General features: G+C 44.1%; 3 protein-coding genes and 1 pseudogene across 8 annotated transcripts in view; 1 reads left to right on the top strand and 3 right to left on the bottom strand.

Annotated features, from left to right (window-relative positions):
• The window catches only part of Wdr19 (WD repeat domain 19), a 67,012-nt gene extending 20,373 nt beyond the window's left edge, over nt 1-46,639 (bottom strand). Inside the window, exons 1-25 of one of the 2 annotated variants that reach the window (XM_028882229.2) lie at nt 46,536-46,639; nt 43,758-43,849; nt 43,407-43,472; nt 37,917-38,042; nt 34,246-34,361; nt 30,886-31,001; nt 25,058-25,138; nt 23,501-23,613; nt 23,082-23,255; nt 21,458-21,528; nt 20,860-21,032; nt 20,658-20,772; nt 19,750-19,856; nt 18,775-18,897; nt 16,561-16,710; nt 15,505-15,652; nt 15,177-15,381; nt 12,360-12,519; nt 12,080-12,190; nt 9,870-9,979; nt 4,236-4,293; nt 2,337-2,477; nt 2,174-2,256; nt 1,666-1,749; nt 318-464 (exon numbers count right to left, since the gene is read on the bottom strand). In XM_028882229.2, coding sequence (XP_028738062.1) covers nt 318-464; nt 1,666-1,749; nt 2,174-2,256; nt 2,337-2,477; nt 4,236-4,293; nt 9,870-9,979; nt 12,080-12,190; nt 12,360-12,519; nt 15,177-15,381; nt 15,505-15,652; nt 16,561-16,710; nt 18,775-18,897; nt 19,750-19,856; nt 20,658-20,772; nt 20,860-21,032; nt 21,458-21,528; nt 23,082-23,255; nt 23,501-23,613; nt 25,058-25,138; nt 30,886-31,001; nt 34,246-34,361; nt 37,917-38,042; nt 43,407-43,472; nt 43,758-43,849; nt 46,536-46,541 — 2,876 coding nt within the window. In that variant the 5' untranslated portion in view covers nt 46,542-46,639. Of the gene's footprint in view, nt 1-317; nt 465-1,665; nt 1,750-2,173; nt 2,257-2,336; nt 2,478-4,235; nt 4,294-9,869; nt 9,980-12,079; nt 12,191-12,359; nt 12,520-15,176; nt 15,382-15,504; nt 15,653-16,560; nt 16,711-18,774; nt 18,898-19,749; nt 19,857-20,657; nt 20,773-20,859; nt 21,033-21,457; nt 21,529-23,081; nt 23,256-23,500; nt 23,614-25,057; nt 25,139-30,885; nt 31,002-34,245; nt 34,362-37,916; nt 38,043-43,406; nt 43,473-43,757; nt 43,850-46,535 lie in introns of those variants that run through there. The other variant, XM_028882230.2, reaches the window with a different exon arrangement.
• Nucleotides 46,640-77,598: 30,959 nt separating this feature from the next.
• LOC114702012 lies at nt 77,599-81,433 on the bottom strand (annotated as a pseudogene).
• A 7,544-nt stretch (nt 81,434-88,977) lies between these two features.
• Nucleotides 88,978-158,517, bottom strand: Klhl5 (kelch like family member 5). 5 transcript variants are annotated; one of them, XM_037209044.1, is made up of 12 exons: nt 158,293-158,517; nt 122,294-122,476; nt 120,428-120,564; nt 118,644-118,840; nt 113,606-113,818; nt 105,413-105,599; nt 100,141-100,365; nt 96,803-96,965; nt 94,956-95,168; nt 93,445-93,531; nt 93,122-93,293; nt 88,978-90,414 (listed from the first exon to the last, which is right to left on the bottom strand). In XM_037209044.1, exons 2-12 carry the CDS (start codon nt 122,434-122,436, stop codon nt 90,358-90,360), a joined length of 1,794 nt encoding a protein of 597 aa, XP_037064939.1. In that variant the 5' UTR covers nt 122,437-122,476; nt 158,293-158,517; the 3' UTR covers nt 88,978-90,357. The 5 variants fall into 5 exon arrangements, with proteins under 5 accessions (XP_037064939.1, XP_037064940.1, XP_037064938.1 ...); XM_037209045.1 differs by lacking the exon at nt 158,293-158,517 and adding an exon at nt 139,771-139,792; XM_037209043.1 differs by lacking the exon at nt 158,293-158,517 and adding an exon at nt 132,879-134,260.
• A 16,680-nt stretch (nt 158,518-175,197) lies between these two features.
• Tmem156 (transmembrane protein 156) lies at nt 175,198-208,173 on the top strand. The gene is made up of 7 exons (XM_028882224.2): nt 175,198-175,397; nt 188,153-188,416; nt 191,741-192,001; nt 193,648-193,767; nt 197,034-197,117; nt 205,719-205,821; nt 207,705-208,173. The coding sequence occupies exons 1-7, from the start codon at nt 175,310-175,312 to the stop codon at nt 207,736-207,738; spliced, it is 954 nt and encodes a 317-aa protein (XP_028738057.1). The 5' UTR covers nt 175,198-175,309; the 3' UTR covers nt 207,739-208,173.
• Nucleotides 208,174-217,500: the final 9,327 nt, after the last annotated feature.

Below are 217,500 nucleotides of genomic sequence, written 5' to 3'. Positions count from 1 at the left end.
CGTGAGCCAAATAAAGCCGTTCCCCCTAAGCTGCTCTTGACAGGTAGTTCCTCACAGCGATGAGAAAACCAACAGATACCATGACGGACGAAACAAAATAGTTTTCAACCACGTTAAAAATAACTTATCCCATAACTGCAGTTCTGTATTATCTCTTTCTACTCGACACATTCTCACATCTGACCACAACAAACACCCATTGCACTGAAATATCTAGAGCTAATAAAAACGTACGAATAACTTATACATTTGATGGAGGAGGGTCTGTCTTTTACACTTGTTTTTTTGGAGGTCCAAATACACAAGTGTGCTGTCACCTGGCTACCATCTTGGCTCCATCCAGAGACTGGGTCTCTCTGACGATGCTGACGGCCTTCTCGGGGTTGTTGAGGTGGTCCAGGTAGATGCGGATGACACTGTTCCACTGCTTTGCATTCTCATAAGCTAGCACGGCTTCTTTGTACCTGGGAGAGACACGGGTCAAGTACACTCTCTCAACGCTCTCGGGTTGTTTTTTTTTGTGTGTGTGTGTCGGGGGGGGGGGGGGGGAGTAGGAGCCAGCAAATGTGGGGGACACTTTTCTGTTGTGGAGATAGCAGTTGCTCTGTTTTCTTGAACTTCTTTCTCCTTCAGAATCAAATACCAGGTACTCTCCTACTAAAATGCATTCTCTTTTAGAGGTTGCATAAATGAAGTGTAAAGGACCAATAACAAATTTTATTTTTCTTATGAATTAAAAGCATGTAATTTGTTTACATTCTACTGTGCTTTTTATTTTCAAGTGGAAAGATAGTAATAGCAGTGTGGAATTATTTTAGAAAACAGAAATTACAGAATGCTTCACAATGACAGACATAAAGCTTTAAAAGCAAGACATAAAATCTTTGCATGTTCACCTCCAGATGGCGCTCAGGACTTCTCAGCTCAGAATAACTTTCTGCTCTTCCATTTCAACACGACATTTACGTGTGTATCAGTACCTGCTTCCCAAGGTTACTTTTCTAAAAGTGGAAGCCATTACTAACCTATAAAAGACCTCTTAAGAGATACTTCTGACATTAGTTTCCAAAGACTGTAGAAATTTACGCTTCCATCAGCCACACACAAGAACTTTTTGACAGCATGGTTTAGTTCAAAATAAAAATAAACATCAAATATGGTGGCATGCTTTTACTGCCATCAGGGGCGGGGCTTCCAATGCTCACAGGAGTGCAGCTCCTAACTGTATTTCCCCTCTGGGTCTTGCCTTTTTTTCTTTAGCCCACTTTCCTAGTAGTGGTTTTTAGTTCCTATTAAGCTGAAGAAATTCTCAGTACGTTTAGGACAGTCCCTCTTTATAGCTCTATGTAGTATCGCACTGTGGCTTCAACAGGACCTCGTGTGTCTATTTGCTGCCCTGCATCCTGAAGGCATCTTTCTTACCATGTTCATGCCATACTGTGCCGAAACTTCAGTACTCAGCCTCGCTTAGAAGAGGCAGCAGACTATCTGGATACGTACAGGTCTGCCGTGGCAGACGGTGTTTGCAGCCTGCTCCTTCGGCCGACTAGGACTGTGCTAAATGCCTTCTTCCTCTGCCTGCCTTCTAGAAGGTTGAACATGCTCATGGCTAACGCATCAAGCTTGTGCTCTCTTAGGTTTTACAGACTTGGGAGACTTACATACCTTCCATCCGCCTCTTTAGCTTTGGCATACTGCAAGTGGATCTTAGGAGAGGAGACGTGAGGCAGAAGTTCGCCAACTTTTGCCCTAGAAAGGTCGGGTCGAGAACGAGATCAGCACCATTCCCAACAGGAGTAGTTACCTGCCCACAACTAGCTCTCCTTTTCAAGGGCAGCTATGAGCTTACAAACATCTTACGCCTATACACAAACCAGATTGAACTGCCTTTTCTCCTGAGACCCCCTTCCCACAGGGCGGGAAGATGAAGGCTAGTGCGTTAACTCTTTGGGGGAAATACGGATTTTGTTTTCCAGTACTTTATCTGGTTTAGGACGCTCTCTGGGAAGCAACTATGGATGTGAACTCCCCTGTGCAATAACAGAGATGCAAGGCAGAACCACGTGAGGGAACAGACCAGATGGGGGGAAGAGTGGCAGAGACAAGTGGGGAGAGCCTTGTGTCTACACCCCTCTCCAAATCTACCCGGAAACCAACTCTGGCCAGCCCTTACCAGTTCTTACAGCGGATGTAGACGGAGGCGGCTTTGTCGTAATACTGGCCTTTCTCATACAGCTGGGCTGCTTCCGAAAATTGCTACAACAAAGGAAATGCAATAAATGCACTAAATATGTTATGACCTGACCACCCGAGTATGTACGAAGACAAAGGAGTACCTTCATGTTCTCCAGGATGGCTCCACAGTCTCTTTTAAGGACCCTGCTGGGGTGCTTGAGGGCTTGGTTGGCCCCTCTACGGATGTCTCCCATTCGTATGGACATCTGAGCCACTCCGGCCAGGCACACCTCGTCATGTTCCTGCGCCAACAAGGCAAAGGCTTTTACCACAATGTACTTCAGCCAGCCAAGTTCGTTTCCCCTCATACATCATTTAAAGACTTACTCTCATTTATCGTTTTAAGATTTACTTTCATCTATCATTTTAAGAAACTCTCACAATTTTGAAATTAACACTTAAAAAATCAAATAAAGTTATTTTTTCTTCTCAGAGGTTTTGGCCTTTTATACTTAGCAGGAAATTTTTGCTATTTTTTGTGAGGAAGACTTGGTATGATATTATATCTAGAAGTAATATACTGACTATTATAAAATAAGTGCTATAAATAAAATTAAGGAAGGAATCATTAATCAAACTGAAGATCTCTGTGCCAGGTAGGATGACATGTAACTTCACTTAGAACTGTTCAAGTCATTAACGACGGCTAATAAACTTGCCATATTTGCAACAGGGTCTCTCTAAGCAGCTCTGGCTAACCTTAAAACTTGCTAAGTAATTCAAGCTGGCCTTGAACTCAAAGCAATCCTCCTGCCCCAGCCTCCCAACTGCAAGGACTACAGGCATGTGCCACCATACCCGGCAAGAACTTTTCAAGTGACTAATCTTTTCTAGTGAAATTCTGTGTCAGATTGGGCTCTGCCTCCAGCAGCCCGTCCACTAGACCTTCCTGTGATGGCGGGAATGTCTTCTTTCTTCCCCATTAGCACAGGGGCCAATGGCTGCAAAAGGCAGCTGGGCATCTGTATGTGGCTCCTGAGGAGGAGGAGGAGGAGTGGAATTTCACTCCATTTTAACAATCCAAACTGCCACCTGCAGCTCGCTGCTACTGTATTTGATGGTGTAAAGAATGGACCAAAGCAGATGGAACCAAACAAAGATGGCGTAAAGAGCAGGCTGGTGGGGTGGCTCAGTGGGTAAAGGCGCTAGCCATCAATCAAACCTGGGGACCCGGGTTCGATCCCTGGAACGGATATGGTGGAGAGACGGATATCTGTAAGCCATCATCTGACAGCCACCTATAGGGGGTGGCATGCATGTCCCCTCCTCCCAGCCCACAATCAATAAGTCAATATATATAATTTTAAATCAAAAATTTATTTTATTATTTCATATGTATGAGTGTTTTGCCTGCGTGTATGTCTGTGTACCACACGTGCCTGGAGTTAAGAATAGCTGTGAGCCACTATGTGGGTGCTGGGACTTGAAGCTGGGTCCTCTGGAAGAGCAGCCGGTGCCTTAACCACTGAGCCATCTCTCCAGCCCAAAGAGATTACGGGAATGTCATAAGAGCAAACCCTTATGAAATCATAGTTGGCCTGTGACACATATGGGCATAATATGGATTTAAAAAATAAATCAACAGGTAAAGATCAAGCTGGTTCTATTGTGTGTAAAGCTGTGGCATCCCCCACGGCCTTCCAAATCAGTGCACATGACTCTCCTTCAATCTTTTAAGAGCATCTAATCGATTTTCTCACTCAACTATATTGGCCTATAAATGAGATGAAATAAAAATTTTACCTCCAATCTTAATTAGGAGCTCATATCTAGGATGTAATGGCAAACAGATGCAATAAATAAAAAATATATTGCCATCTTCAGTTTTGTGAGTTTAAAGTAACTTAAGCCCATCCTTGTAAAGTTGTTAATAAACTGGACAATTAGGCTCACCTAATAGCTATTGAATAACTACAATGCAAATAAGCCCCGGATTTTAAAATGAAACAGAAACCACGCTGCTGGAGCATTAGACACATTTGTTATTTATGTAAGGTTACCTTATTTTCACCTGTGATCCCTTTCTCGTAATGAGCCAAAGCATTTACATAATCACCCCTGAAAGAAAAAAACAGTGAGTTAATTCATATTTAAGTCTTTTAGCTACACACACAAAACTTTAAAGATACTCTTTGTTGCCATGTGGCTTATGCTCAAGCAAAGAGGCCATAAAACACGGATGCTGGCCTCCATTCAAAGAGCAGCATGCTCTCCCCTCACTGCTTTAAAAACAGTCTGGGTTGGGCCATAGGGTACTTACAGTGTGGTATGTCAGGAAGGCTACAGTGCATTTTATTCATTGAATTTTGGCTTGGGATTAGGACAGATTTTCTAATGATTTCTGAAACATATTTCTGGTGTTTGCACTCTGTATTTATGTGAAGCATTAGCAATATGAGATCACAGTATCAATAAACTCTGAAAAACATTGACCTATGCCTTACAGTATGGAATGTTCAGGCAAATTTAATTTTTGCATAAAAATAAACAAGCACACACATTTCATTAGTGTTCAAATCTGCTTTCTTCTTTAATAAATGGTAAGATTATATGTACACCAAAGAATTGTGTGTGCACGTGCATCCCTGATCATGAATGTACGTGTGACCTTGTATGCATGTGTGGAGGCCCGAGGGTGATGTCAGGCATCCGTCTCTATTGCTCTCCACCTTATTTTTTAAAAACATCAGTATTTATTTTATGTGTCTGAGTGTTTGCCTTCATTTGGATACACATGCATGCAGGCCTGTTACCTAGATGCCAGAAGAGGACACTGTATCCCCTGGAACTGTGGTCACACCATCACGTGGGTGTTGGGAACCTTACCCAGGTCCTCGGTCCTCTACAAGAACATCAAGTACTCTGGACTGTGGGGCCATCTCTCTAGCCCTCCACCTTGTGTTTGCAAAGTATCTTCCACTGAACCTGGAGCTGGCCAACTGGCTGGGACGCCCCCAGCTCCCATCTGGGATCATCGGCAGGTGCCACACTGCCTGGCTGTTTTTTTTTAACCTGGTGCTGGGTTCTTATGTTTATACAGTGAGCACTGTACTCATTAAACCACATCTCTAGGTCCAAAGAATTGTTGTTGTTTAAAAAGATTTACTTCTTTATTCTGTCTACAGTGTTCTGTCTGCATGTATCCCTGCAGGCCAGAAGGGGGCGCCAGATCTCATTCAGGTGGCTGAGAGCCACCATGTGGATGCTGGGAATTGAACTCAGGACCTCTGGAAGAGCAGTCAGTGCTCTTAACCACTGAGCCATCTCTCCAGTTCCCCAAAGAGTTGTTTAAAAATAGATTTCTTAAAAAAATAGATTTCTTTATGAATTAACAGCAAATGTTTCATCTCTATTTTACAGACCTATAGATTTGGGGTTGCACAAAAATTTCTCAGGCAAAGACGGGGTTGCAAGCGGGTAAAGTCGAAGAGGCTCTGGTCCGACAGACTTATCTATCTTCATTGTTCAGTGCAGTGACTTGCACAGACCTTTTGTTTGAGCTCTGTCTTCCTCTGAGCAACCACCCCTCGACTGTAGTCAGCGAGCTCTGAAATGGCATTAGGAGCCACTCAAGGCCCTCCGTCAGCTCAGGCCGTGACTGGGTCCTGTGAGGCTTGCTCAGTTTCTCAATCTGCCGACGGATAAAAAGGCTTCGGGAGGGAAGCTGGCTGCTGATTGAAGACTTTCTTTCATCAGCCCAGGGGTTCACAATCAGCAATTTTCCTGAGTAGGAATGTCTAATTTGGGTCCAATTATATCAGCCCACCTAGGGACACCTCCTGACAAGAAGAATTACAGTTTCTTGCTCAGGATCCTGCTCAATTAGGAGACGCCAAATTAAGATTTTGGAGCTCTCTGTCTATTTTTAGCTCACCCACTTTACTATTATTTCATTCTGGACTCTTCAGAGGGATCCAGCTCGCTTGTAAAACCCTCACTGGAGAGCTAAATCTCTCTAGACTTGACAGAGCAGTCCTGCTTTCACACAATCAGGGTTGTGGATGCCTAATGAAACCTGGGGGACTGCCAGGCAGAGCTTTGGGGGTTGAGATCAGCGGGTGCTGGCTCCTGGGGTGCTTGATGAGAAGATACACCAGGTTATCATCGGGGACACTTTCTGAACTGTTAGGGGCTGGGTGTGTTAGGTCAGGGGTGCGAGCACACAGAAACAGCATCGGAAGCTTCACGGTCACGTGCCACACCAAAGCAGAGACTACCCACTGACCTAGCAGAGCTAACTCAAGTCAGGTAACATGGGAGAGTTTGCTACAAAACAATGAATCAGTCTTCTGAATGGTCCAAGGGCCTTCAGAGATGTTTGTGCTGACAAGTTATACACTGGGTCATTCTCTTCTCTTAGATGGAGATGGAGGGCCACGGCACTGGGCCTGGTCTCTGTGCTACGTACTAAGTTTCCAATATGCTCCTTTTGATAGATGGACACTTTTGTTTTTAATTCACACGCGAAACAAGCAACTTTGCCACTTAATTACACCCTAGCCCCTGGGTTCATTGCATATATATTTTAATTTTTAAAACAATTTAAAATCTTGTATATGTGTATATGGGTATGTGCAGGGACCCACAGGGGCCAGAGACATCAGATCCCCACAAGAGCTGGATTAACAGACAGTTATGAGCCACCTCATATGGGTGCTGGGAACTGAACCTGGGTCCTTGTCAAGAGCAGCAAACACTCTTAACTGCTGAGCCATCTCTCCAGCTTCATGGATTGACTTTTTAAGGGGGAAAATGTGGCAAAATTTAAATAAAAAATGACCAAGAAGAAATATATCCAAAAAGCTTTTACCTGAAGAACAAAAAATGACTTTTTATTAATGTGTATGTGTGTGTTAGTCACATGTGTACATGTTTCTAGAGGAGGGCACCCAATCCCCTGGACCAGTTGAGAACCTTCTGACTTGGGTACTGGGAACCAAACCCAGGTCACTTGGAAGAGCAGCAGTGAGCTTAACCACTCAGCATCTCGCCAGCCCCCAGAACAGAAAAGTTTTCAATGAGGCATCCCGATTAGAAATGAAAGACTACTTTTTGGTATAATAATTTGTACAACTAAAATTTGTGTGACAGTATCCTTAATGAATCCACTGTATGAACATCACGCAGAACTATGTAAAAATGGTTAAATGTAACTGGGGGCATGAGAGCGGGAGGGCTGGCCCTGCCCCTCACCAGCTGCAGCACTCGGAAAGCAGGCCCTGCACCTCTCCTGGGCAGCACAGAAGAGCTGGCTGGTCCTGAAGGTGTGGTGTGAGGGAGCCACCCTGGGGGCCTGAGAGCTGGAGAACTGGCCCCAGCCCGGGCTGCCTGCTGCAGTGGGTGAGCTAGCCAGGGCAGTGCTGGAGAGCTCGCCCTGGTGGTCACAATGAGGGAAAGCTGGCAGGCTGACCAACCCAGCTACCACCCAGGCCCAGAACCTGGGCTATGAGTTGGCCCCCTCCAACACTGACCTCATTGATAAACTGCTGGAGCATGTGAAGGGGCCGGACCTGCAGATCCAAAGCTGCAGGATTTCCATGACATGGGGCAACAACAGGACATCCAAGAGGAGTCCCAGTGAGGGCCCAGTATCAATGTAGCAGAAACCAGAGGCCTCAAACCAGACCCAGGATTCATTGCAATGAACACTTACATACAAGTAAAGACATAGGGACTAAAGGGTACACTGTGTGACTCACTGTGCCACACTACAGCTTCCATGCTGAGACCTTTTTGTTTATTTGTTTTTGTTTTTCCTTTAAGTTTTATTTTGTGTGTGTGTGGGGGGGGGTGTTGCAAGGGCAGAGGGTGGATAGGAAGGGATAGGGAGATGAATGGGATCAGGATGCATGGTGTGAAATACACCAAGGATCAATAAAAAGTTTTTTAAAAAGTAAAGATAACCATAGACTAGCGTTTTTCAATAGGCTAATATTTTTGGATTTGGGATGGGTCTTAATAAATGTTGAGAAAACTGTCCAGTTGTAGTGCTCTTGGCGCCTGTGGGAGTTTATGTCTGAAAATAAATGACCCAGCTATAGTTATGTGTTTGGGGACAGTGACCACAGCTGGACATTAATTTAAAACTGACGAGTATTCCTAAAGTTATGTTTACGCAGCACTGAAATAAAGAAAGACAGAGTCTGTCAGTTAAGCATGTTGGCAGCTGAGATGGCTTAACTAACAATCAGGAATACTAGAACAGCTGGGTGATGGTGGTGCCTGCGTTTAATCCCAGCACTCGGGAGGCAAAGGCAGGTGAATCTGTCTGAGTTCGAGGCCAGCCTGGTCTACATAGTGTGTTCTAGGACAGCCAAGCCTACACAGAGAAACCCTGTCTTGAAAAACAAAAACAAACAAACAAACAATACATTCTAAATCACTCAAAACAAATCATGGGATTGCCAAAGATACAAAAAAGTTTGTGAAGTGGACTCATGCATCACGCAGGACTATTATGCAAGCACTGGCCATCTGTTTAAGGGAAGCGTCTGCCTCGACTTTCACCATCACTGAGTCTTCATCTACATGCGACTCAATTCACGAAAGAAAAAATTCTACAACTTTTAAGTTACAGGTTGAGGCTGCCTCCTGCCTTCCCTATGTCGGAACTCACCTGCCGCTGTGATGGCCTGGGGACGTAGGAACTTACGTCCTTGGGGCCACGATTAAAATGGCTCAAGGTGGGAGGGAATACTCTCTCTCCTGTTTCAGCCTTCCGTGGCGTCAGGATTCAAGCATAAGCCTTACCCAAATGCTGGTGCCTTCGACTCGAGCTCCCTAGTCTTTACAGCTGTGAGAAGTTTCTTCTTTAAAAGACTGGCTTTATTTTTAACTGAGTATGTGCACATGTGTGTGGATGACTGCAGAGGCCAGAGGCGAGGGATCCCCTGCAGCTGGAGTTACAGGTGACTGTGCGCCAAACAACGTGGGTGTCGGGAACTGAACGTGAGTCCTCTGAAGGAGTGCTCTTAACTACTAAGCTCTCCCTCCAACCTGAGATTTCTGATCTTGATAAATCCCCCAGTCTCAGGCATTCTATAACAGCAGCACAACCAGACCAAGATATAGACCAAACTTCAAAGTTTTGTGCTTTGCCTTTAAGTGACACAGAAAATCTTCCAAATGGTAAAGAGAGGTCAGAATCACGAGCACAGGTCATAAGACCCAGCGTATCACCCTGATTCTCTGCATACTGCTGCTGGCTGAACATCATTGACAATATTTAGACTCTAAGTGGGGGGGGGAATCTTAGACTCAGACTTTAATGCTGGACTTTAGTGCTGAAAATGAAAATGGACAAGTACAAAAATGAGACATCATTGGATAAATAAAACATTTCTGGACTCCTGCCCCCACCATTATTGAAGAATGGCCTTGTCGGGCAGCGGTGGCGCACGCCTTTAATCCCAGCACTCTGGAGGCAGAGGCAGGTGGATCTCTGAGTTTGAGGCCAGCCTGGTCTATAGGGCGAGTTTTAGGACAGCCAGGCTACACAGAGAAACCCAGTCTCGACCCACGCCCTGCCCATCTCCCCACCCCCACCCCTCGAGAATGGCCTAACCAATGACAGTTTGGAACTGTAGACACGCAGCAATCAGTCACCGATTAGAAGCTAGGAGCCGGGCACTCACGTGAACTCCAGCTGGATGGCGTACTCTTTGGATATGAAGGGTATCTGGTCTGGAGCCAGGCGCTTGGCCAGCTGTAGAGCGCTGTCCCAATGCTGCAGGTCCCGCCTCATCTGTCGCAAAGACCAAGAAAGTCCTGAGGTCCAGAAAGGTAAAGTGCTTTGCAAAGTTGCCGCACAGAGCCAGGCTTAGTAAAAGGAAATACTTTCTTATTTGTTTGTTTACATAATGAAACTTTCTATTTACAAAGATATTGCTATAATACACATTTTGAAAGGCAGTAACAGAGCCTTCTAGACTGGACAAATATCTTAGTTATTATGGTAATTTGTTCTCCTCTCAAAAGTCAAGCCTATCTAAAAATAAAAATTTTATTCCTTAGTATTTTTCCCAATAGTGAGAAATTAAAGCTAATATAATCAATTAATTTAAAATTTCACTTAGAAGGACACCAATAAAAAATTAGGAAATACTATAGGAATTGATTTCTTTCCTTCCTTTCTTCCTTGGTGAGGCAGGATTTTTGCTACGTATTCCTGGCTGGCCTAGAACTCACTCTGTAGCCCAGGCTGGCCTTGAAGCAACTGTCCATATCTGTTCCCTGCTGGGGTTACAGGCATGAGCCACTATACCTGACCTGGAACTGACACACTTCCTTTTCCTTTTCAAGTTACGCTTATTTATGTCCACGTGCATGGGCACACACGTGTCAGAGTGTGTGTGGAGGTCAGTTTTCTCCTTGCATCTGGTGAGTCCTGCAGATCAAGGCCCAGTCATCAGGCTTAGTGGCAAGTGCCTTTACCAAGGTACCATCATATTTCTGGCCCTGATACAGTTTCTTAGCTAATCTGAAGCTATGTAGGAACATGAGAACAAAAAACACAACACATAAAGCATCTTAAAAGTTTGTCATACAATCCCAAATATACCAGGTCACCACTGAAGAATCTACCCAGTTCATTCCTCACTGATTTAGACTTTACCATAACTAACTTTTCCAAGTGCTATCTTCTTGCCAGGTCCTGTCTAGAACATCAGCTTATTTTACTTTTCACAGCTACCTTTTGTAATGTTCTTGCACCCATTTCAAAGATCCAGAAACTGGAGCAGAGACAGGCTAGGTCTTACACAATGCTACACAGCTGGTATGAGAGAGAGAGCGAGCGAGCAGGTGGGCAGCAGGGCTCTCTTCACCTAACTTGTGCTGCCAAGTGAGGCTGGAGGAACTATTATGGGCTATTGCAGAGCCCAGCGCTGTTAGCCGTCTCTATCTGAACTATCACTTCAGAGCCTTTACAAGGCTATGGCACTTGTATAACTATTATTATACAAGATTATATTTACATTATAAAAGATGGATGCCGTTTAGTTTCAATATCTGTGAGGAAAGATGTGTCTTCTTGCTTATTTCTGGCCGCTACTAATTATATAAATTACTTCTAACTAGCTGTAATATAAACCCATTTTCTTACCAACTACCCCAAGGGCTAGGCATCATTACCCACACTTTAAAGAAGCAGGACCTCAGCTGAGGTCAAAGGACATGCCCAGGGTCACACACAGCTGGAATAAGGCTGTGCATTTTTCCCCCCAGAGTCTTGCTAGCCTGGAACTTGTCCTTTGGACCAGGCTGACGTTGAACTACAGCAGTCCCCCTGCCTCTGTCTCCCGAGCTCCTGGGCTGACAGGGAGGCACCACCTGGGCCGGCTCGTCTACACCCTCCCACAGTCTTACTGCCAGGCCTCGCTTCCCCTCTGCCTTTGAACTCAGTCCAGCATTCGGTTCATTCCTCCTCCTGTGACCCTCAGCTCTAAGACAGAGGAGAACTTCATGCAGCAACTTGAAGATCATGTGGGAAATAGAGAAAATAACAGTACTGTCCCGTAAGAGAGACTGTGGCAGAGGTTAAGAGAGTTAATACAGGTTAAGAGCGTAGAACGGCACCTGGCAACATGCGCAACCGATAAACCACACCTGCTTTTCTTTTTACAGTCTCCAGTTCCACAGTCCGTTCTCTCTGGGCACATTTAGACTTTGAATTATTTAGCAACGTTACAATACCATGCCTTTTTTATACATCTACTGGATGCAGAGTGAAAGTGGTTTTGACATTAATGAGTACTCAGGGGCTCTGAGAGCTGAAATGTCTCCACTCCAGGAGAGGAAGACAGGTGCTGAGAAGGGTGACTGCCTGTTCTCTTTGCTGTCATACCTCCAGGGCAGCCACAGGACAGTTGGATGCCAGGTACAGGTCCTGGGCCAGGTTGAAGTCATTGGTAAACATGGCGAGATGTCCTGCCAAAAGATTATAGTCCTCGATTCCCTACAAACAGAAGTGAGAAGAAAAATAAGAATTTTTTCAAAAGGCTTTTGCTCAGTAGAAGTGCCATTAGTCTACCTATTCAGTTGTTTCAATTAAGACCGACTGAAATGTAAGAAGTTGAATAAGTAGCATCTAGACTTTAATTTGTGACTCACGAAACACTGCATACCTTTATTTGTTCCAAGGACATCACTGTGCCAACATCCCCTATGGTCCGGGAAACTCGGATAGCAAACTCCACCTCCATGTGATGCAGACAGGCTCTGGCCAGCTCATTCCACGCCGGGCGATCATTCAGCATCTTGCATATTTCCCAAGCATTAGAAAACCTAGGACCGAGTACACAGGCTGACCCACAGCTCTGCCTTTGCTTGGCACCTACTAGGCACTCTTTGGACTGTGTGTCACCAAACGTTACATGTTAGCAAATCTTCAAAACATTTCTTAGCCTATAATCAGCACTTGCAAGTTATGAAGAAAAAAAAAACCTACCAAACTTTCTTCCTTTACTTGCACAGATTTTTTTCTTACCATCTTAGTGTATGTGTGTGAGGTGCATGCATGTGCAGTTATGTGTGGCCATGGAGGCCAGAGGAGGGCACAGAGCATCCTGCTCTATCATTTTTTGCCTTGGTCCCCTGAGACAAGGTCTTGACTGAATGTGGGTTTCATGGTTTTGCAATGAGGCTGGGTGGACAGACACTCCCAGCTTTGTACCCGGGTACCAGGACCTGAACTCAGGTCCCTGGGCTGCTGCTGCGAGTGCTCTTACCCATTGAGCATCTCCTAGCCCTTCTCTTACCTTCTTCTACTAGTCAGAATTTACTGTTTTCAGCCCCTTGCCACCACCAATTAACAATAAATTCTGATTTTTAAAATTCCACATGTTGTAGGATATTTGTACATGGTGTGAAGATGTTTTTGCTGTGATTGGTGTAGTAAAAAGCTGAACGGCCAAAAGTTAGGCAGGAGGTATAGGTGGGACTTCCAGGGAGAGAAAGGAAGAGGAGGAGGAATTGAGGTGCAGTGGACCTCAGGAGACACGGAGAGGAAACATGAGGTGCAAGATAGAAGAGAGGTAACGCCATGTGGTAGAACATAGGTTAATAAGAATATGGGTTAAGTTATAAGAGCTGGTGGTAACAAGCCTAAGCTATAGGCTGAGCTTTCACAATTAATAAGTCTCCATGTCATTATTTGGAAGCTGGCTGGTGGGACAGAAAAAGACTCGTTACATCCACACGTAGTTGAAAATTATTTTTGTTCTCACTTGAGTCTAATAAAATCAGTACTCTAGCCTGGGTGGTGGTGCACACCTTTAATCCCAGCACTTGAGAGGCAGAGGCAGAAGGATCTCTGTGAGTTTGAGGCCAGCCTAGTCTACAAATTGAATTCTAGGACAGCTAGGGTTACCTAGAGAGACTGTGTCTCAAAAAACAAACAAAATCAAACGAAAACCAACCAACCAACTAACCAACCAAACCTCCTTCAAACAAACAAACAAACACACAAACAAACACACAAACAAACAACACCAGTATTCTATTGGTACAAATACATTTCAGAGTTCAGCAAACTATGTCAATGGCACAGATGTTCTCTGCTGCCTGTTGCTTTTCTCTGTGTGCGTTTAGGCAAATGCACAGTGGATGGATGGGGAAAGAGGGAAAATAGGAACCTATAGAACAGTGGTTCTCAATCTACGGGTCTCCACCCCTTTGTGGGATGGGGGGTGAAGAATGACCCTTGCATAGGGCTTGCCTAAAACTACTGGAAAATGCAGATGTTTGTGATGTGATTCCTAACAGTAGCAAAATTACAGTTATGAAGTAGCAATGAAGTAATCCTATGGCTGGGGGTCACCACAACATGAGAAACGGTATTACAGGGCTGCAGCGTTAGGAAGGTTGAGGACCACTGCAATAGAAGATGATGAGGCTGTGTTGAGGCGGGCAAGTCTGAGGAGTTCATGGACTGGTGGGAATTAGAAATACAAGTTTAAACTGAAGATAGATTCTGTTTGTTTTGTTGAGACAGGGTCTTTCTATATAGGCCAGGCTGGCTTCAAATTAGAGATCATCTTAGGTGCTGGGATTACAGGGGCAGGCCACTACACTTGGCTCCCAAGGACAGTTGGTTTTCTTTTGAGCCATGCCAGGGATGGATCCCAGGGCAATACAGGGAGTGCTTTACCACCAAGCTGAAGCCCTGGCCCTGAAGACAGTTTCTGGAGTCAGTCTGGGTGGTGATAGTCATGTGAGGTGATTCATCAAGAAGAATAATTAGAGAAGATACCAGAGTTTATGGGACCCTGAAGAACTCATTCAAGAGCCCCGAGAAACTCACAGTGGGCCTAGGTAAGAGGAAACAAAATGAGGAAAAAGAAATCTCAAGCAAGGCAAGAATATAACTTCATCATTTGTTTAATACTTAGAACTACCCAGTGACGGGGCTATCTGTAGCTGAGTGCCTCTCTCATAACAAAGCACTTATAAAACTACACCCAAAAACGACACCTCTGCTGGAGTTTATGTGTGTTTTCATACCCACTGTCTTTCTGTTTGCATGTGTATGCACACGTGCATGCATGTTTGTGTAACTCAGGTATACATGTGTGTATGGTACAGTGTGTGGAGACCAGAGGACAATCTTAGGTGTTGTTTCTCAAATGCTATCCACTCTTTTTGTTTCGTTCTTGAGACAAGGTCTATAATTGACTTAAATTTGCTAAGCAGACTAGGTTGCCAGGGAGAGAGCTCCAGATATCCGCCCGTGGCTCATGCTGTGATGCCCAGATGCTTTTCAATGTCGGTTCTAGGATTGAACTCAGGTCCTCACGCTTGCCAGGTGAGCTATCTCTCCAGCCCCTCTTATCCATTATCTTATCTAAGCTTCAAAACAGCCTGGGAGACAACTGCTATTCACATCTTTTGAGTTGGCCATGAAGGCAAATGAGTGGCTGTCAATCATGTCCCCTCCTCCCTACCGCTTGAGCATCAGGGTCTGCGTCAGCATCTGTTTCAGGTCAGAAGGCTCCGCATCTTTTATGTTGTCAAGGAAGCTGTGGGTGCTGAGGTAGATGGAGTTGATTTTCCCACTCTGTGTCTGGCAGGTCAGTTCTCCATTGTATAACAGCAAAGGTTTGTGGGAGAAGGGAAGCTTAGTGCCACCAGCCAAAATGACCTTGGATCCTGTATTAGAAAGCAGACCCTTTAATACCTCAAGCTAATGCTCGGCACAAGTATTAGAAAGTTTTCAATTTCACTACAATGGAAATTCATTTATCAGTAAAAGTACAATAAATGATTCGGTACCTTGGATGGTGTCCTTGTGAAACACATAAGTGTACACCTTATCATCATCATAAGCAATAAATACACCTTTATCCATTGGCCAGTTTTCCCAAAGAACACCTTTAATAGTTGGTGAGAAGTCTGGAATCTCGTAGGTGGCATCATTAACCTATGAGACAGGATTTACAAATGTACAACCTGCCTTGTTAAGAGCCTGTCTGCAGCCTTGGCAGGCATGGCTTCCCAGCCCACCTCCAACCCAACACCACTCTGACTCCAGCTTTCCACAGTGGGAGAGCGTCTCTTCCTATTACTGTACTATATGTGGCTTGGGAAAAAAACCCGGAAACCCAACCAACCAACCAAACAAAACAATAGTTACTGGGAAAATCCAGGGTTTGATAAGTGGACTAGTTTATGGGAAAAACTGTAAGTTTAGACACAATGGCTCCAAGTTACTAAAAAGCTGCTCAAGGTGAATGGAACAAATTTTCTGGTGTTTTGTTTGTTTCTGAGTCAAGACTAAAGTGGCTGAGGCTAGCCTGGGCTACATAGTACAATAACATCAAGTCTCAACATCAATGACAAATCTCCGTGAGACTGATACTATAAAAAATTACAGAATAGCGGGCAAGTTTCCCTGACATTTCTCACTAACACAGTATTACACAGACCACAGCAAAGAACTACAGTACTTGACTCTGTGGGAGAGAAAACTTTATTTGATGAATACTATATTAAAAGAAACCTTTTTTAGCACATTAAAGGTGGCACACACCTTTAATCCAGCCCTGAGACAGAGGCAGGTGAACTACTGTGAGTACGAGGCCAGAGTGGTCTATATAGCAAGTTCCAGGATAGCCAGAGCTATATAAGGAGAGACCCTGTCTCAGAAACAAACAAACAACAACAAAAAGACCTTTCCCATTTATTGCATTAAAAATAGAGCACTGTGAGTTTTTGTTTTGTTTCCCAGCACGGGGGGTGGAGCCCAGGGCATGGAGCTTGCTGGACAAGCACTTTGCCATCACCGAATTCTTATACTTCAGCTCACAGTTTCAAATTTTCTAGACTTACAGGACAGTAAACAAATCCATCACTTTTTTCATCAATGAAAACTAATCTGGTTCCATTTGGATCAGGAAAAAGCTTTTTCACACCAACAGGATGTCGATAATCATTAACGAACTGCCAGTCCTCAATGAAGAAATACTGAATAATGCCGGTCTAAAAAAGAAAGGGAAAAAAGAAGAAGTCTGATCAGGGAATTTAAAATGTGATTAAGAAATAATGACTTTTCACACTTAATTTAGATGATTATAAAATAAAAATATTATTACTTTTGATAAAGAAAGAGGTTAATGCATTTAATATATATGGAAGGTACAGACTCTGGAGAAGTGAAATGGGAATTTAGAAAGTAATTCGGTAATCTAGCGACTGTAGTATGTTTAGTGGTAAGGGTCATGATCGATTTATAGATTTCCTACTTGTTAGAGAAACCTTCAAAAACAAACCAGTAAACTCCAGTGACGCCGCCAACCACAGGCAGGCTGGCGGTCAGTGATGTTGCCAACCACGGGCAGGCTGGCAGTCCTGTGAAAGGTTGTCCAAGTCATCTCTCACACATCTACCTTGGAGAAATTTCCAGGAAGCAGATTCTTGCCTGCTTCCAGGGATGCATGGTGTCATCCAATTCACTTTCCTCAGGGTTAAGCTAGGAGTCTGAACTGCCTGGCTGTAGTTCGGGTTCCTTCAGACTGGGGTAGCCTTGGAGGCTACAGATGACTGCATGCTCGGGGTCTGGCTTGGCTGTGTGTACCCCCCCCCCCTGGAGCTTGCTGACTCCTTACTCATCTATGGGTGTACAGCCAAGCCAGATGAACTGCTCAGACAGCACTGAGCGATCTGACAGCCTTCACTGGTGAAATCTACAAAACGTAGAAGGAAAAAGGACTTACACAATTCTAATAAATGCTTCCAGAAAACTGCAGATAACTACCTCATTTTTTGAGGTCGGTATTGCCTTGATACCCAAACTAGGCAAAAGTACTATACAAAACAAGAAACCAGGTAGTGCACGCCCTTAATGCCAGCACTGGCAGAGGTAGGTGAATCTCTGTGGGTTCAAGGCCATCTTGCTCTACACAGAATGTTCCAGGCCAGCAAGGGCTACATAGTGAGATAAAAGTGTAGTACAACGGAGCTGGGGAGATGGCCCAGCCCTAAGGCCACTGGTCGCTCTTTCAGTGGACCTGAGTTCAATTCCTGGCACCAAGGGTGGCTCACAACTGTCTGTAACTCTAGTTCCAGGGGCTCTGACACCCTTTTCTGGCCTCAGAGGGCACCAGACACCTATGTGGTACACATACACACATGCAGATAAAACACAGGGTTAATTAAACAACAACAAAACCCCCAAGAGATCAAATTTAAACCAAAGTTTTAGCAAATGAATGTAATGATATGTAGAAAGGAGAATACATTAGCACCCACGGGAGGGCATGGGTGGGGGGGTAGGGGTGTGGGGAGTGTATGTGGAGGGGGTGTGGGGGGCGTGGGGAGGGTGGGGGTGGGTAGGGGAGGTGGGTGAGGCCGGAAGAGCTGTTCAGCAGCTAGCAGATCATGGAACTGATATTTGAGCCCCAAATGTCAGACTCCAGACATTATGCATTATGCAATTATCTTAGGGTTTCTATTGCTGCAACAAAACACCATGACTAAAAAGCAAGCTGGGGAGGAAAGGGTTTATCTGGCTTACATTTCCAGATCATACTTCATCACTGAAGGAAGTCAGAACAGGAACTCAAACAGGGCGGGAACCTGGAGGCAGGAGCTGATGCACAGGCCATGGAGGGTGCTGCTTACTGGCTTGCTTCCCCTGGCTTGCTCAGCCTGCTTTCTTATAGAACCCAGGACCACCAGCCCAGGGGATGGCACCACCCACCATGGGCTGGGCCCTCCCCCATTGATCACTAATTGACAAAATGCCTTATAACTGGATCTCATGGAGACATTTCCTCAACTGAGGCTCCCTTCTCTCTGATGACTCCAACTTGTGGCACATTGACACACAAACCCAGCCAGCACAGTAATCAAAATTACTTAAAATCACCAAACATTGATACTAGCCAATCATGCCACCTAGGTTCTATATAAGTATATAACTGACCACAGACTTCATTTGTTTTGAATTTGATAAAGGGAGGAAAACATTAGGAAGAGGATCAAAATCAAGATCGTAAAGAATTGGACCTTGTCCATATCCGCCCTCCAGAAGCACATACGTACATCTGTTCCATAGATGAGGAAATCACTAGTCAGGGCGTGGCATAAAATCCGGCACTTATCATCAACTGCTGGGAAGAGCCGAGTCTCACGTTCTTCTTGAGCATCCAAGATTTCATTTTCTATCTAAAATATGAAGATGTTTTATTTAGGGTAGTGGTTCTCAACCTTCCTAATGCTGCAACCCTTAAATACAGTTCCTCATGTTGTGGTGACCCCCAACCATACAATTATTTCATTGCTATGTTATAATTGTAATTTTGCTATTGTTATGAATCGTAACATAAATATCTGCTATGATCCCCAAAGGGGTCACAACCCACAGGTTGAGAGCTGCTCATTTAATGGTTCCTTGATTTATCTGAGTAAATAAGGTGTACAGCTAGGGAAAAGTATCTTTTTCCCAAGTTCAACTAGACAATCATACTCTCAAACTACCTTAGGCCAGTTTATGCACAAAACATGGCAGCTGGCCCAAGGGGCAGCCCTGAGCATCCTTTTTTAGTGGAAAGTTTATGTGCAGCAGGCTCAGCAGCTGTCCAGCTGCTAATTTCTCTGGCTTCCCGAATGCAAAGAGTCATGAAATAGATGTGTGCTGTACCCTGGTCCAGACTCCAGTCCTCACAGGTGCCAGTCTCTCTGGCACAGTCTGGTGGATCCCTACACACAACACGCCCAATGACAGAAGTGAGTGCCTTCTCTTTAGGTACTCACGGCTCATCTGCAGTTCCTATTAGATGCAAGTTACCAACGGGGTCACCTGACTATAGTTAATGTTGTGGGTAGCACTGTCGATACTTATCAGGTGTCCAGGGCACGGGGGTAAGAAGTCACCTGAACATCGAATACAGTCAAGGAAGGACTATTTTTTGCCCACACTGGGTTTTCCAGTTAGTTTGCACATTCTTGCTTCCCAGTCAAGGATCTTGATAACGGGACATCAAACTTAGGCTCCCAGGACAGGGGGGTCACACTTACCAAATGTAACTGGATCTTGCCTTCAAAGAGGGCAGCAGCGTAGTCAGAATGAAGGCAAATGCTGGCCACCGTTCCCAGATACTCCACGTCTTTTAGCTTTTTGACAGCTGTATCAATTTCAAAAACATGTCAACACGTTAAATTACAGGTCAAAGTTCCGCATCTGTTTACTTGCAAATGACTGTACAACGATACTTTGGCAAGGGTCTTCTGAAGGAAAGCCTGTTTCAGCCACTCTGAGAAACTCCCGGTTGCCATATAAGTCACCCTCGGGGATTCTCTGGTGGTCCAGAAATAAAACAGCAGCAGAGGAAGTCAAAGACAGCATGACTCAGGCCTCAAGTGAAAAGAGGTTTCATGGAGCGTTCTACTTAACAGGTCACTTCTCAGGGCTCTTTACCGGACTTAGGACTGGGGAAAACATTGAACAGAGGGGAGGGGAGGAAAGACCAGGTTCCCTATATGGAAGAACAATGCAGGAACGGACACCTTTAGGTAAGCACTTCCCAGGCTTAGGTGTGCCTCAACAGAGCCACTGTGCAGTGAGGTCACAATGCTTAATTTCACCTCGTCAGCTTCCTGTTCCCTTTAAAGTAGCTTTATCTTCTAGATTAAGTCAAATTCACAGGGTAGCTCCAATCCTTTACCAGGCCAGAAAGGGACCTTCCACCCAGGGCCTCTGTAATGGAGAACTCACACCAGGCTGCCTTCACTACAGAAGCAAAGAACGCAATCTGCCTAGATGTTATACCAAGATTTTAGAGTAGAAACAAAGCCATTTAAGTTAAGAAAGAGAGACCAGGACGTAAATGAGTGAAGACTCAGTCTCAAAAATCACTTCTAGTGCTTTCCAAATAGTACAGAAATGGAAAGGTATTCAAAAATCCAGCACTCGGATTTAGACTTGCCATTTTCACCAAGGACATAAAACCAAGCTCGATTATTCATCCCCACAGCCAGATGATAGAGACCCACTGCGATGAAGTTGGGTTCCACATCGACGGAGACCGTGATCGGTGGTTCCTACAACACAGCATTGGAACAGCAGTGAGCCAACTGTTAGAACCGTTTCAGTTTCTAAACAAGGGACAGACCACACGATTTACGTACTCCTTCAATGAGGTTGGCCACCGTGACCTCAAGGAGGGAGGTGAGATACGCAATCCTTGTGTGACAAGCGTCCCCGAGGATGGGCAACTTGGTCAGGAAGACGTGGAGTGAGCCTCTTTGGGTAGACAGTGCTAGCAACTGACCATCATCAGTCCAGGATAAGGTACCCAACCCTGAAACGATTCACAAAACAAACCATCATTCAAAGTCACAATACACGGTGGCAGGCAAGCAAACAGATATTTTCATGTAACAGGCATGAAAACTTGAGGTGTGTTCTTCTCTAAATCATCTTGCTATTTCTCTATGCATTAACAAGAGACCATGGGCCCTGAGTCATCTGCTGTGGCTCAAACAAAGCATGCATGCACTGTACAATTGGGATTAAAGTTTGCGTCAGCCTCTGGGGCCCAAGCATCCCCACAACCTTCCAGTCAAGCAGCACTACTAATCACAACTCCTAGAGTAACGAAGCTATTTTAGGGAGCTTCACAGAGAGGTGTGAATTGTACTCCTGTAAGAATGCAAACCACACAACAACCACTATTCTCCATAACTGCAGTGACAAAGTGCCAGTGGGCTCTGGCAAGATCGATACCTTTATTTTCATCATCCAGGTTAATGATAGCGTACATGTCTCGTAACTCTGTCAAATCATGGATTTTTATGCTGGAAAGTAAAGGAAGGGGAGTTATGTTTTCATTGGGTTTCATCTTGGCATTTTTGCACATTGTTTGTAATCACCCTCCCTACTCCCCCTCCCCTCCCCTGCTGCTGGACCCTCCCTACTCCCCCACCCCTGCCGCTGGACCCTCCCTACTCCTCCCCCACCCCTGCCGCTGGACCCTCCCTACTCCCCCCACCCCTGCCACTGGACCCTCCCTACTCCTCCCCCACCCCTGCCACTGGACCCTCCCTACTCCTCCCCCACCCCTGCCACTGGACCCTCCCTACTCCTCCCCCACCCCTGCCGCTGGACCCTCCCTACTCCTCCCCAACCCCTGCCACTGGACCCTCCCTACTCCCCCACCCCTGCCACTGGACCCTCCCTACTCCCCCCACCCCTGCCGCTGGACCCTCCTTACTCCTCCCCCACCCCTGCTGCTGGACCCTCTCTCCTTCCCTCTCCTCCCTAGCCCTGCTGCTGGACCCTCTCTCCTCCCCTCCCCTCCCCAGCCCTGCTGCTGGACCCTCTCTCCTCCCCCTCCCCTGGCCCTGCTGCTGGACCCTCTCTCCTCCCCCTCCCCCTTTCATCCCTCATCCCTCCAGGTCTTCTCTCTCTACACTCTACAGCTTCAGCCTGCAGTGAACGGCCTCTTCACGGCCCTCCATCTGTGCCCTGGAGCCCACTTTCAGATTCGGGGCTGCTGTGAACACTGGCTAGGAAAGGCTGACAGACAAATGGGGGACTCCCTGCTGAGTTGTGACACACTGAATTCTGCTCTGGTCCTCTAACTGGTCCGCTATTACTTAATTTTCAAAGCTCTTCAGTCTGTACACCTGTCCTGGTGAGAGGCAGATGGAGTGTGCTCACTCCATGTAATCTCAAACTCCCATTTTAGTTTTAAGACTGATTTTCTAGCATACTCCATTTTATTCTTTTGTTCTGAGGCAAAAAACCTTTACATGTTTTCTTTGTTAAATAGTCTTGCTATTTTACTATACATTATCAAGAGACTATGAGTGCTGACCATTTGAATATGAGCAGGGAAGTAGAGGACTTAAATATTTTTTCATTGTAAAATGTTCAGAGTCCAAGAAAATGTGAATGTCAGATGCACATCAACCCCGAAGTTCTGTTGATTCTCTTGAGTATCCCCCTGTGGTGGTTTGAATAGGAATGGCCCCCAAAGACTCATGTGTATGAATACTAGGCCCATGGAGAGTTGGCACTATTAGGAGGTGTGGCCTTGATGGAAGAGGTGTGTCACTGTGGGGGTGGGCTTTGAGGTGTCATGTGCTCAAGCTATACCCACTGTGGGACACCTGCTGCCTTCGGATCAAGATGTAGGACTCTCAGCTCCTTCTCCAGCACCATGTCTGCCTGTTCACCACCATATTTCCTGCCATGAGGATAATGGACTGAACCTCTGAACTGTAAGCCAGCCCCAATTAACTGTTTTCCTTTATAAGAGTTGCCGTGGTCATGGTGTCTCTTCACAGCAATGTAAACCCTGACTAAGACATCCCCACGTTCCCAGAAATATGTGACTCCAACTAACCAGTTATCTCCACATGTAGCAGCTTTGTTCAGAGTCTGTGACAATGCCACACTGGTTAGATTATCCTTATGGTCACGTGCCTTAAATATCTCTTGTCCAACCTCTGGATAGTGAGTAGAAATGGCCAGAAATGTTCCTCGGGAAAAGCCAATCATGATGTAGCCATCACCATACCTACAGCAGCAAAGCAATAATGGGATTAAAAAGGAGATGAGCTCTCAAGGGTAAAATGGCAAAAACCTTCATATGATAAAATATGAACACTGAGGCTCTACTGTGTACCAGATAACCTGCTGGGTGGTGTTACACATGAAATCACAGACTGAAATGAGGAGAATGCCATATTCAGAATATAATTCAGAATATAATGACAGGCAAACATCATCAGTAAGAAGAAACACATGGGTTCTTGTACATACCAACTGTAGCAGACGATGTTGCCATAGGACTGCTGAAACTCCAGATCCACGGGGTTATCGGGCTCATTCAGGTGAAAAAGAAACAACATTTTCTTACCAACCACTGCACTTATCTGCCAGAGAAGATCGGGAGATTGTGGAATGAGTTACTCAGAATTTCACAAGAAGACCAACAAGCAAGTCCAAACAGCTGAACCCCATTATGAAAACAGCAAGCCAAAGCTGGATGTGCTAAATGCCACCATGAGTATCAACGTAACTAACAAAAGCAGACAGCATTTACTGATGTGTAGGGTCGGTCTGGCAAAGGTCTTCGGCTTTCCGTGTTTTCAGTGTCCTTTTGCGGTACATGACAAGGTCTTTTGAACATGACAACCTTTTGAACACTCTACACCTCTTCCAGACACTGTGCTGTTTACCAGGAGTGACTCTGACATGGTGTTCCTGCAGCTGAATTCATTTTTGCAGTACAGAATTTTTCTTTCTAAGAGGCCACTTGGTTTGTGAGGCAGCCAGGATTACAGGTGTGCACTCTTAAGGATAAGCTAGCTAACTTTAGCATCATTTTCTAAGACCCCACACACAGGTGAGTGTGGCTGAAGTAGGATCCCTGTGTTACAATTCTCATTGGAGGCTATCCTTATGTCAAGGAGGAAAAAGGTGTATATTAATTTATGTTAAAGATGATGCTTTGCGAGCCGGGCGGTGGTGGTGCACGCCTTTAATCCCAGCATTTGGGAGGCAGAGGCAGGTGATCTCAGTGAGTTCGAGGCCAGCCTCTTCTACAGAGTGAGATCCAGGACAGCCAGGACTGTTACACAGTCTTGAAAGAAAACAAAACAAAAGATGATGCTTTGCTATATTTCCTGGATTCTAAAATGTTATCAACTACAACAGCATCAATTTAAAACAGCCTCCAGGAAATAAAGAAACATTACCTTCTTACATATTTTCATGTTTATTATGAAAATTATCTGACTTCTAGAATGTTACAATATAGCAAGGAAACTGCACATGTCAAAGAAACATGAGTTATGATTTTTCAGACATCTGTTTACCATCAGCAACTCAAAAAAAATCCTAAGTCACACAGAAATCATTGTTTCCATCTTTTTTTTTTTTTTTTTTTAATTTGTTTTGCTTTTGTTTTTGAGATTGGGTTTCTGTGTGTGTAGCCCTGGCTGTCCTGGAATTCACTCTGTAGACCAGGCTGGCCTCAAACTCAGAGATTCACCTGCCTCTGCCTCCTGAGAGCTGGAATTAAGGCACAGGCCACCATGCGCTTTGATGTTTCCATTCTGGAAGGGATCTATCTCTAAGTTTCTGCTACCACAGAAACGGGCACACCACCCAGAACAGGAAATGTCCCGTCTGCTGGGGTGCCAGGCAGTTAGCAATGACAAACACAACTTTCAGGTCTGAGAGACTAAGGCTCGCCTTGGTTTAAGAAACACCAGACGTGATTTATCAAAGTCTGAGCCAGCCGAGAAAAGGAAATTGAGTACACTATGAAACTACCCAAATGATTTGGGTGTGGGCTTGAATTAGAAGGCTTACTGTGTTTTCAGCAGAAGAAATCCGGTCATCTGTCTTGCTTGTGAAAAACTTGATGTCACTGGGCTCTGATTTCACTGGTGTCTGCAGGGGTAAGGAAGACATCTTCGATGTGAATGAACTCAGTAATCAAATCACTCTCGTCAGGGTGAAGTTCAGTGACAGGACCCTCGCTAAGCACAGCAGGAATGAAGCCCGGGCTTTACCTTGAAACACCTTCCCTCTCCAAAACAAACCTTCTAGAGTCATGCTGAATAGCAATAAAACACCAAGCTTGTTTTCATTTGTGACTAAATTTGGATTGTGAACCTGAAAATTCTACTGCCAAATACCTGGAAATTCTGGGTGAAACAGATTGTGTGTTTTTCTTAAATGGAAAGTTAATCTCAAGGAAGGATTTACAGACATCCTCAGCAAACACCCCACTGAACGGAGAGTGTGTGCACACTCAAGCTGCAGCCTCCGGTGCAGCTAGAGACAAGTGTGTCAGGGAAACCACTTCTTAGCTGGCGGTCTGGGTCAGAAAAAACAACATTCATTTCAAGAATGTGATCCACGACCTGCTTTTCTGTTCTCATTAGGTCTGCAGTTACAGTTTACACACTGAACAGTCTGGGAGTTCCTCCAGAGAAAAACGGATATGAAAGGTGGTAGGAGCCAGGCCCACCATCCCCTGAAGGGTTGGGCCAAACGCTCCACGTCTGATAAACCCTGCAGAAAATGAGCTGAAAGTTCAAAAGAATGTAACTCACAGAGGAGCAGGACACCAAAAGTTCCTAAAACACAGCCATATGAGAGAGAGAGAGAGAGAGAGAGAGAGAGAGAGAGAGCGCATGTGCAAGAGTGGGAGAGATTATATAATAAACACTTTAAAGAGACACAGGGCTACTTATAAAAATGAGAAAGGGCACATTAAAAAGTTTCAGTGGACTTTAATCCTAGCACTCGGGAGGCAGAGGCAGGCAGATCTCTGTGAGTTCGAGGTCAGCTTGGTCTACAAAGCGAGATCCAGGACAGGCACCAAAACATCACAGAGAAACCCTGTCTCGAAAAAATAAATAAAAAGTTTCAGTAGACTATACTTTTTATTATTCAATTTTTATTTTAGATTTACTTTATGTGTATGATTTTGCTTGCCTGTATATCTATACACTATCCGTGTGCCTGGTGCCCTCAGAGGTCATAAGAGGCTGTGGAAACAGGAGTTATGAAAGGTTGTGAGCTGCCATGTGGGTGCTGGGAATCGAACCTGGGTCCTCTGTAAGAACAAGTGCTCTTAACTGCTGAGCCAGTCTCTGTAACCCAGCAGACTATACTTCTGTGCTACAGGAGGTGCATTTTGCTGGGTGAAGGTCTAGAAACGGTATTGTTTGGTCTGTGGAGTGCGGTAGCTTTTTTCAACTGCCCACCCCGAGGGGGTATGTGATTTTCATCTACAGTTTTATCAATAGACTATGTGCTCACATCATATGTCATTTTGTCAGTGTGACAGGTGAGCACCAGTGTCTCAGCCTTGCTTTGTCTTCTGTAATTATGAGTTTCATCACTGTCATCTGTGAATTATGTTACACATGTATGCATTGCCTTTACATATATTTCAAGCAGGCTTTTAAAAGAACTACCAAGTACTTTCTAAAAATAAAATGTAGAATTATCAAATTTAAACCTTCCAGGAGGCTGAGGCAGAAGTATGGTCATATGTTTAAAGCAAGCCTGGGTTATATAATGAGTTCCAGGCTAGCCTGGGCTACAGAGTGAGGTCCTGTCTCAAATGCAAAAAACAGTGGGTTGGGGATGCAGTTTAGTGGTAGGGCACTTGCCTAGCGCACACGGGGTGGGAGCAGGGCTCTAGGTCCAATCCTTAAAATTGCAAATATGAGACAAAACAACTGAACTGGTCTCTAGACTCCATGGCCGATGTATGCTAAGTGCTGAGCTGGACAGTGCATGTGAAGACTCCATGACTGATGTATGCTAAGTGCTGAGCTGGACAGTGCACGTGAAGACTCCATGACTGATGTATGCTAAGTGCTGAGCTGGACAGTGCATGTGAAGACTCCATGACTGATGTATGCTAAGTGCTGAGCTGGACAGTGCACATGAAGACTCCATGGCTGATGTATATGCTAAGTGCTGAGCTGGACAGTGCATGTGAAGACTCCATGACTGATGTATGCTAAGTGCTGAGCTGGACAGTGCATGTGAAGACTCCATGACTGATGCATGCTAAGTGCTGAGCTGGACAGTGCACGTGAAGACTCCATGACTGATGTATGCTAAGTGCTGAGCTGGACAGTGCATGTGAAGACTCCATGACTGATGCATGCTAAGTGCTGAGCTGGACAGTGCACGTGAAGACTCCATGACTGATGTATGCTAAGTGCTGAGCTGGACAGTGCACGTGAAGACTCCATGACTGATGTATGCTAAGTGCTGAGCTGGACAGTGCACGTGAAGACTCCATGACTGATGTATGCTAAGTGCTGAGCTGGACAGTGCATGTGAAGCACAAGGGACATCAGAGTGACTTTCTGAACCACAACAGAGAGACACAGCACATGAGGCGATACTTATAATGTGTGCTATGCCTACCACAGGACACCTTAAGGGGTGAGTCCAGCTTAGGAAGAACCTTCTTAAGGTAAGAAAGCGGAAACAATTATCTTGCAAATACTGGCAAGACATAATGAGCTCCTGTGATGTTCTGTAGAAAAAATACTCTAAGGTGATTTCATGACTCGGAACAAAAACATACAACTACCGACCGGGAATGTCCAGTATGGGCACCTGGATCAGGAGCGCCGCAGCACATACACACTGTATTTATCTCTCTCTTTTTAAAAAATATTTATTCATTTATTTAATGTACGCTGGTGTTTTGCCCATATATATTCTGTGTGAGGGTGCGGGGTCCCCTGAAACTGGAATTATAGATAGCTGTGAGCTGCTATGTGGTTGCTGGGAACTGAACCTGGCTCTTCTGGAAGAACAGCCAGTGCTCTAAACCGCTGAGCCATCTCTCCAGCCCCATCTTTCTGTTTCTAAAGGGCACCAGAATAGAATGATCCAAATTGTAAGGTTTCTAGAAATCATGTCAGAGCAAACAACTTTTAGAATGCCAGACCAATCTTAAAAACTATACTAGCTTGAGGCAGCGGCATGATCCAGTAGATAAAAGGTGCTTGGTATATATGCCTGATGACCCTGATGACCTGAGTCTGACCCCCAGAACCCATATATTTGCACTAGTCATGCTATGGTTCTGCTCAACACGGCAGAGGCACATGACACACACTTCTGCTTGACTTGTTCTAAATATCCCAGACACAGAAGCCACTCACCTCTTCCACCTCGTTCACTATATATACATCTTAATCTCAGTGCACACCTTCTGCTATTGGGCAGCCTGGACCACCCCTTCCCCTCTTACCTCTGTTCATGCCGCTCTGCCTGCACAGAATGACAGACACTGCATCAACCACTGAGGGAAGTTTTCACAGGGCATCCGCTCAGCTAGGGAGACTAACTCAGGAGAAGCTCCCTGGGAACAACGGGGTGTGACCACATGACTAAGCTGTGGTCCGTCTAACGTGATAGGAATGGTAACAAACAAAGCCTCTTTCACATCAGCTCCTTCACTAATTTCTTGGGTCCCACCTCCCTTCTTTCCTTTCCTGGAGCTGAAATGCAGATGTGGCCTGGGCACTAGCTCTCAGCTGGCAGATGAGGACACATCATGGGAAATGGCAGAGCGCTAAGATGGAAGGGAGCTGGCATGCTGTGTACCCCCCTTCTTCTCTACTGTTATGTGAGAAAGACAGAGGGAAAAACAATACACCGACTGTCATACTCTTATAGTCCTTATCATTTGGAACTTACAATTCAGTTACAACTGGTTTACTTATTTATCTAGTGGTGGTAAGGGTTAAACACAGAGCCTTGTGCGTGCTAGGTAAGTGCTCTACCACTGAGCCACACTCCTAACCTTTGTCACAACATCTGTCTGCACTCTCCTATTCAGGTTGTCTCTGTCTTTTAAATTTAGATTTATAACCTAAATCTTAGTGATCTTTACCATCTCCCAAAGCTACAGAGCTTGTAAGCTGTACCACAAAATTTGGTAACTCATCATGAAAGGCCATGCGTCTTTTTTTTTTTCTTTTTTCTTTTTTAATTTAATTTTATTTTATAATACTATTCAGGCCATGTGTCTTTTAAAAGACTATCTAGTATCATGGCAGGAATGTGTGTGAATAGGAGAGCCATGGTGAGTATGGAAGCTGAAGCAGGTGGAAGGCAATCTGGATCTTTTATAACAACCTTCACTTAATTACTAGAGTCCCAAGAGAACTGTATAAATCCTTCCTGTCCTCAAGGACTCCATCACCTCCTCCTAGGTTCCAACTCTTCAAAGGGTCCACTCCTTCCCAACATTATATACGTGAGACCATACTTCTGACACATGAACCACTGTAGACTCCACAGGAGAGACCCATGTGGCAAGGAATCAGGACTTACAGTGCATAGTGCTTCTCTATAGGAACAGCAATCTGCAGGGAGCTGAACTCGGCCAACAACTACATGAGTGAACTTAGAAACAGCCTTGTGGGAGATCCTGAGGCAGAGGCACCTCAAGAAGCTGCACCTGGATTCCTTGCTGACAACTAGGAAACACGGGTGTTTAAAGCACCTGCATTTTGAGATGTTTTGTTAGATAGCAGCAACTACTGAATACATCATATTCCCGACTGTGTGGATAGCACAGAGCAGGGTCTATTCATGTGCCTAACGCAGCAGATATTCCAAGAGCGTTTCAGTCAATACTACAGTATAGACAGCAGTTAAAAGAATAATTTTCCCATTCGTGATATTAGGTACCTACTGGCAGCACAAGTTCCCTGAAGGAGGGGCCCTTTTAGGATCAAGTCAATCCTAAGTAGGATTTCATCTTAACCGAAGTCTTGTCAGGTTTCCTTTGGAAACAATTTAACATATCAGTGAAAGGTGTTGGCTTTAGAATGAAGAAGCTTGATTCTGAGTCCAGAGCCCTCGGTTCTTAACATTTATCAGCATGCATACATAAAGTAAGCCGTCATCACACACACACTATAACCACAGGGCTGAGAATCCATTTAATACCAAAGGGGGAATGTATTTCCCTTGACAGATAACTTAGTCATCTTAAAACATAAAAAAGGATTTGTGTGTGTGTGTGTGTGTGCAAGTGTGGAAGTATGAGTGCCCGTGTGTATCCGGGTGCTGCACATGCGTATGGAGGGGTGGGAACAGACGAAGGTTCCTGACATTTCAAACGTAAGATTGGGGCTGGAGAGATGGCTTGGTAGCTAAGAACTCTTGTTGCTTTTGCAGAGGACCCAGGTTCAGTTCCTAGTACCCACATGGTGGTCAGTAACCATCCGTAACTCCAGTTCCAGGAAATCTGACACCCTCTTTTGACTTCTGTGGGTACCAGGCACGTACATGGTGTGCATACATAACTGTGGTGAGACACTTATGTACATAAAATAAAATATAAATATCTTTTAAAATATGAAATTATATGCATATTCCACAGAGTGACTTTTGTTGTTGTTGTTTTTAAGACAGGGTTTCTCTGTGTAGTCCTGGTTGTCCTGGAAATCACTCTACAGACCAGGCTGGCCTTAAACTCACAAAGATCCACCTGCTTCTGCTTCCCAAGTGCTGGGATTAAAGGCGTGCACCGCCACCGCCCAGTGTGACTTAAAATTTTATATAGTTGATTACAGTTTGATATAAAGCTGTTTATTACAAGGAGAAGTGACCTCTCCCAGCACAGACTAATGTATCACCTGTCTGATGGTGTCTCCTTCCTGGTTACTAACAGTGATCATTTTATCTTCGCCACCCAAAGCTAGAAGATTCTCTGTGTTCCAACATCCACATGTGATTTTCTTAGTATGTTTTCCTGAAAAAAAGAGACAATTTTTGCAGATACATGAACTTCTCAAAAAATAAATAAAAAATTTGTGATGCTAATCTTCTGTGCCCTGAGAATGAACAATGAAGGAATTCTATTCTCGTCTCAGTCCTTAGTGTCTATGCAACCTTATTTCAAATGCTTTATCACCAAGCTAGAAATTAAGATAATGGTACATAACAACTTTTCATCTGGTTAATATACATAGGGTCCAGCAGAGAACAATGTTTTCCTCTATGAATTTTGTTGATTTATCACAGAACCAGACTTAAATGGTAATTCTTATGAGAAGTAAATCCCAAAGCTACCATTCAGCCCGTGGTCTCATAAATCATTGATATAAGCTGACTTATCATTCATAGTTTTAACTGCTCATGATAATTACAGTATAATTCACGGTAACACTGAGGTACAAATGTGAACATTCTCTAGTGAAACATGTGTTAAGAAGGGACTCTGCTCACTACTGCATCACACCACTAAGGTGAGGGAAACGTGTGTGTGTGTGTGTGTGTGTGTGTGTGTGTGTGTGTTTGTGTGTGTGTTCAGTATAAGTGCAACATTTTTTCCTGAACATTTTCCAGCTGTGGGTGGTTGGACCTAAGGATGCAGGACCCATGAGCACACAGAGGGCGCATCCAAGCTAGAGCAGGGCAGAAGGAGACAGGTGATGAGAATGCAGGAACTCAGACAGAAAATTTGAGGCCGTCCCATGATGGTAGACAGGAGCGGTGATTAGATAGACTGCAACCTGGACACAACTGGAGGGAACACCTAAGAGGACCTTCCTGATCCACCAGGAGGGGTTGGGAGATGTTGGGTGTGCAGTGCTCACGAGTGCCTCCCTGAGGATGGACAGTAAGAACCTGCACGTGTGGGTCCAGCCAGCGGGCTGAAGAGACCCAGATTTCAGGAATCCTCAGGCTACAGAGAGCATTTCAAATCAGGAGAGCAGAGCACAGACGTGCAGGGGCATTCAGAGAAGAGCCTGTAGACGGGGAGCTCATGCTGGTCATAGACTAAAGGACTCGGGGTACAGCGACATCAGGACAGGAAAGGGTTATGTGAAGAGAGGCCAGAAGATGCTACAGACAAACGCCTTTCTTCTTTATTCCTTAAAATCACATCTATTTATTTATTTGTGTGTGTGTGTGTGTGTGTATACACACATGGTGTGTGCATATGTGCATGTGTGTTATACAGCTCACGCGTGGAGGTCAAAGGTCAACCTTTGGGAGCCGATTCTCTCCTTCACTATGAGGGTTGCAGGGACTGAACTCAGGTCGTCAGGCTTGGCAGTGAGTGCCTTTACCTGCTGAGCCACCTCACTGGCCCATAAGCTCCTTTCTTTACCAAGGAAAGGGAGAAGAAAGCTTCCTTTTTTAGACACTGCCACACTGTTCAAACTCGAGTTAATATAACATCAGTAAGAACAGGTAACACGAACTACCTGACCTACGGATAGTACTCTGATGACTGAAATGGGAGACTGGCATTATTTAATTAAGCTGTCCTAACTGCCATTTGTGCACATCAGAACCCTGCAAAGCAAGAAATCCCCTCATCTAGTTGAGCTCAAAGGAACGGACCAGCACGCCATGAACTGCATATGTGGTTTCTATACAGTGCACCAAGCAGCCATGAGTGGGGTGGCCCAATTTTAGCAGAGGTAAGAGGAGCAGCTGGAGAGAAGGCCTGGTGGTTAAGAGCATGTGTGCTCTGCCAGAGGACCAAGTTCAGCTCCCAGCACCCACATCAGCTGCTGTGGGTAACTTCAGCTACAAGGGATCCAAATGCCTCTGACCTCCATAGGCATCTGTACTCATGTGCATAGACATCAGTACCTGCACATAATTTAGAATAACAAAAATAAAGCTTTAAAAGAAGGTTGAGAGGAAACAGAGCTAAGCCACAAATGCCAACCAAGCATGAGAGAAGCAATGGTATATTTATCTAAGATGGGTAATTGATTAGAATCTTTGCAGGTATATTTTATATGGTTATTAAGAAAGAACGGGGGCAGAATCATATTCATATTAAATACAATGATCACAATAACATCATGTTCATATGGTAGCCTCATGATCATGCTCTAACATACTATTTCCATATACATCCAGTGTCAAATCTCTGGGGCTTATCAATGTATTGGAGGACATTCTCATAGATAAAGTGGGAAACAAAATGCCTACTGGAGTCACACAGAAATTTATATGGAGCCGGCCGGTGGTGGCGCACGCCTTTAATCCCAGCGCTCAGGAGGCAGAGGCAGGAGGATCTCCGAGTTTGAGGCCAGCCTGGGCTACAGAGCGAGTTCCAGGACAGCCAGGGATTCACAGAGAAGCCCTGTCTCAAAAAAACAACCAAAAAGAAATTTGTATGGAAAAAATACAAAAAAATGTATTTGTAAAGTAATGATTTTTGTAACTGGGAAGAAATTTTAGTTTGGTTTTTCAAACAGATTAATGATCCCTCTATTTATCTTTTATTATTAAAAATTAAAATGAATACTAAAGCGATACATGTGAAAATCATTTGAAATGACTCAGGGCTCCTAATGGAAAACACTTCCTCACATGTCCTGTAGGTGCCGCTGTCTCCATCGTGTGCTGCCTCCCTTAGCTACAGGGAGGCTTTTTCTGGCCACATGCCTGAGGTTAACCCTGTTCATTCCATCAGTCATCAGTGCGACGATGCTACAATGAAAAGGGTCAATCTTCAAGGGTATTCAGGGGCCCAAGGCCAAGTGAACAGAGGTCGGAGGAGCCAGAGCACTTTATGCAAATAGGCCACATACTCTGTCTGCACTCCTGGTGTCTGGAGACAAGGTAGGATAAGGATTGGGAGTATGGATCCTATGTAAGCAAGCACTGAATGTTTCAGTTCACTTCCTACATGGATGAACGTCAGTATATGTTACAATACAACAACGCTGACTAAATTAGCCAACAATGAACATTCGTGGTCAACAGGTGTTGATATGCACACGAGCTATTCCATGTCTAGAGATTCAAGCCGAGTGTGAAAGGGACAAGAGTTATCATTAACGTCCTGATGCTCGAAGACATAGGCTGACCTTAACTCAGTCTGTCCTGTGTACCTCAGGACATCTCAGCAGCAGGAGAGGGATCTTCCTGGTCGGCAATCGAAGATGGACCAGGGAAGCCTTTCTCTACAGATTTTTCCCTTGCAGCTTCTCAAACATGTAGCAGTGTTTCTAGCCAGAACCTACCAAGAACGGGAATCTTTCGAGATGTCTGATGATTATAAATGAGCAAATTTCCTTTAATGGTCCCAACAGCCAGGAAACTTCCAATTTTTGACCAAAGAAGGAAAGACATTTGATCCCTGTAATATTAAGATACATATTACAGAACAATCCACAATCATAACCCCTTAACAATCCTCTAAGACATACTTCACGTATAACTTCAACCTCTGCTTCGAAGCTGAAGTGTAACATTATAGCTCACAGGCTTTTACCTGTGATCCCAGCACTCAGGAGGCAGAGACAGACAGATCTCTGTGAGTTCGAGGCCACCTACAGCTACATAGTAAGACTCTGCCTCAAGAAAACAAAAAAGCAAACAAACAAACAAACATCCCACACAACTCATAGTTTTTAGATGAAGACTCAGTGGGAAAAGAATTTGGGAGGCAACAGAAGATTGCGCAGAGGCTAAGAGCACTGGCCGGTCCCAGGTTTGATTCCCAGTACCCACGTGGTAGCTTACAACTGTCTGAAACACCAGTTCCAGGGGATTCAACACCCTCTTAATGGCCTCTGCAGACACCAGAAATACATGTGGTTCACAGACATGCATGCTGGCAAGCCCATACACATAAAATAAAATTAAAATTTTAAAAGAAAATTTGGAGCCAGTACAAGATCATCTCTGCAGCAGTTAGACTCAAAATACCAATAAATAATGAACCCAGACTTCAATTCAGTTGCTACAGAACCTCAAATGCATGGGGTAATTTGTGTTACTGATGATGATTTTAACTATAATTATGGTAAAAATTTTAATGGACAATGAAGCTGCCAGAATGATCCAAGAATGGAGTGAGGAGAATTCTGAGTGCTTGTGAGAAAACTTCATGAAAACAAGTCAAGAGTCTTGTAACCTCAGTTTCTTCAAAACAGGGACTTGTTTTGGGAATGTGTTTTCATGCTCTTCCCAGGTGTAGTGGATAGGAGCTGGTTTACTTCAGATTATTCATTACAGCTGGCTATTGGTATTTGTTTATATGTCTCTATGGAAACACATTTTTCCACATGTGGTCTGTCTGTCTGCCATCTTGACTTGTTGGCCACGTGTGGCTTGTCCTTGTGATCATACACTTTACTCACACGACTCTACTTAACCCTCAGAGAATAAACTGTCTGATGCTCTGAATAAAGTTGGCTATTGAATGAGACTTTAGTCCATCTCACTTATCAGCTCCATTTGCCCAGGTCCCACAGCCTCTAGGGCAGTGACATGAAACTTTATGCACTTTTTTTTTTTTATGCACTTTTTAAAGGTAGCTTTGGAGGTCTAGGAAGAAGGCTTGGTGGATAAAGTACTTGGTGCACAAGTGTGGGGGAGCAGAGATTGGGTCCCCAGAAGCCATGTAAACGCCCGGTGGGCCTGCCTGTGATCTTAGTGCCTGGAAGACAGAACGGGGATCCCCAGAGCAAGCTGGCTAGCCTGGTAAACTCTGGGTTCCATGAATAAGGTGGGGTAATCAAGGAAGGCTCCCCATGTCAGCCCTGGGTCTCCACATGCACACACATAAAGGCACCACACACAAATGCAGGAGGAGGGACAAGGAGCGTTCCATAGCACGGCAAAGTGAACCGGAGGAAACACTGGGAGTTGATAATGCTAAAAAGGATGGATCTTGGCTGAGCATCTATTTCAGTGGCAGAGCATGGTGTAGCTGAACAAAGCCCTGGGTCAGTCCCTAGCTACATCAAAAAAGAAACAAAAAGAATTATGTTTGTTGCGCCATCACTATTACAAAGCTGTTCAGAAGCAGCCAGAAGACACTTTTGTCTAAACGCTATTTGAATTACATTTATTATTGGAGTGTATGGGATGACATCACAGCTAGAGGACAAGTGGGAGGAGTCGGTTCTCTCCTTCCACCACGTGGGACCCAGGATCACTCAGTTCATCAGCTTAGGGCCTTCTTGCCAGCTCCGAGTTCTTGCAAGCATTCTAGGACTCCCAGGCTGGCTATTTCTAGGATTCTCTACTCTTATTCTAGGAATAAGAACTCTTTGGAGACTAGCTCCTTCACACACTGAGGGAAGAAATCACAACGGGTCCAAACCAACATCCCAGAGGCAGCAGCATCACCCAGGGATGTGTCGGGAATGCCACTTATCAGACCCTGTCTCAGACCCGGTCAGTCAGAAACTCAGGGGGTGGATCTAGCTATCAGTATGTGACTGACTCTTTTAGGGATTCCAGTGTAGCTACATCTGAGCACCACAGCTTCAGAAAGCGTACTGCTCTCCAGAACACTGAGTAAGGACAGAGGTTAAGCTGGAGGAGACTTTTTCTACCTAAACCTGGAATCAGAGCACCAAAAATTCTGTGTGCAGTTGACACAAGTTGAATCTGTGAAAGGTTATATACATTATGATGACATTTAGTCGTGAAATATTAATGAAGTATATGAAAAGTTAGCTGCAATAACTGGTGGATAAAAGAAATGGAAACAATAATATTATTATAATAATAAAGTAAAATTTAGTTAAAAACTAATTTCAGGGGCTGGCTAGATGGCTCAGCAGGTGAACACACTTGCTACCAAGTGTGATGGCCCAAGTTCAATCCCTGGGACCCACACCCAAGTGCATGCACACAGTCATGCACACGTGCATATAGTCATGAATACAGTCATGCATACATCCATACTCCTACACAAAACAAGTAAGTAAATGCTAACTGAGCAGACTGCAGTCTTCTTTCAGGAGACACGAGGTGAGAGGGCCACCCACGGTGTCCTCACCTGCTACTTTGTTTGATAAGGGCCTTTTATTGTGCACCACTACAGCCAGCTCACCTCCAGATTTTCCCATATCCATTCTGTCTCATCGTGGTCATTTTCAGTATGTTCACTGAAAGACTTTTTAAAAGAAGCTAGTCCACAACTTTAGTCTTTTTTGACTTTGTTTTGTTTTGAGACAGTGTCTCTCTATATAGTTCTGCCTATCCTTGAACTCACAATATAGACCAGGCTGGCCTTGAACTCACAGAGATCTGCTTGCTTCTGTCTCCCGAGTGCTGGGATCAAAAGCCTTCACCACCACATCTGGCCATAACATCTTTATTCTAACTAACAGAAGGATTACACATATAAACCATGAAAGGAATGGTATTTTTCTTTTGTAAGAAAATTATTCAAGAAAGGCAGGGTGGTACAAGCTTGTAGTCCCAGCTCTTAGGAGGTGGATGCAGGAGTATCAGGAGTTCAAAGTCATCCTTAGCTACACAGTGAGCTTGAGGTCAGCATGGGCTTTTTGAGATCTTGTTTTCAAAAAACAGAAACAAAAAGGAAACAAAGTGCCAACAACAACGACAAAAAGAACTCATCATTGCATCTCCAAAGTCAAAGTAATAAACACGACCTGCATCAGGACCACAGAGGCCCACTTCTCAGGGAAAACTTTCAAAAGAATGGAAAGCCAACAAACAGTATCATTGCTCATTGAAAAATTGAAAAATAACTACAAAGTTGGGAAATGCTAATTACACAGTACACATTGTGTGCATCTGTTAAAAATATCATATTATACCCCAATAACAAGTACAATTACTGACATTAATAAAAATGACATAGATGACAAAAGCGTCCTGTCATTTCATACTTTATATGCCACTTAAATAACAACAAAGGTATCCTTACCTCATGCCGTTGTCTAGCTGGCTGGTTTTATTTGTGTTGGCATCCCACAGAAAAATGCAACTAGACTTCTCGGCAATCACCGCCAGGATATCCCCATCTTTATCCCAATCCATGGCGACACAGTTGCTTTTGGAAAAGAGAAAATCGTCACTATCCACTTCTCAAAAGTCAGAGAGAAGAAACAAATACTTCTGTCCACAACAAAACCACTCAGTATCTTTAATAGGTCATGAGCCTTCTAAAATGAGAAATTCAATCTGCTATCCACTGAGAATGCATCGCTAACCTTCATGTTTCTGTTTGGTTTTGCTTTGAAGGGATGGAGGGATTTTGAAGTTCTACTTTCAGAACCCACCTCCATGCACTATACTAAATAAAACTGTAGGTAACTAATTATCAGGTTTTCCTGAGTTCTATTAAAAAAAACCTCATCTCCCAGAAAGACAAATTCATCAAACAAGTCTACAAATGAATTAAAAATCAGAACCAATAGGTAGCTTTTTAGACGTGTTTTTTTTTTTTTTTTTTTTTTTTTTTTTTTTTTTTTTTTTTTTCATTTTTGACAAGGGTCTTCTTACATAATTCTGTCTAGTTTGGACTCACATGTAGACCAGCCTGGACCAAAACTTGCAGTGATCTTCCTGCCTCTGCCTCCTGATAACTGAGACTGTAGTTGTGTACCACCATGCTTGGCTGTTCGATAGGCATCTGTCTGTCTATCTATCTATCTATCTATCTATCTATCTATCTATCTATCTATGGTCCTAGGCCTTGAATCTAGGGCCTCTATTATGTCAGCCAAGTGTTCTCCACTAAGCTGTATCCTCAGTCCTTTAGTAGGTAATTTTCTAAAACCAATTTTTTAGGTTTTTCAACGCTAGACTACAAAGCAATGAACTTCATTATGTAAGATCAAGTAGTGAAAGGTTGTTTCATGTTTACAAAAATGAAAAAAGCAGTATAAGAAATGAAATTCGGGCAGGGCAGTGGTGGCGCACACCTTTACCAGGTGGATCTCTGTGAGTTCAAGGCCAGCCTGGTCTCCAAAGCGAGTTCCAGGAAAGACGCAAAGCTACACAGAGAAACCCTGTCTTGGGAAAAAAAAAAAATGCAATTCTACCTAGACAGGTAAAAAAAAGTGGACGAAGGTTGGTGAGCTGGCTAGTTTTATGTCACCTTGACACAAGCTAGAGTCATCAGAAGAGACAGCCTCAGCTGAGAAAAATGGCTCCATGAGAAAAGCCTGTAGGGCATTTTCTTAATTAGTGATTGATGTGGGAGGACTCAGTTCTTTGTGGGTGCGGCCACCTCTGGGCTGACGGTCCTGGGGTCTGTAAGAAAGGATGAGCAAGCCAGTAAGCAGCACTCCTTCATGGCCTCTGCATCAGCTCCTGTCTCCAGGTTCCTGCCCTGTTTGAGTTCCTGTCCTGACTTCCTTCAGTGATGGACTATGATAAAGTGTAAGTCAAATAAACCAATTCCTCCCAAATGTGCTTTTGCTCATGTTTCCATCGCAGCCATCATAACCCTAAGACAAAAATTGGTACCAGGATAATGGGGTGTTGCTGTGACAGACACGACCATGTTTGTTTTGGGGAGGACTGTGGATCTTTGGGCTGGAAAAGCCATGGAATGTTCAAAGCTTGGTGAGCTGTTCTGTGGGAGTGTGGAGGATAAAAATGTTAAGAGACGTCAGAGGATGGAGGCCTGCCCGGCTTGTGAAGTTTCCGAGGGAAGCTTGAGAGCTACTTAAAGACTTTATGGGGCCAATGCATACTTTGAGTTAAGCTTCACTGAGGCTTGAGTCAGACATGACCAACAAGACACCAGAACCACTGAAGTGAAACCCAGCTTTGCTGGGATAATTGATGCTGGTCAGAGCTGAGAGATTAGCAGTGATTAAGAAGAGACCAGCATCATGGAGGTGAAATCTTCTGGAAGAGTTTCCTATGAGTTAGCACACAGAAGCTGTGTTCCAGAGGCAGCCAAGCTTGTGCCTCATGTTGGTAGAGAAGTGACCCAAGCCCTTTGGAGCCCAGAAGAGCATGGGTGGATCCCACATATTAGACATTCGGTTATTTATACTATTGAGAGTGAGAGGACCAAGCAGACGTCATAACAGGCTGCTCAGTCTTCTCAGACATCAGGCCTCAATTTCAGCTTCCTGAGACTGAACAAGCAGTTTCTGAGAGAGCCACGAACAAAGCACAATCAATCTCCACGACCCCGACAGTGAGGACAAGGAGGCCTGGTTCATGCAGTACCAGGCCAGGCCAGGCCTGAGCCACAGTCAGCAGCTCAAGGCGACAACCAAATGAGGACAAAGCCTGGGACTTGTCTGGGCCTGCCCCAAAATGGAAAAGCTGTAGCCTTAACCAGCCCTGGCCAATTAGAATGTACTAATATGACTGCTACTTACTCAAGGCAATCCTACCTAAAATGACCTAACTGCTCTAGGACCTCCCCTTGGCTGTGCTTAAAAGGAGCCTACAAATTCTTCTCAGGTTTGTTGCCGTTTTTGCCTTTGTGTAGGGTGGACAGCCCCAGCACGCTGGAAACTTGGAGATAATAAATACTCTTGCTGATTGCATATGTGGATGGTGGTCTTTTGTGGGACTTCTCCAGGACACTAACAGGGAGTTTGGCTTTTGCTTTGTTCAGATTGTGACTGTGCCCTTGTTTTTCCTTCCTGAAATAAGAAGGTACTTAAATTAATGTTTATTTTACAGGAGTCCACAGTTTAGAGACTTTAAAAAGAAAGGCAGCGGCGGTGGTGGTGGGGGGAGACTTGGGAGTTTTACAGAGAATTTGGATTTTAAAAGAGACTGGATATTCTTAAAGAGACAAATCTTAAAAGTGTTTGAATTTGTAAGGCTGTAGGACCTATTAAGTTTGTAAAATGTTTTATATTGTTCTGTCTTTATTAATGTGTGATCTTGGGGATGAACAAGAAGGAAAAGATTGTGGCTTAACGCAATGTGTTTGTGTGTCAACTTGACAAGGATCAGTTGCGCTGGCTAGATTTATGTCAACTTAACACAAACTATAGTCATCTGAGAGAAGGAAACCTCAACGGAGAAAACGCCTTCAGAAGATTGGTCTGTGGGCCCAGCCCATTGTGTGGGTGGGGCCACCCCTGGGCTGGTGGTCCTAGGCGCTGTAAGAAAGCAGGCTGAGCAAGCCATGGGGAGCAAGCCAGTAAGCAGCACCCCTCCATGGCCTCTGCATCAGCTCCTGCACTGTTTGAGTTCCTGTCCTGAGTTCCTTCAGTAATGAACAATGGTACAGAAGTGGAAGCCCAACATACCCTTTCCTCCCCAACTTGCTTTTGGTCAAGGTGTTTTTGTTGTTTTCTGGAGCTGAGGATCAAACCCAGGGCCTTGCACTTGCTAGGCAAGTGCTCTACCAACTGAGCTAAATCCCCGACCCCTGGTCATGGTGTTTTATCAGTGTTATAGTAACCCTAACTAAGATAGTTGGTGTTTTAGTCAGGATTTCTATTGCCGTGAAGGCCATGACCATGGCAACTCTTATAAAGGAAAACATTGAATAGTGGTGGTGGCTTACAGTTCAGAGGTTCAGTCCATTATCATTATGGCAGGGAGCATGCAGGCAGACTGTGCAGGCAGACATGGTGCTGGCTGCATCTTGACCAGAAGGACACAGGAAGTGGACTGTGACTCTGGGAGTAGCTTGGGCATAGGAGACCTCAAAGCCCTCCCTGACAATGACACACTTCCTCCAACAAGGCCACACCTCCTAACAGTGCCACTCCCTTTGGGGGCCATTTTTTTTTTAAACCACCACAGTTGCGTACTCAGAACTTGGTAGAATACGTGAGGAAGATCAGGAGTTCAAGGTCATTCTCTGCTATATACTGAGTTCAAAGCAAGTCTGGCTACATGGGATCCTATCTCAAAACCAAAACCAGGAGAAAATCATTATGTGTGTAAAATATATAATGCATAGATACAATGTTTTTAACTTTATAACTTCTACAATTCTCAAAAACCAGACTTCTTCATTTATATAATGCTAGTTTTCATTTGGATACTCTTTGCTCGTGGCTAAAACATACTTTGACTTACATTTAAGTTGGCAATTATTTTATTTTACTTTATTCTTCAAATGGTTAAGATGTATTTGGGGACCCTAATTTCTTTTAACTGTCTCGAAAACTTTGGGAGCATAGAAGAGGGAAGTTTTCAAATTGTTAATAAAACCATTTGCCAATTAAAGACTGACAATTAGACAGCATTTTATTTGACTGGAGATCCTTTTTGGTCAAATCCAACTATTATGAATCCAGCAGCAGAATTCAGATGCGGGTCTTACGCAACCAAAGCAGGTGTCACTGAGATTGGGCAATTAAACCCACACGATTTCTTCAGTTTTCCTTTTATACTGAGTGCCTTCCTTTAGGCATAATCACTGAGTAACTATTTTCATCACATTCCCCAAAATACAGAAATCAGAAGCGACAGTGCAGAGTGCGGGTGACGGCAAAAACCCACCAGCCTCAGCAGGAAGGGCAGAGCAGGCGGGAGAGGCCAGGCCAAGAGAGGTGAACAACAGGACTGGGAAACGTGGTCAACAAACTATGGATGGCAGACAGGCACTGACAAGCACAGCCGCGCAAGTCTCCTGAGGGCAGGGAGTCCTTGCATGTGGGCAGCAGAGTCTGTCTGCAGAGTCAGACGGTAACACTGAACCGTTCAAAGTACCTAGTCTACAGGTGCATTTAGAACGGCATCCTGCAAGCGGAGACATCTTCCTTCTCTAAGAAGTATGTGCAAAGTGACTGTTCTCCAATCATTTCCGGAGAGGAAGTACCAAAGGAAATACAGATTGGGTATTCCTAATTTTGTAATTTTTTTCCATTTTCATGTGTATGGTGTTTATATGTGTATGCATGTTTTCATGTGTAAGGGTGTGTGTGTGTGTGTGTGTGTGTGTGTGTGTAGGCTTCAGGCTCATGTAGGGTAGGGATCATCCTCAATCACTCTTCTTATTTATTGGAGCAGGGCCTCTTAATCAAACCCAGAGTTCACCTATATGGTTAGTCTTAAGAGGCCAGCTTGCACTAGGGGTCAATCCTGTCTTTGTTTTCCAAGGCTGGAATCCCAGGTCAGTCACCGTTCTTCCCTGGTCCTGGCATTACGGGTGTTCTCAGGATCTGAACTCTGGCTCTCATGCATGTGTGCAAGTGCTCAAGCGTCCCCAGCCCCAGAGGAAGCTTGTTTTGGACCCAGCTACCATAGTCACATATTCACCTATGTGAGTATTTATGTATACAGATACAAACTCTAACTCAGGTGCCACACACATGCTTTACTAACTTTAACATGAAGAAAAAACCTTTTATAGTCAGAGAAAACAAGAGGAGGTGGGGTTATTCATTTGATTTAATTTTAAGACAGCAGTCTTTTTTTTTTTTTTAAATCTTGTAGGCAACAAAGCTTGACGTTTTTGATCCACCCCCGTACTTACCCAGGTAAGCTAATTTTACTTCTCTTTTGGCCATGGCGATCAAAGATTTTAACAATATAATCAGCTCTGAAAGCAAGCAGAATATAAAAGTTACTTCGATATCTCTCTTATGTATCCATGAATTTAAAAAATTAGGCTCTATTTCAGGTGACTTCAGTGTTCTTTCATGGTAGTTTTTTAATTTGTATTTTCAAGTTATGATCAAGGAAAAGGTTCTGTAAACTGTGATGTTAACGGGGTTGAATATTTCAACTATCACACAAGAATTTACACTAAAGACAGTATGGTCACAGGTTAGATGTGGATACATACGCATACAACCATTATTTAAAATAGTCGTTCTTTTCTTACCCCGTTACTGCAATGAAGTTTCCTGATGATTTTTGCCAGGCAAACTGTATCGGAGCACCAAGCCAAGTCTTTTCTAGCAGGGAGAAAACACGCTAAAAAATAAACACAATGTTTACATTTTCAAAACAATTATAGATCGGCCAGAAAATATGCCACACTTTAATCCTGCAGATGTGTAGGCTGCAGAATGAATGATGGTGTTTATTCAAAAAACAAATAACAATGAGCACCAGGTACGGTGGCATACACCTTTAATCCCAGCACTTGACAGACAGAGGGATCTCTGTTAGTGTGAGGCCAGTCTGGTCTACACAGTGAGTTACAAGTCAGTCAGGGATACAGTGTGAGACCCTGTCTCAAAACTAACAAAAAAAATTGAACAAACAATACAATGAACAAAACAAAATCAACCAGTCAATCAAACACCAGCAGTCTGTACGGCAGGATGGACTTTGTGATAGTTAGCTTTAACTGTTAACTTGATACAACCTAGAGTCATCTGGGAAGGGGGTCTCAGGGAGGGCCTGTCTACAGTTAACTGATGTGTGAAGACCCACCCAACTGTGGGCGGCAACATTCCCTAGACAGCGGGGCCTGAATTGTATAAGAGAAATGACCTGAGAACAAGCAAGTGGGCATGGTTGCATCTGTTTCTCTCTCCTTTTGACTGAAGATGTGATATGACTGGCTGCTCTAAGCTCCTGCCACTGTGTCTCCCCTGCTTAGCAGAGTGTAATCTGTAAGCTGAAATAAACTTTACAAATAAAGGTTACAAATAAACTTTTTTTTGCTCCCCTAAAAAAAAAAAAAGTTTCTGCCAGGTACTTTTATCACAGCAACAAGAGACTAAAACAGACCTCAAGATAAGAGATTATCATACAACTTCTTTCGTTTGATTGTTTTGAGACAGGGTCTCAATGTGTAGCTTTGGCTGGACAGCAACTTGCTATGTAGAGCAGGCTGGCCTCAAACTCACAAAGATCTACCTGCCTCTGCCTTCTGAGTGCTAGGATTGAAGCTGTGTGCTTTTAAATGTTTTCAATTGTTAACTTTATAAAAAAAAGGTGTTATAGTGCTTTGTGCACACTGAATGAATTTAAACATGTTTGTTAATTGTGACACAGATTTAGGGGATTAAATTTAATAAAACAACTATTTAAAAATCTTGGATGATTACGATAGACCTATCTAAGATGTTTACAATTCCTTTAAAATTATCTTCTTTTACCCACAAGTTATACCTATTTTTTTTCTTTTTTCTTTTCTTTTTGAGACAGGGTTTTTCTGTGTACAGCTCTGGCTGTCCTAGATCTCACTCTGCAGATCAGGCTGGCCTCAAACTCAGAGAAATCTGTCTGCCTCTGCCTCCCAAGGTGTGGGTATCAATGCTGGCCTCACTGGTAATTTTTCTGTTGATTATATGTTGAAATAAATTTTGGAGATACTTAGCAAAACAAAACAAATTATCACAATTTTAACTGTTTCTTTAACAACCTTATAGTTTCTAAAAGTTAAAAACTCGAAATTTCACTGATTTATATTATTCTTTTATCAGACTTCAAATCTAGAATACCTGAGAACATGACCCTATATGAAAAATTAGATTTAAATTCTTTAGATTAAACAAGGATACCCTTATCTAGGTGGATGCAGCTTACACACGATTGCAACTTCTCCAATGCTTTCTGAACACATTCTGTATCCACCTCCTGAGCGCCAGTGTCCTGGGGTCACAACTTAAAGCAGAGATGTGCTATGACCCAAGTACACACAGGTTTTGTCCAGCATGGACACACACACGTACTTAAGAACATCTTACTTCTGCAACTGTGTGACTACATTGTCCGTAAACCTTACTTTATTCCCTTCACGGCAGTTCTGTCTTGGGCTGTGATCTTACAGGTTAGTTTTCTTCCACAGAGCTTTATAGCCGCTCTAGGTACAACTCAAAAATGAAAGTTACAGCTTCCTAATCTGAAACCCAAAGGTTTGGTTCTTACGTATTAGTTATAGACATTAAAGCAAGTCGCTGTAACGCTCAAGCACAGGATTCTAAGCTATAAAGAAAAAAAGTATTTCCACTTTTCTGATACATCATATCGGAAAGTGAATCACTTTTTGCAGTGAACCATGCAGAATTATCTGTCAATCCAATTGACACAGGAGCGACAGTGAAGCTTTAGGAAAGCTAAAACCATTTTAAATGAGCTTTTTCCATTTCTTTGCCAGAGCAGGGCGGGGTAGGAATCTCTGAGGCAAATCACAGGAGCGAAGAAGCTGCAGCTGTGGGATTCACAACAGACTCAATCGTAGGGAACCTTCGTGCAAGGGAGGACGCACACAAGCGTGCGCATTTCTCCATCATGTGTTCTAGGGACCAGGAATCTGTACACCGGACGGGCCACAGTTCAAGTTTTGGAGTCTTTTCACTCTCTCTAGGGCTCTGGGCCACGGGCTTGGCTTGCCTGTGGCTGAGCCACAGAAATAAGACAGCTGGAGGCATCGGGTTACCTCCAGAGCGACCCGTCCCCACGGCTGAGAAGTTCGGGCATCCTCAGAGCAGGCTTCTACTGAGTTCCAGAGGGCACAGGCCTCCCTCTCCGCCTGCTTTCTTTTCCCCCCATCCCTACAACCCCATCCCCTCCCTCCCGGGGAGCGTTCCTCCACCCCTCAGCACTCCCGCGGAGGGACGGGGACGCAAACCACTGAGGGTCGCGCTCCGAGGAAACCAGCGGCGGCCGCGTCTTCTCACTCCCCTGCCTTTTCTAAGTTATTTACCTTCATTTCCAGGCTCCAGGGGCACCACCGATCTTGTAAGTGCGCAGGCGCACCAGAACTCCCCCGCCAGGCTACCGCGTTCCCGTTACCCGGGAGACCGTGCAAACAGCGACCAATCAGCGAGCGCGGGGCGGGGCTTCTCTGGCGCCTTCCGGCGAGAGATGGGCAGGGTGGGTGGTCACGTGGCGGAGGCGGGGCTAAGCCCCTGGAAGTTGGGTGTCGCCGGGGGGGGGGTCAACTTCCTGCCTGAGCTCTGATTGGGTGAGAGCAACCCCGGGAGGCGGGCTCTGTGGACGGAAAGGGTCCTGTGCAATCTGACATGAAGACGCCAGTGAAAGAGGGAGAGGATGTGGAGAAATCCCAGGGAAAAAGCAGGAGTTAGCAAGTAGGAGGCGGGCATTGGCTCCTGGGCCAAACGGATTCTGCAAAGTCCACACGCTTGGAGAAACTAGAATGTCATCCCTCACTTGGTCTTGCTTTATTTTATTTTATTTTTTTGCCATAGAGGCGGCGAGGCGTGAGAGGTCCTTTCTTTCAAGGTCGTTAAGGCAATTTTAGGTAGTGTGGTCGGGGGAGGAACAGGAAAAAAAAAATGAACTCGCTTCTAGAGTTTGAGCCTGGTAACCTTTTAAAAGGATTGGGCCCGAAGGCATTTGGGCGTCTTTACAGTGTGTTGAAACTGCCTCTTTTGCTGTTTGAAAAATGCCGTTCAACCCATCTGCCCTACACCTGTTAGGAATCTCATTTGCAAAGGAAAAAAAAAAAATAAAACAGCTACCGATGAGTGTGAACTTTGCACTGGGGTTTTGCAGTTAATTCTTGATTTCAGGTCCCTAATTCAAATCCTGGTTCCTATAAATCAGTCACAGAAAATTTGACATTGAATCAACAGCTAAGAACTTTCCAGAGACAAAGCACCAGTTCGGAGGTGTTCACTGGTGGGTTACCTGAAACATTTAAGGAGGGAGTTTTACCCATTCTCTACAGCCTCTTTCACAAAGTAGATACTGGAGTCAAACCCAAAGATATTAAAAACAACAAAAAATCCCAAAACAGCCGGGCAGTGGTGGCGCACGCCTTTAATCCCAGCACTCGGGAGGCAGAGGCAGGCGGATCTCTGTTAGTTCGAGGCCAGCCTGGGCTACCAAGTGAGTTCCAGGAAAGGCGCAAAGCTACACAGAGAAACCCTGTCTCGAAAAACCAAAAAAAAAAAAAAAAAAAAATCCCAAAACAAAACCCTCCCCATCAATATTCCTTGCAGTCATAAATGCAAAATGTCCAATAAAATATAAGTACATAGAATCTGAAAATTGCGAAAAATAATTGCATACCAGGGCTAAGTGAAATCTACCCAATGCAGTATAGGATGTGTCTAGGTTTGAAAGTAATTGATTTCCTCCAGAGTGTTCACAGGGAGCCCATCGTCATTCAGATGCAGTTTATGGCCCATTGAAAGTCTTTGTTCCAACCAGCTGGGATTATACTCAGGCATCCTGGACCCAAGTGTAGCACTGAGTGTCCAGAACACAGGGTTTTTGAAGGCAAACACCACGTCCTGGCCAGGTGTGGTGGCACACACCTTTGACTCCAGCACCTGGGAGTCAGAGGCAAACAAATCTCTGTGAGTTTGAGGCCAGCTTGGTTTATAGAGTAAGTTCTAAGACAGCCAGGGTGGTTATTTGAAAAACCAAAACAAACAACAAACCACATTCTGGCATCTCATTTAGGAACGGTGTGTGTGTGTGTGTGTGTGTGTGTGTGTGTGTGTGTGTGTGTAATGCAAGCCGGCAGTTAACAGAAGCTAAGATGCCCAATTGGGCATCATGACCTTAGGTTCCTACAATAGAGTTGGGTAATTTTCCACAGGGATTCTCATCAAGGAGATCAAATTCTAGTCAAGCCTAAAATGGCCTCAGCAAGAACACAAGATGGAGCACCCTCTGCACTGTCTTGTTCTGTCACAGTAGCAACTGGCTAGAGAAGGAAAACTACACGGTTATACCAATAGTTACAATAACAAAGCACTTGATAAAATTTAACATATGTAAAATTCTCAAAAAAGAACCCTCCAAAACCAAAAAACCATCAAAAACCCAAACAACAAATGTAGGAATATAGGGGGATTTCCCAGTTGCAAACAGTATCTCCAAAAGGTCTATTGATGATATCATACTTAATGCTAAGAAACTTGAAAGTGTTCCCATTAAGGAACAAGGCAAGGATGTCCCCTCTTGGGGCCCTTCCTCAATTCTGGTGGAAGTTCTCATTATTGCAATAAGAAGAAAAAAGGAGCATACTGATTGAAACTGTTCACAGATGACGTGATTGAGTATGTAGAAAACCTGAAGAAAAAAAAAAGACAAAAACCACGGGAAGAATATACCCTGATTATACCCAGGCCTCAGGATACAGTCCTAATCCACAAAGATCGGTCACTTTCCTTCGTACCAGCCATCGAGCAGATTTGAAATCAAAGAACAATGCCATTTACGTGAGTGACGCCAAAGTGAAATGCAGCTGTGAGCCTAGCAACACATAGAAGATCTGTGAAGAACAGCGCAGAACTGAGGAGCGAGAGCAGAGAGCTCAACAGGGCCTGGAGGGGGCAGAGTGGGTGAGGGCGCTCGCTGCCAAGTCTGAGGACTTAATCCTCAGGAACCAACACAAGGCCAACGTGATGGAAGGAGAGAACCCACTGCCACAGGTTGTCCTCTGGCCTCCTCATGCCGGCACTGGCACCTGTGTGCCAACAAACACACAAATAAGTATCATGAAAAAAGTTTTAAAGAACTAAATAAAAGGAGAGAGAGCCCATGTTCATGAATAGTAAGATTCAGAATGGTAAGATGCCAGCTCCACCCACCCCCCCTCCCGCCGCCGCCATTTGATTTGCAGCTTTAATGGAAGCAGAAGAGAGATCCTAATCAGTTTACTAGCAAACGGGTTCTGGAGTTTCTGGGGTGAAGCAGATGATGCAGGATAATCACTCCAATGTCAGAGGAGAAGAAGCGCTAACACCATCTGACTTCAAGTCCTACTATAAACCTCCACCATCAAGAGAACGGGGCAGGGCAGGTGAGCTGCCTCAGCGGGTAAAAACTCTTCTGGGCAAGTCTGACAAGGTGGGTCTGAGCCCCAGAGCCCACGTTAAAGTAGAAAAAGACGACCACCTCCACAAAATTGTTAGACATACGTGCACTAATAATAATGATGATTTTTTTTTCTCAAGTATCTTCAGTGGACCAACAAAATGGATGGCTCAGTGAGTGAGGACATTTTCTGCCAAGTCTGGAAACCCAAGTTTGATTCCCAGATCCTACATGGTGGAAAGAGAGAGCTGACTTCTGCAAGTTGCCCTCTGACCTCCACATGTAAGCCCTGGCTCACATTCCCCATCCCCCAGTACACAAAGTAAATGTAAAATGTAAGATGTTCAAGGCTATGTGGTAGGTCTGATAGAATGGACAAATACACTGGTGGGTCATATCCCATCCCAGAGATGGGATCCAAATAGATTTAGTCAGCTGATCATTGACCAAGAACCAGAGCAGCACAGTAAAGCAGCAGTATTGTCTTTCCAATGCGTGGTGCTAGAGCTACTCTATGTCCACATGCAAGGAAATCGGAACAGAACCTCACAAAAATGGCCTGAAATCAACTGCAGACCAAATGAAAGATGCTAAGTTGTAGATAAGACAAGATGGGAGGAAGTCTAAGTGACCTTGGGCTTGATGACTTTTTAGATACAATACCAAAGACACAGTCCATAGGAGAAATAAGAAACAGAACTTCATTAAAATTAAAGGCAGGGCTTGAAGATGGCTCAGGGCACGAGGGCACTGGCTGCCAAGACTGACGTCCTCAGGTCAGGTTTTGATCCTACATCATGGAAGGAGAGAACAGAGTCCTGTAAGTTGTCCTTTGACCGTCAAATGCTCGAGTGCATGCACACAATCGAACATACACAAAGGCATGCTGTGGAAACATTTGTACACACACACACACACACACACACACACACACACACACACACACAAATGTAATAAAAAGTGAAAAGAAAGAAGGCAATGATCTGCCACTGACATCATCAAGAGAATGAGAAAACAAGCCACAGACTTGGAGAAACACTTGCAAAAGATAGGCCTAATGAAAGACTGATACAGAAAACAAAGACCTTTAAAAGAAAACAAACAACCTGATTTTAAAATGTGCAAAATTGTGTCTGACAAAACTTCTAGCTAGAACAGCCCCACAGATGACAAATGTCTTAGTTAGGGTTTCTGTGGCTGTGAAGAGACACCATGACCATGGCAACTCTTATAAGGAACACATTTAATTGAGGGGGCTCGTTTACAGTTTCAGAGGTTCAGCCCATTATCATCAGGGTGGGGAGCAGGGCGGCATGCAGGCAGATGAGGTGCTGGAGGAATAGCTGAGAGTCCTACATCTTTCAGGCAACAGGAAGTCAACTGAGACACTGGGCATAGGAAAACTGAGTATAGAATATCTGAAAGCCCGCCCCCACAGTGACACGCTTCCTCCAACAGGGCCGTGCCCACTCCAACAAAACCACACCTCCTAATAGTGCCACTCCCTATGAGATTATGGGGGCCAATTACATTCAAACTACCACAAGTAAAGAATAAAAGTTCAGCATCAAGCGTTATTAGGAGATCGAAAGTTGGAACAAGCACTGTGGCCACATGCCTGCTAGAATGGCTGACACCCGGACAGCACCAGATGCTGGTGGCGATGTGGAGCAGCTGGACCTCTCATTCACTGCCGTCAGGGACGAAGAGTGGTGGATTCTTTGGTGACAGTTTGGCAGTTTCCTAACAAACTAAGTGTGCTCTTAACATGTGACCCAGCACCCGCATTCTTTGTATCTACCTGAACAAAATGAAAACATACCATACCAAAACCCAGATGCAGCTGTTTATAGCAACTTCAGTCATAATTACTAAAATTTGGAGGAAAGCAAGATGTCCTTCAGTAGGTGAATGGGTAAATAATTCATGGTATAGGAGAGTAACACATACTATAACAGCTCCGATCCTTGAAACATATGAAAAGAAAGAACTTGGTCACAAGAAGAGACATGTTATAGGAGTCCATTTAGATTATCTCTCCCAATAAGTAATTCTGTAGACAGAAAAATAGTGGTGTGTGGGTATTTCTGAGATGTGATGAAAATTTTAGAAAATTACATGGTGGTGATGGCTTCACTATTCTGTGAATATTGTATATTGTATACTTCAAAATGGTGGATTTAGTGGTGCATAAATTTCATCTCAAGTAAGCTATAAAAAACTGGCAGGTAGGGCCAGCCATGGTGGCATGAGCCTTTAATCCTCAGGAGGCAGAGGCAAAGTGGGTCTTTGTGAGTTCAAGGCCAGCCTGGTCTACAGAGTGAGTTCCAGGACAATCAGGGCTACACAGAGAAACCCTGTATTGAAGAACCAAAACAAACAAACAACAAAACAAAACAAACCCAAAAAGCCAGCCAACCAACCAAACAACTACCCCCCTCCCCCAGCAAAAAAAAAAAAAAAAAAAACTTGCAAAAGCTTCATAAAACCTAAGGGAAAGAATATTCTAAGATCTGAGCAGCTAACTTGAGTTTTCATTTGCAAAAATAAAATGGTTACAAATTGTAGCACGCTTGCTCAGTGAAATCATAATTTCTCTATCTAGTTGTGATGTAGTAGGCAGCATTCCTAATTTATGTTACTTAAAGAATATCAGTGGCAGACTGTAGAGAGGTAGCTAAGAACACTAGTTACTGTTGCAGAGGATCTGGGTTCAATGCCCAGGTACCCACACAACAACTCACAACCATCAGCAGCTACAATTTCATGGGATCTGACATCTTCTGACCTCCCTGGGCACCAGGCACCCAGGTGGTGGGTGCATAGACATATGCAGACAAAATACCCATACATATAAAATAAGGAAATTAAATTTAAAATAAAAGATAAAGAGTATCAGTGAGGAGCAGCTTCCAAATGTGATAAAAATGGTGACAAACTTATCCCTCCTTGTGTTAAACACTCATTAGTATTTAGCTAATTAGCTAATAATTAGCAGCGTGGCCCAGCAGGTAGGGGCGCTTGCGACCAACTCTGATGACCTGAGTTCAATTCCTGCTTCCCACATGGTAGAAGAAGAGAAGAGAGAATCCGCTCTTGTAAGTTGTCCTCTGACTTTCACACTCAAGTTGTGACATGTCCCTACCTCAAACAAAGGCAAATAACAAATGTAATTTTAAAGAAAGAAAAATTAAAATATACACAAGAAGAGACAGCGTGGAGATGGAAAGGTTTTTTTTGGTGGAAAACAGTGTTTACCTGGGCCTTATTTTGAGACAGGAGATTACTGTGATGCCCAGAATGGTCCTGAACTCCTGGGCTCAAATGATTCTACGGTCTGTGCCTCTTGAATACCAGTGACCACACATGTTCTGCACTCTGCCTAGTTTAATTTTTTTCAGTAAAAGAAGACTGTTTTGTTTCACAAGATCACACAAATACCACATTCATATCAGTAGCTGTAAATAAGGGTGGCAGGGTGGTCTGGGTGGTATGTGTTCTACCACAAAGGTTAAAACAGGGTATTTAAGAAGCAAGATACACGTCTCTATGTGCAGAACCCTGGAATGGCAAATGTTCAGCTTCCTCCAGTAGGGTCCAATAGACTTTCAATCAACATGAAAACAGGTTAGAGTGATTTTAACATCTGTTCTTGCATGGCCGTCTTATGATTGCAGTTTTGTGTTTGGGCTCTTTGTGATTGTTTTTCTGTGTGACTCCCGTGGGTGTAGTGTTTGGGTCAAGATGGCTCATGCACATGACCTCAGATGCTGGCTGCTGGCTGAAGAGGTCTCCTGGAGACACTGGCCACAGCTTCTTCACTTGTGGCCTGCTTATAGGTGGCTTCTCCTTGTGACTTGGGCTCCTTAGAACACAGTGGCTGGATTCTAAGGTAGGGCATCCATGTCCCATAAGTGAGTCCCTGGAGGCAAAACTGGAAGCCCCCAATGGCAGGAGGCCATGCCCACCATGTCCTATTGGTTAGGTGGTGTGAGCATCCAGCACAAATTCAAAAAGAGTGAAAATAATCCGGATCTCTTGATGGGGAGAACCACAACGAATTTTGTTTTGTTTTGTTTTGTTTTTTCGAGACAGGGTTTCTCTGTGTAGCTTTGTGCCTTTCCTGGGACTCACTTGGTAGTCCAGGCTGGCCTCGAACTCACAGAGATCCGCCTGGCTCTGCCTCCCGAGTGCTGGGATTAAAGGCGTGCGCCACCACTGCCCGGCTAACCACAACGAATTTATGGTAATCTTTACCACAGGTACCGACAGAAATCAGAAGCAATGTAGTGCAATGAGTTCTAAACTTTCTGCTTTTTGTTTTTTGAGACAAGGTGTCTTTATGTAGCCCAGGCTGTCCTGAAACTAACTATGTAGACCAGGCTGGCCTCAAACTCACAGATATCTGCCTGCCTCTGCCTTCTGAGTACTGAGATTAACAGCATGTGCCACTACTATCTGGTGAGTTCTGATCTTAACCAGATTAGTACTATTCTGTTTTTCTCAAGCAGCAAAGATTCAGAATATGTAGTTCTGTAGTTCCAAAGTATGAGGGAGGTAGAAGCAGGTGGATCAGGAGTTCAAGGGCAGCATCCACTCTAATAATTTGGAGCCCAGCTTAGGCTGTGCGAGACTCTATCTCAAACCAACAACAAAAATAAAAAGAACTGAATTCTCAAATGGAAGAAAAGAATAGCTTTATGAATCAGAGTAGAAGCGTACCTTAATAAACCCCCAGAAAGTCAGAGTGAGAACATTCTAGAAGTTGCCAGCCTGAGCATGGCAGGTGTGGGTGTGGACATATGTGATTGTCCCTCCCACTGCTTTGAGGTAGCACCTGCCAGGCTGCCCCACACTCTCTGCGTGTCACCCACCTGCCTCTCTGAACACAGTCTCCTGTGAGTCTTCCTCTCAGTCCTGAACCAGTTCCATTTGGTTTATGTCTTTATTTGATGAAAAATAGTTGCCTGGGCAGTGGTGGCGCACGCCTTGAATCCCAGCACTTGGGAGGCAGAGGCAGGTGGATCTCTGTGAGTTCGAAGCCAGCCTGGTCTACAGAGTGAGTTCCAGGAAAGCCAGGGTGACACAGAGAAGCCTTGTTTTAAGAGAGAGAGAGAGAGAGAGAGAGAGAGAGAGAGAGAGAGAGAGAGAGAGAGAGAGCGCGAGCAAACCAGGTTGCTACACAGCCATTGTTGGGGGACAGCATGGCAAGAAGCGTGTACCCTCAGAGGTGAATGTTTTCATGTCACAGGTCAAGAACTCCTACAATCTCTTATGTCATCCCATCTCCAGATAGAAATACCAAAGTTTGCAATGAACAACCTTTCCCTCTTACTGGCAAAGCCACCACTGGTAATAAGCCAACAACATGGCTGTCACCATCAACCACAGCCTGTCAGAACAGTTCTGTTGCTGTGGAATGCCCCATCTGAGAGCAGGGCGGAAGACTCGGGAAATGCAGCGGAGAAAGTTACCGCCAACGTGACGGATGCTGCAAAGGCACACTGCACCAGCTTCCAGTGCGTCCCACCAAGGACTTCGGTCATGAGCCGGCATGCAGATCCGGTGTGACATGAAGAACGACCTTGCATTGTCTGTGGATGTCATGAGGCCAGTACAAGCTGCAAGGGCACATTAGATGGAGCCACGGCCCCTTGTTCTGTCTTGAGTGTGAAAACCCCGAAACTGATCAGTAATAGTCCAGAGAAGCAAGTAATAGGCAGCTCTTGTAAAACCCATGGCTATCGAGGCACACTTGGCACATGTCACAAATCCTGCGTAGTCTTTCTCAAAACACTGCCTGGTGATAATGGCAGTGGTACAGGAAAGGGAAAGAGAGAAAAGAAAAAAAGAAAAGGGATAGAAGGAAAAGAAAAGAAGAGGAAAAAAAAAGAAAAGGTCAAAATCGCCTGGTATCCATCTGTGAGGCACCCCCCCTCCTCCAGATGAAATCAGTCCTTCTCACACTATAGAGGAAGAAGTGGTGGATTGAGGGGGTAGACAGACCTGAGCAAGCTCAGAGCACGGGAAGGGTGGAATCAGTGTCCTTGAAAAGGCTGACAGTGATGATTTGGAAAGAACTGTGGAAGAATGAGTCAACGTTCTGTTTGATCCACTCATCTGAGGCACACTGCAGCACAAAGACCGGGTGGAAAAGCTGTGGGCTGCCTGATTCTGACTGAAGTTCGTTCTAATGAGAAGATCAGGGAATAATTTAAGAGATGGCTCAGCAATTAAGAGCACTGCCTGTTCTTCCAGGGGACCCAGGTTCGGTTCCCAGCACCCACACAGCCGCTCATGCCTGTAATTCCATTTCCAGGGGATCGTATGCCCTTGTTTGCCCTCCATGGGCACCAGGCACGCATGCAGGCAAACACACACAGACATAAAATTTTTAATTAAAGAAAAACAGAAAAAACCCACAGGCACAATCATATTTTTGTCACAACAAAAACAAACAAACAAAAAAGCTCAGTGGAGCTTTCTTTGTGAACCGAAGCAATTAGGAACAAGACGTCATGCTCGGCTCAGCTCCAAGATCCACATATCCTGAAGGATGTGTATGGCGCAGACATAGGTCTCAAAAGAACTTGCCAAAGCAGCGCATGTCATGGTCGAACCATTTGTAGAACATGGTTGAGGGGGAGAGGAAGTCTCTGGTGGGGAAGGTGGGAACTCTGATGCCGTGTGTCTAAAGACTTTCACTGGATCAGCGGCTGAAATCACGGAGTCTCACCACAAAGAAGATGGTGCTGATATTGATGCCATTCAAAAGTATGGATGCCACTGAGTAAGATGATTTAAGGCTGCAAATTCTTCCCCCATCATTAGCCAGAAGTACAGCACGTACACCCTAAAGCTGAAATGGCTAACGTGCTAAACTCGCCACTAAAAATCTCTTATTGTGTGTGGTCTGTAATTAAGCCCGAGTAGACATCCCAGCAGCATCCATATCAATGAGCAGATGCAGTGGGCTTATTTATAGCACGCTGCTTTTGGGGAAAGCTAGTGGTGGACACATTTAGATGACATTTATATAGTTATAAAAATGAAGACTTGATTTGGGACTTGATTTTAGTCGTTCTTCAGATTTAGGGCTCTAGATGGCAAATGCTGAAGTAATTGGCTCCTTTGGACAATGCTGGGCCATCATTTAACCTCATAGGGCCCTTGTAGCCTGGTAGGTTTCATACAGAGTTCTTCAGGAGACTATGAACACAGAATCACTTGTAATGACTTCATTCCGACATTAAGAAATATAGCTATAGCCGGGCGGTGGTGGCGCACGCCTTTAATCCCAGCACTCAGGAGGCAGAGGCAGGCGGATCTCTGTGAGTTCGAGGCCAGCCTGGGCTACCAAGTGAGCTCCAGGAAAGGCGCAAAGCTACACAGAGAAACCCTGTCTTGAAAAACCAATAAATGAATGAATAAATAAATAAATAAATAAATAAATAAATAAATAAATATAGTTACCCTTAAAGTTTTACCTCCAAGCCCTCAAATTAGCGTCGATTATTTTTGCCATACTGAGGTAGATGGATAATCAAATAATAGTGTGATATCATACCAAGAAATAAAAATGACCAGAATATCCTATAAATAAAATTTCAAAAAGTTTATTTGTATTTTATATGTATGAGTAGTTTGCCCACGTGTATGTATGCTCACCATTTATGTGCAGTTCCTCTGGAGGCCAGAAGAAAGCATCAGATCCCCTTGAACTGGAGTTGCAGATGTAAGCTGGCATTCAGGTGCTGAGAACTGAACCCAGGTCCTTTGCAAGATCAGCAAGTGCTCTTAATTTCTGAGCCATTTCTCTAGCCCTCTATAAAGAATCTTAAAAGTAATCTTTGTTTTTTGAGATAGGTTGTAATGTATCCCAGCCTGCCTCAAACTCACTAAGTAGTCAAGGGTGACCTTGAACTTGTGAACTTTGTATAACTCAAATCCCACCCCCTAGTGCTGGGATTATAAGTGTTTACTTCTGGGAAAGCAAGTTTTGAAATGTGGGCTTGTGGCTTTTAAGCTCATATAAACACTTCCCAAAGGGGCTGGAGAGATGGCTCAGTGGTTAAGAGCACTGGCTGCTCTTCTAGAGGACCTGAGTACAATTCCCAGCAACCACATGGTGGCTCCCAACCACCTGTAGTGGAATCTGGCACCCTCTTCTGGCATAATGTCAATAGAGCACTCGTATACATAAAATAAATAAATAAACACTCCCCAAGTATTAATCTTTGGAGTCTTGTGCAGCATAGGTCAGATGAGCCAGGAAAATTATTACAATAACAAACCAATATTTTATGCATATTTAGTGATTGCTTTGCCCTGAGAGAAAAATCTAAACTCTGAGGTGTGACTAATGACGGGGGGGGGGGGGGCACGGGACGGGACTGGGGGGACGGGGGGGGGGCAGGACGGGGGACACGGGACGGGACACTAGAAAAGATGTGCTTCATCTCTCTGAAAAAATGACAAAGAGCATGCTTTTTAAACTTTTACCCTTAAGTTATAGTTTTAAGATGTCTAGAACTGTCAGAGTAAAAAGGCCAGAGCTGGAGAGATGGCTCAGCTGTTAAGAGTACTTGTTCTTTCAGAGGACCCAGGTTCAGTTCCCAGCACCATCTGTAACTCACAACTGTCTGTAACTTCCAGGGAATCTTGTGCCCTCTCCTGGCCTTCTCAGATACCAGGCATGCACATGCTATGCAGACATACCTGTATCAAAAAGAAAAATCTCATATACATAAAATAAAAAATAAATACGTCTTCTTTTGGTTTATTTCATTTTATTTTATGTGTATGGGTGTTTTTTTGCCTGAATGTTTGTCTGTGCACCACAAGCCAGTTGTGAGCCAATATGTCAATGCTGGGAATTGAACCTGGGTCCTCTGGAAGAGCTGGCAGTGCTCTTAAACACTGAGCTATCTCTATGACCTACCCCCTTTTTGTTTATTTCATCTAATCTTCTGTTTAAGCCAGAAATTAGTGTAACTGTTGATGTGTCCATATGCATGGAGGTTAAGATCACACACACACACACACACACACACACACACACACACACACACACAAATTCAGCAAGATTCCTGACTCTAACTGAGTTGTAAATGTTTTTAAAGAAGGAGCCTTGTGGGGGGAAGGAAAGTTGGCTCAGAAGTTAGGAGCCCTGACTATTCTTCCGAAGGTCCTGGAGTTCAATTCCCAATACTCACAAGGCACCTAACAACTATTTGTAGTTCCAGTTCCAGGGGATCCAATGTAGTAGAATATTTTAAAGTGTGTTACTTTTGTTTATGTTGCATTTGTTTAACTCTGTGAAGCTGTGTTACTGTGCCTGTGTAAAACAACCATCAGGTTTAATAAAGAACTGAACAGTCAATAGCCAGGCAGGAGAAAGGACAGGTGCAGCTGGCAGGCAGAGAGAATAAATAGGAGAAAAAAATCTGAGAGGGAAGATCTAAGATTGAGCAACCAGAGGAGGGGGACTCCAGGGTCCAGTCACCCAGCTACTCAGCAAGCCACAGAGTAAGAGTAAGATTTACAGAAGTTAGAGAAAAGGAAAAGCCTAGAGGTAGACAGGATAATTTAAGTTAAGGAAAGCTGGCTAGGAACAAAGCCAAGCTAAGGCCAGGCATTCATAATTAAGAATAAGCCTCCGTGTGTGATTTATTTTGGAGCTGGGTGGCAGGTCCCTGCAAAAAGAGCAAAAACCTCCAACAGCAATAATCCAATGCCCTCTTTTGGCCTCTGAGGGTGAACAGACATACATGTAGATAAAACACCTATATAACAAAATAAAAATAAGTCTGAAAAAACACACACACAGGGATAGTCTCATGGGAATTTATTAGAGTACTATTTCTTTAATTTTTAACCTATTTTTGAAGTTTATATAGTAAAAGTTATTTGAAAATAACTCAGTTCTGTTCAGTTCAACACAGAAGCTATTTTTTTTTTTTTTTAATTCCATTTATCGGGTGCCTTGCTTTATAGCTGACTGTTGTTCACTACAAAGGAAATGCCAAGCAGGGAGAGGAGAGTTTAGTATTGATGGCATGTGGAGATGTGGAGGGATTAAGGAAAAGCTTTACAACATTCAGGATTCAGGGTGGGCTTTGAAGAGTGGAGAGGGTTTGAATGGACAGAAAGGAGATTAAAAAATATTTCAGTGAGAGCAACCTAAATGATTAAAAAAAACCCCAAAAACCAAAACCCCAAACCCAAAAACCAAAAACCTCGTGTTTCAGAGGACTGATACTGGGCTGTTGGGAGTGTGGTTTGGGAGGAGTTTGAGCACTTTGCTGAGGAGTCTGGCCTGTATTTCTGCAAGTGAGGGGTTTGAGGTAAAAGAGTGATGTGATTTAGACATGTGTTAGAGAAAGAATTTTTTGGGCTGTGGTTGCAACTCAGTAGAGTAAGCTTGCCTAGCATGTGCAAGGTCCTGAGTTTGGTCCCTGGAACTTAGGAAGTAAATAAATAAATGAAATCTCCCTTTTCTTAAAAGTGAGATTATTGAGGTCTAGTTGATACACAATAAAATACACTTGTTTAATGTATAGAATTTGAAGAGTTTGGACATATGCACATAGATGCCTATGAAATCTCTTATTTGTTCAATGTATAGAACTTGAAGAGTTTGGACATATGAACACAGATGCCTGTGAAATCTCACATTCAAGGTAACAGACATCAGAAACATAAGTTTAATTGCAAATTAAAAAAGGTCTGCATGGACAAGACATGGAAGACACACTAACCAGAGTGCCATTTAAGAGCATTCAAGCTGGGCATGGTGTTGCTCGCCTTTAATCCCAGCACTTGGGAGGCAGAGGCAGGTGGATCTCTGTAAGTTCGAGGCCAGCCTGGTCTACAGAGTGAGATCCAGGACGGGCACCAAAACTACAGAGAAACCCTGTCTCAAAAAAACAAAAACAAACAAACAACAACAAAAAAAAGAGTTTGATAACAGCCTCGTCTGCATAGCAAGTTGCAGGTTGACCAAGGCTACCCAGTGAGACCCTGTCTCAAAAAAATGTAAAGAAGAATGTAGAATATTATTTTTAAGATGTGCTACATTTTTTTATGCCATGGAACATTTGTTTAATGATGCAAAGATGTGTTGCATTCTTTTATGTTGCATTTGTGTAATTCTGTGAAGCTGTGTTACTGTGCCTGTCTAAAACACTTGATGGTCTAATAAAGAGTTGAACGGCCAATAGCGAGGCAGGAGAAAGGATAGGCAGGGCTGGCAGGCAGAGAGACTAAATAGAAGGAGAAATCTGGGAGGAAAAGAAGAAAGAGCAAGAGAACAAAGAGAGGAGGACGCTAGGGGCCAGCCACACAGACAGCCACGGAGTAATAGTGAAAGTAAGATATACAGAAGTAAGAAAAGGAAAAAGCCCAGAGGCAAAAGTAGGTTTATTTGGGAGCTAGGTAGCAGGCCCCCCAAAAGAGACAAAAGAGCCCTAAGAGCGAAAACAAACAACAGAAGAACATTCAAATGAGAAGGTGAGAAGTTTGTCAGAGCATGCAGTGGAGATGAAGGACGAGGTCAGATTCTAGAAATTGCCTGGGGAGGAAACTTGATTTAGGATCCGAGATGACTGTCCTATCACCCACATTTGTATTACCTGTATTTCTTTTTAAGGTGCCATGAGTCACATAACATAAATTAACTGTTTGGTACTGTTTCTCCTAACTGAAAGCCTTTGCAGAGTGACTTTTCTGATCCATGCGGCTTTCCGTGGAGTTCATGCATGGTTCAGCTTTCAGAGCGACTAGAACTGTGTTTTCTGGAGCTGCTTTATTTATGAGTCCGTTCACTCATTTATTCCCTCCCCTTCATCTGTCCTGCCATCTCTGTGTGTGCCCTCACACAGTGCTCCCTCACCCCCTTTAAAACAAAGAAGAAGAAATGGCTTTCTTGTGGTTTCTCGTGTTTGGGAACCCATCTGTTGGTGGCACATGTGCGAAGCTTGAACCATCTTGTGTAATATGCTTCGCTCCCTGAGATGTCTGGGGTTCGTGAGCAGAGCGGCCATGCAGACGTGCTTTCACAACAGACTCTGCTAGGGAACGCTCCTCGGTGGCGGAAGTTTCCTCTCCCTTTCACTACTACAAATACCAAAAGATCCTAACTTGTCTTCTGCATTAGAAGGAAAAAGAGATGGTGGTGTGATGTTTAATTTAGTCTTGATTGTGGACTTGATAGCATTTTGAATCATGTAGGAAACACCCCTCTGGGCATGTCTATGAGAGTATGTCCAGAGATGCTCACGTGAGGAGGAAGTACCTCCCATCAAAGTGGGTAGCCCTTCCAATGGGCAGCACAAAGGCCAAATCCTAGAGGAACTGCCTCCTTGAGAAGCTTCATGTTTCTTGGTGTGTGGGTTCTCTTGCTGTAGTGAACCATAAGCCACTCTCCTCCAATGGTGTGTAAGTCACTACAGGCCACTGGCAAGAATTTACTAATGTATAAGTACAAGTTCATACGCAATAGGTCCTTCATAGATAAATCTTCCTTCTAATGTATGTGATGCTGATTTTTGGTCTTAAAAATAAGAATATGTATATGTATATATGACTCAATTTTAGTGATCTATGGTATTGAGGAATGTATGGCCCTGTATTTTAAAGACCAAATATGTATTATAGATTGTCCTTTGTAATCAGCGATAGTTCAGGTGTGGTGGTAAGTGTTGGGTAGTTGGACATAAGAAAGTGAAAATATTGTGATGGTTTGAATGAGGATGTCTGTAGTCGGACTTTCTGTCAGGCCGCCGGCTCCCAAATAATGACGCGAAGACTTATTAATAATGAAAGCCCAGCCCTCTGGTTAGGCTTGTCCCACTAGCGCTTCTAACTTAAATTAACCCATATTTTTAAATCTACATTCTCCCGTTCTTTGTGCCCAACTCATTCCGCATCGCCGTGGTGTCTCCTGCATGCCTCCATCGTCCTCTTCCTCTCTCTGCCCGGAAGTCCCGCCTATCTCTCCTGCCTAGCTATTGGTTATTCAGTTTTTTATTACACTAATCACAGCAACACATCTTCACGTAGTGTATAAATATTCTGCATCAAACACCACCACCACCCCGCCCCGCCCGCCCCATAGGCTTCGATGTTGGAGTACTTGGTCTGTGGCTGATGGGGCTGTGTGGGAGTGGGCTTCGAGAGTGAAAAGCCGGGGTGCCATTCCCAAAGCTCTCTTGTTTCCTGTTTGCGGTTTGCCACGAGAACACTCAGCTGCTGCCCCGTCACCTCACCTCGCCTGCCTGCCCCTGCGCTTCCCTGTAAAGGACTCTTACCGTTTGTAATGGACTCACTCTTCTCCCTCCGGAACTGTGAGCCCACAATAAACATGGTTGTTTGCTTGGCCATGCTGGTTTATCACAGCAATAGAAGAGCAGCTAATCCGTTTATAAACACATAGGAAAACCCACATAGGTGTGCTATGTCAAGGGACTATAGGTAGACAAGTTTAATGCGGTTTTTACATTTTACACACAAGTGCGTTTGTACTGAATTGCATACTTAATTCTCTATTTTTGTGTTTTGAGACATGGTTCTCATGTATCCCAAACTGGCTTTGAGTTGGCCATATAGCTGAGAATAACCTAGAATGTCTTGATCCTTTGGCTTCCACCTCCTAAGTGCTGGGATTACAGGTGTGTGCCACCACACCTGATTTAAATCACATTTTAAAAACATGCCTTTTTCGGTATTTTTAAACATGCTTTTTCATATTGTATTTGGTGACTCGTTTATGTTGTGCTATGCCTTAGTAACTGCTGAGGAGAATTCTATATGCGGTCATCACTGTTTACTACATGTTCTTCTCTGGATAGACATTGACCTTCTTTCACCAAGCTTTTATTATTATTATTGTTGTTGTTACATCTGTCCCATTGTGCACCATAAGGTTCCAAAGATTTTAATAAATGACCACATAAGCAGGTCACTGATCCATCAGGGCCACAGAACAAGCACTCGGGAACCTTTTTCCTCCTGACAGCCCCGAGCAGGGGCAGAAGCAGGCATTATAAGCACAAACGTCGCAAACATTTGTTACAGTTTTCACCAATCAAAATCAGAGATTAGGGTCCTCCTAGAATGTTCCACCATTGTCAATCGATATACAATGCAAGCCTTTCAGTCCAACCAACCAGATTCATGTGTTCCTTCTGTGCTTAGGAACAGCCATAATGAATGTTTCCAGAGAACAAAAGATGCATAACGACTATTTCTGTGGTTTAAGGAGGAGGTGGGTCAGGCATTGGAAGGTACTCAGCTCCCCTAGGGCTGGGAACCTGAGCTTTATTTCACCCTACAGGTAAAATGGAGTCTGAAGTCAAAATGGCAGGACTCAGGCCAAGCTGCTTCTGCCTGCTCCCTTCAGTTATTATTATTACAATGTTTTTTTTTTGTTGTTGTTTGTTTGTTTTTGAGAACCCTGATAGGCCTGGAACTTGCCGTATAGACCAGGCTGGCCTCAGTCTCACAGATACCCACCTGCCTCTCCTCCCAGGCGCTGGGATTGCAGGTTTGAGCCACCATGTCCAGCTGAGCATTCTTTTCTGTAGGTGCAGCATAGAGGACTGGTGAGGGGCGGGGTGGGGGTAGGGTGGGGTGGGGTGGTGGTGGTGGTGGGGTGGTGGTGCTGGCCTTGACTCTGGATGCGAGTGACTCCCGTCCTTCACAGCTATATCACCATCAGACACAGCCACTTCTCTGTGCTCCTGGTTCACGGTCTGTTCCCTTCAACTGGGAAAGCGATGGGAGAAGAAAAAGACCTTCTAACAGGGTGGTTTATGAATTACACTTGAGCTTGTCATCAGTGAAACAAATAACTTTAATCTAATATCCATTTACCGGATTATGGCTCACAGTAGAGAGTCTTTAAGTCCATAGCTGGACGTGCGAATAAATTGCAGGTCTGTGTGGAGTGTCATCTGAGGCTGATACTTTGCTGCTACTGAAAAGAATTCGTTATTAAGATTAGTGACGGCATAGATTTCAAGGAGCATTCTAGAAAAATCGATTAGCGAAACCACCAGTACAGTTCCAGCCACAGCTGGCAATGCCCCATTTAACCTTCTGCAATTGATATATAATGTCACAATTAATATTTAAGGTCCCCCCCCCCCGCTTTTGTGACTGAATAACCTAATGGATGAAAAGGGAGAAGGTATAAATACCTAGGACTGTTTTACATTTACAGTAAGTGGAGCGCCTGTGTTGACGGGTCAGGAATTCATTCCCACCCCAGCAGGCTCCGCTTCGCCCCTAGGCAAAGACACAACCAATTCAGCAGCACATCAGAGAAGGGGCCCAGCCGTCACAGGCTGTCTCTTTGATCTGCTGTGTTCAACTGCTAATTTCAAAGAGTAAACCAGCAAGCAGAGGCTTCCCCCTCCCGCTCCTCGGTCCTCCTTTAAATTCTCCAGCGACTGAAGTTCTCCCTCATTAAAGCTAGATTTTCAGTTTTACCTTTGATTCGAAACAGAAAATGAACAATTTTGAATGTTGATTTTTTTTCTTTTGACCCAAATATCTACAACTTGAAGATTGAACTTGCTCCTCAGAGTAGATCTGATACAGGAGAGCAACTCAACAGGAGAGGCTGGACTGGGAAGTTCATTGCTGAACCTGAGTCTCCAGAGCCAGGCTCCTTCGGATCAGGAGAGAGAAAGACTCAGGTGGGAGCATTTTCCCCCAAGTGTGTCCTTGGCTCAGTGGTGTCCCTTCTGGCTTCTGAGCCTATAGTTGGGCTTTTCATGGTGTTGCATGATGGTTATTTGAGGATATAAATAACTTCCTACCAATGTTATGTAGAAAGAAGCCTTACGGCAAGAGAGAGGTAGTGTGTTCAAAACAAGAGCTGGCCAGGAGTTTTCAGATTTCCCTCTGGTTTCCTATCTAATATTGATAATTAATGTCATTTAAATTATTAACTGGTATTATGTAGGATTAATTTTCAGCTTTAAATGAGATTGTATATTCATCATTAGGTCACTATTTTTGTCCAGTTCTACACCAAGCATGATTCTAAAGTGTAGATATTTCTTTCTCTTTCTTTTTATCCCCCTCCATCTTTTCCTTTTTCTTCCTGTACTGTGGAGGGAGCAACTGGTTTGACCTAGACTATGCCAAATTTATTTCTGAAGATTTGTACCTTATCCTTTCTAATACATACACACACACATGTGCGCACACACACACACACACACACACACACACATGCAAACACTCATACACAAACACACATGCATGCCCCCACATACATTCCCACACAGGTGCATACATGCACTCACATGTACACACACACACACACACACACACACACACACACACACACATACACCTCTATGCACAAGAATGTCAATCATCTCTGTTTCTGTGGAAACAGCTTCATCAGAACCTCCAAAAGAGAAAAAAATGTTAAGCTTAGAATCATATGACCCAGCGTTTCTATTCATAGATACACTCCCCTCCTCCCCGCAAGGAACTAAAACCAGGCACTCACACAAATACTAAAACCAAAAAAACTTCACTGAAGTAAATAGAACACTCAGACACACAGAGCATGCCTCTCTTGTGCCTTTTTGACTCACTGTGTCCACAATATTACCCCATGTCATTGTGCAGATTAACAGTTTAATGGGGACTGACTTTCACCGTCAGTAAGGCATAGCTCGTGTATTTTATGGTGATGGACACTAGGATTTCTTCCAGTTTGAGATGATTCTACACTGAGCTGTTATGAATTCTCCTGTGTAAGGTTTTTTTTTTTTTTTTTTTTTTTTTTTTTTTTTTTTTTTTTTTATACAGGGTCTCATGTAGCCCAGACTGTTCTTGAACTTGTTAGTTTTATGCGGTGCAGTGTTATTCATTAAGCGGTTTAACATTCGAGAAAAGCCACGAGGCACAACAAAACCCACTGTAAGATTTATTAAGAGAAGGAACAGAGGGGGATGTGCTTAAGCCCATGGAAGATGGTGCTGGGAGAGAGAGGAAGAAGAGAAAGGGGGGGGGTCTGTGACCTGATCCCCCCCCACATGTGCATATGGGCTGACATAGCTATATTACGCATGCGCATAGATGACGTGATCATACTGCATGCAAATTACGTGACCACGAAGTGCGTGGATTATGTAGGACATAGGGCCCCGGGATGACTAAGCCTCTTGCTTGGCTGATGGACAGCACTTGTGCGGTCATGTAGCTGGGGGAGTGGCCAGTGGCCAGGAATTCCGACAGAACTCACTCTGCAGTCCAGGATGACCTTGAACTCTGATCCTCCTGCATCAATACCAGCAAAGCATAGGAGTTTTAATTATTCTATTCTTGCCAATATTTGACGTTGGCAATCTTTTGAAAGTTTACCTGTGTAGAGTGGTGGTTGGGCTGTGTCTAGACCTAACTTGCATTTATCTGATGACTACTGATGCTGAGCACCTTTGCCTGTTTTTGAAAATTTTAGATTTATTTTATGTGGGTGAATGTTTTGCCCGAATGTGTGTATGCTCACCACAAGTGTGCAGCGCCCTCGGAGGTGAGAGTCAGATCCCCTGGAAGTGTAGTTACAGGCCACTATAAGCTGCCACGTGGGTGCTGGGAATGGAACCTGGGTCCTCGGCAAGAACAAGGGCTCTCAACCATCGAGTCATCTGAGTCATCTCTCAAACCCTGCTTTGAATATTTTGACTGGCGATTTTGATATTCCTTCTGATCAGTATTGGATCCCCGGTTATTGGGTATCCTCTGCCGAAGCAATAAGCCAACCAAGCCGAATTAATAAGTCCAGGTTTAATAAGGAGAGCAAAGCAACTCCACGGTGACTCTCGAAAAGGCAGGAAAGAGGATCACAGGGCAGGCGGTGACCAGGTCTTAAATACCCCGTAGGCTTGGTCTTTAGCAGCCCCGGGGGAGGGGACGCTTGGCGGGCTGTGTCTCTGCTGCTTGGCGTGCTGAGGGTGGGGTTTGGAATGGGGTCCTGAGCTGGAGATCCCCAACACCTCCTAAAAAACTGTCTTCAAGTCTTTGTGCATTTTTAACTCAGTCACCACTCATGTTTGAAGTGGGCGAGATTTCCTGGTGCTCTGTGGAGTCGGCAGAAGTTGCAGTCTGTGTATGTGCTAATGCATTAAGGTATTGTGGGGGGGGGGGTCCCAAACAGCTTGACCATACAATTGCCATGACAGGCTTAGAGGCCCAGACATAGCTCCTGTGACAGGCTTAATGGCAGGCAACACCATGAGCTGACCCCACCCAGAGAGGGTCAGCATTTAAGTGGAAATACCTGATATTCTAAACATTCCCAGCAATGCTAGACAAATGTCAGCCAATCAGAGGCCTGAACTGTGGAAATCCCCTGACCCCAACCTCTGCTATGATAAAAACCCCACCCTGACCGGGCTGGGGGTGGGGTGGGGGGAGTGGGGGGTGGGTGGGGGGCTCTCTGCTCTCACAGCTGCGTCGGACAGAGAGTCCAAGTTCCCAGCTTGAAAATAAAGGCTCTTTGCTTTTACATATGGGATTTGGTCTCCGTGGTGGTCTTTTGGGGGTCCCCGAGATCTGGGCATAACAGTATTAATTTCATTGGGCAGAGAAAGCAACCAAAGTTTCTAGCACTTTCTGGAAATGGGAAGAAAATGATAAAGCCCAGTGTGTTCTGTCACAGGTTCCAATGACTGCCAGAGGCTGTTTTGTATATTGAAGGATTTTACCTTTGAGAGACAACTTCAGCAAATCCTTTTTACCTTGTTGATAATATCAATCACTCAGGGTTTAAAAGGGAACATTAAGCTGCTTTTCAGCTTAAAAATGGAATAAGATAAAATTATTTGTGGGGAGGCATGGCTCACCATACCTCTCAGACTTCTCACCCGCCCTACCCCCATGAGAAGGTGCTGGAATCTTTTAATCTGCTGGACCAGGTGGATCCAGCTCTTCTCTTCCTATTCCCCGGGGAGCAGCTATAATTAGCCTGGTCACAAAGGCTGCCTGAGCCCATCCCTCCAACTCTGCGTTCAGCGATGTCATGCTGGTAGCCTGAAATTGTGCCTGATGGGGCTACTTCTACTGCTAGACCCAGGACCTGCCACCAACTGCAGAGTCGACTGCTAAACATTCACTAAGATGGTTGTTTCTACATCACAGTCACTGCCAACTGACCAAACCCAATTTTCAGTCTCCTAGTCTCACGCGCGACTTACTGCTAGCTGTGCTGGCTGAGGGAACACTATGAAGGTGCGGGGCTGAGGGCTGCATCCCGAGAGAAATGCATCTCAGCAATGCTTGCAGATCGTCACTGCTCGGCCTGCCGGCTTCTCAGGGCTAAAACAAAAGGATAACTTCTTTCCCCTTTAAAAATTCCTTTTTAGTTTTAACTTTGGTGTGTGTGTGTGTGTGTGTGTGTGTGTGTGTGTGTGTGTGTGTGTGTATGAATTTGGATTTTTGCACATGAGTGCAGGTGCTCAAGAAGGTCAGAAGAGGGCATTGGGTTGAAATTGGAGCTGAAATTACAGTCGGGAGTGACATGGGTACCGGGAAACATGCTTGAACTAGGGGCCTCTCTAAGGACAGTAAGTGCTCCTAACCACTGAACCATCTATCCAGACTGCTGCTATCTGCCCCCATCCCTCCCCTTCCCATAATAGCCTTTTCCAGGGAGATGTAACACACACACACACACACACACACACACACACACACACACGCTGTCCCGCCAGTGGTCAACAGGTTCCAGAGAAGAGGTAAGGAGTAGTTGAGGGAAAGATGAGCCAGGCCACGGTGGTGAGAATCTTGCAGCCTGAATGCTTCTTTATTGATACAGAATTCAATAAGCAGGGATAGATTCATGTTCCAAAATATAGATCATATCGTTTTTTGTTTCCGGACATGTGTTTTAACTTTTTCTCTTGCACATCTGGGGTTGTAAGCTTAGTCATCATTGATAAACTGACAGAACAGAGTTATCTTTTACAATAGTTTCCCCTCATGTTTAGCCATCATTGATAGAGTTATCTTTTATAATCATTTTTGCTCATCAACCCCATAACCCAAATTTTAAGAATCTAGAGGCATATGATAGCCTGTTCTCAGGCTGGTAGCTCTTGTGGCTTCAAGGACCCTAGACAGAAAATTTTCAAGCTACTCTGGATAGATTGCCATGTCCTGAGCAGTGTATTATTAACTCTTAATGATCAGTGTGCCCAAGAAAAATCCTCAGGACAAAGCTTCTGCACTTATTATTCAAATTCTGGCACAACACAGTGTTTATATATTATATCTGTATACGATTTGTTTATATGTCTAATCCTGGCATTCTTTTATTCCTTGGTCATATGATATCACAGTGGCACTACATGAGCTAACTTTTCTAAGAAAGGGAGGTCCTGACACCTCCTCCTTCTGTCATATTTCTATACCATTCTTTGCCCACCAATATAAGTCCCTGTGTGGGGCAGAGGCAACTCCAGCTAATCTAACTTTGTTGCTGTGTATGCCACATTATCACCTGAGTGTATTGTAGGAAGAGACTTGCAATCTGATCTGTGGCCAACTCCTCTAGCCCACCAAATCTTGTTGGTCTTTTTAAGTTTACTTTGTTTTGATGATCTTGTTCCTGAGTAAGTACAGGGACAGATGTTTTTAAGAATATCTCAGAGCCTTATAAAGAGAACTCTGGCTTCTTTATGTGTCACAACCTCCAAGGCATAAGGAAGACCTTCAAGTAGATAAAGATATCTCCCTAGAAGTGGGATGGATAGTGTGCTTAGGACTTTCCTGGGGAAGCTTAGAAGCAGTACTCTTGGGAGAAGGCATGAAGGATTCATAAGAAATTTTCTATCAATCTAATATCCCCAAGTTGTACAAATATTAAAAGCCCCCAACCATGTAACACATGGAGATCAAAAGTGAAAGTGGCATGGTGGCCATCATGTGGCTCTGCTGTGTGGGATCTTTGTCAAGCAGCTGTGCTGGCTTTAGGACTTTTGCTGTTCCTATCAGATATGGCCATGACACACACACACACACACACCTAATTACCACAGATGGGGAGCCCATAGCAGACCGAAGTATGGTGAACTTCGTATGAAGTATGAAGTCTAACTTGGTGAACCAATGAGTTTTATCGTGTTCATTTACAATAGCAGAAATGACTCAAAAAACAGTTGCATCCAAGCCCACCCCACATGGGTGACAGCTCACAAAAGCTGAAAGCCTGGAGCATACCACACAGCCTTCAGGCAGCTCAACAGGTCAGAGTGTGCCCTTTCCAGGTGGCTCAGTTGATCTTTGTTTCTTCTGGACAGTTCAGCTGGTCTCTGCTTCTTTTGGGCTGCGTGGTTGGGCTCAGCTTCTTCCTATCCACTGGGTTTGTCTGAGAGTCTTTACAACTTGTTTTGTCTTGAGTGACTCTCAGTTGGCTTTCCTGTTTATGTACTGGGGTGGTGGTGGTGGGGTAGTAAATCCTGTGAGTTTCAGGGACTTCCTGTAGCTGTTTTGAGTTGTTGAGTTGTTTACTTCCTGTTTTAATGTCTTAAGGAGCTTCCCTCTAGGATGGAGTGTTCCAATCTTGGAGGAAACCGTGCCCCCCACCCCCCATCTGTTTTGGTTGTTTGGGAGCTCCATCTTAGGGCCCTATCTATGTCTGAGTCACTTCCCCAGCCCTTCTTTTCTGCTTCTTGTCTCTTTTATTTGGATACTGGACAAAATCCTACCCATGCTTTCCTGGCTACTCAGGGTGCTTCCCCTCTCTCCAGAGACCCTCCTCACAATGCCCATGCAGCTGCTTGCTGACTTCTAGTCCCGAGCCTGCCTGTTTTCTTGGACAATTCAAAGACATGCCTGCCTTTCTCCTTTTCATTCGTTTCCCACTTCTGTCAGCTACTGAGATTTCCAGCTTGCCTGCCCTGGGATTTTCTCTCGGTCTCTAATAAAATGGTCCTCAGGCTTTAAGAAGAAAAGGAGAGGGTATCTTAAAAGTTGGGTGTGTTGTGCCTGTGATCCTAGCCCTCAGGAGGTGGAGGCAGGAGGGTTAAAAAGTTCAAGGTCATCTTCCTCTATGTAGTAAGTTTGGGGCCAACCTGGGATCCATGAGACCTTGTCTGAAACAACAACAGAAATAGTCTTGAAAAGTAGAACACGGAAGAGTGGGAAATGGAACATATCTTCCACTACAAAGTATTAGAAACTCACTATCTTGTAAAGAGTTGATTGATAAGTAGTCAACAAAACATGCAAAAGACAGTTTTACTAAACCACCTTGTAGAGTCATTTGATAAAAGCCCTGCCATTTAAAACTTGGTGAAGGGCACGGCAAGCATGGCTCTGGCAGGCCTGGCTCTTCGAGCCATTCCCTCTGCCTTGCTAAAAACCATGCCTAGGGGCCACGTCTATTTCCTCTCTACCCAGAGGCAGTCCTTTGTCTGTGTCACAGTCCAAGTGTTACACTTCTCACGTCTTTCTTTGAATTCTTCTAATGCCTTATAATGAATCTCATTTATTATTTACCTTCTTACATTGGAGTTATCTATACCCATATATATATATCTTTTTTTCCTAAAGTATTTTTCTCTCACTCTCTCTGTATATACATACATACATACACACACACACTTCTTTTTTCCTAAAATATTTATCTCCTTTTCTTCATTAAAAATAAATCACTGGGGGCTGGAGAGATGGCTCAGTGGTTAAGAGCACTGGCTGGTCTTCCATAGGGCCCGGGTTCAATTCCCAGTACCCACATGACAGCTCACAACTGTCTGTAACTCCTGTTCCAGGAGATTGGAAAAGAGGCTCTTAACTGAGGGATTACTCAGATCAGATTGGTTGGTGGCCATGTAAATGGGGAATTATCTTGATTGGGGATTGATATAGGAGGTCCTAGAACACTGTGGGACCCTGGGAAGGTGATCATGCATTATATTAAAAAAAAAAAAAAACAAAAAAAAACCCAACAAGCTGACCAGGAGCCAGAACTGCAAGCCAGTAAGTGGTGTTACTCCATGGTCTCTGGAAATACCCCTGCAGATGTGTCCAGAGCGATTTCCATAGCGATTCTAAAGCCAACCAAGCCGACAGTGCAGATTAACCATGGCGGTCAAGGACCACGGCTTTCAGGTACTTCAGTGCAAACAATGGACTTGTCTCTCTTGCTTGCTCTCTCTCACACCACATGGAGAAAGATGGATGACGACAGACAGACACTAGATACTGATGTGTTTTAAAAAAATTGGACAACTGCTCTTTCTTCTGGACTTTCAAGTATCTCCCCTCAGCTGCACCCGGGCACTGATAATCGAATCAGTAGTTTTCGGTTTGTTGCTTCTTGTCTTCATATCCACTTCTCATTCTCTGCTGGTTGCGAATGGATATGAGCCCTTCATCCTTTGCTAGGTGGAACAGTTAGGCATTCTCAACAGAGGCCACTGGAGGCATTGCGGGAGGAAGTGGAGAGACCGTCTGTCACAGGTCCAGAGTGCCCCTGCCAACACTTGGGCTCTTTATCAATCACGGGTATGCTGGGAGGAACCTTGAGGACAAAGCCCAGGGCTGCTATCACTGTCTGAAAAGGACCAGGTTTCCCAAGCACAGTGTACTTCCACCTGGGAGTCTCTGCAGTGTGTCTGTGGGACTTGGGGCAAGAGGAATTGACCCACACGTGGTGCCCACACAGCTTTCTGTGTTGGAATAAAAACTCATCTTTCACCCACAGGTGTCTTGTGCTAGCACTCATCACACAATAACAGGTTAATCTATCAACGCGAGTAGAGCAAAGCAGATCTCAGACCCTGCTGTGGAACAATCCTCTTCTACACCCTGAATATGTATGACTCTCATTGATTACTAGGAAGCTGACAGGCCAGGAGCTGGGCAGGAAGTTAGGTGAGAAAGCCAAACTGAGAATGATGGGAAGAAGGAGAGCAGAGTCAGAGGAGATGCCAGCCAGCTGCCCAGGAAGCAAGACATGCTAGAGGACAGGTAAAGTCATGAGGCATGTGGCAAAATGTAGATTAATGGAAATGAGTTATTTTATTTTATTTTATTTTTATTTTTTTTTTTTTTTTTGAGACAGGGTTTCTCTGTGAAGTTTTGGTGCCTGTCCTGGAACTCGCTCTGTAGATCAGGCTGGCCTCAAACTCACAGAGATCCACCTGCCTCTGGCTCTCAGGTGCCCGTAGAAATGGGTTCATTTAAATGTAAGAGTTAGCTAGTAACAAGCCTGAGCTATTGGCCGAACATTCACAATTAATATTAAGCCTCAGTGTGTTTATTTGAGAGTGGCTGTGGGACAGGAAAACTCCTCCCACCAGACCTTGGTAACCAATCAGTGTGTTGGAGCCCATCCTTTTGTGTGCCATGTAGTCTTTGTAGCAAACAGCCCCTCTTCAGCTGTGGGCTCTAGAGGCCTGATTGGCTTCTCACTGCTACATCACAGAGGCACAGGTACTCCCTCAAATAACTCTACACTCTCCCTAGACTTGTACAGCAGCTGCCCCTTTTAAGTTATATGAAATTTCTACTAATAGATTCATGACTTCTTCCTCGTGGCTCATCTCCTCATTTTCCTTCATTACCGCTCCACTCAGTGTCCCCTGCTCTTTGCTCTATTAATAGCAACAATGCTTCTCGGTACCCACAAGGCATGCCAGCCTGTCTAAAATGCCCTTCTTTTGTCCTTTTACTAGGGAAAGCATGAGCATGCGCATGCAGGCGTGCGCGGACACGGACACACGGACACACACACACACACACACACACACACACACACACGTGGGGGGGGGACGGACTGTTAATGTACACAAGAGGCTGAATTATAGCCTGTTACTACTCACAAAAGGCAAAAACTTAAACAGTCTCTCAGACGTGGCAAGTCCACACATTACAGCATCTGACTTTGGCATGAAACATGTCCTTGTGATTAACCAGACAGCGTGAACTCACCTCCACACAACAATCTAAAATGGCCTTTCACACGCTCACACACCGGGTTTGTTTTAAAACCTGGCTCTGCCGTTTGTCAGTTTCTATACCACTAATTGGGAATAATCCTGGGTGCTCCAGAGAGCCACGGTAAAGGTGAAACGAGGTGGCACACATATGAGGTGCTCAGCACATATGCAAGCTAACGAAGACTCCCTGGGTTACAGAAAGTGAATGCCACGCGCACCTAAGATGATTAGAGAAAACGTGCATCTTAAAATTTGATTTCTTGTAGATGCCCCCCCAGCTAAACGTCTAACCATCAACAACACTTTATTCACAAAAAAGAAACGCCAGACGGATTTGGGCAGAGAGCTGCTGTTTGTTATCCTCAAAACGATATTTTCCTTGTATGAAGTTTTTTTTTTTAATTTAGTTTTAAAACATTTAATTAAAATGTAATTACATTCTCCTCCTCCCTTCAACCCCTCCCATGTGCCTTTACCTGGCTCTCATACACACACACACACACACACACACACACACACACACACACACACACACAAATAAATATGTAAGTGTATTTTGTTGAATCTGTATTTTTTTTTGTGGGGGGTTGATCACTTGGGGTTGGATACCCACTTATGGTTCTCATTTGGGGAAGACTGCTGATTCTCCCCGTCTCAGGAGCCGCTCACTGCCTGCGGTGATTTCCTCGTCCACCCTGGCACATCATCCAGTGGTGTCATTCTCCAGGTTTGTTCAAGCAGCCGTGCTGTTGAGATTCCATGGCTGAAGCTTCCCTGGCTCATCTGGAACGTACAGTCTTGCAACTGACTTCGGATCCTCTGGCTCTGACAGCCTCTCTGTCCCTCCTTTCACGACGTCCCGGAGCCCGAGGCGCACGGCTTGCGTTCTAGCTGCGTCAGTGTGGCCGGGCGTCCCACAGTCTGTTGTTTTCTGTCTTTTGATCAATTGTGTCTTTCTGTGGTGATTTCCACTTGCTGCAAAAAGGGGCTTCTTGGATGAGGGTTGGGAGCTCCACTTCGATGTGGGTATAAGGCTACGCATTTAGAATACAGTTAGGAATTATGCTGGTTTTGGAACGTGGCGGTGGTAGGTTCTCCTCTGAGATCTATGACCTTATTAGCTACAGGCGATTGTCTAGGTGTACAGTACCAGGCATGATTTCCATCCTGTCGATCAGGCCTTAAATCTAATTGGACAGTGTTGGTTACTGCCAAGATATAGTGCCACAGTTGCCCTTGAGGGCTATGTTGCCATGCGTGACGATCATTGTGGTGGTTCATGGTGTCAAAGCTGGGTAGGATTTTGAATGCTCTCCTCTCTTGGCAGCTTGCATAGCATTTTCTGGTCATTTTGGAAGCTGGCCCTCAGGGAGGAGGCCTTTGGGTCAGATTAGCTCAATTCCTCCGAGCTCAGTGTCTGAAGCATGGGGTGTCTTCAGTAATGGGGATTTACCTTCAACTTCTGAGAGGCAACCAAAGGCAGCAGCAATAGCCTGTACTCTTTGGGGAGTCTCTTGGACTCCCCCATCAACATCTTGAAAGGAGGTTTTTTTCATGCCTGGTTCTGAGGTTTTTTGTTAGCTACTCTATGGATCTTACAGGGAATGTTATGACCCCGACTGGCATAATTTCCTTTAACTTATGTACATATGTGTGTATTTTATGTAATTTTAGGTAACTATAAAATAATATGATTCCTTAGAGACTTTTCAAGCATCCTTAGTCTTATTTACCTCCTCTCCCTTCTTCTCCATTTGTATTGGCCCTCATGATTAATTTTGTACAGGGTCTCATGTAGCCTAGGCTGGCCTCAACTTCTTTACATAGCAAAGGATGACCCTGACTTTCTGATCCTCTGCCTCTACCTCCCAAGGGCTGGAATTACCGGTGTGGTTCACCATATTCTGTTCCCGTGGTGGTGGTGGGGTTCCAGCCCAGGGCTTCATGCTTGCTAGGCAAATGCTCTACCCACTGAGCTACATGGTCAGATCCAGAGTCCTGAGGTCTAATCTTGTGCTAGGCATTTTTCTCTAACTTGGGTCTTCGAAAAGGACTTGTGTAAATATTTATTCACTCGGAACTTTGTCGTACTACAGATTTATAAATATGAATTTTAAACATATTCTGATAGTACTTGCTGCTTTTTATTATAGACCTTCACTGATAGACCACTTGACTCTCGGAGACTGTTTTCTTTCTCTGTAGTCTCATTGGCTTCAGTTTTGATCTGTCTGTCTCAGCCTCTCTCATGCTGGGATTACAGGCATGTACCACTATGTCCAACTCTTTAGCTCAGCTTTTAAAGCACACTGTCATGGATGGAAAAGAGAATAGTGAACTAAATAATCAACTACACAGAATCGTGAGTCAGTGTGATTTGTGTGTCTTCACAGTGAAGATCCATGTTCCCGGGGCTGACCCTCACCTTAGGGGTTGTAAGGCTTAGAGGTTGTGGTTTCATTTTACTGTGGCCGCCTCACCCCAGGCATGCCCTACATTCCCCTTCTCTATCCTGTTTCCTGGGAGATCAACCAAACCAAAGAGCAAGTTTGTGAGCATGGCAGACAATCTCGGGCAAAGCAGCTCAGTGCCTTGCCCACCATTCTAGGTTCTTCTGTCATTTAGATTTTTCTCTTCCTAATCCTCAATGTTCTGACTTCCCTTTGATGTTTTAAAGAAAACATATTTCATATTTTTCAGATACTTTGATTTGTTTTGTTTTTTGAGACAGGTTTTTCTGTAAAACAGCCCTGGCTGTTCTAGAACTTACTCTGTAGACCAGGCTGGCCTTGAACTCAGAGCTGTACCTGCCTCTGCCTCCTGAGTGCTGGGATTGAAGGTGTGTACCACCAGTGCCCACCTATTTTTGTTATTTTGAGTAGGATGATTCATCTAATAATTTCCTAAGTCTTATCCCATACTAGTGTCTGCTGTGAGTTCTTCCTATTTTTGAATCTTGTGTTTTACTTTAGACTGTGACAAATACCTTCTTTTTTTTTTTTAAACAAATTGAATCCTGCTTTAATTGAAGTATATAGAATGTATTAAAATCCTACAGAAACATTACTGAGAATCTTCTGGAAAACAGGGATCATGCAATCCCTCTGGAGAGACAGATGAGAGTAATTCATAGCTCGCCAACACCTCCCTGCATTCCCAGACTACCCAGATCTCTTCACAATCTCATTCCAGATGCTTCTTAAGTTCTAAATCTGATTTCAGTAAAAAACATAGGGCTGTCATGTTTGATATTATTATGGCCTTAAGAAATTAAAAAGCTATTAAGTACCTGAATTCTTAAAACATAAATAACCTTAGCAAGAAATCCAAGTGACCCTAGAAGTCACTTTGGTAGAAGTGGGAAATGGATTGAATTATCCTGGATATAATTTCATTAAGGCTTCAAACTTTCCAGGAGAGACTATCACAATTTTATACCATTTTATAACCTAAGTTAAGAAAAGGTTTACTACCCAAATCAACAAGTCTGGGCCCAAAGAAAGCTTATTTCTAAAAGCTCTCTCCTGCATAATAGCATACGTTCACTCTACCTGTATTCTCTCCTCAACGTCAAAACTATCAACCTGACTTCTTCAGGAGGAATGGGCAATCCAAGTTAATAGGAGAGGCCCAAGAGGAAAACGCTGAAAAATCTGAGCGTACACAAACAAGGCTGATGGGAAGACAAGCAACAGTACTGGAGAGCAGAGTGTGGACAAGTCTGAGGAGCAAGGGAGTCGGCCAACTGTCAAGGTGAGAAGAGGTAGAGGCCTGGTGATTAATGAGTAAGTGCTTGCCTAGCCAGCTCCTCTGTCTTGACTGTGATCAGCCAATGTAGATGCGATGGAAATCATTGGCACCAAAAGCAGCATTACATTTGGGACACGCGCTGGCGGGTGTCATAGCGAGTCTTCACGCACTCAAAGCAGAAAACATGGAAACACTTGGTCAGCACTGCATCCTTTTTCCCGCATGTTACAGCAGGGGCAGGTCAGCCGTGCCTTGTAGTCCTTTATCTCCTCCATCAGAATCTCATCACACTTGGGCACATTGTCTGGTTTCTTGGTGGTCTCCAGCTTCCTTCGAAGCCTAGATATGTCCTCCTGGGCTCGTTTGAAATTGAACAAGTCCTTTTCTTTGGTGACACTGTTCTCCACGATTTCATCCTGAAAGTCATGCAGCTTCTTCTGAGCCAGCTCTAGCTGTGCCTTGAGGTCGTCTGCAAGCTGGGCTGCCTCCATGGCCTTACGCTTATTCATCTCCAAGGCCTGAGTCCTAAGGCCTAGCTCCTTCTCCCCGGTGCCAATATTACTCTGAAGCAGGTGCTCCTTCTCTTCCAGTTTCCTTACCACCTGTAACTGGGCATCCACCTGCATCTTCAGCATCAACACCTGGTCCGCCAACTCCTCCTTTTCCTCTTTAAGCAACTTCTGGATCTGACTGGACTTGATTCGCTCTGACATTAGCTTGAAGCTTGCATCGTCCTTCTCCCGCAACTGCTGCATCAAACGGATGTTCTGCTCCTGCATGTCCTCAAAGGCCTGCCCTGTGACATCCATCTCAGAGAGGAGTGCTTCTTCCTCCTGCTTGGCCATGGCTAGCTTCTTCTGTAGGTGTTCAATCTGCTCCTCCACTGCCCGGATCTTCCTCAAGGCATCCTCATCAGCCATTTTCTTGTTCTCTTTCTTCTCTTTATCCTCCAAATCCTCGAGTCTTTGCCTAAGATCCTCCAACTCAGCCTTCGACTTCTTCTCAGCTGCACTTTGTCTCTCTGCTCCTTGGGGGCAGAGCGATACATATCTAGCAGCAGTTTCATCTCCTTCTGGCTCTCTTGTGCTTTCTTGAGTTCAATCTTCAGCTGCTTGATAACATCTGCTTCTTTTTTCCTCCCATCTTCATGCTTCCCTTTTTCTTTATCCTTAGCAGAATCTCTCTTTTTCTGACTCTTTCAGTTTCTGTTTCTCTCGTTCTCTCTCCTTTTCCTTTTCTCGTTCTCGTTCTCGCTCTCTTTCTTTCTCCCTCCTTTCTCGTTCTCTCTCTTCTTCATCTCGTTTGGACTTAACTTCACTGGCCTCCTCCTGAGATGCCTTTGATGCTGAAGGATGAGTGGACAGGTCCTCAGACTCTTGCTTTCGCTCTGTGGGTTCATCCTTGGGGTCCTCAGTACTAGACTGAGACTGCAGGAGGGCACTGCCACTGCGCAGCCGCGTCTTGTTCAGGTCGGACTGTGCCTCTCTCAGTTTCCGCTTATACCTCAGGACCTCCCCCTTCAGCTGGTGGTTGTGATTCTGGAGGCTGCTAAGGAGATGCCGCATCTCCCGGTTTATGGGACCTGCTTGTTCGTTGGCAGCAAGGGTTTGCTCAAACTCTATCCTCAGCATTTCATACTCTTTGCGGACCTGGGCCAAGGTATCCTCCAGCTGGATTACTTCAGTTCTCAGCTTCTTATGCAGACTAACCTCATCTCGCTCAATGAGCTCGACCTGGCGTTGGTGAGTTCCCCGGGTGCCATGAAGCAGAGTCCGAGCCTCATCCAAGTGGGCTTTCAACTGTAGACTCTCATTGTACAGGACAGAAAACTGTGACTGCATGCAGCGATATTCCGGGGTTTCCTTAACCACTTCCTCCACCGCACTCCGCAACTCCACCTTCAACTTTTCATTCTGTGTAGTGACCTCTTCAAAGTCTTGGCGAAGTTTCTCCAGCTCACAGTGTCGGTCCTGAGCTAACTCTTTGTTCTCCTCAAGCTCTGCATTCATCTCCTCAAACTTCCGGGCGTCGATGGTGATTGTTCCTCCATAGAGACTGCTCCCCGCTCCATATACCTTATAGCCTTTTGAATTCACCCGTTCTGTCAATGTCCCACTGCAGGTCATCAATCATGGACTCCAAGACAGACACTCTTGACTCAGCTGTCTCTACTTTAGCCTGCAGCTTACAGAACTCCTGAGACATGGTGTGATGCTTCTCCTGAGGGAGGTCTGTCAGCTCCTGGAGCCTCACATTCTCTTGCGCAAGGAAAGAGTTCAGCTCCTGTACTGCTTCCTCCACTATCAGGTTATCTCCGCTGTTCAGTTTCCGGGACAAGAGCTCCACCTTTTCTTGCAATTAATCATACACAGTCACAATCTGGGACACAGCACGGCGGGAGGACTCCACGCGCTCCTGAAGCTGTGACTCCATCTCTTCACTGGAACTCTCTCACGGTCGTCTTTGCGCTCCTGATGGCTATCAGAGTCAGGCTCAGGTTCTGGGACAACCAGGGCTTTCCTTTCTGTGAGGAGGTCTCCCAAACCTTGGTCCAGATCTTATAACGTTTGAGGATGATACGGATGTTTTCATCGAACTGGCTCCAGTACCGGTTTACAATCAACAGTGAGGCATCGTCCGTAGCCTGGCGTCGCTCCAGTTTTTCAATGTGTTCCCGAAGTTCATCTTCAATGGCCTGTCTCTGATCGAGCATTTCTGCTAGCTTACGATTTTTGGATTGCAGTGTTCGAATGTCTGACTCCTCCGTTGAAGAGACACCCCCGAGCTTAATTGTTTCCACTGTGGTTCCTGGATCTTCAACAGCTGCCTTTTTCTCTGGAGGCACAGATGTGCCTGGCTCTCCAGCAGCTCTTTTATTTCCAATCCCCGACATCTCGGCATAAGCTGGGCGTCACTTTCCGGACTCCGGTTCCGAGGCTCCAAGGAGGCGGAATGGATGCTAGAGTCCTTTGGCGAGAAATCCGGCCATCACGAAACGACACCCGGCTGGCTTCCGAGTCAAGCTCCAGGACAAGGCGGCATCGATGGCAAGCAGCAATCCGAGTCGGACCTCGCCTGGGCTCCCGCTGCTCACGCCGGGGAGGGGGGGTGGTTGTGCACAGCTCCCAGCGGTTATTCACGTAGGCCGGTGTGGGAATCCCATCCCTCACTTCAGACCTGCGGTGAAGGGGAATCGACAAATACCTTCTTAGGGAGCTTTTTATAAATGTGTCCTCCTTATGTATGTAAAAAAATGCTGTTACTCAGGAGACCCGAGTTGTACAGGTGGTCCAGATGCTGAGTTCATGAGCTGCAATGAATGTGCCAGGCCTGGAAGACAGTGTTCCTCAACACTGCCTCTGGCTCGTGCATTATTATTTTTTAATGTATGTACATATGTATTTATTGTGTGTGCATGCATACATGCACATATGCATGCCCCTGTGCACGTGTAGAGGTGAGAGGTCAAATTCTGGGAGCTGGTCCTTTCCTTCCACATTGTGGGTCCTGGGGATCAAACTCAGGTCCTCAGGCTTGGCGACAAGCCCCTTTACCTGCTAAGCCAGCTCGCCATCCCCTTATCACACCCTTCAGGTTCCCTCTTCTGCAATGTCCACTGAGCCTTGGAAGGGTGCTACTAATATCCTATTTAGGACTGAGCGTCCAACAGTGGCTTGTTTTCAGTTACGAGTCTCTGCAGTAACCACTGTCCACTGCAAAAGGAAGCTTCTCTGGCCAAAGGCGAGCAAGCGAGCGAGCGAACGCAGCACCGATCTGTGAGTGTACAAATTTGCAGAAGGCAGTAGTATGTGACAGGCACAATACCACTTAGCGAAATAACAGTAGATTTCTCACCAGGGCTTAAGACATCCCCGCCACTGGCTTCCGAGGAGGTTTACGGTACCCGGCACGGATTCCCTTTCCTGGAGCGGTCTTGAAATCCGACCAGAGAAGAGGCTGTCAGCTCTGTCATGGTCACCATTGCTCTTGCAGACACACCTTACCTGGCTTGTTAGTGGTGTGGCATGTTAGCTGGATTAAGATGGTGACTTTTCTCCCCCAGCAGCCCTCACAGCACCTTTCACACCGTGGAAGCTAGTCAGCAGGAGGGAGGGAGCTTCCAGCTCAGCCCCAGCCTGGTTTCCCCATGTCCTGTAATGACTAGTTATTATTTCGACCCTTCCATATTCCATGTGTGACCTTCCCACCACCCAGTAGTGAGTAAAATGTCCATACACTGGGGCATTTGTGAGGAAAGAAACCAGACCTCTGTTACTATTCCTCTTGAAAGGGGTTCATCTGACACCTTTTGTTTGTTTGTGTTTCAGACAGGGTCTCTCTGTGTACCAGCTCTGGTTATCACACTGGTTAGTTATCACACTGCCTTGGGTATGAGTCAGCCCAAACATCAAACCTCCTTCATATTTATGTTCATACAAAGTGAGTGAGAGCTTATTATGAGAAGGCACTAGGGACTCATGCTAAATATAAATATATTTAAATATAAATATACGAATACGTGCTAAATAAAAATAAATATAAAACCTACTCCTGTAAACTCTGAAGGAACTAACGTGGTCTTCTCCTTTGCTTTGGGATCTATTTGTGTTAGCCCCTAGCTTTTTGCTCAGTCTGTCTTAGTTAACGCTTCTGTTGTTGTGATGAGAACCATGACCGAAAAGCAAGTTGGGGAGGAAAGGGTTTATTTGGTTTACATTTCACTATGGCTGTTCATCACTGAAGGAAGCCAGGACAGGAACTCAAACAGGGCAGGATCCTGGAGGCAGGAGCTGATGCAGAGGCCATGGGGGGGTGGGGTGGGGAGCGGGGGTGGGGAGGGGGAAGCTGTTTACTGCCTTGCTTCCCCTAGCTTGCTCAGCCCACCTTCTTACAGAACCCAGGACCAGCCGCCCAGGGATGACATCACCCACCATGGGCCGGGCCCTCCCCCACTGATTACCAAATGAGAAGATGCCTTACAGCTGATCTCAAGGAGGCATTTCCTCAGCGGAGGCTCCTTCTCCCCCCCCCCCCCCCATGACTCTAGCGTGTGTCACGGTGACACACAAAACCAGCAGCACAGAGTCCTATTGACTGGAGAGTTTCTGAGGCAAAGGGTCTCTGTGGGATGAATTCCTCCCCTCGTATCCTCCGCAGCTTTGCCACTGAGTTTCTGACACAGAATCGTGTAAGTAGGTCAGCTTCGCCAAACCTGTTATCCGGCGTTTTTCTCTCTGACATTCTCGCACGGCACAGCTATTCTTGTCGCTGCCCAGAGACAGCTCTCTCTCTCTGCAGGGCAGCTTCTCCCTAAACTCATCACTCCGGCTGCCTCGGAGCAAGGACGTGGGGTCCACCAACCCGACTCCATCCACACCGTTGCTGAACTCAGCTCATCATACAGTTACAAAACCGTGTAACCTTAAAGAGAGCCATTTACAAATTTTAGTTGAGGTCTTAATTTCAAACAGTTCCTTAGTTGAATCCCCCGCCCCCTCCGCCCCGGGAGACAGGGTTTCTCTGTGTAGCCTTGGCTGTCCTGGAACTTGCTCTGTAGACCAGGCTACCCTTGAACACAGAGTTCCAGATGCCTCTGCCTCTGGTTCTTAGTTGAATTCTTTCTTTCTTTCTTTCTTTCTTCCTTCCTTTCTTTCTTTCTTCCTTCCTTTCTTTCTTTCTTTCTTTCTTTCTTTCTTTCTTTCTTTCTTTCTTTCTTTCTTTCTTTCTTTCTCTCTCTCTCTCTTTCTTTCTTTCGATTTATTTATTTATTATGTATACAGTGTTCTGTATGCATGTATGCCTGCAGGCCAGAAGAAGGCACCAGATCTCATTACAGATGGTTGTGAGCTACCATGTGGTTGCTGGGAATTGAACTCAGGACCTCTGGAAGAGCAGCAGCCAGTGCTCTTAACCTCTGAGCCATCTCTCCGGCCCCTTAGTTGAATTCTTAATGCCACCTTTTTTACTGTCTTAAAAAGTGGCATTTAGCAGCTGGAGATGGCACAGTTGGTACAGTGTTTGCTATGTAAGCATGAGGACCTGAGTTCGAATCCCCAGGACCTACAAGAAAAGCCAGGCACAGCAGCCAGCTGAGGAGGAGGTGGAGGCAGGAGGGTCCCCAGAGCTTGCTGGCCAGACAATCTAGACAAATGGCTGGGCTCAAGGCTCAGTGAAAGACGACTATGGAGAATGATTGAAGAAGACATCAGCCTTCAACCTCTGGCCTCTGTGCATGCACGGGTGCATGGGTGTACCTGCACACACACACACACACACACACACACACACACACACACACACACACACACACACATGCACATTACTGCTCTCACACAGAGCGGTAATAGATCTCTGCTGAGTAGAATTTATCCAAAACGAGAAATACTAAACCACCCCACCTGCTTTTGAGCAGTGTACTGAGGGTAACTGCTTCGTGTCAGAACTGAGTAGCCTGCATGTTACGTTTTGGACACAAACTTATTCTAACAAGTAATACTAACACAATAATATAAAAACCATTTAAAACAACACAAGTATGGTTTAGTGTCCACAAAGCAAAGCAATCAAATCAAAGCATGTTTTGATTTGATGTTTCCCACATGTCCCAGTCCAGGCTGGCCTCAGACTCAGAGGTCTGCTGGGCCACATTCGTCCAGAGGAAGTTATCAACCTGGGGCCGGGGACAGAAGTGGGGGTCAAGTCGTCATGATGCCCCCAATCAACTTCTACCTCACTCTCTTCTTGGACTAAAGAGCTAAAGAACCTTTCTTCTTGTCAGAGTTCTAAAATTCACTTATTTAAAAACTACATTTAAAAAATCCTCTTTGGATGCTTATAAATCCAGAATTTTAATCCTAGTAATGTGTTTTGTTATGACATTTCAAAAAATATGTAGTGTCTTTAATAAAGTCATTTATCTATCTGTCTATCATCTATCTATCTATCTATCTATCTATCTATCTATCTATCTATCTATCTCTCTATCTATCTATCTATCTAATTGCTATATCAGACAGTCTCATAGTATAACCCTGGCTGTCCTAGAACTCACTAATCAGACCAGGCTTGTCTTGAACTCACAGATCCTGGGCCTCTTGAGTGCTGGGATTAATGGTATATATGCCTGGCTCTCTAATAAAGCTTTTTAAGAACTGTGGTAAGACGTGGATAAAGTTTACCGCCAGTGACACTTGGTACCGTCACCACTGTGAAACAATCACCAGAAAGTAGTTCCAGATCTGTTATCCCCAAAGGGATAACTTACTCATGAAGTGCCCGCATCCCACTGTCCCTCAGTCAGTCTCTGACCACGTACAGTTTGCTTTCTGTATGCTTTTGTCTATCTCAGACATTTCATCCACCGCACAGCCTCTGTGTCTGGCGTCTTTCACTTAGCGCACGGTGCCAGGGTTCATCTGAGATGCAGCGCGTGCATCAGCACTCTATTTCTCTATGGCTGAATACGTCCCCTTGTATGTGTACAGTGTTCATCCAGCCACCACCTCGGGGACATACACTCGGGCCATTTCCACCTTCCGGTTGTTACGCTTACTGCTGCTGCCTGTATTTCTGTGTGCACGTTTTTGTTTGAACAGGTTTTCAGTTTTTTGGTGTACAGCCAGGATTGGGATTGCTGGGTTCACACAGCAGGTAGCGCAGCAAGCTGCCGCAGCTGCACCATTTAACATGTCCTCCGTGTCCTCTCCAACGCCCACTGTCTGCTTTTAGAATTACAGTCATTCTAGAGTGGGCGAAGCCCTATCCCACTGCGCTGTGGATTTGCATAATGACTAGTGATGGGAAGCATCTTCTTAGGTGCTTGTCCTTTGTATCGCTTTCTTGGAAAGGTCTACTTACGTCCTTTGCACATTTCTGATTGGATCGTCTTTTTGGTATTGAATGTCTGAATTCCTTTTATAGTCTGAATTATAGACCCTTACCAGATATATAATTTGCAACTCTTTTCTTCTATCCTGAGTTGTCTTTTCACTTTGTGTGTGTGTGTAATTCTGGGCATGTCTGAGCTGGGCATTGGGTGTTTTTCTTTCTGCCTTACTGCCTTGAGACAGGGCCTCTCACCTGACCGGAAGCTTGCTTTGTGCTCGGCTCATGGGCCAGCGAACTCCTGGGATCTGCTCCCTAGTTGTGTGAAGGTCTAGACTTAACTTTACAGGCTCCATCTTAGGGAAAAGGCCACATCTCAGATCACCTGCTGTACTCAGTTCTAGGAAGGACCTCAGGAATGTGCCATGATAATTTGAAGGGGTACAGAACAGTATCCTTCTGCAGACATCCTGTCTGCTGTTTATACAGGAAAGTTTAACAAGATCCTGTCTGTGGTTTATGGCCCTTGAAGATATCTAGATAATCCTGCTGAAAAGTCCAGAGGGTTATAGCTCCCTGCCCAAAGTCTATCCCAATGGTTTCAAAATGTGGTTTTGCACCCAAAGTCTGGACCAAGAGTTTAAAAAAAATCACCTTGCTCCTTCTGCCCAATCCCAAGTTGCCAGTTCCCGGCTTGTGATTTTTCCCTATAAAAACCCTCTACACCTGGGCTCGTGGCCGCCGCCACATTTCCTTCCATCTGTTGTACGGTGGCCCAGGCTGAACCTGAATAAAAGGACCCTTCTGTGCTTGCATCGGAAACCGGCCCCTTGGTGGTCTCTGGGGGTTTCGTGAACCGGGTACAACAGTTGCTGGGGTTACAGCCATGCCTGCTCAAGAAAACGGGGTTCCTGGGCACTCAAACTCAGGTCCTGAAGCACGTGAAGCAAATTTCACTCACCGAGCCGTCTCTCAAGCCCCTTCATTTTCCTTCCTTCCTCTCTTTTCTTAGGACAGGACAGTCTCACTACGCAGACTGGGTTGGCCTCCGACTCAGAGATGCGGCACCTGCCTCTGTGTTGAGTTTAAAGGTGTGTACCTCCACGCCTGGCCTACCTTCACTCTCTTGAGAGGTGAGTAGGTCTGTGATGTCCAGCTGATTTTTATTGCTTGTGGTTTTAGTGTCCTATCCAGGAAACAGTACTTAAGTCCAAGGTCACCAAGGGTATATCTGCCTCCTTCTCGGTATTGTGGCTTTAATTCCTAGATTTAGATTTTTGATCCACTTTGTATTAACTTTGCGGACAGTCTGAAGGGCCGAACTCTATTCTTTCCATGTGGACATTTTTCCTAAATGGTTTGGCATCCTTGCTGGAAATCAGTGAGACTAATGCACTTTCCAAAGTTACTCCCGACTTTTTATTCCATCCTGTTGAACTGCGTGTTTACTTATGTATCAGTATAACACTGGTTTGCTTAATGTAGCTTTGCAAAAAAGGAAAAAAAAAAAAAAAAAAAAAAAAAAAAAAGAAATCGGAAACTCTGAGTCCCCCACACACCCCCATTACTAAAGATGCTTGTTTTATTGGTCCTTTTGGGTCTTACGGTTCCATGTGCATTTTAGGATTAACTGCCTCAATCCAGCAAGAAATTCATTTGGGGTCTTGTAGGGAGTGCACCAGCTCTGTCAACACGGCGGCGAGGCTGGTGTCTTCTCAACACGCTTCCCCACCTGTGAGCACAAGATGCCTTTCGGGTATTTACATCCTCTCTATTTCAGGAACGTCTGGACAATCTTCATGTGCCACCTCCTCCGTAAACAGATTTCAAGGGTTTCATTTTCCCCGTCTTATAAATGGCCTTGCTTCTTTAATCTTTAATCACTTTTCTTTGCTCGTATAATAGAAATATAACTGGCTTTTGGAGATCTTACACACAGCAACATTTCTGAAACTTTAGTTAGCTAGGCTGGTTTTTTTGGTGTGGTTTCCTTAGTCTTTTTAAAATGTAGGGATTATATTGTCTGTTAAGATAGTTTTACTTTTTTAAAATCCGAATTCTCTATTTCTTTCTTTTTCTAATTTCTCTGGCTAGAACTCTAGTTCAGCGTCGGCCAGCACTCAGAAGAGACATTTTCTTGACCCTAGAGGTGAAGGTTTCATTCTCTCATTGTGTTGTTAGCTGGGGGGTTTCAGAAAAGCCTTTTAAGGGAAGGCTCTGCTTCCTAACTATTTTTTTTAAACCATGAAAGGCTACTGTATGTTATTAAATACTTTAAAAATCAATTAAAACAATCATCTCCCCCTACTCTGTAGAAGATGACATTCATTGCTTTTCTTAAGAATTTCTTTGATTACTGACTTGAGCTCTTTACTTGTTATAGATCCGCACAGATTTTTTTCACTTCTTCAGTCAGTTTTTATAATTTGTATGTAACTAGGAATTTATCCATCTTGTCTAGGTTATATAACTTTTTGGAATTAATGCTTATTTTAATATATTTGTTTACGGTTCACTCAAGGTATGACGTAATTCAATATTCAGACATTTGAAATGTTATACTTTACACGTTTACTTTCCTAAAGCAAAATGTACACACAATTCTATGAGTGTTTTAAGCAAACTTTTCCTTAAATATTAAGGAACTGGCTGGGCTTGGAGGTGCATGCCTTTAATCCCAGCACTCAGGAGGCAGAGGCAGAGGATCACTGTGAGTTCAGGGCCTACTTGGTCCATATAGTGAGTTCTAGGCCAGCCAGGGCTGCACAATGAGACCCTGTCTCAAAGAATAAAAACAAAAAACAAAGTCAGTTCAATAAAAAGGGACTGTGTTTCACTTTTAAAAGAAAGCAACTAAAATAAGGCTATCCTAATATAAAATAAGAATATATTAATCATAACATACTTTGAAAGATGGGGCTTCAGTTTACATCCATATTATATTAAGGTAATGTTTTAAAGAAAGCAACTAAAATAAGGCTATCCTAATATAAAATAAGAATATATTAATCATAACATACTTTGAAAGATGGGGCTTCAGTTTACATCCATATTATATTAAGGTAATGACTTCTACCTTAAAGGAAATTTCATACACTATTACTGCCCAGGGCATTTTACAAACAATAAACAATTCACTGAGACTATTAACATTCATGTATGTAATTAGAGTTTACAAATGTACAAAATTTTGAGTAACAAACACTTTCAACTGATTTTTTAAATAGTCAATTAGCACATTCCCCCCCCCCATTTTTTGATTACAAAGCACAATGGGTCCCTAACGCAGTGGGTCTAAAGGTGAGAAACAGACGGCAGCAGCAGACAGAATGTAAGAACTGCCGAACAGCCGCATCAGTATCAAAAGGACAGACCCAAACAATCTTCTGCAGTAGAAAGAAAAGAAACCCACGTCATCAAACACTGGTTAGTTAGGTGGAAGAGCATTAGAGAGGCTATAGCATTTGTTTGCTCTACATAAACTTGCATATCTTTCTGTAAAGCGTCCTGCTTTAATTTCAGTCGTAGTCCATCGCACACAGCTCTTGGTGGGTCTAGATGGAATGGAATGGCTACTTCAGTAGGACCTAGAGATCCTACCAAGCTTTTATTTGGTCAGTCTTATTTTTAATGCATTAAGTGTTTTCGTTTATTCTCGGGTTAAATCAATTTTAGTAATATAACTCACAACTAGAGCATATTTAATATCATTGTACCTGAAAAAACTAGACAGCATAGTCTTTAGTATATCATTAAAATAGTGGTTTGATTAAACAATAGAAAGTATGGAAGCTCATGTATGACAAATTTATAAAGTATTATTTTAGAGGTTTATATGTTTGTACGGTAATAACCTTGGATGATGTGAATAAAATGTGCCTGACTAAAAATAGATGAAATTCCCAGTTAGTGATGGATTGTTCTGGGGCAGTGCACTTGTCTTCATACTGTATATCAATAAGGTATGATCCCAGTCCAGCAGCATAGCTTTAATTTACTAAGCGATGAAGTATATCTCATCCTGGTCCATCCATTCCTTCCTCCATTGTTCCAACATCTTCATTTTGAAATGAGGCACTTTGTGCCCAGGAATGTGGCATTGCACGTTCACTAAAAATGAATCCACTGGTAGGACTGCCCTTATGTTAATAAAGGAAGAGGGCACCATCACTTAGAGAGCAAAGCATGAAGTCATATCTTCACAGTCACAACACATGCTCCAGCTCTTCCGAGACACAGCGGAGCAACCTGAAAAAGAAACAAGACACAGGTGTTGGACGAAGCCTCTAAGTGTCCAGTGTAAAAGGTGAGTGACATGACAACCAGACAGTCAGTCGGTTTAGACAACATTTTAAATACAATGCAAACATTTCCTGCTTTGGGACAAGACTAGCAGTGGGGTAGACAGTGGCTGTAGACTTTGTGATCCCGTTTCAGCCCTGCTATAAATGTCTTTTTTATCCATTTGTTAACATACCAAAATAAAAGCAGTTCTTTTTCAGGTACTACAAGTCTGAAACTAAACAAGACAGCTATGTGGCTACAGATTACTGACTAACAGTAAAGACAAATGAGGTTCCTTCCTGCTTATGATTACATCTCTATTTCTCAAGGATTGGGCTGTGCCCCACCTGTAACTTCAACCACAAATGGTCCCAGAAAACAGCAACCATGCATTCGGTTCAGGAGGTTGTTATGATCATCTTGCAACTATGCCTCTGTTTCGAAGAGCTGTTATGACCAACTTGTTATGACCACCTTTCAACCCTGTCTTTGTTTCAGGAGGCTGCTGGGACTAATTTGTTGTGCTTGTGTTCTTCATCTGTAGCTCTGCCTATCTGCCTGCCAAGGCCCCCACTTGGAAACCCCCTACTCTCAAACTGTAAAAACCCTTCTCTTATCTATGTCCAAAGCTGATGTCTTGAACCCCACCTTAGGGAGAGGCAGCCCATGTACACAAATGAAAAAGCTTGCTTTAATTAATTTGGTCATGATTTGGGCTGTTGGTCTTTCTCCTGGCCTTTGTGGGGTTAACACTTACCTTTTATACCTTCCACTGAGTCCTTTCATTTACTGAAGTCATATAATAGAACCTCTTATTCTATGCTATCTTTTTTTTTTTTAAACTTAAGCTCCCTTTTTATACTCTTACTGTCACCTGTCCCCAAGTTGCTCTGTGGTTAATCTTCATCGTTAATTTTACTGTATTTTAGAATCACATAGGAAACACCTCTGCACATGTCTGTGAGGGCATTTGTAGCTGGAGGGCTTCTCTCCAGGTTCCCCAAGCCCCGCAGTCCCACAATCCACTTATAAAATAATCACTCAGACGCTTATATCACTTATAAACTGTATGGCCATGGCAGGCTTCTTGCTAACTGTTCTTTTATCTTAAATTAACCCATTTTTATAAATCTATAGCTTGCCACGTGGCTGGTGGCTTACCGGCGTCTCTACATGCTCTTCTCCTGGCGGTCGCTCCAGTCTCCCTCTTCCTTCTTCCTGTTTCCCCAATTCTCCTCTCTCTTTGTCCCACCTACCTCCTGCCTGGTCATTGGCCATCAGTGTTTTATTTACATAGAGTGATATCCACAGCAGGCATTTCCAGAGACTTAATTTAGGAGGGAAGACCCACCCTGAATGTGGGTGGGCTCGTTCCATAGGTTTGGGTCCTAGACTGAATTAAAAGGATAAAGGATGGGACACTGTGGTGCTTTGAATAAGAATGGCTCCTCATGTCTTTGCATGCACGATTCCCAGCTGAGAAACTGTTTGGAAACTGTTAGGAGGCGTGGTCTTGCTGGAGCAGGTGTGGCCTTATTGGAATGGGTGTGGTCTCGGAGGATGTGTGTCACTGGGAGTGGCCTTTGAGGTTTCAAAAGCCCACACCAGGCCCTCTTCCTCTCTCTCTCTCTCTCTCTCTCTCTCTCTCTCTCTCTCCTGCCTATGGATCAGGATGTAAAGCTCTCAGCTCCAGGGTCATGCCTATCTGCATGCTGCCACGCTCCCTGCCATGATGATAATAGACTAGCCCTTTGAAACTGTAAGTCCCCAGGTAAATGCTTTATTTTGTATGGTATCTCTTCACAGCAATAAAGCACTGACTAAAATATGCATCAGTATTTATTGCTCTATACTTCCTGATTACCTCTACAATGTGACCAGTGGCTTAATGCTTCTGACACCATGCTTTTCCCAAAAGATGGGGCTTCTCCAGAATGAGATATGGTTAGGGAGAAGTCTCTTGTTAATAAGCTCGCCACACTGAGTTTCTAACTTGTTAACATAATTTAGGTTTGCCATGTTTATTAGATCATAACCAGAAATTTAACATGCTTCCAAAATATTGAGTATTTAAAAATTATTACTCATGTATGGGTAAACTGTTCAAATATTTCTGACTACCAGCCTTGCTTATTTCTATGATTTCCTCTTCCCTTTAGTACAGCCCTCCTGCAGTCCTGTCAGCTCTACCACTGCTAGAACATTTCTTCAATGAATGGTAGTTCATAATAATTTATCTGAATATTAATTTGTACTTCAAAGGAATTTGGATTTTGTTATAAAATTAGACACTGCCTCATTTTTTCATATTTAGTCAAGAGGCAACTTTATTTCATTAAAAAAGATTGCTTTGTTTTTATTTTACATGTATGAGTATTTTCCTGCATGTATGTATATGTACCATGTGTGTGCAGTTCCAACAGAATCCAGCAGAGGGCGTCAGATCCCCTGGAACTGGAGTTAGAGGATGTTGTGAGCCTCCTTTCAAGGGCTGGGAATCAAACTTGGGTCCTCTGCAAGAACAACAGATGCTCTTAACAGCTGAGTCATCTCTCCAGCCCCTAGATTTGTGGGATCCATGTCAACGTTGGATGAAGTCGAGAGGGTCTTATCAAAAGAGTTGTTTTCGCACCATGAGAGAAGTGAGATAATGAACAATGGAATGGCATACCTGGGTCCATTCATTTGTCTGGGGATCGTAAGCCTCCACGATGTTCAGGTAGGTCTGTCCATCATAACCCCCAACAGCATACAGCTTGTCACCAAGTAAACAGACCCCCACTGCATCTCTGCTAATGCTCATGGATGCCACTGCAGTCCACATGTCTGTTTTGGGATCATATCTGGAAGAAAGTTTTACAACTGGAGCTGACATTGCTCTTGAAATATTTTGTATAAAAACATTTATCTATCTTCTGCCTTATCTGTGATATAAATATGTTGAACACATTTTAAAGAAAAAGATCAGTATTTTCCTAAAAACTTCTGACTTACGGTGCTGTAGATTCATTTAGTAGACACAGAACACTTAGGAACTCAACATGAATATAATGGTAAAACTGCTTCAAGGCTTCAGTGTCCCTGTTGAAAATGTGGGCAAAGCAATGTATTAAGCTCTGTGCAAGATGACTTCTACCCTCAATTACAGTAGCTGTCCACCGTTTTGGTCTTCTCATTCTTTTCAACTAGAACTCTTCAGTGACATCATTTAAAGGGTAGATACTTCATGCTAACATGCCATATTGCTTCTCATGTTTCTGGTGTCAACACCCATCTTTTCCTTGGTGGAACAAATCACACAAAAGACTCCTGGATCTCCTTCCTGGATCATTACATGCAAGGAGAAGAGTTGGAATTACCTTCTTTCCACTACAGATGAGATGCAGCTGTAACTTACCTGCCTTCCACATCAACACCAGGTCTGCTTGTTATCTGAGACTGTTTGGTAGGACGAGCCAGCCTGGACTCTAAGTCTGGCTGGTCCTCTTGGCATTTAGTTAATAAGTAAATAATTCTAACCTTAAAAAAGTGGATCTGCTCGCCCTTTCTGGCACTCGCTGATTTCATATTCTTCTTTAAAACTTATTATTTATACTTGGGTATTTGTCTGCACACGTATGTCTACACACCAGAAGAGGACATCGGATCGCAAGGGGTACCGTTACAGACAGTTATGAACTGTCATGTGGTTGCTGGGAACTGAACTCAGGACCTCTGGAAGAGAATTCAGTGCTCTTAGCCACTGAGCCACTCATATTACTTTTTAAAATCTAAAATTGTTACTAATGCTCCAGCTCTCTGTGTGACCCTCTCCACGCGGTCTGTCCCGTCCTGGTACTTTCCTACCACCCTGCTCTCTGGCCACACAGCTGCCCCTCACTTCCCATGGGAACCATATTCTTTTCTGTTGGAGTGTTCACACATGAGTCTAGTGTTCTTCCTCTAAAATGCACTCAATTGTCTCTTGTCCTTAAACTAAATGCAAAATATTATATGAAGAGCCAAGCTGCCACCCACAGCTTCACTGCTGGTAGGTTCTCTACCTGACCTAAAAGCCGAGTGTCATGGATGCCTTGGTTAAGCCTTTAAGACTTATATGAGCTTTTCATTTTATCATTTTCTATTATTTCATTGTCCATCAAAATGGGCCAGATATGTCCCTTTCCTTTCCACTTCTTATGTGGCTTCCAGCCCCTAACTCATTCTTTCTGAGATTCATCAAACTCCTTTACTTTTCAGTACAAAACAGCTACCCAAAAAAGGCTTATCTCAGTGGATGCATTATGTGCTCAACCCCAAGGTAATTTTCGAGGAGACAAGAATCCAAGTAGGCAGTTGGGAGGCAGGTGGAGAGATAGCCAGAGCAGAGGATCCAGAGTTCACAGAACTGCATAGAGACCATACAGCACCGGATGGATGCTCAGCATAGAATTATTACTTTGTCTGGAAGTGTGAGAAACTTAATTCTTTCTGCTTTTTCTTAGTTTTTCTTCACGGGAAATTACCTCTCCACGCAGTCTGAAAGTCTGGAAGTCAAGTTGGATGTGGGAGCATCGTGTCCTCCAATAGCGTAGAGAAGTCCGTTCCAGGTTGTTACGCCTACGCCGCCTCGCCTTTTTGACATCTGGGCACACGGTGTCCATTTATTAGTGTGAGGATCAAAGCATTCGACTGACTTGAGGCAAGAACTCCCATCACGACCACCAACTGCATAAAGTCTGCAAAAGAACAAATGAAACGACAAACAAGAAAGAGTGCTGGGGTCGGACTCGCACAGAAAGGCTGTTCCGACGACAGTTCACTGAACTGAGGCGCCACTGCTGATGTGGCAGGCTGAAGCTGTGCGACATTAAGAAAGAAGATATACGCCAGGCGTGGTGGTGCACACCTTTAATCTCAGCATTTGGGAGGCAGAGGCAAATGGATCTCTGTGAGTTCGAGGCCAGTCTGATCTACAAAGTGAGTTCCAGGACAGCCAGGGCTACACAGAGAAACTCTGTCTTGGAAAAACAAAAACAAAAAGCAAGCAAGAAAGAAAGAAAAGAAAGGAAGAAGATATGCTACCAATTAGATGATATCCATCTAAAAAATGATTTCTCTGCCCACGAGGCACTTAACCATAACACAAAGGATTTAACAAATGAGTCCTGAGGAACTAAGAGCTTAGGCATATAGGACAATATTTGTTAATATTTTCTATTTTTTTCCCTTTGGTTTTTTGAGCCAGGGTCTCTCACTCTAGTCTTGGCTGGCCTAGAACCCATTACGCAGACCAAACCTGCTTCAGCTTCAAAGTTGCCTCAAACTCCGAGTTCCGCCTCTGCCTCCTGAGTGCTGGAGCTAAGGATGTACGCCACTCCGGCCTCATCTTACTTTTCTTACATCCCAACTCCACGAGTGTCTGTGCGGTCTGTTTTACCCTCCCCTCCTCCCTCTTTCTGTAAGTGAGAGCGCAAAGCAACTAGACAAAGACGTGAATTACAAGCCATCAGGGATTTGTCTTATGGTGGAAGACTGGGTTAAAAGGCTTTGTATTCAGTCCTCACGTAACAGAGAGCTGTGAGAGCTGTATAACTGTTTATTTACAGCAGAAACACCTTTTCTTAGAGCCATTCTGGGGTCACCAGTCTACCGAGGTAAGAAAGAAGAGGCACAAGAGGAAGATAACGCAGTGAAAATGATGGAGAGAGGTTTTTAGGGGGGCACTGAGCGATCACAGTATTTTAATTCGTAAATTTATGTATCCATCTTTCCATTTTTCGTATCTGCGCCTAGGCACATTTGTGTGTGTGTGTATGTGGGCACCCAGGTTTGTGGGTACTCATGTGTGCACGTGGAGCCTGAGGGTGATATCAAGTATCCTCCTCCTCCATTGCTCCTCTACCTGTCCAGGCAGGTTTCTCAATCAAACCCAGAGCTCCTGGATATGGCCAGCCTTGCCTGGCAGCTTGCTGTGATGATGCCGTCTCTGCCTTTCCAGGCTGGAATGACAGGTGGGCTGCAATGCCCCTCTGGTATGGGTTTTAGGGACCCAACTCTGGTCCTCACGCTTATTCAGCAAACATTTTAACTACAAACATCTCCCCAACCCACTGTAGTACTTTAAAGGTATTTAAACCACCAGATTGTCGCTGTACAATTCAATAGTGGATATTTTCATAAAATGTATTCACTCCCAACTAGAAATGCGTGGTCCCTGAACATCAGATGAAGCTCAGCTTAGCACTGAGCTATTAGGGCTGTCATGGACAGAAGTTACTGGAAAGTTCTCGCTAGCTCGCTCGAAGTACTTCTCTGTGCAATAACGAACGTGCTTACTGTGACTGAACTAGAACTTCAGATAGCTCCTTACTTTCCACTCAGCACGGCCACACCGACTGTGCTCCTCGGGGTGGACATAGTGGCCACGAAATTCCACTGGCGAGCCTGAGGGTCCCAGCGCTCCACCGTATTCAGGTAGCTCCAGCCGTCATGCCCGCCAACTGCGTACATGGGGCCTTCCAATACGGCCACGCCTGCAAGTGGACAGGAGAGAGGGAGGGCTTGAGGTGTGTCCAAAACACGTACTTTAATTAAAACCTAAGTGCAAGGAATCGGAAACATGCAAACGTGACTGATCACAAACTTAGGCTACAGCTGTATTGCTTAGGCTATACAAACAGGGCTCTCCTGGGGCAGATGGGGCTCTAAATTTCTTTTCCTGAAATTTAGGCAGTATTTTGGGGTGCAATAGTGGAAAGTTATTTTAAGACCCTGCCAGATTGGCACACACTGCCATTATTAGAACATTCTTCAATACTCAATGCTTTCGTTCTTTCCCCTTGAGTACTTCAGATCCTAGGTTTTCCTGGAGCTGTTCAATACCACAGCCTATTGGTGTCACCATCAGTGAAGAGAGTCAGAGCATTTGTTCATTCATTCAGCAAACGCCTCTAAGTCTCCACTAAGTTCTAGGCAGCCCCTAGGACATAGAGGAAAGGGCTGTGCCCCCTGTGGATCAGTACCCTGTTTTAACCAGGAGACAGATATGACATATGCATCGGGTATGTGCCGATTTAAACAATGGCCCAATGGAAGCCGGGTTAGCGAGAGCCAAGGAGACCTGTATGATGAGACGACACACGAGCAGAAGCATGGATGAATCAGAAGAGCGTGTACAGGGGAAGAGGTGCGGCATGGTAACAGTGTGTGGAAGGTCTGAGGGGTGCGGAATGTGGCTGGGGTACCCCAGTCGTCTATCTGGCTGAGCAGGTAACTGAAGGGAGAGGACAGAAGATGAGGGAGTCAGAAAGGATGCTTCCGACCTTATCCCTTATAAGGACTTTAGATCTTGTTTTGAATGTGTGGAGAGTCCGGTGGGGATTTCTTGTTTGCCTGTCCTTGTGTTTTGAGACAGGGTCTCATTATGTAAACTAGGCTGCTGTCAAACTGGTGATTTACCCTAAATTAGAATTGTTTCTTTCCCTGTGGTGGTGGTGGTGGGATATACAAATCAGTTACAATGATCCTGGAGTTTATGGTAAACCTAATTTTACAGGTTTCATTCATTATTGAAATATATTTTCCAGGATGGAGGTATACCTCAGTTTTAGGATGCTTGCCCTAGCATGCACACATCCCTGTGTTTGATTACCAGAATGGTGGTTTGTTTATTTTTGAACCAGGCTTTCTCTGTGCAGCCTTAACTGTCCTGGAACTTGTTCTGTAGCCCAGGCTGGCCTCGAACTCACAGAGATCCGCCTGCCTCTGCCTCCCGAGTGCTGGGATTAAAGGTGTGCGCCACCACTGCCCGGTTGGCATAGTGGCTTCATAAAGAGGACCTGTGTTGGGATAAGAGCTCATCTTGTGGAGCCCCTGGCCCTCTGATATTTTCCCGAACCTCCCAGCACGCCAATCTCTATTCCCAGACAGTGTTCATTTCTGGGTGCTAGCTTTGGGCACAGCCTTTCCATCTATTTTTATTAGGCCCTATCAGATTCTTTATGGTAGCCATTTCAAACCTTTTCCAAGCTGTAATAAGGTGAAAATATGGCCGCAGACTCTGACTTTATGGTTTTCACAGCGTTGCCCTGCACCTCCTCTTAGAAAGAGTGGGAGTCTGGGCTTGACCGTGGCCTCTTTTGGCCAGTGAGACGTTAGTAAACTTGGTGAAAGCAGAGGTATGGGAACCTCCACCGGGGCTCACCTTCCCTCACTGCTGTGGATACCCCGTGATGCTGCCACAGACATGCAGACGAGACCGTCCTACACCATCCGGCCCGCACAGATCGATGAAAACCAACAGAGACTATCCAAAGCACCGGAGCCCATCCACACCAGCCAGGGCCACACTGACCGGCTAAGTCATAAGCCCAGGACCTGTATCAATTCACCTCTGCTTTAGGCTTCTGCGTTTGAGCCAGATGTGGCAGTACAGGCCTGCAGTTTCAGCGCTGGGGAGGTGGAGGCAGGAGGATGAGTAATGTGAGGCTAGCCTCAGCTACATAGTGAATTTGAGGCCAGCCTGGACTCAATGAGACCCTGTCTCAAAACAAAACAAAAAGCTTCTACGCTCTGGAGTGGCTTGTTGTGCAGCAAAAGCTGGTGATGCATGCGCGCATCAAACCCCAGTGTCATGTCTGCATCCCTCCGCTCTTAGCTAATAATTCTTTCTCGTTTCACTAGAGAAGACAGCGTTCCCCAAATTCGCTTGTCCTGTTCATGCACCATCAGTTCCTGCAGGATAAAGAATGTGCCTTGCTTTCTTTTCATTTCCAGAGCTAGTTCAGTGGCAGCCCCGACCCTGGTGCTCTGGAGTTATAAACCTACGTGATCTAGACTCAACCTGCTTTCACGGCTTCTCACCCATCTTCTGTAACGACCTATCAAATTATCGCAGAGGTTTCAGACCTTTTCCAGACCGCGCTAAGTTGACATGGCCAGAAGCTCTTTTTCCTAGTGTGACCCTGCAGACCCCGTGAATCGACAGAACACGGGATGTACACTCTAGGCAACATCGTCTGCTCAGTGAGCTATCTGACAGGAGAGGGGATGGAGAGATGGTTCAGCAGTTAGGAACACTGGCTGCTCTTCTAGAGGCCTGGGGTGTAATTCCCAGGACCCATATGGCAGCTCACAACCATTTAGAACTCGAGTTCCTGGGGATCTGCCCCCCTGCACTGCATACAAGTGGTGTACATAAAAAAAAAAAAAAAACACCATAAAAAATAGACACATTAAAAAAATAGAATAAAATGTCTGTATTATGATAAATTTTTGTATGTGTGTGAATTCACTCACTTCTGCTTAAAAACCATATATGTATGTATGTATGTATATATATATATATATATACATATATACCATTTATCACTATTGTTTTTCATATGCATATGGAACTAAAAACCGCTAGTTTTAATGAGTATTTTCACTAGGTTACATAACATCAACTGCTCACACAAAGCACAAATGTAAGAGCATTTGTCAGCCCATGATGCTTTGCTAGCTCCCTTAGACCCCGTGGTTTCTGCTGTACCAGTTGTTGCCACGTTTATGTAAGTGCTTGTGCTCCGGTTCCTGCTTCTCAGGTATGAGGGATGCTTGGCAACGGGAGCCGTCTGAGCCCACGCATCGGTCTTCTGCCTGGTCCAGGGGGTGAAAATGCGGCAGCAGCCTGGCTTTCTAAGTGAGCCGGTCTGCAGATCCACTCACCAAGCCCGTGCCTGTGCGTGGACATGGGCGGCATCACACTCCAGGTTTTCGTCTTGGGGTTGTAGCACTCCACAGTGTTCAGGGTCTTCAGTCCGTCGCGCCCTCCGACCACGAACAGCTTGTCCTCTAACACGGCGACCCCGAACTGCAGCCTCCTCCCGTTCATGTTTGCCACGGGAGTCCACATGTTGGTACGGAGGTCATACTTCTCAATGCTCGTCGCTCCTTAACAGTAACAGAGAGAGTGACGTGACGACAGGCCCCACCGTGACTATGTGACACACACACAGAGGCAGGCTTGCATCTTCCGTGGGTGGGGTCAGTGTATGTCCGTGTGTGCGCACACACATGCTTGTGCACGTGTGTGTGTGTGTGTGTGTGTGTGTGTGTGTGTGTGTGTGTGTGTGAGTCAGAGGTTGATGTGTGGTGTCTTCCTCTGTCACTCTGCAGCCTTGTTCGGCTGGAGGTGGCTCACTGAACCTGGGACTCACTGTTGTGGTTAGATTAGGTTGACCTGTCTCTGCCTCTCCAGCCCTGGGATTACACATGTGTGCCAGCTCTGCCTGTGGCTTCTGGGGGATCCGAACTCAGGTCCTCATGCTTGCAAGGAGATGCACTTTACCAACAGATCTGTCTCCCTAACCCCAAAGCATGCAGGTTTTTATTAGTATCCATAGCAACACTCCAGCAGTATGGCCCTGCTTGCCCCCATGACCTTTTCGATCATTCTCCCAGGCACACTCCTGTATTAAAAGGTCCAACAGGAAAGGCTCTCTGTTCAAGGAGGCCGAGAAGACACTCAGAAGTGGGAGGAAATGCAGTGAGCTCAGCATCAGGGAAGCCAGAGACACTAAGTTTACAGCAGCTGGTTCCACTAACAGGATCAAACGCGCCAAAAGAACAAGGAAAAGGTAGAAGGCCCAGGGCTCAGCTGCATAGAGGTCACGAGGATGTTCGGGAGCCTTCCTTGTTTGGGTGGCTGATGTGGGGAGGAAATGCAGGCCAGGAGCTCCACAGATTCTGAGAAGTCTGGCCACTGTGAGGACAGGGATTCCTAGGCAGATGGAGGAGGGCTTTGGGTCCCTGTTGATCTGGGACTGTGGGGTTGGTTCATGGACGTAATGGGAAGGGTCTAGTTGAGAGGAAGGGAACTGATGAGGAGGAAGCAGTTATTACGTGACGTTCTGAGGAAGGAGGAAAGACCAGTAACAACAGAACGGACATGCGTGGGCCTGACTCCCATACAAGGGAGGGGCACCATCCCCAGCAAGGAGGAAGGACAAGGGTCATTTGGGAACTGGACTGTGGGATGTGAAGGGAGTTACTGCCCATAGGGTTTACCTCTGGAAAATTCCAGAACTCTTTGGTTCTCTTCAAGATGTGGGACCAGTGGAGATTTAGGAAAACAAATACAAAACATTACCCTTCTAAAAACAAACAAACAAAACAACTGACTCCCAATCATGTAGAGTTTGAGTCCTTTCTCTCTTGAAGTTGCTAATTTAACAGCCAGCCCTGACCTCAGAAAGGACCCCCACCGCAGTGAACACTTACTCCACGGGTTGTAGCATTAGACCATCATCAGAGCCACTATCACCGACGACCTCCCCGAACCAGAAACGGTTTTGTTCTACACATGGGCACTATATTTTCTTATAGTTACTGTTTGCCCTATACAATTCTGGGTTATTTGAGATTGACACCAAGTCGCTTTCCATTTTTGTATTCTTTTTTTTCTTTTTCTTTTTTTGGCTTTTTGAGACAGTGTTTCTCTGTATAGCCCTGGCTATTCTGGAACTCGCTCTGTAGACCAGGCTGGCCCTTGAACTCATAGAGATCCCCCTGCCTCTGCCTCCCAAGTGCTGGGATTAAAGGTGTGTGTCACTGGAGCATCTTTGTAGTCTTACACTACCAAACAGAATGCCTTCTAAATACTAGCTGGTTAAAAATACATTTGCATAATCTTTCTTTGTAACACTTGGCAATAATTATATTTTATTCATATACTTAAATTATGAATATGCATAAATTATTAAGATTATATGCACTTGATTATTTATTCCTACTATGACCTTAAAATCTTACATCAAATAAGTCAAAATAAAATAAAAATTGCCTTCTATCAAATAAAAATCTTTCTTCATTGATGAATTTTCAACCTACTTTTTCCTCTTGAATCTTAAGTCTTCTTTTAGACCTAGTTTATGAAGTATTAGGATTTTGTTATAAACTGGAAACTCAAATTTTAAACATCTAAAAATAATCAAATAAATATCTTTATGCTGTGGGATGGTCTGTATGTCAAATTGCTCTGATTGGTCAATAAATAAAACACTGATTGGCCAGTGGCCAGGCAGGAAGTAGGTGGGACAAGGAGAGAGGAGAATTCTGGGAAGCGGAAGGCTGAGGCAGAGATACTGCCAGCTGCCGCCATGACCAGCAACATGTGAAGACACCGGTAAGCCACCAGCCACATGGCAAGGTATAGATTTATGGAAATGGATTAATTTAAGCTATAAGAACAGTTAGCAAGAAGCCTGCCATGGCCATACAGTTTGTAAGCAATATAAGTCTCTGTGTTTACTTAGTTGGGTCTGAGCGGCTGTGGGACTGGCGGGTGACAAAGATTTGTCCTGACTGTGGGCAAGGCAGGAAAACTCTAGCTACATCTTTAAGCTTGTTGTGGTGACTAGTGAGCTGGAAAGAGCACAGGCTACTCTTCCAGAGGACCTGGGTTCAATTCCTAGCACCCACGTGGTGGCTCATAGCTGTCTGTAACTTTAGTTCAAGGGTGGGGATGGGGGTGGGAGGATCTATTGCCCTCTTCTGGCTCCCACAGGCACTGCATGCATATGGTGCACAGCCGTACACAGCATGCAAAACACCCCATACATATAAAATAAATTAAAAAAAAATTGTGTGTGTGTGTGTGTGTATTTATGTGTACTGAACCCAGGACCTTACATGTGTTGATCAAACACTCTATCACTGATCTATACCCTCCTGGCTCAGTATAGACCTTACAGTCTTTCATCCACGAACCTAAAGTAAAGCAGCAATCTGGCATATAGTTCATGATTTTATATTCCTTAAAGTTACCACACACGGGAGAAATACTAAAACGTGATGAGTGCACCAAGAGCTTTAGTCATATAAGTAATTCAAGAGATGACAAAAGAATTTGACAAATACTTAGGGGTACTGTCTACCTGCAAAGTATTATTCCAGGTTCTATATATTAGTATGAATTTTAATATAAATATTAATATGGATGTATTAATGAGCAAAATCCCCATGCTTTTCTACTTACTGGGGGCAGGAAGAGGTAAAGAGACCATAAATAAATGTATCAGATGCTGTGAAGAAATGTAATGCAGAGTAATGAGATTAAGGGGAAAAAAGGTGGGGAAGGGTCTGAAAGCGGCAGGCCAGAGGCTGCTACCAAGAGCCATGGGAAGCCTCCGCGGCAAGTTGACATGTGAGAGGCTGTCTATCAGAGGGAAGAGATGGGAACGTCTCACATAGCATCCTTGGTATGTAGAACTATGCTCTGGCATGTTAGATGAACAAGTTGGCCAGTGGGGTTGGAACAGGGGTGAGAGAAGGACCACGAGGAGCCAAGACTGAGAAGTAGATGGAAGTCAGAGAGCGTTTGCCAGGGGCTGCAGACACCAGCTCTAGGAATATGGGCAGATAGGGAGGGGCTTTCAAATACACAGCAAGTTCCCATTAGCAACAGTTGTTGCTGCATGGTCCAAAGATTTGCCAGCCACCTTAACCAAGGTTCCCAAATGTTTATGTTTAGCTTTCTTTTGTATGTATGCACGGATTTTTTTCTCAATTGTTTAAGAGTAAATCATAGAAATGATGACCCTGGAGCCCTAAATATTTCTTTGGAACAAGAAATTCTCTTTAAAAAACTACAATACATCCATCAACACCTGGAAATTAACGTTTACAGTGCTATTATTTAGCATTTTGTCTTCAGTCTCAATCATGACCTCTGTGGCAAAACAAAACAACAACAAAACCAAGACAATATATTAGAATAGTTGATATTTTTTCTCTATGTTCCCATAATCTGGAATCAAGTTAGATCTTTTGCTTTAGTTTTTTTTTTTTTTAATTATGTGTATGTGTGTATGTGTGTCTCTTTGTGTGTGCACATGCACACTTGTGTAGGTGCCTTTGGAGGCCAGACTGTTTCAGATGCCCTGAAGCTTGAGTTCCAGGTTCTTGGGAGCCATCTGATGTGGGTGCTGGGAATAAACCCTGGTTCCCTGCAGTGGCACCAAGGGCTGCTTCTTAACTGTGGCATCATCTCGCTGGCCTCTGAACTCTGGATTTGGAAGTATATTTTATGGCATCGGCATGTTTTAATACCACAGACAGACAAGCTAGTCTGTAGGCCCCAGTTTGGACCTGCGTTCTCCCCATGATTCAGGTGATGCTTTTGGCTGCTGACTTCTGGAGAGTGGTCCCATCAGACCACTCGCTGCTTGGTCTCAGCACAGGCAACATGAGCTTTGGTCCCTGGATAAGTGTTATGTGTCAGTTCTCAGTATTTGTTAAGACATCATTTTATCTTTTGTAACAACTAAGCTGGGAGATAAATGCTCCAAAATCTGAAATTCTGAAATGTTTTGAGTATTATGTCTTCTCCAAGAATTTCTGAATTTCAGATTAGAGATGTTGTATTTTGGTGGTTGCCAAATGGATAATCTTTCTTTCCTTCTCTGAGTGCTTGCATGAGCGTGCTTGTGTGTGTGTGTGTGTGTGTGTGTGTGTGTGTGTGTGTGTGTGTGTGTGTGTATGTACGCGCGCGTGCATAGGATTGGACCAGTGCATCATGCATGTGAAGTGAGTGTTCTCATTGAGTTAGATTCCTCGCTCACACTAAATACTTGTTCCTAATCCTGTCTTTTTTTTTTTTTCTACATCAGCTGGCGCTCCACTGAAAGAAATCGCTTTCCTTTCTTTCTTTCTTTGGATCACCGTGAACTTGTGGAGACTTGGATTTTACATTATCTTCATTTACTACAGTTACTTAGTTGGATGCTCAAATGACTTTTGACTCAAAGGAATCTCCCAACAAGATGTTTTCTCTATCTTTTGACCTGCCCCTACTATTCCTTGGATACGTTCTGGCACTAGAACTGTTCTCCAGGCTCATCTTTTCCTGTCCTTGTCCTGCACCAGCCTGAACCAACAGGGCCTCTTGGCAGTATTACATATTACCCTCCGTTCCTCTAGATCAAAGACTGTCCAGTACCTTTTGTTGAATCCATTCCTCCAACTGCAAATAACGTTCCCACAGTCGACTTCCGAGGCTTTGTCCGAGGACTCTGCAACATGGGTCGTCTCTCAGGTAATAAGTGATACTTCATTGCTTCCATAATGAGCTTCTGACACTCTATGTCATCCCGAAAAAGTGCATTGTTTTCCATGTCTGCCAGGAACTAGAGAAGAACAGGGTGTACGTACAACAAAGACATATACGATACACTTCTTAGTTCACTGCTCTGTTCTATTGATCTGCTTATCCCTAGGATTTGATTTTAGTTTTGAGACAGGGTCTTACTATGTGGCCCTGGTTGGCCTGGAATTCATGGTCTAGACCAGGCTAGTCTTGAACTCCTGATTCTCCTGTCTCAGCCTCTCATGTATTGAAATTATAGGCAGGGGTCACCATGCCGGCTTATTAGTGCCTCTGCCTCCTGAGTGCAGGGATTAAAGCTGTGCATGCCCCCCCTCCCCCCGTTGTGTTGTTTCTGAGGCAAGAACTCACATAGACTGGCCTTGAACTCCTGGTCCTCCTGCCTCAGCCTTCCAGGTGCTGAGACTATAGGCAGGAGCTGCCACAACCAGATTATTAATGCCGTAATAGCACGTCCTGATATCTGATATTTTCAGTCTCCCCTCATCAAGTTTGATGGTTTTCTTAGCTATCTGGGGTTTAGTTTTCCATGTCAATTTAAGAGTCATCTAGTTCTTTTTTTATTATCTTGGTTCTTATTTTAGGGTGAACTGCACCAAGATTCTTCTATTAATTAGGGAAAAAATATATTTTATATTAGGTCTTTCTGTTCAAGAGGCCCTTGCACTTGTATGATTTTCTTTACTGCCTTTGCCTTCATTTTATTAAATTTAATCTTCATATGTAATTATTTTGATTACCAGTTTACTCTATTAAGCTTTAATTTTTTATGTTTTGCTGGAGAAGAAAAAAATCTACTGGTTATTATAACTTGTATTTAGCCTGGTACTTGACCACACACACTAAGCTCTAGCTGTTATACATCCACTCATCACTGAACAGGAATAGTTTGGCATCTTTTTCTGGATGGACACCAACGATTTCAGTTTATGGGTTTATCACACTGTCCAAACCTTCAATGTAACGGTAAATAATTGGGTAAAATGGAGCCTCTCTGCTCTGGCTGGCGTTCAGGCGGTATTAGCGTTTTCCTGTTTCAGACTGTAGATGCCATAGCGTTGTGAGGTCCATTTTTATTTAGGCTGTGTCCTTGTCTCCCTACTGCAGTGTTTCAAATTAAGAACTGTTACCAATTATTCCTCAAATATCTTTCACATATCTATTGATAAGATCACATAATTGATAAGATCACATAAAAGAAAGAATAATTTTTCTTTTAGGCTAGTGATGTAATGATTTCCTGACAGATTCCCTGATAATTGTCCTTTTGCTGTTGTTCTTGGAAAAAATTTCCCTGGCCACAGTGTATTACCCTTTAAAACATCGTGGAACCCTAGTCCATCAATTAGCCTGGAGGGCAGAGGGGACATATTGTACTTAATCCAATTAGCTGACCTTTAGTAAATGCAGCAAGTGGACAGGTCTGGTGCATGTCTTTCAGCTCAGGTAGATCCCTGAGCCCCGGTCCTGTGAACTACCACGCCCGCCCACCTGCCACCTCCTGTCTCAAACAATCATCTACCCACGCAGATTTGCCTTGTCTGCCTATGTCACGGAAACAAACTCATACATGCCCTCCATGTCTTGCTTCTTTTATTCAGCACATTCTTTAGGCTTGACCATGTTGTAGCACATATCAGTTTTGCTTCTTTGCTGCTGAATAATAGTCTACTGACTGGCTCTCTTTCACTCTACCCATCCAGCAACTGATGGTTGTCTCCGGTATGAAGTGATTATAAACAAAACTGCCAAGAAAATAATGTGCACATCACTGTGTGGACGTATTTTGATTTCTCTTAGATAGATAACTAGCTAAGATTATCCTTAATATTAAAGAGACCTCAAAACTGCTTTTCAGAGCATCTGCACCACACTCCCATCCCCACCAGCACCTTGTAAGGGTTCTGTCTCCACACACCCTCCCAACCACGCCCATTTTAGCCAGCTGGTAAATAGAAGAGTCTGTTTTACTTCGCATTTCCTGAATGGCTAACGATGCTGAGAATATGTTCAGGCTTAGATAACTGAAGAGAAATGAAATCTCCAACAAAAGTTACCATAAAAAAGCCTGTGGTCGCCGGGCAGTGGTGGTGCACGCCTTTAATCCCAGCACTCGGGAGGCAGAGGTAGGCGGATCTCTGTGAGTTCGAGGCCAGCCTGGTCTCCAAAGCGAGTTCCAGGAAAGGCGCAAAGCTACACAGAGAAACCCTGTCTCGAAAAACCAAAAAAAAAAAAAAAAAAAAAAAAAAAAAAAAAAAAAAAGCCTGTGGTGCTGGGTGGCATATGCCTTTAACCTCAGCATTTAGGAGGCAGAGGCAGGCAGATCTTTGTGAGTTCAAGGCCAGCCTGGTCTACAGAGCGAGTTCCAGGACAGCCAAGGCTACACAGAGAAACCCTATGTCAAAATACAAAACAAACAACAAACAAACAAACAACAACAGCAACTACAAAAAGCCTGTGGCATTCGGTAAGCATGCATCATAAGCCAAAGACAAAATAATCTCAGTAAGACACGAGTCTCATGACCTGGGCCAGTTTTTCCTGTACACACAAAACATAAACTTAGCCCAGAAGCCATCAGTGCACATGCATTGAGTTGGCTCATTTAGATTAATGTTAGTGCTGGTTTTACTTCTGATATAATTACCTTAGTGCTCTTTAAATAAAATAAATGTGAAATAAAACATAGGAAGTAAAGTCTCAGGAGATCTTTATAGTAACTGCAATTTGAAGTAAGACATTTTTAACATGCTGATAAGTTCTGTAGTTTATTAAAACAGGATTAGTTAGTTATATTTAAGTAAAGAAGTGGGAATAGAAGAATTATAAAGCAATTTATTCAAGAACACCAAAAATCAAGTATTAATGTAGCAGGTAAGCTATTGTTCAGGAAACTATTATGACTGGCTAAACTATAAAATATTGATTCTAATACACTCTCACTTTTTTTTAATGAATGCCTGTCTGCCATAAACAATGGCAAACCATTAGAATAAAAGTCTCTGGAAAATCAGACATTTTGATGGTAAATTCTTCACTCTTGGGTTTTTTTTTGTTTGTTTTGTTTTGTTTTTTGAGACAGAGTTTCTCTGTAGCCAGGCTGGCATTGAACACAGAGATCCACCTGCCTCTGCCTCCCAAATTTGGGGACTGAAGGCGTGCGCCACCACAGCCCGGCTCATCTTCACTCTTGTCTTTGTTTGTCATGATGATTTTTTTAAAGCTGTCCCCTCAAAACACGTATAGAATGAGAACGACTTTTCCACACTGCATCAAACTTGACCAGCTCTGAAGCCGGTCTTCCCTGTAGCATCAATGATTGTAGTACTTCTTCCTTCTTGAATCTGAGTCAGTTCTTAGTAGAACCCCAGGCAAGGGTGAAAACACCATGGCCACCACCACTTCCTTTTTTGATCGTTCAGTTTCTTTTGAAAGCCATGTAAAATGATCCCTTGGGAGACTGGGAGAAGGCTTAGTTGGTAAATTGTCCTCCACACAAGCTTGGGCTTGAATTCAGAACTCCAGTCCCCCCACAAAAGCTGGGTACCAGGCCATGCATCTGTAACTTCAGCATTGGGCGGGCTGGAGACAGGTGGATCCCTGGAGCTCACTGGTCAGCCAGTCTAGCCACAGTGATGAGCTCCGGATTCAGTGAGAGACCCTGTCTCAAAAAATATGGTGAGGCGTGATCAAGGAAGACACTTGGTGTCAGCTGCTGGCCTGTGCATGCACTCACATTCATGCATGTGCAAGTACAGAGTTGTGCATATATACAAACAAGTGGACATAGCATATACAAGTGTGCACACACACACATAGGCAGGATTTTTTTTTAAAAAAGATCATTTGGGGAGCTGATGAGATTGCTCAGTGAGTAAAGTCCTTGCTGTACAAGTCTGAGGAGCTGAGTTCCAACCATGGTGCTACCTAAAGATAGGAGAGAACATGCCCCCATGAAGTTTTCCTCTAACCTCCACATGCACACTGTGGAATGTGTGCCACCCCCCCACCCCATTACACACACATGCGCACACATACACAAATCCACATATGAATAATGAATAAAAAAATTTTAAAAAGATCATTTGTGTAGCAGGTTATAATTATACATCTTATTTCTTCCATCACTTACAATATCTACTATTGGTGACACTATAATAAAAATTTAATATTTGGAAGCTGATGATAAAATCTCGTTTACTTGGTATCATTGAGAAAACACCATTTCACACATGTAAATTCTCTAGGTTACTATACCTAATCACAGTTTTTAAAATAGTCATTAATTACTCAATAGGCACCTGACATTTTAACAATTGTTATATTTCCCTGCCTTTTAAAGTAAAACATACAGAATCTAACTTCAGAATTCTACTTGGTAACTAATTCTGTAATTTTGGTTTTCATTTTTATCACCAAAACCCAAATCCAACCCCCCCAAGCCCCACAAGTGTTCAGCCCTAACTGGAAACTCTATAACACACACACACACACTCACACACACACACACACACACACACACACACACAGAGCCCTGGGAAATCTATTAGTTCCTCCCCACCACATAACTCAAGGAACATTGTGGAAGGGGGCCAGAAAGATTATAAAAGCCAGGGGTGAGGGAGAACTGCCACAAAATAGTGAGTTCTGGACAAGGCAGGGCTAACAGTGTCTGTGGTTGCCTGCCTAAGACCTGTACAAGATCAAGCCCGTCAATGTTCTAGAATAGTTAAGAAGGAAAAAACTCTTAACTAACTAACTCCGTGGATGGAGGAGGGGCTCACAAGGTTCTAGCCTTAACTGAGGGGCTTTTGGAGGTGACAGCCACCAAGGGAGGCACAGTCAGTTGCCTACATCCATGTGGTGCATAGCAGATTGCCCATGTGCCAGTGGATGGTCCTATACCCATGCACAGATGGCAGCACCAACCTATTCAGTGGTGTGTGTGTGTGTGTGTGTGTGTGTGTGTTTGTGTGTGTGCTTCTTGAGGAGTTGGAAGGGGGTACTATGGTAGTGGATATGATCTAAATACATTGTGTTCTATTGATACAGGAAGTTACCAAAGGTGTGTGTGGGTGGTGGTGGTGGCAGGCAACAGAGTAACTCTAAGTGTCACAATACTGCAACTTAGTATTATCATTGCAGGAAAGAAAAACACAGCTCAGAGAGGTGAAATAACCGTCCACACTGTTCAGGGCACTGTAGCTGACTCAATCACATTTGCTCTTCCATTATTACCACTCATCATGGACAGGAGCTCTCAAACCCGAGTGTGCACCCAAATCAGTACAGGGCTTATCAAATCACCTCTCCAGGGCCCATCTCAAAAGTTCACAGGCGCCATTGGTCCTATACTTCAAGAACCACTCGGCTGACCCAGAGTCCCCTCCTTATCTGTCTTCTCTGTAGCATCTGATGACATAATACTTCCTCCTCCTCGGTCGTGGAATCAAGGTCTGGTAACGCTCCACTCACTGGGCTAGGGTGGTAATGGACACCAAATCTTAGTGTTTCCCAGGGTCCGTCCCTACCACTTCCGCATTCTCCCTGGCCAGGATCATTCTTTTGCCTTGGGCTCCAACATGCTGGTAAGTTTTTCCATTTTTCCCCCCTCTTACTATTCTGAGGATTTAAGGTTTAAGGTGCCAAGCAACTTGGGGAAAATGATCCTCCCGTTCCTTCCACCCCATGCTTCATGGTATCCCTCACTCTGCCTTCTTTGTCTCAAATGACATCACCTTCGGGTAACCTCATTCTGCAAACAGGATCACGTCGGGCCCTTCTTCTAACCCAGTCATTAAGTTTGTCAGTTTCTGGTCATTTCTCTCTGGCACTGCCTGAGTGTCTTCTTCGCCTGGCTGAACTCCGACAGCCTTTCTAGTGGGTTTCTAGTGTTGACCCCAATTCATCCTCCGTAGTGCATTTATAGCTGTCGCCCCCACACAGAATTACATTATGTCATTCGCATTATAAAACATTTCCAGCCTTCCTCATGCCTTTTAAGATAAAGTCCAAACTCCTCGGCATGACTAAAGGCTCCTCATGATCTGGTTTAATTCCCTCTCTAACTTCACCTCTTGACATCGCCCCTCTTTATTTTGGGGCTCCAGTCAAGTAGGCGTCCTTCAAATCTCATAATGCATGCTTCACACCAGTGCACAATCTGGTCTCTTTCCTGGACATGTCCTCCACCCCACCATGCTTTTGGTGGCTAACACAAGATGCAGATCACATGACATTTAAGAAAGTTCACTCTAGTTCTCTGCCATCTTTTTTTGGGGGGGCAGGGGGACAGTCATTCTCTCCATGCTGTGTTCATTCACCTATCTCTTCACAGCCTCTTCTTACTACATTATAACCACACCTAGCTTGATTCTGCTTCCTCCTTCCTCCCGAACCCTACAATTTCATACACGGTGTGTTTAATAGACAGAGTGGGCACAGAACCACACTTGGGTTCAAATCCTAGCTCCGGCTCTCAGGAGTCCCATGCTAATCAAGTAGTGAAGCCAGGCAGAGCCTCAGTTGAGAAGGACGAGAACGCATGGAGTCACTCTGTGGCTCTGAACGTCTGGTTTGACTTGCTTTGCTGATGCTTTGCTTCTACCCCAGGTGTGGGACACAATGATCTCCTGTCTTTCTAAGGACTCAGGGAAGTGTTCTGTCCCTAGGTTCATGGGAACGGGAGTTTCAAAGGCTGGTGAGGAGCCTGCCATCAGAAGTGCCCTTTAAGCTGCAGAACTGAACTACGTTCCCAGGTTATGTGGTTACACAGGCTCTTTCCAACATCTAATGAGATTTCTCATACTTTATTCCCTTTCATTCAGAAAAGACTAGGAAAGAATAGCTGCTAGGAATCAAGAAAACTTTCAGTGCCCTCTTTAAATCTGATTTCAAGAGAAATTCTTCATTATGTTATTTTTCCTGAATTGCCATCCATTCATGCGGTCCCGCTTGCGAATAGGGAGGGCTTAGCATGAGGCCTTGGCAGTGACTTTTGTTTTTGCTAGAAAGAGTGCAAACAGTAACTTCCACTCACCATAGCCAGAAATGATGCATTATCTGAAAAATTAATACAAACAAGGCAACATTTATGGCACTTTAAATAACGAGAAGCAAAGAAAAAGAAGAGAAGGCCAAGCCTGAATCAGCAAGAGCTCTCACCTTCTCTGCGTTCAAGGCCTCCTTCTCTACTCAATGCCTGAGACAGGCGGGGGGGAAAAATGCTGGGGAAATGCCTGTATATGCCAGTGAAAACCGTACAAAGGAGGAATTGTATGTAATGACCCACAACTGTGAACACAGTCAGAGGTCTCTATTCTGAAACTATGGCATTATTTATAGCACCTTTTGTTTCACAGAATGCTGTTCTCTCATCGACATCCTGAGACAGCCAGAAAAGAGGTACCTCTACTTGATCAGAATCCATGTCCTCTCTGCTTCCTAGATGGGCAGGCTGTGGTATGGGAACACACCAGGTCACAAGTCAGAGCGTTCACCACAGAACCCAGCAGCCAGTGGGTACTTAACCAACATGTGACAGTGAGTTGATCTAGAATTTCCGGCTCTTATTACCCAGTGTCCTCTAGTTAGTAGGGCAGGGTTATAGTAGGGTCCAAGAAAACGGCTGACCTCAAATCAAGAGTGCTCCTTACTCAATACAACTTAGCTAGCTCGACCCTCTGAACTGCAAACAGGAGCAGCAATTTGTTGGTTTAATATCTCTCTCTCTCTCTGTCTCTGTCTCTGTCTCTATCTCTGTCTGTCTCTCTCTCTTTCTCTTTTCAGACAAGGTTTCTCTGTAGTTTTGGTGCCTGTCCTGGATTTTACTCTGTAGACCAGGCTGGCCTCGAACTCACAGAGATGTGCTTGCCTCTGCCTCCTGAGTGCTGGGATTAAAGGCGTGCACCATCACTGCCAGGCTTTTGGTTTAGTATCTTTTTAACCAATACATTCCACAGGAATACACGGATAAATTACTTTGACAGACTAAAGAAAAACACCCGTAGACGAGTGCCATTTAATTACCTGCGGCGCCAGGAGAGGTAGCCTAATGTAAGCCAACAGTTTACTGAGCTCCTTCCGCCTCTGCTCTAGATCGTGGCGGACCCAAGTAAGAAGTGCGTTCAGTATTGTCTCCTCATTAGGAATGTTCATGTCATCACTGGCCAAGAGCTTTGCAATTTCATTGGCTGGGAGTAATACAAATTCCTGGTTTCTGATTACTTCCATGAAATGTTCCTAGAGGGGAAAAAGGCAAATAAATGATATCGTTCCGTCTAGCCATCACTATTTATATGAAAGAAGCTACATTTTTATATTAATAATATACAATATTGTTTTTTTCTTTTTTTTTTTTTTTTTTTTTTGGTTTTTCGAGACAGGGTTTCTCTGCGTAGTTTTGCGCCTTTCCTGGAGCTCACTTGTTAGCCCAGGCTGGCCTCGAACTCACAGAGATCCGCCTGCCTCTGCCTCCCGAGTGCTGGGATTAAAGGCGTGCGCCACCACCGCCCGGCCTCAATAATATACAATATTGTAATTTGTACTTTAGACACAATTGTATAAGGACAGAAAGCCAGGAGAAACACTACCCTCCCTGTACCTCTCGTTAGGCATGTGTGAAGGGAAACAGCGTCAGCTTGCTAGTTTGTGAAGTGGACCTATGACATTTATTTACTGTGTTGCTCGAATTAGGGAATAGTTTTGCAGAAGCTTCTGAAAGAAGACTGAAAAAATGAAGTAAACACCAAGGAGGAAGACTAATATTAGGCTTACGGTTGTTAAGGAATTTAGGCAGCAGGGAAGGTGCCTCTGGGCCCGGGAACTGCCTCCAGGCTGGCCAGGCTTCCTAAGATTCTGCATCCAAGTCCTCTCTCCCGCCATGGAGGAACACTTGTCTTTAAGCTTATTCTACAACCAAAGCAGCCATTCACGGTTTGTTCTGATCCATGTTGTTTTAAAGACGGGGTCTATCTACATAGCCCGGGCTGGTCTTGAACCTGAAGTTATTTTACTTCTGGGATCGTAGGTGTGTGCCACCATACGTACCTCAAAAACATTCCTTTGCTTTTTAGAAGACCATCCAGGATTTCAGATCTATTAAGAAAACTCAAATCTCTTCTAATCTGATTTACGCAGGGTTAGTTTGCTTTTAGCAAAAAAGGCCCAAAGCAAGACTGTTAACCTAGCACGTACTAGGAGCAGGACCTGGGACTACACATGACTGAGTCCTGACTGCATGTCAGAATCAAGCCCTCTGCGATTGGAAATGGGGCCCTAGAATATCCTCAGGAGTGAAATAACTTGTTTATCATGATCGTGTTCCGTAATCCGGAGAGAAAGAAATCTTTTATTTTTACTTTAAAATGTGTGTAAGCATGTGTGTGGGTGCAGAGGCGAGAAGCTAGAGTCACGGGTAGTTGTGAGCCATCTAAATATGGGTCTTCTGCAAGAGCTGTACACAACCGCTGATCCATCTCTCCACCCCGGAAGGAGAAATCTCACTCGCTCTGCTTTGAAGTCTGGAAGTCTTAACGAAAAACGGAAACAAATACGAACTCCAGACATGTGGTCTTGTAATGTTTCTCTTACACTTCCTAATTACTATCTGCCTCTGCATACAGGGTTTTAGTCAAATAGCGAAGGTTGTCTAAGTCAGAGCTGGAGACAAGGCCTATCAATAACTATCTTCCATATTAAAACGAGAATCATATTTTCCATTTAGCCTGTGGTAACCCAAGCGAGATACTGATCTGAAATCTATCTTGGGCTGCCGTTCCTTTCAGCAGAGTCTTAGGAGGAAAAACCATTCATGAATAATTAACTAAATTCAATTGCTCCAATTCATCATGATTTGTTAAAAGATACCAAAGTGAATCTACTTTATATGATTGATTATCATTTTCAGGAACATATTTTAATAAAATCTCAGTGCTGGAATGGCTTCAAGCAAACTGTTCTACTCAATTGCAGACTGACATTATAAGATGATTTGGGAACACACAGCAGGAGCCCCAAATTATGAAAACTAGGCTGGGGCTGTGGCGCGGCAGTGAAGTGTTTGCCTGGCATGAGTGAGACCTGGGTTCGGCTCCCCGCACTGTAAACCCCTCCGCCCGTTTATTCCTCTTGTCATTTTAACCCTTAATAAATGCTTTGCACAGCGGGTTACAAGCCAAAAACCTGTGGATGCTTCTTTTACCATCACTTTTCATGGTAAAAGAGACCGAGTGTCCAACTACAGAAAGTGATAACTAGTAATTATTAAGCAGGCAATATGAATTTGGAGGAAGATGACCTAGTTGTATGCAAAGATATTTAACATATAATGTTTGCAGGAGTCTTGAGAAGTTAAGTATGCTTTTCTGGTCATTTAACAACATGGTGTGGCCAGGCATTGTGGCCCACACCTGCGACCCCAGCTCTGAGAAGCATGAGGCAGGAGGGCTGTGAATCTGAGGTTAGCCTGGGTGCAAGTATTATATACTGGCTACGCCACACATCTGCACAACACTAATGTGACTGTTCTCCTTTCCAATGGGATCAGCTGCATTTCATCAGTAAGAGGCGGCTAGCCGACCATCTGTTACTGTGTCTATTTCAGAGACATGCCCTTTTCACTCTATAAATTATACTACATGAAAACCGAGCTTTTCCATAGATTACCCAACAGGACTGGAGCAAGTCTAAACACAAAGTTCTTTTCAAAAGCATGGCTTTGCTTTAAAGTAGCTATTTTTAGAAGAATTCGATGATTTTTTAAAATACGTTTTCTAGACTGACAAATCATATTTAGAATTGTATATGTTCATGTTTGCTTCATAAAAACTCTTAATGACATTAAGTAGCTGTAATGATAAAGGGATCTGGAATGTTCTTCTTGGAGGTTAAAGGACATGCTCCAGGTCATGTTCAGTGGTAACGGAGAGATGGACCCGAAGCTTCCAGACTGCGGCATCCCGAGGAGCTCTTCCTCGTTTCTGCCCGTGCTTGTGCAGGAGGTCTGAGCATGCCCTGCACATCATGCCCTAACTGAACTCACGGGTCCAGCACGGTGCTTGTCTCTTACTTCCGGTCTGTTCCATGAGACAAGCAGGCATCATGCTGCCAGACGCTTGCTAGAGCTGCCCTTTCCCCTGCAGAATCGTTTTTCAGCAAATGAAATTACTGAGGGATTTATTTAAACTGAAGATTGAATTTTGCTTTACATTCTTATTCCGTTCCCATAGCAACATTCAAATCAGACAATCTGCCTCTAAATTACTTATTATTATTAGAGTTCCATCGCGTTCCTCTATTGAAACTAAGTAATGTCAAGTAATGACCTTGACATAAAAAAAAATCTACTGCAACTAATTGGCTATGAAAATAGCTCTAAAAACATCCAGCTAATTCCAATTGAATTTGCATCTAACCCTTAAAGCGGCAATCATGCCTGTACTGTAAACAACGGGAGTGACCTAAATGCATGTATAAAAGTCCTTCAGAAGAAAGAGAGATGGGGCCTGGGGAGATGGCTCAGGGGTAAAGGCCTTGCTGCCAAACCTGACGCCCTGACTTTGATCCTTGGACCCACATGGTGGAAGGAGAGGACCGACTTCTGCAAGTTGTCCTCTGATATCCACATGTGCATTTGCTCACACATAATATATGTAATAAAAATATAATATTAACAAACAAGAGATACTAAGTTATAAACTTATTAGGAAGAAAACAAACCTAGATCTACTTTATTTACTCACATTTATTTTATTCCGAAGGTGTTTGAAACTGCAGAGATAAAGTTAAAATAAAAAATGAGGGGCTGGAGAGATGGCTCAGCAGTTAAGAGCACTGGCTGCTTTTCCAGGACCCAGGTTCAATCCCCAGCGCCCACATGGCAGCTCACACCTGTCTGTAACTCCAGTTCCAGGGGACCCAACACCCCCTTCCAACCTTCAGAGGCACTAGTCACGTGCACAGACATCCATGTAGGCAACACACTCACACGCATTAGAAAAAGAGATGGGAATCTACAGAGAAGTGTGGCGAAGCAGCTGGATTCCCAGGACTTGATTTAAAAACATTTAGCTCACACTGCATACTGCCGTGCTGTGGTGCAGCGATTTCACCAGACGCCCTCTGACCATCACAGAGGACTCCCTCCTCGGGAGGGATGACACCCGAGAGGCACAGGCCCATCACAACCGTGTGGTTTATGTGTGCTTCTGTTCAGAGAACTCTTTCGAGCTTTTCCCCAAACTGCTAAAGCACCATGAATCTCTTCCAAGACAAACCAGCTCAACTGAAGTGTGGAAGATGGAGGAGGAGAAGGAGGCAGACTGGCAGGTCTTCAATCCTGATAAAGTCTTGTATTTGAATAACTAAACTGATGTACTGGGATGCTCACAGTCTTTCTTTCCTTACTGCCCTCGTTGAAGCATTTAAGGCAACACACTTTAGTCACTGCCCTTGTGGCAAGACGGTCCATTCTTTAAAAGCTCCCCTCCCTCTTCCTGTTCCCCTCTACCGTTGACACTGAAGGCTGGTCCTAACAAGACTCTGTCCATATGCCCTTAGTCCCTTGCTTTCTAGATCAACCCAGGCTCTATGATCCCTCAGGCTGCTGAATCGGAACCTCCTCGGATTCGTTTTGAACACGTAATTCGTGGCACTTAATAAGAGTGTTGTTCTACATGGTGGCAAGCTTTGGTGTCATCAGAGGCATCTGAAATAGGAGACCTCCCATTCATCCTCTGATCGTTCATCTTGGTGCTGCACCAAGACACCACAGCCACTGTCACCAGTCCCCACCAGTGACTACGCAGAGGGTCTGGAATCCACCACATGCTGCAGTGGAATGTTTAGGAAACGCTGCGTTTAAAAGCAGCTCACCTGCCATTAGGATGATTCTCTGTCAGGAGACATCTGGCTTGTTTCTCTTTCCCAACTTAGTGCTACGTCATGAACGTGAACCTCAAAACTTGTGGCAAAACCACATGAAAACAGCAACATGCAAGGTGAGCTTTCAAAGGTAAGAAACGGGGCAAGGAGGACACGACTGTCCGATTTTCAAAAAAATACATACCATAGTGTAATTGTGGGCCACTTTATGCAAATCTGTGCAGCCTTGGGCATCGGCAAAAGAGCGGATTCCAAGGCAATTGGACGGGTGGAGCTGTTTCATCAGAAATTTACAGCATGCCTCCACAACCTGGGACAGCTGGAGGAGGCATGCTGTAGACAGCAGGCACTCGATGTTATCTTCTTTCAGTTCCAGTCGGCCTTAATGGGAGGAAACGCCATTAACGAGGGAGCTTCGTGAATCTTGTTTTCATACAATAACTGTTGTTGTCAACAGGATCTCTAAATAAAAGCCCATTACACACATTACAGACCCAGAAGGCTTAAGATTCCAAAAAGAAAAACAAATATTAAATGTGAAACATTTTATCCTCTTGTGACCTCTACTTAAAAAAGGATGGCAGCTGGCAGGGTGGTGTACGCCTTTAATCCCAGTTCTCCAGAGGTAGAGGCAGGAGGATCTCTGTGAGTTTGAGGACAGCCTGGTCTACAAAGGGAGTTCCAGGACACCCTGGGCTGTTACACAGAGAAACCCTGTGTTGAAAAACCAAAACAAACAACCCCCCCCCCACCAAAAAAACCTAAAACAACAAAAAAAAGGAAGAATGGCTTATTTTCAGAATTTTAAAATATTACATTAATTAGTAACTCATATATATATAATTATATAACTCTGAAATTTTAAATGTGAAATTTTGACTATATTACATAACTTAGACGCACAGAGAAAGAGGGTGTAAGTGTGTGTGTGTGTGTGTGTGTGTGTGTGTGTGTACATGCATACAGAGGAGGACATCAAGCGCCTGTTCTACCACTCCTTGGTTTGATTTCTGAGACAGGGTCTCTCACTGAACACGGCACTCACAGTTTTTCACCTTGGCAGGCCAGCCAGCAACAGCCGGCCTCTGTCCTCCAGCACCGTGTGTGGTTACAGAGACAAACGGCCACATCTAGTTTGTATGTGGGGGCTGGAGATCTGAACTCAGGTCCTTATGTTCGCAAAACAACTGCTCTTATCTACTGAGTCATTTCCCCAAACCCAACTCATGTTATTACTCATGCTATTTATTTATTTATTTATTTATTCATTCATTCATTCATTCATTCATTTTTGTTTTTTGAGACAGGGTTTTTCTGTGTAGCTTTGTGCCTTTCCTGGAGCTCACTTGGTAGCCCAGGCTGGCCTCAAACTCACAAAGATCGGCCTGGCTCTGCCTCCCAAGTGCTGGGATTAAAGGCGTGTGGTGCCGCCGCCGCCACCACCACCACCCTGCTCATGTTATTTTTATATAAAAATTTTAAGGTACCATTCAAGGGACTAGAGAGATAGCTCACAACTACCTGTACCTCCAACTCCAGGATTTCCAATGCCTCTGGTCTCCATAGTCAACTGCTATACTCATATGTACACACACACACACACACACACACACACTTAAAAAATCTTAAATGTATTATTCACAAGCTTCATCCTGATAATCATTTTAAAAGTTTTTAACATAGAGATTTTTAACCAATACAGAAAAGCATCAGAGGTAGTGATGACCATAGCAGAATTAACTGAACTACAGACTGCTTTATTCAAAGCAGAAATCTGAAATCTAGGAGAAGCAAGAGCCAGGAACTGTTCAAGGCCATCCTTGGCTACAAGGTGAGTTCAATGTCAGCTTGAATATACGAGACTCTGATTGAAAACCATAAACAGAAGAGAAAGGAAAATAAATCAAATCTGAAATCAAATTACATAACATAAATCGAAAGGGTTTTAGTTTATTTCCGACTTGTTACCTGTGTATGCGTACTGAATTAAGGACCACAATGAATTCGGTTCTACACCTTCCATTTTTATTTCTTCTTGCCTTGCCTCCCTGACATCATTAGTAAACATGGCAGCGAAATAATCTGAGACGGAGGAGAGCACCAGCCTGAGGATACATTAGAAAGGCAATCAGTGAGTACATTAAAGCTGGATGTTCATTAATAAATGCATCCTCTTCCTTTTTCATTTGGCACTCACAGGAGTACCTGGTACTGGGAAATGCATCCTACATTCCACAAACCCTTTGATGCGCAACTTCCTTCTTTTGAATAATAAATTACCATTACTGGAAATTTCCTGCTGAGCTAAATGATTTTACTATGCAAATACCACTTTATGGCATCTTTTTTAAAAAAGCTATAAGTACTTGGTATTAAGTTGACTATATATATGAAAAGAAAAATGTAAAGGTTATTTTCTCTTTGCCAGTTTTGAAAATAACCTAAACTATTTGGGGCAGAAAGGAATATGTAGAACATACTTGAAAATGGTGTTAGCAAGTTTTATAATATTTCACACTTTTAATACTTTGACTTTTTTTTTTGGTCATAGTCTGGTATAAAAAGGTAGTAAGTACTATAAGGCAAAAAGTAGGGCAAAGATAGATGGCGTCACTCAGGCAAAGGCCTGTTGCTTAAAATTATTATTATTGAGAGAGGTGAAGAGTTCAGTTCTGGAGGTGCCTGGGATGGCACTGGGTAGGAGCAGGCAGGGCCCCAGTCCTCGGGCACAGGGCGCACTCAGTAGTGCACAGGAACCCATGAGGGCTTTGGGAGGCTCCTGCCGGTGAGCAGGCGGAGTGTTAGGACAGAGTACTGGAGTCAATGGCAAGCTGGGCTGCGCAGTCACCACATGCACTTTGGCTTTCAACCCAGTGACTGGGAGTCAGGGGGAGGAGGAGGCAGAGAGGCCCGTGGGGTCATCTGTGTGATGGTGGTATCAGCATGTGACGCCACCTCCGCCGCCGAGGTGATGAGCACACTTTCACGGCCACTATGAGATGCTTCTGGGAAATTCAGGTTGAAATCTCTTCTCTAAGAAACCATGTTGTACCACAGGCTTTTTACCACAGGGATTTGTCAATACATGCCTGCTAATCGACAGCTATGAACCCAAGTGCCTTCTTTTGAATGGTTTTATTTCACTTCGAACGAAGGGTTTTATAAAAACTTTTGGACAATGTTAATTGATACTGAAAGGCATAAAAGTAGTTGTTGTGGTAATAGCAGTGATCAACAACAAGTAACTGAACGAATATAAAATTATCAGAAGAAAATGAATTTTTCTCCTAAACATTTTTCCTTCGTTTTACCTTAAGGAATGGGTCGTTTGTGTTTGGACAATCCCCACTGCCTCTATCATTCTTCATAGTTCGTAGAGACCAGCAAACAAAATTGGGGAATACATGGGAGTTTGAAAGCTTGTCAAGGGGCAGGAGGGTACTAAGTGGGCAGAGCACAGGCCTGGGTTCAACCCACAGCATTACAAAAAGAAAAGAAAAACTGTTAAGATTCGTGAACTCTGTTCTATAAGATGTTTTGCTTCTGGCTATCCATAAACTCTAATTTCCACCCAGCTTATTTAAAGCATCTAATGAGTATTTAATATGCAGGAAAACGGTTTACTGCAGCTGATATCTACAGCAAACGATACTGACTGATGTGAAGCTAATGCCTGTGCTTCCATGAAAGAAAACAGGGACATTTATGCTTAGTGACCTCACATGCAGTGTGTTCTTCCCCCGAAGCCTAAGGGCTAACCGGGGCACGTCACCTCACCACATGTAGTAAGTTACCTGGGGACCAGTTCATACCAGAAGTTTACAGAACAATTACCTGTGAGCTGGAATCCTACGATCACCAGCAACTAGGATGACATCGCACAGCTGCTTATGTCTCAAGTAGTTTTCCATCTTTTTAAACGTTTGCTCCGCATGGTTAAGGGCTTGGAAGAATTCATCTGAGGAACATGGCTCCATAGTATGGCAGGACGACAGTGTCTGGCTGCTATTGGAAGTCCTGACGGGGAAAAAAAAAAAAAAAAAGAAAACACACATTAAAAAAAAAACACCATGTCATGAAAGTTTCCCCCCACTAAGTCCCTTTAAAGCCTTCACATGCAATATAAGAATCAACGCCACCAGTCAATATTAGAGGGTAACTACTCATTGTCTTAATGTTGTTTTTTTTCTGTGTAGAGTCTCACAGCATCACCCAGGCTCACCTCAAACTCTAGCCATCTTTGCCTCAGTGTACCAAGTCTGGGACTACAGACATGTATGGCTTACTGCTTTGGTGTTTTAAAAATCCATGATGCTTGGGCATGTGTGTGTCTTGTAAACACAAGATTGAAGGTGCTACCAACAGCTATGGCTACACATACTCTCTGTATTGCCATTTTTGATTTCTCCCCGGCAACCCCTGGGACTCTGCTGAAAAAGAGCCGAGCTATCTATATTCATACTGATGGGTGTTACCTCCTAATATATTTAATGGTGCCATTATTATTTTGTTTGAGATACACACTATCCTTTACTTAAAAATGGGTTATTTTCATAGGTTATCTATAAAATACACTGTCACAAAAACAGCAGTGCAAACAATTCTCTCAAAAACTCAGATAACCAATGACATATATTTAAAAAGTTAAGTTAGTTTAAAGTAACTTGAAGGCTGGAACCCGGGGCATGTGTGCTGGAATGGACCACCATACTAATTGTCTAGGACCATCTGAATCAGTCAATACCCAGGCAACATTTAACTTAGTTCTTATTTCTCAGCATATTGGAAGATAATTTTCTTAATATAACTAATAGCCTTATCAAAAAATTAAAAAAATCAGTTTTCTTACTTCTTAAAGTAAGAGCATCTGAAATCAACGGAATTAGTAAGTTCCTTGCCAGAGCTAGAGATTGTTCATGCTTGTAGGGACTGCTGTTTGATAAGAACCTTTTCCTCCTGGGAGGCAGCTAGACTGTATTTCCAGCCTGTCTTACACATAAGTGAGTTCTGAGGGAGGGGGCAGTGCACACATTAGTATCTCCTAATATATTTAATAAGAGTGGGAGAAAAAAATCACAGTATCTAATATTTATAAACCACAAATTCTCCCCAAAACAAAGTAGAGGAAGTACTTCTTTCTTAGGGCTCTGATGTTGGTGTTCCCTTTCTTATGCTTCACCTTAAATTAACAGTAGTGACTAACCAATGAGCAAGCTGGTAGACTAGAGTCATCATCCAATCATAAACACTAAGAAATATTCAACTTTAAAAGAACACTCACTGTTCAATACTATCATCACTAAGTATTGTAGTCTAACTTTGATATTGAGAGAAGCCCAATCCATTGCCTGTCAGGAACTTTCAGGGAATTTCAGTTTGGAACCTCAGACAAATCCAGTATCATGGGGACCATTCACACTTGGGCATCTCACTTGGTCTGAGGTGAGACCCAGACACTATATTTTTCAAAAGCCATGAGGTGCTCCTGATACTTCCATGGCTGAGGACCACTGGTGGACACTTGGGTTAGGAGGTGATATACTAGAAAGCTGAGTGTATGATGAACCTACAGTTCAAAACACTGGTTTGCACAATGGAATCCTTGCTTCCAATATAAACTGAATTTCCCAGAATAAAATATTTAAATGAACTAGTAGAACTTAAATGGAATATTTGTTACCTTAAAAATGAGCATATAGGCAAAATATTTTGCATTTCTGTTATTTATTTTATGTGTATCTATGTGTGTGTGTGCCGGAATGCACATACATGCACCATGTGTGTGCACAGGTTAGAAAACTGTTCCAGATCCCCCTCGAACTGGTCTTATAGGCAACTGTGAGCGGCCATCTGGGTGCTGTGAACGGAACCCAAATCCTCTGGAAGAAAAACAAGTGTTCTTAACTGCCGAGGCACCTCTCCATCCCAACACCATACACACAAGCATTAACCAGACGCCTTATGTTTCTTTTTTTTTTTTGGTTTTTCGAGACAGGGTTTCTCTGTGTAGCTTTGCACCTTTCCTGGAACTCGCTTTGGATACCAGGCTGGCCTCGAACTCACAGAGATCCGCCTGCCTCTGCCTCCTGAGTGCTGGGATTAAAGGCGTGCGCCACCACCGCCCGGCCTTATGTTTCTAAAATGACACTTCGAACTTCTTCATTGGCCACCGAGGCTTCAGCGCCGCCACCTTAAGTGAATGTCTTATTTCAGTGCGGCAGTTACAGGTTTCTGGAGACAGAAATCATGTCCACGGCTTCCAATGAGGGATGGAGAGAAACACGGGCTTCCGGTGTGTAGTCCACGGGGACGTCCAGCGATGGTCACAAGGTAGGCGTGAAGGGCAAGAAGCATGCACGGCTCCTCGACAGACTTACGGCTGCACAACTCCCCTGCAATTCTTGCTTTTATTTGGTAAAGACCCTCGGGACTTCATCATACAATTCTAACAAGCACTTTTTAAAAAACATAATTTATGAGCCGGGCGGTGGTGGCGCACACCTTTAATCCCAGTACTTGGGAAGCAGAGCCAGGCAGATGGATCTCTGTGAGTTCGAGGCCAGCTTGGTCTACAGAGTGAGATCCAGGACAGGAACCAAAGCCACACAGAGAAACCCTGTCTCGAAAAACCAAAAAACAAAAACAACAACAACAACAAAAAACCCATAAACCATAATTCACCACACAGTCATTCAACTACAGGGAATTAAACTACATGCATTCAAACTACCATATGGAGAATTTTTACAGCCAAAAGAAACCTAGTCTGTCATTTAATTCAGATCTTGCAGATGAGAGAATTTGAGGTCCAAATGGCAAGGAGTAGAGGTTTGAAGGGAGAATGAAGATCACTGACGGCAGGCACTAGAATTAAGGATTTCAGAAAAGTCCACTCCCATTTGACAACTATGTGGCTAGGGATGGGAAAGTAACAGCTTCTGAGGGAGAGAACATCCTGTCTACACCTTTATGACTGACAACGTGGACATCTCCCGACTGTCTTCTCCTCGTGCCTTAGTTTTGAGAGCTGAGTTGGAGAGTATTGGAAAGTGATGGAGAACATTTTAGGAAGGTTCTAGAGTTGTTACCCAATACAATAGCAACTGGCCATTTTGAATCCATTTCAATTAAAAAAGAAAAACCACAAAGTTTTATTTTAATAAAATAAAAAAATCAATTCTTTAGTAGCTGGGGTAGTCACACTTTAAATATCTAATATACATATCTCACATCACTGGGGACATTATCTTATTTCTCTAAGCCTTGCTCTTCTTCACCATCAATATAGGAGCAATGCACAGGAGTTTATTTTAAAGGATCTCTTGTAGGAGGATTATGAAATAAAACAATCCGTGCACAGTCCATTCAGGGTAAATACACAATCATGGTAAGTCCCTGGTGGGAGAGGTCACTATGCAGTGGGCAATGAAGACCTGTCATCTCCACCTTTTGTCCACATAACACTATCCGTTCGGTTGTCTTTTAAAAGATGATCCCCGTTATTACCAATTTTCATAACTTAATTTCATACTTCCTCTTTAAAATGGCCTTTAAAGCAGGCAACCTAACTCACAGCAGAAACATCTGGGAATAGGACATTTGTGGAGTATTTAAAATACATTTCTCTCTGTTCTGCTTGATCTTGACAACAGAGGAACTTCATCTAGCATCTCTGCTTAGTTTTGTCTACAGGATATTACTAAGATGGTAAATCACATTTCAAAGAGCTGCATGAGATTATTCAAATAATTTGTGGTAGAGCTTCACTGTAACGAACTACACATTGATGAATATTTCCTGGCTATACAGAAATGCTTAATTTTTAGGCTCTGTCACTGAACCAGGAAATGAATTTAAGTCAGAAAATGGCCACACACACACACACACACACACACACACACACACACACACACATACACACACACACACACACACACACACACAAGAACTAAAAAGATTCGGATCACCAACTGTTTACCTTGTAATTCCCAAGGTGGGGCACCATGCCATCAAGATGCCAAGGGGATGCTTAGAAAGATGCCTGAGTGAATGTTCTGGAATTTGAACTCATGCTTTATAAAATGGGAAATATCTAACTGACAACATAGCCCAGCACCTGTAATTCTCCAGATTTCACATGTGTATAACTGCATGTGTATGTACATACAATATATGCATGACAGGCCTCTCCACACCCTCTGTCTCTGGGACAGGATTTTACTATGTAACCATGGCTGGCCTGGAACTATGCAGACCACGCTGGCCTCAAACATGGAGACTGTCGACCTCTGCACCCTCTAGTAATAGGATGAAAGCTACGTGCCACCATGTCTGGTACAGAAGAATGAAGTTTGAAAAATTTAACTTACAAGAATTATACTTGACTTTGAGTAGGTGAAAAGCTGCTTTGAAACTGTGATTAGTCTGCTGGCTCTCTCTCTCTGTGTAAGTGATTGGCACCTGCATTATGACATGTGACATCTAGAGTCTAGGCCTCTGCAAAAGTGCAATTAGTGAACAGTGAATCTTTTAGCGTCTTTCACAAATACTCATAATCACAATTACAAAATAAAATGCAAATTTATTAGTGTAAGCTATCAGTCTTTAATTTTTTACGTATACTGTTCAGCATACTTAAGGAATGCCCTACGTATATTTAATAATTTACAAGGGATGTACAGATAGCATCATTCCATTTTTATTTATAAACGACAGACAAAGGCCAGGAGTGGTGGTGCATGCCTGTAATCCCAGCATTAAAGAGGTAGAAGCAGGAGGAATTGGCCAGCCTGAGCTACATGAAACCCTACCTCAAACATCTAAAGCAAAGGGAAATGGACAAATAAAAATAGAGATATGAAATAGAAATAGAAATTGAGATAGATGATTGTGACTTCACACAAGCATCATAGGCATCCCAGGCAGAACATGACTGCAGTGGGAACAGAGGGAGGAGAGGTCCACTGGGTGGTTGCTAAGGCAGCAAACGGGGGAAGTTTGTAGGGAAGTGAGGAGGAAGAGGAGGCAGCGCCGTCCACTTCCAAGATGGCTTCCTTCTTCCATCCAAGTACCAACCTGGCCTGACCCTGCTTAGCTTCTGAGATAGGAGCGTTCAGGCTGGTATGGCCGTCCACAAGAGCTCTCCCTTCTAAGGACACGGCAGTTGTAGAAAGCTATAGCGAGAGCTCAAGAATTACCTTTAAGGACTGGAACTGCAGTTCAGTGGTAGAGAGCATGCTCATCAACCGAGAGGCCCTGGGTTCAATTCCTAGCACCCCCAAAACAAAAAAGCATCTTTGTCCCTCACCTTCTCAAGAAAAACATATTTTTATTTGGGAATTATTCCCCCCTGCTATGAACACCATGGCTAGAATATCTGAGGCAAAGAGTTAAAATGATTCTAAGAATCTTAAGTAACCAGTATGAAGGGGGAGGCCCACCAGGCACAACGCTGGAGAGAATTAAAATGGCCATAATCTTTGTGAAATAACCTTGAGAAGACAAATCAAGAGCCTTAAAAACACGAGGTTGCCCCAAGTCTCTGTCCCAAGGAAATAATTATCTATGTATACAGAGACTGAGCCACAGGGAAGATTTGTTAAAGATTGTTTAGGGGGAAATACTGTAACGATCTAAATATTTGTTAAACGAAAGGTATGTCTACACACAGAAGCATGGTGACCCATGTTTTAGAAGACTGGAGATGGAGGTAAGGAGAGGGCTGAGGAAGGGAAGGGTTGGCCACTCAAGCATGAGGAGGACCTGAGTTTGAGTCTCCAGCACCCCACTAACGAAGCCTCTGTAATCACAGTCTTTACTTATTGCACTTTTTTTCTTTTGTTTTGTTTTTCAGGACAGAGTTTCTCTGTGTAGCTCTGGCTGTCCTGGATCTCGCTCTGTAGACCAGGCTGGCCTCGAACTCACAGAGACCCACCTGTCTCTGCCTCCCGAGTGCTGGGATTAAAGGCGTGCACCACCCCCGGCATACTGCACTTTTTATTATAACTTCAACTCTCTTCTCTAGTTCTACAATAATGGTTTTCAGCTGGGCGCATGGCTACACTCAGGTAGAGACTACATTCAAAGCCTCTCTTCTAACTAGTTGCGGCCACCGGACTGGGTTTTCACCAATGGAATAAGAGATACACGACCTGCGTCATGTGTTTCACACCCAGGCTTTTCTTTGGTCTTTCCCTCAGATGAGAATGGAGAGGGTTGCCGAGTAAGCTTTGGGCACACAGAAAAGATAGTCCCCTAACTGTGGAGAAAGGAATATGGGCCTCTGAATGAACCTATGAGGCAGAGGTCTATCTGCCCCTGGCCACTGGTCTGCCTGTCACCTGTGCTTCTGATAGTCTTTGACAAATCATTTTAGTCTATGACCTATTAGCATATTCATTCCTAAAGTTCCATAGCCAAGTTATTTGGTTATGGGTCGGTGTGTGCTGTGTGTGTATACAGGCACATGTGTATCATTGTCTTCATGGCTGGTTCTAAAGCCTTAAAACCTCACTGTCCAGATTCAAATTGAATACAAGTAAAATAAAATGTGATCAGTAAGGATCATGCACAGATTCTTTTCCTTTAAAATCCCGGAGCTTAAAAGGTCAATTGTAGTTGGGAATAGTGGCATATGCCTGTAATCTCCACACTTGAGAGGCTAAGGCAGGAGGACTGAGTTCAAGGCCAATGAAATAGCTCAGCAGTTAAGAGCACTTACTGCTCTGGCAGAAGACCCAGGTTCGATTCCCAGCACCCATGTGGCGGCTCATCACTGTCTGCAACAGCAGTTCCTGATGCCCTCTTCTGACTTCTGCAGGCTCTTGCATACATGTGGTGCACATATGTACACTCGGGCACACACATAAAACAATGAGCAGGTTATATTTAGGAATATATATTTATATATACACACACACACATATTTATATATATATGCAATAACAATGAAAAAAGAGGCCATGAAATTGAGAGAGAGAGAAAGGAGAGTTATATGGGAGGGTTTGAAGGGAGGATAGGGAAGGGAGACATGTTGTAATTATATTATAATCTCAAAAAAGGAATACATAAATAAACGTCTTTTTAAAAGATACTATCTTTAGGAAGGGGATGGGGAGGCAGAAGGAGTCTAGGATATCCAGAGTTGAAATAGAGTTGAAAGCCACCAGTAATTCAGTTCTAGGGGTTCTGGCGCCCTCTTCTGGCCTCTGTGGGTACCAGGCACACACACACACACACACACACACACACACACACACACACACACACACACACGGTGCACATGCATACATGCAGGCAAACACTCATTCACATAAAATTAAATTAAAAATAAATCTTTAAAAATAGCACTGCAAAAACTAAATGGGTTAACATTTTGAAGGGCTTAGAACCGCCCCTCATAGTGACGCTGAGGGAACTTTAGCTATGATTTTTTAAGAGTTTAAATTGCAATAACATTTTATATAAAACTGACTTTAAAAGTTCAAATATCCAAAATGTTAAGCTTTATAAATAAAACTTCATTTATTTACTTAACAGGTGTCAAAAATGACCTAATTTTACATTAAGTCAAGTGATGTGTAAGTCACTTATGCTATGATCACATGGTATTAGCTATGGACACCTTGCTGACTGACGCTGGTAAAAACTAGTCTGGAATTGAGATCTTAGAAGTCTATCTCACCTAAGACACGAAAATTGTATTTTTGAAGTCTGAAATTCCTCATGCTATATTAAAACAAAACCAAGTTTATATTTCAGTCCTAAAGTTGACCCCCACAGAGAAAGTACAGCTAGGCTATGGAGCCATGATGAAAGCTAAAAGGTGAGAAGTGTTGAAATGGTTTAGAGCAGTGGCAGAAAGAGGTCAGGGGCCAGTACCTGGGCAAGCTTTCTGCCAGAACACAGCTAACAAAGCACGCTCCGTGCATACTTGCATAGGAGACTTGCAGTCCCTGCCTTCAGCCATCTACATCCATGACGGGTGTCAGGATCCTGATTATGCAAAACCACTCAGCTGTCCTTCCCCTATCCTCAAAACCCACAAGCTCTGTTTACGTTCTGATATCTGTACTGATGACTGTTCAAAGAAGAAATAACTTTGTTATATATGTGTCCTCATTGTATCTTTAATATTTTCACATATCAATTTATAACATGCTCAGAAGGTTTCCTAGTTCATCACTGGCAAATATACACAAGAATAATTGCTCCACGTTATGTATAAGAATCTGACGAAGGTCACCGCAACTTCTTTCACAACAGTAGCAATGGGCCTTGATTCACTTATAGCAGAAGCACAGCCGCTTAAAACTTTGGCCATTTAAAAAGCTGAGGGCAACAAATGTCTCCCTCTGACAAAGGTCAAAGACCCAGCCAGAGGGCTGAGAGAAGGCATACAAACTGGATACATTTAGTCTAGAAGAACATGGAGATGGGAAGGGCAAAGCACATTCTAAATTCTAGACCTTTTTTTTTCCCAATAAGATTGAAATGTTAAACCATCAAGAATATGTAACTGTTCTTACATATCCCCCTGAGGTCTAAAAAACAGACATTTTCTTTTATTACATTTTACTGTATGGATAGTATTTTTTTAGGTTAGGTCTCTGAAGATGTGAACTGTCTACCTCTATCTTTCACTATCTTCTGGATTAGCATTTTATTTTTATATTCCTATAAATAAAAATATCAATATAAGATTCTCGAAGAATATACAATAGCTATCTCTGGGCCAAAAACAAAAATCTTTTCTTTCATAACTAACACCTCACCAAAATAATTCAATGTACATACAAAAAAGAGGATTAAATTTTAGTATTCATTGGTTACATAAACCACCTGTGATGTAAGGAGTGTGTGTAAATTTTCCCAATATTACATATGTCATAAATTTTATGGTCACATAATTTCCCTGGGTAGTAGATAGATGTTAATAGTCTTATAACCTAAGCTGGTAAAGAAATGACTGTTTTGTATTTTAATATTATTTAAATATTCTTAATGTATTAATTTTTCAAATGGAATGATTATTTACTTTCACACAAAAATTGATAAAAATCATAAAATTAAAAATTTTATGTTTTCTTTATGGCAACAAGTTCCCCCCCCCCAAAATATAATAGAATCATGTTTGTTCAGTTAATCTCAATATTAAAATTATTCCTGACTTCTCTTCCCTTAGGATAAAGCCAAGTCATGAAGTAATCAAAAAATTATTAAACACACTGTTTAACCTAGGTAAAGACACTTTCCTCTCTCCATTATACAGATGATTACAGATGACTGGTCTATGTTTTTATCCCCTCACAGGTCAGAATTCCATGTTCTGAAGGTTAGAGGAGGAGAAGGTGGTGGCTATTCCCAAGCATGAGACATTTGAACCGATGAGTGCGTTTGATCTCAATTCTTCAGGATGCCTACACTGACAATAACCAACTTAGAGATATAATAATCAAAACCTGCAAAGGCATTTTAAAGGGGAGAAAGCAATCAAATGCCCAACGAGAAGCTACTTGTGCCTTTAAATATTTGGAAATATTCTAGAGTGAAGATGAATCAGAAAGGTGACTTTAACTTGCTACACGGCATGTCAAACTGATTGAGAACATCCATCTCCAAGAAAAGAAGGATTCCAGGAGAAAAGGAATAAAATCATCATGAATTTTTTCTTTATTGTATTTCTTCTAACTCATTCTCCTTATCTCTTTTTTCTGTCAGTTGACCACATCTAGCACCGCCTCTCCCCCCATATTCCCTTAAACTTTCCTGAAAGATTATCTTTCCTCCCTTAAACATGATTTCAGTGAAAAGTGAGGGTAACGGGAATTAGTAGGTGTTACCCTTGAACGAGACATGTTACTTAGTATTCTCTGTCTTGGTCTGGAGGGCTGCACCAGAGACAGGACAAAGAAATAACCACAGAAAAATAGTATTCACAACTAAAATGGTGTCAAAAACTGGGAACTCCAGTGTGTGTCTCTTTGTAAAACCCTTCACTCTCAGCCATTCAAAATGACTCCACAATCTATGACAACCCAAAATATCACAGAGATTTATACTGTAGAAATGTCATGTAGTTTTACTGTAATACAGAAGGCAGATGAATAGCGCCAGGCAACGATGTCTAAAACTGCTCCTATAGATTATTTTCAAAGCACAGCCAGACCTATACATGAAACGCAAGGTGTTTCAAAATGAAAGCTATGTGTTGTCTTTAAATTTCACAGAATTAATGCTGAGACATTTTCCAAATCCTAGCAAACGCACATGTCCATACCAAGATGCTATTCATGTAACAGTACCCAGGAAGCAGGTGTACGTACAATCTCAGAGCTTAGCCAGTGAATATTCAATTATTCTCAAATAACACGGAGAAGATACCCCACACCCCACCTCTGACGGTAAGAAAACAATCAACCTGCTCGAGCTGGAATCCGATTCATTTTCCTCTTCGCTAGTGCCATCATCCACTTCTGGTCTATCCAGCCAATGTGCACCGCCACAGTCTTCTGCGGTAAACTCAAACGCAGGGACTTCAGAGGTGGATGCCATTGGCCAAGAAGGTGAATTCTGAAAATCCAGTTGGCTGGACCTTCGGTAACCAATTGAAGCCAAAGGCAATTGTAGGTTACATGGATCTAAAAACTTTCTTCCACCGTTTGCTCCGGTCTGTCCTCGGTTCCAAAATTCTCCCTGCTGGCTGTCAACTGAAGAATTAGATGATGCTTGATGGCCAAACCACCTCCATCTGATTTTCAAAATCTGTTTCACATCAAACTCTTTACGAGAACCAGACATCCTCAGAGAAACCAAGTGATCGTCTAGGCAACGGGCAAAAAGCACGGCACACGGATTTGTGCATCCAACCAAGACAAGAGAAGTATATTTCCCGCTGTACACAACAAACAGCTTCAAAGGAAAATAAATCGTCCATATATATATCTACATTTACTTTCATCCCAATATATCAGACTATAAAGAACAAAGGATAATGAATAAAGATGAACCGCGGTGGAACATTCCGGTTCAATCAGAGCAAACTCCGATCCACCTATCCTGAAGCAGCCACAGCACTTTCCCAGATCCCTTTTCCCATACAGACCCTCCGCTCTCACAAACACTGACAGCATTCATTAAAGTCCTTTCAAATGCAGAACACCACCCCCTTTTTTCTAAACCACAAATGACAGAGACTGAGAGCACTATCCCGCTGCAGACTAGCAGCCTCTACTGCTCCCTGTGTTAACTCTTTTATTGCTGAAACAAGAAACGCATCCCAGTGTTTTCCTTTGTAGTAAAAACCACTTTCCCACCAGCAGTTCCTGCTTTTAAACCACATTCCTAGGTGAGACATCACACAACGAGTTCTTTAAAAAGCATTTTAAGTGAGCGGAGTTTGAGGATTCTTGAGCTGTGTTGGTTGGGGATGAGGAGGAAAGAGTCTAAGGTGGGGCTCTGGACCACCACTTTCCTCCTCTGTCTTCTCTTCAGAAGAAAGGTATGGTGCCATCCTGGGTAGGCGTTCATTTGAACAAAGAACAATGGGAAAAACTAGAAGAAAAAGTTTGAAAACTACAAAGGACTAAAATATGTCAGTTCTTACTCTTTAAGAGAAATACCCTGACACCAACACCGCTCTCTAATTAAAACAAGGCTGCTTCCATTCAGTTAGACACTGAGGTCTCCTGTTTAGAAAAGGCAAAGTGAGGCTGAAGAAGGCAGCCAAGGAGAAGACGTCCTTGGCTGCAGGAGTGCCCTGGACAGCGCGCTCTGTGCTGAACAAGACAAAGCAGTGGTGTGGACATGGTCACCAGAGATTGATAGGGAAAAAAATCAAAATTTAAAATACTAAATAGTTGCTTTGAGTATTCTACTAGGCATGGAGAGAAGCAGAAATACACACACACCTAACCTCCAAAATGAGTAAATATAGTTACCAAAGCAAATAAAAAATATCTGGTTGGTTTAAATGTAAAACATTACAATGCTGTAATATTAAAAATTGGCAATCTGTAAATGCATAACAGGATTTAAATTTTCAGGGGGCTCAGCACTGATTCTGTATCAAATAATTTAACACAAAGCTGTATCGACCAAAAGACAAAAGTCTGCTTTGGAGGCATAAAAAATACTGTGAGGCCTGTACCCTAACCTCACGTAGCCCCTAAAAATCAAAACTGCTCAGAAAAACAGAATAAGGAGCATGAAAAGCCACGTACAGTTCTGTCCTGAGCACTGTGGCGGACCCTTCCTCCCATTAGCTTCTGAGCAGAAATGTCTCCTGATTGACAGAAACGGACACTCATAAAGGCAGGAAGTGAGCGTGCTGGTAAGGAAGGGCCCAGGCAGCCACACCTAGTCAGTTCTAAGAACTGGAAAGAAAGTTAGATGAATCAATGAGACAAAACGTCCTGAGCTCAAAGTGCTATCGAGGTATCAAGTAGACCGCCGAGGAGAGCATCGCTTTCGAAAGTCAGCTTGGTGGTGGCAGGCGGTAAGTGTCAGGTGTGAAACGACGCCCTTCTCTGCCCTCACCTGAGCGGGTCAACCTCCTGCCAAGCCTCCACAATCTCCACTCTACCCAAACTCACTACCAGCTACAGCATGGGCACGCTATTCCCTCCGTCAGTCTCTACCGCTGTTTGGGTTCCAATTTCCCAGGCTTTAAAATCCTACTCCTCTCTCGAGGTTCTACATCTTGGGCATTGCCACCCTTACAAACAATTCCTCCATCACTCTGGGCTTTGCGGTTCCTAATGGTGGTAGCAATCTCCTCCCCAACCAAAGTTTCTGCACCCTGGAGAAGTAGCTTTCAGTGACTGGGAGGACCAGAGTGCTATCGTCTTGAGAGGGCAGGTGCCAAAGATGACAACATCTTGCAAAGCATACTATATACAGATGCAATGGAAAATAATGACGTAATGGTGCACAATAACCTTTCCATCACCCTCTTCATTTAAAAAGAACGGGTCAACTTCTTCTAGGTGCAAAGTATGCAAAAAAAAAAAAAAAATTCCCTGACAGCTTAGAGCTTTTAAAGATCATGAAATATCACAAAAAGAATAACTTATGTGCCATGTGTGGTTGAGTGTGTTTGTGCATGTGTGCAGGCCAGAGCCAGGCATCAGGTGTCTGTCTCTATCATGTTCTGCACTACTGCCTAAAGACAGGGCTCCCACTGACCCAGAAGCAGGCCGCTTTGGCTAGCTGGCTGGCCGGTGAGCTCTTGGGATCTATGCCTCTCCTCCAGTGCCAAGGTTACAGGTATGAACAGCCACACTCAGCTTTTAACACGGGTGCTGGGGATTCCAACTAAGTCCGCATGCTTACAGAGCAAGTGTTCTTACTACTGAGCCATCTCTCCAGTCCCACAAAATACAATTTAATACATAATGACTTTACATAAGTGAAATTTTAAATTGGATTGAATCAATGTGAGAACATTTGCCAGTGCTCTGAATTCCAGGAAATGCTATTTTTAAGAGTTAGAAGTGCTTTGATTGTTATCTTGTTTGGTGAGTCATTGAAACCTGAAGTCAACAGACAGTGGCTTCCATTAAGGACCCCGGAGATGTGCGACATTTCTCAACAGGAATTCTCCATCTCAGAAGAAATTCAGACTGAAGGAGCCACGGAGGCTAAACTGTGGGGCCACACTCCTACTCCTTAAAGGGCCCAAAGGGCCTTACATCAAAAAATTGGGCTATACATTGAATGGATACCTACTTAAACGAGCAGCTGCTCTGAGTCAGCTGTCAGCCAGTGAGACAGGCCCCATTCATAGGTCTAAAGGGACACCAGGATTTGGGTTGCAGAAGGACAAGTAGCACTTAACTGATGCCATCATGACCAGGATTTAATCCCTCCTCCACTGTCTCACTCATAATAACACACACACACACACACACACACACACACACACACACACACACACACACACATTCTCTCTTTCTCTCTCATAGGAGTTTTGATTATTGCTAGAAAGAGAGATCACATTGAAAGTACAATCTGAACATTTTTCTCTTTTTTTTTTTTGAACATTTTAAAAAGTTATGTGTGGGTATATGTGTTTGGATGTGGGTATGTATACATGTGCACAGATGCCCTTGGAGGCCAGAAGTATAGGATTCCCTGGAGCTGGAGTTACTACCCTACCTGGGTCTGGGAACTGAACTCAGTCCTCTGGCAGACAGCAGCAAGCGCTCTTAACCAAATCGCTAGCCCTGCATGTTGCTTTTCTTATATAATTTCATATTCACATGGAGATATTAAGTAACAACCTAGCAGTTTCATGACATTGCATGCTTGTAAAACCATTCATTACTGTCTCTTTGAGGTAGGCATGGTGGCTCATCCTGCAAACATCAGAACTAAGGAGGCTGAAGCAGGAACATTGCCATGAATTTGAGGCCAGCTTGGGCTCCATCTCAAGTTCCTAGCCAGCCTTATCTATAGTATCAGACCCTGTCTCAAATAAAACCCAAACAAACCAAACCAAAAAAAAAAATCTCCTTGAAAATCATAGGCGTTAGGTTGATTGCGAGTTTTTGTTTGCTGTTAAGGCAACACCACGTGTCCTCTGAGGCCTTTATGTCTACGCAACCTATTCCCGGGAGAACTGCTGCGTCGGAGGACTGACTACTCATTTCAAATGTGAGTAGCTTAACTTTCCTCAAATTCACATTTCAGACAGAAAGAACTGCGCGCCTCTCATCTCCTTTCATAGGCCTGACATTGGCAATGAGTGTCGCAATTCTTTTAACTCTAGATGACTACTGGCCTTGAGCACAATTTTAAAGGTCCACTGGCCATTTCTGAACTAGCTAAATCTATTTTTTCCAGAGGCCATTTGTCATTATTTACCATCAAGTAGAGATTTGTTATATAGTATACATTTTCAGACTGTATTGCTCTTGTCTTGGAATTTTTTTCTAGTTATTTCCAGATGGACAGCAACTAGCTTTTGTACCTTCAAAAGCATGTTAGAATAACAGGAGTTTAAATCACAAGTGGAAAGCACAATGTATTTTCATGACATGAACCATGTAATTTTCACTAAGATTCAGGGATAATGACCAGCACTTAAATCATCTTTACGCTCCTTCCCAAAGGTAACCACAACGCTTAGTACAGTTTCCTTTTCTCAAATGTATTCTTCTGTTCATGATTGTCCTAAAATGTAATTCATAGACTGGGACTGGAAGTGTAGCACATATGAAGTTCGATTTCCCCCACCACCACCAAAACCAATCTGTTGTTTGCACCATTTGATGAAAAGTTTTTATGACTATATGATATTATAAACATACATACACATATATATGACCACTGAAATCCCTTCAATTGCTGACAAGACCCTTGAGTTGTTTCTAGTTTTAAACTTTTACCAGTACTGCTGCTATGAACATTCTTGTATATGTGGTCTGGCACACACACACACACACACACACACACACACACACACACACACATGCATTACAGTTACGTGTGTGTGTGTGTGTGTGTGTGTGTGTGTGTGTCTACTACATTATGAGGTATATATGTGCCACCAATTTACACTCTTAAAAGAAGAGCATAAAAACTCCCACTATTCTAGTTAGGGTTCTTATTGCTGTGAAAAGACCATGACCTTGGCAACTCTTAAAAAGAAAACATTTAGTTGGGGTGGCTTGTTTACAGTTTCAGAGGTGCAGTCTATTATCATCACAGCAGGGAGCATGGCAGCATGCAGGCAGATGTGGTGCTGGCTACATCTTGGCTTGCAAGCAACAGGAAGTCAACTGAGACACTGGGTGGTATAGGAAACCTCAAAGCCTGCTCCCACAGTGACACACTTCCTCCAACAAGGCCACACCTCCTAACAGTGCCGCTCCCTATGAGATTATGGGGGCCGTTTACACTCAAACTGCCACATCTATGTAGCCAACACTCATAATATCAGTCTTTTTTTTTTTTTTAAAGATTATTTTATTTTGAACTATATGAATATGGATGTGTGTGCAGTGCCTGCAGAGGCCAGAAGAGGGTGTTGAATCCCTGGAGCAGGAGTCGGGTACTGAGACTTGAGCTCAGGTCCTCTGAAAGAGCAGTGTGCACCATTCACCCCGAGCCACCCTCCAGCTCTCCAGACTCCAGCCTTTTTACTGTTGGCCAGTTGGTTGGGTATGTAGAGTTCTTGTGACATTTGATTATGAGTGACAGTGAGTAGTTTTTCATTTTAATTCATTTTTCAGATATCCAAACGGATTCTTAAGGTCTCTCGCTCTTTATTCTTACCATCTTACCTCTTTTCTTTGTGGAAGCTGTTAAATTCCCCATATTCCCTTTATGGTAGGCTGGGCACTAATGGGGCTATGCCATGAAACTCAGCAATCCTTCTCTTCATCCTCCCTCCCTTCCTTCCTTCCTTCCTTCCTTCCTTCCTTCCTTCTCTCCATCCTTCCTTCCTTTCTCTGTCTCTCTTTCTTTCTTTCTGAGGCATGGTCTCACTATGTAAGCCTTGCTGGCCTGGAACTCAGTATGTTGACCAGGCCAGCCTCGAACTCACAGAGATCCACCTCCCTCTGGGCACTGGGATTGAAGGTGTGCACCACCACACCCTGATGGCTAGCATTTCTTTGAATAAATTTTCATCTCCTTCCCACCAGCTTTCACTCCACAACATAACACTGTTGCAGCCAAACACCCAGCTCTGACGAGAAGTACTCACCAGGCTGCAGGAAGTGCTCAGTAGTAGAGCACTTGCTTAGCATGTAGAAGGCAATGGGGTCCATCAGAAGTACCTGCCCCAATACACTGTATCGTTAAATGACTAGAAGAGGCTTCACTAATTAATCTGTGTATGTAATTTTGATCCCTTAGAATCCTCTACCCTCACTCACCACTACCTGGCATTGCTGTTTATTTGCTTATTGTCTATAACCTCACTACAAGGTAAGTCCCAGTAGAACTTGTCGTCTGGATTCATCACTGAGGTCCTAGCACTTGGCAAAGACTCATGCCAATAAACAGATCTATCCCAGCACTCTGGAGGCAGAGCCAGGCGGATCTATGTGAGTTTGAGGCCAGCCTGGGCTACCAAGTGAGTTCCAGGACAGGCGCAAAGTTACACAGAGAAACCCTGTCTCGAAAAACCAAAAAAGAAAAAAAAAAAACAAAAACAAAAACAAAAAAAACCCCAAATACCCCAGATCTATAGTGAATGCACCCAGCAATCACAGCAACAACAAAAGAATGCATCTATAGTGCATATTTCAACTCTAAAATAAATTAATAACATCATATTTAAAAAATATGAGAGGACCATTTACCTTTGGTGACAAGATCTTTGTTGTTGTTTGTTTGTTTGTTTGTTTGTTTTTCAGGGTTTTGTTTTACAGGGTTTCTCCGTGTAGTTTTGGTGCCTGTCCTGGATCTTGCTCTGTAGACCAGGCTGGCTTCGAACTCACAGAGATCCGCCTCACTTCTTCTGCCTCCCGAGAGATGGGATTAAAGGCATGCGCCAACACCACCCGGCCTAGTGACAAAATCTTTTAAATACTGTTTCAACTAGAGAGGAAAATCACAGCTCGGCATTCTAAAAATGTCTTTCCTGATTGCATTCTTTCATCAAACTGATCACACTTCATACCTCGTTCCTTTTGTCTCAATTGCCTTGCTTTAGTTCAAGGTAAACTTCAGATACAGAAGTTGGCACGTTGTTTAAAACAGATAATGTGTCTATTATGAATACATTTGTCAAAAAGTAATTAAGAACCTGCCTGAAACATCTGCTTCAAAGCTGCTCAAATGCTGGACTGTGAACAGATGTCACTGTTCAGTATTACAATAAAAACAAGAACACGTTACTAAGAGTGCAGGGATCGCACTCCCAAGGTGTGGCTTTTAAACTCTGCCTTTGGAGCCTAATGCCCAGGCCTTAGAGGTGTAATACATTTTGTATGTTCTTTTCCATTCTTCGTTGTCTTGTTTTTAGCTCTGATTTCGCTCAACCATTTAAAATCGCTGGTACTTGATCATTGGCTTACACAGTAAATCATTATTATAAAAATCTCGCTCTGCTTAAGTGGTTTTAATAGAATAGTATCTATGAATAATCAGTTTTAATGGGTCTATCTTAGAGATTTAAGTGTGTAACACATGAGGAAAACCTTCAGGAGCTGACGCGGTGTGGTTAAGATTCCTTTCTGCTCTTTCAGAAGAACCAAATTCAGTTCCCAGCACCCATCTCGGGCAGCTCACAACCACCTGTAACTGTAACTCCAACTCCAGGGGATCCAGCGCCCTCTTCTGGCCACAATTGGCACCTGCACACGTGGCATTCACTTAACACAGACACACATGCACATATAATAACAAAAAATAAATCTTTGAAAGAGAACCAATTTTTAATGTGTATGTATGTTTTGTTTTTGGTTTTTCGAGACAGGGTTTCTCTGTGTAGTCCTGGCTGTCCTGGAACTCATTCTGTAGGCCATGCTGGCCTCGAACTCAGAGATTCACCTGCCTCTGCCTCTTGAGTCCTGGCATTAAAGAGGTACGCCACCACACCCAGCTAAGGAGGAGGATCTGAAGATGGTGATTTAGAGACAGGCTTCAAGATGAATTAGATATTGGTGAAAATGGCCTCCCGAGGGAAGGTGCTGTGAGCAGAGAAAACAGATGATGAAGGGGTGAGAAACAGTTTAAACTTGGTTGCAAGCAATGAGATCGGAAAGGGAGACGCACGTTAAAAATACAGTGTTATTGAGTCTGACTAGGATGTTTGTGGCTAACCAAGAGGGAGCCAAAGGTGGCAGTGTGATCAGGCCTGTGTGATTGGGAATGAGGACAACAAAGACAAGGAAATGAGAGACAGGTTTGGAAGGACACAGTGTTGCTCCAAACGTGTTTAGTTTTAATAATAAACGCAGCAACTGCATTATTCAGGGTTCTCTAAAGGCACAGAACCGATAGGATGAACATATCTAGTAACCGGGGATTTAGCAGAGCGGCTTGCAGGGTGTGATCTGGAACGGCCAAGTACTTGGAAGTTGTTCAGTCTACAAGGTTGGATGTCTCAGCAGTCTCGACCCAGCGCCAGAGTCCTGGGGAGCTGCTGGTCTTCGGTCTACGCTGGAATCCAGAAGTAGGTTCTAACACCAGTGAAGGAATGCCAGAGCAAAGGGACAGATGGACTGGCCAGGGAAAGCGAGGGTAAGCATTGGCAAAGCAAACTTTCTCTCCTCCATGTCCTTTCAGCTAGGCTGCCTCCTGAAAGGGGCGGCCCAGATTTAGGGCTGGTCTTCCTGCTTCAGATAATCTGATCAAGAAAATCCTCACAGGCGTGTCCAGCAGCTTAGGTTTTAGTTGATTCCAGATACAGGCAAGTTGACAACCAAGATTAGCCATCACAAGCCCACCATTTGCCAACCTGACATACAATCATATCTTACGCCATGATTAATTTCCAGATGGAAACAATAACCAGGTCATAATTCTGCCTAACACGATACAACTACCCCAAGTACAACAGCAAGCGCATTATGTGCTTTAGAATAGGTAGCAAAGTCCCTTGAGGAATGTTTAGCCTTTCAGTGTCTCAAAACATAAATGTGGCAGCAAGGTGTAGTGATACACACCTTTAATCTCAGCACTCAGGAGGCAGAAACAGGCGGATCTCTGGGAGTCTGTGGCCAATCTGGTCTACACAGAGAGCTCTAGGACAGCCAGGGCTATACAGAAAGACCCTGTCTCAAACCAAACCAAACCAAACCAAACCAAACCAAACCAAACCAAACCAAACCAAACCAAACCAAACCAAACCAAACCAAATTAAAAAAAACCTCTTAAATACGATAATATAGATTATAACACTTAACCACTGATATCTCGATTGATGTTACATTATGAGATTAAAAAAATAGAGGAAAGCAAAACAAATACTGGATACACACACACACACACACACACACACACACACACACACACACACCACCCCACCCCCATACCTACACACCTGTTTTTAACAAAAATAGGACCGATATGTTCCTGTCAATTACAGTCCTCATTTCTGAAACTGGTCACATGACCTTAGCTAATATTTACAACTACCTTCCTCTGTACCTCCACCCTCACTCAGCAAGCACCTCAGCAGGTCTTGGTCCCTTCTCTAGAGCAGTGACCCACACCTTCATCCCTGAAGGGTCTGTGCCCTCTGCCATCCTGCCTGATTAGATTGTTGCAGTTTCCATTGACTTTAATCACAGGACGTGGTAGCACCAAGAGACACCCTACAGGATCTCCTGCATTCCAGACATAATCTTCCTCACCTCCTTTGTGGAGAAGCAATCCAATTTCCCCATGGTAATCTGGATCTATCACCTCTCCCAACACTGTTCCTCCTTTCTTAGCCTGTTGGCATAAGGGCACCAGAAGCCCAAAGTAACCGGGGGAAGTCTGAGCTTCCAGTTCAATGGAATGTTTGTTTTACCTCCAGGCATGAATGCTCCCCTATCTGGAACCAAAGCTTCTAGGCCAGCAGAACTTAGGGTCACAAGAACAGGGAGGGGAAATTCCCTTGTGGTCACTAGGAATGATAGTGAGTGGAACCATCCTCATTTCCACACCTTGGTTCCTGGACCTGTAAATTCTGGCCATGTAAATACCATACACTGGACACTGATTCAAAACACATACTACCTTCTGGAGAACCCTGCCCCAGGCCTCCAGGCTGCTGCCACCTAACTGCCCCTGTAAATGTGTCTTTAAAAGGTCCTTCTGCCATGCTACCAAGGCAGCTGCTTTCTGGTAGGGAACAAGTTAAGACCAGTGGATTCCATGAGCATGGGCCCATTTGGAAAGAATTATCCACATACTTCTTCCCCAAATGTCTTTCTTACCCATTTCACAATTATGCTCTTTCCAAGTCATTGGCCATCCAACCAATCCATGGCTACAGCTCCAAGAATAAATAAACAACCACACACCTGATCATTTCCTCCTCCTCCTCCTCCTCCTCCTCCTCTTCCTCTTCCTTTTTCAAGACAGGTTTTCTCTGTGTAACAGCTCTGGTCATCCTGGAACTCACTTTGTAGACCAGGCTGGCCTTGAACTCACAAAGATTCACCTGCATCTGCCTCCCGAATACTGGGATTAAAGGTGTGCGCCACCATCACCTGCCTCTATTTCTCTTTCTTAGCAAAATGTATGACTATGTACATTTGCCTGAAGTTTTGCCCACCTTGAAGATTTCCCTTCACCAGTGTCTTGCAGGATTGTTCCAGAAAGGGGTTGTAATGCTGTAGCTGTCTACTTCTGTGTGTTACCTGCAAACTGTGCAGAACCATCCAGGCCCTAGTCTCCTCCTCCTCAGTTAATTAATCATAGGGCATACTCCATGAGGCTGTAGGTGCATGCTTGAGAGCAGAAGGCACTGGAACAGGAGTAGAATAGGCATCTGGGCAACTTCTTCATGTAGCTTGCTGGAATGCCCAGAACTTGCCTTGGTTCGTACATCATGTACATCACTTCTATGTGATAATGGATTGCTGCTGTGCACACCCTACTTTATGGCTTAGTGGATTAAATAATACCTAGCTCATGGTGGGCAGCTCAGGTCACATTGTCGAATGCTGGTCCCACTGAGGCCCAATAGCAGGCTAAGAGCTGTCTCTCAAAGGGAAAATAATTGTCTGCAAATAGGGGAAAAGTCTTGCTCCAAAATCCCAAGGGTCTCTGCTATGATTTGCCTATAGGGGCCTGCCAGAGACTCTGAAGAGCATCTCTATCTGCCTCTGACATGTCAGGTACCAGTAGGTCTCCTGGAGCACATGGTCCAAGTGGTAGAGTAGCCCGCACAGCAGCCTGGACCTGTTGAAGAACCTTCTCTTGTTCCAGGCCCTACACAAAGATAGCAGCTTTCGGAGTCACTTGTGAAGGGGCGGAGTAACACATGCAATGGAGGAATGTGCTGCCTCCAGAATCCAAATAAGGCCCACCAAACATTACGCTTCTTTCTAGGTGGTGGGAGGGCCCAAGTGTAATGGCTTACCTTTTCCCCTTAGAAGGAACCTCTGCATAGCTCACGCCACTGGCCTTCTAGAAATTTGACAGAGGTAGAAGCCCCTTGAATTCTGGTTGGATTTCTTTCCCATCCTTGAATGCACATATGCTCTGCCAACAAGTCAAAGTGGTTGCTACCTCCTGCTTGCTCACTTGGGTCAATCAGCATAAATGTCATCAATACAGTGGGCCAGCATGCCACTTTGTGGAAGAGACAGACAAGATCTCTTGGAACTAAGCCAGGACACAGAGATGGAGAGTTAACATACCCTTGAGGCACAATGGTAAAGGTGCACTTCTGGCCTTGCCAGATGAAAGCAAAATTGCTTCTGGTGATCCTTATGGACAAGTACTGAGAAGAAAAAAAAAAAAAGCATTTGCTAGATCAATATTAGCTACACACCAGGGAGTGGAATGTGGTGATTTGGATGAGAAGTGTCCCCCACAATCTCAGGCATTTGAACATTTGGTCCCTGGATTGTGGTACTATCTGGGGATGTGACTGTGGTGCAGTCTTGCTGGAGGAAGTACATCACCAGACAAGCTTTTAACAGGCTGCATCATTTCAGTCCACTTCCTCTGCTTCTTGCCTGTGGTTCAAGATGTGAGAGCTCAGCTTTCTTTCTTTCTTTTATTATTATTATTATTATTATTATTATTATTATTATTATTATTATTATTGGTTTTGTCAAGGCAGGGTTTCTCCACGTAGTTTTGGTGTCTGTCCTGGAACTCACTCTGTAGACCAGACCGGCCTCGAACTCACAGAGATCCGCCTGGCTCTGCCTCCCGAGTGCTGGGATTAAAGGTGTGCGCCACCACCGCCCGGCTAGAGAGCTCAGCTTCCTATCCCTGCCGCCATGCCTGCCACTTGGCTCCACCCCTCCATGCCATGATGAATTCCTATCCCTCTGGAACCATAAGCCCACAGACTGCTTTTTTACGTAAGTTGTTTCTGACTATCGCTTTCAAGGCATCTATAAGTCAGGAACTGATGTTTAACTCAGGAGTTGCAATACACGGGCTGGAAAAACAGCTCAGGGGTTCAGAGCGCTCAGGGCTCTTCTAGAGGACCTGGGTTTGATTCACAGTGGCTCACAACCATCTGTCTGTAACTCCAATCCCAGGGATCCAAGGCCCTCTTCTAGCCTCTGTGGGCACCAGGCATGCACATGGTACACAGACATACACGCCGGCAAAATGCTCATACCCATGAAAAATGAAAATAAATACTTCTCAAAAAATTGCAACACAGTACAATAAAGACATACAAGGCACTCACAGGCTAAGCTAAGATAGGCAGGCTGAGAGAGCTGCAGAGGCCAGTGGTAGATTTCCAGTCAACCCGGAGCTATTAGCAGAGTACAAGCCCTCTCAGCAGATGACGCTAATGCATAAATGACAAAGCCAGTCATCATAAGACTACACTTATGTGCCTCCAATGACATCACTTTAATTTGAATATGTAAATGCACACTCATTCACCTCCTTAGGTACAGAGCTAATGCCCTGGATTCAATATGCATCTCCTACTGAGTGTGGGTCTTCTTACTGCAGAAGCCATGTATGATTCATTATGGATGATTTTTACTTATGGTTTCTATAATGGAGAGAGAACTCAAAAGCATTTCTGAAAGAGTATGAATACAGAATAACCTGATCATTATTTAAAAAAAAAAAAAATCTCATGTTAGACTATAAATTAAACTCATTGCTTCCTTAAAGAGAGAGTCTTAGGAAAGGCCAGATGACCCGAACAGAGCACTCAGTGATGTGGCTCATCCGTATTCTTGTCTGAGATCCTTAATGGCCCCATGACCTTTGACAGGGACAACTTAGGGCTTTGATGACTTTTTCTCGCCATCATTTATAATTATCCAGCCTTCATTAAACTTGACAGCAAACTTTAAATAGCTCATTTACACTGAAACATCTCCAAACACTCAACTTAATTTTTATGGAACTCTCTTTCCAGTCATTAGTTTAGATATTTACTGATTTTTACCATTACTCTAACTTTTGTAGCTGCTAAAAACAAGCTTGTGAATGAGCACAATCAACTGTCAGTACCAACTGAACAGTTAAGGAGGGAAATATGTGTGTACCTGCTCGGGAGGAGCCACTGAGCTGTGGGCGAATCCCTGGGCCTGTGGGGTCAATGCATACATTTCCCAGAGGGTATTGGGTTGAAGCGAAGAGTCAGTTCCGAAGGAGCTGGTTGAGAGTTCTGTTGTTATTTTCTGACACTATCACTTAATGGTAGACTAAGATATATGGTAGACAGAGCCTGGGTCAATAGCTAAACCGTTCAATTTGGGCAACCCACCCCCTTGTTCCTTAGTGTTCTCTTTGACTAAACAGGACTCTGGGTTTGGGACGGCAACTGTTTCCTAAGTGCCTCAATGTATATAATACACGTGAAATACTTTATAGTGACGAGTGGATGAGTGTGGTGGGTAAGACATTCACTCGTCATAAAACCTAGAAAACAAGCACCCTGTCCCCACCTTATAGACAAAGACACTGAAGGGGGGCTGACTGGATGCTTAATGAACACAGCTGGTGAGTACAGGGCACCATGCTGCCACCTGCTTTCAAAATAATGTCATCTGCTGCGCATGACTCCTTTATGGGCAGGTCGTTATGAACCCTACTACAGCAATGAGGAAGCAGATTCAGAGCGTCGCTGACCTGTACGAGCTTCATGTGCAGCAGAGAACAGCAAACTGAACTGAAACTGTTTGCCAGTGTGATCGGATTAAACTACTGGCAAACAGAGCACTGAATGCATGCCTGAAGAATGTGATCACTTCTTAGACAAAAGTACCCTATGAAATTCATCACAGTTGTAATTAAACAGGAAAATGGCACCAGTGGCCAAATACAAGTGCTCAATTTCTGCCTATTGGCTTCCTCCTAATTTTTAGCACTTGCCTATAAAACAAAGTGCTGACCCACACAGCAGACTCATTCCCATTACCCATCTGTACTGATATCTGGTAGGAAAACAAGAAGCATTTTATAAAACTGGCTAATATTATGTACACCCCCTCCCTTTAAGCTCATCTAGAAAAGATCACAGTTGATACTATAATGACTAACGCTTGATTATAATATAATATTTGCTTTTGAAAATACTTTAAAGCCGTTTAAGCCAAGTGTGGCAACTCATGTCTGTAATCCTAGCAGTCAAGAGGTTGAGGCAGGAGGATTGACTTGAGTGCCAGCCAGGTCAGCTTATGCTATGTCATCTTGTGGACTGCAGGTCCACCAGGGCTACAGACTGAGATCCTATTTCAAAAAGAAACAAGTCTGTCAGCTTGGGGTGGCCTACATCTTTAAACCCAGCACGCTGGAGGCAGAGGCAGGCGGATCTCTGTGAGTCTGAGGCCAGCCTGGTCTACAGAGCGAGTTCCAAGCCAGCCACACAGTGAGACAAAGATCAAGCAAATAAAAAGTAGCCTTTTGTGGCTGGAGGTAGAGCTAAGAGCATATGCTTAGCAATGCAAGGTCCTGGGTTCCATCTTCAGCATTTAGAAAAGAAATCAGGAAAGAGTCGTTTGTCTGGATGGCTGGGGGAAGAGAAGGCTTTCCATGCGCACAGTTTTGGTAGTTTGTGAGTATACACATTTGTTGAGCACAAGGATGGAGATGGAAGAGACCACCCAGATGGAGGGAAACCATGGCTAACTTCCTGCCTGATCCATGATTTGGAGAATGTGCTGAGACATCCAACGTCTTTATGTGTCATAAAAAGTAACAGTGTGAGTAACTGTGATTTTGATTTTACTGACTGGAACCAAATCTAGATGTGTTTCTGTTCCCTTGTAGCTTTACAGTAATGGAGGCAAAAAAAGGGGGGGGGGTAACCAATCAGTGCCCCTTAGGCCCAAACATCACCAACCAAAGCTGTCTGTGCTCTCTGAACACATAACGGGGAAATCACAGACCAACTTGATTGGCCGCAAGATCAATCATATTTTCCAAGTACTTATGTTAGATCATCGTACAGTTGGTACAGAAATGGTAATAAAGGCCAGTTTAAGCAACAGAGGGGAGAAAAATGTGATTACAAAAAGGAGAGAGACAGGGAAAGGCCCAGAGAGAATGTGAATATGAATTAGAACATGAGTGTGAGAATGTAGACGAGTTGACAGAACCCTCACCTAGAAGGCAAGAAGCCCTGGGTTTGATCCTCAGTCCGATTATTAAAGAAGAGAGAGTTCTCAACTACTCATCATTAGAAATGGGTTCAGTACTACAAATGTCAACTAAGACAGTGCCATTCAGAAACGCCCTGGCTTGCCTTAAAATGAAACTTAGAAGAATAGCAACTTTTAAAAACCACCAATAAGCTGTTTTATAGCTCCAACAAAAAACAAAACGCGGCAATGCAGTGAGTGAAATGGCAGATCAATGGACATCTGCAGTGGCTAGAAGGCCTTGGTGTCAAATATATCCTAGGCTAGGTCCAGCGTTCTTAAGAGGCCCTTCAGGGCGGTCTCCTCGGCCTCTGACGGGACCTGGCGGTGACAACAATAACTCAGACAAGCTGGTGATGCAATCGCAATGCACTGCATTTGTGCATGGAACTGTCAAAACATGCTTAAAACGATGTAAAAAAAAAAATTAGAAAAATAATTAAAAAAAAAATAGACAAGCTGGTTCTAGGCTCTCTGAAAACCTGTGCTGAGCCTGGCCACCGATTTTAATGTCCTGTAAGATACGGAAATGATTAACCCTTCTTCCTGCAGATAACAGGTAGAAAGGGAGTAACCACCCAGCTCCAGTCTCCATCCTCTCCTATGTAGTCTCCACTAGACAGTCGAGTAAACCTTCTAAAGGATAACTCTTGACGACACCATTATATCTAAAATGTTGCGTCATTTTCAGTCTCCTACTAGGTCCTAAAAGGCGAATCCTTTGGTATGGAATTCAGTTTTCAATGTCCTAGTGGCCCCCCCTGTCCCGACAGCCTCATCTTACTATCCATGTATTTCATACGTCATCCATAATTAAAAAGAACTAACACAATAGATCAAAAGAAGGAAACTAAGTACTATTGAATAGTTTCGATAAGCACTGTGGATGTATGAGTTAGTGTCTTAGTCAGGGTTTCTATTGCTGTGATGAAACACCATGACCAAAAAGCAAGTTGGGGAGGAAAGGATTTATTAGGCTTACACTTCCACATGGCTGCTCACCACTGAAGGAAGTCAGGACATGTGGTGATATTTTGTTTGTGATCTAACAAATGAAGCTTCCCTGAAGATCAGAGTGCAGAGCTAAGCCACTAGTTAGTCATAGAGGCCAGGCAGTGGTGGCACATACCTTCCTTCAATCCCAGCACTTGGGAGGCGGAGGCAGACAGATCTCTGTGAGTTCAAGGCCACCCTGGGCTACACAAGATTGATCCAGTCTAAAAGAGAAACACAGCCAGGCAGTGGTGACACACACTTTTAATCCCAGCACTTGGGAGAAGGAAACAGGAAGTGATAAGGCTGGGTGGAAAGAGGAAGTTATAAGGCAGGGTGGAGACAGGAGCTCGGCCCCTTTCCGCTGAGGAGTTGGTGAGGTGAGAGGTGGCTGTGATTTGCTCCTTTCTCTCTCTGATCTTTCAGCTTTTACTCCAATATCTGGCCCTGGGTTTTTATTATTAAGACCAATTTGGATTTGTACTACAAGGACAGGAACTCAAACAGGGCAGGATCTTGGAGGCGGGAGCTGAAGTAGAAGCCATGGAGGGGGCTGCTTACTGGCTTGCTCAACCTGCTTTCTTATAGAACCCAGGACCACCAGCCCAGGGATGGCACCACCCACCAAGGGCTGGGCCCTCCCCCATCGATAACTACTTGAGAAAAATGCCTTAGAGCCGGATCTCATGCAGGCATTTCCTCAACTGAGGCTCCTTCCTCTCCGATGACTAGCTTGTGTCATGTTGACACCCAAAACCAGCCAGGACAGCTGGCAAACCTTTCCCCTTCTGCATTTAACCTGCAGCTAACTCTCTAGGCTCTGTGACCCAGCAATGGCAAATCTGTAGAATTAGGTATGTCCTCTACATTACTAGACCACATTGCCCCTAATAAAAATGACTTCCTAGTGTGGTGATAATTTATCTGTGTGTCCCCCCAATAAAATTTATCTGAGGATCAGAGGATAAAGGCCAGCCATATTAGTAAAAATGGAAGTCATGCAATGTTAGTACACGCCCTTAATCCGTCTGGATCTCTGTGTGTACAAACCATAGAGACCGGGAGGTCTGTACAGACAGGCAGTGGCAAGGAAGTGAGGTAGCTGGGCTAAGAGCCAATGAGAGGGCAGAACAGCAAGGCAATAAAGGGCTAATAGGAAAAGAATGCTTGCTCACTGAGCATAAAATGAAGTTGGTGGAAAGATATGACAACAGGATGTAAAAACCTAAAATTTCCAGATCAAAGGTGCCTTGGAGAGCAATGTGAATAGTAGGAAAGTGCTGAACTAGTTGTATGGGAAAGGTTTCTTTCTTTCTGCAGTGATAGCTTTGAGGTGAAGCCAGGGAGCCTTGAGTCAGGATTGAACCACATGACAGGTAAGAACTGGATAATTCAGTCACTATCTTAGTTACCGTTTCTATTGCTGTGAAGAGACACCATGACCACGGCAACTCTTAATAAGGACAATATTTAACTGAGGTGGTGGCTTAACAGTTTCAGAGGTTCAGTCCGTTATCAGCATGGCAGGGAGCACGTCAGTGTGCAGACAGACACAGTGCTAGAGAAGTAGTTGAGAGTCCTACATCTTGCAGGCAACAGGAAGTTGACTGAGATACTGGACAGTATCCTCAGCACAGAAAACCTCAAAGCCCACCCCACAGTGACACACTTCCTCCAACAAGGCCATACCCAGTCCAACAAGGCCACACATCCTAACAGTGCCACTCCCTTTGGGGGCCATTTTCTTTCAAAACACCACATTCCACTCCCTGGCCCCCAAAAGCTTATAGCTATAGCATAGTGCAAAAATGCATTCGGTCCAACTTCAAAAGTCCCCAGAGTCTATAACAGTCTCAAACCTATTTAAAAGTCTAAAGTTCAAAGTCTCTTCTGAGATTCACACAATCTCTTTAACTGTAATCCCCTATAAAATCAAAATAAAAACAAAACAGTTCACAAACTTGTAATAAATAATGACACAGGATATACATTACCATTTCAAAATGTAGAGAAGAAAGCACAGTGAGGAAATACTGGACCAAAGCAAGACTGAAAACCAGCTGAGCAACCTCTACTCTGTACCTTCATGTCTGATGTCAAAACGCTCTTCAGATTTCCAACTCTGTTCAGCTTTGTTGACTGCAACACACTTCTTTCTCTTGGGCTGGTTCCATTCCCTATTAGCAGCTCTCCTCAGCAGGTATCCCACGACTCTGGCATCTCCAATGTCTTGGGTTCTCCAAGGCAATCCAGGCTTCAACGTCAGAGCCTCAGGCAATGGCATCTCTACTAGGTCTCCACTCAGGGACACCTCTGACACATGCCTAGCCTCAGTGGCTTTATTCTCTAACTCCTTTCTTTCATCTTTTACTCTAAATCCAGAACCATGTGGCCGAAGCTGCCAAGTTCTGCTGCTTGCTGAGACTGGAACATGGCCCCCTCATTCAACTACATCTTCATCGGCTTTCTGTCTTTCACTGCCTAAGCTTGGCTTTCCTGAAACCAGATCTCTAGATCAAGCTGGCCTCAAACTCAGAGATCCACCAGCCTCTCCCTTCCCAGTGCTGGGATTAAAGGTATGCACCACCATACCTGGTTCTAAGCTTTTCTTTATTCCATTTCTTAATCTGTTTAATCTCCTTGAACACAGGACTTAGCTCCATTCCACTTCCTGGTGCTCCTTTTCTCCTCAAAATTTACATTGTGTAATTTACCCCGCTCAGCTTGCTCCTTTTCATTATAAATCTTCATTAGAGTTACCACTAGTATCCACATAACAGAGTCTATACTAGGCTGACTGGAAATTTCTTCTGCCAACAGAATTAATCCAAAACTCTTCACTTTGGCCTCAGGCAGACTCTTCAGATAAGGGCAAAAGGCAGCCACTTTCTTCACCAAAATATCACAAGACCAGTCTCTAGGCTACAGACTAACATTCTTCTATGAAATCTCTTGATCCCCACAATTCATCAAAACATATTCAGCACCACTGTCGTCCATGCTCCTACTAGTATGGCCCATTAAGCAGTGCTTAAAGCATTCCACTGGTTTCCTAACCCAAACTCCCAAAGTCTGCATTACTCCACACAAAAACATGGTCGGCCCTGGTACCAACTTCGGGCTTAGTTAGGGTTTTCTATTGCTGTGAAAAGACACCATGACCCGGGTAACTCTTATAAAAGAAAACATTTAATGGAGGTGGCAGCTTACAGTTTCAGAGGTTCAGTCCATTATCACCATGGTGGGGAGCACAGCAGCGTGCAGGCAGACATGGGGCTGGGAGAATAGCTGAGAGTCCTACATCTTGTAGGCAACAGAAAGTCGATTGAGACACTGGACCATATCCTGAGCATAGGAAACCTCAAAGCCTGCCCCACAGTGACACACTTCCTCCAACAAAGCCACACCCACTCCAACAGAGCCACATCTCCTAATAGTGCTGCTCCCTATGAGATTATGGGGGGCCAATTACATTCAAACTACTACAGTCACCTATACCCTGGGAGATGAAGAAGAGATGAATGAGAGGAATAGAATAAAGGTGGCATTTGTCTGTGTTTGGAGAGTACATATAAGTAGCTATAAATTCCCCTTCTCATCCTGATTATCATAGTCAATCTGTTTCAACAGAACTTGTAAGATGATCCTAATTGTGCAGATTTTTTTTTTTTTTTAAATGGCAACTCAGGTTTCTTTAACTCCAGGCTTCTTAGCAAGTTTCTTTTCTACAAAGTTGCCAGTTACTTTGCTATATGTTTTAGGGCCAAATCCATTATTTCCGAACTGACAGTGGAACCACTTAAGCCCTAAGTGATTCTCAACCTTCTTAATGCTGCCACCCTTTGATTAAAATAGTTCCTCATGTTATTTTCATTGCTACTTCACAACGGTAACTTTGCTACGGTTATGAATCGTAATGTAAACATCTGTGTTTTCCGGCGGTCTTAGGAGACCCCTACGAAAGGATCGTTCAACCCCCAAAAGGGGTGGCAACCTACAGGTTGAGAACCACTGATGGGGCTGTATCTCCACGCTGCACTTACAGAATGCAAGGTTTGTTGAAACTGCAAAGGGTATAGTTTCAAGCATGTGAACTCTATTAGAGCAAAACAGAAAGGTTAGTTAACAGAGAAACAGAGCAATGGAGTATATGTGCAGAGAGAGACTGGCAAGAAATCACACAGAGAGAAAGAGTCCTACTGCCTGATTTACTATCAGTGATGCCAATTGCCTTAAGGCCTGGCGGCATTTCTGGTCTCTCTGACTCTGACACAAAGCTACATTATTGCTCACAGGACACTCTGGTTGCTTAAACCAGTTTATGTAATTTTGCATAACTTGTTAGGAAATAAACCTTAAGAGCACAATAAATGAAGGGAAAGGAATACAAAGTATAGTGTGTGTGTGTGTGTGTGTGTGTGTGTGTGTGTGTGTGTTGAGTGTTATATCATACTGCAAAATTTTGTTAATGGCACCTTAAAAAGAAAGAGAACTCAACTTAGACCTATTTTCTCTTGACATTATAAACCCCCTATTCACTGTTTTATTCTCAGAAGACCTAACAGTGCCTTACACACATTTAACAAATGTTTATTGAATGGACATACAATTCAAAATGAAACTCACTTGATCAAAATAGTACATCTAATTGTGGGGTTTTCAACAGCGTTTCATTTCAAATTAAGATGTTCTTTATAATTCTCATTACCATAATTCTGTCTAAATACAAACACACAAAGAAATGCTGTTTTCTGTTTGTTAAATAGAAGACTGAGAACCATGGTGATATGGTTTGTTCGGATCTTGTGTTCACTCTTAGGAAGCCTGCTCCGTGCAGTGGTCATTAAGACAGTTCACAGACTGTGCCAGGTCTCTTCTGGCCACCTGGTAAAGTTGACTTCCCTACCTCTTTGAAGTTAGGTATAGCTCTAGGACTTGTACGGCCACTTCCAAGTGGAAGTCGTGAAGAGTCCGTGTATTGTTATTATCAGCACATCCTTTCCCCTCCCCTCCAACAGTGGAAGAATGAGCCGAGGTGTAGTCTCTAACAGCCTGGGGGGCCAAGTGACTACAGGAAATGCAGCTCTCATGCTTGACCTCATCAGACACACAGCATAAACCTTGGCTGACCTCTAGGATGTGAGGATCTTTTGTGGCCACAGCCTAACCTATTTTCCTTGATACTCAACAAACATCTTTCTCACACCAGGATGAAGAGAATGAATAGTATTGGCTCTCAGTTTTTTAGAACGGTAACATTTCGCACACCCATTCAAAAAATTTTTTTTTACTTTTGTATAGAAGTATTACACATTTCGCCAGGCGGTGGTGGTACACACCTTTGATCCCAGCACTTGGGAGGCAGAGGCAGGTGGATCTCTGTGAGTTCAAAGTCAGCCTGGTCTACAGAGCAAGTTCCAGGACAGGCTCCAAAGCTACACTGAGAAACCCTGTCTTGGAAAACAACAAACAAACAAACAAACAAAGTATTACATTTCATGCATATGCTCCAGATACATTTTCAAATCCCTCATCCTCTCAAACCCAGGCTCCAAACACATCTGGATAAGATGCTATTCTGGCACTCCAGACTCTTGCCACCTGTTCTATTTGCATCCTTCAGGCTGTTTTACTATCAGTACCCAGTAGATGCTCATCATTTCTTCCACGAACAAACTGTCTGCTGTAACCACACTAGTCTTATAAACATGAATACAGGTCCCAGTGGTTCCTAAGCTTGCTGGAGACAGTCCCACACATTAATAAGTGCAATTATAGTTTTTTTTTTTTTTTTTTTTTGGTTCCAGGTCTCTCTCCCTTTTGTTGTAGTTTTTTTTTTTTTTTTTTTTGGTTTTTTGAGACAGGGTTTCTCTTGTGTAGCTTTGCGCCTTTTCCTGGAACTCACTTGGTAGCCCAGGCTGGCCTCGAACTCACAGAGATCCGCCTGGCTCTGCCTCCCGAGTGCTGGGATTAAAGGCGTGCGCCACCACCGCCCGGCTTTGTTGTAGTTTTGAGACAGGGTCTCACAACGTAGCCCTGGCTAGCCTGGAACTTGCTATGTAAGCCAGGCCTGGCCTCAAACTCATGGAGTTCTTGACAACCTCTGTCTCCAGAGATTAAAGGCATGCTCCACCACATCCAGCCTTTTTGCTCTTTCTACTTGTGGCAAGTTCTCTAAGATCTTTGACAGCAACAAAATGTAGGATTTCACAGTAAACTAATAATACAAATAATGTTTATAATAAAATGGCACGCAAATCACATATTTATATTCAATAATAATAATAATAATAGAAAGTAATCCCTCAAGCATTCTTACTTGCCTAAACCTATTCTAATTCTCAAACAGTAAACATTCTGAAGCATAAAAGAGAAGCCCTACAGGTCATCTGGTCTGACAGGCAACTTGCAGAAGCTCTACGGAGTATGAGTATCCTTTTCCTTTGATGTATATTGGGCTAAAACCCTGACTTCTGGATTAGCTTCATGTTGATCCTTACCAAATTCCCTAACATCAAACATTTTGCTTTCCAGTTCTTATCCCATCTCAAGCTGTAAGAAATCTTCATGAAGAACTGCTTTATTAAATGTGGAATAGGTCACAACACACATTCTTCTTCTGTCAACTGACTTATAGCAGCCTTGTAAACATGCTCAAGAAACTCTGGGTAAAAAAAGCATTGCAACTGTCTAATCCAGATAGCTCAAGTTCATTTGAGCTCAGAATCTTTTTTCCCTCTTCCCTTGTTCTGGAGCTGGAACACAGGATCTTGCAGACAGTGGACAAGAAAGTCCTGGGCCAATGAGCTACATACAGCCCGAGTTCCTGAGCTTAGCTAGAAACCTAAATTATTAACTGGCTATTCTTTAAAGCATGGTTTGGGAAATACTCCAGATCATCACAACCAAGAATCCACAGAACATAGCCTTCTAATTTTATTATTGCCCTATACTGAAAAACTTTTTTGAGGTGTGTGTGTGTGTGTGTGTGTGTGTGTGTGTGTGTGTGTGTGTGTGCAAAATTTACAATTTTCTGTTGGGATATTTTTGTTGTTGTTGTTTGTCGTTTTGTTTTGGGTTTTATTTCGAGACAGGGTTTCTCTTTGTAGCTTTTGGATCCTGTCCTGGATCTCACTCTGTAGACCAGGCTGGCCTCGAATTCACAGAGATTCACCTGTCTCTGCCTCCCGAGTGCTGGGATTAAAGGTGTGCGTCACCTGCTGGGATCTTTTAAAGATGTCACCTGCTACCACCTCTTTCCCTTTCCCATGAGAAACTGTTTCTCTCAGGCCTCATTACTAGAAAATGCCTTGCTTAGGCAGAAGAACTGGTTTGGTTTTTTTTGTTGTTGTTTTGTTTTAAACCCTGGAATTTGAAACATGCTTACTTTGTTCCTTTCCTGGCTCCAAGGAAGTTCAAAACCCAAACTAAGACTCACGTGTTGTACAGGACCTGACAGCATGTACTTTTTATCTCCCTCCTTCCCCCACCCCCCACCTTTTGCCTAACCTCAATATTCTCATTCAGTTTGTTTTACTATATTGTACACATAGAAGAAACAAAATTACTTCAATTATCTCAATATACATGTGTTATGTGTGTATATCTCCATCTTTTTTCTTACAATTTTGTATCTATCTCTCCTTGTCACAAAAATATTAGTGTATTCGCCTTTATCTAAAAGTTTTTACATAAATCCCTATAAAGAACATAAACATTCACTACAGTAGTCAAACCTGTAAATGCTAAAATAAGAATTTTTTTAAAAAAGTTGTGAGTCCACCTAACAGCGATCTAATAATAAAAAGTCTTATTAAACGGTTTCTTAACAGGAAGATTTATTAAACTCCTTACTAACAGGAAGGAGAATTAACATTTATTGTGCATTAGTAAAACTGCTAGACACATAGTAACAGCAGTTCCATTTTCCAAACAAAGTTGGAGGGCATCTGCCAGCGCATAATCCCTGAACCATGCGGAAGAAATTGACCTGTCACAGAGGTGGGGGTGGGGGTGGGGGCACCCTCTTCACAGCTCTTTTAGTAAGTCTCAAATCAGATGAGATAATCATAATGGCAACAATATATACTCTCTGACAGCCAAGTTCTCCCAGCAGCTTCTGATTCCGGAACACGCAACTGAAGCAACTGTCTAAATGCCAAAGTTGCGACCAGTCAAAACCAAACACAGGAAACTACAGTCTTTACTCTCCACCTTGGAGGCTAAGGCCATTTACTTAAAAACTTTAACAAGGTGTGCATGTTGTTGGGGGATCGGAAATAGTTTCCAGCTTGTTTTATTCTTGGGAACAATTCTGGGGAGCAATACTCGCTCCTCACCCGCCCGGCTACCCGCGCCCGCGTGGAGGGAGAACTTTGAGCAACTCCAGGGCAGCGGGGCCCGCATTCCGGAGCTAGGGAGGTGAGCGGGGGAGAACCAGGTTCGAGTCCCGGTGGCCGCTCGAGAGCCCCGAAGCTGGGGCTGGCTCGTCTGGGAGGGCAGGTCGCCCTGGCCGGCGAGTCCGCGGCACCGGCCGACCCCGAGGACCGGGGAGCGGGCCTTCGTCCTCGGCGCCGAGGAGGAAGTCGCACTTACCGCGCGGGGCCAGGAGGGAGGCCCGGGGTCACCGTGGCGCGGGGCGGCGGGCGGGGAGGCTGCGCGGGGCGCGGGCGGGCGCGCTCAGCGGAGGGATGCTCGGCCCCGCGCGCGCCCCCAGCCCCTTCCCCACAGCGGCGCCCCGCGCAGCAGCCCTCCCGGGCCGAGCCACCCCTCTCTGTCAGGCGACGCCAGGCCAGGAGTCAAACTTGTCCCGCAGCCCCGGGAAGGGGGGCGGGCGGGCGGGCACGCGCGCGGCCGTGGGTGGGGGTCGAGCACCCGCTCGCCCGTCAGTCCCGGCTCGGCCGCCCCGCCCCACGACAGCAGGCCCCGCCCACCGCCGGGTCCCGCCGGCGCCGCCCAGGGGGCTGAGCCCCGCCCCCTCCCGGCGGAGCCCCGAGATTGGCAGTTTCTTTCCCCTGGGTGACCCCGGGAGCTGGTGGAGGGGCAGAGGGAGGCCGAACTGGGGCACGGAGGGTGCAGGTCTCCGGCCTGGAGAACTGGGGCGCCGGGGACATTATACTGGGCGGGGCTCTGGCGGGCAGAGCGTACTCTATGGAGCTCAGGATGTGCCAACCCCCAGAAATTGGGAGCTGGGGAATTCCTGGGGATGGAAAATGAGGGAGAGTTCCCTCTGCAGGACCGGAAGGCGACCAGAAAGAGATGGCCTGGGTGCGTCTCAGCCAACAGGGGAAATCAGCAAAAGTCTGTCTCGGCCAGCGCCTGCAACCTTTCTTCTTGCAGGAGTCTGATAGGGGGGTTCTAAGTAGTGGGTTTGTGCCATCGAAGTTATAATGTGCAGCTCTTGGCCGTCCGTGTCCTTGTTTTACAATGGTGGGATATAATTTACTCCTATTTAAAACATGTAATTCCTCTACGCTCAGTGCTGAGAAAAACCATAATCTATACAACACCTGTATGTCAACACTAATCTGAGACACTTTGTTACCCTATCGATAAATGTAAGAAACAGCTATGATCCCTGGGTAGAAGAAAGGAAGGAGGGGGGCTTCCGTTCTTTCTTCTGTGAGTCAGTCATACACGGGTGAAGTGCCTAGTTGTACTTAGTTCTTAAAGTAATTCATATATCGATGTGTGTGTGTGTGTGTGTGTGTGTGTGTGTGTGTGTGTGTACGTACTTGTTGCTTGATACTTTGACCTGGCTGCCCCTCTTCCGTGGTGATTAACTGTGGCTATTGCCCCAAAATGACAATTGCCCTCGAGCGGTCTTCAATATGTCTCTCTAATAAAAACGCAGTGCAAAGCAGTGGTCCAGACGACTAACACTAACCTAATGGTGTACGAGCTTGGGGGTGGATGGGAGATCTACTGAAGGATGGGGGTGGATGGGAGATCTACTGAAGGATGGGGGTGGATGGGAGATCTACTGAAGGATGTTTCCTGAAGGGGACAAGGGTTAAAAAAAGCAACAATGTAAAACTAGGAAGCAACAATGTAAAACTAGGAAGCATTGACAAGGACCGCTAATTCAAAGGATAGAATCATTTAATGCTGTTACAATCAGGAAATAGATACATCAAGAAACTACTGAATGCTCCGACCATGAAGCCCAAGATAGTTTTCATCAGAGGCGGTGGAAAGGGCATTCCCTGTGCAGTAACACCTACACACAGAACTTCAGCAGCATTGTCTTTAATGACAGAATGCCGCGCATAAGCCCACAGTCTGCATTGGTGGAATTTGGAACGGCTTTGAGGCTTAGTTTGCTTTTTCAGTGCTAATGTTTGTGCACTTTAACAGCAAGTGACATTCTTTTCATTGTTCCTCCCTGCTCATAATTACTTTGTGTTCAGTTTTACAGTGTTAACTTCTTATTTTTCTTCGGAGTTATAGTGAGAAAAACTAGAAAAGCATGACAACCAAATCAGACACAATGATAAAATGTGGATCCTAATTTAAAACAGGCATTCTAATATACCATTTCCTCTCCCTTCTACTAATATGTTGTTTGTTCTGTGCTGGAGTCTTTTTCCCATTAGATTTATTAATTAATTCTGATTTTCAAGTGATTTGTTCCACCACTCCAGCAGAAGCAATCAAAATATCCTTTGCAGCCTGGATCATGAATGCTCACCTGTGCGGCTACCCCTTGCTCTCTTTTAGCTGTCCCCTGCACTGGACTATACTCTCTGTGTCCATACACCGAGGACACCTTAGGTGACATGCTGTTAACCTTTCACACAGCTGACTCCTTCTCGGTCACCTTCCCTAACTATCCTATGGAAACCTTCAAGCCTCACTCAGTTCCTCGCCCTCAGCACTAAGCACCCAGCACCTGCCACCTCCAATTCCCTACTCTCATTAAATGTAAGCCCCGTGAGATATAACGTTGCTTATTTAGAACACGGCTACGTCTCGGTGTCTGAATCTTACTGTGTCCGTCACAGAGAAGGTACGCAACAAATATGTTTTTGGTAGATAAGTGACTCCACATAGGAGGGAGAGTTTATATTCCCTTTTGTAACTGCCAAAGACTTTCATATAATTTATCTCTTTGAGCTGTATGATTTAGGCATATTAATAAAGTCTGAATCGTAGCCCAATTTTACTCCATTTAATTCTAGAATTGAAAAGCTGGGTTTGACCTCCCATTGTAGCAATACTAAGCAACCATGTTTGAAGAAGCAGTCCAGTTAAGCTTCTATGATGAGATCTCATACCCTGCCCAGCAAGGACATCCACAGAATCAAAAAGTTGTCATCAATAAAAGCCTCGATATTTGTCCCTGAAATAAAACAACATAACAATGATCACAAGTGGAATAGTTGAACATAGAATCTTATTGCTGATAACTGACAGATGGTGTTGATACAGTGTCCTTTGTAAGCGCTCAAATAATTTTAGTCAATAATATAAAACTGAAGTTAATTGTTGGGGCTCAAAAACATACTCCAAAATGAGGACCCCAAAAGTAATCTCAGAGATGGAGAGGTGTTTTCTAGTACTCTATCTGCTGTCTGTGTTTTGACACGAACAGTTCTAGTCCAAACAGTCCATGTAGGCCTCATAGCCTAAGTGTCTTGAGAGCCCACAGTGAAAGAGAAGGATTGCTTTCGTCACACGGTCTGCTGACTTCCACAGGCACACTGTGGCACACACACACTGAATAAATAAAAATATAAAAATAAATAATAGTAATAATAATATTAGTAATAATAACAACAGCAAAGCTGGGCTTGATGGCACGCACCATTGATCCCAAGGCAGAGATAGGTGGGTCTCTGTGAGTTTGAGGCCAGCATGGTCTGCATATGGCGTTCCAGATCAGCCTTGCTGGAGGAAGTATGTCACTTGGGGTAGGCTTTGAGAGTTTGTTCTCTGCCAGCTGTTGAAGGTGTTTTCTTAGATTCCTGCTCCAGCTGCCTGCCACCATGCTTCCCTGCCGTTATGGACTCTCCTCAGTAATGTAAGACAAAAGAAACCCTCTCTTCTATAAGTTGCCTTGGTTGTGGTAGTTTACCATAGCAACAGAAAAGTAGCTGAGACAACCTGGTACGATCATTTTCCCACCTTTCGTGTGAGAGTCGTGGAGCTTACCCGTGGCATGGGAGAAGGTAAAGCCATCTTGTTCTCTAGACCATGTGGTCAGACAGATAGGGCACACAGTCCCTGTCAAATCACAGAGCAGGAGCCCAGTTTCCTGGTTAGCCTCTTTCTTTACATGTGGAAGGAAGGTGATTTCCTGTCCTTAGAGCCTACAGAACATTGACCTCACAAGTGCTCCACACAGTGCTGGGGACGTGGGGAGAAATATACATTCTCTTACAAACCACTTTCCATTCACCATTCCATCCATGAGTAGATCTCTCTACAAGACCACACTTCCAACTTGGATGTGGGGCTACCGGACCCTATTGAACATGCTTCTGTGATGATTTTGTGACAATATTGCCTGAACGATGCTCACCATGACATGGCTGAAGGCTCCTCATGGTCTAACTAATCCCGTGGGTCACACCAGCACTGTGCCCATTCCGAGCGGTTTATTTAGCTTATTCTACATTATTTTGCACACAATTAGGCCTTTAAATCTGCTGCCCCACAGACCCCTTTTTCCAGTATCGGCTGGCCCTGAAGACAGCTCCTTCCCTGGTGATCTTTATCTGGACTTTTCCAAGCTTGTGTTCTTCCTACACTCCAATAGTACCCAGGTGCCTCTCTCTCTGTTGTGGTACTTACTGTGAATGTGGGTTTACTTGCCTGTCTCTCTGAGTAATGGAGAGTGTCTGCTATAGGAATTCATATTTGATAAATGAATGAATTAAAAAAATACCCTTGGCCTGTAAACCGTCGGAAAACAGCAACTCACTCGATTAGGACCATCTTTCCCCCTGAGCATTGAAACACAGACAGACAGACAGAAACTTTCTTCTAATTTACACTATTATACCACAAGTTTCATAAAATTTGAGGAGGTTTTAAATGAATTATTCCATCGTCTTACAAGGATGAGGGGATGAACACCAAGTGCTTGTGTTTGTTTTCATGTGTTAACATAATCATTCTAACTTCTCAATGTACTTGTTGTACACTGTAAAAAAAAAAAATAACGGTTACAAGGCTGCTGATTAATGTTGCTGTCTCCTGAGTTAAAGACTGTTCCAGAACTTTGCTCTGTGTTTGATGTATCATTTCCTGATGATTATCTAACAGGCAGGAACATTCTGCTTTGGTTTCTGTTTTTTATGTTCTCTGAGAGCAAGTTCCTAGCCACTCTGCATGCGTGTTTACAGACTTAGGTTTGTAGCTGCGTGTGCCAATGATCCGCCTGTAAGATACTCCTCCATTGACACCCCCCACCAAGCACACAAAAGAGGTCCGCAGCCCAGGAGACACAGTGTTGCTCATGATGGAAAAGGGAGCAGACAACAATGACTCAGAGCCATATAAACCCAAAACTGCTCGTTGGTCTTCATGCTCCCTCTTTCACCTCCGACGTGTTCATCTCTTGAGCGTACGCACACACCCTCTGCCTTCACACTTGTGCTCTGTGTTCGGTGTCTATACTTAGCGCCAAGTTCTTGGAGAAAGATTCTGGCTGTGTAATAAGTAGCTGACTTGAGACATGAAAACATCGGGTGAGTGGAAGGTGGCACGCTGCACACATCCGAAGGCAGTCAGGCAAAAGTCTGCGTGGTGCCGGGGAGAGACAAAACAACGCCTTTCATGCTCTGGCCCCACCCCAGGAAAGTCAAGAAATGCTGTTAATACGATTCAGAAAGCCTCTCTTGTTGCCCTCAAGTTTGGGTTTCTGTTGCTTTTAAATCTGAGCCCGCAACTATTGCATCTGACATTTTCATATCGATTTTTTACTTTATCAAACAACTGAAGGTTGTTCCATTGTTCTAGCACTGTGAAGGATGTTTTGATTGTGTATTTCCACTTCTGTATGCACACACTTAAGATAAGGCACTTCAGAATCAAAGGAGTTACTCAGAGCTTTGCGGCCAGAGGCTGGAATACCTCAGGGACCGGGAACTCATTACAGGCTGGCTGTCCCTTCTCAGGGTACTAGTTGAGCAGGCAAGAAGGTGGCTCCAACAGGTTCTTTCCTGCATAGGCTGCTGGTGCAGCAGGGTTTGTTAATAAAAACAAGGCCTTCCTTTCAGCCACAGGTGACTTGGGCGGGGACAGCGTGCACAAAGCAGCCGGTGCTGTGTGGCCTGGCTATAGATAAGGCTACCCCTGAGGAAGCTTGAGAGAGAAGGCCTGGGGTAGCTGCCTAGTTCTGAGCATTATCAGCACAGTGGTGGCAGATCAAGCCGGATTCCCCCCTCTGAGGAAGAAATTAACAGAGTGATTCACAGCCTGAGGTCTGAGACAGGACCAGCACCCTTCCTGGTTCTCACAGGAGCTGGCTACACTTCCGGGCTGGCCTGCTGATTCTCCCCACCATTGAAGGGTGATGTCCAGTGTGCCCTTATGCTCTGGTAGGCTTTGCCATGACTTCACTGCAGCCATGGGAGATGCTGAAGGAGGAAGATGTCTGCCATCTCTTGTTAGCCTGTTTTGAGGCTCTGAATTCCTCCTAGTCAGTGCTGTTTAAGCTCCTGCCCAGGGAATATATGCCAGCCCCGAGAACAACATTTCTCCTTTCTCAATAGCTTCCATTTCTAAAACAGCAAAAAGGATACCAAGGGAAAGGAAAGATGAGGGAGGGAGAATGTTGCTACAATTTACATGTAGTAAAAATCTACTGTTTCTAGTGCAGGGTTCCAGAATTTTAACTATATACAGTTGCCACAAACACCTACATAGTCCTGGAACATTTCTATGATATGACAATTCTCCTGTGTCTCTATGTTGACTACTTCCAGCCATGGCAACCACCGATCTGTTTTCTGTCCCTATGGTTTAAACCTTGTCCCAAGAGGCATGTGAATGGAATCGTACAAGTCCTGTAAGTATTGCAGCTCCCGCGGAAAGGTATCTAAGCAGTCAGGAGCCAAGGGATACCACAAAGTCACCATAAGAATAGCAGCTTACAGCCGGGCTCTGGGGAAAGGTCTCCGCAATGCAAGTGTAACAACAACCCTGCTCCTGCAGGGGAGGGTTTCCCCAGTGAAGTTGTTACAGCTCTGCTCCGCCAGGGGACAGTTTCCCCAGCCAAAGCGTTACAGCTCCGCTCCGCTCCAGCTCCAGAAATAGCTGTTACAGCTGGGCTCCCCTCTGCTCCAGTGAAAGGGTCACACCGAACAACAGACCTCACTCAAGAGATTTATTGGGAAGGAAGGATCCAGAAGAGTGACTGTCTCTAGGGTGAGAAGCAGTGCAAACTGAGCAGGGTACAGAGCTTATATAGGGTTTTTTGGGGGGGTGGGGTTGGAGCTTTCCAGAGAGGCTTGGGATTGGTGAATTTTTGTGGTCTGATTCTGGACAAGCTCAGGGATTGGTGCGATTTCAAGTCCTGGTCTTGGGGTCAAGTTAGGATCAGGGTGTTTTTTTTCCCTTGGCCCCTTTCACCCTACAAGGCCTCCTAAGCATCCTCATACAGTGAACCTGTACCCATCCCATCCTCTACTGACTCATTCTCCCCTCATATTTTACCAGTTTTGTCTTTTTATTTTTTCAGAGCATGGAACATTGTCTGAAAACAAGTTATTTTCATTATCTGCCTGATTTCTGTCTTTCATTTGCACGTTCCTTTGCACGAGGAAGTAAAGCAAGGGTTTTGCCTTTCTGCCACCGAGGCCCCAAGGTTCACACAGCAAACTGAGTATTCAGTCAACATTTGTTGAATGAAGTGCCATGTGAATGAAGAGAGTAGAGATTCCTGGGACCCTCTCCAGACTCAGAGAGGCCTCGTTAGGAAGAGATTGTTTTCCTTACAAAATGTGTTCATTGAAGCATTTGTCTGTTGCCAAAGTAGCTGGTTAGAAGACAATTAGGAGACAATCAGGATGACGGATTGTTTCTTTAGATTCACCTGGATGGTGAGGTGAATCAGAACAGAACCAGCCTGGAGTGAGGACAACGGCGGCAACCTTTTCCTTTCCTGGGGTTGTTTCCGGCAGTAGATGACTTAATGGACATGAAGTGTTTACTACAGCCGTTTTCAACTGGGAGTTGTTTTGTCCCCCCAGGGGCTATGGTGATGTCTGGGGGGATTTTTATTGTCAAAACTGGGGCAGAGAGGACAGCTACCGGAATCTGCTGAAGACCACGGAATGTGCAGTATGGTTCTCCACAGCAGAGAATTATCAGTCGGGCCACCGGCCAGAAACTCTGGGTGAATGGGCAGTCAGGCTTGAAGTAAGGGCTGCATTCATGTGTGAGCGTGCGTGCGTGCGTGCGTGCGTGTGTGCGTGCGTGCACAGTTGCTGAAGTACAACAGAGGTGCTGGATTGCCCCCAGAGCTGGAGTTATAGGCAGTTGTGAGCTGTCTAATATAGGTGCTGGGAATCGAACTCTCATCCTCTGGAGGAGGGGTTCATGCTCTTAACGGCTGGGCCATCTTTCCAGCCCTGAGCTGTTGCTATTTTAGAAGCGATCCTTCCAGGCTGAGGACGAAGGTGTACATTAAGTCTGAAGTAGGATTCTCTGTGTCTGAAGCTCAGCCTGACCCTTAGCAGTGTGCCATTGAGCGAGTTACTTGACTTCTCTATACCGCTCTGTCTATGAAAGACTAATTATAGGAACTGCCTCAGGGAGTTGCCAGGGGGTTAAATATGGTTGTTTATACAAAGCATGCAACACTGTGGTAGTACATAGTAAATGTTCAATAAATGTCGTTGACTGTTGTTGTTTCTGATGCTAAAAAGATCTTCCCACAGAATATAGGGAAGACATTGGGAATGGTTTCCACTAGAGGAGAGAAATGGAAAATATTGCTCACATAAAGCATATACTGGCATTCATTTCACATAATAATAGATAACGCCAGAGAATTCAAATTCAAATACAGCACCATAAGGCTGTTCAAAGCCAGAATATCCAACTAGCCATGCCCTTTACAGCCAGCCTCTGGGTGAACACTTTCACGGCACTGGCTCAGGAAACGGAACACTCCCTCCTTCCAGCCCCTTCCTCCACAGAACACCTGCTGCTGAGCAGAGTCACGGGTCTGGATTGGATGTCCCATGGAGAAGACCAGAGCAGACCTTCAAGTCTGGCCGATGGAGGAAAAATCCTAACTTGAGAACGACAAACTGGATGTTTCAGGGTCAGTCTGAATCCGCATCCTGAAAGTTAGAAAGAGGAGAAGACAAAGCATCTGTCTACCCCGGGACTAAAGGCACCACACCTCAGGACCGTTGTCCCCAAGTGTTACTGCTATGCATGGTGCATCCTGATTCTCCGGCCAGGCACAGTGAGGCCAAAGGTCTTGCACGATATTTAGCACACCTGTCCCTTAAGAATCTCCTGATGACTCTGGCCTGGAATTCCTTCTTCCTTTTGTATCTGGGTTAGAAGCTCTTTCTCTATTCAACTTTACTGAGTTCTAGTTTTGTTTCAAAAACCCACAAACGTTCTAAAATATGAAATGGTAGGAATAAAAAAATAACATGGGCCCCAAGAACCACAGTATGAGGTAGTCAGCAGTATGGCTTACACACCACTTCACCCTCAGCTGCAACAGCCACTGTGAGGCCTACCACAAGACTACACAGTCATTACATCTAACTGTCAGGCTTGAAACGGCAGCCCACACCGACACCAGGCTTGGCTGTCTCCCTAAAAGCAGCCCAACCATTTCAGCAGCAGAACTGTGTGTAAGGTAGATTGGGGAGGATCATAATTTCTCTAGACAGCAGAGTAATGTCTGGCAAGTAACACTGAAAGGTGAGCTACACCTGAATGTCACCAAGAATCCACTGAAGCTCTTTGTTTTTAAACTTACCCAGAATCAGAACCCTGGACTCCTTAGCAGTTCCTGGTCACAGGCTGGCCAGACAGGACAACTCGGACTTAAGTAGCTTTTTCTCTCAAAGCCAGCTATGGAGATTTCTAAGGACTCTTAGTTTTAGAAATGTCTAAGCAGGCTGTGGTAGTTTGAATGTAATTGGCCCCCATAATCTCACAGGGAGTGGCACTATTAAGAGGTGTGGTGGTGTTGGAGTGGGTGTGGCCTTGTTGGAGGAAGTGTGTAGCTGTGGGCAAGCTTTGAGGTTTCCTATGCTCAGGATAACTGTCCAGTGTCTCAGTTGACTTCCTGTTGCAGCACCATGTCTGCCTGCATACCACCATGCTCCCCGCCATGATTACAATGGACTGAACCTCTGAACTCTAAGTGAGCCACCCCAATGGAATGTTTTTCTTTCTAAGAGTTGCCATGGTCATGGTGTCTTTTCACAGCAATAGGAACCCTAACTAAGACACAGGCTTTGTGTTAAGTTCTCATGAGGACCTTCCAGAGTTCTAGTCCATCCTCTGCACTCATTCTTGTAAGCAAGGCACAGTGAAACCACTGAAACGGACCACTCTGTGGGTAGAAAAAAAACTCAGCATACTGGAGAAGAAACTACTGGACTGCCTCAGAGAGTGGAGGCAGCACCCAGACCGAAAAGTCTTGTCAATTTTCATTGAGAAGGTAGCAAGCAGGAGGCGGCATGCTGGCTGTTACAGCCTGGAAGTTAGCATGGGAGCTTTGAACTGTGCCAGGCTTTTCTGGCTATTCAGGAACTGGATGCCCTTTACCCCAGGTAGCTGACCACTGGGGTAGGTTAAGGGAAGTCGTAGCTTTCCTGACACCTCACAGGATTGCTGAGTTTAGGCTTTCATTTACCCAATAACCACCCTTCAGTTTACTCAGTAAGAATCCTGCCTGGGTTGTGCCCAGGCTGGCCTCTTAGGACACTGTCAGCAGCCCTGTCGTTGGGGGGCCTGCTTTGGACCCAACAGTTCTGTTACTTTGGCTGCGTCAGTTGCACATGGACGGTTGAATTTAGAAATGTCTGAGCTGTTTGCAAACTCTTTTTCAACATGAGCCTTGAAATGTCTTCTGTGTTGCTTCTTGGTGGCTTCCTGCCACTTGCCATGCACTGGCTCGTTTTATGTCGATTTGACACAAGCTAGAGTCATCTGAAAGGAGGCAACCTCAGTTGAGAAAATGCTTTCCTAAGATCTGGCTGTAGAGTATTTTCTAGATTAGTGATTGATGGGGAAGAGCCCAGACCATTGTGAGTTGGTACCATCCCTGTGGATTGCTAGTCCTAGATTCTATAAGAAAGCATGCTAAGCAAGCCATGATGAGCAGGCCAGTAAGCAACACCCTCCATGACCTGGGCATCAGATCCAGTCTCCAAGTCCCTGCCCTGTTTGAGTTCCTGTCCTGACTTCCTTCACTGATGGACTGTAATGTGGAAATGTAAGCCAAATAAACCATTTCCTCCCAAACATGCTTTTGTTCATGGCGTTTTCATCATAGCCATTGTGGCCCTAACTAAGACAAAAATTAGTACCAGGATAATGGGGTGTTGCTGTGACTGACATGACCATATTGTTTTGGGGGAGGATTGTGGAAGGACTTTGGAAATTTGGGCTGGAAAAGCCATTGAGTGTTCAAAGCTTGGTGAGCTGTTCTGTGGGAGTGTGGAGGATAAGGATTTTAAGAGAAAATACAGAGGATGGAGGCTTGGCTTGTGAAGTTCCAGAGGGAAGTTTGAGAGCCACTCAAGGACTCTATCAGGGCCATTGCATATTTCTAGTTAAGAATCTGTGGTTCTGGTAAGCTAGGGCTGTGATTAACAAGATACCAGAACCACTAATGTGAAACTTGCTTTGCTGGGATAATTGATGCTGGTCGGTGGAACTGAGAAGCTGGCGGTGATTAAGAAGAGCCCAGCATCACTGAGATGAAATCTTCTGGGAAGTGTTTCCCAAGAGTCAACACACAGAAGCTGTGTTCCAGAGGCGGCAAGATTGTGCCTTGCGCTGACAGCCGAACTTGGTTGTGTAAGAGTCACCCAGGAGGTATGGAAATCGTGAAGGAATGGTGGAGAGCAGCTGAGGCCTGGAACTGTGAGAGTCCAGGAGAGGCCGCTGGTGAAGGTGCAGCCTCAGTGGCAGTTGAAGGCTCAGGACTGAAGGGGTCATGCAGAGAATTCGAGGCTTGGCATGAAGAGAGCCCAGGAGGGGCTGTTGGTGAAAGTGCAGCCCAGGCGCAGCCGAAGACCCCAGCATTTTAGAGATGCCAGTAACCAAGGGGTGGTTACCAAGGACAGCCCCAACTATGGAACCTCGGAGGCATAAGTTTAGAAGACAAGCTGTGTGTGTTACCGATGGCTATCCCAGCTCTTGGAGGGCCCCAGAAGATCCTGAGTGGATCCTGGACATTAGCCATGCAGCTATTTACACAGCTGGAAGTTTGGTTTTTCTTTGATTTGTTTGTGACTGTGCCCTGGTTCTTCCCTCTCCAATAGAAATGAAGGCCTGTAAGTTAATAAAGGTGTGAATGTTTAAACAGGCAGATCACAAGAAATTAAAATCCCTAGCAGGTGTAAGAAATATTCAAACGGGCACACGCCTTTAATCCCAGCACTCAGGAGGCAGAGGCAGGTGGATCTCTGTGAGCTCCAAGACAGCCAAGGCTACACAGAGAAACCCTGTCTTGAAAAATGAAAAATCCAAAACAAAGCAAAAACAAAAACAAAAAAAAAGAGAAAAGAAAAAACATTCAGAATTATTAGCAAATAGATGCAAATTAAAACATTTCTTTTTCAAATAGGCATTTCATTTCAAATAAGGTGGCCATTGTTGAAGCTTGGTGCTGTATAATACTTTCATATACAGTTAGTAGAGTATATGTTATTGAAAATTTTCTGGACAGTCATTGGCTGTATGAATTGAGAACTTCAAAAACCTTTATACTTTTTGTCTTAGATATTCTACTCTATAGTCAGACTCCTAAGATGTATATTTGTGAATTTTCACATTATGGTGCTATTTATAAAAATTCTAATAATATAATTAGACTACAGTGAAATGAAATCAATGGACCATTCTAAATGAATTCTGGCTTTAAAAATAACTTCCCTATAAGGGCTGGGAATAGAGAGACACACCTTTAATCCCAGCACTCAGGAGGAAGAGGAGGGTGGATCTCTGTAAATTCAAGGCCAGCCTGGTCTACATAGGGAGTTCCAGGTCAGCCACAGATCTAGAGATGGACACTGTCTCATAAAAACCAAACAACAACAAAATTCACTTCTATAGTGTTTTCACTTTTAGGTGACTGAGAGGAATGCATAGATATGAGAGTGTGTTTCACACAGGTACAGCCAGGTGGCCAGGCAGCACCTTACGGTTCCAGGAGCCAAAGCCATTGAGTTACAATAACGAAGCACAAACACTTCAAGCTTAAAATTTGTCACAAGTCTATAAAGTTTCTTCAACAAGTCACTCCGCGTACTCTAGTTACTGGCCAGCATACGTACGCAAGATTCTTTTTCAAAAACTTTATTGTTGTTGTATGGATGTAGGTGTGTGCGTGCCATAATGAATGTGTGGAGGCTGGAAGACCTCCTGTGGAGTTGATTCTCTCTTGTCACCTGTATGTGGTTCCAGGGACAAAACTCAGGTTACCAGGCTCACACAGCAGCAAGCGCCTGTACCCGCTGAGCCATGATGGATGCAGACACTCAACAAACCAAAGCAAAACAAAGGCCACTCAGAGCCTGTCTAGTTCAGAATTATCTTTCCAACTTTTTGATGCTTCATTTCTTTTTATTTATTTGTTTGTTTATCTATTTGTTCATTTATTTAGTCTTTTGAGATGGGTATCCTGTAGCCCAGGCTAGCTTTTAACTTGATAAGTAGCTGAGGATGGCTTTGAGGTTTCAAAAGCACATGCTAGGCCCAGTCTCTCTCTCTCTCTGTAAATCAGGATGTAGCTCTCATCTACTGCTCCAGCACCAGGCACACCTGTCACCACGCTCCCCACCATGATGATAACAGACTAAGCCTCTGAAACTATAAGCAAGCCTCCAATTCAATGCTTTATTTTGTAAGACTTGCCTTGGTCATGGCGTCTCTCCACAGCAGTCGAACAGTGACTGAGACACTGGCCACGCTGCTTTCGCTGTGTTCCTGTGTTCCTGACGTCCCACTGAGATTTTTCTTTGTGTCTGACACACCAAACACCCACTGGATATTTGGAATTTGCTTTTGGCCATCGCTCTGCTAACACTTCAAGCAGTTAGTAACTGTTGACAGAATGATTTGAAACATTTATAGCCAGAATGATTTGAAACATTTATAGCAATGCCTACCGCAAGACCAGCGGGTCAAGCCAAAAAAAAAGGGGGGGGGCATACCACTCCAACTGAAGCGCCTGCACAAGGCAAACCTTACTCTTGACCAGTAGGGTGTGTTCAGAAGGGAAGATCAGTGGCACACTGACAGAAAGTAGACTTGGGTTTTATTCTAACTCAGATGGTGACTGTGTCTTTTCCCATTGGCGGGGGTCTGACCTTGCAGTCATATTCGATTGGCTAGTCTGAAAAGGAGTTGGTTCACAGGGAATGAAAGAGGAAGGGGTAAGGGGGCCATTGCTCCAAGGAGAAAAGGGTCCCACCTCCCGGCCACCAAATTCCTGGAATGCAGCAGGAGCCTTTGTGCAAACAAAGGTTTTACTGGCAGAGGAGGTGAAAACATTGGCATAGAGGTCTTAGAGTGTGCAAGAGAGAGAGACTTGAATTCCTTGTCCAAAACACAACTTCTGCAGTATTTGTTAGAGAAGACTCATATTTAATATTTCTCACACCATTAAACACGACGACCTGAGCTTGATCCCCAAGACCCACACTCTGTAAGGAGAGAACGGACTCCTGAAAGTTGTCCTGTGCCTCTCCACAGGCATGCCAAGGCACTGGCACACGGGCTCATTCTCTCTCTTTCACACACACACACACACACACACACACAATGTAAAAAAAAAAAAGTTACAATTGGATTAGCAGTCTAAGAGAATGACCACACACAAAGACATTTTTCTTAAGATTTGCTAAGTCAAAGATAACACAAATGTCTTACAGTCTGGCTGGAAGATTCTGATCCCCTGTATCCTCAGAGCAGTCAGCCTGTGGCCTGGGATTTATGGTCCTTCTGTTGCTCTCCTGATATCCACCATCTGGACACCACCAGAGAAGCCAGGTGCAGAGCACATGATCGCAGCCAGGACAAAGGACCTTTCAAGAAAACTGACATTAAAGTGTCTAAAAATATGATAACCAGATTGAGTGGTGTGGAGCAGGTTGGTGATGGCAGCAGCAGTCACGATAGTGGTGTTGGTGTGTATGTGTGTATATGTGTGTGTGTGTGTGTGTGTATACACTCTCACACATGGGAATGTCATTATGCATTATGTCAGAATGGTTTGATTCGGATTCTAAAAATGTTTCATGAAGGCTCACATGTTTAAGGCTTGGCTGCCAGCTGAAAGGATTTTTGATAAATGAATGGACCACACAAGCTCTGGTGTAATCCATTAAGCCATGGAATTCTTACTGAGTGGATTATTAAGGGGGCTCTAGTAGGAAGCAGATTGCTGGGGAATGCTCTTCATGGGCATATTTTTGTCTGGTCCCCTGTTCCTAGGCATCCTGTCCACCATGAGGTGAGCCGCTTTGCTCTACCACGGTTTCCACCATATTTTGCCTCACCATGCAGAGACCCAGCAGCAACGGAGTCACATGACCATGCACTGCAGCTTCTCAATATGGAAGCCCACATAGTCTTTCTTCCCTTAAGTCATTTTGCTCAGATACTTTGACAGGGCAACAGAAAGTGATGGATACAGACCTGGCAGAAATATTACAACAACGAAAACCATGGAATCAATAATTTTTATATGGGTATAAGAATTACTGAGTGAACCAAGGTATTATTACAACATTTCGAAGGGAAAGAACAGATATTAAGATAGCCGAGGAAGGGGAAATGGAATAGAGTGTTATGAACAGCTAAAGCGGAAACTAGAATAGGAGGATTGATGGGGAGGGTTGGGAGGGCAGGGTAAAGGAGGGGATGGGACAAGGACCACTGATTGTAAAGACCTTTTGAAAATCATACAGAAACCTGTTAGTGTAGATGCTTCCTATACAGGTATAAAGGAGTTTAAACGGAGTTAGCATATTATGGGGCAGGGGGACCAATACCTCAACTAGACAGTATATGCTACCAGATAAAACCCCCAGCACCAGGAATGAGTTACATCTTCTCAAATTATTAGCCAAAGGGATCACACAGACCCCACAAACATGACAGGCTATTGCTAATGCTATTGGTTATCCTCCACAACTCGGCAATAAGACCCTATGGCTGAAGACTGCACATCCTTATGGAGTCACGAGGAATCTAGCTGGTACTTAACTGGAAACTTCACTCTTACCAGCTAGTGTTCACATGATAATCCTTGATGCTGTTCTTAAAATAAAGTGCACACTTGGGAGTTTTACACCTATTTCTGCTGCTCAGGTCTTAAAGTCCCCTAAGCCTGGATTCCCATGTGTACACCAATCTTAGTATCCAATCGGAAGACAAGTCAGTTGATTTGTAGAACATATTCACAGCATGGCCTTTATCCCTTACATCTTACTCCCTACCCACCAGTTGGTCCATAAAGCCTGGGAGTGAGCGAGTGAGAACCAAGCATAGGATAATCGGAAATGAATGGTTGTGGGGATAGAGGGGCCAAGCAGGGAGAAAATGATTAGAAGTATTTGATACATTATTATTATTTTAACGGGCAGTGGGGGATAACAATGGAAATGCTAACTATATGCATTGTCTAAGTAAAAACATTCGCTGGCACGTATGCCTTATTCATCATGATTTTCCCTATCCTTCATTTGCATTCTAAAACAAACTATTTTCTTTCCCCGGGATTATCCTCGTTGAAGGAGTTTGTTCTTCAGCAAGGAGAACAGAAATGTGGGTTGTGTCATAGTAAACACAGTGTTTATAGACATAACAAGTTACATTCTAACCACTTGTGGAGCCGGCAGGAAAGGCGAGCCCCACTTTTCACAAGCCTTTAGTTTATGCTCATAGCCTGTGCTGTTTACTGTCTTCCAGACCCCAGCCTCCAACACAGCATCTGGTATTTCAGCGAGATCAACTGTCCTTTCATCAGTAAACGAGCGAAGGGTGTTCATAAACCTGGACGCCACTGACATTGGTTCTTCTATTTTTGGTTATTATGTGGTAGGCTTACATTTATTCTTACACATTGGTAAAACATGGAAAACAGCTTCAAATTTGGATGAAGCCAGACCCCCTTTGCTTCTTAAGATCATTTACTTGTCCTCCTTGTTTGGCAGAGAGTTCAAAAGTGCTTGTTAGAGGGTGGCTGTATTAGGCAGAGTGACTCAAAATGAAGAAGTCTCACTCAGTTCCGGGTACCTTTTTTTTTTTTTTTTTTTTTTTTTTAAGTCTGACCCAAACGGAAGTGAATGTGAGGTGAATCTCAGGAACTTGAAGTAGAACAGAGATGAAACTCGAAGCAACATAGTATCAAGCTACTGGATGGAAACACATTTGTGTCATGTGAGTCGACATGACAGAAACCGCTCTCTTTAAACTATTTGTGGCAATCGTGGTCACATTCATTTTAGTCCTGCCGGAATTTTTCAAGACACCAAAAGGTAAGTAAATCATTGCAGCCGAGATCTCCTTTCTTACTTCAGAGCAAACTGTCGGCTCCTGGTGACAGACTAGGTCTTTTTGGGTGCATGCTGTGTGAGCTGAAGTTCAAGGTCTGAAATACCTCTAAGTAAAATGAGATCCCCATTTTAGTTGTCTAGCACAGTGACCTTAGGACTTAGTTATGGTCACAATTGAAAATGAAAAGAAATATATTTAAAACCTGTATTTAGATTCCAGACACAGGACTTAAGATAACACCGTTACATGAGTTTTTTCTTTGAAACTGTTTGCTTCATTTGGAATAGTTGTATGTCTGCTTTTATATTCTGGAACTATTTACTAAGGAAAATGACATTTATTTGTTTTAAAATGATCGAGTTCATTGGCTCACAAGTTAATTTACTGGTGATTTTGGAAAAAAATGTTAGTAATTTTAGTATTTTCAATATACAATAAAAACCCGATCGGTACAAATACAAGCAGTTATGTGTGCGCTTGTGAGCATCGTAAATGGGGCAAAACCCACTCTGAGAGCCCTTTAAAGAACTATTACATGATTGTCAAAACTCTAGGATAGAGAAGCAAAGGACAAGCAGATTTGAACTATTTATGTATCATTAAAAGGTTGGAAAACGTTATTGTGGATGTTTAAGTGATAATTGTGCTCTTTAGCATTTAATAAGAAAAAAAAGAAGACACTGTTCTATTACTAAATTGAAATCATATAAATTTATTAAAACTAGAGAAAGACTTATATTTGATAGCTCGCTGCAATGAATATTTATTGTTGCATATATGAAAAGCTCAGTATTCAGATAAAAATACTTTTGCTAATTATATTTGATGACATACTGCAATGATTATTTAATGTTGCATATTAAATGATGCTAAGTAGCCAGATAAAAATATTTTTGCTAAATAAACACTGCGACTGCAATTTTAAGAATGATTGAATTTAAAATTTTTTTCTTTTGGTTTGGTTTTTTTATATATTGCTCAGATTAAGCAAGCATAGTGTATATCTTTGATGCTTATTTTCACTGGCTGAAAATGTGTCCTACAGAAAATAGAATAAAGAAAACCTATTTTTAAGATATTTTGAGCTGAGAGTAAAAACCCGTTTAGCAGCTATCTAAGCCAGGCCTTCTCTGTGTTTATGTACCTACTACTTTGAAAAATCAGTCTGACTCTAATGAAAATCAGGTAATTGGCACACGCTGTCTGCTGCATTGGTTAGTGCTTTGTGAGAGGTAGCAGTTCTAGAAGCTCACTACTGATTGTGGGGAGGAGGAAGGCAGAGACGCTGTTCTTATGACTTGGAGTTCCTGCTGGAGTGTGACATCAGGAGACCAGAGCACAGGAATTCAGAGAGCAGCATGTCGGGAGTACTAGAGGGCCTTTGAATTTGGAAACAGAAGGAAGCGTTTACAAAGTCCACATCAGCTGCACCTCCTTGGCCGATAGCGACGCGTGTGTCCTTCTTGCTGACGCACGCCGCTTACGAAGTCCGCTCTCTCAGCCGCCATGTTGCTTTTCTGCCTTCCCAAACCAGAGAGAGCTACTTCCGTTTCCTGGTCTGAGAACAGGATGATGAAATTATTTGGATATTTTTGGTTTCAAAGAATCCCTTATTGTGGAACGGCAAACAAAAATGTTTGCGAACCATTCTCCTCTCCTGGTGTCTTTCGTTGGTGGAAGGGATTTTGCTCAAAGCCACCACAAACAAAATGCTGTTATTGGGTAAACTGTTTCACACATGTGAAAGTGTAATAATTATGCTTTGTAATGGTCTGAGGGTCATCAGGATTATTGCTGTAACCTAAACAGATGTAGCCTTGTATTGATTAAACTCAGGAGGTATGAATGTAATTTTTTCCCCCTTAATTTTGTTTTGTGTTGTTTTGTTTGGGATAGGGTCTTTCTATGTAGTTTTGGCTGTCCTGGAACTTGCTATGTAGACGAGGTGGGCCTCGAACTCACAGAGAACCGGCTGTGTCTGGTTCCCAAGTGCTGGGATTAATGGCATGCGCCATCACTCCTGATCATTGATGTTAGTTTTTAATACCAATATGAGTTATCTTATGAAAGGAATTGAATGGTCAATCAGTGCATATCATAAAGAATTTGGTGCAATTATTTAGATGATGAAGTGAGATTATTCTCAAAGAAGAAAAATGAATCTTGAGATTCTCAAGGCTAGTCTTAGCCTGTTAAGTACTAGTGTCTTTTCTTCATATTGTATTGATTGCTCTATTCACTTTAATTTCTAGGATAAATATGATAAAATGATTTAACTAATGAATTACTCAGAGATACCCTGTCCTTATCATGTCAAGTGAACTCAGAAGTAATCTCAGGGTGGAACAGTGTATACATGAAGTTTAATACGTTTGATTTCAAAACAATAAACTCTCTAAAGCCCCAAGTGGGAAATACAGCACCATATCTAATCATTTATTATCAAGAATACATCCAAATATTGGATTAATTATTAGTAGGAATCTTCAATTATTACAATTATGTAGTGTTGGTTATTTGGTCTAATTTTAAGAAGGAGAACCTCTTAAATATTGCTTTGCCGCTTAAAAGGCTGCATTGGCAAGATAGCCTATTCTCCAGCAATGTCCTGAAATCCCCAGTTAGTTTAAAAGGCAGCCAGCACACAGCAGTTGATGAGCAGCTTGACCCACTTAAACCATATGTAGAGAATGGAGATGCAGATGGGGTGAGTGTATTTTGATTCCATTTCTTGCAGCTGAGGAAACAAGGTTGCTCCCAACTACATCACTGCTGATCTGCTTTTGTTGGATGTAACGTTTAAGAGGGAGCCTGGGGGAGAGGGCTGGAGAGATGTTTTGTTGATTGTTTTTTATTCTTTGATTCTTTTCTCTTTGGGAGCCCACCACCCAGCTCCCAAATAAATCACATGTGGAGGCTTATTACTACTTACGAATGCCTGGCCTTAGCTTGGCTTGTTTCTTGCCAGCATCTGTCTACCTTTTGCCTCTGGGCTTTTTTCTTTCTCTATTTCTGTATTTCTTTTCTTCCTTCTTATTCTGTGTCTGGCTGTGTGGCTGGCCCCTTCTTTTCTTGCTCTTCTTTTCCTCCCAGATTTCTTCTTCTATTTATTCTCTCTGCCTGCCAGCCCTGGCTATCCTTTCTCCTGCCTGGCTATTGACCGTTCAGCTCTTTATTAGACCATCAGGTGTTGTAGACAGGTGCAGTAACACAGCTTCACAGTTAAACAAAAGCAACATAAAAGAATGCAACACATCTTTGCATCATTGAACAAATGTTCCACAGCATAACCCATTGTAACACATCTTAAAATAATATTCTACAACAGAGATGGCTCAATGCTTAAAAGCACAAGTCCTCAACATTTCTAGAAGACGTGGGTTCAATTCTCAGCACCCACATGGCATCTCACAACAGTCTGTAACTCCAGTCCCAAGGAACCCTACACTCTCTTCTGGACTCCACAGCTACCAGGCATGCACACAGTACACAAACACACAAATTTTAAAGAGATACTTGGTTAAACCTTAGGTTGACTCTAATGATCTTTAATGGATTGTTTCCCTTATCCACAGTGTCTTCTGTGCTGGGAAGGTGAGGCTACCTAAAAGAAAGGCAGATTCTTAAGGAGTCTTCAGTCATGAAGAGTACCAGCTGTCAAGCAATTAAGTACCACCCTATAAAGAGTAAAATGAGTTGTAAAAGGGTGTTATGGGAACATTAATGTTGTTTCCAGGCCTACGCTGGGAAGAGGTTTCTTCTGTTTCCAGCTGCCAAGAAAAATAATAACTTGGCAGAGTTCAAATAATCCCCCACCATTCTTCATGCCTGCAGAAGCTCTTTCAAAGAGGAGTCACGATTCTTACTGATTTTCAAATAAAGTGTTCTCATATCAATATCTCAACACTTTATAAGAGCTGACATGGCGGGGCATCGCAGAGACTTGCAGAGAGCAGGACAGGAACAGTGTGCATGAAAACACTGCTAGTCTAATTGCATCCAGCTGTTTGGATGGCGCTGACTTTGACGAGTCAAACTCGCCTAGAAAGTTCACTAGCTTTCATTTTCTCTTCCATGTTCCACTTTCTGGTGGAAATGGTAATAGAACGAACAGTGAAACTGAGGAAAACCAAGGATGAAGAACCTTGTCTTATGAATTTATAGGACAAAGCCTCAAGTCCACAGCATGTCTTCACTATATTTATGTCTCTGTTATTAAAGGCAGTGTCTTGAGGGAGCTGCGAGGAATGAAATGCCATCCTTGCTCTCAGACAGGGTACTTGATTTTCTTCTTATTGACTCCTTCATAAAAATTGAATCAGGTATTCCCAATAAGGTTTAGGACACATGCCTATTTAAATGTTAAGTTGGCGGAGGTCTCATTGTGTTGCCCAGGATATGTTCTCAAACTCTTAGGCTCAAACGATTCTCCTACTTCAGCCTCCCAAGTGCTGGGACTACAGGTGTTCACTATTGCATCTGGCTCATAATTTAAGGCGTGCCTGCCTGCATGCGTGCGTGCGTGCGTGCATGTGTGAGTGAGTGAGTGTACGTGTATGTGTGTGTATAGTGTCTGTGGAGGGAAGAGGCCAATACCAGACATCTCCTCTACTGCTCTCTACCTTGACTATTTCAGACACTGTCTGTCATTGAACCTGAGCTTATTAATTGACTTGACTGATTTTCTAGTGACCTCTAAGGATACTGTTTCCAACCTCCAATCCTAGGTTACAGATGTGTACCACCATGCCTGGTTTTTGTAAGTGTGCTGGGGATCCAAAGTCAGGTCCTCATGCTTGTGTGGAAGACACTTTAATGACTGAGTCTTTCCCCAGACCTTTGGCTCAAAATTCATAAACATTTTAACAAATATGCGCATTTACATATATCAGGTACCAGGCTAAATATTTTTACATATAACTCACTTTTAACTGATTCAATATTTCAACTCAATGACTGGGAATATAGTGCAGTGGTAGAACATGTATTTGGCATGTATGAGGCTCTAGGTTTGATCTTCGTTATGTGTGAGTGCACACACGCACACACCCCTCAGCCATGGTGAAGCATTATTCTTAAGACACACTAGTCTGAAAATCTCCATAAAGAAGGACAAAGGGTGGATGGATAAACTTTGTCCTGACACTACTGAATTTTCTGAATTGCTGTGGTTTTAAGATGCTACAAGAGGACTTGTTACTGTTCTGTACATATTTTAGGCAACATGTGCTAACAAACGCGCTGAAATCAAATGTGTCCGTCATTTCCGAAAACTTGGCTTTATTGGCTGAGCTGTGACACCAGCAACCCTCGCCTGGGATGCTTCTGGCTGCCTGTCTCATTATGCGTTGGGGGCCGAGTGGCAAATGCTTTCTTGGTGTACCTATTTTTGTTGTCTTTGTAGAAAATAATGACATTTTCTTTAAAAATTCTTTTTATTCATAAAGATAAATCGCTGCATTGCTGATATCTCTCTCACCCCCACTGTTCTTGTCCTTCCCTCTTAACGTCACTTGTTCCTCTCATTCACCCTTTAGACTTCTGCCTGCTCATCAGTCTCCCTTGTACCTTCATGTCCCACATACACATATTAGAATCCAGAGTCTCTAGGATAGAGAGGAAATGCGGTATTTCTCCTTCTGAGCATGTGTTATTTTGCTTAACATGATTTCTAATTCCATCTGTTTCTTTGGGAATTCTTCTTTATAGCTGAAGAGACCTCCGTTGTGTTTATGTATCACATTTTCTATACCCATTTTTCTGGTGAGGGGTATCTAGACTGGCTGTTATGATTGGTGCATCAATAAACATAGATGCACAATATCTTTCTGGTATACTGACCCATTCCTTCAGGTATATCTCCAGAACTGTGAGAGCTGGGTCAAATGGTAGTTCTATTTTTAGTGGGTGTCCTTAAATTATCCAGTCTATCTTTTGCCTCTGGACTTTTACTTCTGTAAATCTTACTCTTACCCATGGCTTGCTGTGTAGCTGTGTAGCTGGCCCCTGGAGTCCTCCTCCTTCTCTGGCTCCTTGATCTTTCTTCCACCCCTTTTCTTCTCCTCTCCTCCCAGATTTCTCTTTCTATATATCCTCTCTACCTGCCAGCCCTGCCTATCCTTTCTCCTGCCTTGCTATTGGCCATTCAGCTCTTAATTATACCATTAGATGTTTTAGACAGGCACAGTAACAGCTTCACAGAATTAAACAAATGCAATATAAACAAAGATAACACACCTTAAAATAATATTTCCCAACAAACCAGTTATCTCTTTGGCCTCTTTTTATAGGGCACAAATCCTACTCTCCAGAATTCTACTTTCATGAATTAATCACCTCTACAGACTACACCTCAAAATATAATTATGTCAGGACTATAGTTCAGCATATGAGTTTTAAGGCGATACAAACAGTACATTGTCAATAGTCAAAGGCAAGACGGTTTCTTTGACTTCTATTGTTGGGTTTATTTAATTTTATAAGATGGTGCTAAATATAAATCTCTTTCCCAAAGAGATTATATCAGCAATGTTTCCAGTAGCAAAAATACTATTTACTGGGCTTTCATTGAGTATCATGAAGTTGCAAGAATCATATACTCTGATATAATCCATCTGTTCCTTACAAAGTTTACTGACAATTTGCTACCTGAAAAACAACTAAGGAATCAGGGAAACAAGACAGCCTAGATTAGTCATCTGGCAAGCAGTGGGGAAAATGTCTGGCTGTGGGAAATTATTTTGTTTCTACTTTGGTTGAAGTAAGAAAAAAAAAAAGAAACCTTATTGAGAATTTACACATAGCTGGCCATGATATGGATATTGAGGTCCATTATGTGTGAGGTTTAAAAAGTCCAATGCAAGAAGTGAACTGAAGGCCTTTTGGATCAATGGCACCATTAGATACCCAGCAGAGGCAAATACCAATATTCTGTGGAAGAAAAAATTCTTCAAACCAGTCCGCATATAATTCTCAATAAAATACCAAAGAAAACAAGATATTCACCAAAAAAAAAAAAAAATCACAAAACACATGAAGACTCAACAGACAAGAATCAACAGAAACAACAGACAGCAGAATCAGATCTTTGAAGAACGGTAATATTAGAATTAGGAGATAGAGCATAAAATAAATACTTTGTTGTTCCAGTAGATAAGAGAAAGCACCAAAAATATGAATGATAGGAGAGTACATTTGGACCTTTATCCCACACCACACACGTAACCAACTCAAAACAGATTAAAAACATTGTAAAAGCAACAACAGACATCGTAAAACCCAAGACTGTCCAGCTGTTAAAAGATTCTTCTAACAGATTTGATCAGTCCCTGTCACGACTTTCAGAAATGTCCTCAAAAGCACAGGGAACACAGATTTAAAGTTAGACAAGTGGAATTGCATCAAACTGGAAAAAAAATCTGAACTGACAACGATCAACACAGCTATGGACAAGAGAACATATTTGTGAGATAGAGTGTGACAGGTGTATTCACCAATTTAACTACCACATCTTAACCACGAGTAAGACATGCCTTTCCATCTCTCCAAGAAGCCCTGTCTGGCTCCATCCCATAAGAGCCCCTTGACCACCACTATTGTGCATTTTCCCCAAATCCCATATAAACAGTATCATGCGGTGCATAGTCACTTGTGTGGCATATTCGAATTGGCAAAAACAAAACAAACAAACAAACAAACAAACACTGCTATGATTCACCCGTGTTGCTACTTGTAGTTCCTTCTCTTGGTCACTGAGTGACATTCCATCGTGATGTCAGGAGTTGTTTTTAGATTTCATTCTTTGCTGGAAATGTGGATTGTTTTCAGTTCTGGACTCTTATAACATCCAAAAGCTACCATAAAAACTCGCGTGCCGGTGAAACAGAAGCATCCTACCAAGTGGGTATGTTTTTATTTGTGTGTATAGATTCCTAGGAGTGAAATTTGGGGTCCATATGGTGAGTGTATATTTAACTCATGGAAAATGGAAGTCTGTCCCCCAATGCAGCTGTGCTATTTTTACATTCCTATCAGTAATGTATGAAAGTTAGTTATACTTCAGAGCAGCATTATTTTGAACAGCTGAAAATGGAAACAGCCCAAATGTTCACTGTCAAAGAGATGGATGAATTATGTAATATATTCATTCATAAGACACAACAAATTCACTACAGTTGTGTAAAACTATCATGACTAAAACACATTAAGGAAAAAAGCAAACCACAGAAGAGTACATATTATAATGCTATACATTTGCATGCTTCCAAAATATCCTGTGGTGCAGTGGGTAGTGAGAATGCTCTGAAGGTGTTAGCAACAGCCTGTTTCTTAACTTGGGGACTGTGATACTAATATTTACTTATTTCCATTCTTAATTTGGGGAGGGGGGGGGACACAGTTTCTCTGTGTAGCCCTGGCTGTCCTGGAACTCGCTCTGTAGACCAGGCTGGCCTTGAACTCAGAGATCCGCCTGCCTCTGCCTCCTGAGTGCTGGGATTAAAGGAGTGCGTCACCAACACTTGCACCACCACAGCTTGGTGTTATTTTTATTCTTTAATGAAAGCATCTTGCATGAGACATCTTGTACAAATATATGTGTGATATGTTCTTACTGTAAAAATTAAAGGAGGAGGAATACAATTCTTTAGTGTTCCGGTTTGCTTGTCTTTGAAAAGGAGAAAATAATTGACCTGGTCCTATTCTGTCATGTGTTTTCCTAGCTCTATTTAGGATTCTGCATGCTTCCTCAGAGAAGGTCCCAACTTGGCACTGAAGTAATCCTGGGGTGCATTTGCATCTCTCAGAGTGGGCAGGTAGACATCTGACTCCAGAAATATTAATGGAGGTAGTTAAGTTCACAAAGTTTATAGAGATGAGGATATAGCCCGTCTGATGACTAAAGCGTTTGGGGAGAATGATTTATTTCTTAAAATTACACCAAGAAAGGTTGTGTCCTCTATTTATTCCTTTTCCAATAGAATTATTTAAAGATTGAGGTTTTAAAACCTCATAAAGTGACCTGATATCCAAATATAAAAGGCATATCTTCAATTCTAGGAAGCCCGGCTGGTTGCTTATTGAATAAGAAGACTGCAATATTGACAGCAAGAATTTCTCACTCTCCTTTCTAGGTCATGTCATAGCCATATAAATTCAAGAAGCTAAAAATTTCACAAGATCAAAGTGCCAGTGAGCAAGATGGGAAGGTGACAGTTAATATGTTTTTCATGTGTTTTAGTAATACTGAGAAAACTATAAATGAGCGCGCTTGATCAGTGGGTACAGTTCCGTTTTCCTCCTTTGGCATTGTTACTGAAGGCAATATTATGTTGTAGTTACAAACTCATTACAATTTTTATTATAAGTATATTACACGAAATAAAATTTATTTGAATACAATTCGGTTCCTCTGAGAAAAACCTTTATTAGCAACTCAGTTTTGAAATTTCTTCACAGTTGGAAACTACATGTGAATGATTAGAGAAATATTTTTCAATATAGAGGGCTAGGACATGAGCATCTAATTTATTAAATCATATTAAAAATCACTAATAATCAAATGCTTATGGAATTACTATTAAAATACAAGCTTCACTAATTAAAAAATGCCTTTAATATCAGTCACTAATTTGGCTTCCTTTCAAGTCTGAGCCAAGGTGTTGAGTTAAAAGCAGTCCCTTTAAAAAGCACGGCAGTTGTTTCCTTGTACTCTATGTTACTTAGAAATCCTACACTACATTTAGAGAAGAAGCCACAGAAAGGTAGTCTTGGCCATGTCAGGGATTTCACATATAAAAAAAACCAGCTGACGGTGTGTGAATCACTGGAAGATGCCTTGCCTACTCCTTATTGTTCCTCACTGTCAAATGATCCTTCTCAATTACACCATGAGCTTGGATTTGTTTATATTGATTCAGTCACAGAGAAGCCCCACCTCAGGCAACGGGTACATTTAAATTTATTTATTTATTGACTTTTATTTTGTGTGCATTGGTGTTTTGCCTGCATGCATGTCTGTGTGAGGGTGTCAGATCCCCTGGAACTGGAGTTGCAGACAGTTGTGAGCTGCCATGTGGGTGCAGGTTAGCTTGGCCCCTCCACATTTTTAAATTTTTAATCTGGAATACAGGATTACATTGAACATTTTTGAAGTTTTTACTTTATCTTATGTATATGGATGTTTTGCCTTCATGTATGTATGTGTACCATGTGCATGCCTGGTACCCAGAGAGGCCAGAAGAGGATGTCAGGTCCTCTGGAACTGGTACTACAGATGGTTGTGAGTCACCATGTGGATGCTGAGAATTGAACCCAGGTCCTTTGGAAGAGCAGTCAGTTAGCTCTTCAGTTTAGCTCTTAATGGCTGGACCGCCTCTCCAGCCCCAAAGGCCTGCATTTAAACAACACACAGTGGTGAGGAACTGTGTCCTAACAGAAACACATGGCAGAGAAGAACTGTTCATCCATGGCTGGGAACAAAACATTCTAAACAATGGTTCTCAACCTGTGGGGCTTGGCCCCTTTGTGGGTCCAATGACCCTTTCACAGGGATCACCTAAGACCACCAGAAAACACAGATGTTTACATTATGATTCACTTACAGTAGCAAAATTACAGTTATGAAGTAGCAATGAAAATAATTTTATGCTTGGGGTCACCACAGCACGAGGAACTCTATAAAAGGGTCCCAGCATTAGGAAGATTGAGAACCACTGTTCTAGAGACTTTCTGGGAGGCCAAATAATAGACAACAAGTGTTAAGTGTTAGATCCTGCAAATGCTACCTTGTAAGGAAACAGGGTGCTTACAAATGCGATTAGCAATTTTGATAAGAGATATCCTGAGTCATGCAAGTGGACATGATATTTAATCACGAATGTCCTGATAAGGAAGAGGCTGTGACGGCCCTTCTTAGTTGTCAAGTGGACTGTGTCTGAAATCAACCAAAGCCTAAGCTGCTGAGCATACCTATGAGGGACTTTTCTTGATTGAAAAAAGTTTAGGGAAAACCCACCCTAAATTTGGACCTTCTGGGGTGGGAAGAGCCACCTTAAATCTGCCTATATAAAGGGCCTGGAAGAAGGAAGCTTGCTCTCTCTGCCTGCTTGCTCCCGCTCTCACTGGCAAGTCTGTTCCTTCCCTGGCATTAGAGCCTGCTCCATTGGGAGGCTGGCATATACTGAAGACGAGCTGAGGCGTCCAGCCTTGTGGACTGAACAGCTGCTGGATTCTTGGACTCCCCATCAGTAAACATTGGTGGACTAGCTGGACCACAGCCTGTGAGCCACTCTAACAAACCTTACATACATACATACATACATACATACATACATACATACATACATAGTCATTCTATCAGTTCTGTATCTGTGTATGTATACATTCTATCAGTTCATATATATAGTCATCTATCAGTTCTGTATCTGTGTATGTATACATTCTATCAGTACACACACACACACACACTCACACACACACACAGTCATTCTATCAGCGACATTCTGTCAGTTCTGTTATTCTAGAGAACCCTGACTGACACACAGAGTCAAAGGGAACTCTGACAGAGCCAGGAGAGAAGGAAGCAGGGACACAGGAGAAAACACTATGATTACAGAGACAGTGGTGTCTGTACAGAAGTCAAGGAATGCAGGCAACCACCGGAAGTTAGAAGAGACTCAAGAAGAAGACTCTTCAGGAGACTTCAAAGCTTGTAGACTTTGGGATTTCTGACTAGTGACATTAACACTGTACTTCTGGCCTCTCACACCGGGAGAGAGTTTTTCTTATTTTCAACAGCCAAGGTTGTGGCACCTTGCTCTAGCAGACTTAGGAAACAAACACAGAATTTTCTCTCCCTTCTTCAGATTCATGCAGTTGACTATTTTAAAATGGATAGATTCAGAAAAACTGAAGATTTATCTGTCAATTTTTCCCCCAGTGGCTGTAGAGATTGGTTGGTGGCTGAGAGTGCTTTACTTACTGTTCTTACAGAGGACCCAAGTTAAGCTCCCAGGGCCCATGTCAGGCAGCCCTAACTTTTCCAGGGTTTCCTGTGCATTCTTCTGGCCTTCATGGACACACACATGACATACACCATACCCAGACACACATAGACACACACATACACCACACACACACACACACACACACACACACACCACACACACACATAGACACACACATACACCACACACAGACACACATAGATACACACACAGACACACACAGACACCACACCCAGACACACATAGACACACACAGACACACACAGACACCACACACAGACACACATACAGATACACACATACACCACACACACACACACACACACACACACACACACACACCACACACACATAGACACACACAGACACCACACACAGACACACATAGATACATACACACACACACACAGACACCACACAGACACACACACACAGACACACACACAGACACACACACACACACACTTACACACTTTAAGAAATTCCAGAACAGAGGGTTACTAAAATCCTGTTGTTTCTAGTTACTTCCCTACACGGATATTTGTTCTATGAAAATTAATAAGTTTAAAAACAAAATGCTTCAATGGAATAGATTCATGTAAGAACAAACATTGTCACAGACAGACCATCATCTGCCTGAACAATGAAGAGCTTACTTTATGTTTATTTAAATGTCAAAACCTCAAAATCCACAGCTAAAGAGAGCTTTTTGTTTTTTGTTTCCTTTGCAGAAAGAACACAAGAGCTCGCCTGCTGGGAAGTGTGTTTGCTACCCAATCTCACCTATCCGCTTCCCTCCTTCAATTTTTCTTCTGTGGCTTCTCTGCAACCAGCAGAGGAAACACAGACCGTTATGGGAATCTTTCCAAACTACTCCAGTTCCCAAAGCTTCGCTGAGATTTGCCAAGGCATCACAAGTGGATTTCCGATGTGCTCCTTGTGTTTGGTTTGCAAATCCAACGGAGATTTCACTTCTCAGGAACAAACATCAAAAGGTAAACATGAAGGAATAGAGTAACATTTGCTAAGTCTAAATGAAGTCGTTCTGAAAAAAAAAAAACATCCCAGGGCTGGAGAGCTAGCTCAGTTGCTAAAGCATTTCTCACCCTACAAATGTAAAGAACTGAGTTTGAACACCAGAACCCACATAAAAACTGGGCATGAGGCTGGACAGTGGTGGTGCACGTCTTTAATCCTAGCGCTGCGGAAGCAGAGACAGATGCAGACGGATCTCTGAGTTTGAGGCCAGCCTGGTATACCGAGTGAGTTTCAGGACAGCCAGGGATACACAGAGAAACCCTGTCTGGAAAAACCAACCCCCAGAAGAAAGAAGAGGAGGAGGAGGAGGAGGAGGAGGAGGAGGAGGAGGAGGAGGAGGAGGAGAAGGAGGAGAAGGAGGAGAAGGAGAAGAAGGAGAAGAAGGAGAAGAAGGAGAAGAAGGAGAAGAAGGAGAAGAAGGAGAAGAAGGAGAAGAAGAAGAAGAAGAAGAAGAAGAAGAAGAAGAAGAAGAAGAAGAAGAAGAAGAAGAAGAAGAAGAAGAAGAAGAAGAAGAAGAAGAAAGCAAGTGGGCACAGAGGTTGGAGAGATGGCTCAGCAGTTGAGACCTTTCGAAGGACCAGCATTCACTTCAAACATCTCACAACTACTTGTAACTCTAGCTCTGGGGGATCTGACACACTCTTATGGTCTCTGTAGGCACTGCACCTATGTATACATATGTGAACAGAGATGCATAATAAATATTAAAGAAAAATAAAGGAAATGCTGGAACGCTGGAGAGCCTGCTTGTAATCCCAGAGATGCTGAGGTGGGAGGCAGAGACAGGCAGATCTCTGGAAGCTCACTGGCCAGACAGCTGAGGCTACTTGGTGAAGTTCTAGGTCAATGAAAGCCCCTGTCTCAGACAGAAGGCAAAGGCACCCGAGGAATGACATCCAGGTTGTCTTCGGGCCTTCGTAGGCATCTGCATGCTGAATGTACTGTGTACACACACCACCATTCCCCACCCCCATCACAAGCATTTCGTTTTAACGTCTAGTGGCACTGGAACACTCAGTGGTGTGTCCTTTGATGAGAGATTTCACAGGGCTTTGTAATGTTGATCAATTCTAGTTTAATGTACTGAAAGCAAAATGCTTGTTCATAAAATCCATCAGAATACCAGTGTAGTTCATATGCATTTGCTAGCTAAAAGGATAGCTGATGTTCTTTTCGAAGATAGTGATTGTTTAAAAAGCAATTCTAAGTAAATACCTAAGCATTCGCCCACTGAGTATGAGTTGTCATTTTTGTCTGGCTCTTCAATGGGCCTCTTGAGGGTAATGTCTTTGCCTTTGTTTACTACCGTATCCCTCCTTTTGGCATCATGCCTGATGTAAATCATAGTAGATACTCAATAAATATTTGTTGAAGGAAGGAAGGATCACACAAAAGGATAACAATATATTCTCTGCAGCACCTAATGGGGCATTGCATGTCCTCATAGCTTCCACTATCAACTTGATATAAACCTGGTCACATGGGAAGAGGGAACCTCAACTGAAGAATTGCCCCGCTCAGATTGACCTGTGGCCATGTCTGTGAGGCATTTTCTTAATTACTAACTGATGTGGCAGGCCCAGCCCATGGTGGGTGGTATGGTCCCTACTTGGGTAGTCTGAGCTATATAGGAAGGGTAACTGAGCAAGCCAGGGGGATCCAGGCAGTAAGCAATATTCCTCCCTGGTCTCTGCTTCATGTTTGCCTGCAGGTGCCTGCTTTGAGCTCCAGCCCTGGCTTCTCCCAGTGATAGACTGTAACCTGTAAGCTAAATAAACCCAAGTTGCTTTTGGTCATGGTGTTTAATCACAGCAACAGAAAGCAAAAAGGGCGTGTGTGTTATGAGATCCACATATTTGATGTAGTTAGTTGAACTGAATCCAATCGATCACTGAGAAACTAGCAATTCTTTTACAGTTGTAAAATATGCTGGTGGCCTCAAGCCTCAATATCATTTTACCACTACCACCACCACCACCATCATCATCATCATCTTCATCATCATCATCATCATCATCGCCTATTCAGCAGGAGTGCTCCTGTCTCACTAGTTACTGAACCTTTTTCCATTCTTTGAGAAGAGGAACATGATTTCTCGGCACTGACTTTGGGCAACATTCTTACTCCTGCAGTCTTACAACCATCCAAAGATTCTGCCCCGAGTCTACAGAAAACAAGTCGGGGAAATACCTCCACAATGATGGGAGACTAGGAAGCCTTTTAAAAGCAGGTGGCTGGTAGACGTCGCTGCTCTGCTGCCTCGGACATAAGTGAAGAGGGCTTTGAAATGTGTCCCAGTCACTCCGGCTGTGTAACAAATCACCCCCCGGACAGTGGCTTGAAATGCAGCAATCTCCTTCTCCTTTCTCTTCTCTTGTCCCTTCCGCCTCCTCTTCTCTGCTCTTCTTCATCTTAGTTCTCCCCTGACCCCCGCCTCCTGCTTCCTCTCTCCCTCCCTTCCTCAACCTCCCTCTGGATGAGAAACTTAGATTGGTTACAGATGGACTTTTTCAGGCTTGGGGCGTTTCATGCTGTGGCAGTTAGTGAGTAGATGCAACATTCCAGGGGAACCAGAGCAGCTGGGGACAGCTGAGGTCTCCCTCTTCACATAGTCACCAACAAGAGTGAAGATCTTCTTTTTTTAAAAAGATTTATTTATTTATTTAAATTTATTTATTTAAATTTATTTATTTATGCAAGTGTTTTGTTTTTATCTGTGCCTACAGAGGCCAGAAGAAGGCATTGGATCCCCTGGGACTGGAGCTACAGAGGAGGTGATTTGCCATGTGGGTGCTGGGAATTGAACCCGGGTCCTCTGGAAGAGCAGTCAGTGCTCCTAACCGCTGAGCCATCTCTCCAGACCTCACTTTTTCTTTATGCATTTGTCTCAATGGACATTCAGGTGGCTTCCCTATTTTAGCTATTGAGACTGTGGGAATAACCACTATGTCTTCGAGATCCTGATTTCAGCTCTTTTGGGTATGTGCCAGAAAGTGAGCTTGCTGGAGTAAATGGTGTTTAGATGGTTCAGTTTGGGAGGAACTTATTTACTATTTCCCGAACGGAATGGATCATCCCCCCCCCCCCTTGCTATCAGGACAAGGACTCCAACGTCCCCACAGCCTTCAACGGTACTGTTGATTTATCTTGGTTATGGAAGTCCCACTGACAGGTGTCAGGTCATATCCGACCGCGGTGCTGACAGCCCCCGTGAGACTCCGCTCTGGATTGTGTTTTCTTATTGGACACTCTGCAAATAACCCTCCTTCACCTCTTTCTAGGTCTTATCATGAGGGGGTCAATGGAGGTGAAGGCAAATGACGTTTCCTCCCCTTGTCAGCATTTCAATGTCACCGTCGCTCTTCTAGTTGACGCCCCGAGGGAATACAACACTACCTGTACCCCCGGAACCCACCCTGGGAATTCCACAACCGCAGGAGAAGAGCCAACCAGGGAAGATTCTCTAAACCACACTTGCAGGATCATGGGAAACACGAGTAATTGTACTCACATTTCCATGAGCCTAGAAATGGCCGTGAAACGTAAGTTTGAAAGGATCAGAGGGGAAAGGAGAAGCTGGGCATCCGTGCGTAGAATTAAGAAAGGGCTGTGAAAGTCACCAGTGGTCAAATAGCTAAAGACTTCCATGGCTGAAACAACACCATTTGCTTTTCTTTCAAAATGTGTTTCCATGCGACTCAGCCATAACCCGAGACAGAGGCGGTATGTCTGGGTTGTGATTTGAGGAACACTAGAAGGGTCCTGTCTCCTAGGATACCCGCAGCATGCCTGGTGTCTGTGCTTGATGGAAAGCCAATACACCTCAGTACTCAGAGGTGGGAGTTCTCTTAGAAGGTGAATGTCCACACATGATGCACTATTAAAGTTGCCTTTGGGCCAGGTTAACACATCCTCTCAGAGCTGACGCAGCGTGGGTGAACAGAGCTCTCTGATGTGATGCTGTGCAGAGTAGGCACTTGGGGGGGTCACTGGCTGTTTCTGAGGGGAAGCTCAGACATTTAAATTCTGCTCAAGGCTTATTAAGTTCCTTGAACCCTGTTCTGAACCCCACAGTTAATATTTTCTGCTAAGCAGTGTGCCCTCACCTCACTCATAAAATCTATTATTAGAAGGCATTTTATGATATAGTCATTTAATGAGTGCCTTCTGCATGTCAAGCACCATGCCTGGATGGGGGCCCAGAGTCAGATGAACCTAAAACCAGAGGAAGGAATCACACAGAAACAAGTGGGCCCCTGGAGCTGCAGGTGCCACGACAGAACTGTTTGCTGGGGCATTTTGGTACCCCAAAAGAATGGAAGCTTTCCCCATCACTTTAGAATGCTTTCCTAAAGCTGAATCATTTTAAAGGTAATTAATATTTTTAAAGTATGCTTACAGCAAACATCGATATATAAGGTGTAACCTCCTCAAATGATATGATCAGCTGGGGACCAGGACCGACGGTTCAATCACAGGAGTGTCTGGGGGCATTTTCCATCCAGGCTGTAACATTGGCAGAAACCAGGGCTGATCGCGCATCTCCCTGGCCGCTCATCAGCTCAGCCCGGTTCTCTGTCTCAGCCTTCCCATTGCTCCCCATCTCCTTTGCTCCTGCCGCACCTTTGTTAATTTGAGGGCATGTTTGGGGGCTGTGTGGCCCATGACCAAGATGATTAATCGCACACAGCTCTGAGTCTAAGGCTACTTTGTGGCGCTCTTGATGTACAATAAGAAAATTGATATTGGCATCACCTGGAAGTGAAATTAAATGCCAGGATTTTGTATTAAATGGATCCCTGGGAGCTACTTGGCCAATTTCCTCATTTAGTAGCTTCATTTAATATATTGGAAAAGTGTTCAGGACAGCAAGTATCCCTATTACAGTTAAAGCAGCAAATAGCTTTTCCGTTAAAGGCATACACCACCACTCGGCCTCTTATCTGATACGCTATATCATGATGTGATATCTCATTGCGTTGAATTTTTTTATTTTATATATATTTCTTTGTGTGTGCATGGATGCCATGGCACACAAGTGGAGGTCAAAGGACAACTTGCAGGAGTTGGTTCTGTCCTTTCTCCATGTGACTTTTAGGGGTAGAACTCAGAGGGCTGGCGAGTGCCTATGCTTGCCGCCTTTATTGATTTTTTTATAGTGCCTAATTAAAATTTTTTTTTTTTACAGCTGTCACTTGTTCTGTGAAGATCACTTGGTACATTTTAGTGCTGTTAGTTTTTATGGTCGGCATCATCCTCATCATCCACAAAATACTTGAGGACCACAGGAGAGTGCAGAGGTGGCAGAGTAAGTACTAAGAAATAAACCTGTAGTGGAATATGAAGGTGTGCTACTTTTGTTTATGTTGCATTTGTTTAACTCTGTAAAGCTGTGTTACTGTGCCTGTCTACAACACCTGATGGTCTTTAATAAAGAACTGAATGGCCAATAGCAAGGCAGGAGAAAGGGTAGGTGGGGTTGGCAGGCAGAGAGAATAAATAGGAGAAATCTGGGAAAAGAGGTAGAAAGAAGTAGTCAGAGGAGGAGGAGAAGGACGACAAGGACGAGGACAATGACAATGTCGATGATGATGACGACGACGACGACGACGACGACGTTGACGACTAAGACTCCAGGGGCCACCCAGCTACACAGTGAGCCATGGAGTAAGAGTAAGATTTACAGAAATGAGAGAACAGGAAAAGCCCAGAGGCAAAAGGTAGATGGGATAATTTAAGAAAAGCTAGCAAGAAACAAGCCAAGCTAAGGCCGGGCATTTATAATTAAGAATAAGCCTCCATGTGTGATTTATTTGGGAGCTGGATGATAGGTTCCTCAAAAGAGCAAAAAGCATAAACCCATTGTCACATGGCTTTGCCCAGGGAAACATGTACAAACACCTGTTCAGCCCACATTTTCTTTTTAGTTAGGTTGGCCACTTACTGTGTGCCAACTATGTGCAAATGCTGGTTCCAGATAATCTAAAAGATTGAAAGTATAGAGAAGACGGTGGCTCCACCATTCATGGGCCTTTCTCCTACATGGATGGGCAAATGGGCAAGAAGAAGGGCAGGATGGAAAGGAGGAGTTGTCGGGATGGTGGCTGGGAGGGCTTGGTGGAAGTGAGGGCAGAGAGAGGCCGAAGATGACGTGGTGACACTTGCAGAGTTAGAAATCCTGAGCAGAGTGGTCTCTAGGTGACACTGTGACTGATAGTAAAGTTTGGGCGGGGCAGAACTAAAAGGAGTCTTTTCAGTTAGAACGGTAGGGGCAGTGTTAGATGGTTCTAACACTTCGTGTGACCTCGGCACTCACCTATCAGAACGGGTTGGAAGTGTATGGCTGCATACACTGACTGCATATCAGACTTGATCGACAGTTTTTCGGTAAGTAGTTGATCTCTGAAAGACAGTATAACAAGCATCACCAAGATAATAGGCTCTGAAGACATAGAGACTCAAGTTGGATCCTCAGGTTACCTCCTATAGCTTTGAGTGAGTTACCGTCACTAAACATGGCTTTCCTCAACTGCCCTACAGGGTACTTGCCTCTACCACATGGAGCTGGGGTAAAGGCTGAAATAAAGAGATCATGCAAGGAGTTGGACAGTGTCGGGGTATAGCTAGTTCTCTCTCTCTTTCTCTGGGTTTTTTGAGATGGGTTCCTCTGTAATAACCCTGGCGGTCTTGGAACTCGATTTGTAGACCAGGCTGGCCTCAAACTCACAGAGATCTGTCTGCCTCTGCCTCTGCCTCCTGAATGCTGGGATTAAAGGTGTGTGCCACCACTGCCTGGCTTTGTCTTTTTTTTTTTTTTTTTTTTTTGGTTGGCACAGCTGGATCTCAATGAAGGATTGTAGTATGACTGGGCATGTTCACTTCTTAGGTTCTTATGTTCTTTGACAGGCAAGGTTGTTATAAGTAATGTTCACCTACAGACAAACAGGGGTGCCATTGATTCTTTGGGTTAAGACTTGGTTGCAGGGATTTTTAAGAGTAGTTTCAGATCAAGTCTTATCTCTGATACACTAGTAATAAAGGCCTGTGGTGTCATGGTTAATGGCATGACCGTGTTGTGTATTTGTAGAATGACGATTTTCACTAGATGATCAAAGCATGTGTCCTGGAAGGCCTTAACCGTCAGCTTGATACAGCCAAGAATAACCTCAGAAGGGAGTCTCAAGGTTGCCCAGATCTGGTTGGCCTTTGGGCATGTCTGTGGAGTGGTGTTGTTGTCATGATTTGTAACTGATGTAAGAGGGCCAAGCCCACCATGGGCAGCACCATCCCCAAGCAGGTGGTCCTGAAGTGTATGGGAAAGCTAGCTGAGTATAAGCCACTCTGCAAGCCAGTTAGTAAGCAGCAGCCTCTGTGGTTCCTGCTGACTTCCTGGCCGTGAAGTGAGTCCCCTGGTGGGGAAGTGACACCATGCAGAACAGTAAGCAGGACTCCCTTGATTCGCCTCAAGGTAGACTGTGACCCAGAAGTAGAAGACAAATAAAACCTCACCCTGTTTGTTCTTGGTATTTGTCATAGGCACCAAATGAAGTCTGAACAGTATGTAAAAAGGACCATTATTTTTGTTTTTTGCATGTAAAGGGGGAAAACTCCCAAACTCAGGTGATTTAGCAGTTTGGTCCAAATCGACACAGTTAATAAATGCCGAAGTAAAGACTTGGTATCTGAAATTGATACCAAGGCATTGAAATTTTTGTTACTTTAAGCACATGTGTGGTAGTTGAAAATAATTCATAGTTCTATGTTCCTTGAACCATTTTTCATATGTGAATGAAGATTAAGAAAGAAAGATACAAGGTAGGAAAATGCCTAGAAAGACGTGGGAAGAACCTTAAATCTTTTCAAACGTCTGTCCAGATGACAAATTTGATGGCTTTCAAAGGTTTTCCTTGCAAGTTGAAGCATATAGAGCAATAAAAATATCACAGTACTCATGCCACTAGATATGATTAATCTGCAATGTTTCCAATCTATAGGGATATGATTCTGCATATCATATTCCTATAGATAAAAGTAGTATTTTGTAAATACAGGCTGGTGCTTTTCATGAGCAGATGGACATAACAGTATTTATGGTAGTGGAGAAACCATTACTTTTAGAAAGAGTCTGTGGTTTTTTATTGTTATTGTTATGTGCTTTTTTTTGTTTATTTGTTTTGAGACAGGGACTTACTATGTTGCTCTGGCTGGCCTTGAACTCACAGAGATGTATCTGCCTCTTTCTTCAGAGTGCCGGGGTTAAAGCCCTGTGCCCACATGCCCCTGTGTTTGCTAGTGAAAGGAGACGTAAAGATAAAAACTCTTGGTGCCCGCTGCTCCAGGCCCCCTTGTGAACTATTCTGCCTCCTTGACAACCCTTTGAAATAGCACAGGCAACACAAGAATGTGATTTTGGAAGGGAGTGGGACAGGGGCCACTATGTAGTCCAGGCTGCCTTCAAACTCACGATCCTCCTGCCTCAGCTTCCCAAGTGCTGCAATTAGAGGCCTAGACCGCCACAGCTGGCAGAATGTGCTCGTTTGTCATCTAAATCTTTCATTTCTTTTCTTGGAATAGGTCATAAATCCAAATCTACAGCCCTGCTCTTAAGAGGAAGTGACTCGGCGAAGCTGAGCGTGTTGAATGTGAGGGTTATCCCAGGTGAGTTCTGCAGCATCAAATGGCCGGGACCGGGGATTCCAAAGCTGCGCCCTCTCAGCACGGAGCAAACTTGAGACCCGAGTTCATTCTAAGTAGCCTTGAATTTAGAATAAAGGAACTGTGGGCAAATGAAATCCAGCTAAGTACATCTCACGATCAGGGGACAGTTATGATCAAAGCCATCTCCTTAAATAATGGAAGGTTTGCCTAATTGGCAAGAAGCAACTCATGTGAGTAGGCAAGGGAGAGACCGCCGTGGGGGGATGCGCCGGGGATTTATTTTTAAAGGAGACAAGATACCATTATTTCTCAGAATTGCAAGAAGTAATTGTAGAGTGGGCAGAGCTTCTGCTGAGGCCTTCACTTCGTGGGGCGTCGTTGTGTAAAGAGAACTTGTAATAGCCTCAATTAAAAAGCCCCCTGTCCTCTCCCGAGAAGCAGAGAGAGAGAGTAAGGGGATCCTAATTAGAGCCGCAGAGGGCTGTGAGCGCAGATGCTCTGGTTCCAACTTCATCTCTTTCTAATTGCGGGGCCTTCTTTAGAATTCCCGCTGTCAAAACACACTAAGAAGAAAAACCGCGGCATGGGGGCGGGGTGGGGGGGGCCGGGGAAGGTCATCTTCTTCACCAAAGAGAAAGGATTTTGTAAAAACTGGAAATCCAACCTAGGGCATCCTAGGCCGCACTGTACACCACTGAACTATGCTCCCTCAGCGCCCCCCCCCCCTTCTTTTAAAATTTCAGGCGAGATCTCACTAAATTGCTCAGGCTAGCCTTGAATTTACTGTACAGCTGAGGTGCGGCTCAAACCTGTGGCCCTCCTGCCTCAGTAGTATAGGTCTGTGTTGTCACAGGCCTGGCTTGCAGTTAGTTTTCATTTTAATCTCTTCCAGCCTGTGTGATGGTTCCTGGCGATTCTCTCTCTTTTCCTCTGTCAGACGAGGTCTTTCTCTGTAGCCCAGGCTGGCCTTAAGCTTATAGTTCCCCTGTCTCAGTGCCCCCATGGTAGGATTATGCTCATACGCCTGGCAAGAAAGAGTATTTTTGACTCCTTGAGAAACCCAGAATCGAGTGATGTTCCTCACATTCTTTGTCTCCAGTGGGTGAACAGCCTCTTTGCCCTTGGTGAGAAGCTTGCCCAGCAGGAAGCTTCAGCTCTGGTGTGCAAACTCTCTTCAAACGTGGGAGGAAGCGCGACAACCCCCTGCCTTCCGCTGCAGAGGACAGCAGCCACCCAGAGACCCACCCAGCCTTTCACTGAGCACTGGGTGCCCGAGGCTCCTTCTGAAATAGGTGGTCACACAGACCCTTAGTCTGGGAGCAAATTACAGTGGGTGCACCTAAAGATCTCAATTTGAAATATTTTAGTCTTCCTCGTTGGTATCAGCCAATTATTAAGTCATGGTTAGCAGTAAGCATTAGTTAGAAAATACTTAACACCAGCCGTCTAGGAGTCAAGTTAATGGAAATTTCATGTGGTTCACAAAAAATTTTCTTTAATTAATGGTACTAAAAAAAAAGAGTTGTTTTAAGGAGAAAAATAGTTTTTTAAAAGGGAGAAAATGATTCTTTGTTCGTCTCGCTTGTCGAGTGTACCTGCTCGTGCCCCAGGAATGGTTCGCCCCAGCTCTGCTGAGTTTTGTGGTTGCTGAGGAAGCCTGGCCATTGCTGTTTTCTAGCTGTAATTCTGAGTACAGCAGTCTTGTCTGAGAGCAAGTCAATTGTTCCCCGGTCACCTCAGATGATTGTGGGAGTCACAAATTTTAAGGCCTGGCTAGCGACCAGATGAACCTCGCAAGTTATATTTATGAGCCTGTGGTTTTCCTGCACCCAAAAAAGCTGTCTCAGGTCTGCCGTCTCTGAAATGGCTCTCACTAAAAACCCTCTGGCTTTATTACCAGGCTTATTGTGGTAATGCTCAGGGCAGACCCAGGGTGATGATCTTAAAAAAAAAAAAAAGACCAAGAATCCTTTTGAGGCTTAGCATCTTCAAAAGGAAAAGAGGTAGGTCCTTCTTATTTGTGTTCCTTTAACCTAAATAACCCCCCCTTCCCCATTCTAAGCTGCTCTTTCTGAGAGAGAAGTGGAGAGAAAATCATGTCTCCCCCAGCACTGTTTTTAAGGCTGCTCTTTGTCCTGATGGATTGATTATAGGCAGCAGGCTTGAGAGGCAGAGGGAAATGGGCCGGCATGAGTTGCTGGAAATACAGTAACATAAAGAAAAGAAAAGGAATTCCAAAAAGCAAGGCCCGTGTGTCGCATTCAACAGAGCCTGCTGTGGGTGCCAGGCACTCAGACCAGGATGGCTTTGTGGTTCATAAACTACAAAATCAGTGCCGTCATACAATCACCACGCACACTGAGATGCAGAGAGGCTCATCCACCCCCAAATCATCCGCCGTCTATAAAACAAACAAGGAGAACTCGCCATGATCCTATCCTGTACAGAGTCTGCCACCTAGTAGAGCCATGTGTAAGAAGTGTGCCTCTGATACCTCCCTCCTTGCCTGAGAGTCATGACGACTCCTGTTGTCTGGTTCGGTATTAATTTCCTTAACTTGTTATTTGTTCACTTATCATCACATGGGAGATGACTTTGCTTTGCCTATCCCTGTATCCCTCCCTGTGGCATAGCTTTTGGAATTCCATTCATTCATGATAAACATTCATGAGACAGCACAGGCCTAGGGAGAAACAGGGACAGAAAGGGGGTGGGTGAGCAAGAATGAATCTTCCCAGGTGTAATGGCGTACACCTAATCCCAGCACACGGGAGGCAGAGTCAGCCTGATCTCTGTGAGTTCAGAGTCAGACTGGTCTACATAATGAGTTCCAGGACAACCAGAGCTACATAGTGAAACCCTGTCTTGAAAAAATGCCAGAAACAAAATTAAAAATTGGAAAAGAAATGAATCTTAAGGATGGGAAAGACGAACATGAATGCACAGGGCAAGAATGATCAGAAGGAACATTATTCTCCTTCACCGAAATCAGGGACAGCAAATTTGGTAGAATTGCTAAGGATATGGAAGACAATGAGAAACAATGACCATTTTAAGAAGGGCATTTTAAGAGAGATGTGTGTGTGTGTGTGTGTGTGTGTGTGTGTGTGTGTGTGTGTGTGTGTATGTGTGTGTGTGTGTGAGCACGTGCACGCGTTTGTCTACAGAGTACAGACAAGGGTGTTGGGTCACCAAGAGCTAGAGTTACAGGTGGTTGTGAGCTGCCTGATATGGGTTCTAGACTCAAATCCAGGGCCTTTGGAAGAGGAGTGAGCACTTACCCCTCCAACACTTGAGGAAGGCGTCTTGAGAGATATTAGTTACGTTTTGTTGCTGTGATAAACAGGACCAGAAACAGCTTAGCAAAAGGAAGAATTTATTTCTGCTTATGGTTCTAGAGGGTTAAGAGTCCATCATCGTGGGGAAGCACAGCAGCGGAAGCAGGAGGCTGAGAGCTCACATCTTTGAGCCCAAAGCACGAAGCAGAAGGAGCAAACTGGAAATGGTGCAAGTTTTTAAACTCTCAAAGCCTGCTTCTAAGAACTCACTTCCTCCAATGAGGCCATGCTGCCTAGACATCCCCCAAAGAGCACCACCAACTAGGCACTGAATGTTTAAATATGTTCTATGGGAGATATTCTTATTCAAACCACCATGGTAGCCTTAAAATGGATCTCTAAGGGCTACAGCTTTTGCCTAGTGTGAGAGGGATCCTAGATTTAATCTCTAGCAGTACAAAAAACTAACAACATCATCAACAACAAAATCCTCTGGAAACAATGATCGATGGTTTGATTATATAGAGAAATCAAGACCAAGGCCATAGGAAGGTCATTTGGACGTAAAGAATGGGATGCAAACACTGCGAAGTCTTTTGATGACTGCAAAAGACAATTAATTGGGTAATTAGCAAGTTGCCTGTAGAAGCCTTAGCAAAATGAAGGAATCTGATACAAGAAGATAAACAGGAGTTTAGGAGGTCAAGAAGGCTAACAATATAGCTCAAGTCATAGCCTGGAAACGGGATGGCAAGAAAGAGCTTCCTGGTAGCTCTACTGTTGGGTGTGCCATTTGGCCAGATGGCGGCTTTGCATCTTTCCCGGGATCACACGCCCAAGGAAGAGCATCTGGGAGAGGGATTATCATCTCTTTGGATTTCTGAGTTCTTTTTTTAAAAGTTTTTAAATTTATTTTTATTTATGTGTGTGCGCCTACTTTTCTGTAGGTACACCACGTTCATGCAAGCTTGTGGAGGCCAGGAGGGGGCATCAGATCCCCTGAAACTGGAGTTACAGGTAGTCGTGAGCCATCTAATGTAAACGCTGGGAACCTAACCTGGGTCAGCTGCAAGAGCAGCAAGGGCTCTTCATTGCTGAGGCATCTCGCCAGCCATTGCCTTCTGTGTTCTTGGGATGACCCGTGAGATGTTCACCTGTTTTCTGGGCAGCCATTCTGTGACATCTCCCCCAGGCGTCTGACATCATTGCTTCCGCTCCATCCAGCTGCCCGAAGGGGAGGCAGAGTCATTCATTCCACATCTTGCCTCAAATGGTGAAATTGTCGAAACTCAAAGCTCTTCTCCTTGAATTCTCGAAGTTTTACTCAGCTCCGACCGCCCACCGACCACCACAGCAAACATTGGTACTCTAGGCAGAGTTCTTCCTCCACAGGATCCCCAGCACAGCTAAGGAGCATCTATTCCAGGCTGCCTTAGATAAGAGAAACCCTTGTCGTATCAAGCACTGTGCTGATATCTGTGCCGTACTTTCACACAAATCAGTGTGCTTAATTCTTTCTTTCTTTCTTTCTTTCTTTTTTTTTTTTTTTTTTTTTTTTGGTTTTTCGAGACAGGGAGACAGGGTTTCTCTGTGTAGCTTTGCGCCTTTTCCTGGAACTCACTTGGTAGCCCAGGCTGGCCTCGAACTCACAGAGATCCGCCTGGCTCTGCCTCCCGAATGCTGGGATTAAAGGCGTGCGCCACCACCGCCCGGCTTAATGTGCTTAATTTCATAAGTATTTCACTCTTCCTCTAATGAGAAAACTGAATCTCGGAGAGTTTAAGTAACTGGTTTACTGGTTAAAGTAACTAAATGTTCATGATCAAAGATGATGGGATTTTATGATAAATGATGGAAGTTACTGGTTTATAGGTAGTGCCTAGCAGAGTCAGGATTTAATCAGTTCTTTCCAAACAGTGCACTCTGTAACACAGTCTTCAACAGGAGCGACGACCTGGGGATCAGGCTGGTTCATATCAAAGCTCTTCTTGCTCTGTACATCTAACCCTGGAAATGGAGATGAAACATGTTCCCTCTAGAAAGCTGTAGCAGCGTGTGTGACAGTGTGAGTCCTCACAAGAGACGTTTCAACATGGCTTAAAAGCGTTTTCTTTCCTGCAGTTAATGTGGGCGGGCTCTAGGTAACACAGAGAAGAGAACATGGACTTTTACTGTGAAAGAGGCTTAGTGAGCGTCAAAAGTGGGGGAATGGCCCAATTCATAGTACCCCCAAATAAAGCTAATGGCAATGTAAAGTTACAGTTCCCAGCGTGTTTACGGCCAGGATAATATAAAGACCGCAGGTTTCAATTTCCTGCAGTAGAGAAGAAGATAAATGATTCCAGATGTTTTTGCAACTAAGCAAGATCACACGACAATTTAGTTTTTACCTGCTTTACCCATAATATTGATGACTCTTAAGATGCAGGTTGGGTTCATAAAGCAGGGAAGGTTATAGCTATGTGCTTAGTTATATACTAGATCAAAATAGAAAGGATAGCTCTCTTTGTAGGAGGAAACTCATGCGCGTGAAGAGTCCACAGCTGGAATAGAATGATTTATGACAGGCATTCATCGAGTGCCTTTATGTGACAGCCATTTATACCAGCTCCAGAAGAACAGATTGCAGAACATATGCTCTGAACATGTCCTCCATCTTTGCCCAGATGGTCCCTGCCTGGACCCTCAGGCCCCCCTTGCTACCCACCATGAACATCCCTATTCCAACCCAGCCTTTGTCTTACGATGTTGGCTTAACTGATACTTTCCAAGACAAATAAACAATCCCAGCAAAAGTAAGTAAGCCAGTTACCAAAACGTTAGCAAAGAAGGAGGACCCGAATTCAAGAATAGCCAGGACCTATAGAAAAGGCTGGCTATGGTGACAGAGACAGACAGGTCCCTGGGGCTCACTGGCCAGGCAGCCTGGACTCATTGGGTGAGCCCCAGGCCAGTGAAAGACCCTTTTTCAAAACAAAACAGCAGCACAGGGTGGAGAGGGCCTGAGGAGGAATTCTGTGCCTGACCTCTTTATGCGTACATTCATGTTCGCTTGTGCACGTACATCCATGCTCCTGAATACACACAAGCACCCACACCCACTCTCCTTTCACATACACAAAAAGTAAAATGTAACTGAGCAAGTTGTTTGGAGGCAAACACATAAAAAAAATTGATGGGGGAAGACAGGCTTCCCAACCAAGAGAAGAAAGCTTAGATATACTCTCCTGTGGGAGATAAACCTGGTGTTGGACGAGAAACCCACCAGGAACAAAGGGATGTGAAAACACCTTGCTGGCTATATGGAGGGAATACAAAATGACATTGGAAGGCTGAAGTGAGGTTAGATCCCAGATGTTCCAGATGTAAAAGACCTTTGAAAAAAGTCCTTGGGGGTGGGGGGGGGGAGGAAGCATCGCATTTCAGGGCAGCCTGGACATCGATCGACACAGGCAGTGTGATAAGGGCCTTCCTCTACAAATCCATTCTGTTTGTGAGGCTCGGTCAGGCTGAAATCCACACTGGGATTCTTTTAAATTTTTTAAAGCTCTTTGGAGGTTCCTGGAAAACGTCAAGTATTTGGGTGAATTGACAAATTCCTGAAAAGAATGTAATGTAATGTTTTAAATATTTCTGACAGCTTGTGTTGCCTTAACTAGAGTCGGTGAATTAATAGTATTTGAAAGAAATTCTGTTTTCCAGTGCAGTGGGAGAGGAAAATTTTCACCTGTCTTAGCCATTCTGAAGAAGGTACTAAAATGGCACCCATTAATCTGACTTTGGATATTTTAAAAATCAATCTGTAGAAGTTTTGCTATTAGCATGTGAGTTGCATGACTTTGGACACCAGGGGAAACCAAAGATAACGTACCACTGGAGAATGTTCCAGACTAGCCGTCATTTTGACAGGTAATAGCTTTTCATACTACGTTATGGTTATACCGTGCTATAAAACATCCACAAGCTGAATCCACAAGCAGGCGATGAGTGGCTGGCTCTCCAGCCGGAAGAACTTTATTCATTCTCCACGATAATTACTTCATTTTATGAATAGGTTCTTTTGCTATAACCTTTAAGAAGAACAGTCTCCAGATTTCAAATTACAGAAGGCCCAAGATGCCTTGTCAAGGGTTGTCTAAGCAATTATTTGCACAGAAAATTGATTCTGAAAGCTTCCATTCGAAACCCAAGTCATTTTGGAAGTCTAGAACATCCAGGCTCCCTGGCTTCTAGGAAGGGAGATTCAAATCCAACATATCTGGGACAGAGCCTGAGAACCTGTACTTTTAATCATTGCCTCTGGTGACATTTAGGCTGAGATCTGTTGGTATATTAGTTTCTACTGTGTAACCAATTACTAGAAAATGGATTAACACAATATGTGTGTGTTGTCTCTGCTTCTGCCAGTTGGAAGCTGAGCACTTCTTAGATGAGTGTGGCTCAGCTCAGACTCCCAAAGCTGAACAAGAGGTCAGCCATGCCGCAGTCTCATCCGCAAGTTTGTGCCTGGCAGAATTCACTTTCTTACTTCAATGTACTGAGGACCTTGGCTTCTTGCTGGCTGTGTACCAAGGCTGATCACAGCCCCTTCATGTCACCGACTGTCCCCAACGACTGTCTGCTTCTTTAATCCAGCTAGAATCTTTCTGATCTTGGGATCTTGATCTGAGAAGACCAGGTCTCTTCTTTATTATGAAATCAGGATCAGACCCACTCAAGATAACCTCCCTTTTGGTCAGCTCAAAACCAAACAGTTTGGGATGCTGGTTACATCTGTAAAACATCTTCACCTTCACCCAGTAATAGAAACTAATCACGGTTTCTGGGAACGCTGGTGTGAGGCTGGGCCAACAGAGGTGGTACTCTAGATGTGGTTGATATTTACTGTCCAGGAAATAAAATCAAAGATGCTCAGGGCTCCAGTGCAAGGGTTCTGGGAAGAGAAAACAGAGAGCTGGGGGCTCTGGGCCCAGGTAGAGACTGTTCCAGATCTCATCTGACTCTCTTGGTTGGGGAAGTCTGGTCATTTTACCCTTTAGAAGACTAAATGTGGAATAAATGCTGACTTTATTGGTGATTTCAGCTCTGCCTCAGATTGCGTTATCAGGAAACGGGGTGAGAAGCTGGAGGAAGAAATGAAGGCCCACACGGAATGAGTGAAGTGGGTTTAAAGTATCAGAACCATCTGAAGGACATTGAATGAGTGATAGAAACTGCCCAAATCCTTTTAAAATGGAGGGCAGGGTTCTCGCCCAACACGTCCATATTACAATTTCTTGTTGCCTTGCTATTGACTGACACAGCTCTCTGTCTTGAACTGCAGAGTCCACTCGAGGGCTGCCCTCAACGCAGGTCGTGGAGGTGCTCCCCCCAATACCAGAACTCGAAGTCACTTCTGCAGCGCCCCAGCGAGATCAATACCCATGGTGAGTGATGCTCGACCTTATTGATGATTTGACTGGTGCATGATAAACACAAATGGGGTCGGGGAACTCTGCTTGACCCTCATCCACATTTCTGCCTGGGCGGCGGGCACAGAAGTGATAGACTTGAGAAGCCAGCCCACTGGAATCAGATGACACTAGCCAAAGTGCCCATTTTCTCCAAGATTTAGGAAGGATCAGCAAGCTAATCTCTCAGTCTATTAGACTAATCTCTCGGTCTGTTCAGCTGTCCCTGAAATGTCAGCGCGTCCCTTGGCTTCGCTTGTCTTGGAGTCGAGCCCCAAATCAGCCAGAGCATGAGAAAAGGGAGCATGGGATTTGTGCGGTTGAACCCATCCACCTAGTCATTGAAATAAAAGTTCAAACTTAGCATCTGATACTCTAGATGAATGTGCCTTGATCGAATATGTTCTAATCGAAAACGATGCTCAGAAGTGTCTTTGAGATGCTCTCCCTTCATTCGGCAAATATGCCTTAAGCGGCTACAGTGACATGCGGCCATGTTCGGTATGGAAAGATGGCAACAGAAATGTAGAGGAAAGTGGTGACTCTGGGTACCTTCCCATTGGGCTTCGTCATGGCGGGCCTTGTCTCTAAGACTTCATAGTACTTGAGAGGTTATCAGCCCAGGCTCCAGCAAGAAAACGGTGTTTTATTCAAATTGAGTAAGTCAAGAAGAGTTTAGTAAAGGGTCTATTAAGAGAAGGTGTGGAAACTCCAGGGGCAGGGGGAGAGAATGTTTGTGTAGGAAGATTGTCTGATAAGAGGTTTGACCTGGATCAAAGGATACCATAGCCTTTGGTGGCCCTGGAGAGAGAGAGAGAGAGAGAGAGAGAGAGAGAGAGAGAGAGAGAGAGAGAGAGAGAGAGAGAGAGAGAAACTAACAAACAGAACAGCAACAACACAAACCCTGGCCTTCCTTTTCTCAACTGTGCCGATGTTCTCCACTGGCCAAGGTCAACCAGAGACAGAGAGACTAAGCCAAGCTGAGGTGGCTTGTGTAGCCTTCTGGAAGGCCACCGAGCAGGTAGAAGGAAGTGGAGAGGTAATTAAAGATTCCGCCCAAATGGTCAGTATGCAAAGTGGAAACAGTACCTGCAGTTTGTGTTCAAGAAGAAAGTCTGGCAGGGCCTGCTGTGGCAGGGTCTGTGGTTGGCTAGAAATCCCCAGGTTTGATTAATGAGTGTGCCGAGAAAACACTCCTGAGCACGGTGTCTGATTCCTCCCGCGCTGCTCCTCATGCCGGGACTGTTCAAGCTCACGGATGGATAAACACACGCCACTTTGGTTATTTGCTCAAATATGAACTTGATGTCAAGAACTCTACTCATTGGCAAAAGTAACATGGCCGTTAGTAGGGAAATGAGAGTCGAGGAGCTGCAATCCCAGTGACCAAGGGACGGTGCAGCCGCCAGTCAGAGGACAAGAAGCCCAGCTTTTGCTAGATCCTAAGTAAACATGTGGAGTGGAAGACTCATTCCACTGCTGGTCCCCCCATTACCATGGGCGTAATGTCCATGTCTCAACCGACAGAGACCTGCACCAGTCTCCTCTTTCCACTGAGAAGATGCTAAAGGTCCTGTGGTAGCAGAGGCGAGAGGAATCCCCAGCTTTCCTCTGCCCTATGCTTGCAAGTTTCTCGTCATTCCAGTGCCATCCTTGTAGGGATACACCAGGGGCATCGTTGTATAACACAGTAGTGGAGAGAGTCCCCAGTTAGTGACAGAGGAAGGTATTTCATATCATAGGATACAGTGTTTGAAATGAGTGATTTAAAATTGTTCTCTACTAATTCTAATTTTAGACAATACGTAAGAAACTGTTTAGGTGAATAATATTTGTTTGCATGAATAAAACCCTTTCAGGCTATCCTTGGACAATCTGGACCAAAGACTTTGAAGAGTTTGGGTCCGCTGAGGAAGAACGGCTAGGTGAAGAGCAGTGATGAGACCCTGACTGATGAGAACCAACTGGAGAGTGTCTCTCTGGCCCACGAGATCAAGGTGACAGGAGTGTGTCAGGAGCAGCTGTGAACCAAGGACAAACTGATGGAGCCCAAGGGAGGGCAAGAGAGTGCTTACCTCTAGCACCCATCATTATCGTGCTCAGTGTAGACCTGAGGACTTCATCTTGAGGAACCAAGAATGACCAAGAATGAAAATCCTCTCACTGGGTCGTGCTGCAGGTGCAGGATGGTTTTTCCTACACAGATGGACAGTTTCAATTTGGTAAATTACTTAAGAGGGCCTGTGTATTTGTTCATACATTTATTTGCATTTATAAATCTTGCCTCCTTTTGGCATAAGACTGTTTTTTTTTAAAAAAAAAATTCAAGGATACTAAAATAAAAAGAAGTTTAATGAAATTAAAATTGAGTATTTAAATTTGATAGCAAATGTTTCCTCTGATTCTTTTGGCTCTCATATTTGTTATAGCCACCATGGATATCATGAATAAATCATAGGTATCAGTTTCAATAAGAAGCACGCATAGACAAGAGGTCAGCTCTTCATATTGAAATGTAAACCAGTTTTTCCCAGAGTTAAGATGGAATGTGGTCTTCCGATATGATTATGTGACTCAAGTTGTGTATCTGAACAGCAGAAGTGAGGAAACCACCCTGAGTTCCCCTGACCTATCTATCTCCTATGAGACAGGTAAAATAAATCTTTTCCTGACTCTCCTCAGGAATGGAGTATAAGACCCCATGGGAGAGGTGGTTCTCTCATTCCCAAGCATAAGTAAGCAGCATCCTTATCTCCAGAGATTCAGGGCAGCTGTAGAACTGGAACAAACAGGCCTCACGAAGTCCCATGCCTGCTAATCATCATTAAAGCTCACAACTTTCGCCCTCCATGTTCTCTGTCATTCTCTATCCTTCACCAAACACACTCGTGTCTCGGGCTGGGGAGATGGCTCAGTGGGTAAGGCGTTTGCTATGTAAACATGAAGAGCCAAGTTCTGATCCTCAGCACACACACACACACACACACACACACACACACACACACACACACACACACAAGCTGGTTACAGATCTGTAACACCAGCACTAGGTAGTGGAGACAAAGGGATCCTGGGGAGGCTGTCATTTAGCCAAAATGACCAGCTCCAGACTCGGTGAGAGATGCTGTCTCAGAAGACCTGGTGGAGGGCTGGTGAGACGACTTGGCAGGCAGGTTGCTTTCTGTTGAGCCTGAAGACCCGAGTTTGATCCCTGGGACTCACGCGGTGTCAGGAGAAAACGGACTCCCTCAGGTTGTCCTCTGATCTCCAAATGTGCAAAGTGGCATGTGTGTACACAATATATACACAAAATAAATATTATTAATGATGACAATGATAAGGTAGATATAACAGAGGACAACACCTGCCGTTGACCTCTGGTCTCTGTGTGCACACACATGAGCTTGTGTTCCTACATACACATAAGCACATGTATGCATGCACACACACACATACACACTCATTCTTTGGGTTGTCATTTTTATGTAAAGACTGTTGGGCCAAATACGATTTATTTAAATAAGTTAGTATATATTCTCTTGTTAATTTTTGTTAGATGGATCTCATGAGCTTGGACTTAGATTGGCAGGGGAAAGAGATAGATAGATAGATAGATAGATAGATAGATAGATAGATAGATAGATAGATAGATAGATGAATAGATGGATGGATGGATGGATGGATAGATAGATAGATAGATGAATAGATGGATGGATGGATGGATGGATGGATGGATAGATAGATAGATAGATGAATAGATGGATGGATGGATGGATGGATGGATGGATGGATAGATAGATAGATAGATAGATAGATAGATAGATAGATAGATAGATGAATAGATGGATGGATGGATGGATGGATGGATGGATGGATGGATGGATGGATAGATAGATAGATAGATAGATAGATAGATGAATAGATGGATGGATGGATGGATGGATGGATGGATGGATGGATGGATAGATAGATAGATAGATAGATAGATAGATAGATAGATAGATAGATAGATAGATAGAGAACATGCTCTGGTTGGCAGGCGCCCTTGCCCACTGAACCCTCTCATTGGCACACTTTCCTCTCTCTTTTTACAGAAGCGACTAAGGAGAACACTTATATAAGAACTTGTTATTCTTCATTTCGAGATCACAAACTAAAATGTTAACTTTAAAACTTAGGGACTGGAGATTTGGCAAATGGAACTCATCTCATCTTACTCTGTCTGGGTATCCCTAATTAATAGATGAGTCAGCTTGGGTCTCAGGTTTTTCTGCAGGAGTTTTGGCTCCCCACATGGTGAAGTATGGATATTCTACAGTTTCTGAGGAGTCAAATTACTGTTTCTCTTCACATTCCCTATTATGCCCTGACAAATGACTTGGGAATCAATGGGAACTTGGCTTGCAACAGGCATACATTAAGCTTCGGGTTCTGTTAGATTGTGGTAGCTTTCAGAAAGCTAGTTCCCTAACTTACATTCAATATTACTTTAATAAACAGTGAAAGCTGCGCAAAGGTGTAGAGAGCTGGTACCCTGCCCACGGGGCACACTGCTAGACACACGAAAGAGCAGGTCATTGTGCTGGCATCCTGCAAAGATTCGAGCTGACAGAATTGCTTCCAGTTGTCGGAAGCCGCATCTCAGGAAGGTGGCTTCCTTGGATGTCTCAGAATCATCAGCCCTCCTAGGTGTATATATTCCTCCACACCCTCCTTTTCCTGGCTATTATTTGCAATTGTTTTTGTAGTTATTCATATCTGGCTTTCCCTTTAGATAAGAGGCCACATGAGGGCAGGGAACATACCTGAGTCTGAGCACTGGAGCATCCGGGCCGGCTGGTATAGTATTTAGTTCACAGTAGGGTCTTCATACATTCATAAATGGGTGAAGAACCATTTATGAAGCTCTCACCAAATGCTGACGTGAGCCACGTGCTTGCCGCCAGTTCCACGTCTCCTTCACAAGGACATGCGAAGACAGGAGCTGTTTTCCCCAGGGAGCTTGGACAGGCGGACAGATGGACGGACGGACAAAGCTCACTCATCTGTCTTCCTCCTCAGGGCGGCCTCCTCGTGTTCCTCCTCCATGTATTTCAGGCAGAGGTAGCCAGAGGGAGTAGGACAGGTGGAAGACTGCCTGAGGAGGCTGCAGCCAAGCTCACCATTGCAGCCGCTCTCCTGGGAGAGCAAGGGTCGGGTTAGAACGCGTCTCACAGGATGCTTCGGATGGTGATTGCTGCCTGGACATCTCCCAGAGCCTGAGGAGTCTGCTTCCATCTCCACTCAACTAAGGTTAGCTAAAATAAACCTGTGGTCCTTGACATCTTCATAATCCATGGCTTCCTATAGCTAACACTGACCCTGGTCTTTAGTGTGTTATGAGTTTGACTAAACTCATGCCATGGACTTTGCACGTAGTTTAGACCTTCTCTGAACTATAGCTGTCTATGACCCAGACTGCTTTGCTAAACTGTGAGAGGGGGAAGCCATGACCCAGTGACGGGGACTCACTTCTTCCTGCTCTGTTCTTTACATGAATTCCCCATTCTGGTTGATGATAACTGAGTTGTAAAGTCATTAAATGGTTACTTATAAGGGGATAGGATTGCAGATTTACACACCAGGGTCTCCTAACACGACGACGTCCTTTAATAAACATGATGGGGGGTGCTGTACGTAAGAATTCATCATATGGAATTGTACCCAGTCATGAAGAAAAATGAAGATCTCAGGAAAATGGATAGATCTGGAAAATAGTATATTAACTGAGGTAATCTGGGCCCAGGAAGACAAATACATGTTTTTTTCTCATATGGATCCTACCTGTTTGTATGTATGTATGTATGTATGTATGTATGTATGTATGTATGTATGGGGGCATGGCATGAGACTGGAAAGGGAACCACTAAAATAGAAAAAAGAAATGTTGAGGAAGGGGATAGGGTCGTAGAACACATGTGGCATTAAAGAATAAAAAAAATGCTGCTGAGGTGGAGGGATGCAAGGGGCTGGGGAAGAATGGAAGGGAGAGATCAACAGGAACTTATTGTGCTTGAAAGTACTATCATGAAACCAGCCAGCTCAGACCACAGTTGCTGTCCATCACTGAGGGAAGTCGGGGCAGGAACTCAAGGCAGGAACTGAGAGGCAGGATCTGAAGTAGAGGCCATGGAGAAACGCTGCTTACTGGCTTGCTCAACCTGTTTCCTTATACATCTCAGGACCCACCTGCCCAGTCCTCCCACATCAATCATTCATCAAGACAACACTCCGCAGACCTGCCTACAGGCCAATCAGGTGAAGGCATTTTTTTCCAGTTGAGCTTCCTCTTCTCAGATAACTCTAGCTTGTGTCAAGCTGACAGAAAACCACCAGGACAGGTGGCAAGCTTAGGATAAGTGATGTGAAAGCGTGCTTGCGTTTTAAAAATCTGGCTGTGATCTGGGGACAGAGAGAAGCACTTCCAGATTCTGGTTCTAATCTGCCTGCCCAAACTGTGGTTTTGCTTATTTATTTTAATTTAATAGCCATGTAGTACACTCATACATGGCAAACAAATACATCTAAATATGACATGTTATCAGATAAACGTAGAGGTCTAAATGATCTAATAGTATCTAAATGATGCTTTAAAAAATTCCTCTGTGAATTATATACTTATGCAATGAGAATTACATATATTAGTAAAGGTAGAATGGTTAGTCCAGAGGTTCCTGTGAAATGAAAGAAAAGATGTAGCATGCATGATCAGGCAGGCATTAAAAAAATAATAATACTTCAAAAATCAGGCCTGGCGAGATGGCTCCGTGGGTAAAGAGCTTGCCATGCGATTAAGGAGCCTGGGATTTTTATAGCTGGTATCCATGTCCATTTGAGCAGATGTGGCAGCCTGCCTATCATCTTTGTTCCAAAGGCAGAGACAGGAGCCCTAGAGCAAGCTGGGTAGCGAGACTAGTCAACCAGTAAGCTCTGGATTCAAGTGAAACTGTGCGTCAATATATGAGAGGAGATAAATTGATAAAGACATCAGCACCAGCTCCTGGCTTCTGCCCTCCCACATGCATGCACACACACGTTTGCTCACACACATGTGAACACACAAATGTATAACACACATACACACACACACACACCACCACCATCATCATCCACATGATTTTGCCCTCCTGAGAGTTATGACTATTACTGGACAGGTCTGGGGAGATGATATTGCTTGCTGGAACAGTGTAGTTTTGTGGGTTATTACCTAAGATCCTTCAAACCATGGAAGGCTCCACTGAAATGACTTCAGTCTCTGGGAGCTCCTGGATGTCAGGTCCAAAGGAAACTCCAATTCCCCGGACTCCGCAAGACAGTCCAAATATCCAGAAACAATCTCAACCTGGGCTCCAGGAGGATCTCTGGTGGTTAGATAAAAGCCAGAATCCCTCGGGAACTTGTGAAGCCAGTTCCTATGTGCCAAAAGGAGTCATTTCCTTTATCTCTGGCAAAAGGGACACAATTCACACATATCTGTGGCACTTTTCAGCCCATCAAGGTCCACACTAGCCTCCAGGCTCCCTCAGTTCCTGCTCACAAGTGCTTGTTCTACATCTCCAAGCCTCCACACCAGTCTCCCGGCCCTTCCTTCCCCCAGCTACTCCCCGTCTTATAACTCAGTTATTCTCACTTTGCTGTTTCTGTTGGGGATCTCCAGCTTGCGGGGGTGAGAGGGTGGGGGCGGTGGGGGTTACGGGGATGGGGGTGAGTGGGGTGTGGGGAATGGGGGTGTATGGCATTCCAACCCCTGCCCTCAGCAGGCCAATCAGCAGCTCCCTGGAGCTGCCCTCTCCAGACCCCTCCACCTGAAGAAAGCCCGCCAAGCAGCGGCTCCACCCCTGGAGGGTGTTTTTTGTCCGGCCCATAGACTTCCTCTTGGGGTTTCCTCTTGCAGTTTCTCCTCATTCCTGGGACCACCAGGGGGGATGTTTTGCTCAGATTGAACCTGGATTTACTAATTTGGGACTTACTGCATCGGTGAAGTTCCTTGCTCCTGGGGGATTTTTACTTATCAGTCTGTGTTCTCTATCCTTCGCTATTCTCCCCTCTCGCAGATTGCTGTGTCCAGTCTGCCAGCTGTGCTCAGCTGGCCGTGGTCAGTCTGTTTCTTCCTGTGCTCTGGACTCCTCCAGATGCCTCTGGCTGTTCTCTCCCTCATCTCCACCATAAAACCTTCCCATACTATGGAAAGGTCATGTTGTCATTTGAGACGCTGGTCATGTCCTTCCTTAGAGGTCCTTTCCTGTTTCTGTTTCTAGAGTTGCTTTCTGTGGCCTGTCATATACTTCCAAGATCTTTATTGCTTTATAAAGCCGCATGCTGCTGGAGCTGCGAGAATACAGCAACCCAAGTTCAACACCCTCTTTTTCCAGCACAGGACATTGAAGTCTCCAAGCAAGAACAGAACTGAAGGAAAAGACATGGTCTCCTTCTCTCAGACCTGGTGTAGGACTGATTTTATTATAAAGCCCTTTTAAACATAAAGCATAGCCTCTTCCTTTATCCCTTTGTCTTTGAAACTGCAATATTTAATAGAGGATAATGACTTAGAAGTTCTAATATCGCCACAACTGACAGTTTGCTTTGGGTAGTGTAAGACTGATTCTAGGTTGTCTTTTCAGGGATCTGGCAGCTGACAAAGCCGATGTCCCTGCCTGTCCTTATATGGAGCTGCAAATGCTCTTTGCAAATGCTCATCATTCGAATTTGGGAAGGACATGGTTAGCTCCAGGGAAGCCTATGGGCTGGGCTTCCCAAAGTTTACAACTTGCAGCTGGCCTCTTCCAGCTGTGTGCCTGGGGAGGAACTCCTTCAGTCCTGTCATACGAAGTCCAAGTCCATTGCTGCTCAGTGTTTTTCAGGGGTGCTCGGCCAGGCACAGCTCAGGTGAGCATTGCCATGGCTGCCCCGGCTTAGAGTGAGATTTAAGAAGGGAATCGGAACTACAGGACGTCAGACATGCCAGAAATGATGTGAAGCACTACACATGCTTGAATTCATTCGTGTTTCCCTACACGGGTACGAGGGGAGTCTCTCTGTCAACCCTCCTTCGGGGCGTTTACCCACCAGCCCCACAGCTCCCCAGAGTTTTCTTGAGTGCAAGCAGCAGGAAATATTAGATAGAAAGATTTAGATTGTGGAGATAAACAGATAGAAAATAAAGGATAACACTAAGAGGGCCTGGAACCTATTCCAACGGGCCCTGACTGTCTCTGCCCCAGGGTTTTTATAGAGACGCCAAGGAGTGAAGCAAAAGACCTCCTCCCCCAGCACAGCCAAGTGCAGACCATCTCAGACACCTGCACTCAGGCCCATGGTCCTGAGCATCCTCTATGCGGACCCGCTGGGTAAAGCCACGGGGAACCTGAAAACGGGTTCCCACACCCTCCCTGTGGTGGTTTGAATAGGAATGGCCCCCACTGGCTCATACATTTGAGTGCTTGGTCGCTAGGGAGTGGCACTACTTGAGAGGGATTAGGAGGTGTGGCCTTGTTGGAGTAATGCACTGGGGGTGGGCTTTGTCGGTTCATGTGCTCTAGCCAAGCCCAGATTCTTTTTCTCTTCCTGAGTCCTGTGGATCCAGATGTAGAACTCTCAACTTCTCCAATGCCATGTCTGCCTGTGTGTTACCACGCTCCTTGCGATGATGATGATGATGATGATGATGATAATGGACTAAACCTCTGACACTGTAAGCCAGCCCCAGTTAAATTCTTTCCTTTCTCAGAGTCGCTGTGGTCATGGTGTCTCTTCACAGCCATGGGACACTGAGTAAGACGGTCCCTTTCATAAGGAAAGAAAAGGCCAAGAGCTAAGTCCCTCGCGGATGCTCCCAGCAAGCTATAAAGAGTTGCGATTTGAATATAACAAGCTGTGTTTTCTTCTCCTGTGCTGGGGTCAAACCCAGGGCCTCACTCATGCTAGGCAAGTGCCCTACCCACTGAGCTACACTCTCAGCTCTTCGAGTCTGTCCTTTCAACCACAGACACTTTCCCTAGGGAGCTAAAGTGGTCTTTTTTTCTTAGGAACAAAAAGTACAGATAAACGCCTTTGCAGAAGACTTTCTGGTTATTTGTCTCTTTGGTTTGAAGGTTGTTGGGGAGATCTACCCCACAACTCTACCATAGCCTTCTCTTATGTCTACCCACGTAAACAGACCTCAAAGACCTCACTTAGGTGGTAGTTAGGAGAAATCACAACAACCACAGGTTCTTAGGGATTTTTTTTTGGTGGGGGGTGAGGAGGGGGCTGGATCAGATCTTCATAAAATAAGATCCGTCAGCAACCTGTTAATTGGTCTTTTTTCAAAGAAATTGTTTGAACTCATCTCAAGGTCCTCTGAGATGAAAAATATCAATTACAATGCAAACTATCCAAGTAATGTCAAAATAAAAAAAGGACCCGGAGCTTTTGAAAGTCCCTTTTCTTCTTAAAGAGTTTAAAACACAATTTTCGACTTGAATTTTGCTAGAAAAAGACAGGAAATACCTCTACTCAATTTTTATTTGGGCCAACAGACAGTGTAGGCTCCTTTCTCTCCCTTGCTGTGGGTGGGAGTCGAAGTGGGGGTCGGAATGGGAGCCGGGGGCGGGAGCCGGGTGGGAGCCGGGGTGGGAGTCGGGGTGGGAGTTGGGGTGGGAGCCGGGGGTGGGAGCCGGGGGTGGGAGCCGGGGTGGGAGTCGGGTGGGAGCCGGGGTGGGAGTCGGGGTGGGAGTCAAAGTGGGGGTCGGAATGGGAGCCGGGTGGGAGTCGGGGTGGGAGCCGGGGTGGGAGCCGGGGTGGGAGTCAAAGTGGGGGTCGGAATGGGAGCCGGGGTGGGAGCCGGGGTGGGAACTGGGGGTGGGAGTTGGGGTGGGAGTCAGGGGTGGGAGTCGGGTGGGAGTCGGTTGGGAGCTGGGGTGGGAATCAGGGTGGGAGCTGGGGTGGGAGCCGGGGTGGGAGCCGGGGTGGGAGCTGGGGTGGGAGCCGGGGTGGGAGCCAGGGGTGGAGCCGGGGTGGGAGTCGGGGTGGGAGCCGGGGTGGGAGCCGGGGGTGGGAGTTGGTTGAACCAGGGCCTCTCCTGCTAGGTCAGGCTCTGCGCCAAGCTCCACTCCCATCTTCAGACTTCTTTAAGCAGTTTAATAGTACAGAGTTCCGCCGTGTCAAAATAAAACAACTGCCGGGCTGAGTGTCAGTGTGATTTTTTTTTCTCCTCGTTTTATTTTTTATTCAGAGTGAAAATTTCAGTAGGAAAAAAACGTTGTTTACTTCAGCTTCAAGAGACTAAGATTAGAAGGAAGGCTTTCTAGGCTTCGGTAATTGGTGCCTTTTAACACAATAATTAAACCATAGCAGGCAGAGACACCCCCTTTCAATGCTGCCTGTTTGTGCTAGAAATGTGTGTGTGTGTGTGTGTGTGTGTGTGTGTGTGTGTGTGTCCACGTGGGTGCATGCATGTACTGGTGCAGGTGTGAGTGCATGTGTGTGTCTGTGTCTGTGTCTGTGTGTGTATTTTGTGTGTGTATGTGACACATAAAAGCCGGAAGAGGGCATTGGATTCCCAGAAACTGGAGTCCCAGAAGGTTGTGGGCCACTCTCTGTGGGTGCTGGGCACCTCCTCAGCCCTGGGATCACAAG

Source organism: Peromyscus leucopus, chromosome 10 (assembly GCF_004664715.2).
Source record: "Peromyscus leucopus breed LL Stock chromosome 10, UCI_PerLeu_2.1, whole genome shotgun sequence".
Lineage (NCBI taxonomy): Eukaryota > Metazoa > Chordata > Mammalia > Rodentia > Cricetidae > Peromyscus > Peromyscus leucopus.
Note: the sequence above shows the minus strand (reverse complement) of the source record. Positions and strands in the feature narration are given on the sequence as shown.

Coding starts and splice junctions, on each gene's coding strand:
- Klhl5 (XM_037209043.1), bottom strand. CDS start 133,258: ATGTCTGGTTCTCGTAAAGAGTTTGATGTGAAACAGATTTTGAAAATC. Junction 120,565..122,293: donor CGTAGGATTCCAGCTCACAG/GTAATTGTTCTG, acceptor ATGTATCCTCAG/GCTGGTGCTCTCCTCCGTCT. Junction 113,819..118,643: donor TGGCCCACAATTACACTATG/GTATGTATTTTT, acceptor TTTCCCCTCTAG/GAACATTTCATGGAAGTAAT.
- Tmem156 (XM_028882224.2), top strand. CDS start 175,310: ATGACAGAAACCGCTCTCTTTAAACTATTTGTGGCAATCGTGGTCACA. Junction 193,768..197,033: donor GAGAGTGCAGAGGTGGCAGA/GTAAGTACTAAG, acceptor TTCTTGGAATAG/GTCATAAATCCAAATCTACA. Junction 197,118..205,718: donor GAATGTGAGGGTTATCCCAG/GTGAGTTCTGCA, acceptor CTTGAACTGCAG/AGTCCACTCGAGGGCTGCCC.